General features: G+C 44.1%; 5 protein-coding genes and 1 pseudogene across 11 annotated transcripts; 3 read left to right on the top strand and 3 right to left on the bottom strand.

Annotated features, from left to right (window-relative positions):
• Window positions 1-2137: 2137 nt before the first annotated feature.
• Window positions 2138-9400, bottom strand: copb1 (COPI coat complex subunit beta 1). 3 transcript variants are annotated; one of them, XM_046345732.1, is made up of 22 exons: window positions 9271-9400; window positions 8516-8669; window positions 8157-8386; window positions 7849-8018; window positions 7632-7746; window positions 7450-7542; window positions 6825-6962; window positions 6613-6732; window positions 6386-6493; window positions 6107-6253; window positions 5853-5998; window positions 5646-5742; window positions 5394-5554; window positions 5160-5280; window positions 4833-5060; window positions 4465-4644; window positions 3919-4063; window positions 3663-3782; window positions 3409-3554; window positions 3239-3328; window positions 2655-2810; window positions 2138-2484 (listed from the first exon to the last, which is right to left on the bottom strand). In XM_046345732.1, the coding sequence occupies exons 2-22, from the start codon at window positions 8604-8606 to the stop codon at window positions 2425-2427; spliced, it is 2862 nt and encodes a 953-aa protein (XP_046201688.1). In that variant the 5' UTR covers window positions 8607-8669; window positions 9271-9400; the 3' UTR covers window positions 2138-2424. The 3 variants fall into 3 exon arrangements, with proteins under 3 accessions (XP_046201688.1, XP_046201687.1, XP_046201689.1); XM_046345731.1 differs by having other exon boundaries at window positions 9161-9349; XM_046345733.1 differs by having other exon boundaries at window positions 9214-9320.
• Window positions 9401-11328: 1928 nt separating this feature from the next.
• LOC124033629 (proteasome subunit alpha type-1-like) lies at window positions 11329-15797 on the bottom strand. The gene is made up of 10 exons (XM_046345751.1): window positions 15683-15797; window positions 14868-14912; window positions 14676-14777; window positions 14469-14572; window positions 14277-14365; window positions 14088-14158; window positions 13875-14004; window positions 13723-13802; window positions 11966-12070; window positions 11329-11601 (listed from the first exon to the last, which is right to left on the bottom strand). Exons 1-10 carry the CDS (start codon window positions 15683-15685, stop codon window positions 11542-11544), a joined length of 789 nt encoding a protein of 262 aa, XP_046201707.1. The 5' UTR covers window positions 15686-15797; the 3' UTR covers window positions 11329-11541.
• A 951-nt stretch (window positions 15798-16748) lies between these two features.
• Window positions 16749-119560, top strand: LOC124033622 (cGMP-inhibited 3',5'-cyclic phosphodiesterase B-like). 2 transcript variants are annotated; one of them, XM_046345730.1, is made up of 16 exons: window positions 16749-17846; window positions 95996-96046; window positions 98824-99072; window positions 99395-99543; window positions 100973-101076; window positions 101266-101479; window positions 101625-101722; window positions 101947-102101; window positions 103160-103288; window positions 104419-104530; window positions 105392-105505; window positions 109563-109762; window positions 113593-113796; window positions 114020-114181; window positions 116115-116367; window positions 116542-119560. In XM_046345730.1, the coding sequence occupies exons 1-16, from the start codon at window positions 16956-16958 to the stop codon at window positions 116748-116750; spliced, it is 3294 nt and encodes a 1097-aa protein (XP_046201686.1). In that variant the 5' UTR covers window positions 16749-16955; the 3' UTR covers window positions 116751-119560. The 2 variants fall into 2 exon arrangements, with proteins under 2 accessions (XP_046201686.1, XP_046201684.1); XM_046345728.1 differs by having other exon boundaries at window positions 16750-17846; window positions 101944-102101.
• A 158-nt stretch (window positions 119561-119718) lies between these two features.
• On the bottom strand, window positions 119719-147416 carry LOC124033625 (vitamin D 25-hydroxylase-like). Of its 3 annotated transcripts, XM_046345740.1 has the most exons (7): window positions 147303-147416; window positions 137156-137200; window positions 135113-135241; window positions 134182-134323; window positions 133374-134006; window positions 122665-122994; window positions 119719-121393 (listed from the first exon to the last, which is right to left on the bottom strand). In XM_046345740.1, exons 3-7 carry the CDS (start codon window positions 135170-135172, stop codon window positions 121212-121214), a joined length of 1347 nt encoding a protein of 448 aa, XP_046201696.1. In that variant the 5' UTR covers window positions 135173-135241; window positions 137156-137200; window positions 147303-147416; the 3' UTR covers window positions 119719-121211. The 3 variants fall into 3 exon arrangements, with proteins under 3 accessions (XP_046201696.1, XP_046201697.1, XP_046201694.1); XM_046345741.1 differs by lacking the exon at window positions 137156-137200 and having other exon boundaries at window positions 147303-147415; XM_046345738.1 differs by lacking the exons at window positions 137156-137200; window positions 147303-147416 and having other exon boundaries at window positions 119722-121393; window positions 135113-135515.
• A 9547-nt stretch (window positions 147417-156963) lies between these two features.
• On the top strand, window positions 156964-160258 carry LOC124033632 (calcitonin-1-like). Of its 2 annotated transcripts, XM_046345756.1 has the most exons (4): window positions 156964-157062; window positions 157776-157866; window positions 158567-158701; window positions 159360-160257. In XM_046345756.1, exons 2-4 carry the CDS (start codon window positions 157781-157783, stop codon window positions 159547-159549), a joined length of 411 nt encoding a protein of 136 aa, XP_046201712.1. In that variant the 5' UTR covers window positions 156964-157062; window positions 157776-157780; the 3' UTR covers window positions 159550-160257. The 2 variants fall into 2 exon arrangements, with proteins under 2 accessions (XP_046201712.1, XP_046201711.1); XM_046345755.1 differs by lacking the exon at window positions 156964-157062 and having other exon boundaries at window positions 157760-157866; window positions 159360-160258.
• A 4595-nt stretch (window positions 160259-164853) lies between these two features.
• LOC124033467 lies at window positions 164854-166974 on the top strand (annotated as a pseudogene).
• The last annotated feature ends 121384 nt before the right edge of the window (window positions 166975-288358 follow it).

A 288358-nucleotide genomic window follows, 5' to 3' on the forward strand; every position in this document is an offset into this window, starting at 1 on the left:
CAAAAGCTGATTTCTCTCAAATGTTGTGCACAAATTTGTTTACATCCCTGTTAGTGAGCATTTTATAATTTGTCAAAATAATCCATCCAACTGACAGGTGTGGCATATCAAGAAGCTGATTAAACAGCATGATCATTACACAGGTGCACCTTGTCCTGGGGAGAATAAAAGGCCACTCTAAAATGTGCAGTTTTGTCACAACACATTGCCACAGATGTCTCAAGTTTTGAGGGAGCATGCAATTTCCATGCTGACTACAGGAATGGTCCACCTGAGCTTTTGGCAGAGAATGTAATGCTTATTCCTCTACCATAAGACACCTCCAATGCCGTTTTAGAGAATTGTAGAGACCACATGTCACAAAGCCAGTCCAGGACCTCCACATCCGGCTTCTTCACCTGCGAGATCATCAGAGGAGGGAGATGCTGAAGAGTATCTCTGTCTGTAATAATTATGATTGGCTGGACCTGGCTCCTAAGTGGGTGGGGTTATGCCCCCCCAGGCCCACCGATTGCTGTGCCCCTGCCCAGTTTGTGAAATCCATAGATTAGGGCCTCATTATTTGATTTCAATTGACTGATTTCCTTATATGAACTGTAACTCAGCAACATCTTTGAACAGTAGATATGATTTTCCTTCATTTTCCCTCTGTCTCCTCCCAGGAGGGCTATTCAGCAAGATGTTGTATTTTAGACTCCTGAATGAATAAATTCCAATTGACTCCCACTCTGCAACGTAGTGCCAAAGGCATTTGAGGAATTTAAATGAACTGCTGAAATCACAGTCCACACAGCCTGTGGGGTAGCAGAGGAACAACAGGGGCGGTGCACGAGTCCCTCCACACTTCAGGAAACATGGCTTGTATGGTATGTTTCAGTAGGTCACTTAATGGTTCTGTACCTATGTTATACTTCCAGCCCTAAAATCCTTATGTCAACAAAGTTAAAACGGTGAGGCTAAAGGGGAGTTCTGGATTGAAAAAGGGGAGAGATATTTGTAATGGAAGAACTCTTGTTGATTTACTGCGTTGTTGGGGTCTCTTTTTTTCTATTCAGTCATTGTGATACCACACAAGCAGGGAAGTTTAAGAAAACTATGTGAATCACTGAAAAAATGTGAGTCATTCATAATTTCTCTCCGATAACTATTCTGTGGTGTTGTATATCTGCAGATTTTAGGGTGAGATGAGGACTTGAGAGGAAAAGGACTTAATGATTCATCATGGGTTTTATTTGTTACTGTCTGAACTCTTCACTATAGGCCTAAAATCGTGTTTTTCAAACTATTTTATTACAAGCAATCATTTCACAGTAATGTTGCCTTTAAACATGCCTCTCTCAATGAGAATCGAATTGAAATTGTCATCAAATTCAGAAAACGTTCGTCAGTCAGAAAACGTGCGTGAAGTGCTCACATTCCAAATCTTTCCATACAAGGCAAAACGTGATACATTTTCCTTTCCAAGAAGGGAGGGAAATTGAGTGTCTATTCAACTTGAGAAGTTTTATATAATGGTGAGGTGGGAAAGGCAGTCAAAGCAATGTAAATGTATGTGACTAGAAATTGAGAAGGGATTTGGATTTGATGCTGATCGTACACCATTTCAAATAGATAGCAAAGACTGATCTCACACAGCACGTTGATTGTGTTCACTCCACATTTCTATGACTTCAAATTTGGGACCTGGCAGAAACATACATTTTCACTTCATTGATGCAATTAACAGAAGCAATAACTTTTTTCCACAAACCTTTAACTAAGTTTTACTTTCAAGGAATTTGCATGCATCTGATACAATAACCACTTCAATGAGTCATTATCTGAAGTATAAAGACAATAATGGGACATGAGATCAGCTAAGCTGCTTATTCACAGGCAGCCCAATTCAGATCATTTGTTTGGTCAAATGACAAATTAGTGGCAAAAACATAAGAATTGGGCTGCCTATGTAAACACAGCCGTAGTGGATTGAATGTAAATTCAAACTGCATCCATATTTCATGGTTTAGTCATAACTTTTGTCAATGGCGTAGTTAAGGGATTGTGGATCCAAAGTTTTTCCTACCTCGCGTTCCTTTAGTGTGAGTAAAGAACGAATGAACACGCTAACAGCCCATCGTCTGACAAATGTTGGGAGTATGTTTTGTTATATATGTCATGTTTATTGAAAATGAAAGAAAGGCCAAGGATATCACGTCGAGGACAATAAGAGGGAGTTTCGTCCTGACACAGGAGGTGTAAAACCATTTCTCATACAGACATAGAACAGTACTTAATCAAAATGGCAATCCAAAAAATATTGTAGCGCTTTATGGCCAGAGACAGACGAGACTAGAGAGGACGAGCAGAAAGCACATTTCTTTGCAGATTAATCTTATCCAGTAATGTGGAGTTCTCAGTTGGACTGCTGGTTTTCAGTTCACTTTATACAGATGTTTTTTTCTGGGAAAGGTTGATCTTGTCACCCAGACTCAATGCCATACCCTGTAGAGAGAAGGGAAGGGTTACTTGCAATGTATAAACTTTAATAAACAATTCCACCCCGATGTTTGCATTATTCTATCATTACGTCGTCTGCATCGCAAAAAGAGTGCACTATATAGGGAATAGGGTGCATTTTGGGATGTAGTCTGAGTGGGGAGTGAGTTTCTCACCTGGCTCTTGGCCCGGATGCGGATGTGTCCGTTGACAGGGGCATCAGGACCCAGGTGGATGGGCTTCTCAATGCTGACGTTGGCCAGGGCGTCTTCACCGAAGATGGAGCGGGCATACAGGTTGGCAGCCATGAAGCCACAGAAGCCAGAAAGTGCCTGGTTGTAAGGACAGACAAGGTTGTGTGAGTGAGCATCACATGCATTACTACCTATTTGACCCAGTAGTATCAGTCTGAAATGTGCTGAGTTTGCTGAAGACAGGGCTATGACAAGAGAGAGTCAAGCTAATCTTAACTGTCTAAAGCCATCAGTGGATAAATGAAGAACTTGATACAAAATAATAGGTACATAATGTCTGTATCTCGCAGGGCGCCATTTTCTTATCAAACGGATTGATTCAATCAGACAATTATAAAAAGCCATTTAGAAATCAAATCATAACACTGTAAAAAAGGTAGCAGCAACAGAAAAGTCAGAAGGTCTGACAACTTCCACTCATTAGCCTTCTCATCTGCCAGGTTCTGTTCTACACATCATCGTCCTATTGATGTAGTTCTAACGGCAATATTCCACGACTACTGTACCTTCTCTGGGGTCAGGCACTTCATGTTGGTGGAGCTGAGGATGTGGTGGAGGTACTCGTTCAGGTCTGCAATGTTGGTGTTCACTGTCACCTAGAATAAACAGTGTTATTACGATCATCCACTGAACACACTAACAAAACATGGACAGTTCTCTTATCTAACAGTAGTACCTTATTCTCCCACTCAAACTCAGCCCACATCTGTCGGAACTCTGCATCTGTGCACGAGGCTGGCTGGATGTAGTCCATGATGTCAATGTGGATGTCACTGAGGACCACGCAGTTCCTGTCGCTGGCAGCTCCTGATACGTCATACACTGAGAGACAGACAGACATTAGAACTGATGTCGTACACATGGAGTGGAGGCTGGCATCAGATTATTCATGACAAGTATTCTGACAGAAGTTAGAAGTGATCCTCTTACCTATGTTGCCAAATATGATGCCATTCTCTGTGGACGCCACTTTGACATTAGCCTTGATGTTGGCAAAGTCATGGGGTGCCAGAGTGAGAGGAGAAGGCTTCTCAACCAGCTTGAGGTCACCTGTTGGATTGAAAGGTTTATATCAGCATTAGACATACATCACCTATGGCAAACAAGATAAATTGCCCTGAAACAGCCCTTAGTAAGGTTGTATGACTCTGCATGTAGTCATAAGAACTGTAGACTAGGACCTCACCCAATGTCGCCAGCTCCAGGGTGCAATTCTGAAGGGTGTCGTTGGTTTGGTTGACGACCAGCACGTCCAGCACAATGTCATACTGGTTGACATGGACATAGGCCTCAGCATAGACTGGGTCTGAGAAACCAGTCAGCTGGGTAACCTGCAATACAACATACACTCAGAATGACATGGTCCTCACCAACCTGTTGTTATACAATGGAGCAACTGTCAATAACTACCTCAACAGCACTAATAGCTAAGATGAAAACGTACATTTCGGAATAGGATCCGGATACAATCCATGCCATAGCCTGAACTTAGAAATGTTGTTATATTCATTCCCTCTTTCATAGTCGTTCCTGTGGAACAGAACTAGAAAACACTGATTTCTCTTTTGCAATGGCTCACTGTCACGTTGGAAACAAAGCCACCTGCTGGCAACTTGAGGTATATCACACCTACTTTCCAAAAAGGCACATGACCGTGCGATTTCACAAGCACACAATTTTGTAATTCTGTAACAGAACAGTGTGTGTGTCTAATGGGTCCTTGTATGTGTACCTTGTTGAGTTTGGAGGCCATGGGGTCGTTAGCCTCCTTTTTAAGAGTGGTTCCCATGGCAGCCAGTAAACTGAGCTGGAACTGGTCCTCCTTGGAGGATGTCTCGTTCTTGGCCGTCAGTTGCATAAAGGAAATGGGGTCGTCTGCCTGCACCAGCACGTTCCGTTTCTCTGACTCTTTCTGTGGATAAGAGCACAGAACACCATCAGCACATAGCAATACAATCCAGCAGTGTCCAAATGGATAGGCAGCCAGGTGAAGGGAGAACTAGAGTATAGCTGATTGAACTGGGAGAAGGCAGTGGTTTAGTGAGAAGAGTGGACTGGAAGCTATGGCCTAGTAATCTAGCAGCCAGCGCTCCTCCCTACCTTCTGAGATAGCTTCTCCTCCTCCAGCCTGACAGTGAGCATGTGAGACAGGGACTTGCGGCACTCCTTATTAAAGATGTCATTCATGAGGGGCGAACACTCGGACAGCACCTTGAGGCACAGCGAGATGCGGTCCACATCGTCGTCTGTGATGGGCTTCTTGGGCAGAGAGGACTTGCCCAAGTGGAGGATGGTGGCCATGATCAGCATAGACTCAGCCACAAAGGACTGAAGGGGAGACGGTGATAAAGAGCATTAGAATCACTTCATGACTTTCAATGGACAGTGAACATGGAATACCTAAATCACAACTGTTTCTATACTTACATTCTGTCTCTTTTTGTCTTGAACTATGGTGACATATCGCAGGGCCACTTTGGTCAGGGTTGTGGCTAAAGAGGCTGCCACATAGAAGTCTCCGTCCATCAAGAAGCCCCTGAGAGGAGGCCTACAGGGAAAGAGACGACAGTTTAATTTAGTGACATATCACCTACTCCTGAAAGACAATCACTGCAAGCTAAGAAACTATGCATTTTAGACACAAAAGGTGATTTATTTTACCTGTCCTCTTCCTTCTTTGAGGGACGGGAGGAGCTGAGGGCGCTCTGTGTGACGTAGGTGCCCATCTCCGTCACCAGTTTGGCTGCTGGCGCTGCGCTCACCTCTTCTTCCGGCTTCCCCTCCCCAGCCTCTTTCTTGATCTCGTTCTCTACTATGGGAATCTGAAAAAGGGACAGACATGAGCAACTGGCATCAAGTATCACTCTGGTATTGGGCGCTGAAAGTGAATGAATAATCCATAAGCACACACACCTCTCCAAGCGACCTGCGCACTTCTGTCATCACACTCTGAATGTCCTCTTTAGTGCTGCAGTATTCTCCCAGGATCCAAAGCGCTCCTCTGTAGATCCTAACATAGTTTAAAAGATTGGATGTCAGCATAAAAAAAGAAATCAGTAATTCTCCAAAAGCATCCTGTGATTGTCTATTTATATATAAGCTTGTCGGTCTTGGTCTTACTTGACAGTCCTGATGGCGTGGAAGACTTCCAGCATCTTCTCGATGATGAGGGGCCTCAGGTTGTCGAACCTCTGAATGGCCTCCCTCACAAACTCCAGCACATCAGCCGCAGCTGCCTCATTAGTGTCACTCAGGAACTCCATCAGCTGAGTGACACACGTATGTTATTTAGAATACATCACAGAGGACAGAATGACCCTAGCTGTGTTTGATTTCAGGGTGTGTGTGAGAACAGGGTAGATCGGTAGACTCACCACAGGAATGACATTGGCCGCCATGTCAGGGAAGCGTACACTGCATGAGTGGAGGGTGCGCACCAGCAGCTGCCTGAATTTATCAGTGTCCTCATGCTCCGTCACATTGTTGGTCTTAATCACCTCCTTCTTCAGAACTATCACCAACTGGAACACAAACACATGAACACCTTAGTTAGAATAATAATCCTTTTACGAAATAGACAGGAGAGGCGAGTCCACAGAGACAGGAGAGTCCACAGAGACAGGAGAGAATAGTCCTGAGGATGACACCCCCACCTCCTCTACGTTCCGGGATGAGACTAGGTCCAAGGCCAGCTGCAGGGTCTTCTTCCGGACCTCGAGGTCAGGCGTGCTCAAAACACGCAGAATGTCCATCACCAGGTCCTGGGTGGACAGAGAATAGACATGTTAACCAGGTTATTATTACACTTCAAAGACTTACTGGTACCTAACATGGAGTCTGTTCACCAGGAGCAACATTGATGAAAGTGAAGTTGGAGTACCTGGAGAACACGTTCATGAGTGGGATGCTCCTTCAGCTCTATCAGACGATCCAGGACGATCAGCTTCACGTTGTTGTCACTCTCCTTGATGATCAGGTCGATGTAGCACTGGGCAGCAGCCTAGAACAAACACACAAATGCCATAGAAAGACACACAATGCCAGACTAAAATCGACAGCAGTGCCGTGATGTAGATAAGTGAGAGGGGGTACCTTGATGGCAGTGGGTGCGCTGGACAATGTGACAAGAGTGCCAGCTGCCTCGTACTTGACGGCTGGGCTGGAGGACTGCAACAGGTTGTAGATGCAGCGGATGAAGCGGGCACGCTCAGAAGGGTTAGCGTGGCACACCTAAACATTGAGGAAACAAGAGACATGGCAAATAAAAATGCTAGTACTTACGTGGATATAATTTTCAATTGAAGATGTATTTTTTGTGCCATTTTTCTCCCCAATTTCATGGTATCCAATTGGTAGTTAGTCTTGTCTCATCATTGCAACTCCCATTATGGACTCGGGAGAGGCGAAGGTCTAGAGTCGTGTGTCCCAGCCAAGCTGCACTGCTTTTTGACACAATGCCCACATAACCCGGAAGCCAACCGCACCAACGTGTCAGAGGAACCGCCGTACAACTGGCAACCGTGTCAGCATGTACTGAGCCCGGCCAGCCACAGGAGTCACTAGTTGCGGATGAGACAAGGACATCTCTGCCGGCCAAACCTTCCCCTAACCCAAACGACGGTTTAGGCCTATTGTGTGCCGTCCAATGGATTCTCTACATATTTCTCTAGAGAGATATCTGGGAGGTTTCTGGTGGGAAAATGTCTGAAGGACTCACCTTGTAAATCAGCTCCACAATGACCAACTGGAGAATATCTCCAAATGTATGTACTTGATCAATGCAGGTGCTGAGGTAATCCAGAGCTCTGTCCTGCACAGTGGAATTGACCAGTGTTAGTCCCAGACACAGAAAAATGTTGGTGATCGGTCTCTACTAAAAAAAGTTAAGATGCAATTGACCTGGTCTGCGTGAATGAGCATCATGAAAGCATTTCTCTTGCAGCTGGCATCTTTTTCATTCACAAGGAAATCATGGATCAACTCAGGGGCATCTGGGATAAGATTTTCAAAGTTCCTGAGATGGAAATAAAATTGCTCAAGTAAATGCCATGTTCCCCATTAAGGGTCATAAACAGTGATACGGGACTTCCATATTGTATCACTACAGTAAGTGTACCTGTAGATGGTGTAGATGGCCAGTACAGCATTGCGGCGAACGTAGCTGTGGCGGTGCTCCAGGCAGGCGCGGATGGCTGGCATGAGGGGCTCCAGCAGCTCAGACTCCTTCAACTTGCACAGAAAGCGCAGAGTGGATCCACGGATGAACTCGTTGGGGTGCTGCAAGTCCTGAAACAGACAAACATACACTTGAATAAGAGGCATTAAATTAAATAGTCACACGTCATACTTTCTTGTGCTAATTATATAATGTATCTAACATTCAGACATACAGTGACAGTACACTTGTGTAGTATGCTACTATACCTTTCTGTAGGCGTCACAGACAAGGATCATCTCCTGAAGTAGCTTGCCATCTGGAGTCGTTTTGGGGACAATCTCCCAGAAGACTAGCAGAAGTTTTTTAATGGTGTGGTCTTGAAGTGGGAGGACAAATCGGATGATGGTCATCAGTAGGCCTGGCAGCTTCTCTCCATTCAGTATCATGATGATTACCTTCTTCAGGGCCTCTGTCTTTGCCTTGATCTCTCCTTTTTCTGATATCAGGAAAAAATAACATTGTATTACTCTTAAAGTCACACTAATCACAGATCAGTCACGCTGATAGTTTAGGGGCAGTTAGGTGCCTATTGCCAATGCAGATAGGGTCAACAGAGGATACTTACCCAAGTCTGCTTTGAGACTGACTTCCGATGGAGGTTCGGAGTCATTTGGAACATTGATCAAAGTGTAACAAACATTCTCGGCGGCTGTCATTTTGCCGGATGGATCCTCTTTCCTCTTGCAGCACCCCAATCAACAGAACTGTTAAGATGATTCCTATGAAGTACCCATCAAGTAATGTTAATGCATAATCCGACATATGTAAATATAGGTGCTATTACACATATACGTTTTTGAACACGACTCGTGCTTTCGAATACTGCACTGCTGTAACTAGGAAATATGTGGTAGCTAGTCGACACATCCACGTAGACAAGTCAGTTAGCTAGCTTGTACTATAGTAGCTAGGTTTTTTGTTTGTTGAGTAGCCAGTAAATGTTATTCATTCACACAGGCCGCCTCGGCTGTTAGTTAGCTAGTATGCTAGTTATTGAAAAGTCAATAGCCTAACGAATTATGCAGCTCAATCAGTGACATTCACAACAACAAAAAATGCAATATGGCAGTATCACTTCACAGAGCCTAGTAAACTAGCCGGATGTTTTGTTATTGCAAATAGAGCAAGCTCAAACGCTTGTCGTCCATGACAGCTAGCGTTAGCTTGCAAATGGTGGATAGATACCAAAACATATTTGGAATACAATTACCCAAACCAATCCTTCCGCACTTGGTTACGATAGAGAAATAAGCGCTTAGCTACCTTACTGCACGTTTACTATATTTTAAAATAGACTCAGATGTCGCGTCTCTTATTTACTTGGGCATCTGTAAATTGCTCAGAGATCTTCTCGAGCTGTCCGTTCCCCACTTCCCTGTGACGTGGAAAGATTAGCTACTTTCTGAGCCACATCACTGATACAGCAAGTGAAAAGAGACAAATAACCCGGATGTCTAGACGCGAAGACGAAATTCTAATTATGAGTGTTGCCCAATGTAACAATATTCTATATTGCCTCCATGGATGTACTGAAGTGATTCTTTACATGTTTTTGCTACAAGTAATTTATACATTTGCTATTTATGAAATATTGAATTGTAGATTTAGTTTATAATTGACCCATCCGCCCATCACTTGGTATGGTCCAATCCAGAAGGTTAACCAAGCAACATTATATAAGGTTACCATTTCAGTTGGGTTTGTAAGTAGGTTGTTTTACCAGTGATTACGATTCAATAAAGTCCATAGTAATCCTGGGTTAGTCAGGAAGTTTGAACATCTATGTTTTTATTTTTTTGTTCAAAGTTCAGTTGGTGTTTAGGCATAAATAAACCCCCACTTTGGTTCCTACCTCTTTGAAAACATCCACCACCGAGTGGCCACATAAGAACATAGAATTACATTGCAGTAATGAGAAAAGATAAACATGATGTTACATTTCTTTTAAAAACCTATTACGGCTGAAATCCCGTTAACGGGATTGATATGACAAAAGCCAGTGAAAGTGCAGGGCGCCAAATTCAAACAACAGAAATGTAATAATTCAAATTCCTCAAACATACAAGTATTTTACACCACCAAATTGTTGTTAATCCCACCACAGTGTCCGATTTCAAAAAGGCTTTACGACGAAAGCATACCATGTGATTATGTTAGGTCAGCACCTAGTCACAGAAAAAACACCGCCATTTTTCCAGCCTAAGAGTCACAAAAAGCAGAAAGAGATCAAATGAATGACTAACCTTTGATGATCTTCATCAGATGACACTCATAGGACTTCATGTTACACAATACATGTATGTTTTGTTCGATAAAGTTCATATTTATATCCACAATTCTCAGTTTACATTGGTGTGATATGTTCGGTAATGTTTTGCTTCCAAAACATCCGGTGATTTTGGAGAGCCACATCAATTTACAGAAATACTCAAACATTGATAAAAGATACAAGTTTTATGCATGTAATTATAGATAAACTTCACCTTAATGCAACCGCTGTGTCAGATTTCGAAAAAGCTTTACGGAAAAAGCACACCATGCAATAATCTGAGTACAGTACTCAGAGACCAAAACAAGCCATACAGATACCCGCCATGTTGTGGAATCAACAGAAGTCAGAAATAGCATTATAAATATTCACTTACCTTTGATGATCTTCATCAGAATGCATTCCCAGGAATCCCAGATCCACAATAAATGTTTGTTTTGTTCGATAAAGTCCATAATTTATGTCCAAATACCTCCTTTTTGTTCACGCGTTTAGTTCACAAATCCAAATTCACAAGGGGCAGGCACTTAGTTCAGACGACAATTCCATTACAGTTCGTAGAAACATGTCAAACGATGTATAGAATCAATCTTAAGGATGTTTTTATCATAAATCTTCCAACCGGACAATTCCAATGTCTTTAGAAAGGAAAAGAAATGCAGCTAACTCTCACGGGCGCAGGCGAGCCTGAGCTCATGGCACTCTGCCAGATACCTGTTTGAAACAGCTCTCATTCACTCCCCCTTCGCAATAGAAGCCTGAAACAAGGTTCTAAAGACTGTTGACATCTAGTGGAAGCCTTAGGAAGTGCTAAATGACTGCATAGACACTATATTGGATAGGCAAAGACTTGAAAACGTACAAACCTCAAATTTCCCACTTTCTGGTTGGATTTTTTCTCAGGTTTTTGCCTGCCATATGAGTTCTGTTATACTCACAGGCATCATTCAAACAGTTTTAGAACCTTCATAGTGTGTTCAATCCAAATCTAATAGTATGCATATATTAGCTTCTGGGCCTGAGTAGCAGGCAGTTTACTCTGGGCACATTATTCATCCAAGTTACTCAATACTGCCCCCCAGCCATAAGAAGTTTAACGAACCAGACAATTTCAGAAAAGGTTTGTCTTTAATGACAAAAAATGTATGCAAACATTGAACCGTTCACAAAAAGCATAGATAGTCGACTTGAACATACACAAGTATAATGGTAATTGTTCTCCATGTTGATACAGTTACAAGTGAGTGTGGGTGGAATATTGACTGAATGAATCAGGGATAAGAGCGTTGTCATCTTCACACTGTCTGGGACACACTTCAATCTCAGAGCTCCATGGGCTCTTCTGGCTTCTCTGCTGCCGGCTCATCATCTGGCTGGGCAACCTGCAGTACAACAAGAGGACATGGCATGTGCATTGTCAGGTATGGAGATACAGTGCCTTGCGAAAGTATTCGGCCCCCTTGAAATTTGCAACCTTTCAGGCTTCAAACATAAAGATATAAAACTGTATTTTTTTGTGAAGAATCAACAACAAGTGGGACACAATCATGAAGTGGAACGACATTTATTGGATATTTCTAACTTTTTTAACAAATCAAAAACTGAAAAATTGGGCATGCAAAATTATTCATGAATAATGTATAATGAATAATGTACCGTCAATAATCTTAAGGCAATAACCGTTCCTCTTGACAAGTTTCCTCAGAGAAAATATTTGTATTCAACATTTGCCAAGTTGTTCCTTACCCTTCTCTGTGGCCTCTCCTCAAGGCCTTCAAGGAATGATGCCACATCGCCATCATCGTAGATGGTGAACTCCATGTCCTTGCCAACAATCCCAACGGACACATTCTAAAAGGGCAGACAGTAAGTTGTCAATCTGTGAATTAACTTGTGTTCCCGAACCCCTACCCTTCTCTCTGAACCCCTCATGTATTTAAAAACACTGGATTAGTGTAAGAATGGCTAGAAGGTGTTTTCACATAGTAGTTATACCAGTCCATCCCATAAGGGGGAGCGAATGAGAGTCCACTTCAGGGTGAGGAGTAGATAATTGGACAGTAGCCTGATATTAAAAGTCTTAAGGTTACTACAAGCTTCACTCCGTTGATCTACGTGCACGTGGGAGCAGTGGGATTTTTGGAGCAGGGGATACGTTTTGGTAACATGATATCCTTGCCGGTCCCACTCCCATTAAAATAAAATCAGATTTTATTTGTCACATACGCCAAATAGAACAGGTGTAGACCTTAGTGAAATGTTCACTTACAAGCCCTTAACCAACAATGCAGTTAAGAAAAATAGGTGTTAAGAAATTATTTACTAAAATAAACTGAAGTTAAAAAATAAAAACATAAAGCAAGAATAGAACATAATTAAAAGAACTATAATAAAATAACAGTAGCGAGGCTATATACTGGGTGTACCGGTACAGAGTCAATATGCGGGGGCACAAGTTAGTCGAGGTAATTGAGGAAATATTTACATGTAGGTAGATGTAAAGTGACTCACAAGGGGGGCGATAGCAAAGTTTTGTAATATTTTCATTTTTATTAGTAGCTAGCTGGTAGCCTGGCTAGCTGGCTTTAAACATAGGAAGCTAGCTAGCTTTTTTAATTTCCTACATCTATCTCCTTATGAAATAAATCAGATTTATAATTAAAACATATGCACTGGCAAATATTCGTATAGTTGCAGGTTTAACTACTGATGGGGAAACAAAGCTTCCTGAAGCTGAGGTTTTCAAGAAAATTGTGTCAAATAGGTTCATTACTCAAGGCTTTAATCAGCACAGTGTACACTAGTTACGTCTGCTGTTCAAAAATAATTTAGAGCAGCCAAATTAGCGTGTGCTCAGCATAGCCTTTTTGTCTTCTACCAAACCAATCAGGTGGTTGTTCGACGAAACGAAGCTTCATGTCATTAATCACATGCTTCTGATATTCGTGATACAGGCATTTGCACACTGCCTCAAAGTACACTTCTTAGCGATTTTGACGTATGCCTCAGAATTCAGGTATCAAACGTAACATCACTAAGTGTAACCCGAAACATTATCCCAGTTTGATATGCTGCTTGTGTATTAATTCCCATATCAGCTAAAAACAGAATATCATAATGTTTTGCTCACAGAGAAAAAATCATATGGCTAGCTAGTTGGCTATAGCAGGTTATACCATTTCACACTAGCCTGATAGTTATAACTTCTAAACAAAATACCTTTTTGGGTGGATTCTTGTTGTTTGATTATCAATGCAAAATAGGCTATTTTGATGAATAACCTATAGATCAGATTGAGGAACCAACTGACAACACTGCCCCCCATGGCTGCGGAAAGAATGATACGGCACATCTCAATTTTCAGGTAGTAGAAAAGCATGTTGAATACCGGATGGTATTACAAGAAGCAGCCCCTTTTGTGACAAACAAAAACGACATTCCAACATTGCGCTACGCTCTGAATCTTGCGTCTCCATAGAGCTTGCAGTAAGCTTAAGGTTTACCTTTGTGGTAAGATCTTGTTCTGCAGGTAGAGTTTCTCTCAGTCCCCGGAGGCCATGTTGAACCAGGTCATTCAGTTCACCTACAAGACAGAATGAAAGTTTTACAATGTGCTTACATCAGAAGCAGAGAAGAAAAGGCTTAAAATACTCACAGTCGAGAAAAGTGTCCATATGTCTTTCCAGGTAGGTACGTGCAGACTGGGAGCGGGCCCCTATGGACATGGCCTTGCAATCAAAGTAGTTGGCAGAGGGGCAGGTCTGGAAAATGTGTGGCCCCATATCCTAGAAAAGACAGACAATATTAGATATGACATACTACTCCACTAATATTTACAGAGGAACAAACCAACCAATACATATCTTACATCATATCCCGCGATGAGTAATCCCACACCATAAGGCCTTCTTCCATATCTCTGTGTAGGGATCTGGGTTTCTGAGTGCTAGGTCAAGGTCGATTGTCTTAGTTACAACAGTATAATAACTTTTCAAATGATCAATACAGACAATTCATGTTAAGCATCATAAAAACTACATTTGTGGTAAAACGATACTGCTTCCAATTAGTGTGACCAAGCGGGACACAGGGAGAGGCCGATCAAACACGAACCTGGAGTCCAGGCACTCCTGACGCATAAAGTTGCTGAAGGAGTATGATGGAAGAGAGAAGTGTTAACCTCAGTCAGAAGAATACTGTCTAATTCTCTTCAAGAATATGAAAAACCATGCACAACAGATCCTCTTACCAGAGTAGCCTTGCATCAGCAGTGAGGCCAGCAATGGAGATGCCAACATGGCTGTCGACGTGTAGAATTTTCTTCTGATGGGCAGCCAACTCGGACTGAGCTCGCTGGACAAGAACACAAAATTAGGATTAAAAATAGACTACTTTTACACTGCTTTTCATATAATCATGTTCTTGAATGCAAATGTAAAATCAATGTAAATTGTACCTTCAGAGCCACAAGTACAGCATGACTGCGAGATTTCAGACCCACTGTGGCAGATCCTTGTTTCACTGCTTCCATAGCATATTCAATCTGATGAATACGCCCCTGAAACATAAGACAGTGACCTGTTATGAGTCACAAATATTGCAGCTGAAATTGCTGACTGTTACATTACCTGTATTTGCAGACTCTTACCTGTGGACTCCAAACGGTGACATCATTGTCATACTGGTTGCGGAACTAAGAAAAATACAAAAATGAGTCTTACAATCTAGAAACCTACATGTTGCTGTCGTCATAGGACAATATGTCATCATTGATTCCATAATAGAAATCAAGTTCCATTTAATGTTATCATGGAACCCATTATTGCTCCATTGTTTATATTGGCTGCACAAAGCCCACTTTTTAATGGTAACAGTTACTTCTTACGTATCTTTAACAAGGCAATGACTCTGCTAAAATATATCTGATTTAACTAACTAGCTAGCAACACAGATTGGTCTTCACACAGTGAAGTTTGACTTCAAGTTGTGAACAACTAATCTAGGTAGGTAGGTAGGTAGGTAGGTAGGTAGGTAGGTAGGTAGGTAGGTAGGTAGGTAGGTAGGTAGCTAGCTAGGTAGGTAGCTAGCTGAATGGATAACATTAGCTAGCTAGTTAGCTACCATTGATTAAAATGTTAGCTATGTCCAATAACATTAAGAAAGAAGTTAGCTTCTACTATCATATTCTACCCAAAATATGGGATAGTCACCGGTTAGGGGTGCAGCCATAGGATTTGTTGTTAGCCTAGCCAGCTATTATATTTCATTACCTTTTTCTTAACCGGTAAGTTACAGCAGCGTGGCTAGTAAGCTTAACTAAATGCTTACTCATTGCTAGGGATAGCTAGCTAAGTAGCCTTTCCATCCAACTACAGATAACAGAGATTTCTGGTGCATTTAATTATTACGTTTGCAGTCACTTTTGATATATCGTACATATTATATTATTTCTTCCAAGCTTACCATGATGATAGAGCTTTCCACCAACAAGCGCCTCAGATAACCGATTAGAGCTTGATTACTTTTCCTATTGACGTCTGTGCAAAGGGGAACAAGTAGATTACAGATGTGATGTGAAATTCTTCACCAGACACTGCTGAATAAATCAGAAACCACCCACAATACACAAAGTAATTACTCAATACACCTAATCTTAAACATAATCTACAATCTCGTCGAAATCAACTATTTACAGCTGAAAATTTCGATTTTGAAGGTGCTTTCCTTATTCTGACATACATATAATTTGCTTTATCCAAATAGAGTCCTCTGATATATGTAGTGCTCTAAAGATGTGATTCCGTGGACGAACAATGCTTTCATTTACAAAGTCTCATTAGAACACATACACAAATAGGTATTCTAAGATTAAACATATTTTCAAAAAGGAAGTGGTAGATTTCTTTAGTTGAACATATTTGGAAATCTTTCAATATCACAGGCCTGCCAGAGTAACTAGGCCTAGATAGGGGGTACAATAGCCTGGCTATGTAATTACACTATAAAAAATGTTTAATAATAATAGTAATACTACTACTATTATTACTACTACTTCTACTGCCACTAATAATAATGGTTAAACGTTCAAATAATGGGCCTTATTTTTGGCCAACATGTACTTTACCGATCCTAAAATCCTAAAGAAACAGATCAAGTTGCATATCTGTTTGAAAGCAAGATCATTTGACGTTTGGATTTTGTCCAAAGTAACGGTAACCAAAATCAGGTAAATTGATAAACGCACACTTTCTTTAACCTCCCTGTCAACATGTTGACGTTGTGTGGTTGTTTTTAGCTGTATAGATGATCTATTTTTGAGGTTTTCAGTGTATTTTGAACGCGTTCAGACAATGCAATTAATTGTGATTTAAAAATGCGTGCAGTAAAATTACAAAATGTTAACTCGAGCTGATTAACTCTGACAGTCTTAGTTTTTATATAGCAGCACTCTTCTACTGACAGACCATGAGAGTGCACGGTTTGTTTTTAGTGCTGCAGAGCGCGTGCCTGTGTCGATCTGTAGTTTTTGTAGCGGATTGTCACATCTAGGCGGCGACACAGAGTCCCTTTTCTCTAAAAACAACAACATTTCACCTTTCTTTCTTTTAGTCAAAATGCTTGAGCACGTTTGAGTGACCATGGAGTGCGTTTGCCGTCAGGTAGTTGAGAGTTAATACGGCGAGAATATTGGGAGAAGGAAACTTTTCAAGGAATCCAAGGAGCTACAGTTGGAAACATGGCTGTTCGCGAAGAAGGAGAGGTTTTGCACAGTAAAATCAGGCACCACGATGGGGTTGCCAATGCAAACAGCACAGAGAGCTTCAGGAACGGCTATGTGAAGAGCTGCGTCACCCCTTTAAAACAAGACCATCAAAGGGGATTGTTGTTTAACGTCTGTAGGTTTTGCATTGAGGACATTCTGAATTCAAAAATATTTCGAATTTCTGGCCTATACCTGGGTGCATTCGCAATTTTTGCAGTTTCGTTGCTTATTTCCAGGAGCTTACAAAGTGACTTCAGCTTTTGGGATTTGCGGACCTTTCTGTCGGGCTTCTCTCAGTCCATCAGCCCTCTCTTTAGCATAGGCTGTGCATTCTTCTTTTTGACCTTTTATTTAAGGAGGAAAAAGAGGGAAAGTAATAAATGTTGGCTTGTGTCACTGCCAGCATCATGTTACTTAGGGGATTTTTTAGTTTTGCGGTTTTTGCAGTGGGGAGAGGACCAACACCAGATGCAAATGATTGGCAGGTTGTTATTCGTGTTGGGGTGTGTGGGTCTCCTAACACTGATCCCCACTTTGAAACTCAAACACAGTGTTCTGATCCTGGTGTTTGCCAGTGTTGTGTGGTTGGTGTCTTTCACCAGTCTGAGCTGTCTGCCTGCACTCATGAGACCCGTGTTTGCGTGTTTGGCGGGTGTCTCAGGCTCGCTCTTGTCCCTCTGTTTTGACCATTATTACCCGTCGAGGGAAACGCCGAATAGGATCTCCAGCAACGAGGAGAAAGTCCCTGTGATCAGACCCAGGAGAAGGTCCAGTTGTGTTTCTTTGGGGGAAACGTCGACCAGCTATTATGGCAGCTGTAAAATGCCTCGCAGACCTTCATTACCGTGCATATCCAGAGAACAGGTAGGTCATGGGCTGGCATAAAGTTCATCATTGCCTTCATTCATTTGTGCAAAAAGTATCACTGACTGCTCAGAGTGAGCACACGTGCGCAAGAGTACACAACCTTGAACCTGTGGTCTCCAGCAAGGAGGCAATTCAACCCCATATCCAGAATGCATAGGCCTACAGTAGTCCAGACAGACAATCACCCCTACACTGCTGAACTATTCACCATCCAGGTCATCACCTCTACTCAGACAAATAATCGTCTCTTGAAATAAACTAGTCTATTAGTCCTGCAATAATTAAACCCATATGACTATAACATGCAGCACACACATACGTTAATTTACTTAAGTGATTTTCATTCAGACATTCTATTCTTGTTTGTTGAGAGAGTTGTGTTGATGACAGGAAAACCTGTCAAACAAGCTAAAGCGTGATCACTTATGGTAGAGTAAGCAATGCAATGATCATTATTTAGTAATACACTCACAGGCATAATTTTCATATAGGATTAGAAAATAAGTGGTTAGTGCTATATATTGACTAATCTCTAAAGTTCTCTATGAGGTCTTTATGAGGTCCTTCTGTAGCTCAGTTGGTAGAGCATGGCGCTTGTAACGCCAGGGTAGTGGGTTCGATCCCCGGGACCACCCATACGTAGAATGTATGCACACATGACTGTAAGTCGCTTTGGATAAAAGCGTCTGCTAAATGGCATATATTATTATATCATATATATTATTTCACTGTAGTTAGGATATGGTGTGAGGCCACTGCAATGGAAAGTGTGAGTAACATCAAGTGTATTTATTTGGCTTCAACACTCACTGTATTCCAGGCAATGTATTGTGACCATGGAAGATATTAATTCCCCAATAGTTCAAGATGGAAGACCCCCCCCCAATAGTCAAACATCCTGTTCACACTTACATTTGATTGTAACAAACAACGTCACTGTGGCCCAGCTGAGCATGGGCCGCAGTGTATTTATACAAAAAATGTACCCTTGATTTTATGAAGAAGACAACTTGATGAAATGGCCTATTATTACTTTCTTACACAGGACCAATCATAACATTCTTTTCAGGGATGTGATATATTGCTAACTTGCTTACATTTTCAACATCTGAGCTCCAGAACCAATTGTGTATCAGAAAGAAGCTGTTTTTGGAAGGACAGGGCCGTCCACTCTGGCAGTAAATAGACATCAGGCTTTGGCATCAAATGATCTTCCATATTTTAAAACCCCAAAGGAATGTAATTCCTTTAAAGATGTATAATAACAGGCAATTTGTGTATAGAAACTTTATGGATTGCAGGTTGGCTTTATCTTATTATCAGTGATGGTAGTTGATTCTCGTTTATTTGTGAAATATTTAGGCGAAATGTCACACATTAATAATAAGAGTTTTCAAATCCAACGAGGGCAATATGTTCAGCTGACATTTTAGTGTGTGCCCTGCCCTCTCTGACCATATTAGATTAGCCTCATATTTTTCATTGTCAATTAGATTTATCCGGATTTAGTTTTGCCTCTCTGATTCTGTCTGAACCTGTGATGTTTTATAAAAGTGACCTGCCAAATATTGTTTCAGCAATAGCCTTTGTTGTAAACTGGACGACCTTAAAGATGGAGATTATTATGAAAAGATAAGACACGTACGCTGCATAAAGGATGTTTTATTACGGTGTTGTAATAGCACACTTCACTCATACAACACAACATTGAATTTGTTCTTTGTTCATTTGACTCATTGTCCTGCAGTGGATGTTGTCAGGAATAGATTGCAGACTCAAGTCTGGATACGACCATACAGGTCTGGTCTAGCGTTAATGTTGTCAGGCAGTGAGGGGCATTGGTGTAGACCAGTATTGATCAGTGAAATAAAGATGTCACTGCCTGTTGTCCAACTGTATTGACTTAACAAGAGAGGATAGGAGTGCCAGCATCACCCAAAACGTGCTACTGTCCTAACTGAAGGACCATATTTGAGTATCACAGGCAAGGACTTTAAGAGTGTGATGATGTGCACGTCAGGTTCAGTGTCCACAGTCAAGTCCTGTATGTGAGTCTTTGTCATGATTCTAATGTAGAATAATATTAATTAAGCCGAGCTCAAATGTGGTCTTAGCAGACACATTCAGTTTGGAACTGAAAGGACAAACTCAAATGTAATACCCTCCATAGATCATACTTGTCATCCACACATGCATAGATTACTGGACTTGTTTGGTCACACATTAAATGGCATCTCATGTATCATGACATTACATGATTTGCTGGTCATTGATTCATCAGAAAATATATAGTAAAATCATTTATATTTTTGGGGGTCAGCACATGATGCTTATGACAAATGCTGTGTGGAATGTGGAAAAGACTAACTCATGTCACTTGAAAAAAAAATATGATTTTGATTGTGTCTTGCAACATTGGCAATGCGTAAAAATACACCATTTATATAATAACGGTTTCCACAAATGAATATTTACAAATGAACACCACCACCATATAGGATCAGTGGTCAACCACATTTGGGTTTGCTTACAAAGTTTACACACGATCCCTGCTTTCGTCCTGAAGCTCTGCTGGTATTGACATGATGGTATGCTGTGTGTCCTGTTCTGCGTTAGATCCATTTGTTGCCAGACAGTGATGCATTTAGACCTTGTCTGTTAATTGTTTCTAGTTTCCACGCAACAAAAGTTCAGTGTTAGCTGCCAGACACATATCAATACCAACACCTTTTGATATGAGACCATGTGCAGCTGAAATCCAAATAATAATATAATAATAATAATAATAAATAATAAGTCTTTGAAAGACCACTCTGTTTTAATAGGCCTGTCTCTTGCTGGAACTCTCCCATGATAGCTATGTAGGCCTTGTTATGGCAGACTATCTCATTCTGTTCAGGGCTCTACAGTGACCTTTTTCACAAGGAGCATGTGTGCCCCTAAGTTGAAAAAATGTAGGAGCATACAAAGAAATTTAGGAGCACAATGAAAAGTATTTGAGGTAGTAATGGTGCAAGCATGACGGTCATGAATCTGAGCTCAGTGTATTTTCCACGGCACTTGGGGGGCTGCGGTATAGTGAAGTAATCATTTCAACAATTATCATCTGGGTGATATTTTTGGGGGGTTTCACAGCATAATTTTTTTTTATTTCACCTTTATTTAACCAGGTAGGCAAGTTGAGAACAAGTTCTCATTTACAATTGCGACCTGGCCAAGATAAAGCAAAGCAGTTCGACACATACAACGACACAGAGTTACACATGGAGTAAAACAAACATACAGTCAATAATACAGTATAAACAAGTCTATATACAATGTGAGCAAATGTGGTGAGAAGGGAGGTAAAGGCAAAAAAGGCCATGGTGGCAAAGTAAATACAATATAGCAAGTCAAACACTGGAATGGTAGTTTTGCAATGGAAGAAAGTGCAAAGTAGAAATAAAAATAATGGGGTGCAAAGGAGCAAAATAAATAAATAAATAAAATCCAGTTGGGAAAGAAATATTTAGGCGCATATGCAAGTAAAATGGTTGCACTGTAGAGCCCTGCTGCTACAATTCACTATGCTGTTTTTTAAATGTGGATCACAAAGTTACACAATGCTCTTTTTGTATGTAGGCCTACATACTGTGCTTGACACTCCTTTGTACACCTACTAATACAGTTAAAATAGTTATGATATAGGTCTACTTCATTATGAATTATATAGGCCAACAAAGGCATGACTAAGGAGGACCATAATGCAGAGAAGAGAAAGTTTTTAATCTCATTTGCATGTCTATCACCTCACTTTGTGTCATGTATTCTGAAACCTCTGGTATTAGGTTAGACGTTCTGAGCGTAAAACTTAGTGTCCCAGTGATGAATGATCAGTGATAGGCCATAAGCACTGATACAGTATTTCTTATTTTGGACTCTGATAGCTTACATTTTTAACGTTTGGTTTACATTGGCACATCAGTCATGTTTTAAAGATAAAGATACTGAAGTTTGGATTTCAGCTTGATAGTTCATGCTAAAAAGCAATGAATAGTACAGCCAAAACAGCCAGGCAAAAGAAGTCCAGATGTCGACTAGTTTGGCTCTTAAGTGTTGGACACAGTTGGACAAACGTCTTACATTTCAAATCAGATCAAATCACTACATAATCATCAGTGTGTTATCTTATTTATTGTGTTGTTTTCAAGATTACTTGACATTCTTTGAAATTTATTGCAGTTTGACTTTAAGGGTGACATCTGTCCGCAAAACAATCCTCGCAGAGCGCAAATAGGCCTAGAACATAATACACGCAGTCGCAGTAGCCTTCTTTTTACGATGTCTGTGGGAAGGCAGTGATAATTTATGAAGAGTTTAAGTAAACAGCGTAAAAGTGCTTTGCACACGACATTGCAAGCAGCATTAGGCCTATTCCAAACTATTTAAAATGTTACTTTTCTTGGGCATCTTTGCTTACATTGTATTTCGGACAGACAATGTAGCTCATTATCTTGTAATAGTACCCTACCTCATATAGATTGTACAATTGTCATACTTTCAGGGGATGTTACTGAGGAAAGGTACATTGAATCTGTATTATTTGCTGACTAGCAAATGGCTGTGAATGTGTTGTGTCTGGAGAGCGACATTAAGCTTATGAGCATCTTACTTGGTTGAGATTAAGGTGCCACACTCTGTCCTGTGATCTTATGATCTAGAGATAGTACACCACAACACCTCGGCCTCTCCTGTACTTCCCGATTCTCTTTGGAAACTTAGTCATCATACATTACGCTTGCACTTTTGAAGTGTTTTAGCCAGTTGGTAGCCATCAGACCCCGTTGTGGTTCCTAAACTGATGGACTGGCTACAGTGATAATTAGTGCAACGTTTTGTGGGAATATCTCATTGATACGCTGTCTCACGTCATGTCTCATGGCTTCTCCACCTGATGAGCCCAGCTAACAGGCCCTCTCCCTGGCTCCTGCCTGTGAGTCACAGCCTTCCTTCCCACAGTGTAATGGCTATGTGCTCGTCATCAGCGCAGCCTACTACGTCTTTAAACCCAACTACAGTGGCATGGACCAGAAGGTGCGTCTAGTGCTGCTTGAAATCTGTTTGACGTCTTGTGCATCGTCTGTTTGACATTGAATTATTAGTTTGCGTTGCACAAACTCAAAAGGAAGCAAAACCTAACCTGAAACTGTGAACAAGGGCCTACAGTAAAACAGGTGTAAAATCCTGGCCCCAGTGGTGGAGTCTTCTCTACCTGAAATGCAATTTTGGTAACAGAAAACAGGAGATTGACAAACACATTTGCAGTGCATGGTCCTTTGAAAAATAATACAATGAACACAAATAGAAACTATTTAAATAGAAAGTGATCCAAGGTTAATGAGTGACCTAAAGAACTTGTGTCCTACACACACACACACACACACACACACACACACACACACACACACACACACACACACACACACACACACACACACACACACACACACACACACACACACACACACACACACACACACACACACACACACACACACACACACACACACACACACACACACACACACACACACAGCAATGTGTTCCTTTGACTAGGGAAACTGATTTACTGTCCTTTGGTAACTGAGCTGTATGTTCTGTCTCTCCTGGTGTGAGTCTATGGGTAGTTGTGGCTTTATCGGTTTATCTTGAGCTCATGAGGAAGTTTGTCTGTGGGTTTGGCATTGTGCAGCTGGAGGCAAGTGGGTCGGTGTGGTGGGCGGCCGTTGACGCTTGCTGAGGGCCTGTTATCGCAGGTGTTTGGCTTCTCAGTGCATGACTGCTTTTGCTCTGAAAAGGACATGGCTGCATGGGCTCCAACAACTCCCTCAGTCACCTCCCTACTGCTCATTCAGTCCTATTGCCTCCAAATTGATTCTTAGATGTTTAAAGCTCTTTATTTGTACTCTCTCTAGCTCTGATTTGAACCATTGATTGGGAATATTATAGCTTTGGAAACAATATATATATATATATGTATATATGTGTATATATATATATATATATATATATATATATATATATATATATATATATATATATATATATATATATATATATTGTTTCCAAAGCTATAATATATATATGTACTTTACTATTCAGGTGGAAAATCTGGTCTTTCTCCATCTCAAACAGGAACTTTTCAGTTCAGCAGTTGTTGAATTGAGATAAATACTGTTAATAATACACATGTTGTCCTATGTCATTTCTGAACCACATTAACACAGCAAGGTGTAGAACAAGTTACAACAACCTGTCAATGAATGGGCAGCATTCCTATGCTGCTTACCATAGCCTGACTTACATGGCTTTGAAAGTGTCAAAATGGCCTTTTGTGTTTACCAGAAAACTGATCTCCAAGTTGTCAAAACAATAAGCTGTGGCCCTGTGTTCATGTGACCTGCCGGCCAGTATGTCCTGCAGTGCAGCTGTATGCTGACGACCTCTGTGTGGGGTGAACACATCTGTCTGTTGTTGGTGAGATCCTTCAATGTGTCAGGCGGTCTGGGAGGGAAAGCCCTACGCAACACGGATGCTGCTGCTGCTGCCCTTTTAGAGATCTCACTGTGAACATAATGTATTAATGAAGGGATGGCCAGACTACTGATACATCATTCATGGAGCAGGATGGGAGGGGTTTGTGTTTTTGTCTCAGCGAAGGTGTTCGTATGATTAAAAATGAAGTATCAACGGAACAAAGTGAAAACATTTGCCCCCAAGAATATGGATAGGCAAAGTCACCAAGTCATAGGGTTTCTCACAAATTACCTCATTGTTTTCCTTTTCCAAAATAATTTACATCAGAAATCCACGGGAACTATTATCCTCACCAATTAAAGTCCTGAAAACAACCCCCAAACCATCTAGCTATAGTAGGGATGTGTAATATAGACATTCTGGGCTGTCCTGATATTAAAAAGTCTTAATTGGTATTGAAGAATTTAGTGCTTATATTGGTATCTGAACATATCATCCTCCTTTCCAATCTCTGCTAGCTGTCAGTTTTTAAAAGATAGAATTGTAGAAATACACTTTAAAAAATAATCCTGACCTTAATAATTGATCAATTATTAAAATGTAAGTCATTGGTACAAGTGTGTAACCCCCAGATGTATTGCAATGCTGTTGCACTCTTTTTCTTCATCCTCATCTGGTCCGTAATAAAAGATGGAGTAACTGTCACGCCTTGGTCATTGTATTTTGTGGTTTTGTTATATGTTTGGGTAGGCCAGGGTGTGACATGAGTTTATATGTTGTATTCGTATTGGGGTTTGTATTATTTGGGATCGCGGCTGATTAGGGGTGTTGTTAGGCTTGGCTGCCTGAGGCGGTTCTCAATTGGAGTCAGGTGATTCTCGTTGTCTCGGATTGGGAACCGTATTTAGGTAGCCTGAGTTCGCTTTGTATTTCGTGGGTGTTTGTACCTGTCTCTGTGTTGTAGTCACCAGATAGGCTGTAATTAGTTTCACGTTCCGTTCTGTTGTTTTTGTATTTAGTTTCAATTATTTCATGTACCGCGTATTTTCTTTCATTAAAGTCATGAGTAACCTACACGCTGCATTTCGGTCCGACTCTCTTCTTTCAACAGACGAACGCCGTTACAGTAATGAGGCGTAGAGTGTTAACACTGGCCCCTGACTAAGGAAGCCAAGGCCCCTTGCCTGGATGTGACCCGCCTACAGTGTCTGTCTCATATAGAGGTCAACCGATTATGATTTTTCAACACCGATATCGATTATTGGAGGACCAAAAAAAGCCGATACCGATTAATCGTCCGATTTTTATACATATATTTGTAATAATGACAATTACAACAATACTTTATTAACACTTTTATTTTAACTTAATACATCAATAAAATCAATTTAGTCTCAAATAAATAATGAAACATATTCAATTTGCTTTAAATAATGCAAAAACAAAGTGTTGGAAAAGCAAAAGTGCAATATGTGCCATGTAAGAAAGCTAACGCTAAAGTTCCTTGCTCAGAATATGAAAGCTGGTGGTTCCTTTTAACATGTCTCTTCAATATTCCCAGGTAAGAAGTTTTAGGTTGTAGTTATTATCGGACTATTTCTCTCTATACCATTTGTATTTCATATACCTTTGACTATTGGATGTTCTTATAGGCGCTATATTATTGCCAGCCTAATCTCGGGAGTTGATAGGCTTGAACAGCGCAATGCTTGAAGCAAAGCGAAGAGCTGCTGGCAAATGCAGGAAAGTGCTGTTTGAATGAATGCTTATGAACCTGCTGCTGCCTACCACTGCTCAGTCAGACTGCTCTGTCAAATATCAAATCATAGACTTAATTATAATATAATAACACACAGAAATATGAGCCGTAGGTCATTAATATGGTCAAATCCGGAAACGATAATTTCGAAAACAAAAGTTTATTCTTTCAGTGAAATACAGAACCGTTCCGTATTTTATCTAACGGGTGACCTCCCTAAGTCTAAATATTGCTGTTACATTGCACAACCTTTGATGTTATGTCCTAATTATGTACAATTCTGGCACCGCATCGATTAAATGCAAAGCAGGACAAGCTAGATAAACTAGTAATATCATCAACCATGTGTAGTTAACTAGTAATCTACACATGGTTGTTGATATTACTAGTTTATCTAGCTTGTCCTGCGTTGCATATAATCGATGCGGTGCCTGTTAATTTATCATCGAACCACAGCCTACTTCGCCAAACAGGTGATGATTTAACAAGCGCATTCGCGAAAAAAGCACTGTCGTTGCACCAATATGTACCTAACCATAAATGTCAATGCCTTTCTTAAAATCAATAAACAAGTATATATTTTTAAACATGATTGATAGTTTTTTATAAGATAATTTTAATGCTACCTAGCAACTTACTTTGGCTCCTTGCTGCACTTGCGTAACAGGTAGTCAGCCTGCCACGCAGTCTCCTCGTGGAGTGCAATGTAATCGGCCATAATCGGTGTGCAAAAATGCCGATTACCGATTGTTATGAAAACAACTTGAAATCGGCCCTAATTAATCGGTCAACCTCTAGACACACATACTTTTTCCCCCACCTTTATTTAACCAGGTAGGCTAGTTGAGAACACCTTTATTTAACCAGGTAGGCTAGTTGAGAACACCTTTATTTAACCAGGTAGGCTAGTTGAGAACACCTTTATTTAACCAGGTAGGCTAGTTGAGAACAAGTTCTACTTTACAACTGCGACCTGGCCAAGATAAAGCAAAGCAATTCAACACATACAACAACACAGAGTTACAAATGGAATAATCAAATATACAGTCAATAATTCAGTAGAAAGTGTACAGTGTGTGCAAATTAGGTAAGATAAGGGAGGTAAGGCAATAAATTGGCCATGGTGGCAAAGTAACTACAATATACCAATTAAACACTGGAGTGATAGATGTGCAGAAGATGGATGTGCAAGTAGAGATATTGGGGTGCAAAGGAGCAAAATAAATATGGGGTATGAGGAGGTTGGATGGGATATGTGCAGTGATCTGTGAGCTGCTCTGACAGCTGGTGCTTAAAGTCAGTGAGGGAGATATGAGTCTACAGCTTCAGTGATTTTTGCTGTTCGTTCCAGTCATTGGCAGCATAGAACTGGAAGGAAAAGTGGCCAAATGAGGAATTTACTTTGGGGGTGACCAGTGAAATATACCTGCTGGAGTGCATGCTACGGCTGGGTGTTACTATTGTGACCAGTGAGCTGAGATAAGGCGGGGCTTTACCTAGCAGAGACTTGTAGATGACCTGGAACCAGTGGGTTTGGCGACGAGTATGAAGCGAGGGCCAGCGAATGAGAGTGTCCAAGTCGCAGTGGTGGGTAGTATGCGGGGCTTTGGTGACAAAACGGATGGCACTGTGATAGACTGCATCCAATTTGTTGAGTAGAGTGTTGGAGGCTATTTTGTAAATGACATCACCGAAATTGAGTATCGGTACGATGGTTTTACGAGGGTATGTTTGGCAGCATGAGTGAAGGATGCTTTGTTGCGAAATAGGAATCTGATTCTAGATTTAATTTTGGATTGGAGATGCTTAATGTGAGTATGGAAGGAGAGTTTACAGTTTAACCAGACACCTAGATATTTGTTGTTGTCCACATATTCTAAGTCAGAACCGCCCAGAGTAGTGATGCTGCACGGGCGGGCAGGTGCGGGCAGCGATTGGTTGAAGAGCATGCATTTTGTTTTACTTGCATTTAAGAGCAGTTGGAGCCCACGGAAGGAGAGTTGTATGGCATTGAAGCTCGTCTGGAGGTTTGTTAACACAGTATCCAAAGAAGGGCCAGAAGTATACAGAATGGTGTCGTCTGCGTAGAGGTGGATCAGAGAATCACCAGCAGCAAGAGCGACATCATTGATGTATACAGAGAAGAGAGTCGGCCCGAGAATTGAACGCGTGGCACCCCCATAGACACTGCCAGAGGTCCGGACAACAGGCCCTCCGATTTGACACACTGAACTCTATCAGAGAAGTAGTTGGTGAACCAGGCGAGGCAGACATTTTAGAAACCAAGGCTGTTGAGTCTGCCGATAAGAATGTGATTGACAGAGTCAAAAGCCTTGGCCAGGTCCATGAATACGGCTGCACAGTAATGTCTCTTATCAATGGCGGTTATGATATTGTTTAGGACCTTGAGCGTGGCTGAGGTGCACCCATGACCAGCTCTGAAACCAGATTGCATAGTGGAGAAGGTATGGTGGGATTCGAAATGGTCGGTGATCTGTTTGTTAACTTGGCTTTGGAAGACCTTAGAAAGGCAGGGTAGGATAGATATACAGTGCCTTGGGAAAGTATTCGGCCCCCTTGAACTTTGCGACCTTTTGCCACATTTCAGGCTTCAAACATAAAGATATAAATCTGTATTTTTTTGTGAAGAATCAACAACAAGTGGGACACAATCATGAAGTGGAACGACATTTATTGGAAATGTCAAACTTTTTTAACATATCAAAAACTGAAAAATTGGGCGTGCAAAATTATTCAGCCCCTTTACTTTCAGTGCAGCAAACTCTCTCCAGAAGTTCAGTGAGGATCTCTGAATGATCCAATGTTGACCTAAATGACTAATGATGATAAATACAATCCACCTGTGTGTAATCAAGTCTCCGTATAAATGCACCTGCACTGTGATAGTCTCAGAGGTCCATTAAAAGCGCAGAGAGCATCATGAAGAACAAGGAACACACCAGGCAGGTCCGAGATACTGTTGTGAAGAAGTTTAAAGCCGGATTTGGATACAAAAAGATTTCCCAAGCTTTAAACATCCCAAGGAGCACTGTGCAAGCGATAATATTGAAATGGAAGGAGTATCAGACCACTGCAAATCTACCAAGAACTGGCTGTCCTTCTAAACTTTCAGCTCATACAAGGAGAAGACTGATCAGAGATGCAGCCAAGAGGCCCATGGTCACTCTGGATGAACTGCAGAGATCTACAGCTGAGGTGGGAGACTCTGTCCATAGGACAACAATCAGTCGTATATTGCACAAATCTGGCCTTTATGGAAGAGTGGCAAGAAGAAAGCCATTTCTTAAAGATATCCATAAAAAGTGCTGTTTAAAGTTTGCCACAAGCCACCTGGGAGACACACCAAACATGTGGAAGAAGGTGCTCTGGTCAGATGAAACCAAAATTGAACTTTTTGGCAACAATGCAAAACGTTATGTTTGGCGTAAAAGCAACACCCTGAACACACCATCCCCACTGTCAAACATGGTGGTGGCAGCATCATGGTTTGGGCCTGCTTTTCTTCATCATGGAAGGGAAGATGGTTAAAATTGATGGGAAGATGGATGGAGCCAAATACAGGACCATTCTGGAAGAAAACCTGATGGAGTCTGCAAAAGACCTGAGACTGGGACAGAGATTTGTCTTCCAACAAGACAATGATCCAAAACATAAAGCAAAATCTACAATGGAATGGTTCAAAAATAAACATATCCAGGTGTTAGAATGGCCAAGTCAAAGTCCAGACCTGAATCCAATCGAGAATCTGTGGAAAGAACTGAAAACTGCTGTTCACAAATGCTCTCCATCCAACCTCACTGAGCTCGAGCTGTTTTGCAAGGAGGAATGGGAAAAAATGTCAGTCTCTCGATGTGCAAAACTGATAGAGACATACCCCAAGCGACTTACAGCTGTGATTGCAGCAAAAGGTGGCGCTACAAAGTATTAACTTAAGGGGGCTGAATAATTTTGCATGCCCAATTTTTCAGTTTTTGATTTGTTAAAAAAGTTTGAAATATCCAATAAATGTTGTTCCACTTCATGATTGTGTCCCACTTGTTGTTTATTCTTCACAAAAAAATACAGTTTTATATCTTTATGTTTGAAGCCTGAAATGTGGCAAAAGGTCGCAAAGTTCAAGGGGGCCAAATACTTTCGCAAGGCACTGTAGGTCTGTAGCAGTTTGGGTCTAGAGTGTCTCCGCCTTTGAAGAGGGGGATGACCATGGCAGCATTCCAATCTTTGGGAATCTCCAGCTTTCTGGATTTGGATGAAGGAGAAATGGGAGAGGCTTGGGTGAGTTGTTGTGGGGGGTGCAGGGCTGTTGACTGGGGTAGGGGTAGCCAGGTGGAATGCATGGCCAGCCGTAGAAAAATGCTTCTTGAAATTTGCAATTATAGTGGATTTATTGGTGGTGACATTGTTTCCTAGCCTCAGTGCAGTGGGCAGCTGGGAGGAGGTGCTCTTATTCTCCATGTACTTTAGTGTCCCAGAACTTTTTGGAGTTTCTGCTACAGGATGCAAATTTCTGTTTGAAAAAGTTAGCCTTAGCTTTCCTAACTGCCTGTGTATATTGTGTTTTTACTTCCCTGAAAAGTTGCATATCACGGGGGCTATTCGATGCTAATGCAGTACGCAACAGGATGTTTTTGTGCAATCAGGTCTGAAGGGAACCACGGGCTATATTTGTTCCTGGTTCTACATTATTTTGAATGGGCCATGCTTATTTATGATCGTGAGGAAGGCACTTTTAAAGAATAACCAGGCATCCTCTACTGACGGGATGAGGTCAATTTCCTTCCAGGATACCCGGATCAGGTCGTTTAGAAAGTCTGCTTGGTGAAGTGTTTTAGGGAGCGTTTGACAGTGATTATGCTACATGCTATCTTACACTTGACACCCCTCTCCCCATCAGGCCCTTTGAGTCTGCTTTCTCTCTGCCCCTGTCCCACAATGTCCAGCAGCCACATTTTAAGAATAGAAGTAACTATTTGAAGAAATGACAGGCACAATTAATAAAAATAATAACACCTCACCTAAATCATGCTCTATGGCAAGATTCCTCATCTTTTTTAATGGTTGGACATAAAAGACTGTAAAAAAAATAATACATTCCCACACAATAGAGATAATAGTGAAGACATCAAAACTATAAAATAACTTTTAAGACATGAAGGTCAGTCAATCCGAAAATGTCAGGAACTTTTCAAGTTTCTTCAAGTGCAGTTGCAAAAACCATCGTGCACTATGATGAAGCTGGCTCATATGAGGACCGCCACAGGAAAGCAAGACCCAGAGTTAACTCTGAGGCTGAGGATAACTTGATTAGAGATACTAGTCTCATAAATTGGCAATTAACTGCACCTCAGATTGCACCTCACAGAGTTCAAATAACAGACACATCTTTAACATCAACATTTCAGAGGAGACTGTGTGAATCAGGCCTTCATGGTCGAATTGCTGCAAAGAAACCACTACTAAAGGAAACCAATAAGAAGAAGATACTTACTTTGGCCAAAAAAGACGAGCAATGGACATTAGACAGGTGGAAATCTGTCCTTTGGTCTGACGAGTCCATATTGAGATTTTTGGTTCCAACCGCCGTGTCTTTGTGAGATGCTTAGTAGGTGAACGGATGATCTCTGCATATGTGGTTCCCACCGTGAAGCATGGAGGAGGAGGTGTGGGGGTGCTTTGTTGGTGACACTGTCTGTGATTTATTTTTGAATTCAAGGTACACATAACCAGCATGGCTACCACAGCATTCTGCTGCGATACACCATCCCATCTGGTTTGCGCTTAGTGGGACTAACATTTGTTTTTCAACAGGACAATGACCCAAAACACACCTTCAGGCTGTGTAAGGGCTATTTTACCAAAAAGGAGAGTGATGGATTGCTGCATCATATGACCTGGCCTCCACAACCACCCGACTTCAACTCAATTGAGATAGTTTGGGATGAGTTGGACCACGGAGTGAAGGAAAAGCAGCCAACAAGTGCAGCATATGTGAGAACTCCTTCCAGACTGTTGGAAAAGCATTCCAGGTGACTACCTCATGAAGCTTTTTGAGAGAATGCAAAGCTGTCATCAAGGCAAAGGGTGGCTACTTTGAAGAATCTCAAATATAAAATAGATTTTGTTGAACACTTTTTTTGTTTCCTACATGATTCTAAATGTGTTATTTCATAGTTTTGAATTATACTATTATTCTACAATGTATAAAATATAGAAATGAATAAAAACCATTGAATGAGTAGGTGTGTCCAAACTTTTGACTGGTACTGTATATATGCATTACATTACATTACATTTAAGTCATTTAGCAGACGCTGCAAGCAAGGTATGTTTTAGTCAAACGTTATTGTATGTCTGTTTGGGCTTCTTGCGGTCAATATGCAGTCTACAAATGATTTGTAATTATGTTCCGCCCCCCTGACCATTTGCTCGTGGCTGAATTTAGTTGATGATCCCTGCACTATGGATTTGTTTTGTCTTGTAGTAAGATATTCCAAATATGATCTCTACAATCTCCTGCAATATAACTTCAGTCACAAAAACTGTCAAATGATAATGTTCCGCTTTGTGTCATTACAGAAGCATTTATACTCAGCTCTGATGGACAGACCCGTAATTATGATGTCGACATTATCCTTCTGTTTTCCACATCCCACTTTGAGTCCAACCCATGTGTTGATCAGGTCCTCTCTGCAATTCAGGGCAAAATTACTGTTTCTATAATAATCTAATTAAACACCGTTATTTAAAAGAGCATAGTATGAGCATAGTATGTTGTATGAAGGATGGCGTTTCAATGTAATATTCTAAAATATCCTGTCAGAACAGTTACGATGTTCCTTGTCCGTATGGAGAGAGGGAAGGGTGATTTAAACCTGGTCAGGCGAGGGTGAACCATAGATGGACCCCTGTTTGTGTGGTGTTAGTGCTCCTGGGTGTTTTGGGAGCCAGGCAGGGGTAAAGAATGCTCTTAACTAACTCTTAACTATACACATGAGGACAGTGCAGCAGGCTCCATATAGAGAAAGCAATAGAGAGAGGGGGGGGTGGGTGGGAGGGAGGGGGGGAGGGAGAGCAAAGCGGAGGAAAAGCAGAGCGTCTCTCAGCTGTCACGTTCTCTTGCTGTAAAGCCATGTGGAATGATATAACATTGACGTCACTACCCAGTGACGTACGAGTGTGACTGAAAAAAAACAACAACGTAGTTTTACTAATCGCCCTGTAGAATTTAGTGACTGCCTCTAGCTTCTGATGAGAAGGGGAGAAAATGCACGGAGGAAAATGCAAATACTATTTAACGTTGTATGTAGGATCGTTTAAATTAGTCAAATAAAATGTATAATTTATCATAATCTTTTACATTATTCTTGAGAGACCAAGGTGATTTCTTTTTTTTCTCACATTGAATTCTGTTTTTGTTGTTTTTTGTAAATATTTTTATGAAGATGAACATTAATTTAATAGAGCCAACTACCAAGTGTTGGTAGTTGATGGTCATTATATTTAGCCTAAACTGATTGTAAAATTGCTTGAGTGAATTTAACAAATTAGTGCTCTGATTTGACAAAGATGATGGATGACGTGTGTAATATCTTAAGTACTCTATATTTTGAGACATTTGGAGACAGTTAATGTTTTTCTATATAGTAATAGAATATGTCATTTACGTGCATGTTTCTGGAATATGGAACATAGTTTATTTGATTAAATATTAAAATAAGGCTACAACATGTCTTTAGTCATTCTTTTGATAATTTCTAGCAATTCTGTGATTCTTGACTAAGGAAAAAATATATAGACCTACTTGTTGTTGTCTGTGGTCCATCCAACTTATTTAGTCTATCTCCTCAACTCATTTATTTCTGCGTAGTCTCAGTACATTAGCTCCTATTGTGCTCAGCTGTAGTGGGCCCAGAGATAAGGGGCTCCTGAATGACTGAAAAACAAGTCCTAGAAAGCACTGATAGGATGACAAAATACAACAGTCTGCTGGAGTTAGCTACAGTATATTGCTTATGGTGTTGAATTACATGTTCTATAATACCAAATACACCTTTTAATCTTTCGCTGTCAATAGTATTAAGATGTTTTGTGAACAGAAATCCACAAAGACAAATATTGTAGCCTAACATTTGCTTGATAACAATATAACACGGTTCTCTCTTTTTTGGAATAGTAAACGTTATTTTTTTATTTATTTTTTTACTTATGTAAAATGTTGGACTAAGGAAGTGAGTCACTCCTGCCTTGCACAAGTAAACGCATGAGTGGTAATCAAATTAGACCTTAAATTAAGGCCACGACACTACTCAGGCCTTTTCACATCACACATGGTCAGGACATTGCTGCTGCACGCAAACACACACACACACACACACACACACACACACACACACACACACACACACACACACACACACACACACACACACACACACACACACACACACACACACACACACACACACACACACACACACACACACACACACACACACACACACACACACACACACACACACACACACACACACACACACACACACACAAGCAGCAGGCAGGGCCTCTCCAATAAGGGCAGTAGACATACATCGGTCTAATCAGACGCAAGTCCTCAAAGCTTCCTATAGTCAATTTTGAAATATACATTACTGACTTATGCAAAACATATTAAGCAATAAATGGTAAAAGGAACAGATTTTAGCCTTTGAAATGTAACATTGATATTATTATTACATGAATCATTTTTGAAATAGATAGATAATGGATAGATAATAAAGGTAGCACATCTCTTCCAGTGGCTATGAGTGAACAGATCTATCGAATATTCACAGTTCTTGACACATACTCTATATCTGTTCAGTGTGACTCTTAATCAGAATATTCAGATCTCAGTGTGTGAGCTTGACATTTAAATCCAAAACTTAGTTTGCATTGTTACTTCAATTTATTGATACATAAGGTGCAGCCCAGCTATAGTTGCTGTCTGTTTTATTTTTTCACTATTAGATTAATAATACTTAAAAATATTCATAAAATACCCCAAAATGATTAGTCATGTTTTAATACAATAATATTTTTATTAGGCTAATATTTTATTATTATCTTGTTGTATTTCAGCTCAAATTAAGACTAAACTCCTCATTATATACAGTTGAAGTCAGAAGTTCACACCTTAGTCAAATACATTTAAACTCAGTTTTTCACAATTCCTGACATTTAATCCTAGTAAAAATTATCTGTCTTAGGTCAGTTAGGATGACCACTTTCTTTTAAGAATGTGAAATGTCAGAATAATAGTAGACAGAATGATTTAGTTCAAATTAGATTTCTTTCATCACATTCCCAGTGGGTCAGAAGTTTACATACACTCAATTAGTATTTCGTAGCATTGCCTTTAAATTGTTTAACTTGGGTCATATGTTTTGGGTAGCCCTCCACAAGCTTCCCACAATAAATTGGGTGTAACTGAGTCAGGTTTGTAAGGCCTCCTTGCTCGCACACGCTTTTTCAATCCTGTCCGCAAATTTTCTATAGGATTGAGGTCAAAACTTTGGAAGTATGCATGGGGTCATTGTCCGTTTGGAAGACCTATTTGTGACCAAGCTTTAACTTTCTGACTGATGTCTTGAGATGTTGCTTCAATATATCCACATAATATTTCCTACCTCATGATGCCATCTATTTTGTGAAGTACTCCAGTCCCTCCTGCAGCAAAGCACGCCCACAACATGATGCTGCCACCACCGTTCACGGTTGGGAACCTCCCCCATTTTCCTCCAAACATAACAATGGTCATTATGACCAAACAGTTCTTTTTTTGTTTCATCAGACCAGACGACATTTCTCCAAAAAGTACAATCTTTGTCCCCATGTGCAGTTTCAAACCATAGTCTGGCTTTTTATGGCAGTTTTGGAGCAGTGGTTCTAAAAAAAAATTCTGAGGTCTTGGTTGATATCTTTTGATTTTCCCATGGTGTCAAGCAAAGAGGCACTGAGTTTGAAGGTTGGCCTTGAAATACATCCACAGGTACACCTCCAATTGACTCAAATTATGTCAATTATCCCATCAGAAGCTTCTAAAGCCATGGCATCATTTTCTGGAATTTTCCAAGCTGTTTAATGTCACCGTCAACTTAGTGTATGTAAACGTCTGACCCACTGGAATTGTGATACATTGAATTATAAGTGAAATAATCTGTCTGTAAACAATTGTTGAAATTGCACAAAGTAGATGTCCTAACCGACTTGCCAAAACTATAGTTTGTTAACAAGAATCTTGTCGAGTGGTTGAAAAACTAGTTTTAATGACTCCAACCAAAGTGTATGTAAACTTCCAACTTCAACTGTAGATAAAATATACACAGGTATCAGATTATTCTCACAACTATTATTTATTTGCTAGTTAAATTGAATGTTGTCTTTTTAAAATTATTTTTTATTTATTCAGTGTTCTCTGTCAGTGGTTTGGTGTTAATTTTCTACTTGGCAGCAGACATTAGGACTTGTTGAATGAAAGGGTTAACAGCAGCAGCGAGGGAGCCAGCCGAGCGAGGTGCTCTGTGTGTTTGGCTGACTGCAGAGTGAAACAGGATGCAGCGACTGCATTGTCAGCCTGCTGGTGTGAGTGCAAACAGATGAGGAAATACTGGAGCGGGTACTCTAAAACTTGGGTTACCTTGGAAACGGTTTGCGTCATGATCACCAGCAATTAGCTTGCAGCTCTTTAGTTTTCAAGATAGGTCTACCAGGGCTTAGTCCAATGGCTGTTGCTAACAGCGAAAGGAATTGTCCTCCAAACAACGCTAGGAAATAATTGATGCTTTTTACCTATATTTTGTAATGTCATTTTTTTTGCTTTTAAAGACAATTAAAAGTTTATCTTATTTCATATGTTACATTTTTTACAGAATGTATATATTTTGAAAGTTACCTAAAGAGTGGTGTTTATTATAAAAGTGAGATGACGAGGCAGAGGAAGTTCCCATTAAATGCTATTCTAATGAGCCCTCATTGACGTTCTCTTATCTGACCGTGTGTGTGTGTGTGTGTGTGTGTGTGTGTGTGTGTGTGTGTGTGTGTGTGTGTGTGTGTGTGTGTGTGTGTGTGTGTGTGTGTGTGTGTGTGTGTGTGTGTGTGTGTGTGTGTGTGTGTGTGTGTGTGTGTGTGTGTGTGTGTGTGTGTGTGTTGTATGTGGTCGAAGCACATGGAACGGTGCATAAAGTTCCCGAGTGGTCGGTCAGTGATGAGTAGTAGTAGTATTTAATGGTTATATTTGAGAGTTAAGAGGCTTCTCTCTCTGGGCCTGTGTTGAGACTGTGGACACCTCCACTGATCACAGGGAGAGAAAGCCTACTCTGCTCAACCCAGGGGCAGATTGTTGGAACTTTATTAGCCATATACTCAGCACCTCTCATTTGTTTCAAGAGGAGCAGGGATTTTCTGCATGGCTCATCTGGAAAGGATTATTGCACCATAAGGTTCCCAATAGTTCAAACATTTAAGGTGGCCTGGTAGCTTTTAAGTCGACATGGAGGTTGTTGAACCTTGCATGCGTCCTGTGAAGGAAAAAGAAGATAAGAAGAAGCTGTTTGTTTAGGCCAGTGGCTGGGTTGGATAGGAGGGAGGGACAGCAGGGGAGACCATAACGGGGTTGGGAGGAGGGGTGGTTAGGTGAGATCAGAGATCTAGTGACGTACGTGAAAGATCTCAGTTGAGTTAGTTGGCTCGCTGGGGGTTGGAGAATGTTGGAGCAATGGGGATGGTTAGTTTCTGTTTGCAGTGGTGTAAAAAGTACCCAATTGTCATACTTGAGTAAAAATAAAGATATGTTTATTAGAAAATGACTCAAGTAAAAGTGAATGTCACCCAGTAAAATTCTACTTGAGTAAAAGCCTCCAGCCAGGGTGTATCTCCAGCCAGGGGGTATCTCCAGCCAGGGGGTATCTCCAGCCAGGGGGTATCTCCAGCCAGGGGGTATCTCCAGCCAGGGTGTATCTCCAGCCAGGGTGTATCTCCAGCCAGGTGTTATCTCCAGCCAGGGTGTATCTCCAGCCAGGGGTTATCTCCAGCCAGGGGTTATCTCACCTCTATACAAGCCCTATTGCTGTTTAGCTGTTTTGGCAATTACAGCGTATTTGCAGTGGTGGAAAAAGTACCCAATTGTGATACTTGAGTAAAAGTATAGATACCTTAATAGAAAATTACTCAAGTAAAAGTGAAAGTCACCCAGTAAAATACTACTTGAGTAAAAGTCTAAAAGTATTTGGTTCTAAATATACTTAGGTATCAAACGTAAATGTAATTGATAAAATATACTTAAGTATCAAAAGTAAAAGTATAAATAATGTCAAATTCCTTCTATTAAACAAAGCAGACGCCACCATTTTCTTATTTCAAAAGTGTACAAATAGCCAGGGGCACACTCCAACACACTCAGACATCATTTACATTGGGTTTGGTGAGTCCATCAGATCAGAGACAGTAGGGATGACCATGTGTTCTCTTGATAAGTGCATGAATTGGATCATTTTCCTGTCCTACTAAGCATTCAAAATGTAACAAGTACTTTTGGGTGTCAGGGAAAATGTATGGAGTAAAAAGTACTTTATTTTCTGTAGGAATGTAGTGAAGTAACAGTGGTCAAAAAATGTATAGTAAAGTACACATACCACAAAAACTACTTAAGTAGTACTTTTAATTATTTTTACTTCAGTACTTTACACCACTGCTTATTTGTGACTGAATAGCACCAATAATCCTGTCTGTCAAATTCAAAATGGGAACTGAACTGTTGTTCACTGTTCTGATGAAACGTTTTCTTTCTTTCTCTCGCTCTCTCTCTCTCTCTCTCTCTCTCTCTCTCTCTCTCTCTCTCTCTCTCTCCTCTCCTCTCCTCTCCTCTCTCTCCTCTCCTCTCCTCTCCTCTCCTCTCCTCTCCTCTACTCTACTCTACTCTACTCTACTCTACTCTACTCTACTCTACTCTACTCTACTCTACTCTACTCTACTCTACTCTACTCTCTCTCTCTCTTCTCTCTCTCTCTCTCTCTCTCTCTCTCTCTCTCTCTCTCTCTCTCTCTCTCTCTCTCTCTCTCTCTCTCTCTCTCTCTCTCTCTCCTCTCTCCTCTCTCCTCTCTCCTCTCTCCTCTCTCCTCTCTCCTCTCTCCTCTCTCCTCTCTCTCTCAATTGAAAACAGTGTTAGCGCTGCCACTTTTACACCAAAAGGCTGTTGCTAGGTGACGGCTGACGTCAGTGGCAGCTACAGAGGAGGTCTTGTGTGTTTGGCTGCTAAGGGCAGACCCCACTGAAAAGGGCAAAACTATGAAGCACTATTAGTCATTGCAATAAAAACCTAAACTTCAGTGTCCAAGGATAGCCACTCTAAATAATTGTGAGCATTTCATGCAGACACCTTCTGTAAACCTGCGATCAGGAATTACAAGGTAAAATACCCACCCCCTTTTATCTTTCTCTCTCCCTACTCCCTTGCTGTTTCCTTTTCTCTAACCCCCCCACACAGGCTCAAATACCAGTCCAGGAACCCCCTCCGTTTTCAGAGCACATGACGTAAGCAATATTTTGTAGAGAGGGGGGAAGAATCAAGGTTGCCAAGGTTGCTCTGGAGCCTGCTTGCCATTGTTTAGTGTAACCAATTCCTGTGAACCCGTATCTCTTTCCCTCAATCCCTCTCTCTCTCTGGACTAGGACATCTGCCCTATTGGACAGCACAGATCAACACCGCATTGTGCATAGCCTAAACAAATTACACAAAAGTTAGGCTTGGCATGTTTGTTTATTTTAGTAAAGAAAGTTAACTATTCTGCTGAATGTAAGCAAAGTAAATGACTAATTCACACAATATTTATTTCACTTAGAAATTGTAGAGTAGATTGTTTAGACCAGTGAAAAATACAATAATTTAATGCATTGAAAGTTCTGTCTAAGGCAACAATGTGATAAATGGGTTGAATTGGGGAAACCAGGTTACCGAGATTCACCACCCAAACCCATTGTTCTTCTGCCCCTGAGCAAGGCAGTTAACACACTGTTCACCGGGCGCCGAAGACGCGGATGTTGGTTAAGGCAGCCCTCCACACCTCTCTGATTCAGAGGGGTTGGGTTAAATGTAGAAGACACATTTCAGTTGAATTGCATTCAGTTGTACAACTTTCCCTTTTCCTCTGGATGAATACAGTGCCTTCAGAAAGTATTCAGACTGGACTTGGGCGGTATACCGTGTATACCGGGGTATTTGGAAATAGCCACAAAATGTTTTTTCAATACCGTATAATAAAACATTTAATAAAAATCAATACATTTTAATATTTGTAGTTACAGACAATACATTAGCCAGAAAATAGCTTCATTGTCATCAGATGACAACAGAAGTGCAACAACTATTTGGTTGGCAGCCACACAAGTAAATGTGCTCACAATGAAAAAACAAGGTATTTTTTTGCAAAAACTATGCATGGCCATCATATTTCTATTGTTTTTCATGGAAAGAATGTAACCAGCTACATTTCCTACTGTTTTGCATAAAGTTAATCTTGTATTTTACCAGATAAAAGTACCTGAGAAAAGTAGCTACACATCAAGGCTCCTGAGTGGCGCAGCGGTCTAAGGCACTGCATCTCAGTGCAAGAGGCTTCTCTGCAGTCCCTGGTTAGGCTGCATCACATCCGGCCATGATTGGGCTGCCCGCAATTGGCCCAGCGTTGTCCGGGTTTGGCCGAGGTAGGCTGTCATTGTAAATAAGAATTTGTTCTTAACTGACTTGCCTAGTTAAATAAAGGTTAAATAACAAAACATAAGTCAGAATGCTATCTTTTGGTAGAATGCCTGTTCGTGAATTCTCATCCGAGTGAAGAGGTGCAACTGAAGCACAACATTTGTTTGATGCTGAGCAAAAATTACAATAAGAAGCATTTTAGATCTGCGTTTTCAAAACGCAAGAAGATATTTCTTATGCGTTTTAGTAATTATTTCCTGTGTAAAGAAAATGAAGAATTCTGCATTAGGGCGACCCCTAAGTTTAACTTGCTAGTTATCTAAGTAAGTGGCTGAATTAATAAGTTCACAGGGCATCATATTGTGTTAGCTTTCTGCCGTGTTTGAGAAGTCAAAGCCCTTTGGTTGAGTTTTCTGTAAAGCTGCCACTGCAGCTTTATATCCTTGTGTTTTTTCTCCTCTCCGTTCTGGGCCCGTCTGCTCCTCCCTTATCTTCTCAGAGCAGCGAAGACAGGCTCGTTGCCCTGTCGACTCCTGGACTCCACACAGACACGGTGTGTGTATACAGTACTGTTCTTCCTTCAGACAAGCATGCGTCAAAACTTTGTTCATCCACACAATGTCTCTCCTTCACATTCACTTGCAAATGTCCAAACTCACCAAAAAGGACATTCGGTAACTCCTACCCATAGGAGCACAGGATATATATTATACAGTGCATTCGGAAAGTATTCAGATCACTTGCCTTTTTCCATATTTTGTTATGTTACAGCCTTATTCTAAAACGGATTACATAGTTTTTCCCCCCCTCGTCAATCTACACACAATACCCCATAATGACAAAGCAAAAACAGTTTTTTTAGGAAAAAATATGACATTTGCATAAGTATTCAGACCCTTTACTCAGTACTTTGTTGAAGCACCTTTGGTAGCGATTACAGCCTCTATTCTTCTTGGGTATGACGCCACAAGCTTGGCACACCTGTATTTGGGGAGTTTCATCCATTCTTCTCTGCAGATCCTCTCAAGCTCTGTCAGGTTGGATGGAGAGCGTTGCTGCACAGCTATGGGACACTGGGACACTCAAGGACGTCCAGAGAGTTGTCCCGAAGCCATTCCTACGTTGTCTTGGCTGTGTGATTAGGGTTGTTGTCTTGTTGGAAGGTGAACATTTGCCCCAGTCTGAGGTCCTGAGCGCTCTGGAGCAGGTTTTCATCAAGGATCTCTCTGTAGTTTGCTAATTCATCTTTCACTCGATCCTGACTAGTCTCCCAGTCCCTGCTGATGAAAAACTTTCCCACAGCATGATGCTGCCACCACCATGCTTCACCGTAGGGATGGTGCCAGGTTTTCTCTAGACGTGATGCTTGGCATTCAGGCCAAAGACTTCAATCTTGGTTTCCTTAGATGAGAGAATCTTGTTTCTCATGGTGTGAGAGTCTTTAGATGCCTTTTGGCAAACTCCAAGCAGGCTGTTATGTGCCTTTTACTGAGGAGTGGCTTCCTTCTGGCCACTCTACCATAAAGGCATGATTTGTGGCGTGCTGCAGAGATGGTTGTCCTTCTGGAAGGTTCTCCCATCTCCACAGAGGAACTCTGGAGCTCTGTCAGAGTGACCATCGGGTTCTTGGTCCCCTCCCTGACCAAGGCCCTTGGTGCACTACGAACAATTCCTTTCACCTCATGGCTTGGTTTTTGTTCTGAAATGCACTGTTAATGGTGGGACCTTATATAGACAGGTGTGTGTGCGCCTTCCTAAATCATATCCAATCAATTGAATTTACCAGAGGTGGACTCCAATCAACTTGTAGAACAATCTCAAGGATGATCAATGGAAACAGGATGCACCTGAGCTCAATTTCGAGTCTCATAGCAAAGGGTCTGAATACTTCTGTTTTTTATTTTTAATACATTTGCAGAGATACAAAAAAACAAGTTTTTTGAAATGTTATTTCATTGTGGGGTATTGTGTGTAGATTGATGATGTATTTAAAATCTGGATACCTCCAGACTCTAATTCACACCCCTTAACTTTTTCCACATTCTGTTGTGTTACAGCCTGCATTTAAAATGGATTACATTTAGATTTTTGGGTCACTGGCCTACACACCATAATGTCAAAGTGGAATTACTTTTTTTAGCCAATTTTACAAATTAATAAAAGATGAAATGCTGAAATGTTTTGAGTCAGTGAGCATGGCTACATGCACACAATAATGTGATTATTGTGGATAGTCAGGTTAATATACTACACTGAACAAAAATATTAACACAATATTAGAGGTCGACCGATTAATTGGAATGGCCGATTAATTAGGGCCGATTTCAAGTTTTCATAACAATCGGAAATCTGTATTTTTGGTCGTCGATTTTGCCGATTTAATTTTTTACATTTTTAAATGTATTTTTAAATACCTTTATTTAATTAATTAGGCAAGTCAGTTAAGAACACATTCTTATTTTCAATGACGGCCTAGGAATGGTGGGTTAACTGCCCTGTTCAGGGGCAGAACGACAGATTTTCACCTTGTCAGCTCGGGGGATCCAATCTTGTAACCTTACAGTTAACTAGTCCAACACTCTCACCACCTGCCTCTCATTGCACTCCACGAGGAGCCTGCCTGTTACGCGAATGCAGTAGAAGCCAAGGTAAGTTGTTAGCTAGCATTAAACCTATCTTATAAAAAAACAATCAATCATAATCACTAGTTAGAACTGATAGAATATTGGTTGATGATATTACTTGTTTATCTAGGATGATTTAACAAAAGCGCATTTGCGGAAAAAGCACAATCGTTGGACGACTGTACCTAACCATAAACACCAATGCCTTTCTTAAAATCAATACACAGAAGTATATATTTTTAAACCTGCAATCCAGGTTAGCAGGCAATTGTGTCATTTCTCTTGCGTTCATTGCACGAATTATCATGTTAAAATTAACCACTAACTTTCATATGTTCTCATGTTCTGAGCAAGGAACTTAAACGTTAGCTTTTCTACATGGCACATATTGCACTTTTACTTCTCCAACACTTTGTTTTTGCATTATTTAAACCAAATTTAACATGTTTAATTATTTATTTGAGGCTAAATTGATTTTAATTCATGTATTATATTAAGTTAAAATAAGTGTTCATTCAGTATTGTTGTAATTGTCATTATTACAAATAAATTTAAAAACATTGGCCGATTAATCGGTATCGGCTTTTTTGGTCCTCCAATAATTGGTATCGGTATTGAAAACATCATAATCGGTCGACCACAATATGCAACATTTTAAACAATTTTCCTGAAATATAGTTTATTTTAGGAAATCAGTCAATTGTAATGAATTCAGTAGTCCCTAATCAATGGATTTCACATGACTGGGAGTCAGTGGCGGTCAGTGCTAATTTAAGATGATGGAGGATTTGTATTTTGTATTTTAATGAGCATGGCCTTATTTTTATTACAGCATATTGGATGACTGAATATTTTTAGTATAGTTTTATCTAAAAATTATTAAATTCACTGAGGAGGATGTTCCTCCCCCTCCTCCTCTGAGGAGCCTACACTGCTGGAAATACAGATATGCATCTGTTGGTCACAGACACCTTTTTTTTTAAGTATGAGCGTGGATCAGAAAACCAGTCAGTAATTGGTGTGACCATAATTTGCCTCATGCAGCGCGACACATCTCCTTTGCATAGAGTTGATCAGGTTGTTGGTTGTGGCCTGTGAAATGTTGTCCCACTCTTCAATGGCTGTGCAAAGTTGCTGGATATTGGCGGGAACTTGAACACACTGTCGTACACGTTGATCCAGAAGCATTCCGAACATGCTCAATGGATTACATGTCTGGTGAGTATACAGGCCATGGAAAAACTGGGACATTTTCAGCTTTGAGGAATTGTGTACGGATCCTTGCGATATGAGGCCGTGCATAATATGAGGCCTTGCATAATATGAGGCCGTGCATAATATGGGGCCGTGCATAATATGGGGCCGTGCATAATATGAGGCCATGCATAATATGGGGCCGTGCATAATATGGGGCCGTGCATAATATGGGGCCGTGCATAATATGGGGCCGTGCATAATATGAGGCCGTGCATAATATGGGGCCGTGCATAATATGAGGCCGTGCATAATATGAGGCCGTGCATAATATGGGGCCGTGCATAATATGGGGCCGTGCATAATATATGGGGCCGTGCATAATATGAGGCCGTGCATAATTTATGCGTGAAGAGCACACTTCTCCAGCGTGCCAGTGGCCATCGAAGGTGAGCATTTGCTGACTGAAGTCAGTTACGACGCCAAATTGCAGTCAGGTCCAGATCCCTAGTGAGGATGACAAGCTTGCAGATGAGCTTCCCTGACAGTTTGTGCAGAAATTCTTCGGTTGTGCAAACCCAGTTTTATCAGCTGTCCGAGTGGCTGGTCTCAGACGATCCCACAGGTGAATAAGTTGGATGTGGAGGTCCTGGGCTGGTGTGCTTACACGTGGTCTGCGGTTGTGAGACTGGTTGGACATACTTCCATTTTCTCTAAAACGATGTTGGAGGCAGCTTATGGTATAGAAATTAACATTAAATTATCTTGCAACAGCTCATGCCAATTGTATGCTCCCTAAAAACTTGAGACATCTGTGGCATTCTATTGTGTGACAAAACTGTACATTTTAGAGTGGCCTCTTTATTGTCCCCAGCACAAGGTGCACCTGTATATCATGCTGTTTAATCAGCTTCTTGATATACCACACCTGTCAGGTGGATGGATTATCTTGGCAAAGGATACATTCTCACTAACAGGGATGTCAACAAATTTGTGCACAAACATTTGAAAGAAATAAGCTTTTTGTGCATATGGAACATTTCTGAGATCTTTAATTTGAGCTCATGAAACATGGGACTAACACTTTACACGTTGCATTTATATTTTTGTTTAGTATATATGCTTGATATGCTTAAGAATCACACTTCTGGTTTTGGCGGTGGGTTACACGGCAGAAAAGGGAACATTAAAAAAACAATACTGGGAAAATATTCAACCCTAATAAATACTTTCTTTTGGCAATGTATATATTTTACCCTCAGCAATACTTTGATGGAACTCCTCTAGTTATTGGTTGTTTTTGCACAATTGCATTGCTTGTATTGTTGTCGCTGTTGTTTTCGTTATTTCTGCTGCTGCTTTGGATGTTGTCCCCAGTTCAAGTTCTCATCAGTTCTCCCCTACCAAGGAGAGTCAGACAAAACACTTTGTTGAAGAGTCTCGAGCTCCCGGAAGCCTGGCCACCTGACAGTGAAGAGAACCGCCTCCCTACCTGCATACGGGTATAACCAACCATCCATCCTAGACCCTTCCTCTGTGGTGTCTGGCTGCCTGACTCCCTCCCCTGGGGGTTAACACATCCCAGCCCTGCCTGTCTGTCTCATTATGTTCCAGCCCTCCAGTGGTAGAATCTCACCCCTGTCCTGTTACACTGTCTGAGGCACTGGCAATGAAACAGCCTTTTTAACACCACGTTATAGTGTTCCTACTCTACTGAGGGATTTATGTAGTGCTATTCACACGCTAAAGGTAAAAAACAACAACATTTGCCTGTGGTTTTGTTTTTGTTCAAATTTTTGTCTATATTCTCATAGCTCTACATTCTCATAGCTCTAATTTCTCATAGCTCTTTTACATGCTTGGAAAGGAACAGAGGGTTTCGTGTTTCTGAGAAAGAAGAGAAACAGCACTGATCATTCAGTAGTCTCTGTTTAATATTGTTCTCTCCCAGGTGTCTGTCTCTATCCACAGTCACTGGGTTTCTTCACTCTCTGCCTTTCAATCAGACTCACTGTCACACACTAAACTACACAGCGGAGATAGCGATGGGCCTAGATGAAAACTATGTCAACACTTGGAAAGAAAAGAGAACAAAATAACTTATGAAGACATCAGTAGCAAAACACAAAAGCCACAACTGTAGTTGTGTGTGTCCACTCTCACCTAGCTCTGCCTAAAGAAGTGCGTAAAGCCTCCTGTCTTTGGTATGTCAGCAATGAATGACGTGTGCTGTCACTAGAGATAAACCAGCCACTGTGTACTATGCCTGCTGTAAGGAGGGGGCAGAGAGATAGGTGGATTGTGTACTGTCCACAGCACACAGTCACGTGGCCTGGTAGGGCTGGGCAATGTATCACATTTATTTGATGAATTAGAATGTATGATTTAGAGCGATATTCCAAATGCCTTTATCGAAAGAATCAAGTTTGTTACGATCGTTTATGTCTGCATGTTCACATGCTGTATTTTCGGTCTCATCTCTTTCGCTCCTCTGTGCTGTGTGCACCTTCACATTTACACCAGAGATCTGTATATAATGAAGAGATGCACATCTCCACCCTAACAATGGGATTCCTTGCCCCAAAGGTGGAAAGGCAGGCGGCAGGCTTAGTTCCAAAATAACCCATAGAAACGCATTGGCCCTATTTTGGACAGATTTGAGCGAGAGTGAAACCTCTTGCTTCGCCTCTATGGTTTACACACATATCAAGCCCCCCCACCCCACGCCTCTCACCCCAGCAAAGTTCAGAGATGTCATCTTCCTCTCTGACCAGCGGTTTCAACTCGCTATTTGCATTTGAGATTTGGTCCACCAAAACACATTGAGACATTATTTTACTGTAATAGAGGAGAAGTTGACTTTTTTAATGCTACCCTTTTTTGGTCACAATTACTCAAATTGTGCGCAGGGCAGACACTACTAAAACGAGAGTATCAATGAACATTGATTCTGGAAAATGAATGCTCAGTTTGTCCCGTGCAGCTGTGGGGTACCACGTACCGCTAGCAGCATTTTAGGCAAAGACTGTTTGTTATACTAGCTGTCTGGTCTGTGTTTTATAAATGTGAAGTAAGCATAAAACACGATTATATAAAGAATTGGCAACTCGTTCTCATTCTGAGAAATAAGGTAGACCACTTGATTTCAACATCTGAACAAAGTGGACAGGCTAACATGCTTTTCAAACAATTGGAGGCGGACAGAAGGGTCTGTTCATAACAATTAAACTTTTAGCAACCTTGTTAGCTACCAAACTGATTCAAGTTGTCTAAACTTGAATTATAAAGATTAGCTGGCTAATCACTGGCACGTGGTCTTGAGAGATTGTTGATGAGACCTGTGTTAATTTTCTATAGCCTGATGGCTGCTACAAGAAGTTAGTCGTTATTAGCGAATGTGCATTCTGCATGGTTCTGGTTACATTTGTAACAAAAAAGGGCATTATAATAGACATACTTTAAAGCCAGATTAGTGATATTGCAATAAAAAGCAGGTTAAACTATTTTGATAAAATAATACAATTATTAGTGGGTGGTTATGGAAAGCTTATATTCATCCTAGGTATAACTTCACAAGCCCCGAATTCATTAGATTATTGCTGATTGTGTGAAATGCAGTGTATTTGACCTTTAATTGTACAGCAACTCTTATTTCGAGAAAATATATTTTTTAAATTTATATATATATATATATATATATATATATATATATTGTGAATAAGTTTGAAAAGATCGAGATATGATTTGTATGCCATTTCGCCCAGCCCTATGGCCTGGACTCATAGCACAGAGGAGGTGATACTTGGGTGAACTGTTAACTGAACTTTCCTGCTCTAGTAGATCAAATCAGAGCTGTGACCCAACTGTCACAAATATCACACTCCTGCACCCAGAACTCACAGTAAGAGCTGGGCCAGAAATAAAAGACCAGCTACATGGATCTCTGGGAAATGAATTTATTTTAGGTGCAGGTAGGCTTTTTTTTTTTTACACCACCAGCCTGTATCGTTTACACCAGGCAGGAGCAAACCGTTTTCGTGAACGGGGTGGTGTACCTAAACAACTGGCCACTATAAATATGGCCACTGGCTCCAAAATTACTGGCACCCATGACTGGCAATGTACAAACAATACTTAAAAAAAAAATAAACAATATAATTATAGAGATAAACTCAAAATATCAACATGTGAAAAATACTGTACTTTATTAATGTTTCAATGGAACCCAACAAAATGATTTATTGATTTAATTAAAAATCAATGTCTTCCAAATCAAGGTTTCCCAAATAATGGCTTTAAAGATGATTGTAAATAACATCTACTAAAATTAAACCAGGAATTAAATTCCACTTATATAAGTGTATCTAAGTGTTAAGGAACTATATCGAGCTATTACATCACATCCTTTTTCACTAGGGTATAAAAATGAGGTAACAAGCATTTTGTCAAACATTACACGAAAAGACCATGCTGTTATCCTTGCCAGAGGTGGTGGCACTAAGTACTAAATGAAGAGCGCCAATAATTATGAAACCTTGATTTTGGTGAAATGTATTTTGTATTAAATAATTGTATGATTTTGGTGGGTTCCATTGAAACATTAAAAAAGTACAGTATTTCTCTCATTGGTATTTTGAGTTTATCGCTATAATTATATTGTTTATATTTTTTAAAGTATTGTTTGTGCATTGCCAGTCAGGGGTGATGTATCATGTGACTTGTGACTGTTTTTGTACACTGCTAGCTCTGCTCCGCTGTCAGTCAAAGAGCAGCTGAGAAATCTGTGAATTGTGGACATTCCTTCTTTTATTGAAAGCGCATAGCCGAATGAGTTCATGTTTGGAACAATAATAATAATAATATATGCCATTTAGCAGACACTTTTATCCAAAGCGACTTACAGTCATGTGTATGCTGTTGACTGCATTTGACCTAACAGAACAGCATGCCAACTTCTAGTGAATCTAACAGCGGGGAGGAGGACCTGCACTGCTTGTGTGACAGGGGGTGAGGCTTTGTCTGTGTGGGAAGCAGCCGCAAGAGGATAGAGGGAGAGAGATGACAGAGAACTATAAAAATGGATATTACACTGAGTGGCCTTTTCAGAATATTGCGATATGGGTATCTCTTGCGATATGGATATCTCTTGCGATATGGATATCTTCTACGATATGGATATCTCTTGCGATATGGATATCTTCTACGATATGGATATCTCTTGCGATATGGCATTGCACATGTCAATATTGAAATTTGAAATGTGATTAATTGTGCATCCCTACTATAAACCTAGGCAGAGCAGCCTAATACAGATCATTGTAGCAAAGTCCTCGGCTAATAATATTGAAATTGATAATGATTTATTTCCCACTTCAGAAGTTGATTTTTTTCCCCTTTCTCTTGATATTGCAATTGGCTCACTGGTTTTGTGCAGTGCGTTGTGTTTCCCTGTGTGCAAAGTGAGATTGTGAGTGCAGTCTGTTGGGCTGCTTTCTGCTGTGTGTGGAATGATAGCAACAGCTGCTTTGTGTGTCTTTCTGTGGCCTGGCTCTCCTGTGCTGCTGCTGCTCCAGCAGAGGTTCTGTGGTTATGGACTCCTGGTGCTATGGGCCTTGGTATTGGGCAGCAGGGATAGAGAGCAGCGGGAGCTGGTTGGGAGTAGAGATGTACCAAGCATTGTGTGTCCCTCATATAGACATGCCTACACTCTGAGTAGAAGGGGACATGACGTGACTACTATGGTACAGTAGCTAGCTAGGGTTATAAATAGCACAGTGAGAAAAGTCAGTGTTTTGTTGACTTTGCCCAAAGTGATGTGATATAATGTGCTGTGTTAAAATAACACTGTCCCATTACAGTGACAAAAGGATATGGGGCACAGTTCCAAGCTATTTAAAAGGTCATTTAAAGGCAAGCCTACACAATGTGGAATGTGCTTGATTTATTTCAGATAACATAAGACCCCTGAAATCATGCAAATGTCATTTCTGCTTTTATTTATACCTGTGCAGAGACTCTTGCAGCTGCTGGTCTAGGATCATTCATTACAGTTTTGATTGACCTATAATTCACCAGGTTTTCTTTCTGCTGTTGGTATTAGTGCTCTTTTCCCTTTAATCAATGTTCCAAGAGCCAGTGGGCCAGAATGAGATGTGGTGTCTCTGTCTGCTGCGCCGGCTGGAGAGGATGATGTGCAAATGGACGCCATGTGTGTCACTTTACTTTGGGGGGAGAAACAGGAGAAGACAAAGGGGGAGTTCTAGTGTCCCTAAATGGTTGATGGGGAAACCGAGACATCAGTCAGAAATATTCGCCATCATTTACTCAAGTGTAGACATTTCTTCAAGAGAGCACGGCACTATCTTGACGACATAAAATGGCAAGTTATGGGAAAAATGTGTGCTGTGGAAATATGTCATTTTCTTCTTCCCCCGGTTCAAGCGATGTTGTGTATTTTCTCACAGCTCAGATGTAGCATATACTAATTGTTCTTTACCGGTCTTCACAGTAAACCTGCTTCTACTGACACAGTAAACCTGCTTCTACTGACACAGTAAACCTGCTTCTACTGACACAATAAGCCTGCTTCTACTGAGAGAGAGAGAGCTAGCAAGAAGTGTTTATGCGCCGTGCCGCGGTCTCTCTCTGGAGACAAAAGGCAGGGTTTGCCTCAGTCTGCGCTCATACTTGGATGTTGCTCGGGCCCTCACTGGGTTGTGCTGTGCTCCAGACTCTGCTCTGCTCGGAGTCAACCCTGGATGTCGATGCTCAGAGATATTTTATGATGAACTAGTAATAGTAATGGAATCTCCCTTGCCTTCACATTCCAAAGATGTGACTTTTGTATCTCCACCCAAGGCATTTTCCCTTCATGTAACACCCTCCCTGCTTAACAGAGCAAGGTATGCCCAATGTTTACATCCCCAGGATATGGGCTTGTTGAGAATATAAGTGTATTTCATCTAAGGCTGCAAAAGGAGGGTCGATTACTTGAAACCTTCTGAAGTTTACCAGTAAACCACAAGAATTTTGGTATCTTTCAAGGATATGAATAATACAAATAAAAAAATTACAAAATTACGATAGATTGCCATAGATCTTCTGTTAATTACCAAAAATCTGATAAATTAGATGTAGCTTTAAGTTCCCTTTTCATTCAAGATTTATTGTCATTGTTTGTATAGTTTTTCTGGAAGTGCAATGACTAACACAAAGATATTTCAGGGGCTATTGTTGACCAAATGGATTGAAAGCTGGAAATAAATAGTCAAGCAAACCAGTTAGCCTATCTGTTTTCACATTTTGAAATAGGCCAACTGTCAGTGATGAAAACTACTGAAAAGGCGGAACTATGCTATTGGAGCATCCTGTGCTGAAAGACACTCAATATATATTTTAGGAACTGGCATTTAATGTTACCATATTACCATATTGTAGACCATTAGAGAGCGTGGGATTGTGGAGTCTCATTCATAACAGGAAATTACGTTGTCTCTTATTATTTTTCCGTCTGACTGAATCTAAAGGATTGTGAATAATACATACTTATTCCCATAGACCAGGGGTGTCAAACTCATTCCACGGAGGGCCGAGTGTCTGCAGGTCAATTAAGACCTAAACAACCAGGTGAGGGGAGTTCCTTACTAATTAGTTAAAATAATTAATCAAGTACAAAGGTGGAGCAAAAAACCCACAGACACTCAACCCTCCATGGAATGAGTTTGACACGTGCCATAGACTGAGCTGTCAGATTATGGTATTTATGCCATTGTGAGTAAGAGTTATGCTACCTCAGAGCACTGGCCTTGGATCAGATCAACCTTTCCTTCCTATGTCTGTTCTGATTTATGAAGTGAAATGTACTCTGGCCTTGCTCTAAAGCCCTTCCAGTGAGTGATGTTGTGTTTGGTGACGAGTGTTCTTCTCCCTGTCTGTATGTATCCTTCCCACCCTGTCTGTCTGTCAGTCTGGCCTAGCGGCAGGGTCTCTGTGTTCTCCCCTGGTAGTGTATGGCACAGGGCACATGGCAAGGTGCTCTCTTTTTCAGTTCAGTTCAGTTCATGAACACCGGGGACTCAACACTCCCTACCAGCCCAAGCCCCATTTTATTCTCATAAAACATAAACTTATTACACTCACACTTGGCTACAAGAAGGCATTTTTTAGGTGTTTCGCAACATAGTTGTAAGATTCAAACTGTTTTAAATCCCATGGAGCAGGAGCAGCTCTGACTAAAGCTGATCTGCTGTTTCCACCGTATCCTATTGGGTTAGAAGGGAATGCTCCATAGCATTGTGTTAGAACTTCTCCCAGTGCCTGGAGGCCCAGGTTACAGGGCTGTGAGTTGTGCCAAGAGTCCAGACATCTTGTGTAGCCTACCACTGTGGCATTTTGTACTGCTCACACAGCATTGTGGCAGGCAGCAGAGCTGACCTTTATTTCACTGATTCTAAAAGGGCCTAAGGGTTTCCTTATGAAATTCAGGTGAGGGTAACAAGCTATGGGGCCCATTGCTCTCATTGTGTAATGATGTGTGAGCATCATGAAAACAGGAGAAGTGTAAAGTTTGTGTTTGTTTTAGTGTTGTTTTTGGTCACTTTAGGGCCTGATGTTGGCACCCAGAATGAGATACACATAGAGAGAAAGCTGGAGGCAAGTGACCGCTGTAAAATAAAAAGGTTGTGCCTGGGCCAGCGGTGGGCCCTTGTTTGTAAATCATTTACTTGACAACATGCAATTTCACTCACTCTCACATCTCTCTGTCTCTCTCTCTCGTGTGTGAGATAGATGGTGGCTCTGTTCGCATGCTTTTTATTGGCCTGAGTTCCAGTGCTCAGGCGCTAGGCTTTGTTTATCAGAGGAGCCTGCTCTGATTCCATGATAAAGCCAGATGTTCCCTTACAAGGCCTCCAGCCTCCTCGATCTGGCACTCATGTCCATATCAGGTATAGTCTTCCTGTTGTACTCAAGCCTCCCAGGCTCAACACTAGCTGCTGTCTGGCCTTTAATTGGGCGCCTCAATGCTTGGCTCTAACACAGCTGCTTTCGAAGGACACTAAGCGAAGTGTTTATACTTCAATACAACCGAGCCTTTTTAATATACAACGTGTCAATTCTCCCCACCATGTATACTGTACATTGTAAAAAAGCCCTGTGTGTGAGTTCAGAGTAATAGGATTAACAGGGTTATTTTCCAAAAGAACGTAAGCAGATACATGAGGAACCGGAAAAATGGAGCCCCACTTTCATTAATGTGTCTAAGTGCCTAACTAGTGTGTAAATACCTGTGCTGCATGTCCTTGTGAGTGATGTGCCTTACTTTCCCTGATCCATCTCTTAATTCAGCCTTTGATAAAGTATGGGTCGCAACCCAAAGTGGATCCCGGACCTGTTAATGGTTGGTCGCGACGTATCAGAGTAAATATATCATTATTTGATTTATTACTGGAATTGATTTGGCCAAGTGCAACTGCGGCCTCTGTTCAGTACGCTCTCTGCTTAGCAGCGGTCTCTGCTCAGTACGCTCTCTGCTTAGCAGCGGTCTCTGCTCAGTACGCTCTCTGCTTAGCAGCGGTCTCTGCTCAGTACGCTCTCTGTTCAGTACGGTCTCTGCTCAGTGTGGCAGCTGCGCTAGTGGGAGAGGGAGATGCCTGTGTGCTTCGCGGTTTACCAGGTATTTTTTCTTAAAGATCACTCAGCAACACAGGCTGCGGCGCTGTCGTTCAGGAGAAGATGATGCTCTGTCAGCTACTGACTTGTCCTTCTCACTCGCCATCACTCACCGCTGTCATCAAAGGGACTCATCATGCTAGCAACAAGTTCTTAGCTGAGCTCAATCATCACAAAACGCAAATACACAGATGAGTTTGCGCCCACAATGTGTTTTGTGTGGGGAAGTGCATAGTAATGAGTCAATCAAAACAAACAAATGAATGTAACGACACGTCCTGACCAAACATCCACAGCATGATGGTAAACCCAGGGAGTTCTTTCAGAACAGGGCAGAATGCTTCAGGAAACAGTGCTTCAACATTGGAAAAGTAAGTCAGCTAGCATGGCGTTGTCATTTAATAACAGGTGATCATAAGCAGAAATTAGGGAGTAGCTCAGTTGGTAGAGCATGGCGCTTGTAACGCCAGGGTAGTGGGTTCGATCCCCGGGACCACCCATACGTAGAATGTATGCACACATGACTGTAAGTCGCTTTGGATAAAAGCGTCTGCTAAATGGCATATATATATATATATACTATCTCTCATAGTAGTAGATGTGAGTTTCTCTTTCAAACAATCCCCTGGGTTTGTAACGTTACACAGCTAATAGCTAACGTTAGCCAAAGCAAGCTAACTAGCTAATGATAGTGCAACCCTAAGAAACAGTACAGCTGAAGATGAAAAATGTAAGCCTACTGTACATTTTACTGTAGCAATGATTGTTGAAAACAAGTCTAGGTTGTAACCGTTGCTGTTAAAATACAAATAAGATATGTTTTGAGGCAAACACACACACACAGTTCTGGGTTGCTCATCTACAGCAGGAAGTGGTCTGCCTAAATGAGAAAGCAGTAAATGTTCTGATCCAGTTTGGCACCACCTACCTATGCGAGTTAGGGTTCTCAACATGCTGACATACTTTAATAAAAAGTGCAAATCAAATTGTATTTATCACATGCACCGAATACAAAAGGTGAAATGCTTACTTACAAGCCCTATCCAACAATGCAGTTTAAAAAAAAATATATATATATATATATATATATATAAAACAAGGAGCAACAATAAAATAACAGTAGCAAGGCTTTATACAGGAGGTTCCAGTACAGGGGGTTCTGGTACAGAACCATGGTTTTTCTTAGCTACTTCATGTAGCTAACGTATTCTTGCTTTGCATATTCCCCTTTGATTTAGAAGATACTGTTGCACAAACAACATGCTGATTTAGGTCTACACCATCACTGGTATTATCAGGCTGTATTAGCTAGCTACATTTACTCTTACTCAGTACATGTATTAGCTATCTAGCTACCAGTTAGCATTAACAATTAGCGTCTCACAAGATTTAGGGCAACTTGCTAAGAAAATATAAACTAGCTGTTTGCTGATGTTAGAAACCCAACTAATAGTGTCATTATAGAACGCTAGTGGATTTATATTAAGAATCAAAGTGAAAACAGCATTGTTGTCATCAACATTGTTGCATGTGCTGCATTGACCATACAGACTGAATGCAAATGTCTCGTGGTTGGAGAACATCAAATGCGCTCCTTGAGTGACAGGGGGCATGGCTAGGTCTGTGTGGAAAGCGGCACAGTGAGAAAGAGCAGAGAGAGTTGACTCAAGTAGTGAAGTAAACTATAAAAATTGACATTACACATGGCATATCACATTTAACAAACCAAACATTCAAATACTGGTATAGAAGGTAAAGTAAAAACCCAAACCGGTCCCTGCATCACTACTGGTATATCATAAAATACGATGTACCGCCCAGCCCTAGGACTAAGTACACACCCCTGAGGGGCCCCAGTGTTGAGGATCAGGGTGGCAGATGTGTTGTTGCCTACACTTAACACCTGCGGGCGGCCCGTCAGGAAGTCCAGGATCCAGTTGCAGAGGGAGGTGTTTAGTCCCAGGGTCCTTAGCTTAGTGATGAGCTTCATGGGCACTATGGTGTTGAACACTGAGCTATACTCAATGAACAGCATTCTCACATAGGTCCAAGTGAGAAAGGTCAGTGTTGAGTGCGATTGAGATTGTGAATATGTTGGGGCGGTATGTGAATTGGACTGGGTCTAGGGTATCCGGGAGGAGGTTGTTGATGTGAGCCATGACCAGCCTTTCAAAACACTTCTGGTTACTGATGTAAGTGCTATGGGGCAGTAATCTTTTAGGCAGGTTATCTTTGCTTACTTGGGCACAGGGACTATGGCGGTCTGCTTGAAACATGTAGGTGTTCCAGACTCGGTCAGGGAGAGGTTGAAAATATCAGTGAAGACACTAGCCAGTTGGTCCGCGCATGCTTTGAGCACACATCCTGGTAAGCCGTCTGGCCCCGTGACTTTGTGAATGTTGACCTATTTAAAGGTCTTGCTCACATTGGCTACCCAGAGCATTATCACACAGTCATCCAGAACAGCTGGTGCTCTTGTGCATGATTCAGTGTTGCTTGCCTCGAAGCGAGTATAAAAGGAATTTAGCTCGTCTGGTAGGCCCGCGTCACTGGGCAGCTCGCGTCTTGGTTTCCCTTTGTAGTCCATAATCGTTGTCAAGCCCTGCCACATCTGACGAGCGTCAGAGCCGGTGTAGTAGGATTCAATCTTAATCCTGTATTGACGCTTTGCTTGTTTGATGGTTCATCTGAGGGCATAGCAGGATTACTTGTAAACGTCCGGATTAGTGTCCGGCTCCTTGAAAGTGGCAGCTCTAGCCTTTAGCTCAATGTGGATATTGCCTGTAATCCATGGCTTCTGGTTGGGATATGTACGTATGGTCACTGTGGGGGGGGACGTCGTCGTCGATGCACTTATTGATGAAGCCGATGACTTAGGTGGTATACACCTCAATGCCATTGGATGAATCACGGAACATATTCCCGTCTGTGCTAATAAAACAGACCTGTAGTATATCATCCGCGTCATCTGATCACTTCCGTATTGAATGAGTCACTGGTACTCCCTGCTTTAGTTTTTACTTGTAAGCAGGAATCAGGAGGATAGAGTAATGGTTAGAAGATTTGCCAAGTGGAGGGCAAGGGACAACTTTGTATGCTTCACTGTTTGTGGAGAAAAGGTGGTCTAGAGGTTTTTTTTCCCCTCTGGTTGCACATGTAACATGCTGGTAGAAATGAGTTAAAACGAAATTAAGTTTCCCTGCATTAAAGTCCCCAGCCACTAGGAGCGCCGCCTCTGGATGAGCATTTTCCTGTTTGCTTATGGCCCTAAACAGCTCGTTGAGTGCAGTCTTAGTGCCAGCATCGGTTTGTGGTGGTAAATAGACAGCCACGAAAAATATAGAGGAAAACTCTCATGGTAAATAGTGTGGTCTACAGCTTATAATGAGATACTCATGCGAGCAAAACCTTGAAACCTTGAGACTTCCTTAATATTAGATTTTGTGCTCCAGCTGTTATTTGCATCTAGATACAGACCTACACCCCTGATCTTAACGGAGGCAGCTTTTCTATCTTGCCGATGGACCGGAAACCCCGCCAGTTGTAAGTTATTCATGTCATTCTTCAGCCACGATTCGGTGAAACATAAGATATTACAGTTGTTAATGAACCGTTGGTAGTGTCATTAACCACAGTAAATTCATGATTTAACAAGGGGGGGGGGCAATTACTTTGTCACATAGGGCCATGAAGGTTCGGATAGCTTTTTTCCCTTAATAAATAAAATGGTCACGTCTTTCAGCTAGGAGGCACTATTTTTATGTTTGGAAAAATAAACATTCCCAAAGTAAACAGCCTATTTATCAGGCACAGATTCTAGAATATGCATATAATTGACAGATTAGGATTAGGACACTCTAAAGTTTCCAAAACTGTCAAAATATTGTGTGTGAGTATAACAGAACTGATATTGCAGGCGAAAACCTGAGGAAAATCAAACCAGGAAGTGGCTTCTATTTTCAAAACTCCATGTTCCATCGCGTGCCTTCGCTCCATTTAAAGAGATATCAACCAGATTCCTTTTCCTACATCTTCCTCAAGGTGTCAACAGTCTTTAGACATAGTTTCAGGCTTTTATTTTGAAAAACGAGCGAGAAAGATAATATCTCGTCAGGTGTTCGCATGAGTTTTGCTTGCGCAACAGAGCTCGGGCAGCCATCGTCTCTCCCTCTCCTACGGAAAAAGACAGTGCCGGTTGATATATTATCAAATATATATTTTAAAAACAACCTGAGGATTGATTATAAAAAATGTTTGACATGTTTCTGTGGACATTATGGATACTATTTGGAATTTTCGTCTGCATTGTCGTGACCGCTCGAGCTTATGGATTTATAACGTGCCAAACAAACGGAGGTATTTTGGATATAAAAATAATATTTTTGGAACAAAAGGAACGTTTATTGTGTAACTGGGAGTCTCGTGAGTGAAAACATCCGAAGATCATCAAAGGTAAACCATTAATTTGATTGCTTTTCTGATTGTCATGACCAAGCTACTTTGATGATAGGTGTTCATAATGTTTTGTCTAGTGATCGATAAACTTACACAAACGCTTGGTTTGCTTTCGCTGTAAAGCATATTTTCAAAATCTGACATGACAGGTGGATTAACAAAATGCTAAACTGTGTTTTGCTATATTGCACTTGTGATTTCATGAATATAAATATTTTTAGTAATATTATTTGAATGTGGCGCTCTGCAATTCAGCGGCTGTTGATGACAATTATCACGCTAAAGGGATTGGTAGCGTCAAGAAGTTAGAAACTGTATTTTTGTGTTTGTGTAATATAAGAATTTGTTTGATCTGAAACATTTAAGTGTGACAAATGTGCAAATAAATAAGAAATACTTTTTCACAGCACTGTATATTGATTTGAATTATTCCCAAATGAGTGAGTGTTCATGTGCAAAGGATTAGCATTTCAATTCATATAATTATCAACTGTGTAGTGACTCTTTTTGTCTTTCCCGCCCTTCTCAGTCCACACCCACTTCCCTTTGTCCACCAAGCCGTCATATCGGCTTAGCCCACTAGGGAACCTTCCCTATCATTTCCTTATCTACTGTTTGTTTGTTTATGCATTGCTGTGATTATTTAGTTAGTTAGGAAATAAATGATTAAGACAATTGGTGTATGGATGATTAATTATAAAGGCTGGGTTCGTGCAGATAACCAACAATTTACAATGTTTGGAATGAGACTAACATGAGGTGAAGAATAATTAATTAATAAGAAGACTAATTGATCAGATATTAAAATATCTGAAGACTTATATTAGGACAAATATAACTTTGTAATCTGAAGATTTTCCTTGGTGCCCCAATTTCCTAGTTAATTACATTTACATGATTATTCTAATCCCGTAAGAATAATTTCAGAGATTTGATTTGATAAATTAACAGTCTTCAATTTAATGATGCCAAAGTCACGACAGTAGGATATCCTTGATCGGAGCTCATCCATTTTTTTATCCAATGATTGTACGTTGGCTAATAGGACTGATGGTAGAGGGGGTTTATTCACTAGCCTACGAACTCTCAGAAGGCAACTCGACCGCTCCTTTTCTTCACGCAAATTATGGGGATTTAGGCCTGTTCCAGAGAAAGCAGTATATCCTTCGCGTCGGACTCGCTAAAGAAAAATCTTTGTTTAGTTCGAGGTGAGTAATCGCTGTTCTTCCGGCGCCATTTCAGGAAACAGTCTCAATGCTGAACATGACCTCAGTGTTAGACTGTCAAAAACTGAGCCCAGAATAGACATGCTTATTGAAAACTTCAACCAGCCACACACCTCTCATTAGGAGTGTGTGTGTGTTTTCTGGTCTACATCCTTATGATGTGATCAATCAGTTCTATTTTGGTTCAGAATAAAAATATATGTATTGTATTTTAACAGCAACAGCTCCAACCTAGACTTTTTTCATCAATAATTTCTACAGTAAAATGTACAATAGGCCTGATCACTTTTCATCTGTGCTGTTATTTAAGGTTGCACTATCAAAAAGCCTGTGTGCGTGTGTGTTCTGTTATGCATCTTTGTGATGTGATCAATCATTTTATTCCAGTTCAGAATGAAAATGATGTATTTTAACAGCATCAGTTCCAACCTATACAGATATGGGTTGTTAATGGGGAAGAAATAAACAGGAATAGATATTGATATTGCTATTGTATTGTTATTTGTTTTTGTCTATATTGTAGTTGTTTTAGGCATACGGGCAATGAAATGTACCAATATTTATCTATAGTTGCATATTTTCCTAAGCTTGGGTCCCAGGAAAACACAGAATATCTCATTTGTGTCCCAGGCTGAAAAGTTGAAGAACCCCTGTTCTAGATTGTGATGATCATTTCGGTATGTTTTTAAATGTCCTGTCATGGAATTGTCAAAATACACTTGAAGTTTGGTTTCTGAGTGTGTAAGGGCCACACCAGGCTGAAGTCAGCCAGCAGTATGTCACGATCGTCGTATGGAGTAGACCAAAGCGCAGCGTGGTTAGAATACATTCTTCTTTATTAATGAAGAACACGAAGAACACTTAGACAAACCAACAAAACGAATAAGATGAACGTTACCTCTATATAAACAATGTGCTAACGTGCAACATAACATAGACAATAACCCACTAAATACCCCAAAAAGATGGCTGCCTAAATATGGTTCCCAATCAGAGACAACGATAAACACCTGCCTCTAATTGAGAACCAATCTAGGCAACCTTAGACCAATATAAACACCTAGAATAATAGAAAAACACACATATCACCCATGTCACACCCTGACCTAACCAAAATAATAAAGAAAACAAAGAATACTAAGGTCAGGGCGTGACATAGTAGGAGTTTTCTCTTGGTTGTACAGTAGGCCAGGTTTCTGGATGTAACGTCACCCCTATGAGCTGTGAAGAGTACAAACCTCTAATACTCTCCCCATCGTTCACAGTGTAATTACAGTATAAATGCCTGCCTGTAGGGAGGGACTGTTTACCATCTGTCCTCTCGAAAAGTTACTTCCACAAAACACCAGTAGGCCTAGGTTACATTTTGACTTGGACAATTAGTGAGCTAGGGAGGTTGGAATTTCAGGACAAAAGAGTTAGCATTGTTGTTTTTTAGTTCCTGTGTGTAAACACTTAAAAATGCCGAAAGATGTGCTGAAAATATTGTCAGCGAACAGGTTCTTCCACACTGTTAGATCACCAAGAGAAAGAGGTTCTGTAAACAGAACTTCTGGCGAATGAAGAATCCAGGTTTGATGTTTCTGCTGGACTCATGGGATGTTGAAAGGGGAGTGGAAACAGTCGAGCCACTCAGGAGAGGACGTACAAAGTTATTTCACATCCATAAATTATCTGTTCATAAATTTCAGGTGATATATAAAAGCTGCCCAGGCTGTCGCACAAATCGTACATTCTGTGCGTCACTGGGTCAACATTCTCCTTCATAATTGCTTGTGTTAAAAGTAGATAAACCCGGGATCTTTTTATGAAGACGCAGATCAGCAAATGAAAGTAAAGCAAAAAGGAGTGCTTATGATTGAGAAGGACTATTGCAGGTATTTATGCTGCCAGGGCACCCTGCCAATACTCTCCACAGATCATGGATCCCTATTTGCTCTAATGCCCGTCGGCTGGTGCATTGCTGAGGTCCAAGTCGAGGGGATGTTAAGCAAAGATGAAACTTAACGTGCATGAAACACAGCACACTGTCTACAACTATTTATAGGATGATGATTTACTGAGCTGTCGCCAATAAACTTTGGATCAAACTCCTCTCGCTGAGATTAAATCCCTTTTACTGGGAATATGCACTGTGTTTTTATCTAAGAGATATAAATTGTATTATCAGGCCTATCTTCCAGGAATTGTGGTGTTTTTGTTATTTTCTTGTTCATAACTGTATAAATGGAACCTCCACGTTTTGCCCCTGGGTTCTGTTTTGGATATTTCATGAAATTGAAAATACATTTTTCTTTGTTGCATTTTTCTAATTCTTCCACATCATTGCTCTTTTTTTCTCTTTTTTTCTCCCACCTTTATTTAACCAGGTAGGCCAGTTGAGAACAAGTTCTCATTTACAACTGCGACCTGGCCAAGATAAACCAAAGCAGTGCGACATAAACAACAACACAGAGTTACACATAAACAAACGTACAGTCAATAACACAATAGAAAAATCTATGTACAATGTGTGCAAATTTAGAAGATTAGGGAGGTAAGGCAATAAATAGGCCATAGAAGCAAAATAATTACAATTTAGCATTAACACTGAAGTGATAGATGTGCAGATGATGATGTGCAAGTAGAGATACTGGGGTGCAAAAGAGCAAGAAGATAAATAACAATATGGGGATGAGGTAGTTGGGTGTGCTATTTACAGATTGGCCGTGTACAGGTACAGTGATTGGTAAGCTGCTCTGACAGCTGATGCTTAAAGTTCGAGAGGAAGATAAAAGCCTCCAGTTTCAGTGATTTTTGCAATTCGTTCCAGTCATTGGCAGCAGAGAACTGGAAGGAAAGGCGGCCAACGCAGGTGTTTGCTTTGGGGATGACCAGTGAAATATACCTGCTGGAGCGCATGCTATGGGTGGGTGTTGCTATGGTGACCAGTGTGCTGAGATAAGGCGGAGCTTTACCTAGCAAAGACTTATAGATGACATAGAGCCAGTGGGTTTGGTGACAAACAAGTAGCGAGGGCCAGTCAACGAGAGCGTACAGGTCGCAGTGGTGGGTAGTATATGGGCTTTGGTGACAAAACGGATGGATGTGATAGACTACATTAAATTTGCTGAGTAGAGTGTTGGAGGCTATTTTGTAAATGACATCGTCGAAGTCGAGGATCGGTAGGATAGTCAGTTTTACCATGTTTGGTAGCATGAGTGAAGGATGCTTTGTTGCGAAATAGGAAACCGATTCTAGATTTAATTCTGGATTGGAGATGCTTAATGTGAGTCTGGAAGAAGAGTTTACAGGCTAGCAAGACACCTAGGTATTTGTAGTTGTCCACATATTCTAAGTCAGAACCGTCCAGAGTAGTGAAGCTAGTCGGGCGGGCAGGTGCGGGCAGCAATCGGTTGAAGAGCATGCATTTAGTTGTACTAGCATTTAAAAGCAGTTGGAGGCAACGGAAGGAGTGTTGTATGGCATTGAAGCTTGTTTAGAGGTTTGTTAACCTGTTACTCCTACCCCCTACTTTTTTGAACATTCTGTTAAAAATCGCGCAACATTGCAGCACCCTGCTTCTCATGCCAGGAATATAGTATATGCATATGATTAGTATGTGTGGATAGAAAACACTCAGACGTTTATAAAACTGGTTTAATCACGGCTGTGACTATAACAGAACGTGCGTTTCATCGAAAAGCGCAGGAAAATCTGATCGCTGAAAATGGAAATATATATCCATCCGCCACTTCAACCCATTGATAAAGGAGAACCACAATAAATGGGGCTGAGGTTGCAATACCTACAGCTTCCACACGATGTCAACAGTCTTGTCATTTGCCTAAGCTTTGTTTCTTGGTCAAACGAAGAAGAGACAAGCCATTTCTTCTGGTCTCCGATCGGATATTTTGGTTAAGATTTACCCGGACATTATTTCCAGACGGACAGCTCAAGAATATACATTGCCTCGTGATCAAATTGGTCGCTTATTAACGTGTACTAATACCTAAAGTTGCATTACAAAAGTATTTCGAAGTGTTTTGTGAAAGTTTATCGTCGACTTTTTTAATTTAAAAAAATGAAGTTACGTTATAAGACGCTATTTTTTTTCCGTTTATCACACAGTCTTCATAGATCAATATCTAGGCTATATATGGACCGATTTAATCGGAAAAAAAGACCCAATAGTGATTATGGGACATCTAGTAGTGCCAACAAAGAGGATGGTCAAAGGTAATGAATGTTTTATATTTTATTTGTGCAGTTTGTGTAGCGACGACTATGCTAATTATTTTGTTTACGTCCCCTGCGGGTCTTTTGGGGTGTTACATGCTATCAGATAATAGCTTCTCATGCTTTCGCCAAAAAGCATTTTAAAAATCTGACTTGTTGCCTGGATTCACAACGAGTGTAGCTTTAATTCAATACCCTGCATGTGTATTTTAATGAACGTTTGAGTTTTAACTAGTACTATTAGCATTTAGCGTAGCGCCTTTGCATTTCCATATGTCTAGACGGGACGCCTGCGTGTCAGGTAGGAGCAAGAGGTTAACACAGTGTCCATAGAAGGGCCAGATGTATACAGAATGGTGTCGTCTGCGTAGAGGTAGATCAGAGAATCACCAGTAGCGACATCATGGATATATACAGAGAAAAGAGTCGGTCCGAGAATTGCACCCTGTGGCACCCTCATAGAGACTAGCAGACAACAGGCCCTCCGATTTGACACACTGAACTCTATCTGAGAAGTAGTTGGTGAACCAAGCGAGGCAGTCATTTGAGAAACCAAGGCTATTGAGTCTGCCAATAAGAATGCGGTGATTGACAGAGTTGAAAGCCTTGGCCAGGCCGATGAAGAAGGCTGCACAGTACTGTCTTTTATCGATGGTGGTTATGATATCGTTTAGGACCTCGAGTCGAGGCTGAGGTGCACCCATGACCAGCTCGGAAACTAGATTGCATAGTGGAGAAGGTACGGTGAGATTCAAAATGGTCGGTGATCTGTTTGTTAACTTGGCTTTCAAAGATTTTCGATAGGCAGGGCAGGATGGATATAGGTCTATACTGTAACAGTTTGGGTCTAGAGTGTCTCCCCCTTTGAAGAGGCAGATGACCCAGCTTTCCAATCGATGGGGATCTCAGATGATATGAAAGAGAGGTTGAACAGGATAGTAATAGGGGTTGCAACAATTGTGGTGGATAACTTTAGAAAGAGAGGGTCTAGATTGTCTAGCTCAACTTGTTTGTAGGGATCCAGATTTTGCAGCTCTTTCAGAACATCAGCTGTCTGGATTTGGGTGAAGGAGAAATGGGGAGGCTTTGGCAAGTTGCTGCAGGGGGTGCAGAGCTGTTGGTAGGGGTAGCCAGGTGGAAAGCAAGGTCAGCCATAGAAAAATGCTTTTTGAAATGATCGATTATCGTAGATTTATCGGTGGTGACTGTGTTTCCTAGCCTCAGTGCAGTGGTCCAGTTGGGAGGAGGTGCCCTTATTCTCCGTGGACTATACAGTGTCCCAAAACCTTTGGGAATTAGTGCTACAGGATGCAAATTTCTGTTTGAAAAAGCTATCCTTAGCTTTCCTAACTGACTGTGTATGTTGGTTCCTGACTTCCCTGAAAAGTTGCATATCGCGGGGGCTATTCGATGCTAACGCATAACGCCACGGGATGTTTTTGTGCTGGTCAAGGGCAGTCAAGTCTGGGGTTTGTCTGTTGATTGTCATTGATTGGCAACTGAAATCAATCAGACTGTAATAAATTATATGTGAATCAAAATATAAACTCACATACCATGTCAGAAAACAAAGCCGTTTGTAGATTGAATTTATTTTCCTTTTTAAACAATACCCAAGGAATGCTTTCATTGAAAAAAAGAGAATTGTCTCTCTGATCGTGTACCATGGTTGTAGCTAATCTATTACGATATAGACCTATAGAATCCTATAGGATTCACATATAATTTATTATAGGCTGATTTGATTTCAGCATTTGTTGATAATAAAATCTGAAAATACTCTATATACATTTAGTAACATCATAAGAATATTCCAGGAAAATGTGGGGTAGGTGCAACGTAAGACAGGGTTTGAGTGAGAGAAATAACTGGTGTCTCCAAGTGGCCACGCGTCTCTCCAAGGTGTGCACACTTCCTGTGGTCTTTTGCTTTGGCTTGGTGTGTATAGGGAATAGCCTATATCACACCCCTGTGCTGTGTGTGGCGGCTGTACACAACTCCTAGAGCTCCTCGGCTTTCCAGGAAAGTCCCATCTGGATTTATTTATTTATTTGACCTTTATTTAACCAGGCAAGTCAGTTAAGAACAAATTCTTATTTTCAATGACGGCCTAGGAAAAGTGGGTTAACTGCCTGTTCAGGGGCAGAACGACAGATTTTCACCATGTCAGCTCGGGGGTTTGAACTTGCAAGGTCACCTAGTCTCCTGTAAATCGTTTTGTTGTTGTAAAAGGTGGATGTTCCAGGGGAGCTTATTTGACAGATATTCCGTCAGGCATTTTATATCCAAAAATATATCAGAAAACATGACAAACTCTCTCTGAAAAGCATGAACTTTCTCTGAAACACCATTTCAAACCATAGTTTTAGATCCACAATTCTCAGATTTGCCTTTTAATCAACTTTGTGAACAAATGGTCCAATCAGGCGTTCTTTGTCTAAGCTGAGCCGTGGTGGCTGTTCTTCTGTAGAGTTATGGTAGTGAGCACAGCAGAACTGTCTGTAATGGGCCATTTGAGACTGAGACATTCCATTGTGGGAAAAAGTTAATCATTGACGTAATATGGTTGACCTTACTCAGGTTGTGGCATTTTTGTTGTTCCTGCAAAACACGTGTTTGTCATTAGGCAAGCTCCGCTCCGCTCTGTCTGGCCTGCAGCCAGGAGCAAAACCTCAACTATGAGAAGCAGAGCTGACAGTTGAGCTGAGATTTTCTCCTCTAAGTAAGCTCCGCATTCCTGTTTCAACATAATACCCCGTCAGTCACCTCATCAACTCCTTTTAGCCTAAATACTGGAGGGAAATCTGTCTTTCACATGTACAGTGGGGCAAAAAAGTATTTAGTCATCCACCAATTCTGCAAGTTCTCCCACTTAAAAAGATGAGAGAGGCCTGTCATTTTCATCATAGGTACACGTCAACCATGACAGACAAGATGAGAGGGAAAAAATCCAGAAAATCACATTGTAGGATTTTTAATGAATTTATTTGCAAATTATGGTGGAAAATAAGTATTTGGTCACCTACAAACAAGCAAGATTTCTGGCTCTCACAGACCTGTAACTTCTTCTTTAAGAGGCTCCTCTTGTCCTCCACTCGTTACCTGTATTAATGGCACCTGTTTGAACTTGTTATCAGTTTAAAAGACACCTGTCCACAACCTCAAACAGTCACACTCCAAACTCCACTATGGCCAAGACCAAAGAGTGGTCAAAGGACACCAGAAACAAAATTGTAGACCTGCACCAGGCTGGGAAGACTGCATCTGCAATAGGTAAGCAGCTTGGTTTGAAGAAATCAACTGTGGGAGCAATTATTAGGAAATGGAAGACATACAAGACCACTGATAATCTCCCTCGATCTGGGGCTCCACGCAAGATCTCACCCTGTGGGGTCAAAATGATCGCAAAAATCTCAGAACCACACGGGGGGACCTAGTGAATGACCTGCAGAGAGCTGGGACCAAAGTAACAAAGCCTACCATCAGTAACACACTACGCCACCAGGGACTCAAATCCTGCAGTGCCAGACGTGTCCCCCTGCTTAAGCCAATACATGTCCAGGCCCGTCTGAAGTTTGCTAGAGAGCATTCGAATGATCCAGAAGAAGATTGGGAGAATGTCATATTGTCAGATGAAACCAAAATATAACATTTTGGTAAAAACTCAACTCGTCGTGTCTGGAGGACAAAGAATGCTGAGTTGCATCCAAAGAACACCATACCTACTGTGAAGCATGGGGGTGGAAACATCATGCTTTGGGGCTGTTTTTCTGCAAAGGGACCAGGATGACTGATCCGTGTAAAGGAAAGAATGAATGGAGGCATGTATCGTGAGATTTTGAGTGAAAACCTCCTTCCATCAGCAAGGGCATTGAAGATGAAACGTGGCTGGGTCTTTCAGCATGACAATGATCCCAAACACACCGCCCGGGCAACGAAGGAGTGGCTTCGTAAGAAGCATTTCAAGGTCCTGGAGTGGCCTAGCCAGTCTCCAGATCTCAACCCCATAGAAACTCTTTGGAGGGAGTTGAAAGTCCGTGTTGCCCAGCATTAGCCCCAAAACCTCACAGCTCTAGAGGAGATCTGCATGGAGGAATGGGCCAAAATACCAGCAATAGTGTGTGAAAACCTTGTAAAGACTTACAGAAAACGTTTGACCTCTGTCATTGCCAACAAAGAGTATATAACAAAGTATTGAGATAAACTTTTGTTATTGACCAAATACTTATTTTCCACCATAATTTGCAAATAAAAAAATAAAAAATCCTACAATGTGATTTTCCAGATATTTTTTTTCTAATTTTGTCTGTCATAGTTGAAGTGTACCTATGATGAAAATTACAGGCCGCTCTCATCTTTTTAAGTGGGAGAACTTGCACAATTGGTGGCTGATTAAATACTTTTTTGCCCCACTGTATATTCATAACATCTGAAGTATATTTATTTATCTCTTTCTGCTCTGTAAATGGTTTCATTGTCTTTTTCTGTTATTTTCTAATCCTAAACAAAACTAACCCAGGTTGATGGTCCTTCCCCTGTCCACCCTCCAAAACAACAGCCCTCTAGTTTTATTGTAGTAAAGACATATGAGAGGGCAGAAAAGACTGCAGGTAGTAGAGTGAGGTAGAGATCTGCTAATAGGAGATGGGAAGTAAAACATCACCAGGAGAAGAAGGCTTCAGAGCTGGGGCTTCACAGCAGAACAGAGCAACAGCACAACACTTTCACTTTAGATTTACTGCTTGACGGGATTGAGTTTATCTCGCCAGGCGCCACAAACACCCGCTGGGCGTCCTGTCCCAGAGCCAGGCCCTGGAGGAGCAGGCCCCTTTTGACCTGTCTGGCCCTGGCCCTGCTCTCTAGCCTTCTGGCCCATGCCCTGGGGCCGCCCCTGTTCCACAGCTGTCAAACCTCTGGATGGACAGGGGCTGGAGCGGTGGCCCGGGCAGGGTCAGTCCCTGGGGGAGCTTAATGTGGGAGTCTCTCTCTGTGGTTCATTAATTGATGTGGTGTGGGGGTTGGGTAGTGGTTTGGGAGGAGACGAGGGAGAGGGGGTGGTAGTGGTTAGGCTCCAGCAGGGGGAGACCTGGCCTTCTACAGGCCTGCGTCATCAGCATCTGTTTGAGCTGCGGGCTGCAGGCAGGTGGCCCCGGGCAGGAGAGACGTAAATCACTGAGCTGCAGCAGCTGGTCACGCTCCTGGACCAGGTACAGACAGGCTTTTTGGTGCCCCAGATGCACAAACACACGACTGACTTCAATCAAAACCATGTTGCTGTGTACTGGTATAATTTGGTGGCATTTGTATTTTTGTCAGGTTTATATATATTCTTTGCCTAGTTAAAACCCATTGTGAATTATTTGTAGTTATGCTCCTGTTCTCTGTGTTTCTATGCTGCGCCAATAATGTGGAGAGGAGAGGCAGCTAAGGAGCAAGTTATGTGCAGTGGAAGGGCAGCCAAGACTGGGCGTGTCTGCCGTGACCGAGGACGCCCGCATCCACAACGGGTCCTGACTGGGTCAACCGAGACAGGGGACGCCGAGCCCATTGTCTCCCTCCCAGTCACCCTCTATGTCCATGTCTGACTCCCTGTCCAAGCTCCGTACCTGTCCCCATCCCATTCCCTGTTGCAGTCCCAGTCCCGGTTTCAGTCCACATCCCTCATCACAGTGCTGGGATCAGTTCCTGGCTCTGGCTTAGGACACACTTTCTATCTACTTTTCAGGAGTTCCATGTTGCATGACCGTATTTCTTTCCCTTGGTGGTTTGTCTCTGGTCTGGTTTCTGGTGTTTCCCTGTGAGGGGCCACAGCTGGCCATCAGATCCACACACAGAGCCAGGAAACAGTGCAGAACCCCAAACCCTCCCCTCCAAAAGTAAAGTTGCCTTAAGTAGCCTTGTCCGAGCCAGAACAGCCCATAGGGCAGGAGCATGTCCCCTGTTTCTGTAGCGTGAGATAGCTTGATGTACAAGTACAAGGCCTAGACAGGAAGGCAGTCTATTGCAGGGTCAACAGTATGTGTTGCTGGCTGTATTTGGATGTGTTTGGTTTGGTGTCCTGGATCTCTCTGTCCTCCGTGTCCTGCAGCAGCAGGAGGATTTAGCTGCTAGCTCATCTAGAGGTGGTTGAATCCTTGATACTTTTCAGAGTAATAGTGTCCTCAATTAGCTTACAGACATAAGCATTACACATACATTAACACACACACACACACTTATTGCCCTCAACTTGATTCATTTTGGGTTGATGAGATGGACAGTGCATTGTTCAATTTGAGTATAATCTCATGAAATTGACTTTTCTGGCAGATTTGCGTAAGAATTAGGACTCATTCATGGTAAGTTTGAGCGATCCTGTGACATACAGACATAATGACAAAGAGACCTTGTGATTTAAAGGCTTTTGTTGTCCAGACAGATTTTTTTTCCCCCCACCTTTCTTTAACCAGGTAGGCTAGTTGAGAACAAGTTCTCATTTACAACTGCAACCTGGCCAAGATAAAGCACAGCAGTGTGAACAGACAACAACACAGAGTTACACATGGAGTAAACAATAAACAAGTCAATAATACAGTAGGGGAAAAAATCTATATACATTGTGTGCAAAAGGCATGAGGAGGTAGGCAAATAATTACAATTTAGCAGATTAACACTGGAGTGATAAATGATCAGATGGTCATGTACAGGTAGAGATACTGGTGTGCAAAAGAGCAGAAAAGTAAATAAATAAAAACATAATGGGGATGAGGTAGGTAAATTGGGTGGGCTATTTACCGATGGTCTACGTACAGCTGCAGCGATTGGTTAGCTGCTCAGATAACAGATGTTTAAAGTTGGTGAGGGAGATAAAAGTCTCCAACTTCAGCAATTTTTGCAATTCGTTCCAGTCACAGGCAGCAAAGAACTGGAAGCAAAGGCGGCCAAATGAGGTATTGGCTTTAGGGATGATCAGTGAGATACACCTGCTGGAGCGCGTGGGTGTTGCCATCGTGACCAGTGAACTGAGATAAGGCGGAGCTTTACCTAGCATGGACTTGTAGATGACTTGGAGCCAGTGGGTCTGGCGACGAATATGTAGCGAGGACCAGCTGACTAGAGCATACAGGTCGCAGTGGTGGGTGGTATAAGGTGCTTTAGTAACAAAACGGATGGCACTGTGATAAACTGCATCCAGCACAACAGTGTATTTGAAGGAAATAAACAACGGTTTATTTTTGGCTGAATTATCGACCACAGGCTGTATGCGCATACCCCTCAACATTTGAATGGTTTCTTTAGACATATTTCATATGGTAAGAATCCAGGTTAATATGACAATATTTCCGTAGCTGGTGTTGTAGTCAGTGTGTGTGAGAGAGAGAGAAGAGCCATGGGGGGACTGCCTGCTGGGTCTGGGGTATCACAGTGCAGCCCCAGATCAACACCTGAGAGGAGAAGTGGTAGACGGGTGTGAAAAGTCAAAGATGACGCTGTCCTCCAACCTCATTCCCCACTCCAAGAATGTTCCATGGTCCTGCCAGGTCGCCCTGGCGACACGGCTGAGGCTGACACCTCCGACTGGTCCCCTGCGCCCCCCTCTACACCAGTCAGTCAGTCCCCCTGCCAAGGTTTTGGATTACAATCCAGGCCATCCGTACCAGGGGGGGAGAATAGAGCAGCAGAGACTGACTGCAGGCAGGCAACAGTGATCTACTTAGCTAAAGCAGCAGCTAACCGATCGCTGCAGCTGTACATAATCCATCTGTACATAGCCCACCCAATATACCTACCTCATCCCCATACTGTTTTTATTTTATTTACTTTCCTGCTCTTTTAAACACCAGTGTCTCTACTTGCACATCATCATCTGCTCATTTATCACTCCAGTGTTAATCTGATACATTTTTATCATTTGCTCCTATGGCCTATTTATTGCCTACCTCCTCATGCCTTTTGCACACAATGTATATAGACTTTCTTTTTAATACTGTGTCATTGACTTGTTTATTGTGTTATTGGCTTGTTTATTGTTTACTCCATGTGTAAACTCTGTGTTGTTGTCTGTCACACTGCTTTGCTTTATCTTGACCAGGTCGCAGTTGCAAATGAGAACTTGTTCTCAACTAGCCTACCTGGTTAAATAAAGGTGAAATAAAAATAAATAAATAAAATAAGGACATCTCTTTTCACAGCGATGCAGACTAGTGTAGAACCACCCTATGGATATATTTGTTCTTGTCTCATTCTGCCATTTAGGCTACTCAGTGTCTCTTTTATTTTTGTATTATCTGTGTGTGTGTGTGTGTGTGTGTGTGTGTGTGTGTGTGTGTGTGTGTGTGTGTGTGTGTGTGTGTGTGTGTGTGTGTGTGTGTGTGTGTGTGTGTGTGTGTGTGTGTGTGTGTGTGTGTGTGTGTGTGTGTGTGTGTGTGTGTGGTGCGGTGTGTGTGTGTGTGTCTAAAGAGGTCTGCTTACGCGCTGTGTGTCGCTAGCGGCTGACGTCAGCATTGACCTGCTCCTCTCCATACAAATCCCCAGCTGCCTGTTTCCCCCTTCTCTCAGTCCCCCTCACACTCATTACCCTGCTTTTATGATTTCTACCCTGTCTGATCTGATCTCACACTCAGTGCTAGTGGAGGGGAAATATAACAAACAGGTCAGAGTAAGACTGGTTTGGACTGATTAGCAGCTCAAATAACTTCTGTGTTTTAGGAGAATATTCATGACTAAGTTATGATAAAGATTAACCCAGTCAGCAAAATGAAAATCTCTTCGAGATGTTGACGTCAGGGGCGTTTTAAGTGCTAAATGAAAGGTGAAAATACTTATTTTCTGGACTTAAAAAATACGTATTTTCTGCCTCCCGGGTGGCGCAGCTGTCTAAGTGCTTGAGGCGTCACTACAGATCTGGATTCGATCCCGGGCTGTGTTGAAGTTGGGCCACGACCGGGAGACCCATGAGCAGCGCACAATTGGCTCGGAGTCGTCCGGGTTAGTGGAGGGTTTGGCCGGCTGGGATGTTCTTGTCCCATCGCGCTCTAGCGACTCCTATTGTGGGCCGGGCTCATGCACACTGACACGGTCGCCAGGTGTACAGTGTTTCCTCCGACATATTGGTACGGCTGGCTTCCAGATTAAGTGATCAGTGTGTCAAGAAGCAGTGAGGCTTGGCAGGTTGTGTTTTGGAGGACGCATGGCTCTCGACCTTCGGCTCTCCCGAGTCCGTATGGTAGTTGCAGCGATGGGACAAGACTGTAACTCCTAATTGGATGTCACAAAATTGGGGAGAAAAAGGGATAAAAACTAAAAATATTACGAATTTTCCGGACATTGACAATACATAATTTACAAATGTTGAAAATACATCTTTCAGTCATTGATTCTATGGACACATTTTAACTGCACATACTTAATGAAGTAAACATTATATCACAATAATCATTCTTCAAGCCTCTTAATATAAGAAAGTGGAGCCAACTGAAGAGTGCACCAGATTATTTATTATTGCTCCCATCTGTCACGTGCCTTAATGGTAGCTTTTTCAAAAGCTTTAGAACTGTCAATGATGTTCAAAGTCATCCAACCTACAGAATAAACCAACAGACCACTTCAACGACAATAACATTTAAAAAAATAATTTGTAGACTGCAAATTGACTGCAAGAAACCCAAACAGATATACTATTTAACTTAAACATAATCATTTCAAACCTTGCTTATATTTGTAGACGGTCACATACACTACATGACCAAAAGTGTCGACCATCTCATTCCAAGATCATTGGCATTAATATGGAGTTGGTCCCCACTTTGCTGCTATAACAGCCTCCACTCTTCTGGGAAGGCTTTCCACATGATGTTGGAACATTGCTGCGGGGACTTGCTTCCATTCAGCCATAAGACCATTAGTGAAGTTGGGCACTGATGTTGGGCGATTAGGCCTGGCTTGCAGTCGGCTTTCCAATTCATCCCAAAGGTGTTCGATGCGGTTGAGGTCAGGGCTCTGTGCAGGCCAGTCAATTTCTTCCACATCGATCTCGACAAAACATTTTTGTTTCGACGTCGCTTTGTGCACGCGGGCATTATCATGCTGAAACAGGAAAGGGCTTTCCGCAAACTGTTGCCACAAAGTTGCAAGCACAGAATTGTCTAGAATGTATGTAGGCTGTAGGTGTAAATGTCCCTTCACTGGAACTAAGGGGCCTAGCCCAAACCATGAAAAACAACGTGCTGACGTTGCTTCCAGAGGCAGTTTGGAACTCGGTAGTGTTGCAACAGAAGACAGATGATTTTAACGTGCTACGCGCTTCAGCACTGGGCGGTCTCGTTCTGTGAGCTTGTGTGGCCTACCACTTCCCGGCTGTTTCCACTTCCCAATAACAGCAGTTACAGTTGAGCGGGGCAGCTCTAACATGGCAGAAATTTGACGAACTGACTTGTTGGAAAGGTGGCATCCTATGACTGTGCCATGTTGAAAGTCACTGACCCGTTCAGTACGGCCATTCTACTGCCAATTTTTGTCTATGGCAGTGGTTCCCAAACTTTTTATAGTCCCATACCCCTTCAAACATTCTACCTCAGCTGCGTACCCCCCTCTAGCACTAGGGTCCGTGCACTTTCAAATGTTGTTTTTTGCCATCATTGTAAGCGTGCCACACACACTATACGATACATTTATTAATCATAAGAATGAATGTTAGTTTTTGTCACAACCCGGCTCGTGGGAAGTGACTTAGAGCTCTTATAGGACCAGGGCACAAATAATAATCAATCATTGTTCTCTTTATTTAGCCATCTTACATACACTGCTCAAAAAAATAAAGGGAACACTAAAATAACACATCCTAGATCTGAATGAATGAAATATTCTTATGAATTACTTTTTTACATAGTTGAATGTGCTGACAACAAAATCACACAAAAATTATCAATGGAAATTAAATTTATCAACCCATGGAGGTCTGGATTTGGAGTCACACTCAAAATTAAAGTGGAAAACCACACTACAGGCTGATCCAACTTTGATGTAATGTCCTTAAAACAAGTCAAAATGAGGCTCAATAGTGTGTGTGGCCTCCACGTGTCTGTATGACCTCCCTACAATGCCTGGGCATGCTTCTGATGAGGTGGCGGATGGTCTCCTGAGGGATCTCCTCCCAGACCTGGACTAAAGCAACCGCCAACTCCTGGACAGTCTGTGGTGCAACGTGGCGTTGGTGGATGGAGCGAGACATGATGTCCCAGATGTGCTCAATTGGATTCAGGTCTGGGGAACGGGCGGGCCAGTCCATAGCATTAATGCCTTCCTCTTGCAGGAACTGCTGACACACTCCAGCCACTTGAGGTCTAGCATTGTCTTGCATTGGAAGGAACCCAGGGCCAACCGCACCAGCATATGGTCTCACAAGGGGTCTGAGGATCTCATCTCGGTACCTAATGGCAGTCAGGCTACCTCTGGCGAGCACATGGAGGGCTGTGCGGCCCCCCAAAGAAATGCCACCCCACACCATGACTGACCCACCGCCAACCCGGTCATTCTGGAGGATGTTGCAGGCAGCAGAACGTTCTCCACGGCGTCTCCAGACTCTGTCACGTCTGTCACGTGCTCAGTGTGAACCTGCTTTATTCTGTGAAGAGCACAGGGCGCCAGTGGCAAATTTGCCAATCTTGGTGTTCTCTGGCAAATGAAAAATGTCCTGCGCTGTAAGCACAACCCCCACCTGTGGACGTCGGGCCCTCATACCACCCTCATGGAGTCTGTTTCTGACCGTTTGAGCAGACACATGCACATTTGTGGCCTGCTGGAGGTCATTTTGCAGGGCTCTGGCAGTGCTCCTCCTGCTCCTCCTTGCACAAAGGCGGAGGTAGTGGTCCTGCTGCTGGGTTGTTGGCCTCCTCCACGTCTCCTGATGTACTGGCCTGTCTCCTGGTAGCGCCTCCATGTTCTGGACACTACGCTGACAGACACAGCAAACCTTCTTGCCACAGCTCGCATTGATGTTCCATCCTGGATGAGCTACACTACCTGAGCCACTTATGTGGGTTGTAGACTCCATCTCATGCTACCACTAGAGTGAAAGCACCGCCAGCATTCCAAAGTGACCAAAACATCAGCCAGTTGCCTATAATTTCCACCTGTTGTCTATTCCATTTGCACAACAACATGTGAAATGTATTGTCAATCAGTGTTGCTTCCTAAGTGGACAGTTTAATTTCACAGTAGTGTGATTGACTTGGAGTTACATTGTGTTGTTTAAGTGTTCCCTTTATTTTTTTGAGCAGTGTATAAAACTGTATTTGTTCATCAAAAAATGGTGAATAACTCAACACGGGTTAATTAGAAGGGTGTCCTTGAAAGGATGCACATAACTCTGCAATGATGGGTTCTATTGGAGAGAGTCTCATTCTTATGTCATTTTCCACACACAGTCTGTGCCTGTATTTAGTTTTCATGCTAGTGAGGGCCGAGAATCCACTCTCACATAGGTACGTGTTTGCAAAGAGCATCAGTGTCTTAACAGTGCGATTTGCCAAGACAAGAAACTCTGAGCACCGCCCTATCCAGAAATCTGGCAGTGGCTTCTGATTAAATTCAATTTTCACAGAACCGCTTGTTGCAATTTCAACTCTTTCAACTCAGGCTCTCTTGTTCAGATATCGATAAGTGGACTGGAGGCAGGGCATGATAGGGATAGCGACTCCTGTTGTTTGTGTCATCCGTTTCGGGAAGGTTACCTGCGTGATAGCGCACCCAATTCACGTAGGTGCTTCGCTATATCACATTTGACATTGTTCATAAGCTTGAGATAATTTGCCCATACAATGATGGAAAGACCTGTGTGTTGTCCTTGTTAACCTTTCTAGGGCAAGGGTTCCGCTGGCGCCATCGACAACATTCCACTGAAAAGGCAGCGCGCGGAATTCAAAACCATTTTTTTGAAATATGTAACTTTCACACATTAACAAGTCCAATACAGCAAATGAAAGATAAAGATCTTGTTAATCTACCCATCGTGTCCGATTCCAAAAATGCTTTACAGCTAAAGCACAACATTTGATTATGTTAGGTCAGAGTCAAGTCACAAAAACACACAGCCATTTTCCAGCCAAAGATAGGAGTCACAAAAAGCAGAAATATAGATACAATGAATCACTAACCTTTGATGATCTTCATCAGATGACACTCATAGGACATCATGTTACACAATACATGTATGTTTTGTTCGATAATGTGCATATTTATATTGAAAAATCTCAGTTTACATTGGCGCCTTACGTGCAGTAATGTTTTGATTCCTAAACATCCGGTGATTTTGCAGAAATACTCATAATAAACATTGATAAAAGATGCAAGAGTTATTCTCCGAATTAAAGATAGACTTAACCTCTATTCAACCGCTGTGTTAGATTTCAATTATTTTTTTTTACAGACAAAGCATAATCTGAGAACGGCGCTCAGAACCCAAAACAGCCAGAGGAATATCCGCCATTTTGGCGTCTACAGAAGCTAGAAAAAACACTATAAATATTCACTTTGATGATCTTCATCAGAAGGCACTCCCAGGAATCCCAGTTCGACAATAAATGACTGATTTGTTCCATAAAGCCCATCATGTAGCCACTTGTTGTTAGCGTGTTCATCCCAGTAATCCATCTTCATGAGGCGCGAGCACTTCCTCCCGACAAAAACTTGAAAAGTTCCGTTACAGTCCGTAGAAACAAGTCAAATGATGTATGCAATCAATCTTTAGGATTTTTTTAACATAAGTCATCAGAGAATTTCATTGTCTGAAGAAAAGCATTGGAACGAGAGCAAACTCTGTCGGGAGCGAGCGTCATGAGACCTAGGCTCTCTGCCAGATCACTCACTCAAAGAGCTATTATGAGCCCCTCCTTTATAGTAGAATCCTCAAACCAGTTTCTAAAGAATGTGACATCTAGTGGAAGCCCTAGAAAGTGCATCCTCATTCATATCTGTTAGAGGAATTAAATTCCTATACAGTGGGGGGGGAGTATTTCGTCAGCCATCAATTGTGCAAGTTCTCCCACTTAAAAAGATGAGAGAGGCCTGTAATTTTCATCATAGGTACACTTCAACTATGACAGACAAAATGAGGGGGAAAAAATCCAGAAAATCACAGTTGGGGAACTCTGGTCTATGGTGTGGCAAGCCGTCTGTCTGCAGACTGTAGCAGAGAAGTTAGATGTCAGTTTTGGTTGTGTGGATGTGGCTGACTGGTGGTGAGATTGACGGTTAAAGCCAGGCAGCCATCAGTTATCAAAGGATATGGCTGGTGTTGCAGCAGGACCAGGGTGTGTTATAGGGTGTTGTTTTGGTGTGCTTCCCTGGCTTGCTGGCTGGTCCTGGTTGGTGGGTGTCGTGGGGCGGGTTGGGTGGGCCCGGTTGAGGGCTGTAGCGTGTCAGTGTGGAGTTATTCGGCTCCCTGTCATAACCCAGGGCTAGGGGCAGGCAGGTGAGAAACGCACATGCTGACACTTTCCCCTCTCCCAGCCACTCACAACAGACAGCTCCCACCTCACAAATACCTCACCTCACACCAAGACCAAGAACCAAAACACCTAACAAATTCTGTCTCCTCAATCAATGAACTATTTGAGATGTTTTATTACACTGAACAAAAATATAATATAAACGCAACATGCAAATTGTTGATCCTTTGTTTATATATATAATATATATATATAATATATATGCCATTTAGCAGACGCTTTTATCCAAAGCGACTTACAGTCATGTGTGCATACATTCTACGTATGGGTGGTCCCGGGGATCGAAACCACTACCCTGGCGTTACAAGCGCCATGCTCTACCAACTGAGCTACAGTTTCATGAGCTGAAGTAAAAGATCCCAGAAATGTTTCATACGCAAAGTTTGTGCACAAATTTGTTTACATGCCCGTTAGTGAGTAATTATCCTTTGCCAAGATAATCCATCCACCTGACAAGTGTGGCATATCAAGAAGCTGATTAAACAGCATGATCATTACAGAGGTGCACCTTGTGCCGGGGACAATAAAAGGTCACTCAAAAATGTGCAGTTTTGTCACACAACACAATGCCACCGATGTCTCAAGTATTGAGGGAGCGTTCAATTGGCATGCTGACTGCAGGAATGTCCACCAGAGCTGTTGCAAGAGAATTTAATGTTAATTTATATACCATAAGCCGCCTCCAACATCGTTTTAGAGAATTTGGCAGTAAGTCCAACCTCCTCATCCCGCTTATTCACCTACGGGATCATCTGAGATCAGCCACTCGGACTCGGTTTGCACAACCGAAGAACTTCTGCACAAACTGTCAGAAACTGTCTCAGGGAAGCTCATCTGCATGCTCATCATCCTCACTATAGGTCTGGACTAGAGGTCGACCGATACGATATCGATTATTGGAGGACCAAAAAAAGCCGATACCGATTAATCGGATCATTTTAAAAAAATATTTTAAAAATTTCTAATCATGACAATTACAACAATACTGAATGAACACTTATTTTAACTTAATATAATACATGAATGCATTTAACCTCAAGTAAATAATGAAACATGTTCCATTTGGTTTAAATAATGCAAAAACAAAGTGTTGGAGAAGAAAGTAAAAGTGCAATATGTGCCATGTTAAAAAGCTAACGTTTAAGTTTCTTTCTCAGAACATGAGAACATATGAAAGGTGGTGGTTCCTTTTTATTTATTTATTTATTTATTTTATTTAACCTTTATTTAACCAGGTAGGCAAGTTGAGAACAAGTTCTCATTTACAATTGCGACCTGGCCAAGATAACGCAAAGCAGTTCGCAGATACAACGACACAGAGTTACACATGGAGTAAAACAAACATACAGTCAATAATACAGTATAAACAAGTCTATATACAATGTGAGCAAATGAGGTGAGAAGGGAGGTAAAGGCAAAAAAAGCCATGGTGGCAAAGTAAATACAATATAGCAAGTAAAACACTGGAACACTGGTAGTTTTGCAATGGAAGAATGTGCAAAGTAGAAATAAAAATAATGGGGTACAAAGGAGCAAAATAAATAAATAAATTAAATACAGTTGGGAAAGAGGTAGTTGTTTGGGCTAAATTAGGTGGGCTATGTACAGGTGCAGTAATCTGTGAGCTGCTCTGACAGTTGGTGCTTAAAGCTAGTGAGGGAGATAAGTGTTTCCAGTTTCAGAGATTTTTGGAGTTCGTTCCAGTCACTGGCAGCAGAGAACTGGAAGGAGAGGCGGCCAAAGAAATAATTGGTTTTGGGGGTGACTAGAGAGATACACCTGCTGGAGCGTGTGCTACAGGTGGGAGATGCTATGGTGACCAGCGAGCTGAGATAAGGGGGCACTTTACCTAGCAGGGTCTTGTAGATGACATGGAGCCTGTGGGTTTGGCGACGAGTATGAAGCGAGGGCCAGCCAACGAGAGCGTACAGGTCGCAATGGTGGGTAGTATATGGGGCTTTGGTGACAAAACGGATTGCACTGTGATAGACTGCATCTAATTTGTTGAGTAGGGTATTGGAGGCTATTTTGTAAATGACATCGCCAAAGTCGAGGATTGGTAGGATGGTCAGTTTTACAAGGGTATGTTTGGCAGCATGAGTGAAGGATGCTTTGTTGCGAAATAGGAAGCCAATTCTAGATTTAATTTTGGATTGGAGATGTTTGATATGGGTCTGGAAGGAGGGTTTACAGTCTAACCAGACACCTAAGTATTTGTAGTTGTCCACGTATTCTAAGTCAGAGCCACCCAGAGTAGTGATGTTGGACAGGCGGGTAGGTGTAGGTAGCGATCGGTTGAAGAGCATGCATTTAGTTTTACTTGTATTTAAGAGCAATTGGAGGCCACGGAAGGAGAGTTGTATGGCATTGAAGCTTGCCTGGAGGGTTGTTAACACAGTGTCCAAAGAAGGGCCAGAAGTATACAGAATGGTGTCGTCTGCGTAGAGGTGGATCAGAGACTCACCAGCAGCAAGAGCGACCTCATTGATGTATACAGAGAAGAGAGTCGGTCCAAGAATTGAACCCTGTGGCACCCCCATAGTGACTGCCAGAGGTCCGGACAGCAGACCCTCCGATTTGATACACTGAACTCTATCAGAGAAGTAGTTGGTGAACCAGGCGAGGCAATCATTTGAGAAACCAAGGCTGTCGAGTCTGCCGATGAGGATGTGGTGATTGACAGAGTCGAAAGCCTTGGCCAGATCAATGAATACGGCTGCACAGTAATGTTTCTTATCGATGGTGGTTAAGATATCAATTAGGACCTTGAGCGTGGCTGAGGTGCACCCATGATCAGCTCTGAAACCAGATTGCATAGCAGAGAAGGTATGGTGAGATTCGAAATGGTTTGGTAATCTGTTTGTTGACTTGCCTTTCGAAGACCTTAGAAAGGCATGGTAGGATAGATATAGGTCTGTAGCAGTTTGGGTCAAGAGTGTCCCCCCCTTTGAAGAGGGGGATGACCGCAGCTGCTTTCCAATCTTTGGGAATCTCAGACGACACGAAAGAGAGGTTGAACAGGCTAGTAATAGGGGTGGCAACAATTTTGGCAGATAATTTTAGAAAGAAAGGGTCCAGATTGTCTAGCCCGGCTGATTTGTAGGGGTCCAGATTTTGCAGGTCTATCAGAACATCAGCTGAACGGATTTGGGAGAAGGAGAAATGGGGAAGGCTTGGGCGAGTTGCTGTTGGGGGTGCAGTGCTGTTGACCGGGATATGAGTAGCCAGGTGGAAAGCATGGCCAGCCGTAGAAAAATGCTTATTGAAATTCTCAATTATGGTGGATTTGTCAGTGGTGACAGTGTTTCCTATCTTCAGTGCAATGGGCAGCTGGGAGGAGGTGTTCTTATTCTCCATGTACTTTACAGTGTCCCAGAACTTCTTTGAGTTAGTGTTGAAGGAAACACATTTCTGCTTGAAAAAGGAAGCCTTGGCTTTTCTAACTGCCTGTGTATAATGGTTTCTAGCTTCCCTGAACAGCTGCATATCACGGGGGCTGTTCGATGCTAATGCAGAATGCCATAGGATGTTTTTGTGTTGGTTAAGGGCAGTCAGGTCTGGGGAGAACCAAGGGCTATATCTGTTCCTGGTTCTAAATTTCTTGAATGGGCCATGTTTATTTAAGATGGTTAGGAAGGCATTTAAAAAAATATCCAGGCATCCTCTACTGACGGGATGAGATCAATATCCTTCCAGGATACCCCAGCCAGGTCGATTAGAAAGGCCTGCTCGCTGAAGTGTTTCAAGCAGCGTTTTACAGTGATGAGTGGAGGTCGTTTGACCGCTGACCCATTACGGATGCAGGCAATGAGGTAGTGATCGCTGAGATCTTGGTTGAAGACAGCAGAGGTCTATTTAGAGGGGACGTTGGTTAGGATGATATCTATGAGGGTGCCCGTGTTTAAGGCTTTGGGGAGGTACCTGGTAGATTCATTGATAATTTGTATGAGATTGAGGGCATCAAGTTTAGATTGTTGGATGGCTGGGGTGTTAAGCATGTTCCAGTTTAGGTCACCTAGCAGCACGAGCTCTGAAGATAGATGGGATGCAATCAGTTCACATATGGTGTCCAGAGCACAGCTGGGGGCAGAGGGTGGTCTATAGCAGGCGGCAACGGTGAGAGACTTGTTTTTAGAGAGGTCGATTTTTAAAAGTAGAAGTTCAAATTGTTTGGGTACAGACCTGGATAGTAGTACAGAACTCTGCAGGCTATCTTTGCAGTAGATTGCAACACCGCCCCCTTTGGCAGTTCTATCTTGTCTGAAAATGTTGTAGTTTGGAATTAAAATGTCAGAATTTTTGGTGGTCTTCCTAAGCCAGGATTCAGACACAGCTAGAACATCCGGGTTGGCAGAGTGTGCTAAAGCAGTGAATAGAACAAACTTAGGGAGGAGGCTTCTAATGTTAACATGCATGAAACCAAGGCTATTACGGTTACAGAAGTCGTCAAAAGAGAGCGCCTGGGGAATAGGAGTGGAGCTAGGCACTGCAGGGCCTGGATTCACCTCTACATCGCCAGAGGAACATAGGAGGAGTAGAATAAGGGTGCGGCTAAAAGCAATAAGAATTGGTTGTGTAGAACTTTCTTTAACAGAGAGTAAAAGAAGGTTTCTGGGGGCGATAAAATAGCATCGAGACATAATGTACAGACAAAGGTATGGTAGGATGTGAATACAGTGGAGGTAAACCAAGGTAATGTGTGAGGAAGAGAGAGATATTGTCTCTAGAAACATCATTAAAACCAGGAGATGTCATTGCATGTGTAGGTGGTGGAACTAATAGGTTGGATAAGGTATAGTGAGCAGGACTAGAGGCTCTACAGTGAAATAAGCCAATAAACACTAACCAGAACAGCAATGGACAAGACATATTGACATTAAGGAGAGGCATGCTTAGTCGAGTGATCATAAGGGTCCAGTGAGTGGAGAGGTTGGTTGGGGGTCACGGCGATTTAGACAGGCCATCGGTAGCAAGCTAGCTCTATGGAGCTCTGTTATTAGCCACCTCTTGCGTTCCGTCAGTAGATTAGTGGCGTTCCATGTGGTAGAGGGGATTAATCCAAATCACACAACAACAACAAAAATAAAAACAATATATATAGTTATAGAGGCCCAAGAAGAAAACATAATAGTAATAATAAAAATAAATAAATTGTCAAATTGTCTATTCAGATAGCAGCCAATAAGACAGCTAACGGTTAGCAGGCCGCATATGGGCGTTCAGGTAACGTCGCGACGGAGGAGCCAGCTGGATAACTCCTTCGGGTAGATAACGTCGGCAGTCCAGTTGTGAAGGCCCGGTGGGGCTCCGCGTTGGCAGTAAAACGGGTCCGGATAGGTGACTGCAGCCCAGGAGTGATTGATGGAACTCAGGAGTGAATGACGGAGCTGGCTAGCTCCGGAATAATTGATGTTTGCTCCGGAATCGACGAAAGCCGATAGTCACACGGATAGCAGCTAGCTAGCTAGCTGTGAGATCCAGGTATGAATGTCCAGAGAGCAGTTGAAATCCAGGGACATGGAGAGAAAAATTGGTCCGGTATGTTCCGTTCCGAGCCGCGCTGCGCTGCGCCGTACAAAACTGGCGATAGATTTTCGAGCTAAAGGATAGCTGATGACCACAAACCGTGGTTAGCTGAATACTAACAATTTGCCAGTAAAGAAGCTAACTTGCTTCTGAACTAGCTTCTAATTAGCTTCTGGGCTAGCTTCTGGCTAGTTTCTGGCTAGCTTCTTGGAGTTTCTGGCTAGCTTCTTGGAGGTAAATAATACTTTTTTTATAAATATAAATTGGTGAGGCGGGTTGCAGGAGAGTGTTTTGAAGATGAGTTGATGGAAAATAAAAATAAAATGTACGTGAAAAAAAGTTGTAAATATATATATATATATATATATATATATACGGGACACGACAAGACGAGGACAAAAGACGTCTGAACTGCTATGCCATCTTGGATTCATGAGACTTCAATATTCCAAGGTAAGGGGTTTTAGGTTGTCGTTAATATATTATTTATAGGACTATTTCTCTCTATACCATTTGTATTTCATATACCTTTGACTATTGGATGATCTTATAGGCACTTTAGTATTGCCAGTGTAACAATATAGCTTCCGTCCCTCTCGTCGCCCCTACCTGGGCTCGAACCAGGAACACATCGACAACAGCCACCCTCGAAGCATTGTTACCCATCGCTTCACAAAATCCGCGGCCCTTGCCGGGCAAGGGGAACAACTACTCCAAGTCTCAATGCGCACGTTTGAAACGCTATTAGCGCGCACCCTTCTAACTAGCTAGCCATTCACATCGGTTACACCAGCCTAATCTCGGGAGTTGATAGGCTTGAAGTCATAAACAGCTTAATGCTTGAAGCATAGCAAAGAGCTGCTGGCAAAATGCACGAAAGTGCTGTTTGAATGAATGCTTACGAGCATGCTGCTGCCTACCACCGCTCAGTCAGACTGGTCTATCAAATATCAAATCATAGACTTAATTATAACATAATAACACACAGAAATATGAGTCTTTGGTCATTAATATGGTCAAATCCGGAAACTATAATTTCGAAAACAAAACATTTATTATTTAAGTGAAATACGGAACCGTTCCGTATTGTAACTAACTGGTGCATCCCTAAGTATAAATATTGCTGTTACATTGTACAAACTTCAATGTTATGTCATAATTACGTAAAATTCTGGCAAATTAGTTCACAACTAGCCAGGCGGCCCAAACTGTTTCATATACCCTGACTCTGCGCACAATAAACGCAAGAGAAGTGACACAATTTCGCCTGGTTAATATTGCCTGCTAACCTGGATTTCTTTTAGCTAAATATGCAGGTTTAAAAATATATACTTCTGTGTATTGATTTTAAGAAAGACATTGGTGTTTATGGTTAGGTACAGTCATGCAACGATTGTGCTTTTTTCGCAAATGCGCTTTTGTTAAATCATCCCCCGTTTGGTGAAGTTGGCTGTCTTTATTAGGAAGAAATTGTCTTCACACAGTTCGCAACGAGCCAGGCGGCCCAAACTGCTGCATATACCCTGACTCTGTTGCAAGAGAAGTGACACAATTTACCTAGTTAAAATAAATTAATGTTAGCAGGCAATATTAACTAAATATGCAGGTTGAAAAATATTTACGTGTGTATTGATTTTAAGAAAGGCATTGATGTTTATGGTTAGGAACACTTGGAGCAACGACAGTCCTTTTTCGCAAATGCGCACCGTATCGATAATATGAAACGCAGGACACGCTAGATAAACTAGTAATATCATCAACCATGTGTAGTTATAACTAGTGATTATGATTGATTGATTGATTGTTTTTTATAAGATAAGTTTAATGCTAGCTTGCAATTTACCTTGGCTTCTAACTGCATTTGCGTAACAGGCAGGCTCCTCTTGGAGTGCAATGAGAGGCAGGTGGTTAGAGCATTGGTCTAGTTAACTGTAATGTTGCAAGATTGAATCCCCGAGCTGACAAGGTAAAAATCTGTTGTTCTGCCCCTGAACAAGGTAGTTAACCCACCGTTCCTAGGCCGTCATTGAAAATAAGAATATGTTCTTAACTGACTCGCCTAGTTAAATAAAGGTGTAAAAAAATAATAATAATCGGTGTCCAAAAATACAGATTTCCGATTTGTTATGAAAACTTGAAATCAGCCCTAATTAATTGGCCATTCAGATTAATCGGTCGACCTCTAGTCTGGACCTGACTGCAATTTGGCGTCGTAACCGACTTCAGTGGGCAAATGCTAACCTTCGATGGCCACTGGCACACTGAAGAAGTGTGCTCTTCACGGCTGAAACCTGGTTTCAACTGTACCGGGAAGATGGCAGACAGCATGTATGGTGTCATGTGGGTGATCAGTTTGCTGATGTCAACGTTGTGAACAGAGTGCCTCATGGTGGGGTTATGCTATGGGCAGGCATTAATATGGACAATGAACACAATTACATTTTATCGATGGCAATTTGAATGCACACAGATACCATGACGAGATCCTGAGGCCCATTGTCCTGCCATTCATCTGCCGTCATCACCTCATGTTTCAGCATGATTATGCACGGCCCCATGTCGCAAGGATCTGTACACAATTCCTCGAAGCTGAAAATGTCACAGTTCTTCCATGGCCTGCATACTCACCAGACATGTCACCCATTGAGCCTGTTTGGGATGCTCTGGATTGACGTGTAATGTCTTTAAGTAATGATGGACTGTCGTTTCTCTTTCCTTATTTGAGCTGTTCTTGCCATAATATGGACTTGGTCTTTTACCAAATAGGGCTATCATCTGTATACTCCACCCCACCCACCTTGTCACAACGCAACTGATTGGCTCAAATGCATTAAGAAGGAAAGAAATTCCACAAATTTACTTTTAAGAAGGCAGACTTGTTCATTGAAATGCATTCCAGGTGACTACCTCATGAAGCTGGTTGAGCGAATGCCAAGAGTGTGCAAAGCTGTCATCAAGGCAAAGGGTGGCGACTTTGAAGAATCTCAAATATAAAATATATTTTGATTTGTTTAATACTTTTTGGGTTACTACATGATTGTGTTATTTCTGTGTTATTTCATAGTTTAGATGTCTTCACTATTATTCTACAATGTAGAAAATAGTTCAAAATAAAGAAAAACCTTGAATGAGTAGGTGTTCTAAAACTTTTTACCAGTAGTGTGTATTAGGCCCGATATTGTGAATATATTAGGCTCTATATTCTGACTATTGTGCCTATATCAGGCTCTATATTGTAACTATATTGTGACTATTGTGACTTTATCAGGCCTCAATTGTGACCATCTCATACAGATAAGAATGTCCCAGTATGTTTACCTCCATTTGAATTTATAAGTAGAGTTGTGTTAAAATAGGAGAGGATGTAGCATAGCTATATTTACAATCCTCCATATTTGCATTGGTACTGTTGTACACATTATTGTACCATGTTACACTATGCTCTCTTTTGACCTAAAAACTGGTGAATCTGTAATTAGGCAGGTGTGTGTGTGTGTGCGCATAATGTTGTTGTTATACACACAGGGGCTAGCCTGTGTATTGTGGCCATTGAACTCTGCTGTTGACCCACATTCCCCTGTCTCTGAAACTGTTACATTCACTGTCAAATCATGTGTGAACAGAGCTGTTGAGGTGACATGTTGAGGTGAAGATGAACATGGAGTGTACAGAGAGATACGGACAGAACGTGTGTGTGTATGTGTGTGTGTGCGTGCGTGCTCACAGAGGTGTGAACAAAGCATCACAGGGACACACGTGTCTGAGGAACACACTCCCTAGCTCCAGTCTGACAGCCAGGCCAGCAGCACGTCTCGACTGCGTCATCCACTACACTCCATGGTAGCCTCTCATTCTTCTCCCTCTCTCCTCACTCTCCCCCTCCCTCCGACCCATCTCTCTCTCTCCTCCACCCCGCTCTCTCTGTAAACAAGCAGACGTCTGACAGATCTTTCCTCCGGCCCTCTCCCGCCATCCCGTCACCATGGCGTTTGGAGCATTGTTTGCTGGGCTCTGTTGAGTTGCCATGGCAGTGCTTATTTGCTGTACTAAATGTTTGGCTGCGTTGTACAGATTCTGATGACAAACACGGAGCATCCCGGTCTGATCAATGAAACTGCCTCTGATTGGAGAGGAAGGAACGAGGCATCTCATAGAAGCGCAGCACAGATACATTTGTCAACCTATTTAATGGCCTCGTGTTATTTGTGTCTGGTGTCTTTTGATGCAGATAAAAATATGTTTTGGGATGACATTCCCCTGACATAAATGCTTTGGTTTCTGTGTTCATTCAGAGGATCGCTGGTTGCAATTCTTGGTCTCTGATACTCAATTATTATTTAGAACAACACTGGTATCACTCACACTCCCAGGGTGCATCACTCCTCACTACACCTGCTCTCACACTCTGTAGAAGTATACTACTGAACACACAACCTAGACTAAGAGTCTTGGGCAATCACAAAGATATCCTTATTTACTCTATTAGTTAACGCTAAGAAGCAAATGAGGATTACATGTTGGGCTAATGTGATTCATGTCAACGTTTACAATTATGTGAAACAAAGAGACCTGGATAATAAATGCTTTCTTACATTGCAGAAAGGAGGTTGTTTTCATATCCCTGCACTATGTTCCAGTGCATTGGGAACCAGTGAACTAACACTTAAGCTAATGTTCTCCAATGTTCTCTCAGACAGTTGAGCTTAGTGCATAGTGGTCTACTTCAATCTTACATAATGACTGCTTGGGATTGGGATTTGTGTCTATTTAGATGTGAATTGCTGTGTTTTTTTGTGTTTAAGTCTGAGAGGTGGTCTGTGACGAAAGACTAGAGAGAGCAGAGGCCTTGAAGTGTGTCCATCCATCCACATGCCTCTAGCACACACCCTTGTGGCCAGTAGAAAGACTACATGCTCTCTGAGTCTTGAGGGAATGAGTGTTTGCTCTCTGGGTTTAACCTGGCGACTAACCTGTGTTCCTTTCTCCCTGAGAGGACATGTATAGTGATCACCCAGTATGATGGCAAACTGCTCCCAAGACACATTTACTTCAGGACAGACTGTTCTGCTCTGTCTAGACTATAGATCATCCACAGATACTGTTGGGTGTTTGTTGCTATTATTTTATTCTTCTCAGAAGTGGTAGTTTGACAATTTAAACAAATGTATATGCAATATCCTATTTAAAATGTTTTATTTGAGTGAAAATACTGTCCAAGATGCTAGTGAATTAAATAATATCAACAAATGTAAAAAATGGTATCGTTAGCGTTCGTTTCTAGAGGTTGTACTGTAGATCTATCTAAACCAATTCACATATATTCAACATCTACTGTAGATCTAAGTGTTGCAGTGTGTAGTAGGTAAACCTACGACCCAGTATGTGGCAACGAAAGTTTAACACTCGTGGCATAGTAGCAGTTTGTCTGTGTGAGACTGTGAGCTCCTGTTTGGTGACTTTTCTCTGACAGATCATGTAGAAATGCTGGTCATTGACGTAATGGGGGCGAGATAAGATCTGAGAGAAACATTGTTGACGTTTCATTGTGGTCAGCTGGTTGCGGTGGTTTGCTTTTTGTGTTTTTCCTTTCTACAAATGGCATAAGTTAGACACAATAGCTCTCTCTGTGTGTGTCGGCCTAAATAACACTCTACAGCAGTTGAAAGTCCACCGTTTGGTAATTCATCTATGTAAGCTGTTTGACCTGATTCTATCATACCCTCATGTGTTTACTTTAGGTTAACTACTAGAGGTGAATAAAGTATCAACACTATCTTGTTGACCTTTTTAATATGCTACAACAGTTACACTATGTCTAATGTTGTATAATACACTTTCTCATTGACCAATTTAATACGCTACAGCAGTTACACTATGTCTAATACTGTAAAATAAACTGTTTCTCATTGACCTCTTTAATATGCTACAACAGTTACACTATGTCTAATACTGTAAAATAAACTGTTTCTCATTGACCTCTTTAATATGCTACAACAGTTACACTATGTCTAATACTGTAAAATAAACTGTTTCTCATAGACCTCTTTAATATGCTACAACAGTTACTCTATGTCTAATGTTATAAAATAGACTGTTTCTCATTGACCTCTTTAATATGCTACAACAGTTACACTATGTCTAATGTTGTAAAATAGATTTTCTCATTGACCTATTTAATATGCTACAACAGTTATACTATGTCTGTTGTAAAATAGACTGTTTCTCATTGACCTCTTTAATATGCTACAACAGTTGAACTATGTCTGTTGTAAAATAGACTGTTTCTCATTGACCTCCTTAATATGCTACAACAGTTACACTATGTCAAATGCTGTAAAATAGACTTTCTCATTGACCTTTTTATTTTATTTTTTTATTTCACCTTTATTTAACCAGGTAGGCTAGTTGAGAACAGGTTCTCATTTGCAACTGCGACCTGGCCAAGATAAAGCATAGCAGTGTGAACAGACAACACAGAGTTACACATGGAGTAAACAATTAACAAGTCAATAACACAGAGAAAAAAGGGGAGTCTATATACAATGTGTGCAAAAGGCATGAGGAGGTAGGCGAATAATTACAATATTGCAGATTAACACTGGAGTGATAAATGATCAGATGATCATGTACAGGTAGAGATATTGGTGTGCAAAAGAGCAGAAAAATAAATAAATAAAAACTGTGGGGATGAGGTAGGTGAAAATGGGTGTGCTATTTACCAATAGATTATGTACAGCTGCAGCGATCGGTTAGCTGCTCAGCTAGCTGATGTTTGAAGTTGGTGAGGGAGATAAAAGTCTCCAACTTCAGCGATTTTTGCAATTCGTTCCAGTCACAGGCAGCAGAGTACTGGAACGAAAGGCGGCCGAATGAGGTGTTGGCTTTAGGGATGATCAATGAGATACACCTGCTGGAGCGCGTGCTACGGATGGGTATTGCCATCATGACCAGTGAGCTGAGATAAGGCGGAGCTTTGCCTAGCATGGCCTTGTAGATGACCTGAAGCCAGTGGGTCTGGCGACGAATATGTAGCGAGGGCCAGCCGACTAGAGCATACAAGTCGCAGTGGTGGGTGGTATAAGGTGCTTTAGTGACAAAACGGATGGCACTGTGATAAACTGCATCCAGTTTGCTGAGTAGAGTGTTGGAAGCAATTTTGTAGATGACGTCGCCGAAGTCGAGGATCGGTAGGATAGTCAGTTTTACTAGGGTAAGCTTGGCAGCGTGAGTGAAGGAGGCTTTGTTGCGGAATAGAAAGCCGATTCTTGATTTGATTTTCGATTGGAGATGTTTGATATGGGTCTGGAAGGAGAGTTCGCAGTCTAGCCAGACACCTAGGTACTTATAGGTGTCCACATATTCAAGGTCGGAATCATCCAGTGTGGTGATGCTAGTCGGGCATGCGGGTGCAGGCAGCGATCGGTTGAAAAGCATGCATTTGGTTTTACTAGCGTTTAAGAGCAGTTGGAGGCCACGGAAGGAGTGTTGTATGGCATTGAAGCTCGATTGGAGGTTAGATAGCACAGTGTCCAATGACGGGCCGAAAGTGTATACAATGGTGTCGTCTGCGTAGAGGTGGATCAGGGAATCGCCCGCAGCAAGAGCAACATCATTGATATATACAGAGAAAAGAGTCGGCCCGAGAATTGAACCCTGTGGCACCCCCATAGAGACTGCCAGAGGACCGGACAACATGCCCTCCGATTTGACACACTGAACTCTGTCTGCAAAGTAATTGGTGAACCAGGCAAGGCAGTCATCCGAAAAACCGAGGCTATTGAGTCTGCCGATAAGAATATTGTGATTGACAGAGTCAAAAGCCTTGGCAAGGTCGATGAAGACGGCTGCACAGTACTGTCTTTTATCGATGGCGGTTATGATGTCGTTTAGTACCTTGAGTGTGGCTGAGGTGCACCCGTGACCGGCTCGGAAACCAGATTGCACAGCAGAGAAGGTACGGTGGGATTCGAGATGGTCAGTGACCTGTTTGTTGACTTGGCTTTCGAAGACCTTAGATAGGCAGGGCAGGATGGGTATAGGTCTGTAACAGTTTGGGTCCAGGGTGTCTCCCCCTTTGAAGAGGGGGATGACTGCGGCAGCTTTCCAATCCTTGGGGATCTCAGACGATATGAAAGAGAGGTTGAACAGGCTGGTAATAGGGGTTGCGACAATGACGGCGGATAGTTTCAGAAATAGAGGGTCCAGATTGTCAAGCCCAGCTGATTTATACGGGTCCAGGTTTTGCAGCTCTTTCAGAACATCTGCTATCTGGATTTGGGTAAAGCAGAACCTGGAGAGGCTTGGGCGAGGAGCTGCGGGGGGGCCGGAGCTGTTGGCCGAGGTAGGAGTAGCCAGGCGGAAGGCATGGCCAGCCGTTGAGAAATGCTTGTTGAAGTTTTCGATAATCATGGATTTGTCGGTGGTGACCGTGTTCCCTAGCCTCAGTGCAGTGGGCAGCTCGGAGGAGGTGCTCTTGTTCTCCATGGACTTCACAGTGTCCCAGAACTTTTTGGAGTTGGAGCTACAGGATGCAAACTTCTGCCTGAAGAAGCTGGCCTTAGCTTTCCTGACTGACTGTGTGTATTGGTTCCTGACTTCCCTGAACAGTTGCATATCACGGGGACTGTTCGATGCTATTGCAGTCTGCCACAGGATGTTTTTGTGCTGGTCGAGGGCAGTCAGGTCTGGAGTGAACCAAGGGCTGTATCTGTTCTTGGTTCTGCATTTTTTGAACGGAGCATTGTTATCTAAAATGGTGAGGAAGTTACTCTTAAAGAATGACCAGGCATCCTCAACTGACGGGATGAGGTCAATAGACTGTTTCCCATTGACCTATTTAATATGCTACAACAGTTACACTATGTCTAATGTTGTAAAATAGACTGTTTCTCATTGACCTCTTTAATATGCTACAACAGTTACACTATGTCTAATGTTGTAAAATAAACTTTCTCATTAACCTATTTAATATGCTACAACAGTTACACTATGTCTAATGTTGTAAAATAGACTGTTTCTCATTGACCTATTTAATATGCTTCAACAGTTACACTATGTCTAATGTTGTAAAATAGACTGTTTCTCATTGACCTATTTAATATGCTTCAACAGTTACACTATGTCTAATGTTGTAAAATAGACTGTTTCTCATTGACCTCTTTAATATGCTACAACAGTTACACTATGTCTAATTTTGTAAAATAGACTGTTTCTCATTGACCTCTTTAATATGCTTCAACAGTTACACTATGTCTAATGTTGTAAAATAAACTTTCTCATTAACCTATTTAATATGCTACACCAGTTACACTATGTCTAATGTTGTAAAATAGACTGTTTCTCAGACTGTTTCTCATTGACCTCTTTAATATGCTTCAACAGTTACACTATGTCTAATGTTGTAAAATAGACTGTTTCTCATTGACCTCTTTAATATGCTTCAACAGTTACACTATGTCTAATGTTGTAAAATAAACTTTCTCATTAACCTATTTAATATGCTACAACAGTTACACTATGTCTAATGTTGTAAAATAGACTGTTTCTCATTGACCTCTTTAATATGCTTCAACAGTTACACTATGTCTAATGTTGTAAAATAGACTGTTTCTCATTGACCTCTTTAATATGCTACAACAGTTACACTATGTCTAATGTTGTAAAATAGACTGTTTCTCATTGACCTCTTTAATATGCTACAACAGTTACACTATGTCTAATGTTGTAAAATAGACTGTTTCTCATTGACCTATTTCATATGCTACAATAGTTACACTATGTCTAATGTTGTAAAATAGACTGTTTCTCATTGACCTATTTCATATGCTACAACAGTTACACTATGTCTAATGTTGTAAAATAAACTTTCTCATTAACCTATTTAATATGCTACAACAGTTACACTATGTCTAATGTTGTAAAATAGACTGTTTCTCATTGACCTCTTTAATATGCTACAACAGTTACACTATGTCTAATGTTGTAAAATAAACTTTCTCATTAACCTATTTAATATGCTACAACAGTTACACTATGTCTAATGTTGTAAAATAGACTGTTTCTCATTGACCTATTTAATATGCTTCAACAGTTACACTATGTCTAATGTTGTAAAATAGACTGTTTCTCATTGACCTATTTAATATGCTTCAACAGTTACACTATGTCTAATGTTGTAAAATAGACTGTTTCTCATTGACCTCTTTAATATGCTACAACAGTTACACTATGTCTAATTTTGTAAAATAGACTGTTTCTCATTGACCTCTTTAATATGCTTCAACAGTTACACTATGTCTAATGTTGTAAAATAGACTGTTTCTCATTGACCTCTTTAATATGCTACAACAGTTACACTATGTCTAATGTTGTAAAATAAACTGTTTCCCATTGACCTATTTAATATGCTACAACAGTTACACTATGTCTAATGTTGTAAAATAGACTGTTTCCCATTGACCTATTTAATATGCTACAACAGTTACACTATGTCTAATGTTGTAAAATAAACTTTCTCATTAACCTATTTAATATGCTACAACAGTTACACTATGTCTAATGTTGTAAAATAGACTCTTTCTCTTTGACCTCTTTAATATGCTTCAACAGTTACACTATGTCTAATGTTGTAAAATAGACTGTTTCTCATTGACCTCTTTAATATGCTACAACAGTTACACTATGTCTAATGTTGTAAAATAGACTGTTTCTCATTGACCTCTTTAATATGCTACAACAGTTACACTATGTCTAATGTTGTAAAATAGACTGTTTCTCATTGACCTCTTTAATATGCTACAGCAGTTACACTATGTCTAATGTTGTAAAATAGACTGTTTCTCATTGACCTCTTTAATATGCTTCAACAGTTACACTATGTCTAATGTTGTAAAATAGACTGTTTCTCATTGACCTCTTTAATATGCTACAACAGTTACACTATGTCTAATGTTGTAAAATAGACTGTTTCTCATTGACCTCTTTAATATGCTTCAACAGTTACACTATGTCTAATGTTGTAAAATAGACTGTTTCTCATTGACCTCTTTAATATGCTACAACAGTTACACTATGTCTAATGTTGTAAAATAGACTGTTTCTCATTGACCTCTTTAATATGCTACAATAGTTACACTATGTCTAATGTTGTAAAATAGACTGTTTCTCATTGACCTCTTTAATATGCTACAGCAGTTACACTATGTCTAATGTTGTAAAATAGACTGTTTCTCATTGACCTCTTTAATATGCTACAACAGTTACACTATGTCTAATGTTGTAAAATAGACTGTTTCTCATTGACCTCTTTAATATGCTACAGCAGTTACACTATGTCTAATGTTGTAACATAGACTGTTTCCCATTGACCTCTTTAATATGCTACAACAGTTACACTATGTCTAATGTTGTAAAATAGACTGTTTCTCATTGACTTATTTAATATGTTACAACAGTTACACTATGTCTGTATATAGCCTCACTACTGTATATAGCCCTGCTGTTGTTTCACTATATTTTTACAGTTGTTTTTATTTAGTTTCTTACCTATTGTTCACCTAAGTAAGCTTTTCACTGTAAGGTCTACACCTGTTCTGACAAATACACTTTGATTTGATTAATGAATACCTGCATGAGTGTGTATATATATATATATATATATAATCTGTAACACACAAGGCCTCGCAAGGCCTCCTGACTGATGTGTGTGTTTCTCCCGTTCAGATGATCCTATGGGACTGGGACCTGAAGCAGTGGTACAAGCCCCAGTATCAGGTTAGTGTTCTCTCTCTCTCTTTCGCTCTACTTTCTCTCGCTACCCCCCCTCTCTCTCATTCTCTCTCTCTTTCTCTCTCTCTCTTTCTCTCTCTCTGAATATTCTCATCTGGATACTGGTACAGTATATCATGTACTCATCTGGGTACTGGCTACAGTATATCATATACTCATCTGGATACTGGCTACAGTATATCATATACTCATCTGGATACTGGCTACAGTATATCATATACTCATCTGGATACTGGCTACAGTATATCATATACTCATCTGGATACTGGCTACAGTATATCATATACGCATCTGGATACTGGCCACAGTATATCATATACTCATCTGGATACTGGCTACAGTATATCATATACTCATCTGGATACTGGCTACAGTATATCATATACTCATCTGGATACTGGCTACAGTATATCATATACTCATCTGGATACTGGTACAGTATATCATATACTCATCTGGATACTGGCTACAGTATATCATATACTCATCTGGATACTGGTACAGTATATCATATACTCATCTGGATACTGGTACAGTATATCATATACTCATCTGGATACTGGTACAGTATATCATATACTCATCTGGATACTGGCTACAGTATATCATATACTCATCTGGATACTGGTACAGTATATCATATACTCATCTGGATACTGGTACAGTATATCATATACTCATCTGGATACTGGCTACAGTATATCATATACTCATCTGGATACTGGCTACAGTATATCATATACTCATCTGGATACTGGTACAGTATATCATATACTCATCTGGATACTGGTACAGTATATCATATACTCATCTCTATACTGGCTACAGCATATCACTGTTAGAGCACATGTCTATCATTCACATTAGGGTTGGGGATCATTTCCTATTTTACTTTCAATCCATCCATGAAATGAATTGTAATAACATGAATACAACTATAGATCATCAACCCTCATAGTGTAACAAGTGAATTAGATTTCCCAGAGAGGGCATTGAATTGACAAAATAAAAGTAAAAGTGGATACTGAATAAAAATGGTATTTAGTGTAGCTCACTGCAATTTAGTCATATTTCAAATAATTGAGGCTGGAATTAATAAGTAGAGGGGGAATTTTTTTTTAACTAACTCCAACCTTTTAGGAAATCAGATGTATCTCAATCCATTTTGGAGAGCCTCCATATAATCTTTCTAATCTAGTATACTGGCCTTGTGTTCCAATTTATTGTCAAATCGCTGACACACGTTTTATGCTAGGTCTACTTCATGCATCGTAAAATGGAAGCATCAGTGTTTTTTGTAAGCTTGTGTGTGCGTGTGTGTGTAGATGTTTGGGCTGTGTGTGTAGGCCTGCCTATGTGTGTGTGTATTTTGTGCCTTGTATGTGTTGTCATCCTGTTGGGGTCCACAGTGTTTTGCAGACACGCTGTACAGGTAGATCAACAGGAAGCTGTGCTCCTCTGACTGACGTCTGCCCCACTCATCACTCACCACTCATTGTGGCCACAGAGCCGGGCCTTCAAAGGGCAGCCTAGTTCTCCAGACCCTCTAGTATTTTATATGGTGTCTATCAGCACAGCAACAGTCAGTAGTATGGACAGGGTGAAGAGAGGTAGGGGTGCAGGCAGGATCTCTGTCAGTGTCATGACATACACACAGCCACCTAGCTGTCGTCACTGGGCGCTGCACTTTTACTCCACACACAGGCACCATGCCCAGCCAGCACCATGCCCTGCCGCACCATGCCCAGCCAGCACCATGCCCTGCCAGCCCCATGCCCAGCCAGCATCATGCCCTGCCAGCACCATGCCCTGCCAGCACCATGCCCATCCAGCACCACTCCCCTTTATTACTGACATCACTGGTCTAAACAGCCTTTCAATTACCCAGCATCAATGCCATGAGCTCAGCAGCGAGCCTGTCTGCCCTTCACACTACCCTCTACTGCTGTAAGAGGAGGAGTGACAAGTACAGTCCCATCACAATGATGCCAGCAGTGTCCTGTTACAGCTATCTGACAGTCTATCTGCGTATGTGTGATACCTGTAGATGTCCTGGGCCCAGATTCACTAAACACTTTTTACGCAAAAACTTAAGAAGCTTCTTTAGAAGAAGAAAAATAAGTTCATTAGTGTAGATCCTCAAAAATGTCTTAAGAATTAATCATTTTTCTCATTAACTTCTCAGATGTCTTCTTACGAACTTCTTAACTATCTTGATATGTTTGTCGTTAGGCAACCCAGCCAGCTAGCTGTCTATCTAGCAATGGCAATCATGTTAGCATATTTCTAATTGGGATTTACTGGTCTAAAATGTTCTTGGCCTAAAAACAATTAACACTGAAACTTTCAGATAATTTTTGTTCATATTCTTTCTTTAAGACAATGGTTTAGCTATCTGGGAATTCCAAGAAGAAATTAAATTACTTTATTTTCAAGCATCTCATTTCTACTTAATTTTTTGCTTAAGGAGAAACATAAGAAGTAACATAAAAACAAGAACCTTTTGGAGGAATAGCACCTTCGCTTAACTTTCTTCATAAGTCCATAGTTAAGGAAAAAATGGCAATTAAGAAGGAATTTCTTCTTCAGAAGCTTTTCTGTTTGGTCATTGAAATCCTTTCTGGGTTCATTAGAAACAGTGTAAAGGAATGAGGAAAGGACACCAGTCTCTCTTCTCTAGTACAGTATCTACTGTATGTTTGTGCTCTGCTGAATGAGGCATCTCTCTGACATGTGTCCCCTTGTCTCCTCCATGTCCCCAGGGAGCGGTAAGTGGTAACGGAGTGGACCTGTCGGTCATCAACGAGGCCAGGAACATGGTGTCTGACCTGCTGATGGACTCGTCCCTGTCGCCACACACCGTCTCGTCCCTGCGCAGCGTCAGCAGCCTCATGGGGACCTTCTCTGGCTCCTGTCGGCCCAGGGTCAACCCCTTCACTCCCTTCCCAGGTTTCTACCCCTGTACCGAGGTGGAGGACCCTGCAGAGAGGGGCGACAGGAAGCCCCTGAAGGTGGGCCCTCCAGCAACCTTCTGAATGTGATACTAACAGGTCATAACTAACACACAGAAAGAAGCCTGCTGAGACTAGCAGGCCAACACATTATCCACTAACACATTATCCACTTATACATGGTATCTTATCCTCATAATGAATGTTCCTCTTCTATGTGTTCACCAGTGTTACGTAGATTTAGTTTTGTCGTTTTTAGTTGTACACCTGCTCTACTCTATGTAACCTGGTGGTGAGCTGAATATAGATCTGCCTTTGACTGTGTTATAGCATCATTGACCATAATGTAATAATGTCTCCCTCCTCCCCTCCACACACCTAGGGTCTTAGCAGCAGGAACAGCCTACCAACCCCCCAACTCCGCCGCGGGTCCACCTCCTCCCCTCTCCCCCCTCTGGAGTCGGCCGCCTCCCGCTGGGAACGCAACAACGGCAAGAGACCGGGACCCCACCCTGACCTCAATATGACCAGGTACGACCACACACACCTTGACCTCAATATGACCAGGTACGACCACACACACACACACCCTGATTAAAATATGACCAGATACGACCACACATACCTTGACCTCAATATGACCAGGTACGACCACACACATACACCCTGATCGAAATATGACCAGGTACGACCACACATACCTTGACCTCAATATGACCAGGTACGACCACACACATACACCCTGATCGAAATATGACCAGGTACGACCACACATACCTTGACCTCAATATGACCAGGTATGACCACACACACACACACACACCCTGACCTTAATATGACCAGGTACGACCACACACAGGTGGGACTTCAGAGTTCAGACACTAGGTTAAAGGTTAAAGACATGCCCCGGTAATTTGGCGAATAATAAGTACTTTTTAAACCTCACGTTTTCGGCTGGATGTGTCACTGTGTAGTTCATACATGCATAATTAATGAGCAGAATAACTGTCTTACCTCAATTAGCCATGAAATCCCTAGTTTCAAAGCAACTTTCTTCTGGAAGCTATGCGGCCCCTTTTTCCCTGCATTTACCCCTATGTGGGCTAGTCCCCTAGCAATTAGAGTTTTAGCAAATGAGCTTCAGCCCCTCACCATTTGAGTGACAGCTAGCAAGACACTCACACAGTAGAGAGAGAAAGGGAGTAATGGTGCACATATCAGCACATTTGCGAGGTAGTACAGAGTTTTTCGGGGACCACTTTTTGCTCGTGGGCACTACATTCAGAACTACTGGCTAAAAGGTATATAAAAGTACTGGAGAATATCTTTCAAGGTCAAGTCATTTTCAACATGGCACACTCCCCATCTTTACCCTGATATGAACAAGCAGGCCCTCCCTCAGCAACACATTCTTTACCATCTGTCATTGATTAAACTCCCTGAAGATGTGGTTCCCCTTTATATCCACTGGGGGGCAGTAGTGGTCAAGCTCTGTAAACTGAAATGCCTAACAGATAATGACCATAACATTCCTTCATTCTGTTTGTTCCAACACTGTTTAGATGAGTCACTTGATCTTTTATGGATCTTTTGTCTTCTTCAAGGATACAGTTTCAACATTGATTTTCATTGTCTTACTTTGAGCACCAAATTAGTCATATAATTAGTGTTACTGTATGCTATGTAACATTTCTCTAAGTTCTTCATTATACATAAGAGAGGGTATGAAAAAGTTGAACTTTATAATGGTGTAGATTGAATATGAAAGCATTTTAACTGATGTTGTCTCATTAGTTCTAGCAGTAAGTGCCATGTTTGTGTGTGTGTGTGTGTGTGTGTGTGTGTGTGTGTGTGTGTGTGTGTGTGTGTGTGTGTGTGTGTGTGTGTGTGTGTGTGTGTGTGTGTGTGTGTGTGTGTGTGTGTGTGTGTGTGTGTGTGTGTGTGTGTGTGTGTGTTCCAGCACGGGTTCTCTGTCCAATGGGCCCAATGCTAACCTGCTGACCATCCCTAAGCAGAGGTCCTCCTCTGTGACCCTGACCTACTATGCCGGGCCCAGGAGAGCAGGTGAGACCATGAGTATTTACTGTACACACAGGTCTGATACACTGTGTGGAAGTGGAATATGTTTTTAAGTTGTTTGACTATCTCTCTCTCTCTCTCTCTCTCTCTCTCTCTCTCTCTCTCTCTCTCTCTCTCTCTCTCTCTCTCTCTCTCTCTCTCTCTCATTTCTCTTCTATCTCTCTCGCTCTACAGGTGTGTCCCCCAGTCTGAGTCCTGTCAGCTCCCCCAGCCACAGTCCTCAAGGGGGAGGTCTCTCCTCCCAGGTTACGCGCCCCCCAGTGGAGTTCCCAGACACAGCTGACTTCCTCACCAAGCCCAGCGTCAACCTGCACAAGCCCCTGGGCTACATCCTCAGCTCCGCTGACTTCCAGGGGCCTTACCGCAGCCCCACGGCAATGTGCACCAGGTAGGGCAATTTACTACCCCCTTCCCCTACCCCCTCCATTATCTCCTGGTGTTGTAGAGCCAGTTCAGCTGTAGAGTAGAGTTGCATTTCACCATGTGTGTTGATGATAAGTGCGGCTGTGTTTGTCCCTCTGCTCACCCTGTAGCTGTGGTCGTCAGATGCTGAAGAACATGCCCAGTATGGAGGCGGGGGAGGGACACCTGCCATTCACTGGTCATGCTGAGGCCCAGCGCAGACGCTCAGGTATGACACCTGCTGGAATGTAGCCTCACTCTGTACACACATAGGCTGCACAGTGTTTTTGGGCACACTCCCATGGCTTAGCTTACTGTTTCCACTCTCAAATGACTGAAAACCATTTGGACCTGCTGTACTAGAGAGTCAATGCATTAGAATAATGCTTCCCACCGAAATGTGAAACCAGTGGTCAACTCACTGTGATTTGCAATGTGTCTCCTCCACAGCAGGTGAGGGGTCAGAGTTCATGGGGGAGGCACTGATCAGGGAGGAGAGTGTGGAGGCCGAGTCGATGGGGGACAGGAATCCAGACGCAAGGAGCCGGGGCCAGACAGACGAGGAGGAGCAGAGCGCCACCACAGAGCAGCAGACTCAGGAAACAGAGGTATGCAGTGCTACAGTATGCTAAGGGTGCATTCCCACACAAGCTAATGGAGGAGTATGAGCTATGTACCTTTGTGAGAGTGTTTTGGTAGTGCGTTGTTTAGCACAACCTACCGCTACTCCAACGCACCTTCCCTATTGAAATACATTGTGTTGGCTCTGTCATTTTACTCTGTGTTGCCCTCCCTGTGTGAATGCACCCTACTGCTAGGCTAACATCGCCATGCTGCAGATTTAAGAACAACGGTAGGCTACGCTGTTACATAACAGTAACTTTGAAGGGATATGTCTCAGTCAATGCTAACACCTTACAGCGTTCCTGTGTGTAGCATTGCTGCCACTAAACTATCCCAACCAGGAGACTCCCTCTGAGTGAGATAACACACTCAGGCCAACACATGTAACAGTGTAGCTAGCTATAGGATGTGTCCTCTAGTTAGTTCTGGGAATACAGTAAAGGATTTCCTCAGACACTCATTGGGTGCATGTCTTTCAGTCAGTTGTGATGTATCTAACAGCCATGTAAACCAGTGTGATAGGGGGTAGTGTTGATCTGGCTCTGTCCTGGAATGCCCCCTCCGTTTACTTGGGCTGTGCTCTCACTTTCTTTATTGGACAAACCAAGCCTTGTTAAATCAAGCCAGCTGTTAAGACAACTGTGTAGGGTTCATCTGAGGATTCTGTGGGGTAATTCAAAAGCAAATTATTCAAAAGCAACGCATACATAGTAAGTCTGGAGCATGCTTCCATCCCCTTAACAGAGGAATGAGATTCATAAGATTTACGATGTGGTGTTTTGAATAGTCTGGTTGTCTACGGGCCTGTGTGTGTATGTCTTAATGTGTGTGTGTTTTAATGTGTGTTTGTGTGTGTTAATGGGTGTGTATGTATGTGTGTGTTAATGTATGTGTGTGTTTTAATGTGTGTGTGTGTGTGCGTGCGTGCGTGCACGTGCGTGTCTGCCTGCCTGCATGCATGCATGTGTGTGTTTATCTAAACGTGTGTGTGTGTTGTGTTTGTTTAAAATGTGTCTGTGCTGTTGTCCTCTCCTGCCTGTAGGGTGAGTTCAGACTAGACCCCCTGCTGGAGAACCACGATGACCTCATGGAGAAGATCAACAGCTGGAACTTCCAGATCTTTGACCTGATGGACAGAACAGGAGGGAAGACAGGAAGAATACTCAGCTACGTCAGTACAACCACATACCAACCATATAGCAACCATCTATCTGTCTTACGCCATGATCTGTTACATCAGGTATTCCCAAACTGGGGCAATGCTGTCGGGGGTACGCCAAATAAAAATATGATTCAAATGTTTTATTTTATTTTACTTTTGAATTTTATTTTTTCAATTTTATAATCTTCACATTTTCAAACAGTACATTTGTATTTTCCAACGGGGCTATACATTTGGGTGAGGTTTTTCTCTTGTCTGAGTAGCCTTGTTTCACAGCCAAAAATCAAATTAAACCATCTAGTGTTCAGCCAAATAACAACACAATGTCAAATACAGGTAGTCTAGTCAAATAATTAACATCCAATCACATTAACCGTTACTTTCTCAGGGGAATTCCACTAACGGTCCTTATGTAGCCAAACGTAGCTGCTGCTCATGTTGGTATCTGTACTGATGGCGCAAAAGATGGCGCAAAAGCCGTGACAGGGAGACATAGTTGCTCCCGACTGCAGCATCCACCGACAGGCTCTTGCTGCCAAGGGAATGCCTGACAGCTTGAAAGACGAGCCAGGTTGTGACAAACTCTCACTCATTCTCATGATTAATAAATGTATCGTATAGTGTGTGTGTGTGGCAGGCTTACAATGATTGCAAAAAACAACATTTGAGAGTGCACGGACCCTGGTGCTAGAGGGGGTACGCAGCTGAGGTTGAATGTTTGAAGGGATACGGGACTATAAGAAGTTTGGGAACCACTATGTTACATCAATTAATATTTGAATAAGCAACACCTGAGTTGTATTCCAAATGGCACACTATTCCTTATATAGTGCACCAGAACTCATAGGGCTAAGAGTAGTTTTGTGAAGCAGCCGTTGAATGTATTTATTTTGGAGAAACTCACTTGAATGATTGGTTTAAATGTTGAGAACGGTATGATCCCCATTACTGATATTTGACAGAATGATGTCCCGAATGCTCATGGTGTTCTTGGGGATTTCTCTATGTGCTGTTTTGAGTACACTGTTCTCCCAGTGTCTCACTGTCTGTGTCTGAGGGGAATGACTTGGTTAATGTCAAAAACATGTATTTGGGTTTTAAATTAATCTAGGTGTTTTATTTGTTGTCTTTCTCCCCAGGTGACCTACACTCTGTTCCAGGACACTTGTCTGTTTGAGATGTTTAAGATCCCTGTGAGGGAGTTCATGTCCTATTTCTGTGCTCTGGAGAACGGCTATAGGGATATTCCCTGTGAGTATAGTGCTGCCTGTGCTTTCTTCAGTCCAGGCACAAAGCCCATATGAATACTTGGTGTATTGTCTACTCAGATGTAGAAATGATCAGACCTGGGTGAACAACATGAAGGTATGGGCCTCCCGAGTGGCGCAGCGGTCCACTTCATTGCACTGCTTGAGGCGTCACAACAGACCCGGGTTCGATCCCAGGCTGTGTCACAGCCGGCCGTGACCGAGAGTCCCTTAAGGCGGCGCACAATTGGCCCAGCGGCTTCCGGGTTAGGGGAGGGTTTGGCTGGGGGGGCTTTACTTGGCTCATCGCGCTCTAGCCGGGCACCTCCAGGCTGACTTCGGTCATCAGTTGAACTGTGTTTCCTCCAACACATTGGTGCGGCTGGCTTCTGGGTTAAGCGGGCAGGTGTTTTAAGGAGCGCGGTTTGGCGGGTCATGTTTCTGTAGGTCGCATGGCTCGACCTTCCCTTCTCCCGAGCCCGTTGGGGAGTTACAGCGATGAGACAAGATCGTAATTGGATATGACAAAATTAGGGAGAAAAAAGGAGAGGTAAAAAATATATAAAAAATAAGAATTTGAAAAAGTATTTGAATGGCGTTTAATTTAGCTTAATCACGCCAGTTTAGACTATTCCAGGCAGCTAAATCATTCCCACTTCAAGTATTATTTGAAATGATATACCCAGGTTGTCATGAAGTAGAAATGAATCCCCATAATAGGTCTACAGTTCACTACATACAGCAGGACACCATACAGACATGCACCATCATATGTAATAGTAGCTTCTACCTCATGTACATGATGTGGTGAAGTATTACTGTGTCTGATGTGTAAAGTCCAGTGTGAATCTCTGCCTGTACTCAGATCATAACCGGGTCCATGCCACTGACGTGCTCCATGCTGTCTGGTACCTGACTACCCGGCCTGTTCCAGGATTCCAGCAGATCCACAATGAGCATGTGACAGGAAGTGACACAGGTAGCACTATTTCTGTTCTCTTTATTTCGTTTTGTATAACTCTGGACTTCCCCAAGCCCTCATTTATTACCATAATATACCACAATATGCCACATATTTATTAGCATAATTAGTGTGCTTGCTGAAGGCAAGACCACTCTAGATTTCATACATACTTCCTATTATTAGTGTGCTTGCTGAAGGCAAGACCACTCTAGATTTCATACATACTTCCTATTATTAGTGTGCTTGCTGAAGGCAAGACCACTCTAGATTTCATACATTTACATTTACATTTAAGTCATTTAGCAGACGCTCTTATCCAGAGCGACTTACAAATTGGTGCATTCACCTTATGACATCCAGTGGGACAGTCACTTAACAATAGTGCATCTAAAACTTAGGGGGGGTGGGGTGAGAGGGATTACTTAACCTATCCTAGGTATTCCTTAAAGAGGTGGGGTTTCAGGTGTCTCCGGAAGGTGGTGATTGACTCCGCTGTCCTGGCGTCGTGAGGGAGTTTGTTCCACCATTGGGGGGCCAGGGCAGCGAACAGTTTTGACTGGGCTGAGCGGGAGCTGTACTTCCTCAGTGGTAGGGAGGCGAGCAGGCCAGAGGTGGATGAACGCAGTGCCCTTGTTTGGGTGTAGGGCCTGATCAGAGCCTGGAGGTACTGAGGTGCCGTTCCCCTCACAGCTCCGTAGGCAAGCACCATGGTCTTGTAGCGGATGCGAGCTTCAACTGGAAGCCAGTGGAGAGAACGGAGGAGCGGGGTGACGTGAGAGAACTTGGGAAGGTTGAACACCAGACGGGCTGCGGCGTTCTGGATGAGTTGAAGGGGTTTAATGGCACAGGCAGGGAGCCCAGCCAACAGCGAGTTGCAGTAATCCAGACGGGAGATGACAAGTGCCTGGATTAGGACCTGCGCCGCTTCCTGTGTGAGGCAGGGTCGTACTCTGCGGATGTTGTAGAGCATGAACCTACAGGAACGGGCCACCGCCTTGATGTTAGTTGAGAACGACAGGGTGTTGTCCAGGATCACGCCAAGGTTCTTGGCGCTCTGGGAGGAGGACACAATGGAGTTGTCAACCGTGATGGCGAGATCATGGAACGGGCAGTCCTTCCCCGGGAGGAAGAGCAGCTCCGTCTTGCCGAGGTTCAGCTTGAGGTGGTGATCCGTCATCCACACTGATATGTCTGCCAGACATGCAGAGATGCGATTCTCCACCTGGTCATCAGAATGGGGAAAGGAGAAGATTAATTGTGTGTCGTCTGCATAGCAATGATAAGAGAGACCATGTGAGGTTATGACAGAGCCAAGTGACTTGGTGTATAGCGAGAATAGGAGAGGGCCAAGAACAGAGCCCTGGGGGACACCAGTGGTGAGAGCGCGTGGTGAGGAGACAGATTCTCGCCACGCCACCTGGTAGGAGCGACCTGTCAGGTAGGACGCAATACAAGCGTGGGCCGCGCCGGAGATGCCCAACTCGGAGAGGGTGGAGAGGAGGATCTGATGGTTCACAGTATCGAAGGCAGCCGATAGATCTAGAAGGATGAGAGCAGAGGAGAGAGAGTTAGCTTTAGCAGTGCGGAGCGCCTCCGTGATACAGAGGAGAGCAGTCTCAGTTGAATGACTAGTCTTGAAACCTGACTGATTTGGATCAAGAAGGTCATTCAGAGAGAGATAGCGGGAGAGCTGGCCAAGGACGGCACGTTCAAGAGTTTTGGAGAGAAAAGAAAGAAGGGATACTGGTCTGTAATTGTTGACATCGGAGGGATCGAGTGTAGGTTTTTTCAGAAGGGGTGCAACTCTCGCTCTCTTGAAGACGGAAGGGACGTAGCCAACGGTCAGGGATGAGTTGATGAGCGAGGTGAGGTAAGGGAGAAGGTCTCCGGAAATGGTCTGGAGAAGAGAGGAGGGGATAGGGTCAAGCGGGCAGGTTGTTGGGCGGCCGGCCGTCACAAGACGCGAGATTTCATCTGGAGAGAGAGGGAGAAAGAGGTCAGAGCACAGGGTAGGGCAGTGTGAGCAGAACCAGCGGTGTCGTTTGACTTAGCAAACGAGGATCGGATGTCGTCGACCTTCTTTTCAAAATGGTTGACGAAGTCATCTGCAGAGAGGGAGGAGGGGGGAGGGGGCGGAGGATTCAGGAGGGAGGAGAAGGTGGCAAAGAGCTTCCTAGGGTTAGAGGCAGATGCTTGGAATTTAGCGTGGTAGAAAGTGGCTTTAGCAGCAGAGACAGAGGAGGAAAATGTAGAGAGGAGGGAGTGAAAGGATGCCAGGTCCGCAGGGAGGCGAGTTTTCCTCCATTTCCGCTCGGCTGCCCGGAGCCCTGTTCTGTGAGCTCGCAATGAGTCATCGAGCCACGGAGCGGGAGGGGAGGACCGAGCCGGCCTGGAGGATAGGGGACATAGAGAGTCAAGGGATGCAGAGAGGGAGGAGAGGAGGGTTGAGGAGGCAGAATCAGGAGATAGGTGGGAGAAGGTTTGAGCGGAGGGAAGAGATGATAGGATGGAAGAGGAGAGAGTGGCGGGGGAGAGAGAGCGAAGGTTGGGACGGCGCGATACCATCCGAGTAGGGGCAGTGTGGGAGGTGTTGGATGAGAGCGAGAGGGAAAAGGATACAAGGCAGTGGTCGGAGACTTAGAGGGGAGTTGCAATGAGGTTAGTGGAAGAACAGCATCTAGTAAAGATGAGGTCGAGCGTATTGCCTGCCTTGTGAGTAGGGGGGGAAGGTGAGAGGGTGAGGTCAAAAGAGGAGAGGAGTGGAAAGAAGGAGGCAGAGAGGAAAGAGTCAAAGGTAGACGTGGGGAGGTTAAAGTCGCCCAGAACTGTGAGAGGTGAGCCGTCCTCAGGAAAGGAGCTTATCAAGGCATCAAGCTCATTGATGAACTCTCCGAGGGAACCTGGAGGGCGATACATACTTCCTATTATTAGTGTGCTTGCTGAAGGCAAGACCACTCTAGATTTCATACATACTTCCTATTATTAGTGTGCTTGCTGAAGGCAAGACCACTCTAGATTTCATACATACTTCCTATTATTAGTGTGCTTGCTGAAGGCAAGACCACTCTAGATTTCATACATACTTGGCCAGGTCACAGTTGTAAATGAGAACTTGTTCTCAACTGGTCACCTGGTTAAATAAAGGTGAAATAAAAAATAAATAAATAAACTATTACAGCTACATACATTAAAACAACTTAAAAACGTTTAAAGCTATAACAATTCAAATTAGCATACATTGGCATTTAATAACCCACCAACAATAATAACTCTTGAACTGTTCAAGCTAGAGACACCAAACCAACTTTCACCAACTTTCATGTTCAGGGTAGGCTATTCAATCAATTAATCATTCAATTCTCCCATCTAGCTACTTTTTCTACTTTATGAACCAGTCAGTACCATTAGTATTGTGTTCACTATAACTACTCTAACTTATTTCATGACCATAAATACTTTAAGACATGCTAGCAAGCACACATTTTCTTTAGGAAATTGACTTTTCTAGTTCTATGATAGCCTCTTGATGTACCAGTGTAGGCATTCCTGTAGTGTTTGGCCTTTTCTCGGCAGACACCAGATGGTTTAGTTTAAAATGCCAGGATCACCACTCCCGTCCCTGCTAATTATATTTTATGTACTGCATCTTTGATCCATCGGAAATGATTTAAGGCTCGCTTGCTGACTGATCCTTCAGTAGCTGCCAGAGGAGCAGCTGCCTTCTGATAAAGAGAGGGGGAGGGAAGGGTGGAGAAACAGAGAGGGGGGAGATGGGGTGGGGAGCAAGCCTCTGTCGTGATAGAGATCTGTCTGTGCTGAGCTCAGCATGTTTATGGCTTATTTTGGCCCTTTTAATCTTTCAAATGGAGTGCAGTAGTCTGAGTCACTGGGCCACCAGCTTAACCTGCCTGTAGAAATCCTACTCTACATACTTTGTTCTTAATGTGACACTATGTTCGCTGTTTTCACTTTGTAACACAGTCAAATCTTCTCCAGTAAACTCCAGTTATGATGTAGTTCCAGTGTGAGGTCCCAGTATGTCGTTGCTGAAAGCTGCTGCTCTTCTCTCTAGATTCAGACAGTGGGATCTCGCCGGGCCGGGTATCATACGCCTCCTCCAAGAGCTCGTCCATCTCTGACGACAACTACGGCTGCCTGGCATGGAACATCCCTGCTCTGGAACTCATGGCACTATATGTAGCAGCTGCCATGCATGACTATGACCACCCCGGTCGCACAAACGCCTTCCTCGTAGCCACTAACGCAGCTCAGGTAAGTGTTATTATCCCAAAAGCCACTGCTCTACCATCTCAGCTTGCAAACCCACACCTGTTCAACAGTAAAACCTGTATCAGGAAGAGAACGTTCAACCTATCCCGGCACTCACCAGGTACAACCCTAACTCTGTAAACAAGGGCACCCTCATAGACGTCATCCTGACCAACTGGCCCTCCAAATATACCTCTGCTGTCTTCAACCAGGATCTCAGCGATCACTGCCTCATCGCCTGTATCCGCCACGGAGCCGCAGTCAAACGACCACCCCTCATCACTGTCAAAAGTTCCCTATAACACTACTGTGAGCAGGCCTTTCTAATCGACCTGGCCCGGGTATCCTGGAAGGACATTGACCTCATCCCGTCAGTTGAGGAAGCATGGTCATTCTTTAAAAGTAACTTCCTCACCATTTTAGATAACAATGCTCCGTTCAAAAAATGCAGAACCAAGAACAGATACAGCCCTTGGTTCACTCCAGACCTGACTGCCCTCGACCAGCACAAAAACATCCTGTGGCGGACTGCAATAGCATCGAATAGCCCCCGTGATATGCAACTGTTCAGGGAAGTCAGGAACCAATACACGCAGTCAGTCAGGAAAGCTAAGGCCAGCTTCTTCAGGCAGAAGTTTGCATCCTGTAGCTCCAACTCCAAAAAATTCTGGGACACTGTGAATCCATGGAGAACAAGAGCACCTCCTCCCAGCTGCCCACTGCACGGAGGCTAGGAAACACGGTCTCCACCGATAAATCCATGATTATCGAAAACTTCAATAAGCACTTCTCAACGGCTGGCCATGCCTTCCGCCTGGCTACTCCAACCTCGGCCAACAGCTCCGCCCCCCCCCCCGTAGCTCCTCACCCAAGCCTCTCCAGGTTCTCCTTTACCCAAATCCAGATAGCAGATGTTCTGAAAGAGCTGCAAAACCTGGACCCGTACAAATCAGCTGGGCTTGACAATCTGGACCCGCTATTTCTGAAACTATCTGCCGCCATTGTCGCAACCCCTATTACCAGCCTATTCAACCTCTCTTTCATATCGTCTGAGATCCCCAAGGATTGGAAAGCTGCCGCAGTCATCCCCCTCTTCAAAGGGGGAGACACCCTGGACGCAAACTGTTACAGACCTATATCCATCCTGCCCTGCCTATCTAAGGTCTTCGAAAGCCAAGTCAACAAACAGGTCACGGACCATCTCGAATCCCACCGTACCTTCTCTGCTGTGCAATCTGGTTTCCGAGCCGGTCACGGGTGCACCTCAGCCACACTCAAGGTACTAAACGATATCATAACCGCCATCGATAAAAGACAGTACTGTGCAGCCGTCTTCATCGACCTCGCCAAGGCTTTCGACTCTGTCAATCACCATATTCTTATCGGCAGACTCAACAGCCTCGGTTTTTCGGATGACTGCCTTGCCTGGTTCACCAATTACTTTGCAGACAGAGTTCAGTGTGTCAAATTGGAGGGCATGCTGTCCGGTCCTCTGGCAGTCTCTATGGGGGTGCCACAGGGTTCAATTCTCGGGCCGACTCTTTTCTCTGTATATATCAATGATGTTGCTCTTGCTGCGGGCGATTCCCTGATCCACCTCTACGCAGACGACACCATTCTATATACTTTCGGCCCGTCATTGGACACTGTGCTATCTAACCTCCAAATGAGCTTCAATGCCATACAGCACTCCTTCCGTGGCCTCCAACTGCTCTTAATCGCGAGTAAAACCAAATGCATGCTTTTCAACCGATCGCTGCCTGCACCCGCATGCCCGACTAGCATCACCACCCTGGATGGTTCCGACCTTGAATATGTGGACATCTATAAGTACCTAGGTGTCTGGCTAGACTGCAAACTCTCCTTCCAGACTCACATCAAACATCTCCAATCGAAAATCAAATCAAGAGTCGGCTTTCTATTCCGCAACAAAGCCTCCTTCACTCACGCTGCCAAGCTTACCCTAGTAAAACTGACTATCCTACCAATCCTCGACTTCGGCGATGTCATCTACAAAATGGCTTCCAACACTCTACTCAGCAAACTGGATGCAGTCTATCACAGTGCCATCCGTTTTGTCACTAAAGCACCTTATACCACCCACCACTGCGACTTGTATGCTCTAGTCGGCTGGCCCTCACTACATATTCGTCGCCAGACCCACTGGCTCCAGGTCATCTACAAGTCCATGCTAGGTAAAGCTCCGCCTTATCTCAGATCACTGGTCACGATGGCAACACCCATCCGTAGCACGCGCTCCAGCAGGTGTATCTCACTGATCATCCCTAAAGCCAACACCTCATTTGGCCGCCTTTCGTTCCAGTACTCTGCTGCCTGTGACTGGAACGAATTGCAAAAATCGCTGAAGTTGGAGAATTTTATCTCCCTCACCAACTTCAAACATCAGCTATCTGAGCAGCTAACCGATCGCTGCAGCTGTACATAGTCTATAGGAAAATAGCCCACCCATTTTCACCTACCTCATTCCCATACTGTTTTTATACTGTTTTTATTTATTTACTTTTCTGCTCTTTTGCACACCAATACCTCTACCTGTACATGACCATCTGATCATTTATCACTCCAGTGTTAATCTGCAAAATTGTATTATTCGCCTACCTCCTCATGCCTTTTGCACACATTGTATATAGACTGCCCATTTTTTCTACTGTGTTATTGACTTGTTAATTGTTTATTCCATGTGTAACTCTGTGTTGTCTGTTCACACTGCTATGCTTTATCTTGGCCAGGTCGCAGTTGCAAATGAGAACTTGTTCTCAACTAGCCTACCTGGTTAAATAAAGGTGAAATAAAAATAAATAAAAAACTTCAGTAAGTGTTCCCATTTGTGTTCCCACACGCTGTTAAGTCCGAGGAAAGGGGAAGTGTTGTGCTTGTGTCACAGACAGCATTCATTTGGTCCCTGTGACTCATGGATGAGATCTTTATTGGCCTTAAAGCTTCTACATAGACAGGTTCTAATCAGCCTTGGATCTCATGGTAAAAGCAATGAAGTGAGGGACTGGTATAATATTACACTTAGTTCACATGTCAGGGAAAAGTTCCCACAAATCCTGAGAATTCAGCCAATTCCTTTTCTTGCTACAACATTACAGCAAAGGTTGACAAACAAACTATACCACTGTATAACAAGTGTTTTGCACTATCATGACCTATTATAGGACTGTGCATACTGTCTAGGTTGTGTTTTCCAACCCTGGTCCTCCAGTACCCCCAACAGTACACATTGTTATAGTAACCCTGGACAAGCACACCTGATTCAACTTGTTAACTAATCATCAAGCCCTCAATGAGTTGAATGAGGTGTGTTCGTCCAGGTCTACAGTGAAATGTAATGTTGGGGGTACTGGAGGACCAGGGTTGGGAAACACTGGGCTATGTGATATGTAAAGCAACAGTTCTGAGTAGGCTATGTGATACTGTATAACAGGAAGGCATGGCATTGCATTACATTGATAACCTGACATGTGGGCCATGCCTTCCTCGTAGCCACTAACACAGCTCAACCCTGGCATATTGATTAACAGTATGTTGGCAGTCAGTCAATCACCCACCTGTTCACCAACATGTCTAGACCGTCTGCATTATTTAGTCTGAAGCACACTGATCCAATTTCCTTTCCCCTGCTCACCCCTCCCTCTTTTACCGTTCCCTTCTTTAACCTCCTCTTTCCTATTTTACCCTCTCCTTTCTTGTTCTTGTCCTCTGACCCACCCGCATCCCTCTCCACTCGACCTACCCTTCCTCCTACTCACTCTCTTCTTCCCTCATCCACTTCTCCTCTACCTCCGTCTCCTCCCTCTGTTCCCCAGGCGGTGTTGTATAATGACCGTTCGGTCCTGGAGAACCACCACGCTGCTTCAGCCTGGAGCCTCTACCTGTCTCAGCCAGAGTTCAACTTCCTGGCCAACCTGGACCACGTGGAGTTCAAACGTTTTCGCTTCCTGGTCATCGAGGCCATCCTCGCCACAGACCTGAAGAAGCACTTTGACTTCCTCGCCGAGTTCAATTCAAAGGTTTGAGATGATGATGACAAACCTCACATTTTCAGAAAATCTGTTTCCATTCTGTTGATACTTTGTTTTTCCTGTCATTTCAATACTGGCAAAGGCAATAACAATACGCCGTATCTTTATGGCTAATAGAGTTGATACTTAAAGGAACATGCTGGATCTCTGTTAGAAATGAGGAGCCTGGCAGTTATAATCACTGTGTGAATGTTTGTGTTGCTATAAATAGGTGAATGATGTGAACAGTCCAGGAATCGACTGGACTAATGAGAATGACCGGCTGCTGGTGTGCCAAGTCTGCATTAAGCTGGCAGACATCAACGGGCCGGCCAAAGGACGCGATCTGCACCTCAAGTGGACAGAAGGCATTGTCAATGAGTTTTATGAGCAGGTATAGAACCCCTCCACTCAGCATGGCCCACATGTCAATTTTGCAATGTAATGCCATGCCATGCCTTCCTGTTATATATTATCACATACCCTACTACCCGGAACTGATGCTTCACATATCACATAGCCTACCCGGAACTGATGCTTCACATATCACATATCCTACCCGGAACTGTTGCTTCACATATCACATATCCTACTACCCGGAACTGTTGCTTCACATATCACATAGCCTACCCGGAACTGTTGCTTCACATATCACATATCCTACTACCCGGAACTGATGCTTCACATATCACATAGCCTACCCGGAACTGATGCTTCACATAACACATATCCTACCCGGAACTGTTGCTTCACATATCACATATCCTACTACCCGGAACTGTTGCTTCACATAACACATAGCCTACCCGGAACTGTTGCTTCACATATCACATAGCCTACCTGGAACTGATGCTTCACATATCACATATCCTACCCGGAACTGTTGCTTCACATAACACATATCCTACCCGGAACTGATGCTTCACATATCACATAGCCTACCCGGAACTGTTGCTTCACATATCACATAGCCTACCCGGAACTGATGCTTCACATATCACATAGCCTACCCGGAACTGTTGCTTCACATATCACATAGCCTACCCGGAACTGTTGCTTCACATATCACATAGCCTACCCGGAACTGTTGCTTCACATATCACATAGCCTACCCGAACTGTTGCTTCACATATCACATATCCTACCCGAACTGTTGCTTCACATATCACATAGCCTACCCGGAACTGTTGCTTCACATATCACATATCCTACCCGGAACTGTTGCTTCACATATCACATATCCTACCCGGAACTGTTGCTTCACATATCACATAGCCTACCCGGAACTGTTGCTTCACATATCACATAGCCTATCCGGAACTGATGCTTCACATATCACATATCCTACCCGGAACTGTTGCTTCACATATCACATATCCTACCCGGAACTGTTGCTTCACATATCACATAGCCTACCCGGAACTGTTGCTTCACATATCACATAGCCTACCCGGAACTGATGCTTCACATATCACATAGCCTACCCGGAACTGTTGCTTCACATATCACATAGCCTACCCGGAACTGTTGCTTCACATATCACATATCCTACCCGGAACTGTTGCTTCACATATCACATAGCCTACCCGGAACTGATGCTTCACATATCACATATCCTACCCGGAACTGTTGCTTCACATATCACATAGCCTACCTGGAACTGATGCTTCACATATCACATATCCTACCCGGAACTGTTGCTTCACATATCACATATCCTACCCGGAACTGTTGCTTCACATATCACATAGCCTACCCGGAACTGATGCTTCACATATCACATAGCCTACCTGGAACTGATGCTTCACATATCACATAGCCTACCCGGAACTGATGCTTCACATATCACATAGCCTACCCGGAACTGATGCTTCACATATCACATAGCCTACCCGGAACTGATGCTTCACATATCACATAGCCTACCCAGAACTGTTGCTTCACATATCACATAGCCCAGTGTTTCCCAACCCTGGTCCTCCAGTACCCCCAACATTACATTTCATTGTAGACCTGGACGAACACACCTCATTCAACTCATTGAGGGCTTGATGATTAGTTAACAAGTTGAATCAGGTGTGCTTGTCCAGGGTTACAATAACAATGTGTACTGTTGGGGGTACTGGAGGACCAGGGTTGGAAAACACTGACTTAGCCTACCCAGAACTGTTGCTTCCTTTTCTCCTGTCTGTTACTGCTAGAATCAACACAATGTCACATTTATCCGTTTACGAAGTGAAGTGAAATCAGATTAATGAATGAAACAATCTTAATTAATTGACAAATTAGTGAAAATGTTTGTCTGCCTGTCTGTCGATCATCTACAGGGGGATGAGGAAGCCACTTTGGGATTACCCATCAGCCCTTTCATGGACCGCTCCTCTCCCCAGCTGGCCAAGCTGCAGGAGTCCTTCATCACACACATCGTGGGGCCGCTCTGCAACTCGTACGACGCCGCTGGCCTGCTCCCTGGCTACTGGATCGACGAGGAGCGCTCTGAGGATGAGGATGAGGATGAGGAAGAGCAGGTGGAGGACACAGAGACTGACGAAGACGAGCTGGAGGAGGAGCTCGAACCAAGTAAGATGTTATTTTCTACCCTTCTGAATTCATATCTGATCATGAGTTGATACAGTTATAATTTTAACATTGAGCATTTAACATTTCTATCAAGAGCAGGAGTTTTTTTTTCTTGCTAGTGCGACTAAAAAACTTTGGGATGTTAAATCCTTTTTTGTGTGTGGTCCCATGCAGAAAGGAGAAACGGCCGGCGTCGGCTGTTCTGCAACATCATGCAGCACCTGACAGAGAACCACAAGGTGTGGAAGAAGACCATCGAGGAGGAGGAGAAGGGCAACGAGAAGCAGCAGGCCGACAGTCTGCCTCTCAGCCTGTCCCCTTCGCCCTCCGACGACCAGATCCAGGTCATTCAGGAGGAGGAGGAAGGGGAGGAGCGCCAGTAGCATGATGAAGAAGAGGAAGAGGAGGGACAGAGCCAGGATGCTCGGGAAGGGCGGAACAGTGAAGGCGAAAGTCCTTCAACTCCTCCCTCTTACACGCTCACACACACACACACAAAAATATTTATACACAACACATACATGCACACACGTACTATAGACATATACACAAACACATACACACACAGGATGACCCTGCTGGATCTCCACACGTTGAAATTGTCACTGTGCCGACACGCTAATGCAGTCATGTTGTTTTGAAAAAGGCCTTACTACTGTGAGGGGATTCTTGCTGCAATGGTGGGAACCCCACTCCTATGCACTTTCACCCCATGGAGAGTAGACCAAGAACAAACACCAGAGCTGAGGACACTGGTGTGGAGAGGAAGAGAGGAAAAGGTTCTGGATGTGCCCTCCATGGTGATCTGGCTGTAATGCTGCCTTGAACGCAGAGCACTTAACTCTCCCTAAGGTACTAAAACAAATCCTATGATTTCAAATAAAGGAAAAGAAAAAACACATTGACGTGGTTGACATCCGTTACCAAAGCGAACAGTTCAAACGTGGAAAGACAAGAGACTGAGACTGTTTCAGGCTCACTGTCAGGAATATTCTAGATTTATATATCAAATGTGCCTGTCTGAACCTTTACTGAGTCCCCTGGTCCAGACCCTAGGTTGGTCTGTGCAGTCCTCTCCCCTTGCTGGCGACACCAAACACTGTATCACTGACTCAGTCACAGAGACGTTGTGGAGATGTTGACTGAAAATGAGCATTATACCTGCATCGTTTTTGATGCCTTTTATTCATGTGTACCACCTGCCTTTTATGTTTCCCTCTTCTTTTTATTGGTTTAATTTAGTTGGTGTGTGTGTGTGTGTTTTCTTCAGGAACGCTTGGTCGCAAGTCATTGAAATGTTTTCGGAGATGAGATGTTCTCTGTTGTTCTAATGGAGTGCTGTTCCAATGGAGTGTTGTTCCAATGGGGTGCTGTTCCAATGGAGTGCTGTTCCAATGGAGTGCTGTTCCAATGGAGTGCTGTTCCAATGGAGTGCTGTTCCAATGGGGTGCTGTTCCAATGGAGTGCTGTTCCAATGGAGTGCTGTTCCAATGGAGTGCTGTTCCAATGGGGTGCTGTTCCAATGGGGTGCTGTTCCAATGGAGTGCTGTTCCAATGGAGTGCTGTTCCAATGGAGTGCTGTTCCAATGAAGGGATGTTTTTTTTCTTTAGATTATATCTATTTTTTCACGGTTACTCAGGATTCTCGTGAAGTTGAATCATTATTTTGCAAGAATTTAAGTAATTGACTTTAAAACAAAATCTCGGTGATTTAAATTGTTTTTAAGCTTTGTATGAACAACTTGAAAAACAAACACATTCAAGCAATTGAACTGCTCCTCTGTGATAGAGCAAAGTATGTCCTGTGTTTCTGTCAACCTCCGCTGCCCTGCTGGCAGCGCCGTTGGCTTGATCTTCTGAAGACCTCACTGTAGAATTGGGATCCTTGATTGTCAGTGGACTGTAAAATACCTGTTTGCAGCAAGGCAACATTTTGTACAGTAAAATCCCATGATTATTCATGTACCAGTATAGGTAAAGGTGTTTTTGAGTGCATTGCTGTTGGCATTGTTTTTACACATACTTTGTCGAGCTAACCTCTTCATTTCATTTGTCATTCTACAGACACTGATGTTTTGACAAAAACTATAGATCTTTGCCAAACCCGCAACTAGGCCAGGACTTAAGTAATCCAGGGTTTCACCTTCGTTTTGGTTTTATAGTGTCTTATTCTCCGTACCATAAGACGGTTTAATACTAATAGTTCTATATTTCTGTCTGTAAAAACTCTAGGCATTCCACTAGAAAGAGTTTAATGAAAGAGATGGCAGACCTGCAAGCCGAACTCACTTATCACCCTATCAAGTCATTTTCTATGGAGAAGGAAGTTCTCAAATAGGCAGTGTAATTCAAGCTAGTATATTTAAAGACAAAAAATATATATATAAATGTCCACATTTTACTACCAAACAAGTGTTTAGCCTCTGCACAAAAAAAACAATATCTGCATATAAATATAGTGTATAAATATATTATATTTTTAAATGAATCAACAGAATGCATCTGTTTTCTACACACAGCTGACATATTGTACAGTGAGACCCTGTAATTCTCATCCTGTTTCCAGAGTTTTTATCTGATACTACAGATGTTGAACTGTGGGGTTTGGTGTTTTTCTTTTGGGTTCAGCGTCTCCCTGCTCCTTATCACAACCACTTTCTCTCTCAACTCTTGTGTTGTCTACTCAGTCCACCCATCCACCCAACCAGTGCCAAACTGTCCCTGCTCACTGCCCAACCTCTGGGCTCTCATACACAGGGCTTGCTATGGTTGGACCCAGAGGTCTCGCTGAGCTTCATGTCCCACAGCAGGCTCAAAGTAATGCTGGTGAAGCCCAGCCCAGGTGTTGTTGTATGAGAGCTCACGACTCCTAACCGTGGCCTTTCAGTCCGTTCGGGTTGAGCGCCACTGCATCTCTTAAGTTCTGATGGTGAATTGTGATGCCTCTGCCACCTCCCCCCACATTGTATGGCTCATTATGTTGTAAAAGTTTGTTTGTTGGCTTGTCACTGTGCAGTCTCACGAACCACAGTGTCCTCTAATGTTCTTGTCATAAAAGTCTCTATGAATGCCTGTTACCCTTATGTAGCATTGAGATATTGTATGTCTGTTGTAACTGTTCAACCATATCAAAATTGTGGGGGAAATGATTTTTGTTATTTATAGCTGTCATAAAACACCATCCCTAAAATAACTGTTCTCTCAAATGATTTTATTGATACATACACACACATACTTAATCGTAACTGTGTGTGTGTGTGTGTGTGTGTGTGTGTGTGTGTGTGTGTGTGTGTGTGTGTGTGTGTGTGTGTGTGTGTGTGTGTGTGTGTGTGTGTGTGTGTGTGTGTGTGTGTGTGTGTGTGTGTGTGTGTGTGTGTGTGTGTGTGTGTGTGTGTGGCATAAAAATCCCCTTGAATGTAACTGTACTATAACTTTGCCCTTAGTGTTTAGATCCTCCTGCCAACAACCACAGTTGGAACACGGATGTTTGCTGAAATGACTGCAAGGTTACAGTTTCAATGCACACAAACAAGGCGCTCATCCAGGCGAATTGGCAGTCTGTCTACCTCAGCATAACTTTAATATGAAATACTACCCAGTAAGTCTGATGTTTGCACAACACAGCATTGGATGTTTTTTTCTGGCCCTTTGGTCTGTTGAGTAGAAGTGAGAGGTCACTTAAGGAAATGGGTGACGCCCCCCCCAGGCTCAGCTCCAACCACATGAAGATTATTTATAGTGTCTGTGTATCCCTGGACGACCCAGTCTGGACACATTCTGCCGGCTCACTGCAAAAGTCCATGTCTGACTAGTCCTGTACTGTAGTTTAGATAGGTCTATGTTTCCTCTCCAGAAATGTTTCCTATAACCTATTGAGAGAAATACTGTCAGCATGTTGAAGAAAAATAACAAGCGGCATAAAACATATGTAACTTGAATTTGTCTTAGGAAAGGCACACCATAAACATTGTAAAAAAGGTAAGTGGAGTACCAAAACGGCATTGTTCTTATTACAAAGTATGACCATAATAGACAAAAGTTCAATTTACTTAAATCACAAAGGACAGCATCACAAAGACATTTTCAACAGATATTGCAGTAGCTTTCTGAGAGAAGGCTTTTCCATGGAAGAATCCCTAGAGATCGGGTTCCTTGTTAGTTTAGACTGCTTGATATGGCACTGATCCAGACTAAACACCATGTCCAGAGCCTTCTAGGAAAAGCTGGCTGCTAGTCTACTTTGTTTCACTGTGCTGTAGAAACAGCTGAAACTACCCACTGGGAACAGACATCAATTCAATGTCTATTCCACGTAGGTTCAATGTAATTTCATTGAAATGACATGGAAACAATGATTCAACCAGTATGTGCCCAGTGGGTAATGTTCCCATTTCTCATCTAGGCAGGCTGTGAGAGAGAAGACAGGGCTGTGAACCATCATAGAGGTCCATCCTGTCAATCATTGATGTAATCCCGCAGGGAAGATGAGACATTTGATTATAAGGACACAAATAAAAAAGTAAATTCTAATTCAAGGTTAATTCATAGTATATGTCTGCATGTATTGTGTAAATATTCACACTTCTTATCTTCTCGATTAAACTTACTGAGAAGTTCCACCTGATCTTTCAGGATCTCGCCAGTAACATTTCTGGTGATCCTGTGATTTTGCAAATGGTGCTGTGCAAACATGCAATTTCTCAGAAACAACCATCGGCTGATGTTTAGAATTCTAGCAGTTCTGTGTAAAACACAGGTTAGGAGTACAAGCTCTAGAGCCCTGTTCTGTTCTGACTAAACCCCCAACCCCCCCACCCCTTCGGGCTGTGCCTTTTGAGAATCTGTCACTGCTGCCTGCGGACGGCGCAGATGGAGTAAGGCAGCGGCTGCAGTGTCATGCCCAGTTTGGGGGTGAGGCTTGGCACCGTGCCGGGGGGGAACTGCAGGTGGAAGCGCTGCAGCATGGTGGTGAAGAACAGGAACATCTCCATCCTGGCCAGATGCTCGCCCAAACAGTGACGCTTCCCTGAGGACAAACCACACAACATGGATTGAGTTTTGTGAAGATCATGTCATACTTTGTATCATCTACTCTACTCAGAGGAGACTGGTGAAGGGAGGACTGCTCGTCGTAATGGCTGACATGAAATCAACGGAAAGGTATCAAACCATTCCATTCCAGCCATTACAATGAGCCTTCTGCCGATTTAGTGACACCAGCTAGTACTGACTACTGTTTTCCAGTGAACATTCAACCAATACAACATATCTATTGTACTCAATGTATCTGTTAAGTGATAGTAAAGGTCCTTTACTATCACTGTTATCAGCTATTTAGTGTTTACCTTTTCATGATATAGGTTATGGCTGGGAAAAGGTTTACACTTGCATACACAGTGCAACTTGAGCAATAGAGGGAACCACATGTATGGGTGGTTGAGAGAATTGGTTTTGTTTAAACTGACATGGTGGTGGTTTTCTGTCTTAACAGTACTTTCCTTTATTAATGGCAGCGTTGTAGTCTGCAATAGCCCCAGGGACAGGCTTGCTCACCAGTCTATTAATTAAGTGCTCAAAAAGATTACTGGGCCTTCATACCCGTAAGGTTGTTGTAATACCGGAGAGGCTCTAGCTTTTATTACATTTGACTCATTGTAGGTAAAATGAAAAGAGATCATAGCTGGGGTATACAGTTAAAGACATGCTCCGGTACTTTGGCAACTAATAAAGTATTTTTCAATGTGTAGTTCATACATGCATAATCTATGAGCAGAATTACTGTCTTACCTCAATTAGAAACGAAATCCCTAGTTTGAAAGAGACTTTTATTGAAGCTGTGCTGCGTTATTTTCCCTACATTTCCCTCCACGTGGGCCTGCCACCTAGCAATTTGAGTTATAGCCAATGAGCTTCAGCCTCTCACATTTGAGTGACAGGGAGCAAGAGGCCTGCCCAGCATTATCCAATGAGGTTGCAGGGCGGGCCCAGCTCAGTGGACACAGCACAGAGAGAGAGAGAGAGAGAGCAATGACGTGGTGCACATGTCTGCATATATGTGACGTAGTATGCAATTTTTGGGGACCATTTTTGGCTCATGAGTGCTACTTTCAGAACTACTCCCTAAAAAGTATACAAACATACAGAATAATCTGTAATATATTGGAATGTCATGCCCATGATGACTATTAACCCTGTTTTTAAGCATTACCATTTAGATTAGGCAAGAGGAGAGTCATTCAAGTGAGAGGGTGTGCTACTCTCTTTGGGGGCCTAGGAGTGCAAAGAAGCCAGACTCACCCAGAGAGAAGGGTAGGAAAGCTTCCCGTCGGACAAAGTTTCCATTGCTGTCCAGGAAGCGATGTGGTGAGAAGGTTCCAGGGTCGCACCAGTACTTCTCATCAAAGTGCACAGAGTACAGGTTGGTGATGACCATGGTGCCTTTGGGGATGTTGTAGCCGCTCACCAGTGTGTCCTGAGTGGTGGCGCGGAAGATGCCCAGGGGCACGATGTTACAGAAGCGCAGGACCTCATGTAGCACCGCTTCCACATAGGGCATCCTCTTTTTGTCTGCCAGCGAGGGGGACTTCTCACTTCCCAGCACACTGTCCAGCTCCTTATGCACCTTCTCTACACAGAGGAAACACCAGCAGCAAACTGTCAATACCTTTTCATCACAATGTACTTTCTGCTTGCTAAACTCTTATCTAGTATCTACAGAAATAAGAAAACCTTTAATATGTTTGCACCCCAGGAAGTAGCTGTTGCCAAGGGGATCCCTAATAAATACAAATCCTTCCCACAGTTGTGTCAAGTTGGCTGGATGTCCTTTGGGTGGTGGACCATTCCTAAAATACATTGGAAACTGTTGAGCGTGAAAACCCCAGCAGCGTTGCAGTTCTTTGTACAAACCGGTGCGCCTGTGTAACGGATGTGAAACGGCTAGCTTAGTTAGCGGTGGTGCGCACTAAATAGTGTTTCAATGGGTTACGTCACTTGCTCTCTGAGTCCTTGAAGTAGTAGTTCCCCTTGCTCTGCAAGGGCCGTGGCTTTTGTGGAGCGATGGGTAACGATGCTTCGAGGGTGACTGTTGTTGATGTGTGCAGAGGGTCCCTGGTTCGCGCCCGGGTATGGGGGTGGTCTAAAGTTATACTGTTACACCTGGCACCTACTACCATACCCCATTTAAAGTCATTTAAATATTTTGTCTTGCCAATTCACCCTCTGAATGGCACACATATATAATCCATGTCTCAAGGCTTAAAAATATTTATTTAACCTGTCCCCTATCCTTGTTTAGTTTATTAATTCAATCATTTAAAAAACAAGTACACACAAAACTTGACAAACCCATACATGCACATGAGTAAAATCATGGAGGATAACACACAATAAAGTCTGGGACTTATTTTCATTGTGGTCCTCTTGAAACCAGATGGCTAGGCAAGATCGAACACAGTTAAACACAGTACGGCATTGAGATGATAAAACATAAAAACACATCGAAGCAGAACATTATCTCATAATTGCAGTTACATTGTAGGGGTTATTCATATGGGCACAGAAGTCATCAAACTTATTTTTACTTTATTTTTAAAAATGCCCAGAGAGGATGTTGTTTTTATGGGCAGAGGCAACTCATTCCAGTCTGAGGCTCCAGATTACAAGAAAGTTCTACACTGTTCTATGCTGAATAGTGTCCAGCTGCCTAATGGATCCTATTCTGACTACACTACTGAAAGAGCTACTTCCTGAGCCTGGTCCTGCTATGTTGATCATAATAAACGGCTCCCTATCCTCCGGATGTTTACCAAATAAACTAAAAATGGCAGTAATAAAGCCTTTCCTGAAAAAGTCCAACCTTGACACGGAAAATGTAAAAAACGGCCTATATTGAAAAAGCTGTTGTGCAGCAGCAACTCACTGCCTTCCTGAAGACAAATAATGTATACGAAACACTCCAGTCTGGTTTTAGACCCCATCATAGTACTGAGACGGCAAATTACCTTTTAATGGCGTCAGACCAAAGGCTCTGCATCTGTCATCGTGCTCCTAGACCTTGGTGACATTTTTGACACCATTGATCACCACATTCTTTTTAAGAGATTGACCCTCTTGGTCTACACGGAAAAGTTCTTGCCTGGTTTAGATCTTATCTGTTGGAAAATATAGAATTGACTCTCTTTGGATGGTTTGCCCTTTCACAAATCAATGTATGTTTCAGTGTTCCTCAAGGTTTCATTTTAGGACCACTATTGTTTTCACTATATATTCTACCTCTTGTTGATGTCATTCAGAAATACAATGTCAACTTTCACTGCTATGCGGACGACCCACAGCTGAACATTTCGATTAAACATGGTGAAGCCCCAAAATTGCCTACCCTGGAAGCCTGTGTTTCAGACATAAGGAAGTGGATGGCGGAAAAGGTTTTACTTTTAAACTCGGACAAAACAGAGATGTTTGTGCTAGGTCCCAAGAAACAAAGAGATCTGCTGTTTGATCTGAAAATGAATGTTGATGGTTATACAGTCTCAAATAAATCTGTGAAGGACCTCTGCATTGCGCTGGACTATCTTTTGACGAACATATCAAGAATATTTCAAGAGCAGCTTTTTTCCATCTTTGTAACATTGCACAAATCTGAAACTTTGTACAAAAATTATGCAGTAAAGCTAATTTGCTTTTGTAACTTTTAGATTAGACTACTGCAATGCTGTCCTCTCTGGCTACCCGGATAAAGCAATACATTAAATTCAGTTAGTGATAAATACAGACCACCATAGTGCCTGTGCCCAAGAACACTAAGGTAACCTACCTAAATGACTACCGACCCGTAGCACTCACATCTGTAGCCATAAAGCGCTTTGAACGGCTGGTCATTGCTCACATCAACACCATTATCCCAGAAACCCTATACCCACTCCAATTTGCATACCGCCCCAAGAGATCCACAGATGATGCAATCTCTATTAGAAGTCGACTAATTATGATTTTTCAACGCCGATACCGATTATTGGAGGATCAAAAAAAGCCGATATCGATTAATCGGATGACTTTTTAAAGTTATTTGTAATAATGACAATTACAACAATACTGAATGAACACTTATTTTAACTTAATATAATAAATCAATAAAATCTATTTAGCCTCAAATAAATAATGAAACATGTTCAATTTGGTTTAAATAATGCAAAAACAAAGTGTTGGAGAAGAAAGTAAAAGTGCAATATGTGCCATGTAAGAAAGCTTATGTTTAAGTTCCTTGCTCAGAACACAAGAACATGTGAAAGTTGGTGGTTCCTTTTAACATGAGTCTTCAATATTCCCAGATAAGTTTTAAATTGTAGTTATTATAGGTATTATAGGACTATTTCTCTCTATACGATTTGTATTTCATTAACCATTGATTATTGGATGTTCTTATAAGCATTTTAGTATTGCCAGTGTAACATTATAGCTTCCATCCCTCTCCTCGCCGCTACCTGGGCTCGAACCAGGAACACATCGACAACAGCAACCCTCGAGGCAGCGTTACCCATGCAGAGCAAGGCGAACAACTACTCCAAGTCTCAGAGCGAGTGACGTTTGAGACTCTATTAGCGCGCACCCCGCTAACTAGCTAGTCATTTCACATCGGTAACACCAGCCTAATCTCGGGAGTTGATAGGCTTGAAGTCATAAACAGCGCAATGCTTAGAGCTGCTGGCAAAACTCACGAAAGTGCTGTTTGAATGAATGTTTAGGAGCCTGCTGGTGCCTACCATCGCTCAGTCAGACTGCTCTATCAAATCATAGACATAATTATAACATAATAACACACAGAAATACGAGCCTTAGGTAATTAATATGGTCGAATCCGGAAACTATCATTTCATAAACAAAATGTTTATTCTTTCAGTGAAATACGGAACCGTTCCGTATTTTATCTAACGGATGGCATCCCTAAGTGTAAATACTGCTGTTACATTGCACAACCTTCAATGTTATGTCATAATTACGTAAAATTCTGGCAAATTAGTTCGCAATGAGCCAGACGGCCCAAACTGTTTGCATATACCCTGACTCTGCATGCAATGAACGCAAGAGAAGTGACACAATTTCACCTGGTTAATATTGCCTGCTAACCTTTCTTTTAGCTAAATATGCAGGTTTAAAAATACATACATTTGTGTATTGATTTTAAGAAAGGCATTGATATTTATGGTTAGGTACAGTTGGAGCAAAGACAGTCCTTTTTCGCGAATGTGCACCGCATCGATTATATGCAACGCAGGACACACTAGATAAACTAGTAATATCATCAACCATGTGTAGTTATAACTAGTGAGTATGATTGATTGATTGTTTTTATAAGATAAGTTTAATGCTAGCTAACAACTTATCTTGGCTTCTAACTGCAGTTGCGTAACAGGCATGCTTCTCGTGAGGCAGGTGGTAAGAGCATTGGACTGGTTAACCGTAAGGTTGCAAGATTGAATCCCTGATTGAATCTGTCGTTCTGCACCTGACCAAGGCAGTTAACCCACCATTCCTAGGCCAACATTGAAAATAAGAATGTATTCTTAACTAACTTGCCTCGTTAAATAAAGTTGTAAAAAATGTAATTAAATTATAAAATCGGCGTCCAAAAATACCGATTTCCGATTGTTATGAAAACTTGAAATCGGCCCTAATTAATCGGCCATTCCGATTAATCGGTCGACCTCTAATCTCTATTGCACTCCACACTGCTCTTTCCCACATGGACAAAAGGAACACCTATCTGAGAATGCTATTCAATGACTACAGCTCAGCTTTCAACACCATAGTGCTTTCAAAGCTCAGCAATAAGCTAAGGACCCTGCGACTAAACACCTCCCTCTGCAACTGGATCCTGGACTTCCTGATGGGCCGCCCCCAGGTGGTGAGGGTAGGTAGCAACACATCTGCCACGCTGATTCTCAACACTGGAACTCCCCAGGGGTGCGTGCTCAGTCCCCTCCTGTACTCCCTGTTCACCCACGACTGCATGGCCAGGCATGACTCCAACACCATCATTAAGTTTGCAGACGACACAACAGTGGTAGGCCTGATCACTGCCCGTTCCATGATCTCACCATCACGGTTGACAACTCCATTGTGTCCTCCTCTCAGAGCGCTAAGAACCTTGGCGTGATCCTGGACAACACCCTGTCGTTCTCAACTACCATCAAGGCGGTGGCCCGTTCCTGTAGGTTCATGCTCTACAACATCCGCAGAGTACGACCCTGCCTCACACAGGAAGCGGCGCAGGTCCTAATCCAGGCACTTGTCATCTCCCGTCTGGATTACTGCAACTCGCTGTTGGCTGGGCTCCCTGCCTGTGCCATTAAACCCCTACAACTCATCCAGAACGCCGCAGCCCGTCTGGTGTTCAACCATCACAAGTTCTCTCACGTCACCCCGCTCCTCCGCTCTCTCCACTGGCTTCCAGTTGAAGCTCGCATCCGCTACAAGACCATGGTGCTTGCCTACGAAGCTGTGAGGGGAACGGCACCTCAGTACCTCCAGGCTCTGATCAGGCCCTACACCCAAACAAGGGCACTGCGTTCATCCACCTCTGGCCTGCTCGCCTCCCTACCACTGAGGAAGTACAGCTCCCGCTCAGCCCAGTCAAAACTGTTCGCTGCTCTGGCCCCCCAATGGTGGAACAAACTCCCTCACGACGCCAGGACAGCGGAGTCAATCACCACCTTCCGGAGAAACCTGAAACCCCACCTCTTTAAGGAATACCTAGGATAGGATAAGTAATCCCTCTCACCCCCCCCCTTTTAAGATTTAGATGCACTATTGTAAAGTGACTGTTCCACTGGATGTCATAAGGTGAATGCACCAATTTGTAAGTCGCTCTGGATAAGAGCATCTGCTAAATTACTTAAATGTAAATGTAAATGATCACCGACAACGACGAGACAGCCTATAGGGAGGAAGTCAGAGACCTGTCCGGGTGGTGCCAGAATGACAACCTATCTCTCAATGTAACCAAAACTAAGGAGATTATTGTGGACTACAGGAAAAGGAGGACCGAGCACGTCCCCATTCTCATCGACGGGGCTGTAGTGGAGCAGGTTGAGAGCTTCAAGTTCCTTGGTGTCCACATTAACAACAAACTAGAATGGTCCAAACACACCAAGACAGTCGTGAAGAGGGCACGGCAAAGCCTAGTTTTCCCCCTCAGGAAACTAAAAAGATTTGGGTCCTGAGATCCTCAAAAGGTTCTACAGCTGCAACATCGAGAGCATGGTTGCATCACTGCCTGGTACGGCAATTGCTCGGCCTCTGACTGCAAGGCACTTCAGAGGGAAGTGCGTACGGCCCAGTATATCACTGGGGCTAAGCTGCCTGCCATCCAGGACCTCTACACCAAGCGGTGTCAGAGGAAAGCCCTAAAAATAGTCAAAGACCCCAGTCATAGCCTGTTCTCTTTAATACTGCATTGCAAGCGGTACCGGAGTGCCAAGTCTAGGACAAAAAGGATTCTCAACAGTTTTTACCACCAAACCATAAGACTCCTGAACAGGTAATCAAATGGCTACCCAGACTATTTGAATTGTGTGCCCCCTCCCAACCAACCCCTCTTTTTACACTGCTGCTATTCTCTGGTTAACATATATGCATAGTCTCCTTAACTATACATTCATGTACATACTACCTCAATTGGGCCGACCAACCAGTGCTCCCGCACATTACCTACCTATTGTTCACCTAATACATTTTTTGCACTATTGGTTAGAGCCTGCAAGTAAGCATTCCCCTGTCCAGGGGTACCTTTTGTATTCAACGCACGTGACAAATAAACTTTGATTTGATTTGATTTAGTAAACTGGTGGGCTGTTGATATCCCTCTAGTGGTGTGGGGGCTGTGCTTTGGCAAAGTGGGTGGGGTGATATCCTGCCTGGTTGGCCCTGTCCGGGGGGTATCGTCAGACACGGCCACAGTGTCCCCTGAACCCCCCCCCCCCCCCCCCTGTCTCAGCCTCCAGTATTTATGCTGCATTAGTCTATGTGCCCGGGGGGCTAGGGTTATTCTATCCTATCTGGTGAAATTCTCCTGTCTTAACTTAAGTATGCTCCCTCTAATTCTCCCATCTCTCTCTCTCTCGGAGGACCGGAGCCCTAGGACCATACCTCAGGACTACCTGGCCTGATGACTCCTGGCTGTCCCCAGTCCACCTGGTCATGCTGCTCATCCAGTTTCTGCTGTTTTGCCTGTGGCTATGGAACCTGTTCACCAGATGCTGTTTTTGACCCTCTCCCTCCCTTCCTCCATCTCTACCTCACCTGCTTTCCTCGACCTCTGAAAGCTCGACTACATAAAGCCAACAGACATTTACTCCTGACGTGCTGACCTGTTGAACCCTCTATAACAGGCCTGGGTATCGGCCGTCCCGGGGGCGGTACGCAGCCCGCGACCTGATTCAATACGCCCCCCCGGAACCATGCTCAGATCACATAAAGAATTTGCAATAGTAAAGTTTTGAAAAACGTATTTGTTATTCAAATTAAAAACCCAATGAACACTCGCCTTTGTGTAATGATTTAACTCCCACCGCTTGTGGGACATTTATTTTGAAGAGACGTATAAATAACAACTGCCAGAGGACAGACGGTGACTGACAGGCTGACACACACGTCACAGTTATAAATAGTAGCTAGCTAGAAATTGTGCAAAAATGAGTTTTTCAAAGAAAGGGAATGTAGATAATGAATGTAGAGTGTTCCAGCAAGAGTGGAACTTGAAATATTTATTTATTGAGGTATCAGGGAAAGCTGTGTACTTAGTGTGCAAAGAGAAGATCTCTGTCTTGAAAGACTACAACTTGTCCCGACACTTCCGGACAAAGCATGCAGAGGGCAAGTGCATCGAAAGAGTTGCTTTCTCAGTTGCAAAAGTAGCAAGGACTTTTCACAAAACTGCATTCAGAAAACAATGCAATTGCGATAGCTAACTATGTACTGTCCCACAAAATTGCTAAACATAGCAAGCCATTCGCTGAGGGTAAATTCATTAAAGAATGTTTAATTGACTCTGCAGCAATACCCCGACAAGAAAGAGCTGTTTGAAAATGTTTCCCTGCCAAGACAAACAGTGACACTGAGTGTTGAGGATATCGCAGAGAATATGGAACAACATTTGAAAGACAAGGTAAAGGAATTCACCTATTTCTACAAACTACAAGGGAAGGGCCTTTTTGCACATCAGATGTACAGCCTTGTCAAAGCCTTCAAGGGAAAATTACTCCTCCTGACTCACCAAGTAGAAGCCAACAATCTCACCCATCTTCTGACACTACTAGTCTGTTCTCTATCAGGTGACCAGCGGGAGAAGTATACATCGCTGCTGCGTGCTTTGAACGGTGAGTTTTCTCATCATTTTGAGGATTTCAAAGTGTTGGAAAATGACATCCTGTTGGTTTCCTCTCCTTTCACCTTCAATGTGGATAACACTCCCACTGACCTGCAACTTGAGCTTATAGATCTTCAGTCTGATGCAGTGATTGGAGAACTATTCAAAACAATGTCACTGACGAGGTTCTATGCCTCTCTCAATGAACAAAACTTTCCAAGGATTAGGAGTCATGCTCAAAAGATGTTTGTACTGTTTGGGTCAACCTATGTATGTGAACAGGCATTTTCAGTGATAAAATAAAATAAGTCAAGGCACAGATCATCTGTTACTGACTTTCGCCTCCCAGCAATTTTGCGCATAGCGATGTCAAAACTATACCTGACTTCACTGCTCTAGTCAATGCCCATCAGAGACTTCACTCCTCACACTGATTGAGTAGTTTAAATGTAATGTTGAGCTCTCTTTCTTTCTTGTGTTTTTGTGCATACCTGTTAACAAGAGTTCTGTCCGTGGTGCTGAATGCACAGTGTACTTTTGTATAATGTATAATGTACATTATGTATAATGTATAATCCTGAATATATGATTCTGGCCCGTGATGGCAAAAATATATTATAATGCTCTACAACCACTGGGATTATTATTTGAGCCTGCTGGTCATCTATAAACGTTTGATCTTGAAAAACGATTTGACCTTAATGGCCATGTACATTTATACATTTTTGTCATTTAGCAGATGCTCTTATCCAGAGTGACTTACAGTAGTGAGCGCATACAGTTTAGTACACTTATAATCTCAACCCGGCACATCCAGAAAAGGACTGGCCACCCCTCAGATCCTGGTTCCTCTCTAGGTTTCTTCCTAGGTTCCTGCATTTTTAGGGAGTTTTTCCTAGCCACCGTGCTTCTGCATCTGCATTGCTTGCTGTTTGTGGTTTAAGACTGGGTTTCAAAGTGCAAAGCACTTTGACACATCTGCTAATGTAAAAAGGGCTTTATAAATAAAATTGATTGAAGTGGATTTAACAAGTGACATCAATAACCTGGTCAGTCTGTCGTTGAAAGAGCATAATGTTTTATACACTCAGCGTATACCTTAGTAGTGAAATAGTTTAAACAAAAATCTATTTAAAAAATGATTATTAATTACCTACAAACATACACTCCCCTCCGTATGTATTTGGACAGTGAAGCTACATTTTCTAATTTGGCTCTATACTCTAGCATTTTGGATTTGTTATCAAATGTTTCATATGAGGCGGAGGTACAGAATGTCACCTTTCATTTGAGGGTATTTTCATTTATATCTGTTTTAAAGTTTAGAAATGAAAGCACTTTACATATCTAGTCCTCCCATTTGAAGATGTCATATGTATTTGGACACATTCACGTATAGTGTATTAAAGCAGTCTAATGTTTAGTATTTGGTCCCATATTTCTAGTACGCAATGACTGACTACATCAAGCTTGTGACTACACACTCGTTGGATGCATTTGGTGTTTGTTTTGGTTCATTTGGGGTTATGAATGATGGATGATGACTGGAGTCATTTTATTTCCAATTCATGACATCCCTAATCATGGTAGCATCCACATTAATGTAGCTGTGTTCAAAAACACATTTCATTCTTACTTACAATACAAGTGTCTACAAAATATTAAAATACAGTACATTGTCCACCATTCACTTCCTTTAGGTCCAAGCATAATCTGAAACACAACCAAAACAAGCTGTAAATGAATCCAACACGTTTTTAAAGTCACAGCTTGATGCAATTATTGTGTGCAAGGAATATGGGACCAAATACTACATTTTTACTAAGTTAAAACACTAAGTGAACTTGTCCAAATACTTATGATGTCTTCAAAATGGGGGGATTAGATACATTTGCTACATGCTTTCAATTCTAAACGGTAAAACAGATATACATTATATATATATAAAAAAATACCCTCAAATAAAAGGAACATTCTGTCCTGTCACCTAATATAAAATATTTGATATCATATCTAAAATGGTGAATTATAGAGACACATTTACAATTGTAGCTTCACTGTCCGAGGGGGGGAGTGTATAACTTTGTACAGTTGAAATAAAAAATATATACCTTAGTTGCTGTATGTTATGGCTTGGAGAAAGGTTAAATAAGGATGAGGCAAGTCCCTTTACTGGACACCAGAGGAGAAGAGGAGAAAGAAAGACCAAGGATGACCTGTTAGCGAACTGTTGAAACTGAGCTTAATACCAGAATAGGCCTCATCTGAAAAAGAGACAAACAAAATAGAAAAGGACAGGAAGAGATGGAGGGACGTTGTGGAGGTCTTATGCACCACTCGACATGATGAGGCCTGAGTGAGGACAAGGCAGGGTGCTAAGAGGCCTGATTAAGGACAAGGCATGGTGCTATGAGGCCTGAGTGAGGACAAGGCAGGGTGCTAAGAGGCCTGATTAAGGACAAGGCATGGTGCTAAGAGGCCTGAGTGAGGACAAGGCAGGGTGCTAAGAGGCCTGATTAAGGACAAGGCATGGTGCTATGAGGCCTGAGTGAGGACAAGGCAGGGTGATATGAGGTTTGAGTAAGGACAAGTCAGGGGACTTGGTGCTGAGGCCTACTGTGCTATAAGGCAGCACACTGACCTTGAATGTTGGGGTAGAGGGCCATGTAGAGCATAGCCCAGCGTAGGGTGTTGGTGGTGGTCTCCGTGCCTGCGATGATGAGCTCGCCCACAGAGTAGATTAGGTTCTCCCTGGAATATGGGGTGCCCAAGTCGCCAGCACTCTTGTCCAACTTGTTCAGGTAGTCATCGATGTAGTGGCGCGGGAAGTTGCACACTCTGCCCTTCGAGAAGCGCCTGATGAGCTGCTCCAGGAAGTTATAGACCTTGGCTGCGTTGCAGAACAGCTTCTGGTGCTTTCCAAAGGGGAGGTACTCGATCCATGGGAAGGCGTTGTAAAGGAAGGCCCAGCCACTGACGGCCAGCTCCACATTCTCACTGAAGATCTCAATCATGTGCTGGAAGTCACAGTTGTCGTACGTGAAACGCTCGCCGAAGATGATGAGGTTGGTGATGTTGGACACAGCATTGGTTACCAGGTGCTTTGGGTTAAAGGGTTTCCCTTTGTGTTCGTCGATGGCATCCACGAAAAACATGCACTCTTCCAGGATCTTCTGGTCGAGGGGCTTTTGAAAACTGCCAAAGTAACGAAAGGAGTTGCTGGCCAGTTGACGATGTTCAATCCATCCATTGCCAAATTTAGCATTCAGAAGTCCTGAGAAGGAAGATATTGAGATTAGAGCAGACAATGAGACCTTACTGAGCATGTACCATAAAATAGCCTAGAGAGTTCGATAACACCAAGCTTGTATTTGCATGTAATATCTAATAACAATATACCAATGTCATAATGTGCATATTTCAGAAGACATTATAACTGACTTTCTTACCTCCCATTTTTGTCATTTTCATAAATAAAGGCAGAGATGGCCGGTCAGAAAAGACATCACCCTGATGGTACAGGCATTCTCTGATGGCATCATATCCATTCAGAACCACTGCTGAGTAGCCTCCCAAATCAAGACTGAAAATCTGAGATAAAATACTTGAATAAATAGACATCCAAAATAATATGCCATTTGTTTTCCCAAAATCTGTTTCATTTTTTAAATTTTATTTGAAAAAGTAGTATGACATAACATCTAAATTGCAAATGATCTTTTAGGCTAGTTTGGAGGTAGTCTAGCTCTATTTGCCAAGGCATGCTGACTAAGCGTACCTTCGCCATTTTTCGAAACCCTGCAAGCGCAGCTGGAGCCTGCCAACACTTAGCGAATAGCGAACCTCTTCTGTTCAGTTTTCTGAGTTTTTTTTCTAGGCTGACGCAAGATATAGGGACATGAATGGAGCGTCCATCCTGACTAAGATTTTGACACACATAAGGAATTCTGGTGTGTGTCGGAAGATTTAAAAAAAAACTTTATTTAACTAGTCAAGAACAAATTATTTTTTACGATGACAGGCAGAATGACATATTTTTACCTTGGCAGCTCGGGATTCGATCTAGCAACCTTTCGGTTACTGGCCCAATGCTCTAACCACTAAGCTACCTTCAAACTTCATTTGACACTGTTTTTTCACGAATGAAATTAAAGCAACTTTGAGATTCTGTTTTGTAATGAAAAACGCAATATAAAATACATATTGTAATGCAAAAAAAATCCGTATTCATAAATTAACACTCAATAGGCTAAACCGCAATAGTTAAACCGGTTTGAGCACAAGCAGACTAGCCTACATGGGGGTGCACACAAGTAGCCAACACAAAAAAATGCCTAGGTTCAGTCAAGCCACTTTGACACAATAAGTTAAGTACCGTACCTGCCCATGGATTTCACTCTGTTTCTTCATAAAGACGTGCGGTTCTGTTGCTAGAGACATAATGTTCCCTATGACAGGGATAGGTGACGGTCCAGGAGGGAATCCTCGGGGTCTCCTCTGCTTCACAAGCTGTCGGATCAGCAAAATAACAATAAGGGAAATAAATAAACTACACAGACCTAAGAAAGCCTGTCCATGCGACAATTCTGAGACTAGGGATGATAACTGAATTAATACCATTTTTCTCTCTCTAACTTTGCTGTCTGTACTAAGCTCTCCTGTGCGAAATAGTTATGTAGGCTATATCATCTTGCACATGTTTCTATTCCCTGCCTCTACCCAATAGGATACTTCTCCCTCTACAAGGCTAAGTTTGGCTGGAAGTTTAGCTGTGATGACTATCGATGAACTTTGATCAGCCTTCGATCAATTCTAGCAATCAACAAATCGTGATTCTGCTATTTCTGAGGATTTGATTTCCCAATGATGATTCCTGGACATTTGTTGGCATGCAGCATAACTTGCCGGCCAGCTGGCACCACACAGATCAAGTTGGTTAAAAAAAAGCTATATTTTTTCACCGCTGATTCAGCCTGTACTCAGACTAGACATAACATAGTAAACGAAACTTCGGGACACTCAATTTAGCATGATATATTACATTTGTTATGGTTACATAAGACAGAATGTTACTAAAGGCAAAAACAAAAGGCTGGTGGATAATTAGCAACTTTGCAACTACTTACTACTTTTTGGCTACTTTGCAACTAATATATGTATTGAAAATTCGTAATATATTGTCACAAATTAATAGATACCATACCAAACCTAACATATACTAATTTAAGTGTCTTGGAATATAGATTTTTTTCTGTGTTACGTCTACCCCTGAGTCCAAATTGGCTGATCCCATTAACATGGCATACTTTCTATGTGAGTGTTGTTTAGACTGTCTTATATCTAGACACATTGGCATTATGCAGCAAAAGCAAGGTTCATGTTTGATTCAAGAGAGCTATTTTTATAACTCATAGCCTAATGCTGTATAATAAATACAATATTTCAAATTCATGTGATATAACACATAGGCCTAACCTATAACACAATTTTAAAATACCTAGGTCATGGGGTAAAACATGTCCTTGTCTGCATTAGGATATAAACGTTGCCCTATACTATGTTATTGCATTAGGATGTAAACTTTGCCCTATACTGTGTTGTTGCATTAGGATGTAAACTTCGCCCTATACTGTGTTGTTGTATTAGGATGTAAACTTCGCCCTATACTGTGTTGTTGGAACACCCTACAATCAGTAGGATACAAGAATAGATCAATCACTTTCTTCACAATTGTGCCATTCTGTCTGGGATGTGTTCTTTTTGGTAGGCTACACCAGCACCAACATGCAGTCTGGGTTGTACATTAACGGTATTACAATATAAAGATGAATATCTTTACCCAAGTGTCCCACTTTAGTGTCAATCATAATGCAAACAACTTGCAAGCAAATGTGTAGAATGTCTGTCTATAAGGGCGAAAGGCGAGACCTAGATGCAGACAAAGGAGGCAGATGGTTAGAGTCTTTGTAGTTTATTTATATTCCAAAAGGAGAAGGCAAGAGGCAATGGTCGTGGACAGGCAAAAGGTTAAAACCAGATTCTGAGTCCAAGAGGTAAAGAGTGGCAGACAGGCTTGATGTTAGGGCAGACAGAAGGGGCAGCCAGGCAGGTACGGAGTGCAGAAAAAAACAGACAAAGGTCAAAACTGTGAAGACTAGAAAATGAGAATAGAAAACAGGAGTACGGGAAAACACACTGTTTGACTTGAAAACATACAAGACGAACTGGCACAGAGAGACAGGAAATACTGGGATAAATACACCAGGAAAATAAGCGACACCTGGAGGAGGTGGAGACATTCACAAGAACAGGTGAAACAGATCAGGGCGTGACAGTACCCCCCCTAGGGATGCCACTACGCATCCTACCTGGTGGCAGGTAGAAACCCCTACCCCATGGTTGAACCCTCAGGAAGCATCTCACCGTATACGCCGGCTGGCCATCGATGACCCAGGGGGAGGGATGGGCCTAGAAATGGAAGACAGAGGACTGTGAGACAAGGGCTTAATCCTGGATACATGAAAACTAGGGTGAACATGGAGGGTACGGGGCAACAGCAGATGGACGAATGACTAGAAATGGGGAAAGAACTAATGAAATGCGGGGAAAGTTTATGAGATTCTATCCAGAGGGGTAGGTCCGATAGCGAGGAGCCAGAGTCCAGTGGCGGTCTGCTTGTCGACGATACCAGGAGGTTGTCTTGAGAAAAGCCGCCCGAGGTATATTCCAGGTATGCCGACAGCGACGGACGAACATCTGGGCTGAAGGTATCTTGCGCAGGGAAGAGTGGGGGCTGATATCCCATGGAGAATTCGAAGGGGGATAGTCCAGTAGCCGAGCAGGGGAGTGTTCCTGGCATATTCCATTCAGACCAGTTGCTAACTCCAGGTGGTGGGGTTACTGGCAAAAAGACACCGGAGTACCGTCTCCATATCTTGATTAGCTTGCTCCGACTGTCCGTTGGACTGGGGATGAAACCCGGAGGACACGCTGGCCGAAGACCCGATAAGGGTGCAGAATGGCTTGCAGAATCAGGATGAATACTTGGGACCCCAATCCGAGACAATGTCGACCGGGAGTCCATGGATTCGGAAGACGTGCTGCACCATGAGCTGGGCCATCTCCTTGGCGGAAGGTAATTTAGGAAGAGGGATGAAATGGACGGCCTTGGAGAACCTGTCAACCACCATCAGGATGGTGGTGTTGCCATCTGACGGAGGAAGCCCGTTGACAAAATTCAGGGAAATATGAGACCAGGGGCGATGAGGAACAGGAAGTGGCTGAAGGAGACCAGACGGAGATTGCTGCAGAGTCTTGCTTTGGGCACACACCATGCATGAGGCAACGAAGGCCGAGACATCAGGAGCCATGGTGGGCCACCAGAAGCGCTGTCGGAGGAAAGCCGGGGTACGATGAGCACCAGGATGACAGGTAAGCCTGGAGGAGTGAGCCCATTCCAGAACTTGGGACCGGATCAGGAACAAACATCCAGGAACGTTGTGCTTTGCGAACCAGAGCCTCAATACCCCAGACAACCACAGCCGCCAAACATGAGGCAGGGAGAGTGGTCTCTGATTCCGAGGGTGTGGCAGCAGAACTGTACAGGCGGGAAAGGGCATACGGCTTCACATTTTTGTACCCTAAGCGGAAGGAAATGGTGACATTAAACCTAGTGAATAACAGGGCACACCGGGCCTGCCTTGAGTTAAGGCACTTGGCTGTGCGAAGATATTCCAAATTCTTGTGGTCAGTCCAAACCAAAATGGGATGTTCCGCCCCTTCCAACTAATGCCTCCACTCCTCCAGGGCCATCTTTACTGCTAGGAGTTCCTGGTTTCCAATGTCATAGTTCCTCTCCGCCAAGTTGAGATGATGGGGCATGAAGGCACAGGGATGAAGTTTTTGGTCCTGGAAGGATCACTGGGAAAGAACGGCCCCTACTCCCACTTCGGAAGCGACAACCTCCACCACAAACTGACGGGTCGGATCCAGATGGATGCGGATGGGGGCAGTGGTGAATCATTGCTTCAAATCCACAAAATCCTTGTTTGCTATTGGGGACCATGTGACCGGTACCTTGGGAGAGGTGAGTGAAGAGAGGGGAGCCGCCAGGTTGCTGTAGCCCCGAATGAAACGGCGGTAAAAGTGAGCAAACCGCTGGAGCTGCACCCTGGATGTGGGTTGGGGCCAATCCGTCACCGTTCACTTTTTACGGATCCATCTGAACATTCCCTTCAGAGATGATGTATCCCAGAAAAGTGATTGTGGACCAGTGGAATTCGCACTTCTCCGCTTTAAAAAACAACTGGTTCTCCAGAAGGCACTGAAGAACCTGTCGCACTTAGAGAACATTTTCTCCCGTTCCTGGGCAGAACGGGAGAAAGCCAGGATGTCATCGAGGTACACAAAAACAAACCGATTCAACATAGCCCGGAGCATATCGTTATCCAGGGCTTGGAAGACAGCAGGACCGTTAGTGAGTCCAAACAGCATGACCAGGTACTCATAGTGTCCACTTGCTGTATTGAAATCAGTCTTTCAATCGTCTCCTTCGCATATCCGAACAAGGTGGTAGGCATTCCGGAGGTCCAGTTTAGGAAGATGGCTGCCCCCTGGAAAGATTCGATAGCCGAGGAGAGGAGTGGTAGCGGGTACCGGTTCCTGACAATAATATTGATTACCGGGGTCTCCATGAAATGGACGCAGGGTCTACTCCTTCTTTCCCACAAAGAGTTGAGTTTGAGTTTATTTTAGAGGGACAGTGCACATTAATCAAAGTTTCAGTAAAAGTGCCGGTTTTAGCCAGCTGGCTAATTTTCAACCGCAGTCCCTGGGCAGGTTATTAAAAAGCAATTACAATATAGACAATCATTGAGCAGTGAGCACACGCAGAGCAACATAGGACAAGCAGGACATAGCATACAGACAGAGCAACATAGGATAGGCAAGACGTAGCATACAGACAGAGCAACATAGAACAAAAAGCAGCAAGACAAAATTCATAACAATTGGATACCATGAAATTGGGGAGAAAAGGGGGGTAAAATTCAAAAAATAAAATACTGGGTGTAGGGGGAGCCAGGCCATTTAGAATCTTCAGGACATGCATCAGTGTATTGTACAAGATTTTCCCAACTCATGCTTTCTGAGGATGTAACAGTGATGATGGCAATTGGGCTTTCTATCAAGCACTTTGAGAGCCTGTTTGTAACAGTGATGATGGCAATTCCTATCAACTTTGAGAGCCTGTTTGTAGACAGACTGAATAGGTTTTAATGTTGTACAGCAAGCTTGGGCCCAACTAGTCAAGCAGTATGTTAAGTGGGGGAGTATCATAGATTTGAAGTACAGTTTTGCTACCTCTGTAGTCAAACAATTTCGTATAAATCGGAAATTAGCTAGGTTGAATTTGATTGAATCTGAAGGACCTTTTTCACATGGTTTTTAAAAGAGAGGTTGGAATCAAGTATAATGCCAAGGTACTTAAAATCAGATACCACCTGGAGCTTCTCCCCTGACACATAGACACATGTCACATCTGGCTCAGTAGCATCTGTTGCCCTCTTTGTGAAGAACATGCAAACATTTTTTTTCACATTGAGATGCAAACACGAGTCACTGGCAATTTTGTGATGAGAATCTCATGGTTAACCGTATCAAAAGCACAGCCCCAACACAGCTCCAACAACGCCCCCTTTGTCCATCTTGGACATTTTCCAGAAGAAAGCAGTTGGCCGTTTCTGTGGAGTGTTTCGCTCTGAAGCGAAACTGCATGGAGTGTAATGTGAAGGGGCTGTTGTTGAGGTGTGCAATCAGTTGTTCTGCTACACACTTTTCAACAACCTTTGACACCACAGGTAGTATACTAATGGGCCTGTAGTTACTCACGTCAGTAGGGTCGCCCAATTTAAAGATGGCCGACTTCCATACCCTTGGAAACACCCCGAGACCAATAGATGTGTTGGTGACCTTAGTAATGGGGCCAATGAGTGACTCTTTGTAGTTGAGAAAGGTAGAGTCCAGCCCAAACACATCTTTGGCTTCAGAGTTCTTTAGTGAGCTAATCACCTTGTTCACCTTTAACTCAGAAACCTCCCTTATGATGAGACAAGTTGAGTGTCATTTACTAGCACTGAGCCCAAGAAACCAGTGGAGGGGTTCTGTGTCAGTACCCTGACAGAGTCAATAAAGTAGGAATTGAAGGCTTTTGTTATTTTGACTGCATCCTGTGTTAGATTGTTATTCACAATGATTTCTAGCCTTTTTTCAGTGTCACTATAGTCTTTCCCTATTAACTTTTTTAGATTCTCCCAGATCAGTTTAGAATTTCCCTTTGCTTCACCAATTATGTTAATAAAAAAAAGTTTACCTTGGCCTGTCTGATTTCTCACCTTATTTCTCAACATGGTAAACCTACATTTGGCATGCTCTAATTTGGATCTTAGGGCTATTTTGGAGGATAATCTCGTTCTTTCATCAATTTCCAGATTCCTCCATTTAGCCAAGGAAGAGTGCTCTTTTGGACAGTTTTGGATTTGATTTTCTATAGGAAACATTATGGTATGCTGTGTACTGTCCTCTTTGGTGTTGATATTCTCCGGTAGTAGACTGTGTCATCCCAGCAATGAGGCACTGAGATTATCAGTAGAGGAGCTACATAACTGACTATCATGGCAAAGTACTGGAGATAAAACATATAATTGCACTTTAACTCTTTGCATGAGTTACTTAGCTGGGGTCACCTGATGTTTTGGATAAAATAACAACATTCGTACGAGAAGTGGCACCTGCCGCACCACCTCGTCTTCCGTCCGCCATTATCCACCCTGTCCACCCATGAGGACATAGAGCGTTCAATGTTAGCGTTCAGTCAGCGCAGAGTGAACCCTGCAGGCAGACGTTTAGGGGAAGGGTGCGCCGCCTTTAGGCAGTGTGAGTGACAGAACGGGCTCCAACCCAGGATTGAACCTGTGGTCCAGTCAATATTGGGATTGTGCTTCTGGAGCCAAGAAAATCCCAAAACTATAGGGATGTTAGGAGACTCAATGAGAAGCAGCTGTATTGACTCACTGTGATTACCCGATGTCCACAGAGTCATGGAACGGTCGTCCAGTGCTCTGGCATCCTTGGGAATGGAAAGGGGTTGAGTGGGAATACCTAGTTCAGATACCAGGGTAGCGTCCATGAAACTCTCGTCAGCCCAGAGTCAATGAGCACCCGAAAGGACTTTGACTGGTCTCCACACAGCAGAACAGCAAAAGGGGTACAGGTAATTGGAATTAGGGAATTCCCAGTCTGACTCACCAGAGTACTTGTACCTACTAATGATCTAGGGCTCCTCACCGTTGTCGATGATTCTCGAGGGAACTCGGGTGGCTTCGGATCCTCTCAGAAAAACAGCCATTGGAAACTTCTGGATTCCTTCGAAAGGTGAGCGAGCCATTGCAGATGAACGAGTGTGCCCGAGACCAGAACTTCCCTTACTCCTTGTGTTCCCTTAGGCATCCATCAATTCTAATGATGAGGGCAATGAGGGATTCGAGGTCCACCGGTAGTTCCCGAGCAGCTAGCTCATCTTTTACCACCGCAGATAATTAGTGAAGAAAAGTATCAAAAAGAGACTCTGTATTCCAGGCACTCTCGGAGGCCAATGTGTGAAAATCAACCGCGTAGTCTGCTACACTACGGGAGTTGACGTAATTCAAGAAGTTTACTGGCCGTCTCTCTCCTGGATTATGTAGAATCGAATACCTTCCTAACTTCTGCCATGAAATCCTCCAGATGACAACAAATGGCGGATTGTTGCTCCCAAACTGCCGTATCCCAGGAGAGTGCCCTTCCCGACATTAGCGTAATAACATACTCTATCTTAGATTGGCTTGAATGAAACAAAGATATCTGTAGCTCAAAAATAAGAGAGCACTGAGAAAGAAAACCCAGGCAGGTACCAGGATCCCCAGAATATCGTTCCTGAGGTGGTAAGCGGGTTCTCGGGGAGCCGGGGTAGGCTGTACAAGCTCACCACTAATAGGGGAAAAAAATACTGTGTGGTTGGGGTTTCTCAGAGGTAGGAGGCAGCCTCTGAGCTAACTCCCTGATTTGCTCCATAATCTCTTTAATCCCTTGGTTTTGGCATTCCGTCAAGGAACGGAGCCCTTCCAGAAGGTCCTGTAACAACTCATCATGTCTACCAAAGGTGGCTCCATGCAGGGAGACAGTGTGGCGGAGCTGGTCCAAGTCTGCTGGGTCTGTCATGGCCAGTTCGTACTATAAGGGCACAAGGCGAGACCCAGATGCAGACACAGGAGGAAGATGGTTAGTCTTTGTAGTTTATTTATAATCCAAAAGGAGAAGTCAAGAGGCTGGTTGTGGACAGGCAAAAGGTCAAAACCAGATTCTGAGTCCAAGAGGTAAAGAATGACAGACAGGCTTGATGTCAGGGCAGACAAAAGGGGCAGACAGGCTCGATGTCAGGGCAGACAAAAGGGGCAGACAGGCTCGATGTCAGGGCAGACAAAAGGGGCAGACAGGCTCGATGTCAGGGCAGACAAAAGGGGCAGACAGGCTCGATGTCAGGGCAGACTAAATGGGCAGACAGGCTCGATGTCAGGGCAGACAAAAGGGGCAGACAGGCTCGATGTCAGGGCAGACAAAAGGGGCAGACAGGCTCGATGTCAGGGCAGACAAAAGGGGCAGACAGGCTCGAAGTCAGGGCAGACAAAAGGGGCAGACAGGCTCGATGTCAGGGCAGACAAAAGGGGCAGACAGGCTCGATGTCAGGGCAGACAAAAGGGGCAGACAGGCTCGATGTCAGGGCAGACAAAAGGGGCAGACAGGCTCGATGTCAGGGCAGACAAAAGGGGCAGACAGGCCCGATGTCAGGGCAGACAAAAGGGGCAGGCGGGTACGGAGTCCAGAAAAAACAGGCAAGGGTCAAATCTGTGAAGATTGGAAAAAGAGAATAGAAAACAGGAGCATTGGAAAACATGCTGGTTGACTTGAAAACATATAAGACAAACTGGCACAGAGAGACAGGAAACACTGGGATAAATACACTGGGGAAAATAAGTGACACCTGGAGGAGGTGGAGAAAATCACAAGAATAGGTGAAACAGATCAGGGCGTGACCATGTCATATCATGTAAACAATCACAAATTATTATAATAGCAATGCTCACGCTATATGGCACATTTCTTCCTACATTAACCTCCTGTGGCTCTATGCACTATAATGAACCTTGTCACAGCCCTTTGGAGCATCAAGAGAACCTGAGGACATCATTCAGATCAGAAACTGACCCAGGGTATATCGAGTCTCCAGTGGTGTAAAGTAATTAAATTAAATACTTTAAAGTACTACTTACTGTAAGTAGTTGTTTTGGGTATCTTTACTTTACTATTTCTATTTTTAACAACTTTTACTTCACTACATTCCTAAAGAAAATGTACTTTTTACTCCATACATTTTCCCTGACAACCGAAAGTACTCGTTACATTTTGAATGCTTTGCAGGATAGGAAAATTGTCTAATTCATGCACTTATTAAGAGAACACGTGGTCATCCCTACTGCCTATGGTCTGGTGGACTCACTAAACACCAATGCATCTTTTGTAAGTAATGTGTGAGTGTTGGCTATCCCCCTGGCTATCCATACATTTTCAAAACAAGAAAATGGTGCCGTCTGCTTTGCAGAATTTGAAATTATTTATACTTTTGATACTTAAGTATATTTTAAACCAAATACTTTTAGGCTTTTCCTCAAGTAATATTTTACTGGGTGACTTTCACTTTTACTTGAGTAACTTTCTGTGAAGGTATCTTTACATTTACTCAAGTATGATGATTGGGTACTTTTTCCACCACTGCAAGTCTCCAATAGGTTACGTTGGGGTGTGGAAGGAAAGCCTACTCAGCCATTTCTGTGAAGTACTGTACCAGAGACTTCTCCAGTAGTGTGTCTTACACGGAACCCAAACCGTCTGTGCGCGTGTGCCATCATGCGTCATTGTGCATAAATGTATGTTGTCCCCCACAACAAACGTGATCATGACACACAGGTTAAAATATCAAAACAAACTCTGAACCAATTACATTAATTTGGGGTTAGGTCAAAAAGCATTAAACCTTTATGGCAAGCTAGCTTGCACTTGCTAACTAATTTGTCCTATTTAGCTAGTTTGCTGTTGCTAGCTAATTTGTCCTGGGATATAAACATTGAGTTGTTATTTTAACTGAAATGCACAAGGTCCTCAACTCCAACTATTAATCCACACACAAAACGGTCAAACTAATCGTTTCTAGTCATCTCTCTTCCTTCCAGGCTTTTTCTTCTCCTGACTTTGCGATTGGCAACTTTCATAAATTAGATGCATTACCGTCCCCGACCTCGTTCGTCTTTCAGTCACCCACGTGGGTATACCTGCTTCTATAAACCAATGAGGAGATGGGAGAGGCAGGACTTGCAGCGTGAGCTGCGTCACAAATATGATTGACTTCTATTTTAGCCCATGGCAATACAGACGCTCGTTGGCGCAATAATTGAATAATATAGATTTCTAAATGTATTTTGCAACTCTCCCGCAAGCGATGCGAGCGGTGTAGTCAGCCTGTTAGGCCCTGCAGATAGCAGTATAGGTGGAGTAGAGGTTGTGAAAGGGTCTGACTGGGTCGAGAACGTATACAAAAAACCTTTCCGCAACCACCATGGTTCTATTGTGATCAAATGTATTTATATAGCCCTTCTTACATCAGAGAAATACTCCAGATATAACAGACTGGCCCTAGCCCCCGACACATAAACTACTGCAGCATAAATACTGGAGGCTAAGACAGGAGGGGTTAGGAGACACTGTAGCCCAATCCGATGATACCCCGGACAGGCAGGATATAACCCCACCCACTTTGCCAAAGCACAGCCCCCACACTAGAGGGATATCTTCAACCACCAACTTACCATCCTGAGACAAGACCGAGTATAGCCCACAAAGATCTCCGCCACGGCACAACCCAAGGGGGGGCGCCAACCCAGACAGGAAGACCACGTCAGTGACTCAACCCACTCAAGTGACACACCCCTCCTAAGGACGGCATGGAAGAGCACCAGTAAGCCAGTGACTCAGCCCCTGTAATAGGGTTAGAGGCAGAGAATCCCAGTGGAGAGAGGGGAACCGGCCAGGCAGAGACGGCAAGGGTGGTTCGTTGTTCCAGAGCCTTTCCGTTCACCTTCACACTCCTGGGCCAGACTACACTCAATTATATGATCTACTGAAGAGATGAGTCTTCAGTAAAAACTTAAAGATTGAGACCGAGTCTGCGTCTCTCACATGGGTATGCAGACCATTTCATAAAAATGGAGCTCTATAGGAGAAAGCACTGTGATGGCTAAGGGAAGCACTTTTGAGCATTGCTCTGGTTAAAAGTAGTACACTATATAGGGAATATGGTGCCATTTGGAAAGAAGCATAGTGTCTGAGGTGGATTCAGAACATCACTGCCTGGTGGCATCAGACAGAACAGGATTGACTGGTCAGGACTGGTTCAGGGTTGTCACAGTCATCATAGCATGGGAACAATTGAAACCCCCTTAAAGAGTTACCCTCTCAAGCAATATTCTGCACATCCAGTTATAGTTGACCTGGTTTGATTTGACTCACATTTATGCTCTGTCCATTGGCTACTGGCAGAAATTAAGGACATTAATAATGGGATCATTTATTAAGCGGTGCCTGTTCACTAACCACACACCTAAACACAGATCTGGGCCTGTATTTATAAAACATCTCAGAGTAGGAGTGCCGATCCAGGATCAGGTCCCTTCTATGTCAAACCCGACCCTAGATCAGCATTCTGGTATGCTTTATGAATATGGGCCCAAATCTGGATCAAATAGTAGTGTGCCTGTTGATTCTGGAGGTCCTCTGTATCGACTGCCTGTCCACTCAGTGTGTGATGACTTGCTCCTCATTAGTACCAGTGATGTCTGTTTACCCAGCCAAACAGAGGTGCTTATTTTTTTCTCCAAATGTAACAAACCCGTCTCCCCAGACCTCACCCAGTGATTTGGATTTGTTATCGCCATCTAATCAGGACATTCAAGGAAACTGCTTTTCTACTTCCTGCCAGCCCCCCCAGATACAACAAACTATCCAGGAAGCATTTTATATATCAATCAAAGACATCATTGAATTAACTTGTTCTCACTGTTGAATGGAAACGTCCACTTGTGACTGTGTTGGGAAGGGCAGACCAACAGACCTTGTGCTTACTGGAAATCAGCCCCACTACTTGAATACTGTAGGCACAACGTCAAATCGGTTGACAAACCCTTAAGATGTCAGCTGCTAATTTTCAGATTTACACCACATAAACACAGCCATTTTCACTGGACGATCTGTTGCTATCTGTTGCTGCCAAATCATGATTTCCCTGGGGGTTAGCCTTGCAATAACCAAGTGGTGAGACACATAGCCCTCTATATTTAAATGTTTCAGGTACACTCCGATAGATGTCTGCGTCACATGCAGTATCTTCTATTGACATTTTCTTCTTTCTTGCCTTAATCATACTCACTCTCTATCCATCAGTTGTCACTTGTCTTCAGTTTTGATGTGAGAGAGGAAGCCAGTCCCGTCATCGCCACCTCACCCACTCTTAAGATAGCCTTGGGCCCCCCGTTGGCCCGAAGGTTGGTTAGGAGACACTGTAATTGTGATGAATTGAGAGAATATTAGGGTAGCACTGTAATTCATTAATCATACGCTGTCTGCCGCTGTTCTTCCCTCTTTGCCTTTCTGTCTTCTACACATCTTTCCCCACCTCGTCTTTCTTCCTCGCTTTATAATGCACAACATATGTGCATTGAAGTACAGATTGAACTTGTATTTATAATATTACAATTATCATAATTATAATGCATTTATTATGTATTTATAACACCTGGATAATGAACTTCTTTCAATAAAGCGGTTCACATTCTCCACTGGTTGAAATTAAGTATCTCATTGAAATACTATCCTGTGTCCTCAGATTAATGCAGGGAGTTACACATGCATAGTTTTTTTTCTGTATATATGAATTACAAATCAATCCTAGTCTATTGCATAGTTACAATGTGTAATCATTGAGGTCCCAGGAGCAGGAGTGGTAAACACTGTTGAAGTGTACAGTATAATTGTAATGCATACATGCAGACACAGCATCATTCAAATAATGGAGTTTGATATGACTGAAAAATAATGTCTCATAGATTCATACCTGAACCGCACCTTTATTTGCCAAGGAAGAGGACATGATCAGTGAATATAGTCAATGTACAGGCTACAATGTGGGAATCTCATGCGTGGGAATAACTATAGTACATGTATATAGGACATGCATCCTTGGCACAATGAAGTTATTACAGTTGAAGTCGGAAGTTTACATGCACCTTACCAAATACAGTTTTTCACAATTCCTGACATTTAATCCTAGGAAATATTCCCTGTCTTAGGTCAGTTAGGATCACCACTTTATTTTAATTAAGAATGTGAAATGTCAGAATAATAGTAGAGTGATTTATTTCAGCTTTTATTTCTTTCATCACATTGTTTAATTTGGGTCAAATGTAGCCTTCCACAAGCTTCTCACAAAAAGTTGGGTGAATTTTGGCCCATTCCTCCTGACAGAGCTGGTATAACTGAGTCAGGTTTGTAGGCCTCCTTGCTCACACTCTCTTTTTCAGTTCTGCCCACACATTGAGGTCAGGGCTTTGTGATAGCCACTCCAATACCTTGACATTGTTGTCCTTAAGCCATTTTGCCACAACTTTGGAAGTATGCTTGGGATCATTGTCATGGTTTTCGTAGGTGGAAGAAGGTGTGACCCAAAGCGCAGCTATTTAACTGAACACTGAAATACAAAACAACAACGTGAATAAACCAAAAAAACAACCAAAATGGGGAAAACAGGCTACCTAAGTATAAGTCTCAATCAGAGACAACGAACGACACCTGACTCTGATTGAGAACCATACTAGGCCAAACACATAGAAAAAAGAACATGGACTACCCACCCCAATTCACGCCCTGACCAACTTAAAACAAAGACATAACAAAGGAACTAAGGTCAGAACGTGACAATCATTGTCCATTTGGAAGAGCCATTTGCGACCAAGCTTTAACTTCCTGACTGATGTCTTGAGATGTTGCTTCAATATATCCACGTAATTTTCCTTCCTCATGATGCCATATATTTTGTGAAGTGCACCAGTCATGTGCAGTTGCAAACCGTAGTCTGGCTTTTTTATGGCGGTTTTGGAGCAGTGGCTTTTTCCATGTGGAGCGAACTTTCAGGTTATGTCGATATAGGACTAGTTTTACTTTGGATATAGATACTTTTGTACCTGTTTACTCCAGCATCTTCAAAAGATTCTTTGCTGTTCTGGGATTGATTTGCACTTTTCGTACCAAAGTACGTTCATCTCTAGGAGACAGAACGCTTCTCCTTCCTGAGCGGTATGATGGCTGCGTGGTCCCATGGTGTTTATACTTGCGTACTATTGTTTGTACAGATGAACGTGGTACCTTCAGGCATTTGGAAATTGCTCCCAAGGATGAACCAGACTTGTGGTGGTCCACACATTTTTTTCTGAGGTCTTTGCTGATTTCTTTTGATTTTCCCATGATGTCAAGCAAAGAGGCACTGAGTTTGAAGGTAGGCCTTGAAATACATCCACAGGTACACCTCCAATTGATTAAAATAATGTCAATTAGCCTATCAGAAGCTTTTAAATCCATGACATAATTTCCTGGAATTTTCCAAGCTGTTTAAAGGCACAGTCATCTTAGTGTATTTAAACTTCTGACCCACTGGAATTGTGATACAGGGAATTATAAGTGAAATAATCTCTCTGTAAACAATTGTAGAAACGATTACATGTGTCATGCACTTGCCAAAACTGTAGTTTGTTAACAACAAATATGTTGAGTGGTTGAAAAACAAGTTTTAATTGACTCCAACCTAAGTGTATGTAAACTTTCGACTTCAACTGTATATTCTACTCTATCCAAAGGCTTCATTAATGCCATTCAGACTTGATACAACAACTATGTGTAACGAAGTTCGTCTGTTGTTTGAAGAGAGTCAGACCGAAATGCAGCGTGTAGGTTACTCATGACTTTTAATGAAGATAATGCGGTACATGAAATAACAGAAGAAGAAAACAACAAACGAGTGAAACTAATTACAGCCTATCTGGTGACTAACACAGAGACAGGTACAATCACCCACGAAATACAACGCGCACTCAGGCTACCTAAATACGGTTCCCAATCCGAGACAACAAGAATCAGCTGACTCCAATTAGGAATCGCCTCAGGCAGCCAAGCCTAACTAGACACACCCCTAATAATACACACTCCCAATTTATACAAACCCCAATACGAAATACAACATATAAACCCATGTCACACCCTGGCCTACCCAAACATATAACAAAAACACAAGATACAATGACCAAGGCGTGACACTATGATAGCTGAGGTTCATAGATAGGTTCTGAACTAATATTCATACAAAACATTTTTTAATGTCCATACACAGATCAGGTACATACTGTAGCTAGCTACATACTGTAGCTAGCTACACATCCATAGGCATACAGTTATTTGTATCCTCCACTACACAATAAGCAAGTAAATAGTTAGCTAGCTATGTTACTTCAACTGCAGTGCAAGGCAAGCGTACACATTTGTACATTCAATTTGCAGTAAATGCTTTGGCTAGCTAGATTCTTTACATTCACTGTTTCACAAGACAACACCTGGTTTGCTGGTTTTCTCAGGAGTCCCTAAAACATTAAACAACCTGAATTACAAATTCATTCTCCTAACATTAGTTAGTTGGCTAATGTTAGCAAGTCAGATAACTTGTTAAAGAGCGATTTTCGTAAATTAACTTGAAGACAAAAAATATGCGCAAACATTTGTCTCTACATTAACTAACATATTCCTCTCATTGTACATTTTTTGCTTGACTCGTTATGACCTTATAATTACTTACATTTGGTTCCACCATAATGTTTTGTCAGCCATTTTTGTTGTGCCTTATTACTATTATAAACTGGTTACCAATGTAATTAGTGCAAGAAAATAAATGTTTTGTCATACCCATGGTATACGGTCTGATATACCACAGTTTTCAGCCAGTCAGCATTCAGGCTCAACCCCACCCAGTTTATAATCACATTTATACAATGGGTGGGTCTATTCCTGAGTGCTGATTGGTTAAAAGCGCATTCCAGCCAGTGTCTATTCCACAAGTTACCAATAAATCTATGACGTTAAAATGCCTATTTACTCGCTTCCATCTGATTGTTCAATCCACTGTCTCATCAGCCAAGACAGGCTTGATCTCCACTATAAAAAGCATCTAGACATTATCTCACATTTCTTTTAGACTAACATTTAGTTTTCAACTGCAGAGATTTGTATAAACCTTGCTGTCTGTCTCTCAGACATTTGCAACATTATTTCAATATTCAAATTCGATCTCCGTCTCATAGTAATGAACGTCTGTAAAGAGTAATGAGTGAAGAGGTGTGGAGTCAGCCGCAGAGAGCAAAGGATGTGGGAAAAACAACACGCTTTAATGTCCTGGAAACATAACATGTACAAAAGTGGAAACACAAATGAACAGAAATATAAACGGACAGCGTGAAAACCCAAAATGCCAACAAAAATACACTCAAACAAGGAAACACGAGAACAAGCCCGCACGAAACAGAAGCGGGCTGAACAGACTATATATAACCCTATCCTAACAACCAAACTAGAAACAGGTGCTACCAATTAGACAAAACTAAACGAACACAGAACAACGGATCGGCGATAGCTAGTAGACCGGCGACGAAGACCGCCGAGCGCCACCCGAACAAGAAGGGGAGTCACCTTCGGTAATATTCGTGACAACGTCTAGGGGTCTGGAGTCAGCGTTTCTCAGCCAGTCGAAATCATGAATCAGCTGGCATCATTTTTATTGATATATACAAAGAAATGTTAATTGAAAAAAGGTAAAACTAAACAAAGTGCAGCTAATTTGCAGTCTTTACAGCTTCAGTGTTTGTAGTGATTGTGTTGTTGGTTAGCTCCTCTGTACAACAGTGTCCTGACGAGAGAGCACATGCCAAGCACATGCCAAGCGAAATTGCGCCTCATTAGCTCATTGTTATGGATGTCTCCAAATAAATGTCACTAGAAAACAGCCTATGCAAATGCAGCTATTGTTGTTATTCTTCTTTAAACTTTTGACGTGACTGTAAGTTAGCTGTAGTTAGCTAGCAAGCAAGGGATAAGAACATTGCCAGCCAGTATGGCAATGGGACATTTAGAACAAACGACTGTGTCACGTCCATAGATACAGAACAAAAAGGCTGAACGAATGGGTCGCCTCTCTGGCAACCGAACCGATAGAACGAACAACCAGCCGGCTTGGGCAGCAATCCTAGATTTGTGTCGGAACTATATCTTGTGGAAGGATGAAATAGTATGAATAAATTAATCACATTTATTTTTTAAATATGTCAATCATTATTTGAATATGTTGGTAACCCGTTGTATAAAAGTGATAATGCCCTCGAAGCCGGTGTTTGGTGGATATATTGGCACGGTTTCCCAGCCCGAGACCAATACCAATGGGACCAATGGGGCGGTAGGGTAGCCTAGTGGTTAGACCGTTGGACTAGTAACCGAAAGGTTGCAAGTTCGAATCCCTAAGCTGACAAGGTACAAATCTGTCGTTCTGCTCCTGAACAGGCAGTTAAACCCACTGTTCCTAGGCCGTCATTGAAAATAAGAATTTGTTCTTAACTGACTTGCCCAGTAAAATAAAGGTAAAAAAAAAATAATAATACCCGTGCCAATATATCCTCCAAAAACTGGCTGATTTATTCATACTATTTCATGCTTCCACAAGATATAATCCCTACACAAATCTAGTGTTGCTACCCAAGCCAGTTTTCGGTTCGGTTTCTAAAGACGCGACCCAGTCGTTCCGTCTTTTTGTTCTGTATCTATGGACGCGACCCAGTCATTCCGTCTTTTTGTTCTGTATCTATGGACGCGACCCAGTCATTCCGTCTTTTTGTTCTGTATCTATGGACGCGACCCAGTCATTCCGTCTTTTTGTTCTGTATCTATGGACGCGACCCAGTCATTCCGTCTTTTTGTTCTGTATCTATGGACGCGACCCAGTCATTCCGTCTTTTTGTTCTGTATCTATGGACGCGACCCAGTCATTCCGTCTTTTTGTTCTGTATCTATGGACGCGACCCAGTCATTCCGTCTTTTTGTTCTGTATCTATGGACGCGACCCAGTCATTCCGTCTTTTTGTTCTGTATCTATGGACGTGACCCAGTCATTCCGTCTTTTTGTTCTGTATCTATGGACGCGACCCAGTCGTTCCGTCTTTTTGTTCTGTATCTATGGACGCGACCCAGTCGTTCCGTCTTTTTGTTCTGTATCTATGGACGCGACCCAGTCGTTCCGTCTTTTTGTTCTGTATCTATGGACGCGACCCAGTCATTCCGTCTTTTTGTTCTGTATCTATGGACGCGACCCAGTCATTCCGTCTTTTTGTTCTGTATCTATGGACGCGACCCAGTCGTTCGTTCTAAATGTTACATTGCCATACTGGCCGGCAATGTTCTTATCTCTTGACTTAGTCATGTCAGAAAGAATAACAGCAAAGTAGCTGCATTTGCATTTGTTTAAGCTTTTTTCTAGAGACATTAATTTGGATACATCCTTAACAATGAGCTAATGAGGTGCGATTTCGCCTGGCATAGAAAATGTGCTACTGTCACGCCCTGACCTTAGAGATCCTTAATTATTCTCTATGTTTGGTTAGGTCAGGTGTGACTCGGGTGGGAAAATCTATGTTTTCTATTTCTTTGTTGTTTTGCAGAGTGTGGTTCCCAATTAGAGGCAGCTGTTTATCGTCGTCTCTGATTGGGGATCATATATAAGTTGTGATTTTCCGTTTGGGTTTTGTGGGGTGTTATTTTCTTCGCTTTCGTTTTTTTTGTTTGATTTGTTATTTTTGTTTGAGTGTTTCTTGAAAATAAATATCATGAACACTTTCCACGCTGTGCTTTGGTCCACTCTTCCTTCCACCGACGACGAGCATTACAGCTCACTTGTCACGACACTGTTGTTCAGAGGAGCAAGCCAACATCACAGCTAACACAATCCCTTCAAACTGGAGCTGGAAAGTCTGCAAACTAGCTGCATTTAATTTTGTTTGACCTTTTTTCAATTTACATTTATTTGTATATATCCATAAAAACTCCATAAAAACTATGCCGGCTGATTCATGATTTCAAATGGCAGAGAAAGGCTGCCTGCCTGTTTGTCTCCTCCCGACTCCCAACACGTTCATTACTATTGGCAGCTGTGTAATAGTAATAAACTAATTTGAATATTGAAAAAATATTACAAATGTTGGAGAAACAGCAAGATTTATACAAATCTCCGCTATTGAAAACTAAATGTTAGTATAAAAGACATGTGAGATAATGTCTAGATGCTTTTTATAGTGGAGATCAAGTTTATAAATTGCTTGGCTGGGCTGATGAGACAGTGGATTGCGTAGTCAGATGGAACTGAGTAAATAGGCATTTTAACGTCATAGATTTAGAGGGTGGTAACTTGTGGAATAGACACCGGTTTTAACCAATCAACATTCAGGATTTGGCCCACCCGTTGTATAATGTCTTCTGTTATATTCTATTGACTTCTATTGACTTCCATTGTCTTCTATCGACTTATATTGTCTTCTATTGTGCACAAACCAGCTCTAGTCAGCTGCTCCCATAGGACTATGCACCCATGACTCACAATGACACAAACAATAATGTAATTTCATAAATCTAAATATTAATACAAATATCATAAGCTGCTGTTTGGTTCTCACAAGTATAATTTTAGCACACGTTTAACTCGGTTCTCCTCATTATGCCACAGGAGAAGAGAGCCTCACCAGCCCCATGCAGAAAGAGAGAGAGCTGCCGTGGCCAGGCCAGGTCAGAGAGGTGGCTGCATCCTGCAGTTTGATCACACAGAACAGAGGAGCTCTGATTGATGGGTAACCTAGGCTCTGTGATTACATCTCATTTCCTTAATGTCCCAGCCCCGGATGCACAGTGCAAACTTTCCTGTTTCCACCAGAGATGAGGTAAGTTGCATTTCAAAGTGGATTCTAAATAACATCCATCCAATTCCCTAGCGAAGCCCTGACAGAACAGCCAGGTCAAGTATACATGTTTAAGTCTGTAATCCCTGTGTCACCACAGTCTCCAGGTGGTCAAACCTTCCATGAAGAGCATCAAGTGGCGGAAGCTTGTGTCAGTCTCCAGTCTTTATTCCATGTAATCAAACATTGTCAATTCCCTACTTTTTGTAGATGCTTAGCCTGCCCTACAGTATGCATTGAGTGCCATTAATGTTTGCATTCAGACACGTATGATACAGTCTCATTCTTTAATATTGAAATTATCTTTCCTATATTGGCATTGATATTGTATTCCAATACCATGGTGTGGTATTGATTTGGGAGGCATAATGAGTGTGTGATTCTGTCATCTCAACACCCTTTCAATAGATACAACCAACCTTATATACAGTACAGTGCATCATGTCACATGTCAGTGTTCCCTCCCTCTCTGTTCAGATAAGACAATGATTATCTGTCTCCTGATATAACTTACACCAGGTTGATGCACCGTGAGATACTCTGACCAAAATAGATTGGAAAGGTTACTGTATTGAATTGAAAGTTAGAAACAGGGAACAGAAAGTTGAGGTAGGGACTGAGATGATCCATAGATATTTGGTCATGCTACATCTGTTCACATATAGTTAGGCCTTTATTCGGAAGTGGCAATACAGGCAAGCCTCTACGCCTACACAACCGCAGTTTCCGCTGTCTCCGGGAGCACCGAGGGGGGTGGACCCTGGCTCTGTCCAATTTCCCTGATTTAGTGGCTCCGTCATAGGTCCGGCACTCTGTTCAATAGTACTAAAAGCCTCATCCACACTAATGGGGTTCCTCCGTGACGCAAAAGAAGACTCTTGGGCAGGATGCTTTACGATACCTTACCCAATAATGTAAAGTAAGGGGAACAAGATGATGCCCAGAGACCAACAGCTCTGTAATTGGGTCTGAGAAATTGGGCCGACTATTGTCAGCCACACCATCGATTCCCTGAAAAGAGCAGTTCACCGAGGAGTCAGTAGTGTGCTGTATGGGGAAGGGGATGGGAATTGATTATGGTATATGATGTATTAACTATGTCATTGTTCCAAAAAATACCACAAGACTAATGTCCAAGCATTTCACAGAGCTATTTTAAACTGCCAAAATCTTTGAATTTATTATGTCTAAAAAGTTACACATGTCGTCCATTTTTGGTTGTAGAAAAGTCCTAAACATGCTGTATATTCTGATAATCTGGTCATTATGGCAATCAAAATTAAGTAGCTTGACCAACTCAACAATTATGTTTCAATATCATCAATTAAAATATTATAACAGTTGATATCAAATAACCCAAACATGTATATTTTACATTAATATAACACATGATTGTGGCCTGATAATTCTGTAGTACAGCGTTTCCCATCTCCTGTCCTTGAGTACCCCCAACAGTACATACTTTTTGTTGTGGCCCAGGACAAGCACACCTGATTCTACTTGTCAACTAATCATCAAGCCCTTGAAAGTTGAATCAGGTGTTTTTGTCAGGGGCTACAACAAAAGTGTGTGCTGTTTCGTAACTGGAGTTGGAGAGCTGCAGTGTGCCTGTTTGTACAGTAGGTGGCTCTGCCAGCAAGTCCAATGAGGATGTATTATTCTCTTGATTCTTCAAAAACATAAAGCAAAGGAACATTGTTGGGACCTTTAATATATATAGAACTATTTTAGGATGATTTCTGTATCTGCCAGTCTGATTTGGCCCTGTCCTCAATGCAAGTTGTGATATCAAATGGTGCAAATGACTAGCAGATTTTTGTGAATGGAGCATTTTGTGACAGAACAATGACGTAATTTGTGTTCTATTGTCTTTACTGGTTTGTCGTAACCGCTGGACGATACCTGATTGGCTAGTGGATGGGGCTGAACAATCTGATTGGCTAAAATTAGATCATTAAACAACTATTTAGTCAGTACAGAAACCCAAGTGGTAGATATATAAGACAGGACATTGTAGCAGGGTGCAACAGATTCACAAGTTGGTCTAAAACTTGAAGTACCTCAACTCATTCCATTGTTCGTCCACGAAAACAACCAATCACAGTAAGTAGAGAATTTAAACCAATTTTCTGTGTACATGATGCATTGGGCTAGCATGGATGGGATGTAATTTCTGTGGCTATTAGATATTGTGCTAATTCTTCAGAATGTTCCAGTGATGATAGGGGGGACAGAATGAGATAGCGTAAACTTTGCCTAGGCTATTGACCCGGTGTGAGATGCTGTTGAGATATGCAGTTCAGATGGCTTTTCAAGGGTAGATGAGGTGATTGTGAGAGGGGGGCTGGGTTTAGACTACAGCTCATTCCACTAATGCATGGGCTCCTGTGGGAGCCACTGGCTGGCTGGGGCTCCAACTCATAATCTAGATAGTATCACTAATGCCTTCCTCCTCAATGTCTGGTACTGCGTCTCCAAGCCCAGCTCTTCTCTTCAGTTAGAGGGGAGCACTGAGACTAGATGGCTCACTCTGATTTCAGGGAACTAGGGACTTTGGTAGGACTGTCTCATCGCAGAAGGGAAGAGAATGCTTTGGGACAGGGAGAGTGAGATAGGGAGCTTCTTCACTCCCAGTAGAATAGTGAGCATCTGAACTGAGATGGATGGAGCTTACATGCGATAAGTCATGTGTAGGGACAAACAAAGATGTGTGTTTTGATCCGAATGAAATGCTTGTCCTATTCTGCTTTGAGAGGAATGTGAATGTTTTTAAAGGCAAGTTTCTGTGGTTGTGGATGTAATGTGTTTTACCACAGGGACCATGGTTATGATGAAGCTCTCTGCCCTCCTCATGACCTATTTCCTGGTCATTTGTCAGATGTACAGCTCACATGCAGCTCCAGCCAGGTGAGGATCAAAGCACGTTATATACACTGTAATGTCCAGTCAGTCACTGAAATGTATGTATAGACGACAGAGATGTTCATTTGTAGCAATCCCAAAAGGAAACGCCATAGATCCATTGGGATACTTCCATCTTTCTAATAGTAATTGTTGTGATTTCATATGTCTTGGCAGCCACATATATCTTATGCATGCTAATTTAAATGATTTTGTTTTCAGATAACACGATGTGATTACAGAAATCCATACATTACGTTACATTAAATGCCCTCTTTTCAGTAAAATGATCCAATTGGATTACGATATCGTAAGCTAATCAATCCGGTGACTCATGAAGCCATTCTATGTATAACCTCCTAACCACTTCTATCCATTTGGAAACAATCCAACTTAATGCCACAGCAATAGGCTAAGATGATTGCTATTGCATGTAGAATATTTCCAAGTGGTAGAATGCATGGGTGTTCAATATTCCAGATAGAGAGACCCTGGTCACCGTTCTTACTACAATATTGATTTAGTCATAAAGCTCTAAGTTGGCTACCTGTCAGCTTTCTAAAAGGAACACTTTTAGAATATTGTCTTGAGTTTGGCTCGTATCCCTTAAAGCAGGAGTCAATGGCTTTTAGCTGAAGCAAACTCACATAACCTACGTGCTGGTGCAGTTCCAGTCTGATCAACCTAATCGTCAATGTGTTTTCAGAACTGGTTTAGAGTCTATAACAGACCAAGTCACGCTAACTGACTATGAAGCCCGAAGGCTACTCAACGCCATCGTCAAGGAGTTTGTTAAAATGACATCAGAGGAACTGGAGCAACAAGCCAATGAAGGAAATAGGTAGGTACAGATCTTCTCATCTCCACAACTTGTTTTTAACAACATTCATTTTCATTTTATCTAGGTTTACTTGGTGTATAACCCCAAATGTCTTATTAATATGTGGCAAGTCCTTCGCTGCCTCCTGTAGCAGTCAGAGCTATGGGTATTTATTAAAGACAGAGGTATGGACATCGCCCAACCATCAACAGGGAAATCTAGAGTTAAAGCATATATTCTCTGTGATTATCTATGCATGGGTTTTGGAACACTTCATTTTAATGTATTCATTATCTAAGCATTGTTTATGAGAAAGCCTGTTGCGGAATGCTAAATGATAAATAACCCTAAAGAATGGAAGAAAGCATGAGAATTAGTGCAAGAGGAATGGGATGCATGACAGCAGTTTGTTATAATTTAACTACGATGCTATAAACAGGATTGCCGCATGAGCCTAAGTAACTGAGGTCATTATAGCTATAGACTATTTAATTGCCTGACTTGATAGCATGACTTTAAACCGTAATTTTTTTATATAAATGCAAGTAAAAACTGACTTTGAAATGCATGATGTTGGAATACAGTGTTATTACTGTAGCATGTGGATAACAGCAGGATGCATCTGCATGCCATGGTTACTATGAGCCTGTTTCTGCATGTTTGTCTCTCTCTCTAACAGCCTGGATAGACCCATGTCCAAGCGTTGCTCCAACCTCAGCACCTGTGTGCTGGGCAAACTGTCCCAAGAGCTGCATAAATTGCAGACGTACCCCCGCACCAACACGGGAAGTGGCACGCCTGGCAAGAAACGCAGCTTGCCTGAGAGCAACCGCTATGCAAGCTATGGAGACTCATATGATGGAATCTGAGCGGTCCTCCCCATCATAAGCCCTAGTTAACCTGACCCCTCTGTTCCAGCCTAGCCTGATGATTGCTGATGCATGTGAATCTTGCTTGACCGACTGCAGAGAAACCTTGATGTCCCGCAATGTCCCTGCTCTCTTTTTCTTTTGTTAAAATCCCCTTTTTTGCCAGAGAATAAAATATATAAGTACAAAGCAGAGTCCAATCCTTTAGATTTATAAAGTGAATAATGGTTTAGATTCACTTCCCTATCTTAAGGTGTATGATATCCCTTTACTATACAGATCATTCACAATATATACAAAGTCTTAATCAAAACCAAACATCTTAATCAATGCTTCTTTCAACCGTGACTTGGGTTCTTGTTTAATAAACTTTTTTTTTTATACCAGAAATATTTTCCATCTTAATTATTCAAGTGAAACAAAGCCTTTTAACATCTTTAATAGTTCACAACAGTTTAAACAATATTGGTGAAGCCCCAGTGTATATGATATGTAAACGTAAATTCACAGTGCATTTGAGGTAAGTTGAATAACTCATTTGAGCTGAATCTCATCATTTAGAGCTCTGAATGTCTTTATTTTCAATTTGATGATATATTTTATACATTTTCTCCAGAAAACAGTAATTTATTACCTTTGTTCTTTTTATTGTAATTCATACATTTTGTACCTTTGTAATAAATCCTGAATTTAGGAGAGGTTTGTATGACCAGTCCTTTCTCTTCCTAAAAGCAGCGTTACAGTACAGAAGCGTGCGTGCAATACTGCCACATGTGTCACCCACCGCCTGGCTGACTTCCTGAACAGATCAGGAGGAATGGGCAACAGTAACTTCGTCCCCACCAACGTGGGCGCCAAGGCGTTCGGACGAAGAAGGAGAGACAGCCCCAAGACAGCACCTCTGTGAATGTGTTAACAGGCCTCAGGGATTTGGTATAACAACATTCTACACTCCTCTCTCTTCCCACTACTGTCAACCTCTGTCTGTCTCTACTGTATCTCTAATGCTCTTTCCCCAGCCTCTGTCTTTCCACATCTATTCTATTTCAGTACTCTTCAGATAGTCTCTTTGTAACTTTTCCTGCCTTCAAATTGGGTCTATGTCTTATGGATGAATACAAGTTGGGAGTTAGAGTTCAGTAGAAAGGAGGATAACCAGTCACTTCCTTCCATTTTCTCTCCCTGCAGAGTATGAGCCCTTAAGTGAGACAACAATACATCCTGTCCTGAACCAACTACAGACATCTAGAAATGACAACTCTTCACTGTTTAAAAAAAAACAGCCTTCAAACACAGGACTGATTTCTTGCATACCTCTTGCATACTCTGTGTTACCGATATTAATTTGCTCTATGACCATGAGGAAATACAACAACCTAGAAAACATTACAACAAAAAATAAAGAACAAACTTCTGTTATGACTATTTTCACCAGATCTTTACCCTGTACAAGCCAGTTGGTTCTGTCCCGTTTTGGCTTAGAGCACATGTGCAGTTTGATCCTGAGTCCCCACCCCTCCTCTCTCCTGTGTCAGCAGCACACTGCAGGGGTGCGGAGACTACATCAAGCTCCGCCCCCACAAGCTTCCCTGACCATGGCTGTGTCTTGTGCCTTGATGTAGACCACTTCTTCACATTTCATTAATTGTACAGTATGTTTGAAGAGTGAAAGGAAAACGATTGAAGAATCTAAATATTGTAACAATTGTGAATCTAAGCAAGATTAAAATGTATTTTAGATACATATGGGTCGGTGTACTTGTTTTATTCTGCAATGATCTAAGCCCTTAGATCACAATATCTACTAAGCTAACATATGGAATTGTTTTAAGATGGTCATAAAATGGATCATTTAGTCATTTGATTTAGAAGTTTAGGAGCCTGTAGTTATAAAAAAAATATATATACATAAAAAATGATTTGATGAAACATTGAATTTAGTATTTAATGCTATAGCCCATAGAAACACATTAAAGACCACGTTTGTATATGGCAAAACAGACAGTCAAAAAATAAATAATAAGGAATAAGGTTTTGAAGTGACTGTCCTATATCTGGGAATCTGGGTCCTATATACTATATACTGTCCTATATCTGGGAATCTGGGTCCTATATACTATATACTGTCCTATATCTGGGAATCTGGGTCCTATATACTATATACTGTCCTATATCTGGGAATCTGGGTCCTATATACAATATACTGTCCTATATCTGGGAATCTGGGTCCTATATACTATATACTGTCCTATATCTGGGAATCTGGGTCCTATATACTATATACTGTCCTATATCTGGGAATCTGGGTCCTATATCTGGGAATCTGGGCATGTTAATAGTGGCACATTTTGCTGTTTTTACAACTCGGTATTGGGTTACCTTCAGACTACTCCCCTGAAGCTTGTGTGTGCCTTAGAGCAGAACAACCGACACCTTCGTGCTTAGTTTGTAGCTCTGACTGTTCAGTCGAGACAGTCAGTTTTTTGAGACGACCTCTTCGAAATGAGAACGTTTGCGACAGAGAGTTCAGCTTGTGGATGTCGTAGAGCCAAACAGTCGATTCTGGCTATGAACCCTGTAATGTGTGTCTTTCGATGGTGGTGACCTATTAGTTTGTAGCTCAGATGTTCAGGTTTTACATTTGATTTTCATGTCTGGATCCTCTCATGTGTAGAAAAAGATTGCTTTCATAAGCCCCATTTTATGGAATTAGGCGTAACCTTTATATCAGCGGAAAGAGGGGAATGAGCTACAACCACTACAAGACATCTCTAGCATAAACACACTTTCCCTTAGATATTCAATATTCAAATGATGTCACCTTGTGATGCATGGATGCGTCAATCAACTCTAGGGGATTTTAATCGTAAAGAGCAGACAGAGCTGATGGTACACGACATTTAACATTTCCAACATGATTAGTTTATTATGGTACATGACACTTAATTAACATCTTAATTTCCAACGTATCATGCTGTATATGCTCAGATCATCAACATAGCCTTGATCACAATGCAGTGTTCCACATTACATCCCAAATAATCTTTAATTGAATTTGACCTAATGGTTACAGAACAAACATCATGCATTTATCTAAATGTAAGAAATGGTATATAGTGTTTATACACTGATCTTTTCAGGACACAAGCAAAAGGCTATTTTACATATCACAACCACATCCAGGACCATGTTGATATTGTTTACTCATTCTTACTCCCTAAACACAACAAATGAGTACCAACGATAGATTACTTGTAGTTTTTCACGTTGTCTGTCTGTGTAATTTTTTTGTAATGACTTGGTGCTGCCTATCTTGGCCAGGGTGCTCTTGAAAAAGAGATTTTAATCTCAATGAGCCCTTCCTGGTTAAATAAAGGTTAAATAAAAATAAATAAAAACAATACAAAGAATGTAGTCTATACCAAAGGTTCTAGTTGTATTCTCCATTGAACTTATAAAGACATCCTTTTTTCATATTTCACACTGATGTCACCAATAACATGTTAAAACGTTTCAGATAAATAATGACTTTAATGGCACACATAGGTACATATGTTTCAGTAACATAGGCCTATATGTGGGATCTTGCACTAGTCTATGAGTTAGGTATACTGATCTAGAGTATTTTCAGTGTATTTCTGAAAATACTTTCAGGTCCACGCCCAGCCCTGCCAATATGATTTAGATAGCATCTCCATTAGCTTTGCTTTCCCCCATTTAATCAAGCGCCCGCATGGTCTCTCCAAGATACTACACCCTACACAGCTAAATCACGTCACAGAGCCACACATCGCCCTCTGGGATACCTATTCTGTTATGTTTACATTTATCCATGAATAAAGAATAAATATATTTTCATAGCACTGTTATTTTATTGCTTCAATTATTTTGAGGTACATTCTATTTCGGGGTGAATAAAAAGTGCAGTGATTGACTTTGTTAATAATATTTCTGAAATATAATGGGACTGAGCATAAAAGTAATGAAACGCTTTTCTAGGATACATTACACCAAATGGAAGGATGGAAAGAGGCTTACAATCCTTATCAATAGTACAGCTTCGACATCAGAGTTGTGTATTGGCTTTGTGAGGTAGTGATTTGCACATAAAATATATTCTGTCGTAAAGATGGCTACAGTTACTCTGACCTCTTGTCAACAGATTGCAGACACAACTCACAAGGCTCACATGTTATTGCCTTATTGGCTCCTTTGTGCATTGTTAAAGGCAATGTGGTCTCCTGGGTTGCAGTTGCAGAGCTTCACGCCTGCTTGTCTTCCCTAATTGACGTGCTTTTTCTCCCACTACTCTGACCTCTCTTTTCAGTTCCTCTTCTGGGAGAGGAGGCTCTGGTTTGTTTTCACAAGTATCAATTCATTTCAACCCCTTAAGGAGCTCTGCTTAATAAGGCTGTTCTTTTTTTTACACCAGGTTTATCAGCTTTTAATATATCCAGTGGGGAATATTGTAGCATGGCATTAGAGGTAGCAAAGCTGTTGATTTGTATGAACTTCATGTATCTGTATCATGGATGTTGTATGGTATTTGGTATTTTATTAGGATCCCCATTAACTGTTGCAAAAGTAGTTCTTCCTGGGTTCCACACAAAACATGAAACATGACATAATACAGAACATGAATAGACACGAACATCTCAAGGACAGAACTACATATGGATGTATACTGACGTGTGCATGGTGTTGCATTGGAGTCATGTGCAGAACGGTCGTCATATACAACACACAGTGCATATTATAGGTTTGTTTTTCCGTCATCTGTATTACAAATAGCCCTCATTCTGTGCTTCATAATTCTCCCATCATCATAATCTTTAGCAACAACAGCCATCCTTACTTCACCCTGGTGGTGAAATATATCCCATCCAGGGAGCTGAGGCTTTGTTGATTAACCTGGTTGTTCTCATATCATAGTAGTGACTCAGTTCATAATATGACTCTGCTTCATCTCTCCCGCACCCTCCATCCCCCAGCCCTCCATCCCTCATCCCCAGCCCTCCATCCCTCATCCCCAAGCCCTCATCCCCCAGCCCTCCATCCCTCAGCCCTCCATCCCTCATCCCCAGCCCTCCATCCCTCATCCCCCAGCCCTCATCCCCCAGCCCTCCATCCCTCATCCCCCAGCCCTCCATCCCTCATCCCCCAGCCCTCCATCCCTCAGCCCTCCATCCCTCATCCCCCAGCCCTCCATCCCTAATCCCCCAGCCCTCCATCCCCCAGCCCTCCATCCCCCAACCCTCCATCCCTCAGCCCTCCATCCCCCAGCCCTCCATCCCCCAGCCCTCCATCCCTCATCCCTCATCCCTCAATCCCCCAGCCCTCCATCCCCCAGCCCTCCATCCCCCAGCCCTCCATCCCTCAGCCCTCCATCCCTCAGCCCTCCATCCCTCAGCCCTCCATCCCCCAGCCCTCCATCCCTCATCCCCCAGCCCTTCATCCCTCAGCCCTCCATCCCTCATCCCTCATCCCTCATCCCCCAGCCCTCCATCCCCCAGCCCTCCATCCCTCAGCCCTCCAACCCTCATCCCTCATCCCTCATCCCCCAGCCCTCCATCCCCCAGCCCTCCATCCCTCAGCCCTCCATCTCTCCATCCCTCAGCCCTCCATCCCTCATCCCTCATCCCCCAGCCCTCCATCCCCCAGCCCTCCATCCCCCAGCCCTCCATCCCTCATCCCTCATCCCTCATCCCTCATCCCCCAGCCCTCCATCCCTCAGCCCTCCATCCCCCAGCCCTCCATCCCTCATCCCCCAGCCCCCATCCCTCATCCCTCATCCCCCATCCCCCATCCCTCCATCCCCCAGGCCTCCATCCCCCAGCCCTCCATCCCTCAGCCCTCCATCCCTCCATCCCCCAGCCCTCCATCCCTCATCCCTCATCCCTCAATCCCCCAGCCCTCAATCCCCCAGCCCTCCATCCCCCAGCCCTCCATCCCTCAGCCCTCCATCCCTCAGCCCTCCATCCCTCAGCCCTCCATCCCCCATCCCTCCATCCCTCATCCCCCAGCCCTCCATCCATCAGCCCTCCATCCCTCATCCCTCATCCCCCAGCTCTCCATCCCCCAGCCCTCCATTCCTCAGCCCTCCATCCCTCCATCCCCCAGCCCTCCATCCCTCATCTCTCATCCCTCCATCCATCATCCCTCCATTCTTTGTCTTTCTATAGTTTCAAGTTATTGTGCTGCAGATGCTTTACCACCTACACTTCCATTATAATTTGTCAGTTGACAGTCAACAGGTCCTAACTATTTCAGGGATGAATTTCTCTGCATCTATGCAATGGCTTGTGTCCACATTTTCGGGGTAATTCATGTGTAACTATCATCATTCTTTCTCATTGAGCGCATTTTAGCCATGGAATAGAGCTCATCTCATTGATCTCATCTCTGTCCCTCTGAGGTAACCATCCCATTTGATGGTGCTGTCTCATATGAGAGATGTCTTTTCTCCAACGAAATATGGTTTTGACAACCTAGGCTTGTCACGCCTTGGTCATTGTAATTTGTGTTTTTGTTATATGTTTGGGTTGGCCAGGGTGTGACATGGGTTTATATGTTGTTTTCGTATTGGGGTTTGTAGTATTTGGGATCGCGGCTGATTAGGGGTGTGGTATAGGCTTGGCTGCCTGAGGCGATTCTCAATTAGAGTCAGGTGCTTCGCGTTGTCTCTGATTGGGAACCGTATTTAGGCAGCCTGACTTTCGCTTTGTATTTTGTGGGTGTTTGTTCCTGTCTCTGTGTGGTAGTCACCAGATAGGCTGTAATTAGTTTCACGTTCCGTTCTGTTGTTTTTGTATTTCAGTTATTTCATGTACCGCTATTCTGTTCATTAAAGTCATGAGTAACCTACACGCTGCATTTCGGTCCGACTTTCTTCATTCAACAGACGAACACCGTTACAAGGCTTTGGATTGAGGATTGAACGTGGGTGACTAAAGATATAATACAACATGGTGCATGCTATATTATTCCATGGTGTCTGAGGAATAGCACAATCCAGAAACAATGTGAACAGGATCTCTTCTCACTTTTCATTTGCTACAGGATAGCGTAGAGGTGAATTATTTATTTATGTTACGCAATCAGACACACACCGTTACCTGGAGAACACAGTTTACAACACAGTTGGAATATGACTACAGGTATGTAAACTGTGACAGCAGCTTCAAGAGGCATTCTGTCATTATCTATCAGTAACGTCACTGAGGCATTGACTCACAGGAGAATAAAATAGACACAGAAACAGTGCTGCAATTATTATTTTTTAAATAAAATGTCCTTTATTATTTTCCCCTAACCCTATCACCCCTCCTGTCACGCCTACTCCCGCTCCCCCTCTCCCTCTCCAGCTGTCACGATGTGTGCAACTGGTTGAAGGTAAGTCAGGTGCAGGAGAGCAGACATAGGTGATAACAGGTGCACTTTATTCATACCCAAGGAAAACAGAGATAACAGCCAAAGTACACCAACAAAACACACGGGTCAAAACACATACCCGGCGCAAACCAGCCTGATGCGAACCACACGTAACAAAACAATTCCACACACAGACATGGGGGGAACAGAGTAATATACATTTAGTCAGATGAGGGAATGTGAACCAGGTGTGCGGAAAACCAAGACAAAACAAATGGAAAATGAAAGGTAGAGCGGCGATGGCTAGAAGACTGGTGACGCCGAACGCCGCCTGAACAAGGAGAGGGACCGACTTCGGCGGAAGTCGTGACAGTACCCCACCTTGATGCTAGGCTCCAGCAGCGAGTCGACACCGGCCTTGGGGACGACCCGGAGGGCGAAGTACAGGGCGATCCAGATGAAGATGATGGAACTCCCGCAGCATAGAAGGCTCCAAGACATCCTCCACCGGGACCCAGCATCTCTCCTTCGGACTGTACCCCTCCCAGTCCACAAGGTACTGAAGGCCCCTCCCCCGACACCTCGAATCCAATATGGAGCGAATGGAGTACGCCGGGGCCCCTTCGATGTCAAAAGGGGGTGGAAGAACCTCTGACACCTCAGACTCCTGGAGCGGCCCAGCCACCACTGGCCTGAGGAGGGTTAATACGGTAATCGGGGGGAAGCTGTAACCGGTAACTAACCTTTTTAAGTCTTATCAGGACTTTAAATGGCCCCACAAACCGTGGCCCCAGCTTCCGGCAGGGCAGGCGGAGGGGCAGGTTTTGGATCGAGAGCCAGACCCGGGCCCCCGATGCGAACACCGGAGCCTCACTGCAGCACGGCCCGCTGGAGGTGAACATGGACGGCGCCCAGGTCTATTCTGCACGCCTGAACCAGTCGTCCACCATAGGAGCCTCGGTCTGACTGATGCCAAGGTGCCAAAACCGGCTGGTACCCCAGTTCGCACTGGAAGGGGGAGAGGTTAGTACAGGAGTGGCGCAGCGAGTTCTGAGCCATCACGGCCCAGGGCACGAAAGCCGCCCACTTCCCCGGCCGGTCCTGACAATACGACCGCAGAAACCTACCCACATCCTGGTGAAAACCCCAGACGTTCCATGAAGGTCCTCCAGACCCTCAAAGTGAACTGGGGACCCCGATCAGACACTCGGAAGTTTACAAACACTTAGGTTGGAGTCATTAAAACTCATTTTCAACCACTCCACAAATGTCTTGTTAAACCATAGTTTTGGCAAGTCGGTTAGGACATCTACTTTTTCACAATTGTTTACAGACAGATTATTTCAATTCCAGTGGGTCAGAAGTTTACATACTCCAAGTTGACTGTGCCTTTAAACAGCTTGGAAAATTCCAGAATATTATGTAATGGCTTTAGAAGCGTCTGTTAGGCTAATTGACATCATTTGAGTCAATTGCAGGTGTAACTGTGGTTGTATTTCTAGGCATACCTTCAAACTCAGTGCCTCTATGCTTGACATCATGGGAAAATGAAAATAAAATCAGCAAAGACCTCAGAAAATAAATTGTAGACCTCCACAAGTCTGGTCCATCCGTGGGAGCAATTTCCAAATGCCTGAAGGTACCACGTTCATCTGTACAAACAATAGTACGCAAGTATAAACACCATGGGACCACGCAGCCATCATACCGCTCAGGAAGGAGACGCGTTCTGTCTCCTAGAGATGAACGTAATTTGGTGCAAAAAGTGCAAAACAATCCCAGAACAACAGCAAAGGACCTTGTGAAGATGCTGAAGGAAACGTGTACAAAAGTATCTATATCCACAGTAAAACGAGGCCTATATCGACATAACCTTCCTTGCTGCTCAGCAAGGAAGAAGCCACTGCTCCGAAACAGCCATAAAAAAGGACAAAGATCGGACTTTTTAGAGCTGTTCTGTTCTGATTAAACAAAATATAATTGTTTGGCCATAAGGACCATTGTTATGTTTGGAAGAAAAAGGGGGTGGCTTGCAAGCCGAAGAACACCATCCCAACCGTGAAGCACAGGGGTGGCAGCATTATGTTCTGGGGTGCTTTGCTGCAGGAGGGACTGGTGCACTTCAAAATAGATGGCATCATGAGGATGGAAAATTTGGATATATTGAAGCAACATCTCAAGACATCAGTGACTTTTCAAATCACCCAGCAGTGCTATTTGCAGAGTTAGCTCCAGGTAAATGTTGCAATTCTTCAGCCATTCCTGAACCTGCGACCAAAAACAAGCTACATATGAAGCTACTTATGGACAGTAACAAAACAAATGATCTAATGATTCTGTCTCTTCGCTGTAAAAATTTGCAGAGCTGGGATGGTTGTATCCCCCATGTATATAACGTTCTAATCATTTTAATTGAAAAACTCTACATTTTGAATCCGGTGTCATTTTGTGTATAAGTTCATAAACCATGTGCCATGGAATCACTACAGTGCTGTAACGTGTTAGAGCTATTGTCAAATACTTTTTGAGAACATGTATGTCGAGGCCTGGTGCCTTTTACATCCACAAAGACATATGACTCGTTAGCTAGCTGGATGTACAGTACTGTGATTGGTTGTCTTTGAGGCTAGGGAGATGAGGGTGGACATGCATTGAGACAAGCAGAAAGTGGCCTCTACTGTCTAATATAGTGTACACACCTTACACTTAAGCAGAGACATTTCCATTATTCCATTATTGTGAGCACAATGCTAAAGTTTAATATCAGTCATTACACAGACAAGAAAATCATATTATTTTCACCAATATTTGAGGCTATGAGATCTGGAACCATTGTGCTTTCTGGAGTCATGATTGAAATTGACTCAGTAGTTTGAATCGGAGTGTAAAAGATTAGTTACTATTCACAAGTCAGTGTAAGTCAGCGGGCTAATCAGAGCAGCAAATCAGAGCACCAAATCAGAGCACCAAATTGGAGCACAAAATCAGAGCACCAGAAATGGAGGAACATCACCTTCTGAGTATTCTGGAAACTCCCAGTGTTATGACTGAATGGGAATTATAGATGGTTATGATTTTATGGAAGTCTGTAGGTTATTCAAGGTAACAGTGTCTAAAGTACAAACTACAAAATCAATATCCTGAAGAAACAATGGATGTACACTAGCAGTGCCTCCTGTTAATGTTAGTGTGAAAAAATGGATACAACCTCATTACTCAGTGAGATGCACAGTCCCGTTTCGAAAAGAGCCTTGTAAAATGAACATACAGTATGTGCTAATTGTCCCATTTACTGTAGACAGCAATGCTGTAACTTCTCTACCGCAGGATGTCATTAGCTAAATGGACCACAATAAGTCTTCACCTCCATGCCTCACTGTTGGAGAATAGAAAGACCTAAACTGGATCGATCAGTAAAGAAGGCAGAATGAAGCTGTGAGCACTTAAGAGAATCAAGCTGAGGAGTCACTGAGTGGAAGGTGCCAATTCATTAGAATATAACAAACATGATTATTCTGGCTGGTTGGACACTTACTGCAGCTTAAGAGGCAAATTTCCTAACATAGGCCTATACCATTACTCCATATACAAACTTATACATACGAACAGCAACTTAGACACAAACAATGACTACATCTAATCTGCCCAGACCCACATGCTCACACCTCCATCCCTAGTGCCTGCATTATTGTTTGCCACTTGGCATAAATTGTTCCAAGTTATTGTTCTCGGTCGCGCATGCAATTTGAGAAGGCATTCAGTTGTACAACTGACTAGGTATCCCCCTATCCCTTTCAAAATGTAAATAAATCATTAGATCTTTCCTTTGTGTCAATGATGGCTGGTTGATTGACTTCCAAGTTTTTAGTATACGTTTTTTCAAGATGAGTGATGAGAAGAGAATCGTCCAGGCTATTGGGTATCTCACCACCATATGCCATGTCTTGAACAGTGGAGGCTTCTCAGAGGAGGAAGGGGAGGACCATACTCCTCATTTAATTTCATAAATATTTAAATTGTAAAACATTTAAAAAATTATCCTTTAGATAAAACTATACTAAATATAATCACATAGCGGGGCAAAAAAGTATTTAGTCAGCCACCAATTGTGCAAGTTCTCCCACATAAAAAGATGAGGCCTGTAATTTATCATAGGTACACAACTATGACAGACAAAATGAAAAAAAAATCTCCAGAATATCACATTGAATTAATTATGAATTTGCAAATTAGGGTGGAAAAGAAGTATTTGGTCAATAAAAGATTCTCAATACTTTGTTGTATACCCTTTGTTGGCAATGACAGAGGTCAAACGTTTTCTGTAAGTTTTCACAAGGTTTTCACACACTGTGCTGGTATTTTGGCCCATTCCTCCATACAGATCTTCTCTAGAGCAGTGATGTTTGGGGGCTGTTGCTGGGCAACACAGACTTTCAACTCCCTCCAAAGATTTATGATCTGGAGACTGGCTAGGACACTCCAGGACCTGGAAATGCTTCTTACGAAACTGATGCTGATGGAAGGAGGTTTTCACTCAAAATCTCACGATACATGGCCCAATTAATTATTTTCTTTACACGGATCAGTCGTCTTGGTCCCTTTGCAGAAAAACAGCCCCAAAGCATGATGTTTTCATTCCCATGCTTCACAGTAGATATGGTGTTCTTTGGATGCAACTCAGCATTCTTTGTTCTCCAAACACGACGAGTTGAGTCTGACATTCTCCCAATCTTCTTCTGGATCATCCAAATGCTCTCTAGCAAACTTCTGATGGGCCTGGACATGTACTGGCTTAAGCAGGGGGACACGTCTGGCACTGCAGGATTTGAGTCCCTGGCGGAGTAGTGTGTTACTGATGGTAGGCTTTGTTACTTTTGTCCCAGCTCTCTGCAGGTCATTCACTAGGTCCCCCCGTGTGGTCCTGGAATTTTTTGCTCACCGTTCTTGTGATCATTTTGACCCCACGGGGTGAGATCTTGCATGGAGCCCCAGATCGAGGGAGATTATTAGTGGTCTTGCATGTCTTCCATTTCCTAAAAATTGCTCCCACAGTTGATTTCTTCAAACCAAGCTGCTTACCTATTGCAGATTGTCTTCCCAGCCTGGTGCAGGTCTACAATTTTGTTTCTGGTGTCCTTTGACAGCTCTTTGGTCTTGCCCATAGTAGAGTTTGGAGTGTGACTGTTTGAGGTTGTGGACAGGTCTTTTATACTGATAACAAGTTCAAACAGGTGCCACAGGTAACGAGTGGAGGACAGAGGAGCCTCTTAAAGAAGAAGTTACAGGTCTGTGAGAGCCAGAAATCTTGCTTCTATGTAGGTGACCAAATACTTATTTTCCACCATAATTTGCAAATAAATAAATTAAAAATCCTACAATGTGATTCTGGATTTTTCCTAATTTTGTCTGTCATAGTTGAAGTGTACCTATGATGAATTACAGGCTTCTCATCTTTTTAAGTGGGAGAACTTGCACAATTGGTGGCTGACTAAATGCTTTTTTGCCCCACTGTATCCCTAAATAACTGATTAAAACACACCATTTTGCAAAGAAATTGTCAAAAATAGTAAAAGCACTCTGTAGGGTAGAACCATGGTGTAGCCGGAGGACAACTAGCTTCCGTCCTCCTCTGGGTACATTGACTTCAATACAAAACCTAGGAGGCTCATGGTCCTTCCATAGACTTACACAGTAATTATGACAAATTCCGGAGGACCTCCTCCAGCCCATCAGAGCTCAGCATGAACTGAGATGTTGTTCACCTAATCAAAGGATCAGAGAATTAATCTAGTACTGAAAGCATAAGCTTCAGCTAGCTAGCACTGGAGTGTATAACATGTGGTGAGTAGTTGACTCAGAAAGAATGACAATAGTTGAACAGTTTTGAACAAATTATTTTCTTCCAAAATGAAGAAGCAAGTGAGAAATAGAGAGAGATTGAATGTGTCATTTTTTTGTTTCACTTACTTAGCTATCAAATGCAGCTAGCTAGTTTAGCCTACTGAAACACCCTGCTCAAACACAGGGATGCAATGTTAGCTAGCTGGCTATGACTTTGCAACTCTTCCAAGTCAAGGTAAGCTTTTGTTATTATTATTTTTTTGCCAAAGGGGCCCGCCGGTGTAACTGTACTGATTGTACACCAACATCACTGCATGATTGTAGCAAGTTTACTAACGTGTTAGTTCTATTAGCTATGCTGACTATGACATTACTTTAGCTAGTATGGTGACAATGATTTATGCTGTGTGCAGCGATTTGGTTTGGAAAGGTTTTCGCCTGGTCACGTACAGCCGATTTGTTTTGCATTGATGTCCACAAACGAAGGGAGGAGATGAGGAGGAGAGGGTATAGATGTGAAAAGGAATACAATGTGACTGCTATGAAAGTGAACTGTGTTTAAGTGTGTTCAGGGGTGTATTCATTCCACCGATTCTGTTGAAAAAACGTTTCTTAAACGGAAGCAAACGAGCAAAACGGGGATAAACATACCTGAATGTGTCCAATAGAAACTCTCATTTGCAACTGTTGGACTACTGATTACACGCTATATTAACTAGATGCAGGCAAGAGTGTACAAGGCGGCATTGAATGTCAGTGTCCATGTGTCATTGTCTGTCATCATATTTGTCTCGACCTGTGTGCATCTACGTTGTAAACGTTCACTCATAGGCTAGGTTGTAGCAACCTCATGATGGTATAGGGAAAATTCTAGTATCATGTAGTAGCCTAAACCTATCGCTGTTACATTGAACTGGGTGAATGAGAGAGTCATCCAATATGCTGTAATAGAAATAAGACCATGCCCGTGAATTTTTTTGTTGTCCTCCCTCATCTTAAATGGCACTGACTTCCACTGGTCTTGAAGTATGCAGACAGACGGATTAAAATTATGTTTACATTGTAGTACTTCTGACAGCGAACTTTCTAGCTCACTTTCAGACCATTCTCTTTTATCTATCGCTCGAAAGAAAATACCACTACCTTTAATTGGTACTGTAACAGCAAACACACTTGAGCTTATGTAATGTCTATGCTGATCCCTATGCAACAGCGATCTGTATAACATGGATATACTGTATGTCTGTAGATAAGAGCATACAGCATGGGGCATGGGGCATTGTAAGATGCTTGTGGCTTTAAGGATGTTGACTCAAACATAATGACACCAATGATGATGAATGTGTAACGTTGGTTGTTTGGAGACCAAGGCGCAGCGTAATTTGTCGTCAAATTTATTTAAATGAGAATCAGCAACAAAATAACAAAGTGAAACCAAAACGAACGTACCGTTCCATAGGCTACAAGAGCTGTACAAAAACAAGATCCCACAACATAGGTAGGAAAAAAGGTATGATTCCCAATCAGAGACAACGATAGACAGCTGCCTCTGATTGGGAACCACTCGGCCAAACAAAGAAATACAAAACATAGAATGCCCACCCCACATCACACCCTGACCTCACCAAATAGAGAAATAAAACAGCTCTAAGGTCAGGGCATGAAAGTACCCCCCCCCCCCCATGGAGGCTTTGTGCCATGGATCATCACTGGAGGCTTCGTGCCATGGATCATCACTGGAGGCTTCTGGCCATGGATCATCACTGGAGGCTTCTGGCCATGGATCATCACTGGAGGCTTCTGGCCATGGATCATCACTGGAGGCTTAGTGCCATGGATCCTCACTGGAGGCTTAGTGCCATGGATTATCACTGGAGGCTTCATAAGTGGAACCGGAACAGGTCTCACCGGACTGAGACGTACTGGAAGCCTGGTGCGTGGAGCAGGCACCGGATACACTTGGCCGTTGAGGAGCACTGGAGGTCTCAAGCGTAGAGCTGGCACAACCCTTCCTGGCTGGATGGTTACTTTAGCCCGGCCAATGCTGGGAGCTGGAATATAGAGCACCGGGCTGTGACTGCGCACTGGAGTCATGGTGGGCATCATTGCTCCACACGGTGCCCGACAGGTCACACGGTAAGCACGGGGAGCTGGCTCAGGTCTAAACCCTGATTCCCCCAATCTCTCCAAAAACTTTTTGGGAGCTGCCTCTCGGGCTTCCGTGCTAGCCGTGACCCCTTGTATAGTTGCTCCCTCCGTCTGCTCCCATGGGAGGCGATCCTTCCCAGCCAGGATCTCCTCAAACGTCCAGGATCCTTTACCATTCAGAATGTCCTCCCACGTCCATTCCTCCTGACCACGCTGCTTGGTCTTTTTGTGGTGGGATCTTCTGTACCTTTCATTGTTTGAAGGAGACCAAGGCGCAGCGTAATTTGTGGTCATCAAATGTATTTAAATTAGTAACAGTAACAAAATAACAAAGTAAAACCAAAACGAACTTATCCCACAACATAGGTGGGAAAAAAGGCTACCTAAGTATGATTCCCAATCAGAAACAACGATAGACAGCTGCCTCTGATTGGGAACCACACATTCGGCCAAACACAAAGAAATACAAAACATAGAACGCCCACCCCACATCACACCCTGACCTCACCAAATAGAGAAATAAAACATCTAAGGTCAGGGAGTGACAGAATGTCTGTGTACTATGGTAAATTGTGATTGTTTGGTCGTGCAGATCTCAGCTATACTAGGTCTTTTATTCGACACTGAGGTGAAGACAAATTTGTGATAATTGTGTAATCATGTCATCCTGGGCTTGGTGGATAGCCTGACCACATCTCTCACTGCAATCATCCTTGGTCGTCCAAGGGTTTCTAGCATACTCAGTGATCCCATGGTGCTATCTAAAAGGAGTCCTTTTAAAATATCCTACTTTCTTTGCTACAGTATTGATTTGTTTTATATTTTACGTGGAATAATTTAAACCAGTTAGTTTAAATATCGTTATGAATATTATTAGAGCAGCTAAACCCAAGTGGTCTTCTATTGCAAAAATCACTGAAGCTGAAGACATACAGTTGAAGTCGGAAGTTTATAAACACTTAGGTTGGAGTCATTAAAACTCATTTTCAACCACTCCACAAATGTCTTGTTATACCATAGTTTTGGCAAGTCGGTTAGGACGTCTACTTTGTGTATGACGCAAGTCATTTTTCCAACAGATGTTTACAGACAGATTATTTCACTGTATCACAATTCCATTGGGTCAGAAGTTTACATACACTAAATTTACAATGCTTTTAAACAGCTTGGAAAATTCCAGAAAATGATGTCATGGCTTTAGAAGTTGGGCTAATTGACATAATTTGAGTCAATTACAAGTGTAACTGTGGATGTATTTCAAGGACTACCTTCAAACTCAGTGCCTCTTTGCTTGACATTGGGAAAATCAAAAGAAAGCCAAAACAAATTGTAGACCTCCACGTCCGGTTCATCATTGGGAGCAATTTCCAAATGCCTGAAGGTACCACATTCACCTGTACAAACAATAGTACGCAAGTATAAACACCATGGGACCAGGCAGCCATAATACCGCTCAGGAAGGAGACTTTGGTGCGAAAACTGCAAATCTATCCCAGAACAGCAAAGGACCTTGTGATGATGCTGGAGGAAACGGTACAAAATTGTCTATATCCACAGTAAAACAAGTCCTATATCGACATATCCTGAAAGGCCGCTCAGCAAGGAAGAAGCCACTGCTCCAAAAAAGCCAGACTACGGTTTGCAACTGCACATGGGGACAAATATCGTACTTTTTTGGAGAAATGTCCTCTGGTCTGATGAACATAAAATAGAACTGTTTGGCCATAATGACCATCGTTATGTTTGGAGGGAAAAGGGGGTGGCTTGCAAGCCGAAGAACACCATCTCAACCGTGAAGAACGGGTGTGGCAGCATCATGTTCTGGGGCTGCTTTGCTGCAGGAGGGACTGATGCACTTCACAAAATAGATGGAATCATGAGGCTGGAAAATTATGTGGATATGTTGAAACAACATCTCAAGACAGTAGTCAGGAAGTTAAAGCGTCATCGCAAATGGGTCTTCCAAATGGACAATGACTCAAGCATACTTCAAAGTTGTGGCAAAATGTGTTAAGGACAACAAAGTCAAGGCATTGGAGTGGCCATCAAAGCCCTGACCTCAATCCTATAGAAAATTTGTGTGCAGAGCTGAGAAAGCCTCTGCTAGCAAGGAGGCCAACAAACCTGAGTCTGTTACACCAGCTCTGTCAGGAGGAATGGGCCAAAATTCACCCAACTTACTGTGGGAAGCTTGTGGAAGGCTACCCAAAACGTTTGACCCAAGTTAAGAAATTTAAAGGCCATGCTACCAAATACTATTTGAGTGTACTGGGAATGTGATGAAAGAAATAAAAGCTGAAATAAATTATTCTCTACTATTATAACATTTCACATTCTTAAAATAAAGTGGTGATCTGTCATAGGCTGTCATAGTTGAAGTGTACCTATGATGAAAATGACAGGCCTCATCTTTTTAAGTGGGAGAACTTGCACAATTGGTGGCTGACTAAATACTTTAATTCTCCCACTGTATCTCTAACTTTAAGCATCAGCTGTTAGAGCAGCTTACCGATCAATGTACATGTATACCCAACTACCTCATCCCCATATTGTTATCTATCTTCTTGATCTTTTGCACCCCAGTATCTCCACTTGCACATCATCTGCACATCTATCACTCCAGTATTAATGCTAAATTGTAATTATTTCGCCTCTATGGCCTATTTACCTGTTTGTCAGTGTCTTCATGGACAATATATGTAGGCCTACTTGGGCAAACGAGATGAATAATGACGTATATTCTTCCTTATAAAGTCAAAGTATGGGCGCTATGAAAGTGACATGAATAGGAATATTACGACATGTTTTCAACATGTCCCTGTTTCACAGACACATAAAATCATTATTACTGCACCAGGCCATTCAATGTTAATAGGGTGACAGCTTACAGTGTAGAATTGCAACGGTTCAGTGGATAAAATGGGATTGTGTTTTTGATACCATCTTCAACTGAACGCCACGGAGTCCATACAGAGTGGATATCAACACAAGCCCATGCAACTAAACTGAATGTAATCCCAGTTAAACTAATGTCTCATTATAGACCTGAACTCTGCATGGAGGACCTCGCCAAATCACTACCTGTTCAAAATAACACATGTCCATTCCAAACTATAACTGGATTGTTCAGATTGACTTCAAAAACTTTTTGATTTATTGAAAATGGATTCATGTTGCGATTGTGGCATTGCATCAATTAAATATTGTTCTTAATGTGAAGTTCACACACAATCCTCTGATTTTTCATATATGCCCATTGTTTGATTAAACCAGTGGACCAAAAATAGTGTATAAGAGATAATACGAAATATTTTGCTGTGGCTCTTATGTGGACGATGTTAAAAAACAGTTGTTGGTCTGATATGCTTTATAAGGAACATTCAGATGCTGCACTTGATTAATTTATTGATAAACGTGCACCTGTTAAGAAACTGACTGTTAGAACTGTTAAGGCTCCATGGATTGATGAGGAATTGAAAAACTGTAAGGCTGAAAGAAAATGGTCAAATGGAGTGGCTAATAAGTCTGGCTGCACATCAGAAATAGAAGGACTAAAAACAAACAAAATATAACTATTGTAAAATAGATTGTGTCTGTAAAATGTGTATAAGATGTATAAACTGAAGGTTGAAGCCTAAGTGTTTATTAGTTTACTCCAATTGGGGGAAGGGTGGTAGGGTTTGCAGGGAATAATAAAGGTATATTCTTAAAAATGGGATGTGTATGTATATATGTATGTATGCATGCGTGTATGTATATATATATATTTACCCCAAAAATATGGGGGATTGGAAATGATACGGACAATTACATTGATGGAAGCAACAATCTTTCCTCAATATTAAGCTGATCCAACCCTTAAAAATAAAAATAATTTTAAAAGGCCTGGCTGCACATCTGACCGGCTGACTTACTGCAAATTTGAGAAATTATGTAACTAATCTCAACAAAGAAGAAGAAACTATATTATGAAGCCAAGATCGATTATATAAAGAATGACGTAAAAAAACTTTCAATAAAATTACGGGCAGAAAGAAAAAATTCAAATCCATCTTTCATCAAATCAGACGGCTTATTCATCTCAAAACCATTTTATGTTGGCAATTATTTGAATGATTACTTCATTGGCAAAGTGGGCAAATTTAGGCAGGAAATAACAACAATGAACAGTGAGTTATCGTAGTCATTTTTAAAAACAATTTTTAAAGTTAGTCTGGGAGAGGTGGAAAAATGACAATAATGACAAACCTCCTGGCATTGACAACTTAGATCGGAAGTTACTGAGGATGGTAGCTGACTCTATAGCCACTCCTATCGGTCATATCTTTAATCTGAGCCTCGAGGAAAGTCTTTGTCCTCAGGCCTGGAGGGAAGCCTCAGTCCTTCCACTACCCAAGAGTGGTAAAGTGGCCTTTACTGCAGACCTGTCCGCTTGCTGCCAGCTTCTAGTCAACTGTTTGAAAAAATTGTGTTTAACCAAATACAATGCTACTTCTCTGTAAACCAATTAACAACAGACTTCCAGCATGCTTATAGAAAAGGGCGCTCAACATGTACTGCACTGACACAACTGACTGATGAATATTACGGGAGCTATACTCTTAGATTTCAGTGCAGCCTTTGATATTATTGACCATAACCTGTTGTTGAGAAAACTTGTGTTATGGCTTTTCAATCTCTGCCATATTGTGGATTCAGAGCTATCTAATAGAACAGAGGGTTTTCTTTAATGGAATCTTCTCTATAATGTAAACATTGTAAAGTGTGGTGTACCGCAGGGCAGCTCTCTAGACCCTCTACTCTTTTCTATTTTTACCAATGACCTGCCACTGGCATTAAACAAAGCATGTATGTCCATGTATGCTGATTATTCAACCATATACACATCAGCAACCACAGCTAATGAATTCACTGAAACCCTTTAACAAAGAGCTGCAGTCTGTTTTGGAATGGGTGGCCAGTAATATACTGGTCCTGAACATCTCTAAAACTATGAGCATTGTATTTGGTACAAATCATTCCCTAAGTTCTAGTCCTCAGCTGAATCTTGTAATGAATGGTGTGGCTGTTGAATAAGTTGAGGAGACTAAATTATGCGGTGTTACCTTCGATTGTAAACTGTCATGGTCAAAACACATAGATTCAATGGTTGCAAAGATGGGAAGAGATCTGACTAATACAGAGACTACTTTTTTGACACCACACTCCGCAAAGCAAGTCCTGCAGACTCTAGTTTTATCTTATCTTGATTATCGTCCAGTCATGTGATCAAGTGCTGCAAAGAAAGACCTAGTTAAACTGCAGCTGGTCTAGAACAGAGTGGCACGTTTTGTTATTCATTGTAATCATAGGGCTAATATTAAAACTATGCATGCTAGGCTCTCTTGGCTAAAAGTTGAGGAAATCTCTGACTGTCACTTCTTGTTTTTATAAGAAACAATGTGTTGGAAATTCCATGATGTTTGCATAATCATCTTACACACACACACACACACACACACACACACACACACACACACACACACACACACACACACACACACACACACACACACACACACACACACACACACACACACACACACACACACACACACACACACACACACACACACACACACACGCCACCTGGGTTTTTTTCACAGTTGTAATGGATGTCTTCGGGAGAAAGAGAGGAGGACCAAAGCGCAGCGTGGTAAGTGTTCATGATGTAATATTCAATGAAACAAACTGAACACTGAAGTACAAAAACAATAAAGTGAACGAAGGAAAACCGAAACAGTGTCGTGTGGACCAAGCACTCACACGGAAAACAAACACCCACAAACCAAAAGTGAAACCCAGGCTATCTAAGTATGATTCTCAATCAGAGACAACTAACGACACCTGCCTCTGATTGAGAACCATACTAGGCTGAACACAAAAACCAACATAGAAAAACAAACATAGACTGCCCACCCCAACTCACGCCCTAACCATACTAAAACAAAGAATAATAGAACTATGGTCAGAACGTGACAACAGTCCCCAGGTCCAGAACAAATTCAAGGAAATGTACAATATTATATAGAGCCATGAGTGCATAAAAAATCCTTCCATCTTATATAGCACAAGTGGAACAGCAAACCTGGTTTAAAAAAACAACAAATAAAGCAACATCTCACGACACAAAACATCTCTCCCATGTGGCCTACTTGTTGTTGTGTGTGTACTTTGTAACTGATAGATGCACACACACTACACTACATGTAAATTGTAAAGTCTTTTGTCTGTAATGTCTTTTTCGGTATATGTCAGACCCCAGTAAGACTAGCTGTCAACATTGATGGCTAATGGGGATCCTAATTTATCAAATCAAATACCACAACCAAAAAGGGCATCCCCAATATGACTTATACTGTACACAATCAATTGACAGGACCTTTTTACCAAGACACCTCCATGGTATGTATTTATAATTTATTGTAGTGATTGTAAGAGGTTTTATTTATAATATAGCTATACTTAAACAGAGTCTGTAGACCTACAGTCATGACATGTCTCAGTGAGTTCCTCACTCCCATTGCTTTACCAATTGGCTGATCTGAGAATGCGCTCTGAACTCCTGAACCATTAAATTGCAATGACTCATAGTTTGTCGTCCATCTTCCTTCAACAATTCATATTCTGATTACCAATAAGCCATGAAATAGAGGAGAATAGACTGTCCATGTACCTTGATCAAATGCACTCTGAGTAGGAGGAACTAGTGTTGCATGAGGGACATGACCTTAACAGGACTTTATTCCTCAAATGGCTTTTAAAAAACCTTTGCTAGGTGGATTGGATAATCGCATTCTGAATTCAAGCATTAATGGTCCATATCAACCATAAAACATGTATTTTACAAACCAATGAAATAATGCTTCAATTCATTACTAACTGGGGTCGTCCCCATAGCCTCAGGCATTCATGTGTAATAATTGGAATGGCATGCTCTAAAATGCTCATCTCATTTGCGTTGGCTTTACTTTGTGGTAATAATTGTTATCGAAATGCCACAGGGTGCTAGGAGAAAATTAGTGGTTAAATGATCATAAAAAATCCCATCAGAATCATTTAGATCCAATGCATACTTACAGTCGATTTATGCAGGATCTGGTTTCAGAGGGTTAAGAATCGATCATGTTAGAACACAGTCAGTCTTTATTCTGATTCATGTTCTATAGCATTTAACACACAAACCTTTAGGTTCTGAATATAGATATACATGTACCAAAGTATGACAGGCTATGTCACCCCATGGGAAAGAAAAACACACAAAAACAAATGTTTCCTGAGCAGGCGAGGAAGAGCAAGCTGGTCATGATTCATCTATTATACGTGTGACACATGAAGCAGCCAGGAAATGTTTAGAAGAGGAGAAGCCGAAGAGAATACTCCCATATTCATATAATATCATGTCTCCACTCACTGGAGATGTGGTGTCTCCTTCAACAGTTTCTGACAAATAGTTTCCGTTTATCCAGGCTCTCTGTTTGGCTAAAATAATATACAAAAGAGCATTTGCGAGTAAATAGCTAGGGCGGTTTCTTTATTGAATTATATATTTTAAGCAACACTGATGTTGATCATTTACTAGATCTAATGATATAAAGACAGACGTTGTTTTCCTTCAAGTAATATGGAAATGTCAGTGGACTGGGAGCAATGTTCTGTCAACCCCGCCCAAATGCCCAACATATCACATCATGGCCTTTCAATGACCAGATAATACAATTGCAAAGAATGTGAATGTTACAGACATATTTTTCAAGCTATGAGGTGAATATGCTAATTACATTTTAATTGACTGAGCCTCCTATTTAATTACTTATTCAGTAGTTAATTAAATTAATTACATCTGGATAACACACATCTGTTTTTTATGTGAATAATCTACAGTGTTGAGTCATTTTAACTAGCCCATAATGGCTTGATCAGGGACTGCTCTGTCTAGAACCCAGTGTGTAGACGGTCCATCTCACCTTACCCTTCAATCTCTCACTCACCCAAGTAAAACTCTTATGTGGTTAAGGACAAAACACACCGGGCCGACTAATGGTTAAAAGCAGCGAGTGGTTGTCATTTTCTGTTCATTTACTACGTGTTTAATCGCAGCAGGGGATCTATTGTGCACGGCCAATGTTTGTTATGGTGTGTTGCCTCTCCTATTGTCTGTCTGTCTGTCCATATAGACGAATAGACCCTATAGCTCCATGGAGATAAGAAGGTCCAGGTCAAGTGTTATGAACACCCAGATACCATTAGTAGAGCAGTGTTGCAACTCCTATTGTCTGTCTGTCTGTCCATATAGACGAATAGACCCTATAGCTCCATGGAGATAAGAAGGTCCAGGTCAAGTGTTATGAACACCCAGATACCATTAGTAGAGCAGTGTTTCACCTGGCCAGTCCACACTCTTGATAAGTCTTCCTGCACTGTCTTTAAAAGCACACACACCCATCCTCCGTCAGATACACAAGCAGCATCACAGTCGGCCGTGCACCGGGACTGGGAGAGACTGTTTGTGGGGTGGACAGTCCTATTTTTAAGCCGATTAGAGGTAAAACGCGTTATTCCACATTTGACACCTAACATAGAAAAGTGTGTCCATTTCCTGCTCTAAGACTTTATTTAGACCAGACATATGATTTCCACATTGAAATCAGCTGTCTGTGTGCTTTGCCTCTCAGGCCAGAGGTTGGGCTCTCTGAAACAGCTGTCCCTGTGGATTGTGGAGGCTATTTGTTTGAGGGGTGCATGGAAGAGTTGTGACCATGTCCCTATGGAGGACATCTGGGCCGAAGTCAGCTGGTGATTGCTATACAATTCAGTTCAGGTTTCTAATGAGGATGTTAAAGGTTCTTCTCTGACACAAAGTATTGGGAATGAATGCAGTTGGTGGGTCTTTCACACTTGCTGCAGGATGCACCACCAGTGTGCTGCTTTGCCTGTATGGCCCTTTATACTTGACTTCCTCAATGAGCCAATGAGCTGACCCAATGAGCTGACCCAATGAGCTGACCCAATGAGCTGACCCAATGAGCTGACCCAATGAGCTGTGGATGAACACATGTAGTCATACATGCAGTTATATGCTAAGTCAACAGCCCCCGTTGGGCTGGCATGTCACATTTAATCACATTCAACCCGACCATGTAACACACAACATGCCCATAGCAGAGTCATATGTTTCATTCCCCTTCCACTGTTTTCAACACTGTTGTTAATGTTGAAAAGAAGAGGGTGACGAGCTCTCTGTAGGTTGACATTTTATTGATCAACTCTTATACTAAGTGAAGGGCACTCATGGTTAGTGCGCAAGCCAATAGCCTACATTAAACTTACTGTTTGATATTTTCCTAGGCCTATCAATTACACAGCAAATTATCAACAATAACTAGGCTATATTTGGAGTTGGAGAACTAACCACTTCCTCAGGTGAGGAAATAGTCCCACATTAATTATCTTATCTGATATTAGTGTCCAAAAAGGTATAGGCAAATTGATCTCTATATTGAAAAAATTGATCTGAACATTCTGGAACCCTATTTTGAATTGTAGGCCTATTGTCAACCCCAACGTTTATGACAGTCACCGGTTAAGGTGGCGCCTCAAAGTCTTCTTGAATCATGCATTTCTGCTTGGACATGTTCATTTGTTTAAACAATGTATTTCTTAAATCATAATTTTAGTAGTCTATTACACTTAAGCACTAACTGGGTTTAGATAAAATCATTAGACTACAATTTTTTTATATTGCCTGACCCCCACAAAATAAATCTTGACGTGACCAAATCGTAAACTTGTGCCACCAATTAAAAACTTAAGGAAAACATTAGTATGGAGCACCGTGATGCTCTCACACACACATAATATAAAACATGTGAATTATGAGATCTGAATGCTTTCACACTAACCATGTCTGTAAATAGTAATGTTACTACATGTAAATGAAATAATTCATGGCATGTTTTTTAAATGTTTTAAAATATGGGTGTTAGAAGTGAAAGTAATCCAAAAGTAATCAGGTAACGTTACTCATTGTGAGTAATCCAAAGGATTATGTTACTTTTGACTTTATTTTTCATTTAACTGTAATCAGTAATGGATTACATTTTTAACTATTTTACTGCGGAGAGTTAAACACTTAGATAGGAGCTTGTGATTATTTGATTTAGCATAATTTTATTTAAAGAAATGAACACATATTGAATTAGTTTGACGGTTCATAATAAGTTCAAGCCTAATTGTATAACAGTTCAAATAAGACTCCATTAGTGAGATTGGTTCTGATGACACTATAAAGATTAGTGAAAAATGTCATAAATTGGTACTGCTCAGTAGCACTGTATATAATTGTGGAGTGGACGGAAATAATTAATATTTTCAGTTTCCAGCACTGTTTCTTGGGTAAACGACTTCTTGACTGTTTTGGAAGTTTGAGTGTTTTGGAATTCAAAAGCATATCAACTTCACTGAGTTCATGAGCAGAAGATATACTGCCCTGTTTTGGCTAACAGACAACAAATCTATCAGGTCATTCACGCAAGCGTAACTGTTAAAAAAAAGCCAGTCATTACTCCTAAAGGAACAGGGACAGTACGGAGGACCAAAACAACATCTGACCTGCCACCAAGTGACACATGAGAAGAGACACACTAGGTACGTAGTATGATATACACCACTGGTGTACATGGCCAAAGAACTCTGTTTTCTTGGCATCCAACAAATGTAAACACTTGGAGTTTCCGAAACAGCATTGGCACTTGGATTGAAACCGGTGCTTTAGTCAGATGACATGAAAATAGAACTCTTTGGCCACGCTCACCAATGGTGGGTTTGGCGTTGAAATGAGAATGAGCAGATAATAATCCCATACCTACTGTAAAATATGGTGCTGGATTGTTGATGTTATGGGGCTATTTTGCTTCCACTGGCCCTGCTAAGGTCAATGGCATCATGAACTTTACCCAGTACCAGGACATTTTAGCCAAAAACCTAGTTGCCTCTGCCAGGAGGCTGAAACTTGACCGCAAGTGGATCTTCCAGCGAGACAGTAACCTCAAGCAGACATCAACATCTACAAATAATTGGGCACAATATCAACATTTTGCAATGGCCATCTCAGTGTCCTAAATTGAAACCCATTAAAAACCTGTGGTTTGAATTGAAGAGGGCAGTTCCTAAGTGCAGACGAAGGATATCAAGGATCTGGATGGATTCTGTATGGAAGAATGGTCTAAGATCCCTGCCAATGTGTTCAACTCATAAAACATTTGAGAAAAAAAGGCTCAGTGCTATTATCCTCGCAAGGTGAGGATATTGAAAATAGGAGTGTCACCCCCTCCCTTTTTGAGAGAAAAAAAGTATTACTTGTTCAACAAAATCTCTTTCTTTGAGCAATAGTATTAGTACAAAATAAAACTATTTTTTTTGCATACAATACAGCTCAGTATTTGTATTATTTATTTTATACAGTAAGTTTTGCTGATCCTTATCAAGGATGTCAATCATTTCAGACCCCACTGTGTATATATAGCATGACGTAGGGTTGATTTCTTCACAAATCTATAGATTCTACAAATAAAGTTTTGGGTGCACACTGTCTACACACCACTAGTTCGGCTCGCTCTGCTGAACATATAAAATCAGGAGCATCACTCAGTCAGGATAATGAAAAGAGACTATTCTCATACATTATTCATCCACCCTTCTACTGAGATAAAAATAACATCACTCCACAGAAAATAGTGCCCTCCACCACTGCCAGAAGAGGTATTTCCTCTCTTATCTATCAATTGAATTAATGCATAAAGGCTTGTGAAACATAATGTAAGATCCTCAATTTTGTGTCTCATTAACTACATATTTAACTAGGGCTAATAAAGTTTTAATATACAGATATACAGATATCTTCACATAGCAAACTACTATTGACTACTGTTGACTACTATTGACTACTATTGACTACTAACTACCATTGATTCAAATCAGAAGAATATGAGTCTCTCATATCAGTGAACTCTTAGTGCAGGACAGGGGGGCTGGCTATGTTGTTTTACCAGGGCAGCTTCAGGTTGGGCAGGAAGCTAGGCCCCGAGACCCACTATCTGTGAGACAGATGTGGAGGGCTCTCCAGTGAGCGGAGAAGAATTAGTGGGGAAAATACTGGGTTGGTGAGGAAGACCATTAGACAGGGCAGCCATTCCCTCTCCTCTCTAGAAAACCCAATACCAATGTGTCCATGCTTTGTCAGCTGGATAATGGGTCTTATTATGATAATAGCAGCAGTTTCCTCCTCATGTTAGGAGTAATTCTGCTGTGACGAGAGCAAGTCCCTTTGTGGAAGGGTGCCACTTGCATAGACACATTCAAGCATGTTTGGTTTTGCAATTCCATGGCACTTCAGTGATGATTTGTTTTTGTATTTTACATGCCGCTACAAATCAGGTGCTAAAAATGGAAACAGTAGTTCAAGGTTGTTGAAGTAAAACAAACCATGTCTTGTGAATACCTATGCCACAATATAGAGCCATTTGTTTTGTTCCCCATGTAGACGTATTGATCATCATGAAGAAGATTGTTCAAAAATGTGTTTGATTCCTCTAATTGTCAACACAAACGATCCCTGTCTTAGTTGATTGGTCAGAGTTACTCAAAGGGGACCCAGAGCTGGTGAATGAGAGTAGCTGTGTGTGAAAGCAGCACCAGTGATAATGAAGGAGGAGGTGGTGGATGTTACAGCTTGTTCCCAGACCCAGAGGAGCTGTCCAAGGAGCTGCTTGCCTATCTCTGTGTCTGTCTGGGGAGCAGCATCTGTCACAACACCCTCATCAACAGACTACATGACAACTGGATGTCTAGGGAGCGAGTTTGTACAACATTCAATTAGTTTCAATACATCCTTAGTTCAAGCTAGTTGTTCAACCAAGAGTTGTTCAACTGACTATCAAGGGTCATAGCGAATTGATTGGACTGCTGGAGGCTGAGAAGTTGAACAGAGAGTAGTCTGGGGGGAAGTTTAGAGTCTTCTTCTGTGGGCGGGTGGGATATGACCCACACATTGCTGTGCGTCACAACTGACGGTGCAGACAGCTGACATTATCAAAGGCCTCCCAGAACATGACTTGAGACTGACCCACCATGTCACCGATGATGCACCCAGTACACAGTCCAACACGGACTGGACCCTTGGAATTATCTTCCTCCCCCTCCCTCTAAAGTTATTACCTGATTATATTACCTGATGATATTACCCTTTAACACATATACACAGAATAGGTTTTAAACATGTTTATCAAATGAAAACTGTGTGAGAAATGATCTTCTTCCAGAAGTGTTGTTTCACTGTTGTTAAACTGCATTCCTAGGATGTGTATTTCTACTCTGACACCCACATGCTCGTCCTCTCTGTTCATTGAGCCTCATTTTCAGAAACCACACTGCAAAGCCCACAGTTTCCCACCTCTCATCCCTCTTTCAAACGCTATGCTGCATCGCCACCATGTGGCTTAATCAGGGTAGTGTTAAAGTCATGCCCTTTGTCACACACTATGCGAATCTCTCTTGATTAATTGCACGTCACAGCAGCACATTGTGATAGAAGACAAGGTGTCACCTATATGAGATGACACATAACCCTTTATAAGACAGCTCCTCATACAGGTTGTGGGATGAGACATAACCCTTTATAAGACAGCTCCTCATACAGGTTGTGGGATGAGACATAACCCTTTATAAGACAGCTCCTCATACAGGTTGTGGGATGAGACATAACCCTTTATAAGACAGCTCCTCATACAGGTTGTGGGATGAGACATAACCCTTTATAAGACAGCTCCTCATACAGGTTGTGGGATGAGACATAACCCTTTATAAGACAGCTCCTCATACAGGTTGTGGGATGAGACATAATCCTTTATAAGACAGCTCCTCATACAGGTTGTGGGATGAGACATAACCCTTTATAAGACAGCTCCTCATACAGGTTGTGGGATGAGACATAACCCTTTATAAGACAGCTCCTCATACAGGTTGTGGGATGAGACATACCCCTTTATAAGACAGCTCCTCATACAGGTTGTGGGATGAGACATTACCCTTTATAAGACAGCTCCTCATACAGGTTGTGGAATGAGACATCACCCTTTATAAGACAGCTCCTCATACAGGTTGTGGGATGAGACATAACCCTTTATAAGACAGCTCCTCATACAGGTTGTGGGATGAGACATACCCCTTTATAAGACAGCTCCTCATACAGGTTGTGGGATGAGACATTACCCTTTATAAGACAGCTCCTCATACAGGTTGTGGGATGAGACATACCCCTTTATAAGACAGCTCCTCATACAGGTTGTGGGATGAGACATTACCCTTTATAAGACAGCTCCTCATACAGGTTGTGGGATGAGACATAACCCTTTATAAGACAGCTCCTCATACAGGATGTGGGATGAGACATTACCCTTTATAAGACAGCTCCTCATACAGGTTGTGGGATGAGACATAACCCTTTATAAGACAGCTCCTCATACAGGATGTGGGATGAGGTTTAGTATGGAGGTGGTGGGTCATCAATCACTATGACACATTGTCCTGCTCTCCCTGGCTGCCCATCCTCTGACGTACACAATTACAATCAATAAGACTGAAAATAAGAGGAGGGCACTCTGCCAGGCTTGAGCCTTGTTGAGTAAGTTATTATAAAAGCGCTGAGGTCAGTGGTTTCCCTGCACTATAAAAGAGCTTCAATTACATTAAACTGCTTGCTGAAGCTAAATGTATCATGAGGCGATTAAAGACATTGGGCCTGAGCCAAAATGGTGGCGAGAAAGCAAATTCAGTTTGACCAAGTCTGTGGTAGGTGAGAAAGGGCTACTGTATGCATATAAACTGTAAGCAGAGGCCTCTCTATAGACATTATCTGAAAGTGTAGACCTGCATACATGCGTACTGTGCAGTGCACACATACAGTATTACACAACTGTTTTGATCTCGCTAAAATATTATACTGAGAATGTATTGAATAAATGAGCAGGGTTAATTAAAACAAACTATGCTAGTCAGAAAGTTAACATATTTCTGGTCATCCATTGACCAAAAGTAAGACCTTCAAATATTACCGTATGAACATAGCCTTCACACTTTTTAAAACTCAAAACACACCAGTCTCTCTGCTCTGTCCGCCTCCATTCCACCTACAAGAGGAACCTATTCAATAATACAACGCATTCATATTATATTCATAATGCACCATGATGAACACTGGAGTCTGCTGGGTTTCATTTCATGGCCTAATTTGCCTTCCTGCATGTCAGTGCTGAATAAAACTTTTGTATTTGATCTGGATATCCTCCAATTGGAGTTTCCAAAGACTTTCAAGATTTTTAAGATGAACTCTGAAATTGCTGCGCATGGCATTGAACTTAAAATAATCATAACCCATTGGATTTAATTGTGCCCCGATAAAATGAGGATTTCTATATCAAAAGAGAGGAGTGAGATGAAGAGCAAATACATTTGTCTTGAAATTGTGCATTAGTGACCGGTTTGGTACTGTGAGGGCCAAGGGCATTTTCTCATAATCTATTATCAGATATACTCAATTCCAAATGACCCTTATCCGCAGTGAATGTACACACCATTACTTAGCCACATTTCCCTGTTTAAAATGTAATATCAGATCCAGCTATTCCACAAGGAGAGAGTGGGAGGATGGCCACATTCAATTTAAATACATTAGAAATAAGAGGAAGCTCAGAGGTAGTGATAACCCTCGGAGCCCAAACATGTGATACCCATCAAACCCCTCAGGGTGGAGGCAAAGAGCCATGCATCTCCAGAATTTCACCCTACGTAAGACAACAAATCAAGTCAGTGTTGTTGGGGAACTATTTGTTCATTTTTCCTTTTGCTACATTGCCAGATTTATGACATACATTTTTTTTATACAAAGTTAATCTTCTTAGGATAAATTTAAAAAACTTCCAGTAGGAGGGTTACTGACGTAAGAGCCCTAAGATGCTTTGGAATCACAGAAAATCTCTATTGTGTATTTTTCGGTTTTACAGTCGAGGATGCTTTTGATTAGTGTGATTGGTAAGTGTTGTCTTGCAGTAAGTAGGAATGACGAGGGAAGAGGATTTTTACACTGTTGGACTGACCAGGAAGAGGACTTTTACACTGTTTTGGACTGCCCAGGGAAGAGGACGTTTACACTGTGTTGGACTGATCAGGGAAGAGGACTTTTACTCTGTTGGAATGACCAGGGAAGAGGCCATCTACACTGTTGGACTGACCAGGGAAGAGGACTTTTACACTGTTGCACCGACCAGGGAAGAGGTCTTTTACACTGTGTTGGACTGACCAGGGAAGAGGAATTTGACACTGTGTTGGACTGACCAGGGAAGAGGACTTTTAAACTGTTGCTATGACCAGGGAAGAGGGCTTTTACACTGTTGGACTGACCAGGGAAGAGGACTTTTACTCCGTTGGAATGACCAGGGAAGATAACTTTTACACTGTTGGACTGACCAGGGAGGAGGACTTTTACACTGTTGGTATGACCAAGGAAGATGCCTTTTACAGTGTTGGACTGACCAAGGAAGAGGACTTTTACTCTGTTTGGTATGACCAGGAAAGAGAACTTTTACACTGTTGGACTGACTAGGGAAGAGGACTTTTACACTGTTGGACCGACCAGGGAAGAGGACTTTTACTCCGTTGGAATGACCAGGGAAGATAATTTTTACACTGTTGGACTGACCAGGGAAGAGGACTTTCACACTGTTTGGTATGACCAGGGAAGAGGCCTTTTACATTGTTGGACTGACGAGGGAAGAGGACTTTTACTTAGTTGGTATGACCAGGGAAGAGAACTTTTACACTGTTTTGGACTGCCCAGGGAAGAGGACGTTTACACTGTGTTGGACTGACCAGGCAAGAGGACTTTTACTCTGTTGGAATGACCAGGGAAGAGGCCATCTACACTGTTGGACTGACCAGGGAAGAGGACTTTTACACTGTTGCACCGACCAGGGAAGAGGACTTTTACACTGTTGGTATGACCAGGGAAGAGGCCTTCTACACTGTTGGACTGACCAGGGAAGAGGACTTTTACACTGTTGGACCGACCAGGGAAGAGGACTTTTACTCCGTTGGAATGACCAGGGAAGATAACTTTTACACTGTTGGACTGACCAGGGAGGAGGACTTTTACACTGTTGGTATGACCAAGGAAGATGCCTTTTACACTGTTGGACTGACCAAGGAAGAGGACTTTTACTCTGTTTGGTATGACCAGGGAAGAGAACTTTTACACTGTTGGACTGATGAGGGAAGAGGACTTTTACTTAGTTGGAATGACCAGGAAGAGGACTTTTACACTGTTTTGGACTGCCCAGGGAAGAGGACGTTTACACTGTGTTGGACTGACCAGGGAAGAGGACTTTTACTCTGTTGCACCGACCAGGGAAGAGGACTTTTACACTGTTGGTATGACCAGGGAAGAGGCCTTCTACACTGTTGGACTGACCAGGGAAGAGGACTTTTACACTGTTGGACCGACCAGGGAAGAGGACTTTTACTCCGTTGGAATGACCAGGGAAGATAATTTTTACACTGTTGGACTGACCAGGGAAGAGGACTTTCACACTGTTTGGTATGACCAGGGAAGAAGCCTTTTAAACTGTTGGACTGACGAGGGAAGAGGACTTTTACTTAGTTGGTATGACCAGGGAAGAGGCCTTTTACACTGTTGGACTGACCAGGGAAGAGGTCTTTTACACTGTGTTGGACTGACCAGGGAAGAGGACTTTGACACTGTGTTGGACTGACCAGGGAAGAGGACTTTTAATCCGTTGGAATAACCTGGGAAGAGGACTTTTACACTGTTGGACTGACCAGGGAAGAGGACTTTTACACTGTTGCTATGACCAGGGAAGAGGCCTTCTACACTGTTGGACTGACCAGGGAAGAGGACTTTTACACTGTTGGACTGACCAGGGAAGAGGACTTTTACTCCATTGGAATGACCAGGGAAGATCATTTTTACACTGTTGGACTGACCAGGGAAGATGACTTTCACGCTGTTTGGTATGACCAGGGAAGAAGCCTTTTACACTGTTGGACTGACGAGGGAAGAGGTCTTTTACACTGTGTTGGACTGACCAGGGAAGAGGACTTTGACACTGTGTTGGACTGACCAGGGAAGAGGACTTTTAATCCGTTGGAATAACCTGGGAAGAGGACTTTTACACTGTTGGACTGACCAGGGAAGAGGACTTTTACTTAGTTGGTATGACCAGGGAAGAGGCCTTTTACACTGTTGGACTGACCAGGGAAGAGGTCTTTTACACTGTGTTGGACTGACCAGGGAAGAGGACTTTGACACTGTGTTGGATTGACCAGGGAAGAGGACTTTCCGTTGGAATCCTGTTGGAATAACCTGGGATGAGAGGACTTTTGGACTGTTGGACTGACCAGGGAAGATTACTTTTACACTGTTGGACTGACCAGGGAAGAGGACTTTTACTCTGTTTGGTATGACCAGGGAAGAGAACTTTTACACTGTTGGACTGACTAGGGAAGAGGACTTTTACACTGTTGGACCGACCAGGGAAGAGGACTTTTACTCCGTTGGAATGACCAGGGAAGATAATTTTTACACTGTTGGACTGACCAGGGAAGAGGACTTTCACACTGTTTGGTATGACCAGGGAAGAGGCCTTTTACATTGTTGGACTGACGAGGGAAGAGGACTTTTACTTAGTTGGTATGACCAGGGAAGAGAACTTTTACACTGTTTTGGACTGCCCAGGGAAGAGGACGTTTACACTGTGTTGGACTGACCAGGCAAGAGGACTTTTACTCTGTTGGAATGACCAGGGAAGAGGCCATCTACACTGTTGGACTGACCAGGGAAGAGGACTTTTACACTGTTGCACCTTTTTCTACACTGTTGGACTGACCAGGGAAGAGGACTTTTACACTGTTGGACCGGCCAGGGAAGAGGACTTTTACTCCGTTGGAATGACCAGGGAAGATAACTTTTACACTGTTGGACTGACCAGGGAAGAGGACTTTTACACTGTTGGTATGACCAAGGAAGATGCCTTTTACACTGTTGGACTGACCAAGGAAGAGGACTTTTACTCTGTTTGGTATGACCAGGGAAGAGAACTTTTACACTGTTGGACTGACCAGGGAAGAGGACTTTTACACTTAGTTGGAATGACCAGGAAGAGGACTTTTACACTGTTTTGGACTGAGGGAAGAGGACTTTACACTGTGTTGGACTGACCAGGGAAGAGGACTTTTACTCTGTTGCACCGACCAGGGAAGAGGACTTTTACACTGTTGGTTGGGGAAGAGGCTGACTGTTGGACTGAGGGAAGAGGACTTTTACACTGTTGGACCGACCAGGGAAGAGGACTTTTACTCCGTTGGAATGACCAGGGAAGATAATTTTTACACTGTTGGACTGACCAGGGAAGAGGACTTTCACACTGTTTGGTATGACCAGGGAAGAAGCCTTTTAAACTGTTGGACTGACGAGGGAAGAGGACTTTTACTTAGTTGGTATGACCAGGGAAGAGGCCTTTTACACTGTTGGACTGACCAGGAAGAGGTCTTTTACACTGTTTGGACTGACCAGGGAAGAGGACTTTGACACTGTGTTGGACTGACCAGGGTGGACTTTTAATCCGTTGGAATAACCTGGGAAGAGGACTTTTACACTGTTGGACTGACCAGGAAGGACTTTTACACTTTTACACTGTTGGACTGACCAGGGAAGAGGACTTTTACACTGTTGGACTGACCAGGGAAGAGGACTTTTACTCCATTGGAATGACCAGGGAAGAAGATCTTTTACACTGTTGGACTGACCAGGGAAGAGGACTTTTACACGCTGTTTGGTATGACCAGGGAAGAAGCCTTTTACACTGTTGGACTGACTTTTACAGGGAAGAGGACTTTTACACTGTTGGACTGACCAGGGAAGAGGACTTTTACACTGTTTGGACTGACCAGGGAAGAGGACTTTTACACTGTTTTACACTGTTGGACTGACCAGGGAAGAGGACTTTTGACACTGTGTTGGACTGACCAGGGAAGAGGACTTTTACACTGTTGGACACTGACCTGGGAAGAGGACTTTTGACACTGTTGGACTGACCAGGGAAGAGGACTTTTACACTGTTGGAAGATGACCAGGGAAGAGGACTTTTACACTGTTGGACTGACCAGGGAAGAGGACTTTTACACTGTTGGACTGACCAGGGAAGAGGACTTTTACTCCGTTGGAATGACCAGGGAAGAGGACTTTTACACTGTTGGACTGACCAGGAAGACCAGGAAGATAATTTTTACACTGTTGGACTTTTCACACTGTTTGGTATGACCAGGGAAGAGGCCTTTTACACTGTTGGACTGACGAGGGAAGAGGACTTTTACCAGGGAAGAGAACTTTTACACTGTTTTGGACTGACCAGGGAAGAGGACTTTACACTGTGTTGGACTGACCAGGGAAGAGGACTTTTACTCTGTTGGAATGACCAGGGAAGAGGCCATTTACACTGTTGGACTGACCAGGGAAGAGGACTTTTACACTGTTGCACCGACCAGGGAAGAGGACTTTTACACTGTTGGTATGACCAGGGAAGAGGCCTTCTACACTGTTGGACTGACCAGGGAAGAGGACTTTTACACTGTTGGACTGACCAGGGAAGAGGACTTTGACACTGTTGGACTGACCAGGGAGGAGGACTTTTACACTGGGTAACCAAGGAAGATGCCTTTTACACTGTTGGACTGACCAGGGAAGAGGACTTTTACTCTGTTTGGTATGACCAGGGAAGAGAACTTTTACACTGTTGGACTGATGAGGGAAGAGGACTTTTACTTATTTGGAATGACCAGGAAGAGGACTTTTACACTGTTTTGGACTGACCAGGGAAGAGGACTTTTACACTGTTGGACTGACCAGGGAAGAGGACTTTTACACTGTTGGACCGACCAGGGAAGAGGACTTTTACACTGTTGGTATGACCAGGGAAGAGGCCTTCTACACTGTTGGACTGACCAGGGAAGAGGACTTTTACACTGTTGGACCGACCAGGGAAGAGGACTTTTACTCCGTTGGAATGACCAGGGAAGATAATTTTTACACTGTTGGACTGACCAGGGAAGAGGACTTTCACACTGTTTGGTATGACCAGGGAAGAGGCCTTTTAAACTGTTGGACTGACGAGGAAGAGGACTTTTACTTAGTTGGTATGACCAGGGAAGAGGCCTTTTACACTGTTGGACTGACCAGGGAAGAGGTCTTTTACACTGTGTTGGACTGACCAGGGAAGAGGACTTTGACACTGTGTTGGACTGACCAGGGAAGAGGACTTTTAATCCGTTGGAATAACCTGGGAAGAGGACTTTTACACTGTTGGACTGACCAGGGAAGAGGACTTTTACACTGTTGGTATGACCAGGGAAGAGGCCTTCTACACTGTTGGACTGACCAGGGAAGAGGACTTTTACACTGTTGGACTGACCAGGAAGAGGACTTTTACTCCATTGGAATGACCAGGGAAGATCATTTTTACACTGTTGGACTGACCAGGGAAGATGACTTTCACACTGTTTGGTATGACCAGGGAAGAAGCCTTTTACACTGTTGGACTGACCAGGGAAGAGGACTTTTACACTGTTTGGACTGACCAGGGAAGAGGACTTTTAATCCGTTGGAATAACCTGGGAAGAGGACTTTTACACTGTTGGGGAAGAGACTTTTACTTAGGGTATGACCAGGAAGAGGCCTTTTACACTGTTGGAATGACCAGGAAGAGGTCTTTTACACTGTGTTGGACTGACCAGGGAAGAGGACTTTTACACTGTGTTGGATTGACCAGGGAAGAGGACTTTTAATCCTTGAATAACCTGGGATGAGGACTTTTGGACTGGGAAGAGGACTTTTACACTGTTGGACTGACCAGGGAAGAGGACTTTTACTCCGTTGGAATGACCAGGGAAGAGGACTTTTACACTGTTGGACTGACCAGGGAAGAGGATGCTTTTACACTGTTGGACTCTGTTTGACCAGGGAAGAGGACTTTTACACTGTTGGACTGACTAGGGAAGAGGACTTTTACACTGTTGGACCGACCAGGGAAGAGGACTTTTACTCCGTTGGAATGACCAGGGAAGATAATTTTTACACTGTTGGACTGACCAGGGAAGAGGACTTTCACACTGTTTGGTATGACCAGGGAAGAGGCCTTTTACACTGTTGGACTGACGAGGAAGAGGACTTTTACTTAGTTGGTATGACCAGGGAAGAACTTTTACACTGTTTTGGACTGCCCAGGGAAGAGGACTTTTACACTGTGTTGGACTGACCAGGCAAGAGGACTTTTACACTGTTGGAATGACCAGGGAAGAGGCCATCTACACTGTTGGACACTTTTACACTGTTGGACTGACCAGGGAAGAGGACTTTTACACTGTTGGTATGACCAGGGAAGAGGACGTTTACACTGTGTTGGACTGACCAGGGAAGAGGACTTTTACTCTGTTGCACCGACCAGGGAAGAGGACTTTTACACTGTTGGTATGACCAGGGAAGAGGCCTTCTACACTGTTGGACTGACCAGGGAAGAGGACTTTTACACTGTTGGACCGACCAGGGAAGAGGACTTTTACTCCGTTGGAATGACCAGGGAAGATAATTTTTACACTGTTGGACTGACCAGGGAAGAGGACTTTCACACTGTTTGGTATGACCAGGGAAGAAGACAGGGAAGAATGACCAGGGAAGAGGCCTTTTACTTTGGACTGACAGGGAAGAGGTCTTTTACACTGTTGGACTGACCAGGGAAGAGGACTTTGACACTGTGTTGGACTGACCAGGGAAGAGGACTTTTAATCCGTTGGAATAACCTGGGAAGAGGACTTTTACACTGTTGGACTGACCAGGGAAGAGGACTTTTACACTGTTGCTATGACCAGGAAGAGGCCTTCTACACTGTATGACCAGGGAAGAGGCCTTCTACACTGTTGGACTGACCAGGGAAGGGACTTTTACACTGTTGGACTGACCAGGAAGAGGACTTTGACACTGTGTTGGACTGACCAGGGAAGAGGACTTTTAATCAATAACCTGGGAAGAGGACTTTTACACTGTTGGACTGACCAGGGAAGAGGACTTTACTTAGTTGGTATGACCAGGGAAGAGGCCTTTTACACTGTTGGACTGACCAGGGAAGAGGACTTTTACACTGTTGGACTGACCAGGGAAGAGGACTTTGACACTGTTTGGATTGACCAGGGAAGAGGACTTTTAATCCGTTGGAACCTGGGATTTTTGGACTGTTGGACTGACCAGGGAAGAGGACTTTTACTGTTGGACTGTTTTACTCCGTTGGAATGACCAGGGAAGATAACTTTTACACTGTTGGACTGACCAGGGAGGAGGACTTTTACACTGTTGGTATGACCAAGGAAGATGCCTTTTACAGTGTTGGACTGACCAAGGAAGAGGACTTTTACTCTGTTTGGTATGACCAGGGAAGAGAACTTTTACACTGTTGGACTGACTAGGGAAGAGGACTTTTACACTGTTGGACCGACCAGGGAAGAGGACTTTTACTCCGTTGGAATGACCAGGGAAGATAATTTTTACACTGTTGGACTGACCAGGGAAGAGGACTTTCACACTGTTTGGTATGACCAGGGAAGAGGCCTTTTACATTGTTGGACTGACGAGGAAGAGGACTTTTACTTAGTTGGTATGACCAGGAAGAGAACTTTTACACTGTTTTGGACTGCCCAGGGAAGAGGACGTTTACACTGTGTTGGACTGACCAGGCAAGAGGACTTTTACTCTGTTGGAATGACCAGGGAAGAGGCCATCTACACTGTTGGACTGACCAGGGAAGACTTTTACACTGTTGCACCGACCAGGGAAGAGGACTTTTACACTGTTGGTATGACCAGGGAAGAGGCCTTCTACACTGTTGGACTGACCAGGGAAGAGGACTTTTACACTGTTGGACCGACCAGGAAGAGGACTTTTACTCCGTTGGAATGACCAGGAAGATAACTTTTACACTGTTGGACTGACCAGGGAGGAGGACTTTTACACTGTTGGTATGACCAAGGAAGATGCCTTTTACACTGTTGGACTGACCAAGGAAGAGGACTTTTACTCTGTTTGGTATGACCAGGGAAGAGAACTTTTACACTGTTGGACTGATGAGGGAAGAGGACTTTTACTTATTTGGAATGACCAGGAAGAGGACTTTTACACTGTTTTGGACTGCCCAGGGAAGAGGACTTTACACTGTGTTGGACTGACCAGGGAAGAGGACTTTTACTCTGTTGCACCGACCAGGAAGAGGACTTTTACACTGTTGGTATGACCAGGGAAGAGGCCTTCTACACTGTTGGACTGACCAGGGAAGAGGACTTTTACACTGTTGGACCGACCAGGGAAGAGGACTTTTACTCCGTTGGAATGACCAGGGAAGATAATTTTTACACTGTTGGACTGACCAGGGAAGAGGACTTTCACACTGTTTGGTATGACCAGGGAAGAAGACTTTTAAACTGTTGGACTGACGAGGGAAGAGGACTTTTACTTAGTTGGTATGACCAGGGAAGAGGCCTTTTACACTGTTGGACTGACCAGGGAAGAGGTCTTTTACACTGTGTTGGACTGACCAGGGAAGAGGACTTTGACACTGTGTTGGACTGACCAGGGAAGAGGACTTTTAATCCGTTGGAATAACCTGGGAAGAGGACTTTTACACTGTTGGACTGACCAGGGAAGAGGACTTTTACACTGTTGCTATGACCAGGGAAGAGGCCTTCTACACTGTTGGACTGACCAGGGAAGAGGACTTTTACACTGTTGGACTGACCAGGGAAGAGGACTTTTACTCCATTGGAATGACCAGGGAAGATCATTTTTACACTGTTGGACTGACCAGGGAAGATGACTTTCACGCTGTTTGGTATGACCAGGGAAGAAGCCACACTGTTGGACTGAGGAAGAGGTCTTTTACACTGTGTTGGACTGACCAGGGAAGAGGACTTTGACACTGTGTTGGACTGACCAGGGAAGAGGACTTTTAATCCGTTGGAATAACCTGGGAAGAGGACTTTTACACTGTTGGACTGACCAGGGAAGAGGACTTTTACTTAGTTGGTATGACCAGGGAAGAGGCCTTTTACACTGTTGGACTGACCAGGGAAGAGGTCTTTTACACTGTGTTGGACTGACCAGGGAAGAGGACTTTGACACTGTGTTGGATTGACCAGGGAAGAGGACTTTTAATCCGTTGGAATAACCTGGGATGAGGACTTTTGGACTGTTGGACTGACCAGGGAAGATTACTTTTACACTGTTGGACTGACGAGGGAAGAGGACTTTTACTCCGTTGGAATGACCAGGGAAGAGGACTTTTACACTGTTGGACTGACCAGGGAGGAGGACTTTTACACTGTTGGTATGACCAAGGAAGATGCCTTTTACAGTGTTGGACTGACCAAGGAAGAGGACTTTTACTCTGTTTGGTATGACCAGGGAAGAGAACTTTTACACTGTTGGACTGACCAGGGAAGAGGACTTTTACACTGTTTGGACTGACCAGGGAAGAGGACTTTTTTGGTACACTGTTGGACTGACCAGGGAAGAGGACTTTTACACTGTTGGACTGACGAGGGAAGAGGACTTTTACTGACCAGGGAAGAGGACTTTTACACTGTTTACACTGTGTTGGACTGACCAGGCAAGAGGACTTTTACTCTGTTGGAATGACCAGGGAAGAGGCCATCTACACTGTTGGACTGACCAGGGAAGAGGACTTTTACACTGTTGGACCGACCAGGGAAGAGGACTTTTACACTGTTGGTATGGAAGAGGCCTTCTACACAGGGAAGAGGACTTTTACACTGTTGGACCGACCAGGAAGAGGACTTTTACACCGTTGGAATGACCAGGGAAGATAACTTTTACACTGTTGGACTGACCAGGGAAGAGGACTTTTACACTGTTGGTATGACCAAGGAAGATGAACTGTTGGACTGACCAAGGAAGAGGACTTTTACTCTGTTTGGTATGACCAGGAAGAGAACTTTTACACTGTTGGACTGACCAGAGGGAAGAGGACTTTTACTTATTTGGAATGACCAGGAAGAGGACTTTTACACTGTTTGGACTGACCAGGGAAGAGGACTTTTACACTGTGTTGGACTGACCAGGGAAGAGGACTTTTACTCTGTTGGACCGACCAGGGAAGACTTTTACACTGTTGGTATGACCAGGGAAGAGTTTTACACTGTTGGACTGACCAGGGAAGAGGACTTTTACACTGTTGGACCGACCAGGGAAGAGGACTTTTACTCCGTTGGAATGACCAGGGAAGATAATTTTTACACTGTTGGACTGACCAGGGAAGAGGACTTTCACACTGTTTGGTATGACCAGGGAAGAAGACTTTTAAACTGTTGGACTGAGGGAAGAGGACTTTTACTTAGTTGGTATGACCAGGGAAGAGGCCTTTTACACTGTTGGACTGACCAGGAAGAGGTCTTTTACACTGTGTTGGACTGACCAGGGAAGAGGACTTTGACACTGTGTTGGACTGACCAGGGAAGAGGACTTTTAATCCGTTGGAATAACCTGGGAAGAGGACTTTTACACTGTTGGACTGACCAGGGAAGAGGACTTTTACACTGTTGCTATGACCAGGGAAGAGGCCTTCTACACTGTTGGACTGACCAGGGAAGAGGACTTTTACACTGTTGGACTGACCAGGGAAGAGGACTTTTACTCCATTGGAATGACCAGGGAAGATCATTTTTACACTGTTGGACTGACCAGGGAAGATGACTTTCACACTGTTTGGTATGACCAGGAAGAAGCCTTTTACACTGTTGGACTGACGAGGAAGAGGTTTTTACACTGTGTTGGACTGACCAGGGAAGAGGACTTTTAATCCGTTGGAATAACCAGGGAAGAGGACTTTTACACTGTTGGACTGACCAGGGAAGAGGACTTTTACTTGTTGGTATGACCAGGGAAGAGGCCTTTTACACTGTTGGACTGACCAGGGAAGAGGTCTTTTACACTGTGTTGGACTGACCAGGGAAGAGGACTTTGACACTGTGTTGGAACCAGGGAAGAGGACTTTTAATCCCTGGGATGGAACTGTTGGACCCAGGGAAGAGGACTTTTTACTCCGTTGGAATGACCAGGAAGAGGACTTTTGTTGGACTGACCAAGGAAGATGTTGGACTGACCAGGAAGAGGACTTTTACTCTGTTTGGTATGACCAGGGAAGAGAACTTTTACACTGTTGGACTGACTAGGGAAGAGGACTTTTACACTGTTGGACCGACCAGGGAAGAGGACTTTTACTCCGTTGGAATGACCAGGAAGATAATTTTTACACTGTTGGACTGACCAGGGAAGAGGACTTTCACACTGTTTGGTATGACCAGGGAAGAGGCCTTTTACACTGTTGGACTGACGAGGAAGAGGACTTTTACTTAGTTGGTATGACCAGGGAAGAGAACTTTTACACTGTTTTGGACTGACCAGGGAAGAGGACTTTACACTGTGTTGGACTGACCAGGGAAGAGGACTTTTACTCTGTTGGAATGACCAGGAAGAGGCCATCTACACTGTTGGACTGACCAGGGAAGAGGACTTTTACACTGTTGCACTGACCAGGGAAGAGGACTTTTACACTGTTGGTATGACCAGGGAAGAGGACTTTACACTGTGTTGGACTGACCAGGGAAGAGGACTTTTACACTGTTGGACCAGGAAGAGGACTGACCAGGGAAGAGGACTTTTACACTGTTGGACTGACCAGGGAAGAGGCCTTTTACACTGTTGGACTGACCAGGGAAGAGGACTTTTACTCCGTTGGAATGACCAGGGAAGAGGCTTTTACACTGTTGGACTGACCAGGGAAGAGGACTTTTACACTGTTTGGTATGACCAGGGAAGAGGACTTTTAAACTGTTGGACTGGAATGGACTTTTACAGGGAACCAGGGAAGAGGCTTTTACACTGTTGGACTGACCAGGGAAGAGGTCTTTTACACTGTGTTGGACTGACCAGGGAAGAGGACTTTGACACTGTGTTGGACTGACCAGGGAAGAGGACTTTTAATCCGTTGGAATAACCTGGGAAGAGGACTTTTACACTGTTGGACTGACCAGGGAAGAACTTTTACACTGAGGGGAAGAGGCCTTTACACTGTTGGACTGACCAGGGAAGAGGACTTTTACACTGTTGGACTGACCAGGGAAGAGGACTTTCCATTGGAATGACCACTTTTACACTGTTGGACTGACCAGGGAAGAGACTTTTTACACTGTGTTGGATGACTTTTACACTGTTTGGTATGACCAGGAAGAAGCCTTTTACACTGTTGGACTGAAGGAAGAGGTCTTTTACACTTTTGGACTGACTGTTTGACACTGTGGACTGACCAGGGAAGAGGACTTTTACCACTGTTTTACACTGTTGGACTGACCAGGGAAGAGGACTTTTACAGGGTATGACCAGGAAGAGGCTTTTACACTGTTGGACTGACCAGGGAAGAGGTCTTTTACACTGTGTTGGACTGACCAGGGAAGAGGACTTTGACACTGTGTTGGATTGACCAGGGAAGAGGACTTTTACAATAACCTGGGATTTTTGGACTGTTGGACTGACCAGGAAGACACTGTTGGACTTTTACTCTGTTGGAATGACCAGGGAAGAGAACTTTTACACTGTTGGACTGACCAGGGAAGAGGTCTTTTACTCTGTTGGACTGACCAGGGAAGAGGAATTTGACACTGTGTTGGACTGACCAGGGAAGAGGACTTTTACACTGTTGCTATGACCAGGGAAGAGGCCTTTTACACTGTTGGACTGACCAGGGAAGAGGACTTTTACTCCGTTGGAATAACCAGGGAAGAGAACTTGTACACTGTTGGACTGACCAGGGAAGAGGACTTTTACACTGTTGGTATGACCAGGGAAGAGGACTTTTACACTGTTTTGGAATGAACAGGGAAGAGGACTTTTACTCTGTTGGAATGACCAGGGAAGAGGCCTTTTACACTGTGTTGGAATGACCAGGGAAGAGGACTTTTACACTGTTGGACTGACCAGGGAAGAGGACTTTTACACTGTTGGCATGACCAGGAAAGAGGCCGTTTACACTGTTGGACTGACTAGGGAAGAGGACTTTTACACTATGTTGGAATGACCAGGGAAGAGGACTTTTACTCCATTTGAATGACCAGGGAAGAGGCCTTTTACACTGTGTTGGAATGACCAGGGAAGTGGACTTTTACTCCGTTGGAATGACCAGGGAAGAGGCCTTTTACACTGTTGGACTGACCAGGGAATATTACTTTTACACTGTGTTGGAATGACCAGGGAAGAGGACATTTTACACTGTGTTGGAATGACCAGGGAAGAGCAATTTTACACCATTGGACTGCCCAAGGAAGAGGACTTTTACTATGTTTGGTATGACCAGGGAAGAGAACTTTTACACTGTTGGACTGACCAGGGAAGAGGTCTTTTACACTGTGTTGGACTGACCAGGGAAGAGGAATTTGACACTGTGTTGGACTGACCAGGGAAGAGGTCTTTTACACTGTTGCTATGACCAGGGAAGAGGCCTTTTACACTGTTGGACTGACCAGGGAAGAGGACTTTTACTCCGTTGGAATAACCAGGGAAGAGAACTTTTACACTGTTGGACTGACCAGGGAAGAGGACTTTTACACTGTTGGTATGACCAGGGAAGAGTACTTTTACACTGTGTTGGAATGAACAGGGAAGAGGACTATTACTCTGTTGGAATGACCAGGGAAGAGGCCTTTTACACTGTGTTGGAATGACCAGGGAAGAGGACTTTTACACTGTTGGACTGACCAGGGAAGAGGACTTTTACACTGTTGGTATGGGACTAGGAAAGAGGCCGTGACCAGGGAAGAGGACTTTTACACTATGTTGGAATGACCAGGGAAGAGGACTTTTTTTTGAATGACACTTTTACACTGTGTTGGAATGACCAGGGAAGTGGACTTTACTCCGTTGGAATGACCAGGGAAGAGGCCTTTTACACTGTTGGACTGACCAGGGAAGATTACTTTTACACTGTGTTGGAATGACCAGGGAAGAGGACTTTTAAACTGTGTTGGAATGACCAGGAAGAGCAATTTTACACCATTGGATTGACCAGGGAAGAGGACTTTTACTATGTTGGTATGACCAGGGAAGAGAACTTTTACACTGTTGGACTGACCAGGGAAGAGGTCTTTTACACTGTGTTGGACTGACCAGGGAAGAGGACATTTGACACTGTGTTGGAATGACCAGGGAAGAGGACTTTTACACTGTTGCTATGACCAGGGAAGAGGCCTTTACACTTTGGACTGACCAGGGAAGAGGACTTTTACTCCGTTGGAATAACCAGGGAAGAGAACTTTTACACTGTTGGAAGAGGACTTTTACACTGTTGGTATGACCAGGGAAGAGGACTTTTACACTGTTGGACTGACCAGGGAAGAGGACTTTTACACTGTTGGTATGACCAGGGAAGAGGCCTTTTACACTGTGTTGGAATGACCAGGGAAGAGGACTTTTACACTGTTGGACTGACCAGGGAAGAGGACTTTTACACTGTGTTGGAATGACCAGGGAAGAGGACTTTTACACTGTTGAACTGACCAGGGAAGAGAACTTTTACACTGTTGGTATGACCAGGAAGAGGCCTTTTACACTGTTGGACTGACCAGGGAAGAGGACTTTTACACTGTGTTGGAATGACCAGGAAGAGGACTTTTACACTGTTGGACTGACCAGGGAAGAGGACTTTTACACTGTGTTGGAATGACCAGGGAAGAGGACTTTTACTCACCAGGGAAGAGGCCTGTTGGAATGACCAGGAAGAATGACCAGGGAAGAGGCCTTTTACACTGTTGGACTGACCAGGGAAGAGGACTTTTACACTGTTTGGAATGACCAGGGAAGAGGACTTTTACACTGTGTTGGAATGACCAGGGAAGATAATTTTACACTGTTGGACTGACCTGGGAAGAGGACTTTTACACCGTTGGAATGACCAGGGAAGGGAAGAGGCCTTTTACACTGTTGGTATGACCAGGGAAGATAACTTTTACACTGTTGGACTGACCAGGGAAGAGGACTTTTACACTGTTGGTATGACCAGGAAAGAGGCCGTTTACACTGTTGGAATGACCAGGGAAGAGAACTTTTACTCCGTTTGAATGACCAGGGAAGAGGCCTTTTACACTGTGTTGGAATGACCAGGGAAGTGGACTTTTACTCCGTTGGAATGACCAGGGAAGAGGCCTTTTACACTGTTGGACTGACCAGGGAATATTACTTTTACACTGTGTTGGAATGACCAGGGAAGAGGAATTTTACACTGTGTTGGAATGACCAGGGAAGAGCAATTTTACACCATTGGACTGACCTGGGAAGAGGACTTTTACTCCGTTGGAATGACCAGGGAAGATAACTTTTACACTGTTGGTATGACCAGGGAAGATAACTTTTACACTGTTGGACTGACCAGGGAAGAGGACTTTTACACTGTTGGTATGACCAGGAAAGAGGCCGTTTACACTGTTGGAATGACTAAGAGAACTTGTTTGAATGACCAGGGAAGAGGCCTTTTACACTGTGTTGGAATGACCAGGGAAGTGGACTTTTACTCCGTTGGAATGACCAGGGAAGAGGCCTTTTACACTGTTGGACTGACCAGGGAATATTACTTTTACACTGTGTTGGAATGACCAGGGAAGAGGAATTTTACACTGTGTTGGAATGACCAGGGAAGAGCAATTTTACACCATTGGACTGACCTGGGAAGAGGACTTTTACTCCGTTGGAATGACCAGGGAAGATAACTTTTACACTGTTGGACTGACCAGGGAAGAGGACTTTTACACAGTTGGTATGACCAGGGAAGAGGCCTTTTATACTATTGTACTGACCAGGGAAGAGGCCTTTTACACTGTTGGTATGACCAGGGAAGAGGATTTTTACACTGTTGGTATGACCAGGGAAGAGGATTTTTACACTGTTGGACTGACCAGGGAAGAGGACTTTTACACTGTGTTGGAATGACCAGGGAAGAGCAATTTTACACCATTGGACTGACCAGGGAAGAGGACTTTTACTCCGTTGGAATGACCAGGGAAGATAACTTTTACACTGTTGGACTGACCAGGGAAGAGGACTTTTACACAGTTGGTATGACCAGGGAAGAGGCCTTTTATACTATTGTACTGACCAGGGAAGAGGCCTTTTACACTGTTGGTATGACCAGGGAAGATAACTTTTACACTGTTGGACTGACAAGGGAAGAGGACTTTTACACTGTTGGTATGACCAGGAAAGAGGCCGTTTACACTGTTGGAATGACCAGGGAAGAGAACTTTTACTCCGTTTGAATGACCAGGGAAGAGGCCTTTTACACTGTTGGAATGACCAGGGAAGAGGACTTTTACTCAGTTGGAATGACCAGGGAAGAGACCAGGAAGGGAGGCCACTTTTACACTGTGTTGGAATGACCAGGGAAGAGGAATTTACACTGTGTGGAATGACCAGGGAAGAGCAATTTTACACCATTGGACTGACCTGGGAAGAGGACTTTTACTCCGTTGGAATGACCAGGGAAGATAACTTTTACACTGTTGGACTGACCAGGGAAGAGGACTTTTACACAGTTGGTATGACCAGGGAAGAGGCCTTTTATACTATTGTACTGACCAGGGAAGAGGCCTTTTACACTGTTGGTATGACCAGGGAAGAGGATTTTTACACTGTTGGTATGACCAGGGAAGAGGATTTTTACACTGTTGGACTGACCAGGGAAGAGCAATTTTACACTGTGTTGGAATGACCAGGGAAGAGCAATTTTACACCATTGGACTGACCTGGGAAGAGGACTTTTACTCCATTGGAATGACCAGGGAAGATAACTTTTACACTGTTGGACTGACCAGGGAAGAGGACTTTTACACAGTTGGTATGACCAGGGAAGAGGCCTTTTATACTATTGTACTGACCAGGGAAGAGGCCTTTTACACTGTTGGTATGACCAGGGAAGAGGATTTTTACACTGATGGTATGACCAGGGAAGAGGATTTTTACCCTGTTGGACTGACTAGGGAAGAGGACTTTTATACTGTGTTGGACTGACCAGGGAAGAGGACTTTTACACTGTGTTAGACTGACCAGGGAAGAGGACTTTTACTCCGTTTGAATAACCAGGGGAAATAACTTTTACACTGTTGGACTGACCAGGGAAGAGGACTTTTACACTGTTGCTATGACCAGGGAAGAGGCCTTTTACACTGTTGTACTGACCAGGGAAGATTACTTTTACACTGTTGGACTGACCAGGGAAGAGGACTTTTACTCCATTGGAATGACCAGGGAAGATGACTTTTACACTGTTGTACTGACCAGGGAGGAGGACTTTTACACTGTTGGTATGACCAGGGAAGAGGCCATTTACACTGTTGGACTGACCAGGGAAGAGGACTTTTACACTGTTGGACTGGCCAGGGAAGAGGATTTTTACACTGTTGGACTGACCAGGGGAGAGGACTTTTAAACTGTGTTGGACTGACCAGGGAAGAGGACTTTTACACTGTGTTGGATTGACCAGGGAAGAGGACTTTTACACAGTTGGTATGACCAGGGAAGAGGCCTTTTACACTGTGTTGGAATGACCAGGGAAGAGGACTTTTACACTGTGTTGGAATGACCAGGGAAGAGGACTTTTACTCCGTTGGAATAACCAGGGAAGAGAACTTTTACACTGTTGGACTGACCAGGGAAGAGGACTTTTACACTGTGTTGGAATGACCAGGGAAGAGGACTTTTACACAGTTGGTATGACCAGGGAAGAGGCCTTTTACACTGTGTTGGAATGACCAGGGAAGAGGACTTTTACTCCGTTGGAATGACCAGGGAAGATAACTTTTACACTGTTGGACTGACCAGGGAAGAGCACTTTTACACAGTTGGTATGACCAGGGAAGAGGACTTTTACACTGTGTTGGAATGACCATATAACAGGACTTTTACTCCGTTTTAATAACCAGGGAAGAGAACTTTTACACTGTTGGACTGACCAGCGAGGAGGACTTTTACACTGTTGGTATGACCAGGGAAGAGGCCATTTACACTGTTGGACTGACCAGGGAAGAGGACTTTTACACTGTGTTGGAATGACCAGGGAAGAGGACTTTTACACTGTTGGTATGACCAGGGAAGAGGCCATTTACACTGTTGGAATGACCAGGGAAGAGTACTTTTACTCCGTTGGAATGACCAGGGAAGAGGACTTTTACACTGTGTTGGACTGACCAGGGAAGAGGAATTTTACACTGTGTTGGAATGACCAGGGAAGAGGAATTTTACACCATTGGACTGACCAGGGAAGAGGAATTTTACACCATTGGACTGACCAGGAAGAGGACTTTTACACCATTGGACTGACCAGGGAAGAGGAATTTTACACCATTGGACTGACCAGGGAGGAGGACTTTTACACAGTTGGTATGACCAGGGAAGAGGATTTTTACACTGTCGGACTGACCAGGGAAGAGGAATTTTACACTGTGTTGGACTGACCAGGGAAGAGGACTTCTACACTGTGTTGGACTGACCAGGGAAGAGGACTTTTACTCCATTGGAATAACCAGGGAAAATAACTTTTACACTGTTGGACTGACCAGGGAAGAGGACTTTTACACTGTTGGACTGACCAGGGAAGAGGACTTTTACACTGTTGGACTGACCAGGGAAGAGGACTATTACACCGTTGGACTGACCAGGGAAGAGGACTTTTACACAGTTGGTATGACCAGGGAAGAGGCCTTTTACACAGTTGGTATGACCAGGGAAGAGGCCTTTTACACTGTGTTGGAATGACCAGGGAAGAGGACTTTTACTCCGTTGGAATGACCAGGGAAGATAACTTTTACACTGTTGGACTGACCAGGGAAGAGGACTTTTACACTGTTGGACTGACCAGGGAAGAGCACTTTTACACAGTTGGTATGACCAGGGAAGAGGCCGTTTACACTTTTGGACTGACCAGGGAAGAGGACACTGTGTTGGAATGACCAGGGAAGAGGACTTTTACACAGTTGGTATGACCAGGGAAGAGGCCTTTTACACTGTGTTGGAATGACCAGGGAAGAGGCCTTTTACACTGTGTTGGAATGACCAGGGAAGAGGACTTTTACTCTGTTGGAATGACCAGGGAAGAGGCCTTTTACACTGTTGGACTGAACAGGGAATATTACTTTTACACTGTGTTGGAATGACCAGGGAAGATGAATTTTACACTGTGTTGGTATGACCAGGGAAGAGGACTTTTACACTGTGTTGGAATGACCAGAGAAGAGGACTTTTACTCCGTTGGAATAACCAGGGAAGAGAACTTTTACACTGTTGGACTGACCAGGGAAGAGGACTGACCAGGGACCAGATTTACACTGTGTGGAATGACCAGGAAGAGGACTTTTACACAGTTGTATGTTGGAATGACCAGGGAAGAGGACTTTTACACTGTTGGAATAACCAGGGAAGAGACTTTTACACTGTTGGACTGACCAGGGAAGAGCACTTTACTTTTACACTGTGTTGGAATGACCAGGAGAAGAATAACCAGGGAAGAGAACTTTTACACTGTTGGACTGAACAGGGAATATTACTTTTACACTGTGTTGGAATGACCAGGGAAGAGACACTGTGTTGGAATGACCAGGGAAGAGGAATTTTACACAGTTGGTATGACCAGGGAAGATGATTTTTACACTGTCGGACTGACCAGGGAAGAGGACTTTTACACTGTGTTGGAATGACCAGGGAAGAGGACTTTTACACTGTGTTGGATTGACCAGGGAAGAGGACTTTTACTTCGTTGGAATAACCAGGGAAAATAACTTTTACACTGTTGGACTGACCAGGGAAGAGGACTTTTACACTGTTGGACTGACCAGGGAAGAGGACTATTACACCGTTGGACTGACCAGGGAAGAGGACTTTTACCCTGTTGGAATGACCAGGGAAGAGGACTTTTACACTGTTCGACTGGCCAGGGAAGAGGACTTTTACACAGTTGGAATGACCAGGGAAGAGGACTTTTCCCCCTTGGACTGACCAGGGAAGAGAACTTTTACACCGTTGGACTGACCAGGGAAGATGACTTTTACACTGTTGGACTGACCAGGGAAGAGGACTTTTACACCGTTGGCATGACCAGGGAAGAGGACCTTTTCTCACCATTAGCAGTTCATCACTAGTCGACCGAACTTCTCTGATGACTTCTCATGTGCAACACAACAGCTAATAACCTAGGAAGTAAAACGGTTCTCTTTGTTGCTCAGTCCAATTTTGTTGTCATTATTATTTTATCAAGTAAATTAAATGGAACCATACAAAGAAATCCCACAGCTTTTTCGCAAATATTAAAAAATGAATGGCAACCTCCCCATCAGTAAACTAGACCTTTGAATTATACATCAACAACACCGATGTATCAACCTAGATGTATCATTTAACTGAATAAACTCTCCCTAGCAACCAGGCCCCTTGGCACTGAGAAGCGGCTGTACGTACGTCTGTGTGCCAGTGGTTGTTGTGGTACGACAGCCCTCGCAGTCACGTTCTGACCTTAGTTCCTTTGTTTTGTCTTTGTTTTAGTATGGTCAGGGCGTAAGTTGGGGTGGGCAGTCTATGTTTGTTTTTCTATGTTGGTTTTTGTGTTCAGCCTAGTATGGTTCTCAATCAGAGGCAGGTGTCGTTAGTTGTCTCTGATTGAGAATCATACTTAGGTAGCCTTTTTCCACCTGTGTTCGTGGGTGTTTATTTTCTGTTTTGTGTGTCATCACGAGACAGGACTGTTTCGTTTGTTCGTTCTTCCTAGTTGTTATTTTGTTTAGTGTTCAGTTTTGATTATATTAAAAATCATGAACACTTACCACGCTGCACCTTGGTCCTCACCTTATTCCACCACAGATGAACGTTACACTCGCCATATGTCTCCACCACCACACCCATCACAGCACAGCGACTTGGTCACCCGTGGTGACGTCACGCCCACCCAGCCATCCCAGACCCACAGGGACCCATTTATCATGTTGAATGGATATCCTAAAGACAACATTAAACAGACTACCCAAGTCCGGCGTTAGGCCCCCTTTGTACAAATCGTCGGAATGCCCTGTGTACTCCATAGTGTAAAGCAGGCCTGTGTTCACATATACATACTGTATATACATTCCAGAAGGGCCATCATTGGGGCCTAATTGTAATTGACAGACAAAACTTGTACCAGTATGTTTGATAAAGAGGAGCATCTTGATGTGCTCTTAAAGGAGATGTGCTGCACGAGGGTTTCATTGTCAGATAACTTATTAGCGCGGAGTTGGAGGGATCTCCATGGGTAATAAACTGGTTGGCAGAGCCTCTTATTGTGGGAACATGCGTCTTGTGATCACACATGTATTAAGGTCACAATAAGGTTTTATGTGAAGCCAGTATTCACAGAGTGTGTATGGTTGTTGGTTGATTCTACCTTCCTATGTAAGTAATTGTGGCTTTGCATTTCTGGATAGTCTAGGTAATATCATCCAGCCAGTAATACAACCACACTGCTTACCATATTCCTGCTGTAGACATATACAGTTCACATGATAACGTCACATAGTTTCAGACACCCAGTAGTTTGTTTGGTTCTGCTGTTACCTTAGTGCTGAGGACAGTTCTTCCCATTAGTGTGTATAGTCCACAAAGTACTGTACACAGCAACACAGAGGCTTTGCTTTGCTGAGCACAGTGAGGCAGGGCACCATTAGCATGGTCCTACCTTCCCTCCGACACCATCCCCACCAAAGACACAGAGGATCACATGCTTACAGTATATTGTCTTCCAGCCACACTTTCAAGATCAAAGCCCTGCTCACCCTTGAGTCTCTGGAGAAATGGAGGCACCACAAGCTGCCTTCCTGAGCCAGGGCCTCTGTTCTCTGCTTTGACATGGTTAACTATTACCGTAGGCTAGAGAGAGCACCTCCCCGCCCCTTGTGCTACACCGTAACGGGCCTCCTGTAGCACCACACACCATCCTGCCTTGTGCCTCTCTCTCCTCACAAACAAAGGTGCACTTGTGTGGCTCATCACAAGGCTGCCCTTGTTGAGAAAACTGTACATTTAATGAATGAACGCTATAGGTTATGTTTTAAATAGGCGAGCCGTGTGCTGCTGAGGTATATCTTGGTTGAGTTCAGTGGACAGATTTAAACAGAGTGGAAGCTCAATGAATTCCTCACATGTACTCAAGCAAACGAAAGGGTGAGAGAAGGGAATGCTTCACCAATCATAAAACAGGTTCATTGCCTTGGAGAGAAACAACATCACAGGGAATGAACATTTCAATGGAAAGTATGATGCAGTAGAATCTCAAATGGACTTTCTGTATTCTGTTTGCAGACAAAATGTAGATTTGTCCAGATCTGCAGCAGCAGTATCATCCCTGTGCTTTCTGAAAGGTGCTGTGTTGCTCAAAGGAACAATGTGGTGGGTTTACTTTAATATGAACAAAGCCTTTGTCTGAGGCACACACACTGAGAGAGGTCCAAAGGTCCAGCAGCAGCTTTGAACTACCAGGTCAAAGACATCACAGAACCGGCAGGCCGTGCTTCGCATTCATATGTTACCTCACACAGGATTCCCGTCACATTTGTCCTTTTGATTGTCATCCATTTCTTTAAAGACCTGGCTGGAACCATAGGTCAGCAGTAGTCTTTTATGTGGAGAAACCAACCCTGTCTTCTCACTCTCCTTCCGCCCTTCAGGGTAACAACTGCACAGGGAACTGCACAGGGGCACAGGCTTCCACTAGTTAGTAGGGTTCCCTGCTAGTTCTACTGTAAAGAAATTATTGAAATTCTACACAGTGGTCAAACAAGAGGTTGAATCTCAAAAAAGAGAATCCCTTTCATTAAAATACATTTGTAACCAGGTTTCTGCTCATATCAATAGAGAGAGGAGCATGGATCTGAACCTGACTGCCATAAAATATGCAAAGCCAACCCACCACACAGAATAGCTGAAAACACAGGCTCTTTTGATGTTAAGTCCTTTGGTTGTGCACATCTTCATTCAAGTAGCCTGTGGATGTTTTAACCTTCTGTAAAACTCTCTCCAGTGTGGCTCTCTCCCTCTCCACATCAGAGCAGTGTAGTGCCGCAGTCCTGCCCATGATTTTTATTTCTTGAGTGCCACATCTCTCCTCTCCGTGGTTCACCATGCATGACCACCGCAGTGATACGCTGTCCTCCACCTTCCTCACAGGGGCCCTCGGTGGCCCTCGTCTCTCCATCTGGATCACAGTAGATATGGGCACAGAAGACCTCCCTGTACTCCTCTTTAGAGGTGGAGACCTCAGACATAAACAGCTGACTTCAGTCGGTGTTATCTGTCCACTAAGAAGGCAGATTGTTCATGATTAACAAAGGGCTGTTTTAATGCCTGATGGAGTAACCCTGAATTGAACCATGGAGTAACCGTTTAATATCACCTAGATATACAGGTATATAGGTAAAGGCAGGCACTGTAAAAGCAGCCTTTGGATTTATATGTAGGGTTTTACATTGCACCAGTTATCAGGGTATCTGTACATTTCTATTTCCCACTCAACAACTCACCTATAGACAGGAAGATGTTAAAGCAGGCTTTCAGACAAGATCCTGGAGGTGAAGGACTGATTTGATGAGGCCTGTTCCACTACTTGTGTTAATTCAGGACTCACATTGTGGTCCATTGTTTTTCTATAGAGTCTCCCTCAGCTCCATCATGGAGAATTAAAGCTAAATTTAAAGCACTCATGTCCTTCACCAAAGTAAAATATTAACTTGTGGGGAGAGTTAGGTTTTCTTTATACTAAAAGAGAGGGAGATGTTATGACACACACACACACACACACACACACACACACACACACACACACACACACACACACACACACACACACACACACACACACACACACACACACACACACACACACACACACACACACACACACACACACACACACACACACACACACACACACACACACACACACACACACACACACCTAGGAGAATGTTCATTGTGCTGTATTGACTGTCAAAAGGTTTTTGATTAGCCACCCTCAGACGAGAGAAAGCAAAGCCCCGTTCCTCAGAAAACAAGAACACACAATGTGTGAAGTAGCATAGGCGGAGAGTCAGAGAGGTGAGCAGGGGAATACGTTTGACCAATTCCCATGAGTCAAATAGAAAGGATCTCGCTGGGAATTACGTAAGAACTCTGCACTTCTGTGGAAGTAAACAGAGAGGGAATATTAGCCTACTTCAGCCAAAAGACGAGGGAAACCACACTCTCCATACTAATGTACTGGGCTGAGATGGAGAATGGTGTGTTTTTTCTTTGTCTCTCTGGGTTGTATAGGGCAACAGACAGGGCTGAGGTGGGCACACACAGAGTCAGAGCAGAGTGGGGGCTGTTGGGTGTCCATGTTGGAGATGTTACACTGACAGGAGCCTCTCTGTATTAGTATTCACTGACCATAACAAGCCTTTGATGTGCCCGCTGTTCTCTTCACCCACCAACCTGCGGCATCAACATTTAATGAAACCTGATATCTGGCTTTTTAAAAGACGTGAATATTTCAGACAGAAGAAAATTGCATTCACTATACTAACAGACCTTTGAGGGTGGACAGGGGTGGTTTCAGTGCCACCAGTGTGTTGTTGGGAATGATGCAACCTTCTGTGTGTAATGGGACATGTTCATTAAACAGACCTCTATACACCCTGCACGTCATGGCCTGATACTGCCTGAAGGGAAACACTGATGCATCATTTATAACTGCAGGTCAGGCCATGCAACGAGCGCACATTATCTCAACAAAGATTACGATACTCCCCAATGTTTTTTATTAGTGAACATGTCTTGATCTCTAATACTTTATAACAATGATCGCATTTTGTTTATATTGCCCACAAATATCAACCCAACCCAAAAGATGTCTCAGAGACAAACAGCATCTATTCAATGACACTTGAATCTCCACCAATCTTTCTCTTTAGAATGCTGTAGATTGGATTGAATGGTCACTGGAATCCACATCAGTGACATCCTCCTTCCTGGCAGTGTTCCGGGTCACTAGAAGTGAGGAGCGGGGACACTGTGCAGGTGTTTAAACTGCCATGATGTAATTGGCCACTGGGGGGAAGGAGACAAGAGCTCCACAGTCACTGATTTGATCCCTTGGTTATTGATTTCTCAGTCTGGTTCTAACAGAAATAATTGCCACATGTAATGTATTATTCAATTACAAGACACTGCTCTCAAGTTCTGGTTTGATGGTCCTTTTTGATTCACTGAGGCCTATAGATAATTCAACACTGTCACCCCATTAAGACGCTGATATTAAAAAGCATGCGTTAATGCGGCCTATTTATTAGCGCCTGTGCCTTTGGCCTGCCTCAAACTTTCCTATCTCTGGCCTTTGTATAGTTCAGGGAAGTTAGATTAACTTTGAGTGAGTCCATGACATCTTTTGAATACAGTGGCTTGTGAAAGTTTTCACCCCCTTTGGCATTTTTCCTATTTTGTTGTCTTACAACCTGGAATTAAAATGGATTTCTTGGGGGTTTGTATCATTTGATTTACACAACATTCCGACCACTTTGAAGATGCAAAATAGTTTTTCTTGTGAAACAAACAAAAAATTGGACAAAAAAACAGAAAACTTGAGCGTGCATAACTATTCACCCCCCCCCCAAAGTCAATATGTTGTAGAGCCAATTACAGCCGCAAGTCTCTTGGGGTATGTCTCTATAAGCTTGGCACATCTAGCCACTGGGATTTGTGCCCATTCCTCAAGGCAAAACTGCACCAGCTCCTTCAAGTTGGATGGGGTCCGCTGGTGTACAACAATCTTTAAGTCATACCACAGATTCTCAATTGAATTGAGGTCTGGGCTTTGACGAGGCCATTCCAATACAATTAAATGTTTCCCCTTAAACCACTCGAGTGTTGCTTTAGCAGTATGCTTAGGGTCATTGTCCTGCTGGAAGGTGAACCTCCCTCTCAGTCTCAAATCTCTGGAAGACTGAAACAGGTTTCCCTCAAGAATTTCCATGTATTTAGCGCCATCCATCATTCCTTCAATTCTGACCAGTTTCCCAGTCCCTGCCAATGAAAAACATCCCCACAGCATGATGCTGCCACCACCATGCTTCACTGTGGGGATGGTGTTCTCGGGGTGATGTGAGGTGTTGGATTTGTGCCAGACATAGCATTTTCCTTGATGGCCCAAAAGCTCCACTTTAGTCTCATCTAACCAGAGTTCCTTCTTCCATATGTTTGGGGAGTCTCCCACATGCCTTTTGGCGAACACCAAACATGTTTGCTTATTTTTTTTCTGACCACGCTTCTGTAAATCCCAGCACTGTGGAGTGTATGGCTTGAAGTGGTCCTATGGACATATACTCCAATCTTCGCTGTGGAGCTTTGCAGCTCCTTCAGGCTTATCTTAGGTCTCTTTGTTGCATCTCTGATTAAAGCCCTCCTTGCCTGGTCCGTGAGTTTTGGTGGGCGGCCCTCTCTTGGCAGGTTTGTTGTGGTACCATATTCTTTCATTTTTTTAATAATGGATTTAATGGTGCTGTTATGCAGGTGAATGAGGACCCAAAAGCGACTTGGCGAAAACAGAGTCTTTAATCCAGTTTAAGGAAATAGCAATACTCCTAGACAAATCGGAGCGGTAAATAAAGCATAAGAAAAATTTCACTCGTAATCACGAGAACTGACTGGAGACTCGATAATGAACTGCAGGTTGCCTCGGGAAGGCACTTGACCGTAGCAGACTCAGACACCTGCTCACCTCGCAGCATCTGAGGGAAACACGACACGACAGGGCGATACAAAGACACAGCACGGTGAACAGTAAACAAGGATCCGACAGGACAGGAACGGAAAACAAGGGGAGAAATAGGGACTCTAATCAGGGGAAAAGATAGGGAACAGGTGTGGGAAGACTAAATGATTGATTAGGGGAATAGGAACAGCTGGGAGCAGGAACGGAACGATAGAGAGAAGAGAGAGAGAGAGGGAGAGAGAAAAAGGGGAACGAACCTAAAAAGACCAGCAGGGGGAAAACGAACAGAAGGAAAAGCAAAATGACAAGACAATATAAGACAAAACATGACAGTACCCCCACTCACCGAGCGCCTCCTGGCGCACTCGAGGAGGAATCCTGGCGGCAACGGAGGAAATCATCAATCAGTGAACGGTCCAGCACGTCCCGAGACGGAACCCAACTCCTCTCCTCAGGACCGTAACCCTCCCAATCCACTAAGTATTGGTGACCCCGTCCCCGAGAACGCATGTCCATGATCCTACGTACCTTGTAAATAGGTGCGCTCTCGACAAGGACGGGAGGGGGAGGGAAGACGAACGGGGTGCGAAGAAAGGGCTTGACACAGGAGACATGGAAGACAGGATGGACGCGACGAAGATGTCGCGGAAGAAGCAGTCGCACAGCGACAGGATTGACGACCTGGGAGACACGGAACGGACCAATGAACCGCGGAGTCAACTTACGAGAAGCTGTCGTAAGAGGAAGGTTGCGAGTGGAAAGCCACACTCTCTGGCCGCAACAATACCTAGGACTCTTAATCCTACGTTTATTGGCGGCTCTCACAGTCTGTGCCCTGTAACGGCAAAGTGCAGACCTCACCCTCCTCCAGGTGCGCTCACAACGTTGGACAAACGCTTGAGCGGAGGGAACACTGGACTCGGCAAGCTGGGATGAGAACAGAGGAGGCTGGTAACCCAGACTACTCTGAAACGGAGATAACCCGGTAGCAGACGAAGGAAGCGAGTTGTGAGCGTATTCTGCCCAGGGGAGCTGTTCTGCCCAAGACGCAGGGTTTCTGAAAGAAAGGCTGCGTAGTATGCGACCAATCGTCTGATTGGCCCTCTCTGCTTGACCGTTAGACTGGGGATGAAACCCGGAAGAGAGACTGACGGACGCACCAATCAAACGACAGAACTCCCTCCAAAACTGTGACGTGAATTGCGGACCTCTGTCTGAAACGGCGTCTAACGGAAGGCCATGAATTCTGAACACATTCTCGATGATGATTTGTGCCGTCTCCTTAGCGGAAGGAAGTTTAGCGAGAGGAATGAAATGTGCCGCCTTAGAGAACCTATCGAAAACCGTAAGAATCACAGTCTTCCCCGCAGACAAAGGCAGACCGGTAATGAAGTCTAGGGCGATGTGAGACCATGGTCGAGAAGGAATGGGGAGCGGTCTGAGACGACCGGCAGGAGGAGAGTTACCTGACTTAGTCTGCGCGCAGTCCGAACAAGCAGCCACGAAACGGCGCGTGTCACGCTCCTGAGTCGGCCACCAAAAGCACTGGCGAATAGAAGCAAGAGTGCCTCGAACACCGGGATGACCAGCTAACTTGGCAGAGTGAGCCCACTGAAGAACAGCCAGACGAGTGGAAACAGGAACGAAAAGAAGGTTACTAGGACAAGCGCGCGGCGACGCAGTGTGCGTGAGTGCTTGCTTAACCTGTCTTTCAATTCCCCAGACTGTCAACCCGACAACACGCCCATAAGGAAGAATCCCCTCGGGATCAGTAGAAGCCACAGAAGAACTAAAAAGACGGGATAAGGCATCAGGCTTGGTGTTCTTGCTACCCGGACGGTAAGAAATCACAAACTCGAAACGAGCGAAAAATAACGCCCAACGAGCTTGACGAGCATTAAGTCGTTTGGCAGAACGGATGTACTCAAGGTTCTTATGGTCTGTCCAAACGACAAAGGAACGGTCGCCCCCTCCAACCACTGTCGCCATTCGCCTAGGGCTAAGCGGATGGCGAGCAGTTCGCGGTTACCCACATCATAGTTGCGTTCAGATGGCGACAGGCGATGAGAAAAATAAGCGCAAGGATGAACCTTATCGTCAGACTGGAAGCGCTGGGATAGAATGGCTCCCACGCCTACCTCTGAAGCGTCAACCTCGACAATGAATTGTCTAGTGACGTCAGGAGTAACGAGGATAGGAGCGGACGTAAAACGTTCTTTTAGAAGATCAAAAGCTCCCTGGGCGGAACCGGACCACTTAAAACACGTCTTGACAGAAGTAAGAGCTGTGAGAGGGGCAGCAACTTGACCGAAATTACGAATGAAACGCCGATAGAAATTAGCGAAACCTAGAAAGCGCTGCAACTCGACACGTGACCTTGGAACGGGCCACTCACTGACAGCTTGGACCTTAGCGGAATCCATCTGAATGCCTTCAGCGGAAATAACGGAACCGAGAAAAGTAACGGAGGAGACATGAAAAGAGCACTTCTCAGCCTTCACGTAGAGACAATTCTCTAAAAGGCGCTGGAGAACACGTCGAACGTGCTGAACATGAATCTCGAGTGACGGTGAAAAAATCAGGATATCGTCAAGGTAGACAAAAACAAAGATGTTCAGCATGTCTCTCAGAACATCATTAACTAATGCCTGAAAAACAGCTGGCGCATTGGCGAGACCAAACGGCAGAACCCGGTACTCAAAATGCCCTAACGGAGTGTTAAACGCCGTTTTCCACTCGTCCCCCTCTCTGATGCGCACGAGATGGTAAGCGTTACGAAGGTCCAACTTAGTAAAGCACCTGGCTCCCTGCAGAATCTCGAAGGCTGATGACATAAGGGGAAGCGGATAACGATTCTTAACCGTTATGTCATTCAGCCCTCAATAATCCACGCAGGGGCGTAGAGTACCGTCCTTTTTCTTAACAAAAAAAAACCCCGCCCCGGGCGGAGAGGAAGAAGGCACTATGGTACCGGCGTCAAGAGACACAGACAAATAATCCTCGAGAGCCTTACGTTCGGGAGCCGACAGAGAGTATAGTCTACCCCGAGGAGGAGTGGTCCCCGGAAGGAAATCAATACTACAATCATACGACCGGTGAAGAGGAAGGGAGTTGGCTCGGGACCGACTGAAGACCGTGCGCAGATCATGATATTCCTCCGGCACTCCTGTCAAATCGCCAGGTTCCTCCTGAGAAGTGGGGACAGAAGAAATGGGAGGGATGGCAGACATTAAACACTTCACATGACAAGAAACGTTCCAGGATAGGATAGAATTACTAGACCAATTAATAGAAGGATTATGACATACTAGCCAGGGATGATCCAAAACAACAGGTGTAAAAGGTGAACGAAAAATCAAAAAAGAAATAGTCTCACTGTGGTTACCAGATACTGTGAGGGTTAAAGGTAGTGTCTCAAATCTGATACTGGGAAGATGACTACCATCTAAGGCGAACATGGGCGTAGGCTTGTCTAACTGTCTGAAAGGAATGTCATGTTTCCGAGCCCATGCTTCGTCCATGAAACAACCCTCAGCCCCAGAGTCTATCAAGGCACTGCATGTAGCACCCGAACCGGTCCAGCGTAGATGGACCGACATAGTAGTACAGGATCTAGATGGAGAGACCTGAGTAGTAGCGCTCACCAGTAGCCCTCCGCTTACTGATGAGCTCTGGCTTTTACTGGACATGAATTGACAAAATGTCCATCAAATCCGCAATAGAGGCACAGGCGGTTGGTGATCCTCCGTTCCCTCTCCTTAGTCGAGATGCGAATACCTCCCAGCTGCATGGGCTCAGTCTCTGAGCCAGAGGAGGGAGATGGTTGCGATGCGGAGCAGGGAAACACCGTTGACGCGAGCTCTCTTCCACGAGCTTGGTGACGAAGATCTACCCGTCGTTCTATGCGGATGGCGAGAGCAATCAAAGAGTCCACACTGGAAGGAACCTCCCGGGAGAGAATCTCATCTTTAACCACTGCGTGGAGTCCCTCCAGAAAACGAGCGAGCAGCGCCGGCTCGTTCCAGTCACTAGAGGCAGCAAGAGTGCGAAACTCTATAGAGTAATCCGTTATGGATCGATCACCTTGGCATAGGGAAGCCAGGGCCCTAGAAGCCTCCCTACCAAAAACTGAACGGTCAAAAACCCGAATCATCTCCTCTTTAAAGTTCTGGTAATTGTTTGAACAATCAGCCCTTGCCTCCCAGATAGCTGTGCCCCACTCTCGAGCCCGGCCATTAAGGAGTGAAATGACGTAAGCAACCCGAGCTCTCTCTCTAGAGTATGTGTTGGGTTGGAGAGAGAACACAATATCACACTGGGTGAGAAAGGAGCGGCACTCCTTGGGCTGCCCGGAGTAGCAAGGTGGGTTATTAACCCTAGGTTCCGGAGGCTCGGCAGACCAGGAAGTAACAGGTGGCACGAGACGAAGACTCTGGAACTGTCCAGAGAGGTCGGAAACCTGAGCGGCCAGGTTCTCCATGGCATGACGAGCAGCAGACAATTCCTGCTCGTGTCTGCCGAGCATGGCTCCTTGGATCTCGACAGCAGTGTTACGAGCGTCTGTAGTCGCTGGGTCCATTCTTTGGTCGGATCCTTCTGTTATGCAGGTGAATGAGGACCCAAAAGCGACTTGGCGAAAACAGAGTCTTTAATCCAGTTTAAGGAAATAGCAATACTCCTAGACAAATCAGAGCGGTAAATAAAGCATAAGAAACAATTTCACTCGTAATCACGAGAACTGACTGGAGACTCGATAATGAACTACAGGTTGCCTCGGGAAGGCACTTGACCGTAGTAGCAGACTCAGACACCTGCTCACCTCGCAGCATCTGAGGGAAACACGACACGACAGGGCGATACAAAGACACAGCACGGTGAACAGTAAACAAGGATCCGACAGGACAGGAACGGAAAACAAGGGGAGAAATAGGGACTCTAATCAGGGGAAAAGATAGGGAACAGGTGTGGGAAGACTAAATGATTGATTAGGGGAATAGGAACAGCTGGGAGCAGGAATGGAACGATAGAGAGAAGAGAGAGAGAGAGGGAGAGAGAAAAAGGGGAACAAACCTAAAAAGACCAGCAGGGGGAAAACGAACAGAAGGAAAAGCAAAATGACAAGACAATATAAGACAAAACATGACAGGTGCTCCGTGGGATGTTCAAAGTTTCAGATATTTTTTTATAACCCAACCCTGATCTGTACTTCTCCACAACTTTGTCCCTGACCTGTTTGGAGAGCTCATTGGTCTTCATGGTGCCGCTTGCTTGGTGGTGCCCCTTGCTTAGTGGTGTTGCAGATACTGGGGCCTTTCAGAACAGGTGTATACAGTATATACTGAGATCATGTGACACTTACTGTAGATTGCACACAGGTGGACTTTATTTAACTAATTATGTGAGTTCTGAAGGTAATTGGTTGCACCAGATCTTATTTAGGGGCTTCATAGCAAAGGGGGTGAATACATATGCACACACCACTTGTCAGTTTTTTATTTTTATTTTATTTTTTGAAACAAGTCATTTTTAAAATTTCACTTCACCATTTTGGAATATTTTGTGTATGTCCATTACATGAAATCCAAATAAATATCAATTTAATTTACAGGGTGTAATGCAACAAAATAGGAAAAACACCAAGGGGGATGAATACTTTTGCAAGGCACTGTATTACTGTACACCTCTTGTATTTCTGGTTAGTCAAGTGTGTGGTACAGGCCAATCTACCTTTAGGTGCAATAGAATGGTATGGGGATCTGAAATAATCTACCTTTCAGAATTACCAGGGCTGTCAAGGTCCGGTAAAAAATGGGCCTCAGCACTTCTCTTTTGTACAGTTGAAATCAGAAGTTTACATACACCTTAGCCAAATACATTTGAACTCAGTTTTCACAATTCCTGACATTTAATCCTAGTAAAGATTCCCTGTTTTAGGTCAGTTAGGATCACCACTTTATTTTAAGAATGTGAAATGCCAGAATAATAGTAGAGAGAATTATTTATTTCAGCTTTTATTTATTTATTCACATTCCCAGTGAGTCAGAAGTTTACATACACTCAATTAATATTTGGTAGCATTGCCTTTAAATGGTTTAACTTGGGTCAAACTTTTCGGGTAGCCTTCCACAAGCTCCCCACAATAAGTTGGGTGAATTCTGGCCCATTCCTCCTGACAGAGCTGGTGTAACTGAGTCAGGTTTGTAGGCCTCCATGCTCACACATGCTTTTTCAGTTCTATTTTTCTATAGGATTGAGGTCAGGGCTTGTGATGGCCACTCCAATACCTTGACTTTGTTGTCCTTAAGCCATTTTGCCACAACTTTGGAAGTATGCTTGGGGTCATTGTCCATTTGGAAGACACATTTGTGACGAAGTTTCAACTGCTTGATGTCTTGAGATGTTGTTTCAATATATCCACATAATTTTCGTCCCTCATGATGCCATCTATTTTGTGAAGTGCACCAGTCCCTCCTGCAGCAAAGCATCCCCACAACATGATGCTGCCACCACTGTGCTTCACGGTTGGGATGGTTTTCTTTGGCTTGCAAGCCTCCCCTTTTACTCCAAACATAACGATGGTCATTATGGCCAAACAGTTCTATTTTTGTTTCATCAGACCAGAGAATATTTCTCCAAAAAGTATGATCTTTGTTCCCATGTGCAGTTGCAAACCGTAGTCTGTCTTTTTTATGGTGGTTTTGGAGCAGTGGCTTCTTCCTTCCTGAGCGGCCTTTCAGGTTATGTCGATATAGGACTCATTTTTACAGTGAATATAGATACTTTAGTACCTGTTTCCTCCAGCATGTTCACAAGGTCCTTTGCTGTTATTCTGGGATTGATGTGCACTTTTCGCACCAAAGTTCGCTCATCTCTAGGAGACAGAACGCATCTCCTTCCTGAGCCGTATGACGGCTGCGTGGTCCCATGGTGTTTATACTTGCGTACTATTGTTTGTACAGATGAATGTGGTACCTTCAGGCGTTTGCTCCCATGGATGAACCAGACTTGTGGAGGTCTACACATTGTTTTTGGAGGTCCTGGCTGATTTCTTTTGATTTTCCCATAATGTCAAGCAAAGAGGCACTGAGTTTGAAGGTAGGCCCTGAAATACATCCATAGGTACATCTCCAATTGACTCAAATGATGTCAATTAGCCTAACAGAAGCTTCTAAAGCCATGACATAATTTTCTGGAATTTCCCAAGCTGTTTAAAGGCACAGTCAACTTAGTGTATGTAAACTTCTGACCCACTGGAATTGTGATACAGTGAATTATAATTGAAATAATCTGTCTGTAAACAATTGTTGGAAAAATGACTTGTGTCATGCACAAAGTAGATGTCCTAACCTACTTGCCAAAACTATGGTTTGTTAACAAGAAATTTGTGGAGTGGTTGAAAACGAGTTTTAATGACTCCAACCTAAGTGTATGTAAACTTCCGACTTCACCTGTATTTTATTTATTTATTTATTTATTTATATTTCACCTTTATTTAACCAGGTAGGCTAGTTGAGAACAAGTTCTCATTTGCAACTGTGACCTGGCCAAGATAAAGCATAGCAGTGTGAGCAGACAACACAGAGTTACACATGGAGTAAACAATTAACAAGTCAATAACACAGTAGAAAAAAGGGGAGTCTATATACAATGTGTGCAAAAGGCATGAGGAGGTAGGCGAATAATTACAATTTTGCAGATTAACACTGGAGTGATAAATGATCAGATGGTCATGTACAGGTAGAGATATTGGTGTGCAAAAGAGCAGAAAAGTAAATAAATAAAAACAGTATGGGGATGAGGTAGGTGAAAATGGGTGGGCTATTTACCAATAGATTATGTACAGCTGCAACGATCGGTTAGCTGCTCAGCTAGCTGATGTTTGAAGTTGGTGAGGGAGATAAAAGTCTCCAGCTTCAGCGATTTTTGCAGTTCGTTCCAGTCACAGGCAGCAGAGTACTGGAATGAAAGGCGGCCAAATGAGGTGTTGGCTTTAGGGATGATCAGTGAGATACACCTGCTGGAGCGCGTGCTACGGTTGGGTGTTGCCATCGTGACCAGTGAACTGATAAGGCGGAGCTTTACCTAGCATGGACTTGTAGATGACCTGGAGCCAGTGGGTCTGGCGACGAATATGTAGCGAGGGCCAGCCGACTAGAGCATACAAGTCGCAGTGGTGGGTGGTATAAGGTGCTTTAGTGACAAAACGGATGGCATTGTGATAGATTGCATCCAGTTTGCTGAGTAGAGTGTTGGAAGCCATTTTGTAGATGACATCGCCGAAGTCGAGGATCGGTGGGATAGTCAGTTTTACTAGGGTAAGCTTGGCGGCGTGAGTGAAGGAGGCTTTGTTGCGGAATAGAAAGCCGACTCTTGATTTGATTAGATAGGCAGGGCAGGATGGATATAGGTCTGTAACAGTTTGGGTCCAGGGTGTCTCCCCCTTTGAAGAGGGGGATGACTGCAGCAGCTTTCCGATCCTTGGGGATCTCAGACAATATGAAAGAGAGGTTGAACAGCCTGCTAATAGGGGTTGCGACAATGGTGGCGGATAGTTTCAGAAATAGAGGGTCCAGATTGTCAAGCCCAGCTGATTTGTACGGGTCTAGGTTTTGCAGCTCTTTAAGAACATCTGCTATCTGGATTTGGGTAAAGGAGAACCTGGAGAGGCTTGGGCGAGGAGCTGCGGGGGGGGGGGCGGAGCTGTTGGCCGAGGTTGGAGTAGCCAGGCGGAAGGAATGGCCAGCCGCTGAGAAATGCTTATTGAAGTTTTCGATAATCATGGATTTATCGGTGGTGACAGTGTTACCTAGCCTCAGTGCAGTGGGCAGCTGGGAGGAGGTGCTCTTGTTCTCCATGGACTTCACAGTGTCCCAGAACTTTTTGGAGTTGGAGCTGCAGGATGCAAACTTCTGCCTGAAGAAGCTGGCCTTAGCTTTCCTGACTGACTGCGTGTATTGGTTCCTGACTTCCCTGAACAATTGCATATCACGGGGACTATTCGATGCTATTGCAGTCCGCCACAGGATGTTTTTGTGCTGGTCGAGGGCAGTCAGGTCTGGAGTGAACCAAGGGCTGTATCTGTTCTTAGTTCTGCATTTTTTTAACGGAGCATGCTTATCTAAAATGGTGAGGAAGTTACTTTTAAAGAATGACCAGGCATCCTCAACTGACGGGATGAGGTCAATGTCCTTCCAGGATACCCGGGCCAGGTCGATTAGAAAGTCCTGCTCACAGAATTGTTTTAGGGAGCGTTTGACAGTGATGCGGGGTGGTCGTTTGACTGCGGCTCCGTGGCGGATACAGGCAATGAGGCAGTGATCGCTGAGATCCTGGTTGAAGACAGCGGAGGTGTATTTGGAGGGCCAGTTGGTCAGGATGACGTCTATGAGGGTGCCCTTGTTTACAGAGTTAGGGTTGTACCTGGTGAGTTCCTTGATGATTTGTGTGAGATTGAGGGCATCTAGCTTAGATTGTAGGACTGCCGGGGTGTTAAGCATATCCCAGTTTAGGTCACCTAACAGAACAAACTCTGAAGCTAGATGGGGGGCGATCAATTCACAAATGGTGTCCAGGGCACAGCTGGGAGCTGAGGGGGGTCGGTAGCAGGCGGCAACAGTGAGAGACTTATTTCTGGAGAGAGTAATTATCAAAATTAGTAGTTCGAACTGTTTGGGTATGGACCTGGAAAATATGACATTATTTTGCAGGCTATCTCTGCAGTAGACTGCAACTCCTCCCCCTTTGGCAGTTCTATCTTGACGGAAGATGTTATAGTTGGTTATGGAAATCTCTGAATTTTTGGTGGCCTTCCTGAGCCAGGATTCAGACACGGCAAGGACATCAGGGTTAGCAGAGTGTGCTAAAGCAGTGAGTAAAACAAACTTAGGGAGGAGGCTTCTGATGTTGACATGCATGAAACCACGGCTTTTTCAATCACAGAAGTCAACAAATGAGGGTGCCTGGGGACATGCAGGGCCTGGGTTTACCTCCACATCACCCGTGGAACAGAGAAGGAGTAGTATGAGGGTGCGGCTAAAGACTATCAAAACTGGTCGCCTAGAGCGTTGGGGACAGAGAATAAGAGGAGCAGGTTTCTGGGCATGGTAGAATATATTCAGGGCATAATGCGCAGACAGGGGTATGGTGGGGTGCGGGTACAGCGGAGGTAAGCCCAGGCACTGGGTGATGATGAGAGAGGTTGTATCTCTGGACATGCTGGTTGTAATGGGTGAGGTCACCGCATGTGTGGGGGGTGGGACAAGGGAGGTAACAGGGGTATGAAGAGTGGAACTAGGGGCTCCATTGTGAACTAAAACAATGATAACTAACCTGAACAACAGTATACAAGGCATATTGACATTTGAGAGAGACATACAGCGAGGCATACAGTAATCACAGGTGTTGAATTGGGAAAGCTAGCTAAAACAGTAGGTGAGACAACAGCTAATCAGCTAGCACAACAAACAGCAGGTAAAATGGCGTTGACTAGGCAACGGGGCCGACAGATAAAACAAACAAGCAGAATGGAGTACCGTGATTAATGGACAGTCCAGCGTGCTATGTAGCCAAGAGATCAGTGTCCAGGGGGCAGCGGTGGATGGGCAGGGAAGCTGGACTGGCGAGTGTTATCCAGGTTAAAAAAAACTAACAATGACTAAATAGCTTGTAGCTGGTTAGCTGGTTAGCGTCTGGAGGTTCTTGAGTGTGTTCGAAATAATTACAAATAATAGCGATTCCGTATCACATTGGGTGAGGCAGGTTTCCGGAAGGTATAAACAAATTAAAAATCGAAAAGAGATAGAGAGTAAATATGGGTCTAGTGAGTGTTTGGGACGCGGCGATTCAGACGGTTAGCAGGCCTGTGCTAACAAGCTAACAGTTCGTAGGCCCGGGCTAGACAAGGTAGCAGTTAGTGGACCGGAGCTAGACAAGCTAGCAGTTAGCAGGCCGAATTAGCAAGCAGGGAGATAGTGAGGGCTAGAGAGTTAGCCTTTGGGGGACGTCGCGATGGGGTGAGTCTGTTTATTCCTCTTCATGCGGTGACATCGATAGACCGGTCGTGGGCCCGGGTATTGTAGCCCAGGAGTATGCTACAGGTGCTCTGGCCGGGCTAGCTTCAAGCTGAGTGGGTGGAAACGCTAGCTAGCTAGTTGTGAAGATCCAGCTGAAAAAATGTTCAGTTTGCGGTGGGAGTCGGGGGATGAATCCGGGGATGAAAAATAAATAGGTCCGTTATGCTCTGGTTAGAGTCGCGTTGTTCGAACTGGCGAGAGCTTTCCGTAATGATAGAGTATGTGACGTGGACATACTGCAAAGTAAAAGACTAAAACTGCGCTGTCCAAAGTCAACATGACAAGAATTTAGCAGCTGGATCCATCATGTTGCATATCTTATTTGATGTGCTCTGGCAAAGTTCTGCCCAATCAAAATCAAATCAAATGTATTTATATAGCCCTTCGTACATCATCTGATATCTCAAAGTGCTGTACAGAAACCCAGCCTAAAACCCCAAACAGCAAGCAATGCAGGTGTAGAAGCACGGTGGCTAGGAAAATCTCCCTAGAAAGGCCAAAATCTAGGAAGAAACCTAGAGAAGAATCAGGCTATGTGGGGTGGCCAGTCCTCTTCTGGCTGTGCCGGGTGGAGATTATAACAGAACATGGCCAAGATGTTCAAATGTCCATAAATGACCAGCATGGTCTAATAATAATAAGACAGAACAGTTGAAACTGGAGCAGCAGCACGGCCAGGTGGACTGGGGAAAGCAAGGAGTCATCATGTCAGGTAGTCCTGAGGCATGGTCCTAGGGCTCAGATCCTCCGAGAGAGAGAAAGAAAGAGAGAAAGAGAGAATTAGAGAGAGCACACTTAAATTCACACAGGACACCGAATAGGACAGGAGAAGTACTCCAGATATAACAAACTGACCCTAGCCCCCGACACATAAACTACTGCAGCATAAATACTGGAGGCTGAGACAGGAAGGGTCAGGAGACACTGTGGCCCCATCCGAGGACATCCCCGGACAGTATGCCCCATCTCTCCATGGTACCCTTGTAGAGTGTCAGAGGGCATTCAGTGTTGTTGAAAAACTGTTGAACAAATTCATTGGAGCTGACAAGACATTTTAGATATGCAGTTTGAAGGGAGCTGTTTTCTCCCTCTTCATAGAACCTTTATGTTCAGATCCTCACTGTAATTGATCTTTCTTAGGGGATCATTATATCTAAACCCTTAGGAGAGAGAATAGTCCATTAACACTCCTCAAAGTCTAATCCTCCCAATAGATACACGTTTTTGGGTCTGCAGTCTCTGTCAGAGAGAAGTATAGTCAGCAACCATCCTCTGATGAAATCTTTCCCATAGGACAAAAACTGACCCAGAACCTGTAGGGAACTATGTGAACAACATCCATAAATGATCCACTGTTCAGGTCAAACTGGCTCCAGATCAACGGAGGTTGGCATGTGCACATCATGCATGCTTGTACCACTGCTCACTACAGAGAGAATACACTGTGTGATGATTTGTTGATGCTCTGGAGCTGTGATCCACTGTTTGGATCCATACCCAAGCCTATGACCCCACTGTCTGCCTCCATACTCAAGCCTGTGACCCCACTGTCTGCCTCCATACTCAAGCCTGTGACCCCACTGTCTGCCTCCATACTCAAGCCTGTGACCCCACTGTCTGCCTCCATACTCAAGCCTGTGACCCCACTGTCTGCCTCCATACTCAAACCTGTGACCCCACTGTCTGCCTCCATACTCAAGCCTGTGACCCCACTGTCTGCATCCATACCCAAGCCTGTGACCCCACTGTCTGCATCCATACTCAAGCCTGTGACCCCACTGTCTGCATCCATACTCAAGCCTGTGACCCCACTGTCTGCATCCATACTCAAGCCTGTGACCCCACTGTCTGCAGCCATACTCAAGCCCATGACCCCACTGTCTGCATCCATACTCAAGCATGTGACTCTACTGTCTGCCTCCATACCCAAGCCTGTGACTCCACTGTCTGCCTCCATACTCAGGCCTGTGACCCCACTGTCTGCATCCATACCCAAGCCTGTGACCCCACTGTCTGCCTCCATACTCAAGCCTGTGACCCCACTGTCTGCCTCCATACTCAAGCCTGTGACCTCACTGTCTGCATCCATACTCAAGCCTGTGACCCCACTGTCTGCATCCATACTCAAGCCTGTGACCCCACTGTCTGCCTCCATACCCAAGCCTGTGACCCCACTGTCTGCATCCATACTCAAGCCCATAACCCCACTGTCTGCCTCCATACTCAAGCCTGTGACCCCACTGTCTGCATCCATACTCAAGCCTGTGACCCCACTGTCTGCATCCATACTCAAGCCTGTGACCCCACTGTCTGCATCCATACTCAAGCCCGTGACCCCACTGTCTGCCTCCATACCCAAGCCTGTGACTCCACTGTCTGCATCCATACTCAAGCCCATAACCCCACTGTCTGCCTCCATACTCAAGCCTGTGACCCCACTGTCTGCATCCACACTCAAGCCTGTGACCCCACTGTCTGCATCCATACTCAAGCCTGTGACCCCACTGTCTGCATCCATACTCAAGCCCGTGACCCCACTGTCTGCATCCATACTCAAGCCTGTGACCCCATTGTCTGCATCCATACTCAAGCCCATGACCCCACTATCTGCCTCCATACCCAAGCCAGTGACCCCACTATCTGCCTCCATACCCAAGCCCATGACCCCACTCTCTGCCTCCATACCCAAGCCCATGACCCCACTGTCTGCCTCCATACCCAAGCCCTTGACCTCACTATCTGCCTCCATACCCAAGCCCATGACCCCTCTGTCTGCCTCCATACTCAAGCCCGTGTTCAAAGATGTCGTGAAAGCACTTTGGGCCTCCCATGAGGAAGCTAACCCTACGTGTTCATGATGTACAGACACAATTTTAGAGGCCACTTCTAAAACGCTTCTCATGTTTCCCATCATGTTTCCACTTGTGACTGGTGGAGGGAGAGCTGAAAAACAACAAGGTGACTTACATCGCAAAGAAGAACTGCTACTACAGCAGACTAAACGAATAACATTTTGACCTTTGAAAAAATCTATGTGTACTATATAAATTATAATTTATTACGATCACAATCTGCAACCAGAAATTCTGAATTGTCAGGACCCTTTTCATGCAAATAACAGTGGACATTTTGAAATGTCTCCTGCAATATTCACACAAAGGTAGCCTGTATCTATTCTTATATAAACTCTTAAAAGTGATACCAGTGCCTTGTTCAATCCCACAGACAGATCCATTCTAGTGATTTGTATAAATCTCTATCATTGCGCTGCAGCGCTGCAACACAGTTTTAACGATGATTGCGTTCACATACACTTGTTTTCAGCTTGGCTTTCCAGTCATGGTGTCTCAATACCCACTAGTGGTAATATTTATCATCAGTCTTAATTGATTTGATGTCGCTACACATGCTCAGTGGGCTGGCTATGTTGAGCTGGACTTGGTGTTGTTTCGTAGTTTTTATTATCATGACTGTTGAGAACTGTTCATTAAAGTTTCACATTTCATTTTCATTAGGATGAAACTCATTCTGTAAATGAACGGGATGCTGTGGAAGAGTCAAACCCTGCGAGCGATCACAGGGGATCCACTGAGTCTGTATTAATTATCAGGAATATGAGCTCGATCGAAGATGTTAATTGCACCGATGGTTGGTTATGTAGGGAATTGGCATGCATTTTATGCAGGGATATTAAAAATGAATTTTTAAACAAAGGGATCTTAAAATAATATCTAATCTACAGAGAAAACCCACATCAAAAGCATAACTCAAAGCTTTGAAATGTATCTTTGTGGTCCGAAATGTTAAATACGAGCCCTGCCGAATGTTTCACTCGATTCAAGTTTGTCAAGGGGAAAAACAAAAAATGAGTGTAGTTAATTAACAGTTATTAAAAGCCTTTTCAAATTTAATTTGACTTTCAAATATTAGCATTTATATGTAAACTATGCTGCTGGCATCTGCAAATGAGCTCTGGTATAGCTTTGCTAATTGGTGCTCATTGTGCTCCCGTGTCACCTTTGATAATCCGCACAATGACATAAATAACTCATCAATATTAGATTACATTAGGTTTTCAGTGTGCTAGCCTCACTTGTGTCCTACAGTAGATGTATGATATCTTATATAATATATAGTTTTCTTTATGCTTGTCTTTTTCGACAGTGATAACAAACAGTAATTGTGAACAGTAATAATTGGAGAGAGTGTTTTAACGACTTTCAGAGGGAATTGGGATTATCTCATGATAATGATAATAGAATGCAAATGTTTTACAGTACTGAATAAAACCCATCTCTAATTAGGTATGCTGTGGGGCGGCAGGGTAGCCTAGTGGTTAGAGCGTTGGACTAGTAACCGAAAGGTTGCAAGTTTGAATCCCCGAGCTGACAAGGTACAAATCTGTCGTTCTGCCCCTGAACAGGCAGTTAACCCACTGTCCCTACGCTGTCATTGAAAATAAGAATTTGTTCTTAACTGACTTGCCTAGTAAAATTAAATGAAATGCTAGGGTACTGACTTCTTACGGTATAAGGTACATTCGGAAAGTATTCAGACCCTTTCCTTTTGTCTACATTTTGTTACTTTACAACCTTATTCTAAAATGGATTCAATAAATAAACAAATCCTCATCAATATCAACACAATACCCCATAATGCCAAAGTGAAAACAAGTTTTCAGAATTTATTACAATTTGTGAAAATTAAAAACAGAAATACCTTATTTACATAAGTATTCAGACCCTTTGCTATCAGACTCAAAATTTAGCTCAGGCACATTCTGTTTCCATTGATAATCATAGAGATGTTTCTACAAGTTCATTGGAGACCAATGAATTAAATTGATTAAATTGATTGGACCTGAATTGGAAAGGCACCTACCTGTCTATATACTGTAAGGTCACACAGTTGAAAGTGCATGTCAGAGCAAAAACCAAACCATGAGGTCGAAGGAGTTGTCCGTAGAGCTCAGAGACAGGATTGTTTTGAGGCACAGATCTGGGGAAAGGTACCAACACATTTCTGCAGCATTGAAGGATCCAACATTGAACACAGTGGCCTCCATCATACTTAACCCTTGTGTGGTGTTCAGGTTTGTGGGACACATTTTCAATGTTTACTAAAAGAAAAATGATACAATGAATACTATTTTCAACCTGAGACTCATTGGCCTTGGCTCATTTTCTGTGAAGAACATGTAAAAAAAAAAACATTTTCATTGAGTGCACACTGTGCACCCTCCTACACATTTATATTACATATGTGGTGGTGTTCGGGTCCACTGGATTCTGTCTTCCTCCTCCCTGGGCCTGCTGTTTCAACATAACACCAAGAACCCTGCCTGTCTGCCTGTCTTCCGCTTTTCTCGCACTCTTTACCCTTTGTAGTATGTGAAACAAACTACACAGTGTCTTGCGGGAACCTGTACAATGTTATTATAATACATTATTTCGATACATTACTCCGATACATTGTCAAAATTCAGAGGGAAGGAGTGTTTTTGACGAGAGATGGAAGGAGATTGACCAAACTCATGTACATGCATACTTTGGGGTTCCTATCCTTGCTGGTGTTTTCAGATCCAATGGGGAATCCACAGAATCCTTGTGGGATGCAGAAACTGACTGCATGGACAGGCACGACTCCAACACCATCATCAAGTTTTCCAATGACAACAGTGGTAGGCCTGATCACCAACAATCAGGGAGGAGGTCAGAGAACTGGCAGTGTGGTGCCAGGACAACAACCTCTCCCTCAACGTGATCAAGACAAAGGAGATGATTGTGGACTTCAGGAAAAGGAGGACTGAGCGCATTTGGTGTGATTTGAACTGTCAGAGAACTTTTCCATGCAACAATGTCTCTGGAAAAATTCCACATTATTTCCAGGATAATCGAGACACCAGACCAGCTCGATGGCAGAGAGACAAGCTAGCTACAATCAGGTCAGTGTGGGACAAGTGGGTGGACCGCCTTCCCCTGTTTTACAACCCTGGGCCCAAAGTTACTGTTGATGAGCAGCTTATGCCTTTTATTGGCCGCTGCCCCTTCAGGCAGTACATACCGTCTAAACCTACAAAATATGGAAACATGATCTGGGCTGGCTGCCTGTGATGCTGCTTCATCATACACATGGAACTTGCAAGTGTATACAGGGAAGCCAGATGGGGGAGCCTCTGAAAAGAACCAAGGGATGAAGGTTGTCCTGGACATGACATGGGGACTCCTTGGCCACAGCATCACATGCAATACGTTTTTTACTTCGCACAAGCCGGGACACAAAAAAACAAGCTAGAGCTCCCACCTCAGCTGTTGAATACACGGAACAGGCCTATCAATTCTTCTAAGTTTAGTTCCACGGCCGACACGTCCCTAGAGCCCTACATGCAAAAGAAAGGCAAAAATGTGGTACTCATGAGTACGCTGCATAGGGACGAGAGAATCTGTGTCTAGGAACATCAAAAAACAGAAATCGTAATGGATTACAATGCCACAAAAGGAGGCATGGACCATTAACACAGCTGGTGACTGGCTACAGCTGCAAAAGAAGAACCTTACGCTGGCCACCTGTGATATTCTTTAACATCTTGGACATCTCGGTGTACAACGCGTTTGTCATCTGGATGGCGTTGAACCTAGACTGGAACAGAGGGATGTTCCAGAGGAGACGACTCTTTCTCGAGGAGCTGGGCAGGGCATTGGTAAGACCTTAAATCCACAGGAGGCAACATATCCCAAGGAACCAAGCTTCTGCAGCCATCGTGAGGAGGATTCAGGAGGAGGATGCTGGTGCCCCATCCGCCCGACCCGCAGAACTAACAACTTCAATACTGGAATTAAGTGTGAGTGATATTGTTGCATGTGTGTGTGTCTGACTCTCCTACCTTGGCCTGCTGTAACTATGTATGTGAGTAAGTGAGATATTAGTAAAATTCCTGAACTAAGTGTTTACATCATTCTAGATTTAATTTGGTAGCAACAAGAAGAAGCGCTTTGATGTGTGTGGACCCAAGAAGGACAGGAAGACACAGTACACATGCATCAAGTGCAAGAAATACATAAGCAGCACACACACAGTAAAACTCTGTCCTCATGTGGTGTGTAGACCGGCGTTAATTTGTGTTCAATGGGGCTCATTTATAGTTTCCATAAAATACTGTATGTAAAATTTGTCCTTCCAAATTGTTCAGTTCAAAGCAATAAACATCAATAGTGATGGAAACCTTGTTTCATTTATATTTGTTCAAGATCAACATGATTTATTCCACCCATGTCTTGATTATAGTAGATTTTTGTTTCCAAAAATCACATTTTATTTAAAAAAAAGAATAGTGCTTTTATTGATAAATGTGATCTAGCAGAGATAAATGGCAAATATTAATTTATAAGTCAATATCTAAGTAGTAAGTATGTTTACATACATTTTTATGGCTGTATTGTTTTAAAAACACAATAATGTTGTGGGTCCATCAGACCCGCTAACATTGAGTGAATAACAAAAACATGAACACCACACAAGGGTTAAATGGAAGAAGTTTGGAACCGCCAAGACTCTTCCTAAAGCTGGCCAGACTGAGGAAAAGGGGGAGAAGGGCCTTGGTCAGGTGACCAAGAACTCGATGGTCACTTTGACAGAGCTCCAGTTCCTCTGTGGAGATGGGAGAACCTTCCAGAAGGACAAACATCTCTGCAGCACTCCACCAATCAGGCCTTTATGGTAGAGTGGCCAGATGGAAGCCACTCCTCAGTAAAAGGCACAGGACTGTGACCATGAAAAACAAGATTATTTGATCTGATGAAACCAAGATTGAACTCTTTGGCCTGAATGCCAAGCATCACATCTGGAGGAAACCTGGCACCATCCCTATGGTAAAGCATTGTGGTGACAGCATCATGCTTTGGGGATGTTTTGCAGTGGCAGGGACTGGGAGACTAGTCAGGATCAAGGGAAATGTGAATGGAGAAAAGTACAGAGAGATCCTTGATGAAAACCTGCCCCAGAGCGCTCAGGACATCAGACTGGGACAAAGGTTCACCTTCCAACAGGACAATGACCCTAAGCACACAGCCAAGACAGTGCAGGAGTGGCTTCAGGAAAAGTCTCATAATGTCCTTGAGTGGCCCAGCCAGAGCCCGGACTTGAACCCGATCGAACATCTCTGGAGAGACCTGAAAATAACTGTGCAGCGACGCACCCCATCCAACCTGACAGAGCTTGGGAGGATCTGCAGAGAAGAATGGGAGAAACTCCCCAAATACAGGTGTGCCAAGCTTGTGGAGTCATACACAAGAAGACTCAAGTCTGTAATTGCCGCCAAAGGTGCTTTGTCAAAGTACTGAGTAAAGGGTCGGAATACTTATGTAAATGTGATATTTCATATATTTGAATTTTTATATGCATTTGTTTTGAATGGGGCTGTAATGTAACAAAATGTGGAAAATGTCAAGGGGTCTGAATACTTTCCGAATGCACTGTACTAGGGCCACTTGTGAGGGCACGGCAAAGCCTGTCTTCTTAAGGTATGCTAGGGTACTGTCATTTTACAGTATGCTAGGGTACTTTCATTTTACTGTATGTTAGGGCACAGTCGTTTTACGGTATGCTTGGGTACTGTCATTTTACGGTATGCTAGGGCACTGTCGTTTTAACGTATGCTAGGGCACTGTCGTTTTACGGTATGCTAGGGCACTGTTGTTTTACGGTATGCTAGGGCACTGTTGTTTTACGGTATGCTAGGGCACTGTCGTTTTACGGTATGCTAGGGCACTGTCGTTTTACTGTATGCTAGGGCACTGTCTTTTTATGGTATGCTAGGGCACTGTCGTTTTACGGTATTGTAACGGCATTCGTCTGTAGAAAGAGAGTCGGACCAAAAGCGGCGTGGTGGTTACTCATGTTCTTTAATGAAAATAGAATGATACATGAAATAACTAAATATGCAAAACAACAAACGAAACGTGAAAACCTATACAGCCTATCTTGTGACAACAAACACAGAGACAGGAACAATCACCCACAAAACACAGTGAAACCTAGGCTACCTAAATATGGTTCCCAATCAGAGACAACGAGAATCACCTGACTCTGATTGAGAACCGCCTCAGGCAGCCAAGCCTATGCTAGACACCCCTACTCAGCCGCAATCCCAATGCCTACTAAAAACCAATACGAAAACACAACAAAAATAAACCCATGTCACACCCTGGCCTGACCAAATAAATAACGAAAACACAAAATACTAAGACCAAGGCGTGACAGGTATGCATATAACTGTACTTTTATTTGTTTGCTCAATTGGTAATTTAGAAATCCTCTTCAAACTCTTTTAGATTGACAGTAACTCATTAACATACTTATTTTCTTTATAGGCCAGGTCTACTTGTATCTGTTAAAATATCTAAATTGACCGAATAAATCGAAGTCTACCCCCTCTCCGGTTCTCGCCTTTCCACCTCCCTCTCCCTGCTATCCCACCCTGTCAACAGTGTTGTCGCCTAATACCACTGATCAAACGCACCTGCCAAGCCCTACCAACATTCCCAAGCATGTTAGCTAATTACCCTCAAAGCCTCCCAGACTCTACCCTTAATAGGGATTAACATCCCGACACAGAGGGGCAGGCTAGCACTACAATATAATGCTTTTATTTACTCTTTTGGGGGAAATCTCCTGGGATACAGCAGATCATAAATTATGTAAGAAATTGAAAACTTCCAATTTCCAATTGGCTTGTGTTGCACTGTTCTGTGTATCCTGTGGCTTATTGCACCCCTCTTTGTTCAACGTCTTTGTTATGGTAAATATGGGTGGTAAAAAATGGGTGGTGGGCAGCATTGTCATAATCACTTCTTGCCAATGACTGGAAAAGCTTCTGATTTACATGTAAGTTAATGGTACTTTATTATGTGAAGGCATGAATGCAAGAACAACAAAGCCAAGCACTCATTATCATCCTCCTGTTTCAATGCAATTACACAAAAGAGCCTTTAATCGTGCACTTATGGGAGAACTGAGATATTAAGTGCCTTACAAATTGCCAATTACTTTGATGTTTAAAACAGTGTTTGTGAATGAATTGTATGGGGAAAACAAGGCAGACTGGTGGTATGCTAGCTGGTGTGCTTGGTGCTCTCACTTTCACTATTAATGTGATTTGAAATGTACCTCTATGGCTGTGTTTACACAGCCACCATAAGAACCCAAATTCGATTTTATTTCTATATCCAATATTTTCTGACTGTGCACACTCAGTTTTACATGTGAACCATATCAGATTTGCGCAGTCACACTGATGTAGCCTCTAAAGTAGCACACAGATGCAATGCTCACGTCCTGTCACTGTTCCTTTAAATGTTGGGTTGGTTGTCATGGTAATGGAGGTCATGTGCCTAAAAAAACACTTCAGAGCAAAAAGATCTGATCAGGCGGTCCAGACAGAGGTCGCATATGGAGGATGGGGTTTGTATCAGGAATCAGATCCACATATGGAAGTGGTATACAGTGACGTCAGAAAGGATGAACTCCCCTTGACTTATTCCACATTTTGTTGTGTTACTTCAGCCTGAATCCAAAATGGATTAAATAAAATAAAAACACACAATACTCCATAATGACAAAGTGAACACATATTTGTAGACATCTTTGCAAGTACATAAATATCTAATTTACATCAGTATTCACTCCCCTGAGTCAATACCTGTTAGAATCACCTTTGGCAGCGAATACAGCTGTACATCTTTGTGGGTAAGTCTTTAAGAGCTTTGCACACCTACATTCTACAATATTTGCAGATTATTATTTTTAAATTCTTCTGCTCTGTCATGTTGGTTGTTGATCATTGCTAGATAGCCATTTTCAAGTCTTGCCATAGATTTTGAAGCCGATTTAAGTCAAAACTGTAACTAGGCCTTTCAGGAACATTCAAAGCTAGCTTAATAAGCAATTACAGTGTATATTTGGCCTTGTGGTTTAGGTTATTGTCCTGCTGAAAGGTGAATTTGTCTCCCAGCATCTGTTGGAGAGCAGACAGAACCAGGTTTTCCTCTCGGAGTTTGCCTAGCTTAGCTCTATTCTGTTAATTTTATCCCCCCAAAACTCCCTAGTCCTTGCAAATGACAAGCATACCAATAACAGGATGCAGCCACCATGTGAAGAGTGGTACTCAGTAGGGTTGCACATTTTGGGGAATATTCAGAGGTGGAAACTTACCATGGGAATTAACTGGAATATATGGGAATTAACGGAAATATATGCAAATTAATATTAATAACATGTAAATGTAAATGTGTTTTGCATTGGATATATTTACCATATCATATGGAGCCAGAAACATAAACATTTTACCTTATCATAAGTAGACATTATTGCAAATGATGAAATCCTTCCAATATCAAAAAAAGAAATAGTTACGAAATGAACTTTAATTAAATGAGTTCACTCTTCACATGGGATGATTTCACTGAACAACGAAAGAAAGGGAATATTGAATGATCCCCAATGATCCATCTCATCTCCCAAAAACGTTTTCAACATACATCTGTAAAATGATAGTCTAGAAACTAAAGCTTTGGTTGTCTGCCTCTCAGGCTTCCATGTATTCTCCCTGGACCTTCTCAATGTCCCTCTCTTGAACATCAGACTCTGAGGCCTCATTTTCACTGTCACTTTCCAGCATCAGAGGGGAACCAGTTGCATACACAGCTTGAGCAAGACATTCATCAGCATTTCTCTGACTACATTCCTCCATTGAGTCAAAAAAACTTCTGATTCCAGGAGGACCATGAGCTTTTGCTATCGATAAGGTGTCTGATTCATAATTTTCACCTTGAATAGAAGTAGAGGGACTTTTGTCAGAGGTTGCTTGTTGTGAGCACTGAGGGGGCTTTATGCACTTGGCAGATGATTCTGCATCTTTGTTGCATTCTTCACATATGATTTGGCACAGTATTTGCGAATGTACACAGCTTTTCCTTCTACATTAGCTGCAGTGAAATGTATCCATACATCAGATAATGCCCGTGGGATTTTCCTGTAAAGATTTGAATTTTTTGGGAAAAAACCCCCAAATACAATTTCATGTACAGATAAATAGTTATGCAGTTAGATTAACACAACTCCTGAAAGATTAGTGGAATCTGTGTGGGTAGCTGGACAGGTAGGATGACTGACAGTGAAGGTGAACAGGTGGTCATGTGTCAGGTGACAGAGGAATGTATGAGACTGAGGCAAGAATTCCTTTAACCATAAAGTGGTATATTGACTGAGTAGTCTGTGGTGGATTCATGGACGCACAGAACTTCTGGATCAGATGGAGTTAAGGAAGAGACAGCAGCGAGATCAGGCGATGGCAATTTCCTCCTTTTATGGAGTTGAGATCTGTCGGACATTTCCACCTGACCTAATTAAAGAGCCCCTGGCCCAGCTGAGTAAATGGCAATGAATTAAAGGATTATTCCACCAATTCCATGGGCCTTTTCTACAGCCACCCCGGTAATTTGTTAAATTCCACACTCCTCAAAAAGGGCTCATTGCTCCCCGTCCTCTGTCATCTCAGGGAGAGGAATTAGTCGGGCAACTGGCCGGATATATGTCCGGTTCTTCACTGATCTAACACGACCATCGATCCCAGGCATGGTCTTAGTTATACGGCCCACCGGCCACGAGGCTCGAGGCAGCTGTGGGTCCACCATCATTACTACTTGGTCCATCAGCTGATCCTGGAGGCTGGATTCCATGGCTTGGAAGGCTTCCTCCAACCTGGCTTCTCCTGCCTTGAAGTTCTTACCTCTGGCAGCCAGGATCTCGTAGGGTTTCTCCCGTCGGGAGATAAACCGCCGTAGGGCCATGAGGAAGGTTTCAGTATCCAAAACTCTCCAGTAGGTCCAGGTGGACACATCTGGTTGTTAAACACTTGAATAGAATGCCCCAGCGCTTTTCCACACGACAACCTAACTTGATCATCAAGGGGCCAAAGCAATCTACTCCTGTTGACCAGAAGGGTGGTTTAAGGAGGCGCAAGCGAGCAGGGGGTAAATCTGCCATTTTGGGTACCGTAGCTCCGGCCTGCCATCTCTGTCATTCTACGCAGGCGTATTGGTGCTTACGAATGGCTCCTTGTCCTCCAATTATCCAGTACTTCCGCCTCATCTCCCCATAGACCCTCTCTGGCCCTGGGTGGAGAAGCCTCTTATCATAACTCTTGATGAGGAGCCTGGTAAGAGGGGGTTTGGAGTCAAGGATAATTGGGTGGATAGCATCTGGGTCCAAAACCTCTGCTTGGCGCAGCGTGCCTCCGACTCTGATCACCCCAAGGATTGGATCATATTCTGGGGCAAGAGAGAGAAGACGGCTGTCCTTAGCCACTTCCCTACCGGCTTTCAGAGCTTTTAACTCCTCAGGGAAGCTAACTGCTTGTGCTTGCTGAGGTCTGGTCTGTGGAGGCGATCAGATCCGGCAGTGATTGGGATTGTGTTAGGTCAGGGAGAGCCGTTGTTGGTTCCGTAGAGATGCTGTAGCATTGGGCGGACTTCCTTAACCTGTTACTCCTACCCCCTACTTTTTCGAACATTCTGTTAAAAATCGCGCAACATTTCAGCGCCCTGCTGCTCATGCCAGGAATATAGTATATGCATATGATTAGTATGTGTGGATAGAAAACACTCTGGTAAAACTGGTTAAATCACGGCTGTGACTATAACAGAACGTGCGTTTCATCGAAAAGTGCAGGAAAATCTGATCACTGAAAATGGAAAAATATATCCATGCGCGACTTGAACCCATTGATAAAGGTGAACCACATTTAATGGGGCTGAGGTTGCAATACCTACAGCTTCCACACGTTGTCTAGAGTCTTGTCATTTGCCTACTATTTGTTTCTTGGTCAAACAGACGCAAGGCAGCGCATTTCTTCTGGTCTCCGACCGGATATTTTGGTTGAGATTTACCCGGACATTATTTCCAGACGGACAGCTAAAGAATATACTTCGCCTCGTGATCAAATTGATCGCTTATTAACGTTTACTAATACCTAAAGTTGCATTACAAAAGTATTTTGAAGTGTTTTGTGAAAGTTTATCGTTGACTTTTTTTATTTTAAAAAATGACGTTACGTTATAAGACGCTATTTTTTTTCGTTTATCACACAGTCTTCATAGATCGATATCTAGGCTATATATGGACCGATTTAATCGAAAAAAAGACCCAATAGTGATTATGGGACATCTAGGAGTGCCAACAAAGAAGATGGTCAAAGGTAATGAATGTTTTATATTTTATTTGTGCGGTTTGTGTAGCGACGACTATGCTAATTATTTTGTTTACGTCCCCTGCGGTTCTTTTGGGGTGTTACATGCTATCAGATAATAGCTTCTCATGCTTTCGCCGAAAAGCATTTAAAAAATCTGACTTGTTGCCTGGATTCACAACGAGTGTAGCTTTAATTCAATACCCTGAATGTGTATTTTAATGAACGTTTGAGTTTTAACTAGTACTATTATCATTTAGCGTAGCGCATTTGCATTTCCAGATGTCTAGATGGGACGCCTGCGTGTCAGGTAGGAGCAAGAGGTTAACTCATGAGATTCAGTTGGTTGCGGAGAGGCCGCACGCCTGGGGGCTATCGGCCACTCGTTCTCTGGTTTGGACAAGAATGGTGGTCCCAAGCTCCAGCGATGGGGTTTAGCCAATTCCTTAAGGGTTTTACCGTGAGTAACGTCATCAGCAGGATTGTTTATGCTATCAACATACCTCCAGTCCTGGACTTCTGTTAGTTCTTGGATTTCCGCAATGCGAGTTCTGACAAACACCTTATACCTGCAGGACTCAGATTTGAGCCAGGTCAATACAGTGGTCGAATCACTCCAGTAGATGATCCGTTGGATTGGCAAGGTGAGCTCGGCTCGCAAGGTAGAGGCCAACTGGGCTCTGGAAAGGGCAGCACTGAGTTCCAGCCTAGGCATTGACAACTGCTTCTTGGGTGCGACCCTGGACCTGGCCATGACAAAGGAGACATGGGTGTCGCCTTCCTTATCCTCCACTCTAAGATAGGAAACAGCCCCATAAGCTCGCTCCGAAGCGTCACAGAACACATGCAGTTCCAGGCATGATCCCAGTTGGTCAGCACAGGATGGTACATAACATCTTGGCATTTGGACATCAGAGAGCTCCGTTAACTCCGTTTCCCAACAGATCCATCGTTCCACTAGGTCAGCCGGGTGGATTGGTTCATCCCAGTCCCTCTTGGTCTGCCACAGGTCCTGGACTAAGACTTTGGCCCGTGTTGTGTATGGCAGGATATACCCAAGGGGATCGTATTGACTGGCCAGAGTCCGATAGATGGTGCGCAGAGTGGGGGTTTCGGTACTCGGGGATGAGCGGTGCTTATACCCCAGGTTATCCGGTATGCAGCTCCACCTCAGTCCTAGAGTGGGCTCTTCTGGGTTAGCACCAGACTGCGTTAGCCATAGTTCACTGCTACTGGACCTAGCTTGTGGCGGGAGGTGCTGGATAACCTCCGCTCTGTTACTAGCCCACTGTCGGACCGCAAATCCCCCTTTGGACAGGAGATTCCGTACTTTATCAAGGAGTGCTTTCGCTTCAGCCGTGGATGGAATGCTCTGTAAGCAGTTATCCACATAGAAGGCATTTTCCACTGAATCCAATACTTCTGGGTCACTGTCTGGATGCTCCCGTGCGTGTCTCTGCAGAGCGTTTATGGCACAGCAAGGACTGCAGGTGGTGCCAAATGGGAGTATCTGCCATTCATAGATTGTGGGCTCTGCATCTCGTTCCATATCTCACCATATGAACCGGAGCAGTGTGGTGTCGGAAGGCAGTAAACGAATCTGATGAAACATGGCTTTGATGTCTCCACTGATGGCTGTAGAGTGCTGCCGGAACCGGAGAAAGACACCGAGCAAGGAAGGACCTAAGGTTGGTCCGGGGGAGTAGACAGTCATTCAGGCTTTGACCAGCATCTTGGAATGAACAGTTGAAGACAAGTCTATACTTCCCACCATGTTGCTGGATAACATGGTGAGGGATATACCAGGATTCACGGAGTGCGTTTCCCTCTTCATGAGCTGTGCCAGGTCCTTGGCAATGAATTCCCTTTCCTGTAGAGCTCTACGGGCCTGCACATCCAATTGGTAACATCGTTCATCAGCTTGTCGTTCCTCCTCAATCTGACACTCAATTTCCTCCAATGCTAATAGTTTCATCCTCTCTTGTAGGACAGCGGTCTGTGAATCGCTGAGGGCTAGTGAATGGCGGCTGCCATGGCCCATTATTTTCAAACCCTTATTCAAACAATTCCAAAGGGGTATCCACTGGTTGAACTCCCACTCCGTCTAGAGTGTTTCGACGATTTCCCATTAGTTAAGGGGTGAGCGGAGCCTGCCTCTGGAAGCTGGTCGACCTGTGCAGTGGGAGTTACCTCCTCCAAAGGTTCTTCATGTAGACCACTTTCCTGCTCCAAAGCAGTTTCCAGTCCTTGGCTCAAAGGAGATGGTTGATGGCTGAAACGTATAGTTGATCCATCAACTCTTTGAGCTCTGGTGGGCTTGCCCTTTGATGTCGGAAATCTGCTGGAAAGCAGCCAGAAAGTGGTTTTCCTCTAGGAGTCTGCCTAGTTTAGCTCTATTCCATTAATTTTTATCCCCCCCCAAAAACTCCCTAGTCCTTGCAAATGACAAGCATACCAATAACAGGATGCAGCCACCATATGAAGAGTGGTACTCAGTAGGGTTGCACATTTACCAAAAGGTTTCTGACCCTTTGTAACCCAGGTACTCAGTGATGTGTTGTGTTGGATTTGCCCCAAACATAGCATTTTGTATTCAGGACATGAAGTTCATTTCTTTGCCACGTTTGTTGCAGTTTTACTTTAGTTGGAATATTGGTATTCTGTATAGGCTTCCTTTTTGCCATTCTGTCAATTGGGTTAGTATTGTGGAGTAACTACAATGTTGTTGATCCATCCTTAGTTTTCTCCTATCACAGCCACAGCCATTAATAAACTCTAATAAACTGTTTTAAAGCCACCATTGGCCTATTGGCGAAATCCCTGAGCAGTTTCCTTCATCTCCCTCACCTGAGTTAGGAAGTATACCTGTATATTGTAGTGACTAGGTGTATTGATACACCATCCAAAGTGTAATTATTAACTTCACCAGGCTCGAAGGGATATTCAATGTCTGCTTCTTTTTTACCCATCTACTAATAGGTGCCCATCTTTGCAAAGCGTTGGAAAACATCCCTAGTCAGATTCTGTGTTTGAAATTCATTGCTCGACTGAAGGACGTTATAGACAATTGTATGCATGGGGTACAGAGAGGAGGTAGTCATAAAACATTTTTTTAAACACTATTATTGCACACAGAGTGAGTCCATAGAACTTATTATGTGACTTACTCCGCGTATTACAGGACCGACTACTTCCTCTCGTTAGCCTCCGCATCCGACACCCACTGCAAGACCCTCTTTACAACAGACCGGTACCGAGGTAGCTCTTGTTTTACATTATCAACACCTGAGATAGGTGACCTACAGGTAGGGGTTGGGAGGGTCCTACTAGAGGTCTCCCCCCTTACCTCCCTGCACTAACGTTAGAGACAGTTCGCCCTGTCCCAGCCAGACCCGCATGGGGGAGAGAAGCGGACCCCACATGCACCATACATGCGAGCCCCCTTCCACCCATCACACCGGCCCGTCCAAGACTGCACGATTTGGTCCCTGTCAGGCATCCTGCGAGTAGGGGATGGAGGGGTCCTGTTAATGTTTTACTCCTGAACTTATTTAGGCTTGCTATAATAAAGGGGTTGAATACAGTACTTATTGACTCAAGACATTTCAGCTTTTCAATTTAAATCAAATCAAATAAAATGTATTTATATAGCCCTTCGTACATCAGCTGATATCTCAAAGTGCTGTACAGAAACCCAGACTAAAATCCCAAACAGCAACAGAACATTGCCAAGATGTTCAAATGTTCATAAATTACCAGCATGGTCAAATAATAGGTCTGGGACAGGTAGCACGTCCGGTGAACAGTTGAAACTGGAGCAGCAGCACGGCCAGGTGGACTAGGGACAGCAAGGAGTCAAAATGCCAGGCAATCCTGAGGCATGGTCCTCGGGCTCAGGTCCTCCGAGAGAGAGAAAGAAAGAGAGAGAGAATTAGAGAGAGCATACTTAAATTCACACAGGACACCGGATAAGACAGGAGAAGTACTCCAGATATAACAAATTGACCCTAGCCCCCTGACACATAAACTACTGCAGCATAAATACTGGAGGCTGAGACAGGAGGGGTCAGGAGACACTGTGGCCCCATCAGATGATACCCCCGGACAGGGCCAAACAGGAAGGATATAACCCCACTCACTTTGCCAAGGCACAGCCCCCACACCACTAGAGGAATATATTCAACCACCAACTTACCATCCTGAGACAAGTCCGAATATAGCCCACAAAGACAGGAAAATCACATCAGTGACTCAACCCACTCAAGTGACCCCTCCTAGGGACAGCATGAAAGAGCACCAGTAAGCCATTGACTCAGCCCCTGTAATAGGGTTAGAGGCAGTGAATCCCAGTGGAAAAAGGGGAACCGGCCAGGTAGAGACAGCAAGGGCGGTTCGTTGCTCCAGAGCCTTTCCATTCACCTTCACACTCCTGGGCCAGACAGCACTCAATCATATGACCCACTGAAGAGGTGAGTCTTCAGTAAAGACTTAAAGGTTGAGACCGAGTTTGCGTCTCTCACATGGGTAGGCAGACCATTCCATAAAAATGGAGCTCTATAGGAGAAAGCCCTGCCTCCAGCTGTTTGCTTAGAAATTCTAGGGTTAATTAGGATTTGATTTGATTTGACTTGACAATTAGGTGGCCTGCGTCTTGTGACCGTAGCGTACGTGGAGGTATGTACGGCAGGACCAAATCAGAGAGATAAGTAGGAGCAAGCCCATGCAATGCTTTGTAGGTTAGCAGTAAAACCTTGAAATCAGCTCTTGCCTTGACAGGAAGCCAGTGTAGGGAGGCTAGCACTGGAGTAATATGATCTTTTTTTTTTGGTTCTAGTCAGGATTCTAGCAGCCGTATTTAGCACAAATTGAAGTTTATTTAGTGCTTTATCCGGGTAGAGCATTGCAATAGTCTAACCTAGAAGTAACAAAAGCATGGATTAATTTTTCTGCATAATTTTTGGACAGAAAGTTTCTGATTTTTGCAATGTTACGTAGATGGAAAAAAGCTGTCCTTGAAACAGTCTATGTTCGTCAAAAGAGAGATCAGGGTCCAGAGTAACGCCGAGGTCCTTTTTTTTGAGACGACTGTACAACCATTAAGATTAATTGTCAGATTCAACAGAATATCTCTTTGTTTCTTCGGACCTAGAACAAGCATCTCTGTTTTGTCTGAGTTTAAAAGTAGAACGTTTGCAGTCATCCACTTCCTTATGTCTGAAACACAGGCTTCTAGCGAGGGCAATTTTGGGGCTTCACCATGTTTCATTGAAATATACAGCTGTGTGTCATCCGCATAGCAGTGAAAGTTAACATTATGTTTTCGAATGACATCCCCAAGAGGTAAAATATATAGTGAAAACAATAGTGGTCCTAAAACAGAACCTTGAGGAACACCGAAATTTACAGTTGATTTGCCTTTGGACAAACCATTCACAGAGACAAACTGATATCTTTCCAACAGATAAGATCTAAACCAGGCCAGAACTTGTCCGTGTAGACCAATTTCGGTTTCCAAATTAGTTTGTAAACATTTCTAAAAACATAATCCCACTTTGACTGTATGGTGTATTGTGTGTTAAGCCAGTGACACAAAATCTCAGTGTAATCAGGCTGTAACACAACAAAATTTGAAAAAAGTCAAGGGGTTTGAATATTCTCTGAAGGTGTAACGACGTTCGTCTGTTGTAAGAAGAGAGTCAGACCGAAATGCAGCGTGTAGGTTACTCATGACTTTAATGAAATATATCGCGGTACATGAAATAACTGAATAAATACAAAAAACAACAAACGGAACGTGAAACCTATTACAGCCTATCTGGTGAACACTACACAGAGACAGGAACAAACACCCACAAAATACAACGCGAACTCAGGCTACCTAAATACGGTTCCCAATCCGAGACAACGAGAATCACCTGACTCCAATTGAGAATCGCCTCAGGCAGCCAAGCCTAACTAGACACACCCCTAATCATACACAATCCCAATTAATACAAACCCCAATACGAAACACAACATATAAACCCATGACACCCTGGCCTACCCAAACATATAACAAAAACACAAAATACAATGACCAAGGCGTGACAGAACCCCCCCTAAGGTGCGGACTCCCGGATGCACCTCAAGAGCATAGGGAGGGTCCGGGTGGGCGTCTGTCCATGGTGGCGGTTCTGGCTCGGGACGTGGACCCCACTCCATTAATGTCCTAGTTCTTCCCCTTCGCGTCCTGGGATAATCCACCTTCTCCGCCGACCATGGCCTAATAGTCTTCACCCAGATCCCCACATAACTGAGGAGCAGCTCGTGACAGAGAGGCAGCTCGGGACAGAGGGGCAGCTCGGGACAGAGGGGCATCTCAGGACAGAGGGGCAGCCCGGGACAGAGGGGCAGCCCGGGACAGAGGGGCATCTCAGGACAGAGGGGCAGCCCGGGACAGAGGGGCAGCTCGGGACAGAGGGGCAGCCCGGGACAGAGGGGCAGCTCGGGACAGAGGCAGCTCGGGACAGAGGCAGCCCGGTACTGAGGGGAAGCCCGGTACTGAGGGGAAGCCCGGTACTGAGGGGAAGCCCAGTACTGAGGGGAAGCCCAGTACTGAGAGGAAACCCAGTACTGAGAGGAAGCTCAGGCAGGTAGTAGGCTCTGGTAAATCCTGGCTGGCTGGTGGAACTAGAAGAGACAGGTTGTCGAGCAGATCTGGAAGAGACTGGTTGTCGGGCAGATCTGAAAGAGACTGGTTGTCGGGCAGTGCTGGGCTGACTGGCGGCACTGGCGGCGCTGGGCAGACTGGCGGCGCTGGGCAGACTGGGAGCACTGGTGGCGCTGAGCAGACTGGGAGCACTGGCCGCGCTGGGCCGACTGGGAGCACTGGCTGCACTGAGCAGACAGGCGGCGCTGGGCAGACTGGGAGCACTGGCGGCGCTGGGCAGACTGGGAGCGCTGGGCAGACTGGGAGCACTGGCGGAGCTGGGCAGACTGGGAGCACTGGCGGAGCTGGGCAGCCCGGGACAGAGGGGCAGCCCGGGACAGAGGGGCAGCCCGGGACAGAGGGGCAGCCCGGGACAGAGGGGCAGCTCGGGACAGAGGGGAAGCCCAGTACTGAGGGGAAGCCCAGTACTGAGAGGAAGCCCAGTACTGAGAGGAAGCTCAGGCAGGTAGTAGGCTCTGGTAAATCCTGGCTGGCTGGTGGAACTAGAAGAGACTGGTTGTCGAGCAGATCTGGAAGAGACTGGTTGTCGGGCAGATCTGAAAGAGACTGGTTGTCGGGCAGCGCTGGGCTGACTGGCGGCACTGGCGGCGCTGGGCAGACTGGCGGCGCTGGGCAGACTGGGAGCACTGGCGGCGCTGGGCAGACTGGGAGCACTGGCCGCGCTGGGCCGACTGGGAGCACTGGCGGCACTGAGCAGACAGGCGGCGCTGGGCAGACTGGGAGCACTGGTGGCGCTGGGCAGACTGGGAGCGCTGGGCAGACTGGGAGCACTGGCGGAGCTGGGCAGACTGGGAGCACTGGCGGAGCTGGGCAGACTGGGAGCACTGGCGGCGCTGGGCAGACTGGGAGCACTGGGCAGACTGGGAGCACTGGCGGCGCTGGGCAGACTGGGAGCACTGGGCAGACTGGGTGCACTAGCGGCGCTGGGCAGACTGGCGGCGCTGGCGGCGCTGGACAGACAGGAGACTCCGGCAGGGCAGGAGAGGGGAAAGGCTCTGGCTGCGCTAAACAGGCGGGAGACTCCGGCAGCGCAGGAGAGGAGAAAAGCGCTGGCTGCGCTGAACAGGCGAGAGACTCCGGCAGCGCAGGAGGGGAGAAAAGCGCTGGCTGCGCTGAACAGGCGAGAGACTCCAACAGCGCAGGAGAGGAGAAAAGCGCTGGCTGCGCTGAACAGGCGAGGCGCACTGGAGGCCTGGTGCGTGGTGCTGGAACTGGTGGTACTGGATCGAGGACACGCACAGGAAGCCTGGTGCGGGGAGCTGCTACCGGAGGACTGGTGTGTGGAGGTGGCACAGGATGGGCTAGACAGTGAAGGCGTACTGGAGATCTTGAGAGCAGTGTAGGCACAGGACGTGCAAGGCTAGGGATGTGCACAGGAGGCCTGGTGCGTGAGGCTGGCACCAACTTCACCAGCTGACTAACACGCACCTCAGGTTGAGTATAGAGCGCTAACTCAGGCGCTATCAGATCCCCGACACGATCCGTCGGACGAATATTATATCTATAGCACCAAGCTAGCAACTCCCTCATTACTCTCCACTCCACTTTCCCCATTAACTCCTTCACAGTCTCTGCTTCGCTCACCTCTAACACTGGCTCTGGTTCTGGTCTCCTCCTTGGCTCCTCATGATGAACAAGGAGAGTTGGCTCAGGTCTACCTCCTGACTCAGCCATACTCTCCCTAAGCCCCCCCCCAATAAATGTTTTGGGGTTACTTTCCGGTTTCCAACCGCGTCGCCGTGCTGCCTCCTCATACCTGCGCCTCACCGCTTTATCCGCGTCTATTTCTTCATTGGGACGGCGATATTCTCCTGGCTGCGCCCAGGGTCCTTTACCATCTAATTCTTCCTCCCATGTCCAAATCTCCAAGTGGTGCAGCCTCTCCCACTGCAACTGCTCTTCACGATTAACAGGGAGAGTAGGCTCAGGTCTGACTCCTGACTCAGCCACTCTCTCTCTGCACTTTCCCCGCTACTTTCGGTTTTCGCTCTGCATCGCAGTGCTTTCCTTTTCGACTCCATACGTCTATAGCCCTCTTCGCACTGCTGAAGCGAATCCCAGGCGGGCTCCTGCACTCGCTCTGGGTCGGCCGCCCACCTGTCGATTTCTTCCCACGTAGTATACTCCATGCTTCTGCTGTCCATAATGTTGTCCTTTAGCTCCTGCCAGTTCACACGCTGCTCGGTCTGTGAGTGGTGGGTGTTTCTGTAACAACATTCGTCTGTTGTAAGAAGAGAGTCAGACCTTACTCATGACTTTAATGAAATATATCGCGGTACATGAAATAACTGAATAAATACAAAAAACAACAAACGGAACGTGAAACCTATTACAGCCTATCTGGTGAACACTACACAGAGACAGGAACAAACACCCACAAAATACAACGCGAACTCAGGCTACCTAAATACGGTTCCCAATCCGAGACAACGAGAATCACCTGACTCCAATTGAGAATCGCCTCAGGCAGCCAAGCCTAACTAGACACACCCCTAATCATACACAATCCCAATTAATACAAACCCCAATACGAAACACAACATATAAACCCATGACACCCTGGCCTACCCAAACATATAACAAAAACACAAAATACAATGACCAAGGCGTGACAGAAGGCCCTATAAATGTGTTTATTTTGGCAGTTTACACATTAGGGAAAGATCAGATAGGTATCAGATATGCAAATAATTGGCAGCATAAATTGGGCAGTCTGTGTAAACACAGCTTAACACTCCATTTTGCATCTACTATCAAATTGACTCCAGAGTATACAGTGCAATCAGTAGAACGTGAAGCCATACATCTGTTCTGGCCTATCATCTAGACTCCATCATCACTATCTTCTCATTTGGACGACGTCGTCTGTGTACTTGTCACTACCTCGTCATAATCACAATGTTGACAATGTCAGACCTTGGAGCTGGAATTACATAAGTGCTTCTGACATAACACGAAACTCTGAATGGTCGTGGTGACCCACAATTCTAGCTCTGTTAGTTTGAGTAGGGTGCTGTTAAGCACAGAGTTGTGGGTTTGCGACTTGCATGGGCCACATACAGCCACTGACTATAGTGCGTTCACCGTTAGTGTGTTCACCGTTAGTGTGTTCACCGTTCACAGTCACTTTGGATCAAAACGTCAACTACACTCACTCACATTAAGTGACCATATCATCTGTGATCTGAAACTACTCAACGGCATTATTGGGGCCTCTATAGGTCTGGGATCTGTCATTTTCCACTGAATAAGATTCTAATTTCCAGGGACAAGTCTTAGCGCTGTATTCCTGGTGTTTCTCTCTGGTGTTAGTCTCCTTCTCCCCCCAGTAGAGGGAAGATGTCTGTGTTGAATCTGGAGGAATATGAAAGTGTTTCTCTCTGGTGTTAGTCTCCTTCTCCCCCCAGTAGAGGGAAGATGTCTGTGTTGAATCTGGAGGAATATGAAAGTGTTTCTCTCTGGTGTTAGTCTCCTTCTCCCCCCAGTAGAGGGAGGATGTCTGTGCTGGATCTGGAGGAATATAAAAGGCAGAGCAGCAGGAGGTGACACTTCCTATCCTCACTCTTCATACGCACGCACACACACACACCGTGCAGTACAGCTTCACACATGCATGCACACACACACACACACCGTGCAGTACAGCTTCAAACGCGCATGCAGGGACGCACGCACATACGTACACACACTGTGTTGTACAGCTGTAATTATTCAAGCTGCATGCGTCCACAGATTCCTCACTGTACGTCCACATGGATGTGTCTGTCTCTCACCGCTGTTCCCCTCATCCAAACCTCCAACACAGCCATAGGTCCTACCTAAGCTTCCACGTCCTCTGATTTATTATTTAAAAACAATACTCAGAGCTTCCTATAACTGTATCATATAATACGTACCATGACTGTCACTTGTTGTCATATGATGCTTTATAGTGAATTCGTAGGTTGGTATTATGCCGAAGGTCAGAACCAAAACTTGGTGAGGCTGCCGTCAGCCACTATGGTCCTGGACTTTGGAACAGTCTGCCAGAAGATCTGAGGCCCTCAGAAACCGTTGACATTTTTTGAAAACATCTTAAGACATACTGTACCTTTATTGGCTTTTTTCACTTTGTGTGCTTTTAGTTCTCAGCCATTTTATCTACTTTTTAAAATTGTATCTCTTTCTATATATTTAATTTATTGTATCCCCTCATATCTCGCTACATTAGTCTCTCATATCATATTTTATTTGACCATTGTTAAATGTATTTACTTATCTCTGAATTTTTATCCATGTCTAATCATAGACATGTTTTTTGTATTTTATCTTTCTCGCTTTTTATTATTTTATTTGTTAAGCAGCTTGAAATACATTTGTTGTCAGAAATGTGCTATATAAAGAATGTTTGCTTGATTGATTGATACAGTACTGTGCATAGACTGTAGACTGAGTCCATCATCCCACTTCCGGCTGTTCCCTCTATGGCACACATTGCAGGGAAAATACTCCCTCCAAACACAGACAAACACACGTACACACACCCCAGCATGGCACCCCTGCTGCCTCCACACCTCTCTGCTCCCTGGCACCCTGTACCCACAGTTTATGGGCACATGGTCAGAACTCAACCCTGGCAAAACAATGTACACACTGTTGCTGAAGACACCCTAACAGCTCATGTAAATTATTCACACATAATTTAAAATGGGAAAATCAAACAGAATATCACACATCAAAGGCTTCTAGAATCCTTGAAGGATTTTTTTTGTGCCATGGGGGGGGGGCTTGGTGTCTGTTGCGCAGATATTTTGCTTGTAAAAATGTGAGCACATTTATTTATCATTAGGTGAGCTTCCAATCCCCCAGCTGGCAGGAGTCCAGCTGTTAAGGGCTTCATCTGGAGCCAGTCAGTTTACATAAGAATCCAAAGCCATTTTAGACTGGAGAAAGAAGCAATCACCAGGGAGAAGGGCAGAGTGTTCAATGCTCATCCATTTAAAAGGGAAACAAGTTTTTTTGAAGCCTGCTGCTTTCTGCATGGTTAGCTCCCCAACATCGCTATAATAGAAGAGAGGCCACTCTGTCAGCCAGAGGGCTGCGGCTGCTTGGCGAGCGGCGAGGGGAGAGCATGTGGTCGAGGAAGTACCCGACACTCTTCAAAACAAACAGTCTTTACGTTCAGCTGAGCAAACACAGGGCCGCCACAACGCACATCAAGATTGGGAGGGGTTGGATTGGGGGATAGGGGGGTAAACCCACATTTAAGTCCATTTTCAATTTCATGCCTAGAGAGACATGTATGGAAGCGCCCCTCTCCATGTTTCATCCATACAGCTCTCATCCTCTCGCAATAACACACACCTCAGCTTTCACACACTACGCACACACACACACACACACACACATACACACACGCATGCACACACACTGTTTTGTGTGTTAGCTGGATGCACTAAGATAGCATTGATTTCAACCCGTTTGGATCCCAAAACTATTCAGAAGTATACTGTATGTGTTTAAGCCATAGAAACAGATGCCTTTGTATCATACACAGTTCCACAACAGTCCCCCCACAGGCCAGACTGGTATCTGCCTCCCTCTTGAGTAAAGCTTGCCGTTGTGCTATTGTGCTTGTGCCCACATTTGAGAAAGGTCAGGAGGAATCCAATAATGGTGTTAGGAGAGGTCTTCAGAAGTGAGGTGAGAGACGGCCAGTGTTTGCAGACAGACAGATGTACACAGATTGTTTACACCCTCTAACTTGGTTTGTCTGGGTCACCGAGTCCAACACAGCAACAGTAACCAGGGTATTGGAAGATCACACAGAGAGCCTTTAAAAATAACTACATTGATTGACCAAATCGATTCTCCTTCTCTTTAGATGTCTTTGAGATCCTAATGTATCGTATTGGATTGTATAAAACTTATTTAAAATAATAAGACCGTAAAGAAAACGGGTTGTCTTTTTCATGTTAGTGAAAAACTGGTTCCAGAACAGACACATTGAAGTCACCTAAGGTCTGTTAATGCTTATATGGATTGTACACAAAAACATGAAACACAGACATCGACAGACGCACGCAGACATCACACACGCACGCACGCACGCACACGCACGCACGCACGCACGCGCACACACACACACACACACACACACACACACACACACACACACACACACACACAAACAAACAAACAAACAAACAAACAAACAAACAAACAAACAAACAAACACACACACACACGGATGACTTCAGTAGGAGCGTAAGCAGCAGAGACATCAGTTCTCTATAATCTGCCAGGTCCAATCCCCCTACCCTGGTTTCAAAGTAAATGAAGAGTCTTAATAAAGGCCATCATAACATGGGTCTTTTTAAGTGAGACAGCCTCCCTTCTATACCAGGCAACCCCCTGATGGGCAAACACCTCTTTTCACCAATCTAATTTCCACCAATCGATACATGTAGCTTTCTGAAGACAGCCGTACACAGCTTTGCCCACCCTCCTTCTCTCTCTTCCTTACAAAGATCAGACACTTATTTACGTTCCTCTAATTAGATGCTGTTTTTATTTACCCAACAATGTTCCAGAGGAATCCCCAATTCTACTGCCCAGTCAATGAACTCCACAGTTGACATTTTCATGGCATTTTCCTTCTGCTGTGATCAATACAGTCATTGAGACAATTACTCCTGGGCCATGAACAGTAGAGGCACGTAATCACATGATATAATGCAGCCAGACATACTGCTTCAATGCTAAACCACTGATTTATCAGCTAAGGACTCTGGTTGCTGAAAAGTGTATTTTGTTTCCATTGTTTAAAAATAAATGATCAGCAGTATATTGATATAAGATAAAACATTGCATTCATTTAATTGAAAACAGTAAAAAAAAACATCTGAACAATATGCATTTATTGTCTCTAACCATAATCAGTCTTATCTCTTCAATGAACTTAGAATCGTAGTGTAATAATTCTATTTAAATGCCATGACTGATTTTGTTTGCATGTTACAATAACGTTTGTTCCGTGCCTCAAAAGACCAGATGGTGGAGACAAAAACCCAGCAGAGAACAACAAGAAGTGATTTCAGTAACGCACAAAGTCCTCAAATCCTCTGGCCTCTTGGATACCTTGGTGTGTGTGTGTGCATGCATGTGTGGTGCATGCATGTGTGCATGTGTGCCTGTGAATGTGTGTCCGCGCCTGTGTGTGTCTGTGTGTCTGTGCGCGTGCTGTCGTGCTTGTGTGTGTGTATGTGTTTACTCCAGACTGTAAAAGTTGTTCTCAGTTGAGAAAAGGAGAACAGGGTTCATTTTCAAGATTTGTGGCCTGGTAGCGGGGTATGGATGAATAACGACTGAATTCAACTGTGCTGGAACAGAAACACATTCCAAACACTCTGCAAACGCTAACTGCGAGAGACAAACAACAACTACATCAGAACATTTACAAGTAAGAAAGCTCAGAGATGGAATATCTGGGCGACGAGCGCCTCACTCTCCTTCGAGTGAGATGAAACGCTATTCCAGGATACTGCTAAATGCTTCATATATATATATGCTTTAAATGTGCTTCAACAACAACATACATGGGAAGTGAGTGAATTTGAAAGGGAACCTTTTTGGGGGAACCAAGGTCTTATTTGCGCTGTCAGATGAGGATAAACCATACAGGCAAGGTTACATTTTCTTTAGCTGCTTAAAGGAGAATATAATGCTTTAATGATAACACATATTTCCTCCATCAATATATGTAGAAAAGATCATCTGATGTACAACAACACCACCTTCTGTGGTTCTTTATTTCACTTTTAAATCACAGTTGTCAACAGGTTTAAAATACATTCAATGTTGAGGTTTTTCAAAGTACAGGAAATTACAACAGAAAATAGCAGTTTAATTCTCCTGACAAAGACAAGGCCATGTTTGAGTCATGATCGCCTTCCCAGTTTCAGGGGGATCTGACCTGTACCAGTTTCATGAGGATCTGACCTGCACCAGTTTCATGGGGATCTGACCTGTACCAGTTTCATGGGGATCTGACCTGTACCTGTTTCAGGGGGATCAGACCTGTACCAGATTCATGGGGACCTGACCTGCACCAGTTTCATGGGGATCTGATCTGTACCAGTTTCAGGGGGATCTGACCTGTACCAGTTTCATGGGGATCTGACCTGTACCTGTTTCAGGGGGATCTGACCTGCACCAGTTTCATGGGGATCTGACCTGTATCAGTTTCAGGGGGATCTGACCTGTATCAGTTTCAGGGGGATCTGACCTGTACTTGTTTCATGGGGACCTGACCTGTATGAGTTTCATGGGGATCTGACCTGTATCAGTTTCAGGGGGATCTGACCTGTACCAGATTCATGGGGACCTGACCTGCACCAGTTTCATGGGGATCTGACCTGCACCAGTTTCATTGGGACCTGACCTGTATCAGTTTCAGGGGGATCTGACCTGTACCAGTTTCATGGGGACCTGACCTGTACCAGATTCATGGGGACCTGACCTGCACCAGTTTCAAGGGGATCTGACCTGTACCAGTTTCATGGGGACTTGACCTGTATCAGTTTCATGGGGACCTGACCTGTATCAGTTTTATGGGGATCTGACCTGTATCAATTTCATGGGGACTTGACCTGTATCAGTTTCATGGGGACCTGACCTGTATCAGTTTTATGGGGATCTGACCTGTATCAATTTCATGGGGATCTGACCTGTACCAGTTTCATGGGGACCTGACCTGTACCAGTTTCAGGGGGATCTAACCTGTACCTGTTTCAGGGGGACTTTACCTGTACCAGTTTCATGGGGACCTGACCTGTACCAGTTTCATGGGGATCTGACATGTACTTGTTTCATGGGGATCTGACCTGTACCAGTTTCATGGGGACCTGACCTGTACCAGTTTCATGTGGACCTGACCTGTACCTGTTTCAGGGGGATCTGACGTGTACCAGTTTATTGGGGATCTGACCTGTACCTGTTTCAGGGGGATCTGACCTGAACCAGATTCATGGGGACCTGTCCTGCACCAGTTTCATTGGGATCTGATCTGTACCAGTTTCAGGGGGATCTGACCTGTACTTGTTTCAGGGGGATCTGACGTGTACCAGTTTCATGGGGATCTGACCTGTACCTGTTTCAGGGGGATCTGACCTGTACCAGATTCATGGGGACCTGACCTGTATCAGTTTCATGGAGATCTGACCTGTATCCGTTTCAGGGGGATCTGACTTGTACCTGTTTAAGGGAGATCTGACCTGTACCTGTTTCATGGGGATCTGACCTGTACCAGTTTCATGGGGATCTGACCTGCTCAGTTTCATGGGGATCTGACCTGTATCCGTTTAAGGGAGATCTGACCTGTACCTGTTTAATGGGGATCTTACCTGGACCAGTTTCATGGGGATCTGACCTGTATCAGTTTCATGGGGATCTGACCTGTATCCGTTTCAGGGGGATCTGACTTGTACCTGTTTCAGGGGGATCTGACCTGTACCAGTTTCATGGGGACCTGACTTTGTACCAGTTTCATGGGGACCTGACCTGTACCAGTTTCAGGGGGATCTGACCTGTTCCAGTTTCATGGGGACCTGACCTGTACCAGTTTCAGGGGGATCTGACCTGTACAGTTTCATGGGGATCTGACTTGTATCAGTTTAAGGGGGATCTGACCTGTACCAGTTTCATGGGGACCTGACCTGTACCAGTTTCATGGGGACTTGACCTGTATCAGTTTCATGGGGACCTGACCTGTATCAGTTTTATGGGGATCTGACCTGTATCAATTTCATGGGGATCTGACCTGTACCAGTTTCATGTGGAGCTGACCTGTACCAGTTTCAGGGGGATCTGACCTGTACCTGGTTCAGGGGGACCTGACCTGTACCAGTTTCATGGGGACCTGACCTGTACCAGTTTCATGGGGATCTGACATGTACCTGTTTCATGGGGATCTGACCTGTACCAGTTTCATGGGGACCTGACCTATACCAGTTTCATGTGGACCTGACCTGTACCTGTTTCAGGGGGATCTGACGTGTACCAGTTTCATGGGGATCTGACCTGTACGGGTTTCAGGGGGATCTGACCTGTACCAGAATCATGGGGACCTGACCTGCACCAGTTTCATGGGGATCTGATCTGTACCAGTTTCAGGGGGATCTGACCTGTACCAGATTAATGGGGACCTGACCTGCACCAGTTTCATGGGGATCTGACCTGTATCAGTTTCAGGGGGATCTGACCTGCACCAGTTTCATGGGGATCTGACCTGTACCTGTTTCAGGGGGATCTGACCTGAACCAGTTTCATGGGGATCTGACCTGTATCAGTTTCAGGGGGACCTGACCTGTATCAGTTTCATGGGGATCTGACCTGTATCCATTTCAGGGGGATCTGACCTGTACCTGTTTCGGGGGGATCTGCCCTGTGCCTGTTTCATGGGGACCTGACTTTGTAGCAGTTTCATGAGGATCTGACCTGTACCAGTTTAAGGGGGATCTGACCTGTACCAGTTTCATGGGGATCTGACCTGTACCTGTTTCAGGGGGATCTGACCTGTTCCAGATTCATGGGGCCTGACCTGCACCAGTTTCATGGGGATCTGACCTGTATCAGTTTCAGGAGGATCTGACCTGTACTTGTTTCATGGGGATCTGACCTGTACTTGTTTCATGGGGACCTGACCTGTATCAGTTTCATGGAGATCTGACCTGTATCCGTTTCAGGGGGATCTGACCTGTACCTGTTTAAGGGAGATCTGACCTGTACCTGTTTCATGGGGATCTGACCTGTACCAGTTTCATGGGGATCTGACCTGCTCAGTTTCATGGGGATCTGACCTGTATCCATTTCAGGGGGATCTGACCTGTACCTGTTTAAGGGAGATCTGACCTGTACCTGTTTAATGGGGATCTTACCTGGACCAGTTTCATGGGGATCTGACCTGTATCAGTTTCATGGGGATCTGACCTGTATCCGTTTCAGGGGGATCTGACCTGTACCTGTTTCAGGGGGATCTGACCTGTACCAGTTTCATGGGGACCTGACTTTGTACCAGTTTCCTGGGGACCTGACCTGTACCAGTTTTGGGGGATCTGCCCTGTGCCTGTTTCATGGGGACCTGACCTGTACCAGTTTCATAGGGATCTGACCTGTACAGTTTCATGGGGATCTGACTTGTATCAGTTTAAGGGGGATCTGACCTGTACCAGTTTCATGGGGACCTGACCTGTACCAGTTTCATGGGGACTTGACCTGTATCAGTTTCATGGGGACCTGACCTGTATCAGTTTTATGGGGATCTGACCTGTATCAATTTCAGGGGATCTGACCTGCACCAGTTTCATGGGGATCTGACCTGTATCAGTTTCAGGGGGACCTGACCTGTATCAGTTTCATGGGGATCTGACCTGTATCCATTTCAGGGGATCTGACCTGTACCTGTTTCGGGGGATCTGCCCTGTGCCTGTTTCATGGGGACCTGACTTTGTACCAGTTTCATGAGGATCTGACCTGTACCAGTTTAAGGGGGATCTGACCTGTACCAGGTTAATGGGGATCTGACCTGTACCAGTTTCATGGGGACTTGACCTGTATCAGTTTCATGGGGACCTGACCTGTATCAGTTTTATGGGGACCTGACCTGTATCAGTTTTATGGGGATCTGACCTGTATCAATTTCATGGGGATCTGACCTGTACCAGTTTCATGTGGAGCTGACCTGTACCAGTTTCAGGGGATCTGACCTGTACCTGGTTCAGGGGGACCTGACCTGTACCAGTTTCATGGGGACCTGACCTGTACCAGTTTCATGGGGATCTGACATGTACCTGTTTCATGGGGATCTGACCTGTACCAGTTTCATGGGGACCTGACCTATACCAGTTTCATGGGACCTGACCTGTACCTGTTTCAGGGGGATCTGACCTGTACCAGTTTCATGGGGATCTGACCTGTACGGGTTTCAGGGGGATCTGACCTGTACCAGAATCATGGGGACCTGACCTGCACCAGTTTCATGGGGATCTGATCTGTACCAGTTTCAGGGGATCTGACCTGTACCAGATTAATGGGGACCTGACCTGCACCAGTTTCATGGGGATCTGACCTGTATCAGTTTCAGGGGATCTGACCTGCACCAGTTTCATGGGGATCTGACCTGTACCTGTTTCAGGGGGATCTGACCTGAACCAGTTTCATGGGGATCTGACCTGTATCAGTTTCAGGGGACCTGACCTGTATCAGTTTCATGGGGATCTGACCTGTATCCATTTCAGGGGATCTGACCTGTACCTGTTTCATGGGGATCTGCCCTGTGCCTGTTTCATGGGGACCTGACTTTGTAGCAGTTTCATGAGGATCTGACCTGTACCAGTTTAAGGGGATCTGACCTGTACCAGTTTCATGGGGATCTGACCTGTACCTGTTTCAGGGGATCTGACCTGTTCCAGATTCATGGGGCCTGACCTGCACCAGTTTCATGGGGATCTGACCTGTATCAGTTTCAGGAGGATCTGACCTGTACTTGTTTCATGGGGATCTGACCTGTACTTGTTTCATGGGGACCTGACCTGTATCAGTTTCATGGAGATCTGACCTGTATCCGTTTCAGGGGGATCTGACCTGTACCTGTTTAAGGGAGATCTGACCTGTACCTGTTTCATGGGGATCTGACCTGTACCAGTTTCATGGGGATCTGACCTGCTCAGTTTCATGGGGATCTGACCTGTATCCATTTCAGGGGGATCTGACCTGTACCTGTTTAAGGGAGATCTGACCTGTACCTGTTTAATGGGGATCTTACCTGGACCAGTTTCATGGGGATCTGACCTGTATCAGTTTCATGGGGATCTGACCTGTATCCGTTTCAGGGGGATCTGACCTGTACCTGTTTCAGGGGGATCTGACCTGTACCAGTTTCATGGGGACCTGACTTTGTACCAGTTTCATGGGGACCTGACCTGTACCAGTTTTGGGGGATCTGCCCTGTGCCTGTTTCATGGGGACCTGACCTGTACCAGTTTCATAGGGATCTGACCTGTACAGTTTCATGGGGATCTGACTTGTATCAGTTTAAGGGGGATCTGACCTGTACCAGTTTCATGGGGACCTGACCTGTACCAGTTTCATGGGGACTTGACCTGTATCAGTTTCATGGGGACCTGACCTGTATCAGTTTTATGGGGATCTGACCTGTATCAATTTCAGGGGGATCTGACCTGCACCAGTTTCATGGGGATCTGACCTGTATCAGTTTCAGGGGGACCTGACCTGTATCAGTTTCATGGGGATCTGACCTGTATCCATTTCAGGGGGATCTGACCTGTACCTGTTTCGGGGGGATCTGCCCTGTGCCTGTTTCATGGGGACCTGACTTTGTACCAGTTTCATGAGGATCTGACCTGTACCAGTTTAAGGGGGATCTGACCTGTACCAGGTTAATGGGGATCTGACCTGTACCAGTTTCATGGGGACTTGACCTGTATCAGTTTCATGGGGACCTGACCTGTATCAGTTTTATGGGGATCTGACCTGTATCAATTTCAGGGGGATATGACCTGCACCAGTTTCATGGGGATCTGACCTGTACCTGTTTCAGGGGGATCTGACCTGAACCAGTTTCATGGGGATCTGACCTGTATCAGTTTCAGGGGGACCTGACCTGTATCAGTTTCATGGGGATCTGACCTGTATCCATTTCAGGGGGATCTGACCTGTACCTGTTTCGGGGGGATCTGCCCTGTGCCTGTTTCATGGGGACCTGACTTTGTACCAGTTTCATGAGGATCTGACCTGTACCAGTTTAAGGGGGATCTGACCTGTACCAGGTTAATGGGGATCTGACTTGTATCAGTTTCAGGGGGATCTGACCTGTACCAGTTTCATGGGGGCTGACCTGTACCAGATTCATGGGGACCTGACCTGCACCAGTTTCATGGGGATCTGATCTGTACCAGTTTCAGGGAGATCTGACCTGTACCTGTTTAATGGGGATCTGACCTGTACCAGTTTCATGGGGATCTGACCTGCTCAGTTTCATGGGGATCTGACCTGTATCCGTTTCAGGGGGATCTGACCTGTACCTGTTTAAGGGAGATCTGACCTGTACCTGTTTAATGGGGATCTTACCTGGACCAGTTTCATGGGGATCTGACCTGTATCAGTTTCATGGGGATCTGACCTGTATCCGTTTCAGGGGGATCTGACCTGTACCTGTTTCAGGGGGATCTGACCTGTACCAGTTTCATGGGGACCTGACTTTGTACCAGTTTCATGGGGACCTGACCTGTACCAGTTTTGGGGGATCTGACCTGTACCAGTTTCATGGGGATCTGACCTGCTCAGTTTCATGGGGATCTGACCTGTATCCGTTTCAGGGGGATCTGACCTGTACCTGTTTAAGGGAGATCTGACCTGTACCTGTTTAATGGGGATCTTACCTGGACCAGTTTCATGGGGATCTGACCTGTATCAGTTTCATGGGGATCTGACCTGTATCCGTTTCAGGGGGATCTGACCTGTACCTGTTTCAGGGGGATCTGACCTGTACCAGTTTCAGGGGGATCTGACCTGTACAGTTTCATGGGGATCTGACTTGTATCAGTTTAAGGGGGATCTGACCTGTACCAGTTTCATGGGGACCTGACCTGTACCAGTTTCATGGGGACTTGACCTGTATCAGTTTCATGGGGACCTGACCTGTATCAGTTTTATGGGGATCTGACCTGTATCAATTTCATGGGGATCTGACCTGTACCAGTTTCATGGGGAGCTGACCTGTACCAGTTTCAGGGGGATCTGACCTGAACCAGTTTCATGGGGATCTGACCTGTATCAGTTTCAGGGGGACCTGACCTGTATCAGTTTCATGGGGATCTGACCTGTATCCATTTCAGGGGGATCTGACCTGTACCTGTTTCGGGGGATCTGCCCTGTGCCTGTTTCATGGGGACCTGACTTTGTACCAGTTTCATGAGGATCTGACCTGTACCAGTTTAAGGGGGATCTGACCTGTACCAGGTTAATGGGGATCTGACCTGTACCAGTTTCATGGGGACTTGACCTGTATCAGTTTCATGGGGACCTGACCTGTATCAGTTTTATGGGGATCTGACCTGTATCAATTTCAGGGGGATCTGACCTGCACCAGTTTCATGGGGATCTGACCTGTACCTGTTTCAGGGGGATCTGACCTGAACCAGTTTCATGGGGATCTGACCTGTATCAGTTTCAGGGGACCTGACCTGTATCAGTTTCATGGGGATCTGACCTGTATCCATTTCAGGGGATCTGACCTGTACCTGTTTCGGGGGGATCTGCCCTGTGCCTGTTTCATGGGGACCTGACTTTGTACCAGTTTCATGAGGATCTGACCTGTACCAGTTTAAGGGGGATCTGACCTGTACCAGGTTAATGGGGATCTGACTTGTATCAGTTTCAGGGGGATCTGACCTGTACCAGTTTCATGGGGGCTGACCTGTACCAGATTCATGGGGACCTGACCTGCACCAGTTTCATGGGGATCTGATCTGTACCAGTTTCAGGGAGATCTGACCTGTACCTGTTTAATGGGGATCTTACCTGGACCAGTTTCATGGGGATCTGACCTGTATCAGTTTCATGGGGATCTAACCTGTATCCGTTTCAGGGGGATCTGACCTGTACCTGTTTCAGGGGGATCTGACCTGTACCAGTTTCATGGGGACCTGACTTTGTACCTGTTTCAGGGGGATCTGACCTGTACCAGTTTCATGGGGATCTGACCTGTACCTGTTTCAGGGGGATCTGACCTGTTCCAGATTCATGGGGACCTGACCTGCACCAGTTTCATGGGGATCTGACCTGTACCTGTTTAAGGGAGATCTGACCTGTACCTGTTTCATGGGGACCTGACTTTGTACCAGTTTCATGAGGATCTGACCTGTACCAGTTTAAGGGGGATCTGACCTGTACCAGGTTAATGGGGATCTGACTTGTATCAGTTTCAGGGGGATCTGACCTGTACCAGTTTCATGGGGGCTGACCTGTACCAGATTCATGGGGACCTGACCTGCACCAGTTTCATGGGGATCTGATCTGTACCAGTTTCAGGGAGATCTGACCTGTACCTGTTTAATGGGGATCTTACCTGGACCAGTTTCATGGGGATCTGACCTGTATCAGTTTCATGGGGATCTAACCTGTATCCGTTTCAGGGGGATCTGACCTGTACCTGTTTCAGGGGGATCTGACCTGTACCAGTTTCATGGGGACCTGACTTTGTACCTGTTTCAGGGGGATCTGACCTGTACCAGTTTCATGGGGATCTGACCTGTACCTGTTTCAGGGGGATCTGACCTGTTCCAGATTCATGGGGACCTGACCTGCACCAGTTTCATGGGGATCTGACCTGTACCTGTTTAAGGGAGATCTGACCTGTACCTGTTTCATGGGGATCTGACCTGTACTAGTTTCATGGGGATCTGACCTGCTCAGTTTCATGGGGATCTGACCTGTATCCGTTTCAGGGGGATCTGACCTGTACCTGTTTAAGGGAGATCTGACCTGTACCTGTTTAATGGGGATCTTACCTGGACCAGTTTCATGGGGATCTGACCTGTATCAGTTTCATGGGGATCTGACCTGTATCCGTTTCAGGGGGATCTGACCTGTACCTGTTTCAGGGGGATCTGACCTGTACCAGTTTCATGGGGACCTGACTTTGTACCAGTTTCATGGGGACCTGACCTGTACCTGTTTTGGGGGATCTGACCTGTACCAGTTTCATGGGGATCTGACCTGCTCAGTTTCATGGGGATCTGACCTGTATCAGTTTCATGGGGATCTGACCTGTACCTGTTTAAGGGAGATCTGACCTGTACCTGTTTAATGGGGATCTTACCTGGACCAGTTTCATGGGGATCTGACCTGTATCAGTTTCATGGGGATCTGACCTGTATCCGTTTCAGGGGGATCTGACCTGTACCTGTTTCAGGGGGATCTGACCTGTACCAGTTTCAGGGGGATCTGACCTGTACAGTTTCATGGGGATCTGACTTGTATCAGTTTAAGGGGGATCTGACCTGTACCAGTTTCATGGGGACCTGACCTGTACCAGTTTCATGGGGATCTGACATGTACCTGTTTCATGGGGATCTGACCTGTACCAGTTTCATGGGGACCTGACCTATACCAGTTTCATGTGGACCTGACCTGTACCTGTTTCAGGGGGATCTGACGTGTACCAGTTTCATGGGGATCTGACCTGTACGGGTTTCAGGGGGATCTGACCTGTACCAGATTCATGGGGACCTGACCTGCACCAGTTTCATGGGGATCTGATCTGTACCACTTTCAGGGGGATCTGACCTGTACCAGATTAATGGGGACCTGACCTGCACCAGTTTCATGGGGATCTGACCTGTATCAGTTTCAGGGGGATCTGACCTGTACCTGTTTCGGGGGGATCTGCCCTGTGCCTGTTTCATGGGGACCTGACTTTGTACCAGTTTCATGAGGACCTGACCTGTACCAGTTTCAGGGGGATCTGACCTGTACCAGTTTCATGGGGGCTGACCTGTACCAGATTCATGGGGACCTGACCTGCACCAGTTTCATGGGGATCTGATCTGTACCAGTTTCAGGGAGATCTGACCTGTACCTGTTTAATGGGGATCTTACCTGGACCAGTTTCATGGGGATCTGACCTGTATCAGTTTCATGGGGATCTAACCTGTATCCGTTTCAGGGGGATCTGACCTGTACCTGTTTCAGGGGGATCTGACCTGTACCAGTTTCATGGGGACCTGACTTTGTACCAGTTTCATGGGGACCTGACCTGTATCCATTTCAGGGGGATCTGACCTGTACCTGTTTCGGGGTTATCTGCCCTGTGCCTGTTTCATGGGGACCTGACTTTGTACCAGTTTCATGAGGATCTGACCTGTACCAGTTTAAGGGGGATCTGACCTGTACCAGGTTAATGGGGATCTGACTTGTATCAGTTTCAGGGGGATCTGACCTGTACCAGTTTCATGGGGGCTGACCTGTACCAGATTCATGGGGACCTGACCTGCACCAGTTTCATGGGGACCTGATCTGTACCAGTTTCAGGGAGATCTGACCTGTACCTGTTTAATGGGGATCTTACCTGGACCAGTTTCATGGGGATCTGAACTGTATCAGTTTCATGGGGATCTAACCTGTATCCGTTTCAGGGGGATCTGACCTGTGCCTGTTTCAGGGGGATCTGACCTGTACCAGTTTCATGGGGACCTGACTTTGTACCAGTTTCATGGGGACCTGACCTGTACCAGTTTTGGGGGATCTGCCCTGTGCCTGTTTCATGGGGACCTGACTTTGTACCAGTTTCATGGGGATCTGACCTGTACCAGTTTCAGGGGGATCTGACCTGTACCAGTTTCATGGGGATCTGACTTGTATCAGTTTAAGGGGGATCTGACCTGTACCAGTTTCATGGGGACCTGACCTGTACCAGTTTCATGGGGACTTGACCTGTACCAGTTTCATGGGGACCTGACCTGTATCAGTTTTATGGGGCTCTGACCTGTATCAATTTCATGGGGATCTGACCTGTATCAATTTCATGGGGATCTGACCTGTACCAGTTTCATAGGGAGCTGACCTGTACCAGTTTCAGGGGGATCTGACCTGTACCTGGTTCAGGGGGACCTGACCTGTACCAGTTTCATGGGGACTTGACCTGTATCAGTTTCATGGGGACCTGACCTGTATCAGTTTCATGGGGACCTGACCTGTATCAGTTTTATGGGGATCTGACCTGTATCAATTTCATGGGGATCTAACCTGTATCTGTTTCAGGGGGATCTGACCTGTACCTGTTTCAGGGGGATCTGACCTGTACCAGTTTCATGGGGACCTGACTTTGTACCAGTTTCATGGGGACCTGACCTGTATCCATTTCAGGGGGATCTGACCTGTACCTGTTTCGGGGGGATCTGCCCTGTGCCTGTTTCATGGGGACCTGACTTTGTACCAGTTTCATGAGGATCTGACCTGTACCAGTTTAAGGGGGATCTGACCTGTACCAGGTTAATGGGGATCTGACTTGTATCAGTTTCAGGGGGATCTGACCTGTACCAGTTTCATGGGGGCTGACCTGTACCAGATTCATGGGGACCTGACCTGCACCAGTTTCATGGGGACCTGATCTGTACCAGTTTCAGGGAGATCTGACCTGTACCTGTTTAATGGGGATCTTACCTGGACCAGTTTCATGGGGATCTGAACTGTATCGGTTTCATGGGGATCTAACCTGTATCCGTTTCAGGGGGATCTGACCTGTGCCTGTTTCATGGGGACCTGACTTTGTAGCAGTTTCATGAGGACCTGACCTGTAGCAGTTTCATGAGGACCTGACCTGTACCAGTTTCAGGGGGATCTGACCTGTACCAGTTTCATGGGGGCTGACCTGTACCAGATTCATGGGGACCTGACCTGCACCAGTTTCATGGGGACCTGATCTGTACCAGTTTCAGGGAGATCTGACCTGTACCTGTTTAATGGGGATCTTACCTGGACCAGTTTCATGGGGATCTGAACTGTATCAGTTTCATGGGGATCTAACCTGTATCCGTTTCAGGGGGATCTGACCTGTGCCTGTTTCAGGGGGATCTGACCTGTACCAGTTTCATGGGGACCTGACTTTGTACCAGTTTCATGGGGACCTGACCTGTACCAGTTTTGGGGGATCTGCCCTGTGCCTGTTTCATGGGGACCTGACTTTGTACCAGTTTCATGGGGATCTGACCTGTACCAGTTTCAGGGGGATCTGACCTGTACCAGTTTCATGGGGATCTGACTTGTATCAGTTTAAGGGGGATCTGACCTGTACCAGTTTCATGGGGATCTGACCTGTATCAGTTTCATGGGGATCTGACCTGTATCCGTTTCAGGGGGATCTGACCTGTACCTGTTTCAGGGGGATCTGACCTGTACCAGTTTCAGAGGGATCTGACCTGTACAGTTTCATGGGGATCTGACTTGTATCAGTTTAAGGGGGATCTGACCTGTACCAGTTTCATGGGGACCTGACCTGTACCAGTTTCATGGGGACTTGACCTGTATCAGTTTCATGGGGACCTGACCTGTATCAGTTTTATGGGGATCTGACCTGTATCAATTTCATGGGGATCTGACCTGTACCAGTTTCATGGGGAGCTGACCTGTACCAGTTTCAGGGGGATCTGACCTGAACCAGTTTCATGGGGATCTGACCTGTATCAGTTTCAGGGGGACCTGACCTGTATCAGTTTCATGGGGATCTGACCTGTATCCATTTCAGGGGGATCTGACCTGTACCTGTTTCGGGGGGATCTGCCCTGTGCCTGTTTCATGGGGACCTGACTTTGTACCAGTTTCATGAGGATCTGACCTGTACCAGTTTAAGGGGGATCTGACCTGTACCAGGTTAATGGGGATCTGACCTGTACCAGTTTCATGGGGACTTGACCTGTATCAGTTTCATGGGGACCTGACCTGTATCAGTTTTATGGGGATCTGACCTGTATCAATTTCAGGGGGATCTGACCTGCACCAGTTTCATGGGGATCTGACCTGTACCTGTTTCAGGGGGATCTGACCTGAACCAGTTTCATGGGGATCTGACCTGTATCAGTTTCAGGGGGACCTGACCTGTATCAGTTTCATGGGGATCTGACCTGTATCCATTTCAGGGGGATCTGACCTGTACCTGTTTCGGGGGGATCTGCCCTGTGCCTGTTTCATGGGGACCTGACTTTGTACCAGTTTCATGAGGATCTGACCTGTACCAGTTTAAGGGGGATCTGACCTGTACCAGGTTAATGGGGATCTGACTTGTATCAGTTTCAGGGGGATCTGACCTGTACCAGTTTCATGGGGGCTGACCTGTACCAGATTCATGGGGACCTGACCTGCACCAGTTTCATGGGGATCTGATCTGTACCAGTTTCAGGGAGATCTGACCTGTACCTGTTTAATGGGGATCTTACCTGGACCAGTTTCATGGGGATCTGACCTGTATCAGTTTCATGGGGATCTAACCTGTATCCGTTTCAGGGGGATCTGACCTGTACCTGTTTCAGGGGGATCTGACCTGTACCAGTTTCATGGGGACCTGACTTTGTACCTGTTTCAGGGGGATCTGACCTGTACCAGTTTCATGGGGATCTGACCTGTACCTGTTTCAGGGGGATCTGACCTGTTCCAGATTCATGGGGACCTGACCTGCACCAGTTTCATGGGGATCTGACCTGTATCAGTTTCAGGGGGATCTGACCTGTACTTGTTTCATGGGGATCTGACCTGTACTTGTTTCATGGGGACCTGACCTGTATCAGTTTCATGGAGATCTGACCTGTATCCGTTTCAGGGGGATCTGACCTGTACCTGTTTAAGGGAGATCTGACCTGTACCTGTTTCATGGGGATCTGACCTGTACTAGTTTCATGGGGATCTGACCTGCTCAGTTTCATGGGGATCTGACCTGTATCCGTTTCAGGGGGATCTGACCTGTACCTGTTTAAGGGAGATCTGACCTGTACCTGTTTAATGGGGATCTTACCTGGACCAGTTTCATGGGGATCTGACCTGTATCAGTTTCAGGGGGATCTGACCTGTACTTGTTTCATGGGGATCTGACCTGTACTTGTTTCATGGGGACCTGACCTGTATCAGTTTCATGGAGATCTGACCTGTATCCGTTTCAGGGGGATCTGACCTGTACCTGTTTAAGGGAGATCTGACCTGTACCTGTTTCATGGGGATCTGACCTGTACTAGTTTCATGGGGATCTGACCTGCTCAGTTTCATGGGGATCTGACCTGTATCCGTTTCAGGGGGATCTGACCTGTACCTGTTTAAGGGAGATCTGACCTGTACCTGTTTAATGGGGATCTTACCTGGACCAGTTTCATGGGGATCTGACCTGTATCAGTTTCATGGGGATCTGACCTGTATCCGTTTCAGGGGGATCTGACCTGTACCTGTTTCAGGGGGATCTGACCTGTACCAGTTTCATGGGGACCTGACTTTGTACCAGTTTCATGGGGACCTGACCTGTACCTGTTTTGGGGGATCTGACCTGTACCAGTTTCATGGGGATCTGACCTGCTCAGTTTCATGGGGATCTGACCTGTATCAGTTTCATGGGGATCTGACCTGTACCTGTTTAAGGGAGATCTGACCTGTACCTGTTTAATGGGGATCTTACCTGGACCAGTTTCATGGGGATCTGACCTGTATCAGTTTCATGGGGATCTGACCTGTATCCGTTTCAGGGGGATCTGACCTGTACCTGTTTCAGGGGGATCTGACCTGTACCAGTTTCAGGGGGATCTGACCTGTACAGTTTCATGGGGATCTGACTTGTATCAGTTTAAGGGGGATCTGACCTGTACCAGTTTCATGGGGACCTGACCTGTACCAGTTTCATGGGGATCTGACATGTACCTGTTTCATGGGGATCTGACCTGTACCAGTTTCATGGGGACCTGACCTATACCAGTTTCATGTGGACCTGACCTGTACCTGTTTCAGGGGGATCTGACGTGTACCAGTTTCATGGGGATCTGACCTGTACGGGTTTCAGGGGGATCTGACCTGTACCAGATTCATGGGGACCTGACCTGCACCAGTTTCATGGGGATCTGATCTGTACCAGTTTCAGGGGGATCTGACCTGTACCAGATTAATGGGGACCTGACCTGCACCAGTTTCATGGGGATCTGACCTGTATCAGTTTCAGGGGGATCTGACCTGCACCAGTTTCATGGGGATCTGACCTGTACCTGTTTCAGGGGGATCTGACCTGAACCAGTTTCATGGGGATCTGACCTGTATCAGTTTCAGGGGGACCTGACCTGTATCAGTTTCATGGGGATCTGACCTGTATCCATTTCAGGGGGATCTGACCTGTACCTGTTTCGGGGGGATCTGCCCTGTGCCTGTTTCATGGGGACCTGACTTTGTACCAGTTTCATGAGGACCTGACCTGTACCAGTTTCAGGGGGATCTGACCTGTACCAGTTTCATGGGGGCTGACCTGTACCAGATTCATGGGGACCTGACCTGCACCAGTTTCATGGGGATCTGATCTGTACCAGTTTCAGGGAGATCTGACCTGTACCTGTTTAATGGGGATCTTACCTGGACCAGTTTCATGGGGATCTGACCTGTATCAGTTTCATGGGGATCTAACCTGTATCCGTTTCAGGGGGATCTGACCTGTACCTGTTTCAGGGGGATCTGACCTGTACCAGTTTCATGGGGACCTGACTTTGTACCAGTTTCATGGGGACCTGACCTGTATCCATTTCAGGGGGATCTGACCTGTACCTGTTTCGGGGTTATCTGCCCTGTGCCTGTTTCATGGGGACCTGACTTTGTACCAGTTTCATGAGGATCTGACCTGTACCAGTTTAAGGGGGATCTGACCTGTACCAGGTTAATGGGGATCTGACTTGTATCAGTTTCAGGGGGATCTGACCTGTACCAGTTTCATGGGGGCTGACCTGTACCAGATTCATGGGGACCTGACCTGCACCAGTTTCATGGGGACCTGATCTGTACCAGTTTCAGGGAGATCTGACCTGTACCTGTTTAATGGGGATCTTACCTGGACCAGTTTCATGGGGATCTGAACTGTATCGGTTTCATGGGGATCTAACCTGTATCCGTTTCAGGGGGATCTGACCTGTGCCTGTTTCATGGGGACCTGACTTTGTAGCAGTTTCATGAGGACCTGACCTGTAGCAGTTTCATGAGGACCTGACCTGTACCAGTTTCAGGGGATCTGACCTGTACCAGTTTCATGGAGGCTGACCTGTACCAGATTCATGGGGACCTGACCTGCACCAGTTTCATGGGGACCTGATCTGTACCAGTTTCAGGGAGATCTGACCTGTACCTGTTTAATGGGGATCTTACCTGGACCAGTTTCATGGGGATCTGAACTGTATCAGTTTCATGGGGATCTAACCTGTATCCGTTTCAGGGGGATCTGACCTGTGCCTGTTTCAGGGGGATCTGACCTGTACCAGTTTCATGGGGACCTGACTTTGTACCAGTTTCATGGGGATCTGATCTGTACCAGTTTCAGGGAGATCTGACCTGTACCTGTTTAATGGGGATCTTACCTGGACCAGTTTCATGGGGATCTGACCTGTATCAGTTTCATGGGGATCTAACCTGTATCCGTTTCAGGGGGATCTGACCTGTACCTGTTTCAGGGGATCTGACCTGTACCAGTTTCATGGGGACCTGACTTTGTACCTGTTTCAGGGGATCTGACCTGTACCAGTTTCATGGGGATCTGACCTGTACCTGTTTCAGGGGATCTGACCTGTTCCAGATTCATGGGGACCTGACCTGCACCAGTTTCATGGGGATCTGACCTGTATCAGTTTCAGGGGGATCTGACCTGTACTTGTTTCATGGGGATCTGACCTGTACTTGTTTCATGGGGACCTGACCTGTATCAGTTTCATGGAGATCTGACCTGTATCCGTTTCAGGGGGATCTGACCTGTACCTGTTTAAGGGAGATCTGACCTGTACCTGTTTCATGGGGATCTGACCTGTACTAGTTTCATGGGGATCTGACCTGCTCAGTTTCATGGGGATCTGACCTGTATCCGTTTCAGGGGGATCTGACCTGTACCTGTTTAAGGGAGATCTGACCTGTACCTGTTTAATGGGGATCTTACCTGGACCAGTTTCATGGGGATCTGACCTGTATCAGTTTCATGGGGATCTGACCTGGGGGGGATCTGACCTGTACCTGTTTCAGGGGGATCTGACCTGTACCAGTTTCATGGGGACCTGACTTTGTACCAGTTTCATGGGGACCTGACCTGTACCTGTTTTGGGGGATCTGACCTGTACCAGTTTCATGGGGATCTGACCTGCTCAGTTTCATGGGGATCTGACCTGTATCAGTTTCATGGGGATCTGACCTGTACCTGTTTAAGGGAGATCTGACCTGTACCTGTTTAATGGGGATCTTACCTGGACCAGTTTCATGGGGATCTGACCTGTATCAGTTTCATGGGGATCTGACCTGTATCCGTTTCAGGGGGATCTGACCTGTACCTGTTTCAGGGGATCTGACCTGTACCAGTTTCAGGGGGATCTGACCTGTACCAGTTTCATGGGGATCTGACTTGTATCAGTTTAAGGGGATCTGACCTGTACCAGTTTCATGGGGACCTGACCTGTACCAGTTTCATGGGGATCTGACATGTACCTGTTTCATGGGGATCTGACCTGTACCAGTTTCATGGGGACCTGACCTATACCAGTTTCATGTGGACCTGACCTGTACCTGTTTCAGGGGGATCTGACGTGTACCAGTTTCATGGGGATCTGACCTGTACGGGTTTCAGGGGGATCTGACCTGTACCAGATTCATGGGGACCTGACCTGCACCAGTTTCATGGGGATCTGATCTGTACCAGTTTCAGGGGGATCTGACCTGTACCAGATTAATGGGGACCTGACCTGCACCAGTTTCATGGGGATCTGACCTGTATCAGTTTCAGGGGGATCTGACCTGCACCAGTTTCATGGGGATCTGACCTGTACCTGTTTCAGGGGGATCTGACCTGAACCAGTTTCATGGGGATCTGACCTGTATCAGTTTCAGGGGGACCTGACCTGTATCAGTTTCATGGGGATCTGACCTGTATCCATTTCAGGGGGATCTGACCTGTACCTGTTTCGGGGGGATCTGCCCTGTGCCTGTTTCATGGGGACCTGACTTTGTACCAGTTTCATGAGGACCTGACCTGTACCAGTTTCAGGGGGATCTGACCTGTACCAGTTTCATGGGGGCTGACCTGTACCAGATTCATGGGGACCTGACCTGCACCAGTTTCATGGGGATCTGATCTGTACCAGTTTCAGGGAGATCTGACCTGTACCTGTTTAATGGGGATCTTACCTGGACCAGTTTCATGGGGATCTGACCTGTATCAGTTTCATGGGGATCTAACCTGTATCCGTTTCAGGGGGATCTGACCTGTACCTGTTTCAGGGGATCTGACCTGTACCAGTTTCATGGGGACCTGACTTTGTACCAGTTTCATGGGGACCTGACCTGTATCCATTTCAGGGGGATCTGACCTGTACCTGTTTCGGGGTTATCTGCCCTGTGCCTGTTTCATGGGGACCTGACTTTGTACCAGTTTCATGAGGATCTGACCTGTACCAGTTTAAGGGGGATCTGACCTGTACCAGGTTAATGGGGATCTGACTTGTATCAGTTTCAGGGGGATCTGACCTGTACCAGTTTCATGGGGGCTGACCTGTACCAGATTCATGGGGACCTGACCTGCACCAGTTTCATGGGGACCTGATCTGTACCAGTTTCAGGGAGATCTGACCTGTACCTGTTTAATGGGGATCTTACCTGGACCAGTTTCATGGGGATCTGAACTGTATCGGTTTCATGGGGATCTAACCTGTATCCGTTTCAGGGGGATCTGACCTGTGCCTGTTTCATGGGGACCTGACTTTGTAGCAGTTTCATGAGGACCTGACCTGTAGCAGTTTCATGAGGACCTGACCTGTACCAGTTTCAGGGGGATCTGACCTGTACCAGTTTCATGGGGGCTGACCTGTACCAGATTCATGGGGACCTGACCTGCACCAGTTTCATGGGGACCTGATCTGTACCAGTTTCAGGGAGATCTGACCTGTACCTGTTTAATGGGGATCTTACCTGGACCAGTTTCATGGGGATCTGAACTGTATCAGTTTCATGGGGATCTAACCTGTATCCGTTTCAGGGGGATCTGACCTGTGCCTGTTTCAGGGGGATCTGACCTGTACCAGTTTCATGGGGACCTGACTTTGTACCAGTTTCATGGGGACCTGACCTGTACCAGTTTTGGGGGATCTGCCCTGTGCCTGTTTCATGGGGACCTGACTTTGTACCAGTTTCATGGGGATCTGACCTGTACCAGTTTCAGGGGGATCTGACCTGTACCAGTTTCATGGGGATCTGACTTGTATCAGTTTAAGGGGGATCTGACCTGTACCAGTTTCATGGGGACCTGACCTGTACCAGTTTCATGGGGACTTGACCTGTATCAGTTTCATGGGGACCTGACCTGTATCAGTTTTATGGGGATCTGACCTGTATCAATTTCATGGGGATCTGACCTGTACCAGTTTCATAGGGAGCTGACCTGTACCAGTTTCAGGGGGATCTGACCTGTACCTGGTTCAGGGGGACCTGACCTGTACCAGTTTCATGGGGACTTGACCTGTATCAGTTTCATGGGGACCTGACCTGTATCAGTTTCATGGGGACCTGACCTGTATCAGTTTTATGGGGATCTGACCTGTATCAATTTCATGGGGATCTAACCTGTATCTGTTTCAGGGGGATCTGACCTGTACCTGTTTCAGGGGGATCTGACCTGTACCAGTTTCATGGGGACCTGACTTTGTACCAGTTTCATGGGGACCTGACCTATACCAGTTTCATGTGGACCTGACCTGTACCTGTTTCAGGGGGATCTGACGTGTACCAGTTTCATGGGGATCTGACCTGTACGGGTTTCAGGGGGATCTGACCTGTACCAGATTCATGGGGACCTGACCTGCACCAGTTTCATGGGGATCTGATCTGTACCAGTTTCAGGGGGATCTGACCTGTACCAGATTAATGGGGACCTGACCTGCACCAGTTTCATGGGGATCTGACCTGTATCAGTTTCAGGGGGATCTGACCTGCACCAGTTTCATGGGGATCTGACCTGTACCTGTTTCAGGGGGATCTGACCTGAACCAGTTTCATGGGGATCTGACCTGTATCAGTTTCAGGGGGACCTGACCTGTATCAGTTTCATGGGGATCTGACCTGTACCTGTTTCGGGGGGATCTGCCCTGTGCCTGTTTCGGGGGGATCTGCCCTGTGCCTGTTTCATGGGGACCTGACTTTGTACCAGTTTCATGAGGACCTGACCTGTACCAGTTTCAGGGGGATCTGACCTGTACCAGTTTCATGGGGGCTGACCTGTACCAGATTCATGGGGACCTGACCTGCACCAGTTTCATGGGGATCTGATCTGTACCAGTTTCAGGGGATCTGACCTGTACCTGTTTAATGGGGATCTTACCTGGACCAGTTTCATGGGGATCTGACCTGTATCAGTTTCATGGGGATCTAACCTGTATCCGTTTCAGGGGATCTGACCTGTACCTGTTTCAGGGGGATCTGACCTGTACCAGTTTCATGGGGACCTGACTTTGTACCAGTTTCATGGGGACCTGACCTGTATCCATTTCAGGGGATCTGACCTGTACCTGTTTCGGGGTTATCTGCCCTGTGCCTGTTTCATGGGGACCTGACTTTGTACCAGTTTCATGAGGATCTGACCTGTACCAGTTTAAGGGGATCTGACCTGTACCAGGTTAATGGGGATCTGACTTGTATCAGTTTCAGGGGATCTGACCTGTACCAGTTTCATGGGGGCTGACCTGTACCAGATTCATGGGGACCTGACCTGCACCAGTTTCATGGGGACCTGATCTGTACCAGTTTCAGGGAGATCTGACCTGTACCTGTTTAATGGGGATCTTACCTGGACCAGTTTCATGGGGATCTGAACTGTATCGGTTTCATGGGGATCTAACCTGTATCCGTTTCAGGGGGATCTGACCTGTGCCTGTTTCATGGGGACCTGACTTTGTAGCAGTTTCATGAGGACCTGACCTGTAGCAGTTTCATGAGGACCTGACCTGTACCAGTTTCAGGGGGATCTGACCTGTACCAGTTTCATGGGGGCTGACCTGTACCAGATTCATGGGGACCTGACCTGCACCAGTTTCATGGGGACCTGATCTGTACCAGTTTCAGGGAGATCTGACCTGTACCTGTTTAATGGGGATCTTACCTGGACCAGTTTCATGGGGATCTGAACTGTATCAGTTTCATGGGGATCTAACCTGTATCCGTTTCAGGGGGATCTGACCTGTGCCTGTTTCAGGGGGATCTGACCTGTACCAGTTTCATGGGGACCTGACTTTGTACCAGTTTCATGGGGACCTGACCTGTACCAGTTTTGGGGGGGATCTGCCTGTGCCTGTTTCATGGGGACCTGACTTTGTACCAGTTTCATGGGGATCTGACCTGTACCAGTTTCAGGGGGATCTGACCTGTACCAGTTTCATGGGGATCTGACTTGTATCAGTTTAAGGGGGATCTGACCTGTACCAGTTTCATGGGGACCTGACCTGTACCAGTTTCATGGGGACTTGACCTGTATCAGTTTCATGGGGACCTGACCTGTATCAGTTTTATGGGGATTGACCTGTATCAATTTCATGGGGATCTGACCTGTACCAGTTTCATAGGGAGCTGACCTGTACCAGTTTCAGGGGGATCTGACCTGTACCTGGTTCAGGGGGACCTGACCTGTACCAGTTTCATGGGGACTTGACCTGTATCAGTTTCATGGGGACCTGACCTGTATCAGTTTCATGGGGACCTGACCTGTATCAGTTTTATGGGGATCTGACCTGTATCAATTTCATGGGGATCTAACCTGTATCTGTTTCAGGGGGATCTGACCTGTACCTGTTTCAGGGGGATCTGACCTGTACCAGTTTCATGGGGACCTGACTTTGTACCAGTTTCATGGGGATCTGACCTGTATCCGTTTCAGGGGGACCTGACCTGTATCAGTTTCATGGAGATCTGACCTGTATCCGTTTCAGGGGGATCTGACCTGTACCTGTTTAAGGGAGATCTGACCTGTACCAGTTTCATGGGGATCTGACCTGCTCAGTTTCATGGGGATCTGACCTGTATCCGTTTCAGGGGGATCTGACCTGTACCTGTTTAAGGGAGATCTGACCTGTACCTGTTTAATGGGGATCTTACCTGGACCAGTTTCATGGGGATCTGACCTGTATCAGTTTCATGGGGATCTGACCTGTATCCGTTTCAGGGGGATCTGACCTGTACCTGTTTCAGGGGGATCTGACCTGTACCAGTTTCATGGGGACCTGACTTTGTACCAGTTTCATGGGGACCTGACCTGTACCAGTTTCAGGGGGATCTGACCTGTACCAGTTTCATGGGGACCTGACTTGTACCAGTTTCAGGGGGATCTGACCTGTACAGTTTCATGGGGATCTGACTTGTATCAGTTTAAGGGGGATCTGACCTGTACCAGTTTCATGGGGACCTGACCTGTACCAGTTTCATGGGGACTTGACCTGTATCAGTTTCATGGGGACCTGACCTGTATCAGTTTTATGGGGATCTGACCTGTATCAATTTCATGGCGATCTGACCTGTACCAGTTTCATGGGGAGCTGACCTTTACCAGTTTCAGGGGGATCTGACCTGTACCTGGTTCAGGGGGACCTGACCTGTACCAGTTTCATGGGGACCTGACCTGTACCAGTTTCATGGGGATCTGACATGTACCTGTTTCATGGGGATCTGACCTGTACCAGTTTCATGGGGACCTGACCTATACCAGTTTCATGTGGACCTGACCTGTACCTGTTTCAGGGGGATCTGACGTGTACCAGTTTCATGGGGATCTGACCTGTACGGGTTTCAGGGGGATCTGACCTGTACCAGATTCATGGGGACCTGACCTGCACCAGTTTCATGGGGATCTGATCTGTACCAGTTTCAGGGGGATCTGACCTGTACCAGATTAATGGGGACCTGACCTGCACCAGTTTCATGGGGATCTGACCTGACCTGCACCAGTTTCATGGGGATCTGACCTGCACCAGTTTCATGGGGATCTGACCTGTACCTGTTTCAGGGGGATCTGACCTGAACCAGTTTCATGGGGATCTGACCTGTATCAGTTTCAGGGGACCTGACCTGTATCAGTTTCATGGGGATCTGACCTGTATCCATTTCAGGGGGATCTGACCTGTACCTGTTTCGGGGGGATCTGCCCTATGCCTGTTTCATGGGGACCTGACTTTGTACCAGTTTCATGAGGACCTGACCTGTACCAGTTTCAGGGGGATCTGACCTGTACCAGTTTCATGGGGGCTGACCTGTACCAGATTCATGGGGACCTGACCTGCACCAGTTTCATGGGGATCTGATCTGTACCAGTTTCAGGGGATCTGACCTGTACCAGATTAATGGGGACCTGACCTGCACCAGTTTCATGGGGATCTGACCTGTATCAGTTTCAGGGGGATCTGACCTGCACCAGTTTCATGGGGATCTGACCTGTACCTGTTTCAGGGGGATCTGACCTGAACCAGTTTCATGGGGATCTGACCTGTATCAGTTTCAGGGGGACCTGACCTGTATCAGTTTCATGGGGATCTGACCTGTATCCATTTCAGGGGGATCTGACCTGTACCTGTTTCGGGGGGATCTGCCCTGTGCCTGTTTCATGGGGACCTGACTTTGTACCAGTTTCATGAGGACCTGACCTGTACCAGTTTCAGGGGGATCTGACCTGTACCAGTTTCATGGGGGCTGACCTGTACCAGATTCATGGGGACCTGACCTGCACCAGTTTCATGGGGATCTGATCTGTACCAGTTTCAGGGAGATCTGACCTGTACCTGTTTAATGGGGATCTTACCTGGACCAGTTTCATGGGGATCTGACCTGTATCAGTTTCATGGGGATCTAACCTGTATCCGTTTCAGGGGATCTGACCTGTACCTGTTTCAGGGGATCTGACCTGTACCAGTTTCATGGGGACCTGACTTTGTACCAGTTTCATGGGGACCTGACCTGTATCCATTTCAGGGGGATCTGACCTGTACCTGTTTCGGGGTTATCTGCCCTGTGCCTGTTTCATGGGGACCTGACTTTGTACCAGTTTCATGAGGATCTGACCTGTACCAGTTTAAGGGGGATCTGACCTGTACCAGGTTAATGGGGATCTGACTTGTATCAGTTTCAGGGGGATCTGACCTGTACCAGTTTCATGGGGGCTGACCTGTACCAGATTCATGGGGACCTGACCTGCACCAGTTTCATGGGGACCTGATCTGTACCAGTTTCAGGGAGATCTGACCTGTACCTGTTTAATGGGGATCTTACCTGGACCAGTTTCATGGGGATCTGAACTGTATCGGTTTCATGGGGATCTAACCTGTATCCGTTTCAGGGGGATCTGACCTGTGCCTGTTTCATGGGGACCTGACTTTGTAGCAGTTTCATGAGGACCTGACCTGTAGCAGTTTCATGAGGACCTGACCTGTACCAGTTTCAGGGGGATCTGACCTGTACCAGTTTCATGGGGGCTGACCTGTACCAGATTCATGGGGACCTGACCTGCACCAGTTTCATGGGGACCTGATCTGTACCAGTTTCAGGGAGATCTGACCTGTACCTGTTTAATGGGGATCTTACCTGGACCAGTTTCATGGGGATCTGAACTGTATCAGTTTCATGGGGATCTAACCTGTATCCGTTTCAGGGGGATCTGACCTGTGCCTGTTTCAGGGGGATCTGACCTGTACCAGTTTCATGGGGACCTGACTTTGTACCAGTTTCATGGGGACCTGACCTGTACCAGTTTTGGGGGATCTGCCCTGTGCCTGTTTCATGGGGACCTGACTTTGTACCAGTTTCATGGGGATCTGACCTGTACCAGTTTCAGGGGATCTGACCTGTACCAGTTTCATGGGGATCTGACTTGTATCAGTTTAAGGGGGATCTGACCTGTACCAGTTTCATGGGGACCTGACCTGTACCAGTTTCATGGGGACTTGACCTGTACCAGTTTCATGGGGACCTGACCTGTATCAGTTTTATGGGGATCTGACCTGTATCAATTTCATGGGGATCTGACCTGTATCAATTTCATGGGGATCTGACCTGTACCAGTTTCATAGGGAGCTGACCTGTACCAGTTTCAGGGGGATCTGACCTGTACCTGGTTCAGGGGGACCTGACCTGTACCAGTTTCATGGGGACTTGACCTGTATCAGTTTCATGGGGACCTGACCTGTATCAGTTTCATGGGGACCTGACCTGTATCAGTTTTATGGGGATCTGACCTGTATCAATTTCATGGGGATCTAACCTGTATCTGTTTCAGGGGGATCTGACCTGTACCTGTTTCAGGGGGATCTGACCTGTACCAGTTTCATGGGGACCTGACTTTGTACCAGTTTCATGGGGACCTGACCTGTATCCATTTCAGGGGGATCTGACCTGTACCTGTTTCGGGGGGATCTGCCCTGTGCCTGTTTCATGGGGACCTGACTTTGTACCAGTTTCATGAGGATCTGACCTGTACCAGTTTAAGGGGGATCTGACCTGTACCAGGTTAATGGGGATCTGACTTGTATCAGTTTCAGGGGGAATCTGACCTGTACCAGTTTCATGGGGGCTGACCTGTACCAGATTCATGGGGACCTGACCTGCACCAGTTTCATGGGGACCTGATCTGTACCAGTTTCAGGGAGATCTGACCTGTACCTGTTTAATGGGGATCTTACCTGTATCAGTTTCATGGGGATCTGACCTGTATCCGTTTCAGGGGGACCTGACCTGTATCAGTTTCATGGAGATCTGACCTGTATCCGTTTCAGGGGGATCTGACCTGTACCTGTTTAAGGGAGATCTGACCTGTACCAGTTTCATGGGGATCTGACCTGCTCAGTTTCATGGGGATCTGACCTGTATCCGTTTCAGGGGGATCTGACCTGTACCTGTTTAAGGGAGATCTGACCTGTACCTGTTTAATGGGGATCTTACCTGGACCAGTTTCATGGGGATCTGACCTGTATCAGTTTCATGGGGATCTGACCTGTATCCGTTTCAGGGGGATCTGACCTGTACCTGTTTCAGGGGGATCTGACCTGTACCAGTTTCATGGGGACCTGACTTTGTACCAGTTTCATGGGGACCTGACCTGTACCAGTTTCAGGGGGATCTGACCTGTACCAGTTTCATGGGGACCTGACTTGTACCAGTTTCAGGGGGATCTGACCTGTACAGTTTCATGGGGATCTGACTTGTATCAGTTTAAGGGGATCTGACCTGTACCAGTTTCATGGGGACCTGACCTGTACCAGTTTCATGGGGACTTGACCTTTCATGTCTGACCAGGGGGATTGACCTGTATTGACCTGTACCAGTTTCATGGGGATGTTTCAGGGATCTGACCTGTACCAGACCTGCACCAGTTTCATGGGGATCTGACCTGTATCAGTTTCAGGGGGATCTGACCTGTACCAGTTTCATGGGGATCTGACCTGTACCTGTTTCAGGGGATCTGACCTGTACCAGTTTCATGGGGATCTGACCTGTATCTGTTTCACCTGACCTGTATCAGTTTCATGGGGATCTGACCTGTACCAGTTTCAGGGGGATCTGACCTGTACCTGTTTCAGGGGGATCTGCCCTGTTTTTCATGGGGACCTGACTTTGTACCAGTTTCATGAGGACCTGACCTGTACCAGTTTCAGGGGGATCTGACCTGTACCAGTTTCATGGGGGCTGACCTGTACCAGTTTCATGGGGACCTGACCTGCACCAGTTTCATGGGGATCTGATCTGTACCAGTTTCAGGGGGATCTGACCTGTACCAGATTAATGGGGACCTGACCTGCACCAGTTTCATGGGGATCTGACCTGTATCAGTTTCAGGGGATCTGACCTGCACCAGTTTCATGGGGATCTGACCTGTACCTGTTTCAGGGGATCTGACCTGAACCAGTTTCATGGGGATCTGACCTGTATCAGTTTCAGGGGACCTGACCTGTACCAGTTTCATGGGGATCTGACCTGTACCTGTTTCATGGGGATCTGACCTGTACCAGTTTCATGGGGATCTGACCTGTACCTGGTTCAGGGGACCTGACCTGTAGTTTCATGGGGACCTGACCTGTACCAGTTTCATGGGGATCTGACCCTGTTTCATGGGGATCTGACCTGACCTGTACCAGTTTCATGGGGACCTGACCTATACCAGTTTCATGTGGACCTGACCTGTACCTGTTTCAGGGGATCTGACCCAGTTTCATGGGGATCTGACCTGTACAGTTTCATGGGGATCTGACCTGTACCAGATTCATGGGGACCTGACCTGCACCAGTTTCATGGGGATCTGATCTGTACCAGTTTCAGGGGGATCTGACCTGGGGGGACCTGACCTGTACCAGTTTCATGGGGATCTGACCTGTATCAGTTTCAGGGGGATCTGACCTGCACCAGTTTCATGGGGATCTGACCTGTACCTGTTTCAGGGGGATCTGACCTGAACCAGTTTCATGGGGATCTGACCTGTATCAGTTTCAGGGGACCTGACCTGGTTTCATGGGGATCTGACCTGTATCCATTTCAGGGGGATCTGACCTGTACCTGTTTCGGGGGATCTGCCCTGTGCCTGTTTCATGGGGACCTGACTTTGTACCAGTTTCATGAGGACCTGACCTGTACCAGTTTCAGGGGATCTGACCTGTACCAGTTTCATGGGGACCTGACCAGATTCATGGGGACCTGACCTGCACCAGTTTCATGGGGATCTGATCTGTACCAGTTTCAGGGGATCTGACCTGTACCAGTTTAATGGGGACCTGACCTGCACCAGTTTCATGGGGATCTGACCTGTATCAGTTTCAGGGGGATCTGACCTGCACCAGTTTCATGGGGATCTGACCTGTACCTGTTTCAGGGGGATCTGACCTGAACCAGTTTCATGGGGATCTGACCTGTATCAGTTTCATGGGGACCTGACCTGTATCCATTTCAGGGGATCTGACCTGTACCTGTTTCGGGGGATCTGCCCTGTGCCTGTTTCATGGGGACCTGACTTTGTACCAGTTTCATGAGGACCTGACCTGTACCAGTTTCAGGGGATCTGACCTGTACCAGTTTCATGGGGATCTGACCTGTACCAGATTCATGGGGACCTGACCTGCACCAGTTTCATGGGGATCTGATCTGTACCAGTTTCAGGGAGATCTGACCTGTACCTGTTTAATGGGGATCTTACCTGGACCAGTTTCATGGGGATCTGACCTGTATCAGTTTCATGGGGATCTAACCTGTATCCGTTTCATGGGGATCTGACCTGTACCTGTTTCAGGGGGATCTGACCTGTACCAGTTTCATGGGGACCTGACTTTGTACCAGTTTCATGGGGACCTGACCTGTATCCATTTCAGGGGATCTGACCTGTACCTGTTTCAGGGGATCTGCCCTGTGCCTGTTTCATGGGGACCTGACTTTGTACCAGTTTCATGAGGATCTGACCTGTACCAGTTTAAGGGGATCTGACCTGTACCAGGTTAATGGGGATCTGACTTGTATCAGTTTCAGGGGATCTGACCTGTACCAGTTTCATGGGGATCTGATCTGTACCAGTTTCAGGGGGATCTGACCTGTACCAGATTAATGGGGACCTGACCTGCACCAGTTTCATGGGGATCTGACCTGTATCAGTTTCAGGGGGATCTGACCTGCACCAGTTTCATGGGGATCTGACCTGTACCAGTTTCAGGGGGATCTGACCTGTACCAGTTTCATGGGGGCTGACCTGTACCAGATTCATGGGGACCTGACCTGCACCAGTTTCATGGGGATCTGATCTGTACCAGTTTCAGGGGGATCTGACCTGTACCAGATTAATGGGGACCTGACCTGCACCAGTTTCATGGGGATCTGACCTGTATCAGTTTCAGGGGGATCTGACCTGCACCAGTTTCATGGGGATCTGACCTGTACCTGTTTCAGGGGGATCTGACCTGAACCAGTTTCATGGGGATCTGACCTGTATCAGTTTCAGGGGGACCTGACCTGTATCAGTTTCATGGGGATCTGACCTGTATCCATTTCAGGGGATCTGACCTGTACCTGTTTCGGGGGATCTGCCCTGTGCCTGTTTCATGGGGACCTGACTTTGTACCAGTTTCATGAGGACCTGACCTGTACCAGTTTCAGGGGGATCTGACCTGTACCAGTTTCATGGGGGCTGACCTGTACCAGATTCATGGGGACCTGACCTGCACCAGTTTCATGGGGATCTGATCTGTACCAGTTTCAGGGAGATCTGACCTGTACCTGTTTAATGGGGATCTTACCTGGACCAGTTTCATGGGGATCTGACCTGTATCAGTTTCATGGGGATCTAACCTGTATCCGTTTCAGGGGGATCTGACCTGTACCTGTTTCAGGGGGATCTGACCTGTACCAGTTTCATGGGGACCTGACTTTGTACCAGTTTCATGGGGACCTGACCTGTATCCATTTCAGGGGGATCTGACCTGTACCTGTTTCGGGGGGATCTGCCCTGTGCCTGTTTCATGGGGACCTGACTTTGTACCAGTTTCATGAGGATCTGACCTGTACCAGTTTAAGGGGGATCTGACCTGTAGCAGGTTAATGGGGATCTGACTTGTATCAGTTTCAGGGGATCTGACCTGTACCAGTTTCATGGGGGCTGACCTGTACCAGATTCATGGGGACCTGACCTGCACCAGTTTCATGGGGACCTGATCTGTACCAGTTTCAGGGAGATCTGACCTGTACCTGTTTAATGGGGATCTTACCTGGACCAGTTTCATGGGGATCTGAACTGTATCAGTTTCATGGGGATCTAACCTGTATCCGTTTCAGGGGATCTGACCTGTACCTGTTTCAGGGGACCTGACTTTGTACCAGTTTCATGGGGACCTGACCTGTACCAGTTTTGGGGGATCTGCCCTGTGCCTGTTTCATGGGGACCTGACTTTGTACCAGTTTCATGGGGATCTGACCTGTACCAGTTTCAGGGGGATCTGACCTGTACCAGTTTCATGGGGACCTGACCTGTACCAGTTTCAGGGGGATCTGACCTGTACAGTTTCATGGGGATCTGACTTGTATCAGTTTAAGGGGATCTGACCTGTACCAGTTTCATGGGGACCTGAGCTGTACCAGTTTCATGGGGACTTGACCTGTATCAGTTTCATGGGGACCTGACCTGTATCAGTTTTATGGGGATCTGACCTGTATCAATTTCATGGGGATCTGACCTGTACCAGTTTCATGGGGAGCTGACCTGTACCAGTTTCAGGGGGATCTGACCTGTACCTGGTTCAGGGGGACCTGACCTGTACCAGTTTCATGGGGACTTGACCTGTATCAGTTTCATGGGGACCTGACCTGTATCAGTTTCATGGGGACCTGACCTGTATCAGTTTTATGGGGATCTGACCTGTATCAATTTCATGGGGATCTAACCTGTATCCGTTTCAGGGGGATCTGACCTGTACCTGTTTCAGGGGGATCTGACCTGTACCAGTTTCATGGGGACCTGACTTTGTACCAGTTTCATGGGGACCTGACCTGTATCCATTTCAGGGGGATCTGACCTGTACCTGTTTCGGGGGGATCTGCCCTGTGCCTGTTTCATGGGGACCTGACTTTGTACCAGTTTCATGAGGATCTGACCTGTACC

This window comes from Oncorhynchus gorbuscha, linkage group LG04, assembly GCF_021184085.1.
Source record: "Oncorhynchus gorbuscha isolate QuinsamMale2020 ecotype Even-year linkage group LG04, OgorEven_v1.0, whole genome shotgun sequence".
NCBI classification, from domain to species: domain Eukaryota; kingdom Metazoa; phylum Chordata; class Actinopteri; order Salmoniformes; family Salmonidae; genus Oncorhynchus; species Oncorhynchus gorbuscha.

Excerpts from the sequence above, each read along its gene's own strand:
- copb1 (XM_046345732.1), bottom strand. The coding sequence starts at position 8,606 with ATGACAGCCGCCGAGAATGTTTGTTACACTTTGATCAATGTTCCAAAT. Across the intron at positions 2,811-3,238 it reads AGTGCCTGACCCCAGAGAAG|GCACTTTCTGGCTTCTGTGG; the intron begins GTACAGTAGTCG and ends CCTTACAACCAG. Across the intron at positions 2,485-2,654 it reads GCATCCGGGCCAAGAGCCAG|GGTATGGCATTGAGTCTGGG; the intron begins GTGAGAAACTCA and ends TTCTCTCTACAG.
- LOC124033622 (XM_046345728.1), top strand. The coding sequence starts at position 16,956 with ATGGCTGTTCGCGAAGAAGGAGAGGTTTTGCACAGTAAAATCAGGCAC. Across the intron at positions 96,047-98,823 it reads GGTACAAGCCCCAGTATCAG|GGAGCGGTAAGTGGTAACGG; the intron begins GTTAGTGTTCTC and ends CCATGTCCCCAG. Across the intron at positions 99,073-99,394 it reads GCGACAGGAAGCCCCTGAAG|GGTCTTAGCAGCAGGAACAG; the intron begins GTGGGCCCTCCA and ends CCACACACCTAG.
- LOC124033632 (XM_046345755.1), top strand. The coding sequence starts at position 157,760 with ATGTGTTTTACCACAGGGACCATGGTTATGATGAAGCTCTCTGCCCTC. Across the intron at positions 157,867-158,566 it reads TCACATGCAGCTCCAGCCAG|AACTGGTTTAGAGTCTATAA; the intron begins GTGAGGATCAAA and ends ATGTGTTTTCAG. Across the intron at positions 158,702-159,359 it reads CAAGCCAATGAAGGAAATAG|CCTGGATAGACCCATGTCCA; the intron begins GTAGGTACAGAT and ends TCTCTCTAACAG.
- LOC124033629 (XM_046345751.1), bottom strand. Across the intron at positions 14,778-14,867 it reads TCACCGTTTGGAGTCCACAG|GGGCGTATTCATCAGATTGA; the intron begins GTAAGAGTCTGC and ends CTTATGTTTCAG. Across the intron at positions 13,803-13,874 it reads TATGGACACTTTTCTCGACT|GTGAACTGAATGACCTGGTT; the intron begins GTGAGTATTTTA and ends TCTGTCTTGTAG.
- LOC124033625 (XM_046345738.1), bottom strand. The coding sequence starts at position 135,352 with ATGGTATTAATTCAGTTATCATCCCTAGTCTCAGAATTGTCGCATGGA. Across the intron at positions 134,324-135,112 it reads AGAGTGAAATCCATGGGCAG|ATTTTCAGTCTTGATTTGGG; the intron begins GTACGGTACTTA and ends ATTTTATCTCAG. Across the intron at positions 122,995-133,373 it reads CCTCTACCCCAACATTCAAG|AGAAGGTGCATAAGGAGCTG; the intron begins GTCAGTGTGCTG and ends TCCTCTGTGTAG.